The following is a 288,358-nucleotide window of genomic DNA, read 5'->3' on the forward strand; positions in this document are numbered from 1 at the left end:
GATGTAGATCGCTCCTGAGAGACACAGCCAGAATACAGCAAATATAGAGGCGAATGCCAGCAGCAAACCACTGAACTGAGAATAGGTCCCCTATTGAAGGAATCAGAGAAAGAACTGGAAGAGCTTGAAGGGGCTCGAGACCCCAAAAGTACAACAATGCCAAGCAACCAGAGCTTCCAGGGACTAAGCCACTACCTAAAGACTATACATGGACTGACCCTGGACTCTGACCCCATAGGTAGCAATGAATATACTAGTAAGAGCACCAGTGGAAGGGGAAGCCCTGGGTCCTGCTAAGACTGAACCCCCAGTGAACTAGTCTAGTGGGGAGGGCGGCAATGGGGGGAGGGTTGGGAGGGGAACACCCATAAGGAAGGGGAGGGGGGAGGGGGATGTTTGCCCGGAAACCGGGAAAGGGAATAACACTCGAAATGTATATAAGAAATACTCAAGTTAATAAAAAAAAAAAAAAAAAAAAAAAAAAAAAAAAAAAAAAAAAAAAAAGATGTGTCCTATCTCGCCTCTACACCAATATCAAAATTGGCCATGAAGAGCGAGAAAGCTGTCCAAAACGTGGAAAATTGCTAGTTAAAGCCATATATCTTTTAATTAAAACTCAACACCCTGTAGATTTCAGGGTATCAGACATTCTTTTAAAGAGCACTAGAATTAAAGCGGCAGTAAAAATTTGAGGACGGAACTCACGGAAGGATGATACATGGTTGCAAGAGAGTTATGGGTTGGAAAACACTCAGATCCTAATGGAAGGTTAGGGCTTCAAGAGCCACTGGCTGTTCGCAGGGGAACCAAAGAGAAAGCGCCCCAAGTTTTAGCAGTGAAGTCTAAGCAGGGCAGGCAGTGGAAAGGGACAATTGCCTGCCACACAGAACATGCAAACCCACGTATCTCAGGCCAGTCCGTCCAGCTACTTCCTTGGTCACTACTTAATTTTAAATTTCTCCCCCAACTGGGCTGATGTGACTATTTATTATTTATGGATTGGCATATGCGCAGCGCCCAGTTTACTATTGTTTTAAAATTAATTAATAAAGGTTTGGAAAGCACTTTGAAGATGAAAAGTTGTGTAAGCGCTAAGTATTATCATTAGGCCATTATCATAAAACACATAAAAGCCATAGATTCTTGTAAGCTAAATAGGTGGAGGGTGACTGTGCCACGCAGCACTCAAGGGGAAGATGGCAAGGGGACAGCCTCGGAGGAGCGAAGAGCCATGGACAGCCTTGCGGAACAGGTGTGTGAACGTGCAGCGGGGGAGGGGAGGGGGCAGGCGCTTTTGCCATGGCTCAGCCAGTGTCCTGCTGAAAGTTGTAGCATAGTTACTACTTAACCTTGTAAGATTCTTAAAAAGGAGCAGGTCCTTTCAGCTCCTATGGAAATAGGACCAACACAAGTTCAAAACAAAGGGGGAAAATGGTTACAATGGAACAGTTTTCGCCATTGGAGTTCATTCTAAATTCCCTGGGAAACTTTTCAGGTATAAACAAGGTGTTCTCGTGTAATTACTGGAACTTGAAGATTTGGGACTGGGTAGCTTTAAAAGATAATTTCACCATGAATACAGAAAGGACACGAAACAGATGTAAATTAAGTACGTGTCCGTGTCTAGTGGCGTAGAGTGATGCAGATGTAGTCTCGTTTGCTGTTTTATTTACTGGACTATTCTCCGGCTTGGAAGTGGCAAGACAAGCTGAGGTCTTATTCTTTTAATTATTGGAACACTGCAGTGCTTCACAACTCTATATTTTTAGCAGCATGACTGAACATTCAGTTTGGAAGCAAAGGCAAAGCCAACAAGCACATTTAAATTCCTGACATCAGCAATGATGCATTAGCTAGTAGTCGGCCTTGGAAACCAAAACAAAAATGTAATGGCCTATTATTATTCAGAAGGCAGGTGGACAGGACATTTTACATTCACATTTTAATTTTTAAGCTGATCAGATTAACACAAGTACAAGTGTTTACACACATATTAGTCTTTCCAGCACTATCCCAAAATGCAAATATTGATAAACTAATTGGGAACGCCTATTTTTTTTTAAATAGACACGTGTCTGGATAAAATGTCGATTCTGGGTAACTAGCACGTTGGGATGTTGTAACTTAATAATGTCACATCTTCTGTTCATGTTAGTGTTTAGCTTTTTTTACTGTTAGAGAAATACTAAAATATTTTTTATAAAAGTAAGTTACTGTTCATCATTCTATTTGCTTACTAAAACTGATAAAAATCTCAGGTCCTAAGTAGTGCGTTCTGCCTCCTTCAGATTAAGTGGATCACCCTCTTATATTCTATAAGTATTATCTGAGCAATACTGTCAAGACGGACTTTAGTTTTATCTCAAGGAATTAATAATTTTAGAACCAGGACATAGTTGGAAATCAATGTATATTTCTTATAAATAATCCTTTGCCTCACTAATCTTATGAGTGATATACTAACATACCCTCTGTTAGTAAAAACACGTGGAAAATTAGCCTGTGTTGCTAAAATCAAACCAAGGATTTCTTTGTTCTTTACCTCAACTCCTTACCAAGACTCGACTTCTGTTTAATGTTATGCCTTTTGTATTTCAAACGACACTCCATCTAGTAATAAGAATTTGGGAAAGTAGAATTAGCATGCCTGGTGTTGTTTAAAAGAATGTTCTAGAGAAAAATAATAATAATAACAAAGTGGGACCTTCCTTGAGTTTAGAATGTGCTGCTCCCTGTGAAACCAATGAGACCTTTGGGAATAGTAAGGATTTCTGGGATGCGAGCAGAGCCCTAATCCTCACTCTCACCTACCTGTATGAGGATAGCCACAGGGAGTCCTCTGCCAACCCCTGGCTGGCCCCACAGAGAATGATCATCATAAAGGCTGGCTCCCATCATTAATATGAGAAGCAAAGGATGAGTAGTTTGCAAATCCCTCCCAGCTCCAGACCAGGAAGTTTCTCCTTCCAGGAAATTACATTAGGAAAGTTTGAAGTCAATGATGTTTCCCAGCCAGACAAATTTTTGTACCAAACAATCATCTCTACATAGCTTTGTAGGAAATCAGAATATAAAGCAGCAAATGGTTTCTAAATATCTATAAATTATGAAATTATTATAAAATGTGGCTTTTTATTTATAGAAGCAGAACTTTATATGGTTCTTTCTATTTTTTTTAAAAAAGCACAATTAAGAAGAGTTGAAAAATAGACACCAGCTGTTTACCACATCAAATTTTTCATTTGAAACATTTTCATTGGGACTTGAGCAAGCTGTTTGCTTTCACTGGTAAAATGTGGAGGGACAGGTCTGAAGGCACAAAGTCATGTATAGGGTTAAATTCCTAGGACTTACCATATCCTTTAGACAATTACTTCCCCCAAAATTAGGAATACTATTCTAGACTCGATACATGAGATGATCAGACTGGGAAAATATATTTTCTGTCTAAATCAGAAGAATCTCTTGAACCAGGATTTCAAGGCTAACCTGGAGAGAAAAGGGACTAGACATATCCTGAGTAATTCCTTTGTTTACCCCAACCCCAAACGCTCATACACATCACATGAAAATACCGAGAGATACCACTTTTTATTTATGTGCAAACAATTTGGACAATTTACTTTTTTTTTTTTTCTGGAGCTGGGGACCGAACCCAGGGCCTTGCGTTTGCTAGGCAAGCGCTCTACCACTGAGCTAAATCCCCAACCCAACCAATTTACTTTTTAATAATGATAATTTTATAAGAAGTAAAATGAATTTCTGAAGAGACATTGAAATGTCATCCACATTAGAACCCCAGCTGACACTGCTTCCTTAGAAAAAACAAAAAACAAAAACAAAAACAAAAACACAAAAAACTATCAGCTCAGGGACTCAGTGCCAAGAAACCAAAGAGTCGACTTCTCAATAGATATTTGATTTTGTCACCAAACAAAAATCAAAATAATACAGGCACTAATATAGATGATTCAAAGTGGCCAGTATTTAGTATAGTTATTAAAATATATATTTATGTTTCTTGATATTATGAATATACATATAAGCATGTAACATATGTATATGGGTAGTTTATGCAATAAGAACATGAAGTATGTAATATGGCATAAAAAACAAAATATGAGTTTCTCTTATATAAAATAAAATATTTATACATTTGTATAATAGTAATTCAAAGTGTTAATACAAGGCAAAATACATACATAAGATGTCAAAATATATATAATGGATTGAACTGTGCTCTCCCATTCATATATTAATATTGTAGCCCCTGATATCTCAGAACCTGAATTCGTATAGGGAAAATTAAATGGCGTGATTTTGTGAAGGTGAGGTTATTGGATAGATTCTACCACAGTATGACCATGCTTATACAGGGAAGAGTCAAGATATGAGAATAAAAAGAACAGTGTGACGTCACAGGAGACCCACCACCTACAAGCTGGGAGATGTGAACCTGCTAGAGTCATATTCAGGTTTCCAACCTCCGTAAGCAAGAACACAGCACTCTGCCCTGCCTCTGTCTAGTCTGTGGTGCTTGCCCTGGCAGTCCTGCAAGCTGGTGGCGATACAGAGGACATAGAACATGTTAATTTTGCCCAGTTCTTCCATGTTACCTTTACAGGGGAAAAAGTGGGTAACATAAGTGGGTGGCAATAAATTCTTCACTTCCTTTCTAGAGACACTTCTTCCACATTTGTGTATGTCAAAATGAAATAGCATTTTTCCAGTGCTAAGCCATAATATACTAAAATAAAATGGCTTCCCAATGTGTAAAATAATAAAAGTTTTTAAAATAGCTTTGAAGTTTATAAAGGTTTTCAAAATTTAAAAAAAAAAACTTAAAATATAAAAGTTTTTAAAGAGGCCTCAGTAAGTTTTTGCTGGACAAGCAATTGGACCTGAGTTGAGAGCCCCAGCACCCACTTTCAAAGCCACTCCTGGGGTCACAGTGCCTATAATCAATGTGAAAGAGGCAAGGACAGGCAGGACTTGGGGGGAGGACAGGCAGAAGCTCCAGGGTGGGTGAATGGCTCTAAGGTGGAACTGACTGCAGAGACAGTTGACATTCTGAGGCTGTGACTTTGAATTGGACGACTTGCTGAGTTTTGCAGAGAACCGTAACACATGTCCATAACCGGGGGATCCTATCCCAAGGAACAAGGGCTCTCACTAACTTAGGAAATTGTCAAACTTGCATATCATCCAAAATAACTCCAGATTTGCTTATTAAGAATGTGGAGAGGGGGCTGGAAAGATGGCTCAGTGGTTAAGAGCATTGACTGTTCTTCCAGAGGTCCTGAGTTCAATTCCCAGCAACCACATGGTGGCTCACAACCATCTGTAATGTGATTCAATGCCTTCTTCTGGTGTGTCTGAGGACAGCCACAGTATGCTCATATAAGTAAATAAATCTTAAAAAAAAAAAAAAGGAAAGTAAAAGAATGTGGAGAGAGAGAGAGACGGGCACATGGCATTGATCTCTGACTTCTGTACACACTGACAGGTATTTGCACCGTATACATGCATTCACACAGATTTTAAAACAAAATTAGTTAAAATTTTGTATATTCTCCTATGCCATTCATCTATTGTTTCAAGATGTAATTAATGCCTAAAATTTACAACCCCATGATTTGTGAATAATAATTGACAAATTCAATAGTTGAATGGGAAACAGATCTCCAAACATTATATAATGTATGGTTTTATTCTATAATGTTCTTGCAATACAAACACACAATAAGGGAAATCAAATCAGTGATTGTCAAGGGTTAAAGAAGGTAGGGAAGAGGAGACAAATGGGTTAATTAGTTAAACATGCAGGGCCTCTGATGGTAGAAATGCTCACTATCTGAGCAGGTGTCCAGGTTGTGGTATTATAGTATAAATGGCCATCAAGGAAAACTATTTAAAGGGTACAAAGAAATAATATTATTTCTTTAAGTTGTATGAAAGTCCGTAATTACTTCAAAATGAAACATTATGGTGAAACATTTTTAAATAACAGAAACATATTCTAGACAGAGTATACTGTATAAAAATAATTTTATCAGAAACTAAAGCAGATAATTGTCACAAAGGAAAGGAAAAAGCAGAATTTGAAAACTTTTCCAGGTTCAAAAGGGTGGCGAGACATTCAGCAACCAAATGCAACATAGAAACTGCCCAGGCCAGGGCCCATGTTATGTCTTTCTACAAGGCAGAACAGAGCTGAACAAGGTCTCCCTACCTTCACCATCTCTTTACCACTCTATCCTCTTTCCTACCATTATGTTCCTGCTCTAAATAAAACTCAGATCACAGAGTAGGGCATTGGCCAATGCTGGAGTATGTGTTTGGCTGCATGGGGCACTGCTTGATCCCAGCATCAAACCCCCAGAGAATGTGGAGAGCTCTTGGTGCTGCCTACTAGGAATTTAGCAGGAATTTGACATTGGGCTAGGATAAGGAAGTAGGTTCGAGGTAAACACAGCCAAGGAATGTATGGCATTCCTTTTATCTTGGTCACCCTGATAAGCCTTTAGACAGTCACCATGGGACTTTGGTTATTGCCTTGTTTGACTATTTTGTGTATTGCCTTGCCTGACTACGTTGTCTTTGATCTAAGAACTGACCCTATTCTTTGTGTGTACCTAGAATGATATAAAAGCAGACAGGAAAAAAAAAAAAAAAACCTGCTTCAGCTTCCGCACTGGCTGGAGTCATGTTATAAAAAAAAATAAAAGAAAGAAAAGACAAGAAATTTTGGTTTTAGTTTGGCTCAACCAAATATATAAAAGACATTTTAAAAACAAGTTTAAATGTGAAATTGATATCAATGAATATTAAGAAATTATTAGTAGCTTCACGAGGTGTAGCAATGGTCACAGAAAGTTCTCTTAATTTTTATATAGAACATAATTTACCTGGAGTGATGTCATGAATCATTGTAACCTCTTGGAAATTTACATAAAAGCATAAAGTAAACAATATCGTAAAATGTTAGTAGTTCTTAAGGTTATGAATTAACCTGCTAATTAATTATGTGGCCATCAGCTCAACTAGTCTCCTTTTTATGTGTATTCAAGTTTTGTTTTTAAGTCATTTTCTATTTCCTCCCCTGGGTACAGGACCTTTTCTTTCCTCCTCTTTTCAGCAAACTCTTCAAAGGAAAGATCAGTAGTCCTGTCTCCTTTTCTGCTGATTCCATTCTCTTTTTAACCCTCTAACCCTGCTATTTTTAGAGCTTTCTGTCAAGATCACTTTTCTGACGCCCATCTGTGACTACCATACTTATTACCTAGTCTTTTTTTTCTTGAATATTTTATGTATTTACATTTCAAATGTTATCCCCTTTCCCGAGGGAAATGAGCCTTCACAGGACCAAGGGCTTCTCCTCCTATTGATGCCAGACAATCCCATTCTCTGCTACATATGCGGCTGGAGCACTGGGTCCCTCCATGTGTACTCTTTGGTTGATGGTTTAGTCCCTAGGAGCTCTGGGGGGTCTTTTTGCTTGATCTTGTTCTTTCTATGGGGTTGCAAACCCTTCCTGCTCCTTCAGTCCTTTCTCTAACTCCTATCTGAGCTATCTTCTAGCACAGCTTTGCCTGTTCCTCATCCTTGATTGTCCTCCATTGCCCTCCTGGATCTACTCTAACTGGCTCTCCTACCCTTGTTAATTTCCTCTGGCATCTACCCTCTGCCAGGTCCTCTTTCTCTCTAACATTCTGACAAAAATCTGCACAGATGATCCTATCCTGGTCTGTTTCTCTACTTACAGTAACTCCCTTGGCATTGTCATCTTCTGCTAAACCGTACTGTATATGCTCAGGGACGACAAGTTAATAAGACCAACACATATTACTATTCCAAGTGCTACTCTTATATATCTAACCCACATCGCCTCATGAATGGCTGCTAAACATCCCAACAATACTGCTGCAGAGAAGCCTTTTGAGATGTCAAGTGATGACAATGCCCTATGTTAAGTGTTCCGGCTAAACACCTAGACATCATCCTCGACTCCACTCTTAGAATCCATCTTTTCATCAGGACATTTCTGTCAGCTTTATCCCTAAAATCTATACAAAGTTGAAACTCTTTCTGCCATCTTTAACACTCTGGTCTCAGACAACGCCATCTTCTGTTTCAGTCCCTGGAACATTTTCTGTCCTGTTCCTCCCCTTCTCCTTGTCCTCTACAGATGATTCTTCACAACACGCAAAGGCGTTCCATTAGGACATTAGACCAAGTCATCACGGTCCTCCACTCGAACCTGCTCTGTGTTGCCATTTTGCTCAGAGGAAAACCAAAATCATTACCACGAGGCTCCGGAACTCCGAACCTTACTATCTCTCAAGGTTACATGCACGCTACTCTTCCCTCGCTACAGCTCCAGTCACACTATCCAGTACGCCAAACTAGTGCTTACCCTGGGCCTTCCTTCAGTCATTCTCTTTTTCTGGAATTTTCCAAATGTCAGTATGCATAACCCCCTTAGCGCTGCTCACTGTTCTCACACTTTATCTGCCTGGGCCTGACCCCTGACCGCTGGACTTAATAGCAGCTTTTCACATCTGGAGCGAACACCAGCGCTCTTATTTCTGATCTGAGTCCTACTTTTCCTTAGCGCTTGCTGCCAGTTATAGATTGCATGCATTCATTCGTTCATTTATTTATTTGGTCCGGCCTACCTCTACTCAGTAGTTTGCAAGCTTCATAGGAACAGGCATGACTGTTCCTACAGCAGTGACTGGCAGAGTAAAACAATTACAAGTGGTCTTTGAAGGAATAAGTGAATTTTGATTTAGTATTACCGTTATCGATCATAGGTGCTGAGAAACAAGCAGCCCCAATAATGTATACACAAACTCTCCACTATTTGGAAACTCGTCAGTCTACAGGACACATCATTAATGTAAAAACACATTTTTTGCACTTAATCTTAAATTGATATGTATTTACAACAGGCTTAACACGAGCTCTTACTGACACCTTCCTGTCCTTTTACTCAGAACAGAGTGCAAAACAAAGATAAAACTCACAAAGTGTGGAAAGATAACCCTAGGCATCTTAACGGCGGTGATCGCTGCGGTAGTAATTGGACTCATTGCCTATTTTGCCGCCTGCGGTAAGTATCCGTTATGTTTGTCTTTTCGTTTGATGACACCACATTGGGAAAACTAAGAAATGTGAGGAAGGAGAGGAGACATGTCTTTTTGTTTGTTACGCTTTATACCGTTATGGTCATTAACATTTACTTCACAAGCATTTAAAACCTTATCGAGGGATAACTAATACATACAAATTATACATGTTACATATTTTTGTGAGTTTTTTGCATATGATCATGCCACTTTTAATGGAATTATTATTACAGTTAAAATAGCAAATGTTTGTCTTCAGACTTTGACCTCAAGTGACTTTTAGACCAGTGCGTTTAAAACTAGAGTTGTGGTGTTCTTTGTTTCATTTTGCCTTTTGGAAAGATTTTCGGGTTGAAGATCCATTGAAGAAAGTAGACACAGTTTCTCTTTGTTAGAAGCTAAGGACTTAAGATTTTTTACTACAGAATTAAAATTTCTTACTCCAAACCATGTGTTTGTTCTAAACAATATTTCCTACCCATAAAATCCTCCTTAAATCTAGATTTTTTTCTCCAATATTGAACAACAAAGGAAAATATGTCTACAAATTTTCAATATAGTTTATCCATAAAATAGAAAAAAATATGAGGTCATTGAGTTTTTTTTTTACTTAAAGTAGAGCACCGTGTCCAGTTTTCTGTCTTTTTGTGGTCATTTTAAGCACAAAGACATTCTTTTAATTATTAAAAACATTGCATTGTACATATTATAAAGCACAAGGTAATAATTTGATACATATACACAATATTTAATGATCAAGGGGATCACCATGACCATCTCCTTAAATTATATCATTGCCTTGTGTTTAGCCTTGAAATTTTTTGTTCTGTATTCTTCTAAATTCTTTCTTAACTTGTAAAAAATATATAATCATAAAATACAGCCATCTTAGTGACTTAGAACACTGAACTTATTCCTCCATCTGACTGTACTTAGGCTCCTGTCATCTGACCTCCTCATTCTTGCTTTCTCAGCACTTCCTAGTAACCACTGTTCCAGTCTCTGATTCTCTATAATCAACTCACAGCATCCACATATAAGTGAGAACATATAGTATCTAGCTGTGTACATGAGGATACTTTTATTAAAATATTTTCTATATTCATATAGGCGATATATAAGAATAGTTAGTTGTTAGAACATATAAAGACCAAAAGTAATGCTAAAGATAGTAATATTTGTTTTCTACTCCAGTAAAAATAGTATCCCCTCATGGTTTTCTTGATAAATCCTTTGTTTCACCAAAGGTAAGGCACAAGGGGGTGAGATGGTTGCGAGAAGAGACATGCTTACATAGACTAGGGTGCAATGTGTTTATATTGCCGTGCTTGCTCCCTCGTGGATCTTGTCACTTGTCATAGAAAATTCATTTTAGAACAGTGGCCATAGATCCCAACGCTCTGGTTGCTATTTGACTTTTATAGAGTACCCACATACAAATGTTCCCCTGCTTATCTACAGTTATTGCTCTCCTAGAAGCCACAAAATCTGAAATCAGAACCAAGGCTCATACAAAAACCTTTCTTGAAAACAGAAGCCTAACCTAGAACTGATCATCTTTGACAATTATATTTGAAGAACAGAATTGACCAAAGTTTTCAGCAGTCAGGAATATTTTTAAATTATCGCACTTGCAAAGACAGAACTCATACAGGTATAAGAGCCATAGTTTCATAAGTCTACAAGAACAATGATTGCCATGCATATAGTATTTTCCCCTGGAATCATCTCCTGAAGCCGCCACGCTTCCATTTTTACATAATACATGAATCACAGATTGGGAACTATTATTTGAAAACATGATAGTAATTTCTAGAAAAGAGTTTACGTTTATAAGAGTCAGGCTATCTCATCCAATATCCATTTCAGTTTGCAAAGACAAACAACACACACACAGAAACAGAGAGAGAACTGTGCAGTGTGATCTAATGAGACACATGACAGGAGCAGGGGTTTTGCAACCACTTTCTTTTCCATTTATACTTATTAGACAGATCGCAATGACAGATGTTACCCCTGCTAAAGCCTGAATTATAGTCATAACATATGACAAAAATATCTATGAATAAGAATATTCACTTTAAAGATAGGCTCTAAACTTAGTTGTTCCTCAAGAGTAGATGCCAGAAAGTGAAAATAAGAAGAGAATATTTAAGGAGATTATATTTGGAAATACATTTACTTCTCACATTATTATCCCCAACTTAATGTTTGATGAATTGATATTTCCTCTTCATATCAAGCTGAGAAAAGGTCTTCATAAAACAGATCGGCCTTATCCTGAAAAGACCCTCATACATTAAGGAACATAACGGACTGAGGTCTAACTCCCATATGGAATATGTAAAATAGAAGTAGTGAGTGCCTAGTCTCAGTGGTTAAGAGAAGCTGAGGATCTTCCATAGGACTCAGTCCATTTCTCAGAACATCCATTTATCAGGCAACTAACAAATTCCCGTAACTCCAACTCCAGGGGTTCTGACTTCCTCTTCTGACTTTTTGAGGTGACATGCAATCACACAGATGCACAAGCAAGTATAAAGAAATAAAATAAATCCTAAAACAAATAATGGGGCTTTGATGTTTCAGCAACATAAAAAAAGGCACTCTCCATGAACATCCACAGTCAACGGGAATAAATGTTGTGTTTCCTAGGGAGCAAGCAGAAACTTCCCAAGAAAGAAGCTCCATCATTTCAGGAACTAATCAAGAGGCCACCCACAGAGCACTTAGCTCTCTGACTAAAGAAATGTCTGATAAGTCTCAAGCCTAGATGCTGGAGAAGGAAAAAATACAAGCAGAATGGAGATAAATCTGTCAATGAAAAACAGTTATTGTCAAGACTCTTCCAGCAATGCCAGAAAGCACAAATCAAAGATTAAAACTTGTTTCCTTTTGAATGACTCTGTAGTCGTTTGTAATTCACTATCACAGACTCCAAACCCAGAAATAATGAGCCATATTTTCGCAACAACTATCTCTTCACTGGAGTTAGTAATTAGTCAAAAAATTTGCCAAGCAAACCAAAGCACAGAGCAGCTCTCCTTACACATACCTTCTCCTCTCTGCCTTATGGTATTCTAAATGGTAATCATATGCTTTCTAGCTAGTTCACCCTCTGGCTTATTTTTTATTTTATGCATTTGAGTGTTTTACCCGAGTGTGTATATGTGTGAAACACATCTGCAGTGCCTACTGGTGTGAGGAGAAGTTATCAATCCTCTGGACCCGGTGCCACCATGTGGATGATAGTAACTGAACCTGGAACTCTCACCTACTGAGCCATATCTCCAACCCAAATCTTAGTTAACTTTCTTAGGAAGGCAGATGGCTCTCTTAATAAAAGAATGTAAAAATAAATAGATAAATGCATTAATAAAGGCACATGAAAGTCTCCACAAACTGAGTTAACATTCATTCACTGAATGACTACTTGTGAACTAAAATAATCTACTAATCTAGGTCCTTTACAAAGTCAGTAAACTACTATGATGTTTCAAATAGTATTTGGGGATCTGCACTTGGAATTTGATGTAACTTGCACATATCACCAAATGTCATTAATATTTTCCTTTTCCCACCTAAATTCAAAAGCTATTATATGTTTATAGAATATCCAAAACCAGGCTAGATTTAGTCCTGAAAATTGTCTTTAAAATCCCTATTTCAAATCAATGAAGTTTAACCCAACTCAGAATCACTTAGAAAGATTTTTTTTTGAGTATAACTAAATGGGCTGAGGATGTAACTCAGTGACAGAACACTTACTTAGCATACATGAGTCTCGAACTTCAATTGTCAATGACTCGGGGGAAAAAAGGAAGAAATACAGCCATCCAGTAAGAAGAGCAGGAAAGTAAGTGTACCTTCACTCAATAAGAGAGCCGCTCAGATGTTCCAGAAGCATTTTTCAGAATGCAAAAGCAACAGGATCACTCTAGATAGAGCATAGGTGGAATAGCACACTTTTTAGACGAGCATCTGCTCAGGCAGAAATAAGATTGTGTTACCCTGGAAAGAGGAGAAGTCAACAAACGCCACAGAGTTGACTGTTAGACGAAGTTAATCTTCCTCACTAGTCGTTTTACCGCTTCTATTTCAAGATATTCCCAAATTTTTATACTGATCATTAGCAGAGACTCGTAACCCTTCATGCCCCCCTACAAATGGCTACTTTAGTTCCAAGGAATAATGAGTAAAAGTAAAAATGTAAGAGCACAGACAAAGCAGCTCTCTGCTCCCAAACCCCGTGGGAGAGAGACCTCACCGCCTGATCAGGTGGGCACTCCTGAGGCTGCAGAGCGGAAGAGACCACAAACACTGCCCACCCCTGCCCACATCCCTGGCCCAAGAGGAAACTGTATAAGGCCTCTGGGTTCCCGTAGGGGAGGGCCCAGGAGCGGCAGGACCCCTGCGCCTGAGACACCGCCGGAACCTGAAGGAAACAGACCGGATAAACAGTTCTCTGCACCCAAATCCCGTGGGAGGGAGAGCTGAACCTTCAGAGAGGCGGACACGCCTGGGAAACCAGAAGAGACTGCACTCTGTGCACGTCCAGACGCCAGAGGAAAACACCAAACGCCATCTGGAACCCTGGTGCACGGAGGCTCCCGGAAAGGGCGGCTCAGATCTTCCTGGTTGCTGCCGCCGCGGGGAGGACTTAGGCAGTACCCCGCGAGCAAACTTGAGCCTCGGGACCACAGGTAAGACCAACTTTTCTGCTGCAAGTGACCTGCCTGGTGAACTCAAGACACAGGCTCACAGGAACAGCTGAAGACCTGTAGAGAGGAAAAACTACACGCCCGAAAGCAGAACACTATGTCCCCATAACTGGCTGAAAGAAAACAGGAAAACAGGTCTACAGCACTCCTGACACACAGGCTTATAGGACAGTCTAGCCACTGTCAGAAATAGCAGAACAAAGTAACACTAGAGATAATCTGATGGCGAGAGGCAAGCGCAGGAACCCAAGCAACAGAAACCAAGACTACATGCCATCATCGGAGCCCAATTCTCCCACCAAAATAAACATGGAATATCCAAACACACCAGAAAAGCAAGATCTAGTTTCAAAATCGTATTTGATCATGATGCTGGAGGACTTCAAGAAAGACGTGGAGAACTCCCTTAGAGAACAAGTAGAAGCCTACAGAGAGGAATCGCAAAAATGCCTGAAAGAATTCCAGGAAAACATAAATAAACAAGTAGAAACCCATAGAGAGGAGACACAAAAATCCCTGAAAGAATTCCAGGAAAACACAATCAAACAGTTGAAGGAATTAAAAATGGAAATAGAAGCAATCAAGAAAGAACACATGGAAACAACCCTGGACATAGAAAATCAAAAGAAAAGACAAGGAGCTGTAGATACAAGCTTCACCAACAGAATACAAGAGATGGAAGAGAGAATCTCGGGAGCAGAAGATTCCATAGAAATCATTGACTCAACTGTCAAAGATAATGTAAAGCAGAAAAAGCTACTGGTCCAAAACATACAGGAAATGCAGGACTCAATGAGAAGATCAAACCTAAGGATAATAGGTATAGAAGAGAGTGAAGACTCCCAGCTCAAAGGACCAGTAAATAGCTTCAACAAAATCATAGAAGAAAACTTCCCTAACCTAAAAAAAGAGATACCCATAGGCATACAAGAAGCCTACAGAACTCCAAATAGATTGGACCAGAAAAGAAACACCTCCCGTCACATAATAGTCAAAACACCAAACGCACAAAATAAAGAAAGAATATTAAAAGCAGTAAGGGAAAAAGGTCAAGTAACATATAAAGGCAGACCTATCAGAATCACACCAGACTTTTCGCCAGAAACTATGAAGGCCAGAAGATCCTGGACAGATGTCATACAGACCCTAATAGAACACAAATGCCAACCCAGGTTACTGTATCCTGCAAAACTCTCAATTAACATAGATGGAGAAACCAAGATATTCCATGACAAAACCAAATTTACACAATATCTTTCTACAAATCCAGCACTACAAAGGATAACAAAGGGTAAAACCCAACATAAGGAGGCAAGCTATACCCTAGAAGAAGCAAGAAACTAATCGTCTTGGCAACAAAACAAAGAGAAGAAAAGCACACAAACATAACCTCACATCCAAATATGAATATAACAGGAAGCAATAATCACTATTCCTTAATATCTCTCAACATCAATGGCCTCAACTCCCCAATAAAAAGACATAGATTAACAAACTGGATATGCAATGAGGACCCTGCATTCTGCTGCCTACAGGAAACACACCTCAGAGACAAAGACAGACACTACCTCAGAGTGAAAGGCTGGAAAACAACTTTCCAAGCAAAGGGTCAGAAGAAGCAAGCTGGAGTAGCCATTCTAATATCAAATAAAATCAATTTTCAATTAAAAGTCATCAAAAAAGATAAGGAAGGACACTTCATATTCATCAAAGGAAAAATCCACCAAGATGAACTCTCAATCCTCATCTTCGGTTGGTTTATATACAAGTGTGCAATTTCTAGTCTTGAAAGTAAAATGATGCTATCTGGTGCTGGATAGAGGAGCCTTATTTTTTATTATGGCAGCTTGCTATTTTTGTAACATGGTGATTTGGTTGAACACAATAAAGTACAGTAGTAACTGATCTCCCCTTCTTCCTGGATGAGTGAGGAGATGATTAAATGTTGATGTCAGCATCCTTGAGCATATTCAGATGAGCTTCTGCTTCTGTTGAAAAGGATGCTGTGTTTGATTGTGGTCCGAAGCTTTGAAGCACTACTTGGCATCTCCTTCCTTAGAGGTCTCACTGTTTAAACATAACAGATTTGATAGCTTGTTGGTAAGGTGAGGTCCAGCTTGTCTCCACTAGGTCATCTTCATGTGAATCCGGTGGTTATACGGTTTTGTTCTAGGGATATTTCATTTTTTTAATAACGGTTTTAGCTGACATTCATGGAGAGAATGAATCCTTAGAACTGTGCCACTAGTGAAAGGAAATCCTGTCTAGAGTATGTTTCTTTACAAAGCTGTATCACACCATCCTTTGGGCCCTCTGCTGGAAAAGTAGAATCAAGTCTCAAATAATGCCTTTTAAATTGTATCCTCTAGTATTATAGATGTAGGACAGTACTGTATCAGACCTCTGTGGATGTAAAATAGCTTGTACCTGCTTTATGATACGTAGTAGTGACCGTGCTTTATCAAAGCTGTTTTTAATGATGTTGCTCAGAATGTTTTCTTTCCAGATGATGATTGAGAAGCTAATTTAAAAAAAATGGTGCCAGGTACCACAAGAGTAACAGAACTGTGCTGTTTTCTCGGGTTTTGTTTTTTTACTTTTTTTTTTTTAATGGAGTGTGCTGGATGTCTCTACAGTTTTGTTCAGATAACTGCAGAACCTGGAAAAGCTGTTGCTGCTGTTGATGCATAACACACTGCTATTATTGGTCTTTTTATATAAATATAAATATATATATATACAGATATATAATTTGAATTTTTGGAAACTTTAGCTGTGCTGTCAACTTTGGAAAAAAGTATCCCCGTTTACTGTGTTGAGTTGGCACTGTACAGAAATTAACAGCCATATTGGTCTAGAAATGTTGAACTTAAGTTTTTTCCATTTGTACAGGGGTAACGCACTGTATTAAATATGTAAGGTCTTATCTACGTGGGTTTGATTACAAAAACTAATAAAGTATTCTCTAAATTAAAAAAAAAAAAAGAGCACAGACAAGGAGGGCCTTCTCAAATGCCTGTTCATTTGCTTCATCATTTTGCTCTTCATCCAAGAGCCAAACTTAGAAATATATGCGTTTTTCTTCAAAGCCAAGTGTTGCAATACATTCTGTGAGGGCATTGTAAGTTCTCCAACAATCCATTGGAGAGAACACAGTAGGAAGCAACAAGTCTGAAAGAACACAGCAGAAGTTGAGGCCCAAGGTGAGGACATTCAAGACAGCTCAGCTTCTAAGATGAATTCAGCCAGAATAGGTCACATGTATGACATCAAGCTGTTAAACTATGCACAAAAATGGGCATGTATAGTGTTTGTGGATTACCTATAAGCCCACATGGGCTGGACCAAAAGTCCAAAGTATATAAGCAGCTTATCTTGTTATTTTTTGCTCTTAAGTCTGTCTAATTTTTTAACATTGTCTTAAATAGTCCCTTTTTATGGGACTATTGTGTATTTTAATTCCTTAGGTATTGTATGAGTAAGATAACCTATGATTTGGCTGATTTTTCAAAATGTAATGTATAGCAATCACAAAGACCAAGATAATTACTGTATTTTAATGTAATTTTGTTTCACAACATATTGCCCAAACTTGAAAAGCGGAACATTAAAAGTTTACATTTAAAAAATCCTTGAATATGTTTTTGGTGAAAGTTATAATTTAGCATTCCTCCACCTGAGCATTTTCCACAATCTCTTGGCACCAAGACTTGTGGATATCACAGAACCTGACATTTTATGAGCGTGTGACTTCTCAGAACGAAGTGGTTGTGTACAATGGGAAAACTATTTTCCTTTTCTGTCCTCAGGAAAAACACCTTTCTACTACCATGTCAGCTTTAAGGTTAACAACATTGACTATGACAGCAAATTTGCCAAGCCATACTCTCAGGAATACATGGACCTAAATAAAAGGATAGTGTCTTTGGTGAGTAGAATGGTTTTTTTTTTCCTTTCTGTGCATTTCAAAAAGTGTTAAGACTCTAGCAGTCATTTTCCAAGTTCAAAATAGTTTCTAACCAGTACCTTAGTTCTAGATTGTATGAGTTAACCATGTCAGGCAGTCTTCTAAAAATGTGAACAGAAAAATATGCAAAGGGAATCCTTTTAAGAAATGCTAAGAAAAGGGTTGGGGATTTAGCTCAGTGGTAGAGCGCTTGCCTAGCAAGCGCAAGACCCTGGGTTCGGTCCCCAGCTCCGGGGAAAAAAAAAGAAATGCTAAGAAAAACAACACATAAAAGAGTTGATATTTCTAATGAAATCATCAATCACATGAATAATATACATTTGATCTCTAATATGCACAGCTAAGGCCATCTTCCCTCTCATTCAAAAATTAACCAGTTCCTTGAGGAAAAATAACCTTGCCAGTCTGAAAGATAATATGACCAAAATAAAGATCACTTTGCAAACCCTCATTGTTGGAGGAAAAGTTGTAAAACATCTGCTTAAGAATCAACTTCGGAAACCGGGAAAGGGAATAACAGTCGAAATGTAAATAAGAAATACCCAATTTAATAAAGATAAAAAAAAAAGAATCAACTTCGTGTTCATATTCACCCAGTTAAAGGTTCAACAAAGAGACCAAGTGTGCTTAGCCAGAAGCTTCTGTTATGACCGAAACTACTATAGTTAACTCAAGTAATTTCATTAGCCAGACTGAGAGTGTCAGGGGCAGAGATGACATCATTCATCTGCCATTTCTCCTAGAATCTCCTGCTAGGACATTTGAGGGCTCACTGCTCTGATGAAAACAAATAGTCTTTCCAAAGCATCCCCCTATGTACAAGGTAATAAGTTAGACTTCCTGAAAGTCCTGGTGTGTTTTTATCATCATGGAAAAAAATTGGAAAATGGAGGCATAAAACTGAGTCTTTGATTTTATAACAAAAAGGAAACAAAGCAATATAGTGCAGTGGAGGAGAAAAACATCTTCAACGAAATAATCTAGACTCAAAGAGAAAAATACTGCTTCTTTTCATTCATATGTGGAGTCTACATTTTAAAAATATATCTGAGGACATTAAAAAATGAGTATATTTTGAAAAAGGCAGAGCACTGGTGGATGGGTGGAAAGAGGATAAAAAGAATAGAGAATAGAACAAAAGAAACATATATATACATCTATATGAAAATATCATAATAAAGGTAATCACTTCTACAGTGAATACTACTAATAAAATTAATAAAATATTTTTACAAAGTGAAAGAAATCAACTCAAGGCCCTTAGCCATTCCCAAAATTACTGCTGTATTAGCTCCATGACTCTAACTGTGTAATTTCTCTTCACCTCAGCTTCTTTTCATGAACATTAGATCACAAATGCCAACACAATAAGGTCATGCAGACATAGCAAAGGATGAACTGTGGTATAAGCCAAAGTCCTATTATTTGTCAGTCTTTAAAACAGATAGTCTTAATCTATGGGTATAATGACAAGTCATTAAGAAATGGTTTAATATTATATCCACTTAACAGCATAATGGTAGGAGGCCCTCTCCTAAGATTTATGATCTGTCTAGTCAGAGGTTCTTGGTCCAACCAGGGTGCAAGGTTTTATCTTGTAGAGTGGGCCTTAAGTCATAGTTACTCCTATGGCATTCATGCCAATATTTCTAAAAATCTATTCTAAGACAGGCTCTAACTTCAGACCAATTTTTCAAATCAATTATCCCCTGCTTACTCTAGAACAATTATTCTCAAACTTCCTAATGCTATGGCTCTTTAATAGAGTTTCTTATGTTGTAGTGACCCCCAACAATAAAACTACTTTTGTGGATACTTCATAACTATAATTTTTACTACTGTTATGAATCCTAATGTACGGATCTGGAATGCAACCCCTGTGAAAGGGTCATCTGATGCCCCTCCCTAAGGGGTCATGACCCACAGGTGGAGAACCAGTGTTCTAGAGCAGTTGAGATAACTAATAATCTCATATCCTGGCCGGTTAGGCAGCAATCGTGACCTCTTCCTTCAGTCTTAAACAACTCCATTTGTGGTTTTCAACGTGTCTATTTGTAAACAGTCTATATCAAATATATGTTGCACAATGCCTTATTTTTACACTTGCCTTTCTTTATGTTTTCATTGAATATAATATTGCTTCATGCATTACAGCTATTACCATACACAACATTCATAAGTAAGCACAAGACTCTGATAATAACATGTGCGAAATGGAGTATCGAGTCATTAGAAAAATCTTGCACTCGCTACAATAATTCCTATAGACTCTCTTATCCTGACTGTCACTATAATATCCTTTAAATGATTCATTATAAAGATATATATAATATAAAATTATATATAATATATCTTATATAATGTATAAATATAACATATGACATATGATGCATGACCATGACATACGACAAGTAACATATAATATATATGTGTCTACATGTATGTATTATATAAGTCTATATATGTATATATATTCATATATATATTCGAGAGAAATGCTGCTGTGCTATGAACTATAGGGGGAAGGTCTTGACAGAGAACATTCTCACAGTTCATATTTTAAATGATGTTCTAAAAGGACAGTTAAAAAGTCTCCATGCCTTCCTGTACTACTCTAAGGTCTTCAGCAGGTATGATATACAAGTTTGATATCTAAGTGAAAAAAGTTCTACAAACAACCAACAATGGGGCAATATCTTGGTAATATAATTAGGCTTATTACTTTTCGGTATAAGTACTTATTCATCAATATTTAATCTTCAAAATGTCCCTATGTTATATAAAAAATGAGGCACTAAGAGATTAAGTTGCCCAAAGTCAAACTTTGTGATGGGGCAGGGATGGGGAGTCCTCTATTTAGAGACCACCAAAATACTACAAAATTTTGAGCACACTTCAAGTTGTAAGAAGTAAATGTGGCCAATGTGTTTGATAAATTACAATATTAAATTGCAAATTATTTTCTCCAAATAAATGCTAAGGATTTATAGGTTGTCAAAACATCTAGATAAAGCAATCAGCCAATCTTGTACGTAAAACCATTAATACAGTATCCAGGAGTTAGGTACGTATTTGCTAGCCATATAACCAGGACATTCATCAAATATCATTTTCCCTAAGCTTCCCAGAACATGCCAGGAGCATATGCTTTTTTAGATATACCCCTCTTTTTGATGCAGCCCACCAAATGACAGGTTCTGTATGGAATTCATAACATTTTAAAACATGTCATTATTAAACAATAATAGTAAAATAAATAATACTAGTTCTATTCCATTTAATACAGGTTAACGAATGTTACAACTTAAGTAAAGATTCCAACAGTATTCATTCAGCCTCAAAAAACATAGCAGAAAAAGGTTTTAACTCCAAAATCTTAAATTCAGATATTACTCTATGTCTATTTTAAAACATAATATTTATCTGATACACTAAATGTAAACCATTCTGAATTAAGATTCTAGCCATAATGGAGCTGAGATCATTCAAAATGCATCAAGAATGCAATAAACAAGGCATTATTATTTATGTTTCAAGGGGTTTAAGTTTTCTTGTGACAAGAAGTCATGACCAAGAACAATTTTGAAGAAGAAAGGGTTCATTTTAACTAACAGTTCCAGGTTATAGTCTATGATGGGGAGTCACGCTGACAGAAGCCAGAAGCAGTCAGTCACATCGCATCCACAGTCAAGAACACAAAGAAATGACTGCTTACAAAGAGATGACCGCTTGCTTGTCACTTGTTTGCCTTGCTAATCTTGATGTCTCCACCACCACACATCTCAGGATCTCTGCTCCTAGAGAATAATGCCTCCCACTGTGGACTAGGTCCTCTCAGATCAACCTACTTGATCAAGCCATTATATGCCCACAGGCCAACTCAATATAGACAACGCCTTATTAAGACAATCCTTCCCAAGTGGTTCTAGGTTGTGTCAAATTAATAAAATTAAGCATCACAGAAGATAATGTTAAAAATTGCTGCCATGCTAGCATTCTTTTTTACAACTGGAAAATAGAGATATAAGAAAGACATCCTAAATGCTCAGGACACCTTCGTCCTCAGGAACCACTGTAAAATAACCCCACTGTCACTTCACTTTGGGAATGACAAACTACCAGATTATGTACTGTCTCCTCTGCATGACTTCTACAGAATTTCTCACTTCGATACGTGTTATCTTGCAATCCTTTGTAACATGGCAAGACGGACAAAATACTTTCTGTATTTTGTGACCAGATAGGAATGGGGGAAATTTTATAGGAAAATAATAAAAAAATATTATACCAATATTCTACTAAAACTTGGCACTTAAAAACAGAGAAATTCTTTTTTTAATTATTTACTTATTTATTTTACATATATGAGTGTTTCTTCAGAGGGCATTGGACCCCATTATAGATGGTTGTGAGCCACCATGTGGTTGCTGGGATTTGAACTCAGGGCCTCTGGAAAAGCAGTCAGTGCTCTTAACCACTGAGCCATCTATCGAGGCCAAGAAATTCTTGAGAAAAGAATATAGTATGGTATTGCTGGAGAGATGGCTCAGTGACTAAGCCCAATTTACATTTGGGCTTTGATAAATTTCTACTGTACTTTTTAAAATATTCTTGATTACCACATTTAAGTCTTTGATTCTCTTTTTGTGGGGGTGAGTGTCTTTCTTTGAGTTGACTTGAGTAATTTTGAGATAAGATCTCACACTGTAGCCTAGGCCTGCTTGATGTCACTGAAATGAACAATAAAAAGACAAAATAAACAAGTCTTATAAAAGAAGCTTGAGAGGTGGGTCAATGAGAAAATACTTGCTGTTCCGGCAGAGAATGCAGGTTCCGTTCTTAGTACCCACTTCAGGAAGATCCAGGATCTGACACCCTCCTCTGGTCTACAGAGATCAGAACACAGGGACATACATGAAAAAAGGAATAAAATGACATCATATGCAGGGTGTGGCATGACCTTAGTGGTAACAGAATGTCATGGTTCCTGCCTCTGGGATAGGACCAGCGAATGTGGGCCTCCATGAGTATCAATAGTTGCCATGGGCATAAGGCTTGTTTGTATAATAATGTACATATTTTAGGTTTCTCCTTTAAGGAACGTCCTTCTTGTTAACATTAATGACCCGATGATGATCACAGACAGCAGGAGTCCAGGTGGTGAAGGTATGGCTGATGTCTCACCAAAATGGTAAATGCTGGGACCTTCAGGACAGCCGTTAAGTCTGTAGGAAAGAACTCTAAAAACATGGGTATATATATATTTTTTTTTCTCAAAATACAAAGATGCAGTATGAAGTATGAGGGGCTTTATGAATCTAAAGGAACAAAGACAGCTGCATTAATGAACCAGATTGTCAGATACCAAAGCAGGCAGATACAAAGGCAGGCAGATTCCTGAGTTGAGTGTAAGCCTTGGACACAGGCATGTGCAAACAAAGCATTATGAGACCAAAAAACAAAACAAAAAAAAAAACAAAACTCCAACAATATTATGGAGTTTTTTTCTGTGTTGGCCATCTCCTAGGCATAGAGCGTCCGTCCCTTAAGTATGCTTTGTATACCCAGTAAGAGTCTATTGGAGAAAGTTAATTTTTTCACAAAATAAATGCTTTAAATACTTTCTTCCCCTCTTATCTTTTCCAATTTCCTTTCCCTTCACATCTATCTTCAGATTCTATCTCCAATAACCCATAATTACTATGATGTTATGTGTCTTCCCTTTTTATCTCCTATGCTCACGTGTTTAGAAAAATAGAAAAACTAATATTTTTCAGTATTTTATTAAAATTGGCTCATTATATTCAGTGTCATTAAAATTGTTTATTCTGCTCAGTAATCCTCACAGAGTTTCTTCAAAGTTAATATGAAGGTCAATTGTTCTTTTCAACAATCCCAAAATATTCTAAAGTAGAGATACAGTATTTTGTTTTCAGGTGCTTCTATATTTGTGAATACCTACTGGAGTCGGGCCTTGATTAATATAGACATGAAAGAAAGAAAGAAAGAAAGAAAGAAAGAAAGAAAGAAAGAAAGAAAGAAAGAAAGAAAGAAAGAAAGAAAGAAAGAAAGAAAGAAAGAGAAAGAAAGAGAGAAAGAAAGAAAGAGAGAAAGAAAGAGAGAAAGAAAGAAAGAAGGAAAGAAAGAAGGAAAGAAAGAAAGAAAGAAAGAAAGAAAGAAAGAAAGAAAGAAAGAAAGAAAGGAGAGAAAGGAGGAAGAAAGGAAGGAAGAAAGGAAGGAAGAAAGGAAAGAAGGAAACAACAAACTCTACTAACATCATTACATATTTTATATTTGTGAAGTTTTATAACTAAGGTTTATAAAATAAAATAGGTTATAATTTTAAGAAATGTTGCCATGTAACTATCCAAAAAGTTTAAAAATTTTTTCATATTTACCCCAGTAGTTCAGTTCCTCCACCTCCATCAAAAACAATTTTTGGTAACACCTCTTGGTAAATGTAGTTCGAGAACATTATTAAAACTTTAAAATGTTAGGTATTTATTCCATTTAGAATTTCAAAACAAATAAATACACATCTCAAAAAAATGTGGTTTTCAATCGACCTCTAATTTGTTTGAGACGAAGTCTCACTCCCCATCCCTGGCCAGCCTAATTCACTTTGTACAAAGCCAGGTTCAACTCACACAGTTCAGCTGCCCCTCCCCCCCCCAAATGCTGGGATTAAAGACATGTGACACCAGGCATGCCTGAACTACTAAATTTATAATATTTAAATTTTCATTTTTCAATATTAGCTTTTTAATTTCCTCTATATTCCAGTATTCTTAGGTGTGCGGGATGCTTTAATTTGCTTGTTTTTTTTTTGTTCTATATATTTTTGCAATTGTTCAAGTTGCAATCATGTCCCCAGCATCTTTGTGTGGATGAGTACTTCACTTATTTTATGTTCGCAGCCTTCTGGGCTCCTTTGTTCCACTCTTGGTTTTCTTTGTTGGCCATTTTCTTTTTATTCAAGGCAACTCCATGATATGGGATGGGAGATGTTCTTAAATCCTGTCATCTTAACAGGGAGCAAAGGCATTCTATTTCTGTACGCCAAAGCCCCAGAAAGAAGCCTCTTGCTCTGTTTTCTACACACTGCACTGACAAGACAAAGTTTTACCCTCATTTTGCAGTTCCTTAATGGGTTTTTGGTTGGTAGGTAGGTTGGTTAGTTGGGTTTTTATTTTCATTTTGCTTTTGTTATAGCTGTTGTTGTGAGACATGGTCTCATTATTGTATCTTTGACTGTCCTGGAGCTTTCTATATGACCTGGATGGTCTCAAATCTTTACTGGCTTTTATGGAGCTACAGAAAGATTCAGAAAAGACCAGAGTCAATTTCATTCCTGGATGTCCACAGATATCTGGAGTCTTTCAAAGGGCTGACATGGGTCCTTCCATGTTTTCAGGATTTTTGTCTCACCCATGAGGAACAATTTTTTTTTTATAAAACTCAACTATGGGGGGTTGGGGATTTAGCTCAGTGGTAGAGCGCTTGCCTAGCAAGCACAAGGCCCTGGGTTCAGACCCCAGCTCCGGAAAAAAAAAAAAAAGAAAAGAAAAGAAAAAAAAACTCAACTATGTCTTCTCCTATGAGAGGCAGATCTATTGGAATTCAAAATAGAAGAGATGATTATTTACTGTTTGATGAGATCTGCATTTGTTGTCCTCACCAAGAACTCCCACACTAACTTGGCCTGTAAGGCCCTCTGAAATAATACCCCACATATTTGGGCAAATACAACGGACATGATGTTTCCTTTGTCTCCTGAGCCACAAATCCTTCAAATACACTAGTCTTTTCCTACCTCAGACCTTTGCAATTTTTATTCCCATTACATAGGAAGCCATACTGGCATCTTTATTTTTAACCTTCCGTCTTCCAGGTCTCATTCATATAGCCCTTCTTCAAAGAGTCCTTATCTGAGGCCTGAATCATTCCATCTCATTATTTTGCATTCTTCATATCAAACGTACCTCAAACTACCACACTTAAATATTTATTTCTTGGCATGCTAATCATCTGTTTGCGCCATTCAGTCACTTAAAAATATTCCTGTTTTGTTTAACATTTACTTCATAAGATAATACATTTATTGAGTAAATGCACATGTTTCAATTGCTTGTTTGCAGGGGAAAAATATAAATCAAACCTTTTGTCACTGTCAACATGATGATGTTTAGAAGGTCTATAAATGCTAACATGCAAACTATGGTAGATTCAAATCTTGTCAAGTGATGTTGAAGAGCTATTCAGGAAGTCATCCATTATACTGGAAATACAAGTGATTGAGAAAGCTATTCTTACATAAATTTCTTTTGATACTTGTTTTGTATAGCCTTGAATTCTTTTAGATTCTTATTTTTGAGAATTTCATGCATGAAAACTGTACTTATATAATTTTGACCCCCTCCACTCCCTCTCCTAACTTGCTGTGCTCCTCAACACCCTGTCAAATGCAAGACTTCCTTTTTAGCTTTGTTGGACACAGATTCACACACATATACATACACACATATATACACACACATGCACACACACATACACACAGGTGAATACACACATGTACACATACACACAAACACAAAGTCTACTTAATGTTCCTCATTTGTCCATATGTTTAGGACTGACCACTTGGAATCAGACAACCTATCAAGTCTCTTATCCATGGAGAAAATTGATTTTCCATCTCTCAGCAGTCGTTGATTGGCTATAGGTTTTCATCTAGGAGAAGGACCTCATAAAAATATCCCCCTATCCACAATTAGATGTTGAATTATACAGTCATCATGCAGGTCTTATTTAGGCAACCATATTGTTGATATTTCATAAATACAGCTTCCCTATTAATTCTGAAAATTACTGTCTTGTAACAGGCATTCTGGTCCTCTGGCTCTTAAACTTTTCCTTACCCTTCCTGTGATTTATCCCCCAAGATTTAGGAATAGAGATTGCAGTATAGATGTTTTAAGTGCGGTTTGGGCCCTAGCCCCCCACTGTCATTTGTTCTCTGCACATTGGCCAGTTGAGATCTCTGTAATAGTCTTCATCTGCTGTAAAAGGAAGCTCCTTTGAGCACGAGCAGGAGCTGCACTTACCTGTTGATATACAGATGAGTCTTTAGAACAGTTAGAAATTATATTCCTTTAGAAAGTGGGAACAATAGTTTCTCCTCTAGAGTCTGTGCTATCTCTAGCCATCTGTAGTTGGCTAGGTTCACAGTAGCAGGCATACTGAAGAGTCTAGCTAGACAACTGTCGGCTACCCACTCCCAAGGTACCCATTGTACATTGGGGATACCTTAGTGGAGCAGTCTTGTAGCTCCCAGGCTTCACAGCTAGGTGGGACCACCAATCGCTTCTCTCTGCAGGTGCTTATACAGCACCTTCAGATACAATGAGAGCTACTTTTCAGAGAGGAGGCTTCCAGGTCAGGTCAAATTTGATCCTTCCAATTTCTACATCCAAAGTAACTAGTGGCTGCAGCAATGGGCTCCTACCCTCAAATTCAGGGAGACAACCAATGGCAATGAGTATAAGCTATATTGTTTGGGAAGTCTCTTGGAGCCTCCTAACAACTCAAAAACAAGAGAGAGAGAGAGAGAGAAAGAGAGAGAGAGAGAGAGAGAGAGAGAGAGAGAGAGAGAGAGAGAGAGGATAAAGAAAAAGGAAAGGTTTCACATGCCTATGACTACAAACGTGTTAGATAGTCTAGAGCTTTTGGGGGTAGAGCTACATTATCACCCCATGTGAATGTAACTCCAATATTTATAGTTTAGGTAAGCGGGCTGGAGAGATGGCTCAGCCGTTAAAGGCTAGGCTCACAACCAAAAATATAGTTTAGGTAAGCTTATTAACTGCTTTTTCCCTGTGGCTTTTTCAAACATTGTTAGTGTTATTTGTTCTCCTCCCTCTTTCCATGTTACCCTCCTCTCTCTCCAGTTCGAGTACCCACACATTTCCCCCTTCCCTTTTCATAATATCTATGCCCTGCAATCTCCCTTTAAGCCTATCAACAATATATACTTTAAAGAAAAAAAATAGATTGCCACATAGGCATTACAGATATGCCTTAGCACACATATATATCTGCATACATACACACCACACATGCATGTGTGCATGTGCACACATGCACACGTGCACACACACACACACACACACACACACATGCACAGAGACATAGAAACATCTACATGAACATTACTGTTGACTTTTTTCTTTTTTTCCATCTTTATTAAATTGGGTATTTCTTATTTACATTTCAAATGTTATTCCCTTTCCCAGTTTCCAGGCAAACATCCCCCTAACCCCTCCCCCTCCCCTTCTATATGGGTGTTCCCCTCCCCATCCTCCCCCCATTACCGCCCTCCCCCCAACAATCCCGTTCACTGGGGGTCCAGCTTTGGCAGGACCAAGGGCTTCCCCTTCCACTGCTGCCCTTACTAGGCAGTTGGAGACCAAGGTCAGTTCAGGTATTGTCTTTGGGTAGTGGCTTAGTCCCTGGAAGCTCTGGTTGCTTGGCATTGTTGTTCATATGAGGTCTCAAGCCCCTTCAAGCTCTTCCAGTCCTTTCTCTGATTCCTTCAACAGGCTTCCCGTTCTCAGTTCAGTGGTTTGCTGCTGGCATTCGCCTATATATTTGCCATATTCTGGCTGTGTCTCTCAGGAGAGATCTACATCTGGTTCCTGTCAGCCTGTACTTCTTTGCTTCATCTATCTTATCTAGTTTAGGTGGCTGTATATGTATGGGCCACATGTGGGGCAGGCTCTGAATGGGTGTTCCTTCTGCTTCTGTTCTAAACTTTGCCTCCCTATTCCCTCCCAAGCATATTCTTGTTCCCCTTTTAAAGAAGGAGTGAAGCATTCACATTTTGGTCATCCTTCTTGAGTTTCATGTGTTCTGTGTGTCTAGGGTAATTCAAGCATTTAGACTACCATGTGTGTCTTTCTGTGATTGGGTTACCTCACTCAGGATGATATTTTCCAGTTCCATCCATTTGCTTATGAATTTCATAAAGTCATTGTTTTTGATAGCTGAGTAGTATTCCATTGTGTAGATGTACCACATTTTCTGTATCCATTCCTCTGTTGAAGGGCATCTGGGTTCTTTCCAGCTTCTGGCTATTATAAATAAGGCTGCTATGAACATAATGGAGCATGTGTCTTTGTTATATGTCGGAACTGTTGACTTTTATTACATTTATTTTCAATAAAATTTACAGATGAAAGAAAAGTAATATCTACCGGTCCACTGAATGCACCACTTCAAAATGAATATTAAAGCTTATCCTGCTGCTCTTCATGATTCTGGAAGACATAATATTGCATATATTATATGGAATTTAGGAATGATTTAATTTCAGTTATTCATAAACAAGTAAAATTAAACATATTTGGCCATAGGAGGTCAAGCCGGACGATGGACAGTTTGTTGTGCTGTTGTTTATTTTTAGGTATATCTCAAGGTTTCTGAAGCGATAGTAACTTTTTTTTTACAGCTGAAATCATGTCATTAACCCTTTCTCTTTTTAATAGATGAATGAAACATTTCATGAATCAAAACTGAGAAAACAGTATGTCAAAGCTCACACTGTGCAAGTCAGGTATGCACAAAGGCGTCAGAAACAGTTTTGGCCATCATCTCTCTGTTGTATTCCTGTGGCATGAAACTTTATGTTTGAAATAAAATTGAATTTAGTATAGAGAGACCCACCCCCAGCTTCATATCTGTAAAGGAAGTCTTTTATTGTCTGTTAGAAAATGATTACAGGGCTGGAGAGATGTCTGGAGAGTTGCTTCTCCAGGGGACACAAGTTCAGTTCTCAGCCTTATTCTATCATCATGTATCACATTATAGCAGTATTATGTATCATTTCATTTATATCATTGTATCAAATTGTACCATGATAAGATAGCCTATCATTCAATAACATATGATATCTTCATTGGGGCTCCCATGGTGGCTCACTACCATCCGAAACTCCAGTCCCATGGGATCAAACGCCCACTTCTTACCTCTATGACCACTGAGTTCAGGAGGCTGACACACATACATCCAAGCAAAACACCCATAACACTTAAAATAAAATAAAATCTAAAAACAGTAAAAATTACAAATTGACTAAATCATAACAATAAATTCCAATTTCTCTGAGGATAGGAAATCACAAACTAAATTGAAATTTAGAGAGTACTTAAAACTTAACATGAAAAAGAGAGGGCCACTGAGATAACTTGTACCTTTGAAGCACCGGGCACAGCCTGATGACCCAAGTTCCATACTAAATAATTTTTATTTTTAAATGAATAAGATAGCATGGGCAGAATGTCTGGATTAATTTAGGAAAATTGTTTCAGGGAATTTTAAACAGATTTAAAAACTTGTTTTGATATCAAAATAGGAATATTTCACAAAACAATAGATTGAGGATGATTAAAAATCAAATCCACATACCATCCTGTTCCTCTGCCCCACATGTTGACAATAGACAAAAGCTGCAATGGCAAAGCAGAACATTCGTGTAACTCCATGACTGAGGAAAGGAAGGGTCATAATTTCCAAGCTAGACAGGGCTGGCTACATATCGAAACCTTCCCTCATTAAAACCACATCGATACAATAAATAGATAAACAATAAATGGAGAAACTAGGAACTGACTCCTTAGCAGTTCACAACCGATTGTGACATTCACAAAATGCATACACAATGCATATTCGTTTCCCTCCCTCAGGGGGAGCCTACAGAAGTAGATTCACAGCTTTATCCATTGTCAAGATGTGCACGCATGTATGGGTAAGGAACAGAGAATCAGAAGGAAATTGATATGAACACTAAGAAGCTCAAATAGTTAGAAGTTCAAATATTTGAAAATGTGGGAGTTATAGGTCTATGTGTCCCACCCCTGTGACAAGGTTCGCAGGAAGGAGATAAATTTTCGTCACCAATTATAAATTTTCGGATCCAATTAGCATCAGCTCTTCAAAAACTATTTGCTACCTATCTTCAAAAAGAGCTATTTCTCCCTACCTGACAAGATTTTTAAACTTAGGAAACATTCCAGAACATTCTATCAATAAACTTAGAATGGAGCTAATATTTAGCTTTTAAATATGTATTAATTTTTTATCATTTCAAGGAAATGTTGTGAGCTCTGCTGGGCACTAAGAAGTTTCAGTAAGAATAAAATGCAAGTCCAGATCTCATGGCTAATCAAGAAACCAATTAAACAATTAAATCATCAATTAGTGTCTATGAAGGTATTAGTATATCAAATTGATAAATCTAGGTACCAGAGAGACTTTCAGTTTCTAAATCCGAGCATAATACTCTCATGTAGACAAAAAACAAACACAGGCTTTACATAGTGTTGGACCCCAGACAGGAGCAAAGCTGTGATTCTAGGTTAGAAATGAACTTGAGGGGCCTTTACTTAGCTATGTCTTAAATGACATTACTGAGTCAATGATTTTTAATAAGTTTACCAAATGGACTGTCTCCCCTTTTGCAGGTTACATGTGTCATAGTGTCCCTTGCTACTTAAATATCATATCATTAACTATTAAAACGCTAAGAGAAAAATCCTCTGCATGGCGTTATATGGGAACAAAAAAACTGAAGCCCACGAAGGCACAGATTGTGCCTTTGTTACCCTGTGGAAATGTAACTCAAAGTTAAATACAGAAGCATAAGACCAAACTTCACATTTCAAAGGCTCTTAAGTATTAACTAGATCTGATGACTTCTTAAAGACAAGAGGGTCTCAGAAAAATACTGACAGCATCCAAATTAGTTTATCATTCATGGAGGGAAAAATCATTCTTGAAATGTAGTGATTCCGTGTACCTGTAAGAACAATCACACCATCCCAGCAAAAAGCTCCTGATCCTTAATGCTTGACAAAAAATAACTAGCATTTTAAAACTATATTATGTGTAGCTCTGTGTATACACACACATACATGCACATATGTAATTTCATTAAAGCAACAGCTATATATAACATTGCATGAACTGCAATTCCATTTAAAGCAGCAACAAACATAAAACAAATAATTTTCACCTCTTTCTCTCTATATATATGTATATATATGTATATATATATATATGTAAGTATATATATATGCATTCAGCTATATAAATGTCCATAAACTTAAATGTTCCTTTGATCTCCCTGGATATATTCAAAATAAGTACAATTAAAAGTCAGTCTGGTGACGCCAAGAAGTGCATGCAGACAGGAGCCTGATATAGCTGTCTCCTGAGAAGCTCAGCCAGAGCCTGACAAATACAGAGATCAATGCTCCCAGCCAACCACTGAACTGAGAACGGGGGTCCCCAGTGGAGTAGTTAGAGAAAGGATTGAAGGAGCTGAAGGGGCTTGCAACCCCATAAGAACAACAATACCAACCAAACAGAGCTCCCAAGAACTAAACCACCATCCAAAGAGTACACATGGACAGACCCGTGGCTCCAGCTGCATATGTAGCAGAAGATGGCATTGTTGGACACCAATGGGAGGAGAAGCCTTTAGTCGTGCCAAGCTCGATGCCCCAGTATAGGGGAATGTCAGGGCAGGGAAGCAGAAAGGGGTAGGTAGGTGGTTGGGGAAACACCCTCATAGAAGTAGGGGGAGGGAGAATGGGATAGGGGGTTTATGGATGGGAAACTGGGAAAGGGGATAACATATGAAATGCAAATTTTAAAAAATCCAGTAAAAAAAAAAAGAAGTCAGCCTGGATTTAATGCTCAAGTTTAGATTAAAATTAATCATGCCTATAACAAATTAAAATGAATTCTCCAATAGGGAGTAATACAAATCATATTTGCTTAAGATATCATAGAAAAATAATGGAAATAATTTTTGTAGTCACTGAGGGAATTTTGAATCGTAAGCATGGCTTCCATTTTTGTTTGCACATGTTTTGAAGGCTTTCAAGAGGAGGTTATTGGGAACTTCTTACGTTGCACAGATCTCTAGGTTGTTAATTTTCAGATACATAAATACAGATAGACACAGAAGTAGGGCACCGGACGTAATGGACCTTCAGTAGAGTCAGTTACAGCCACTCCCTTGTAAAATATATAGCTTATTCATTTGCATCCTCAAGTTAGAAGGACAGATAAAATGAGTTCCCTCTATAATCTCAGTCCGGGTAGCCAACAAGTGACTAGACAACGACTCACTATTGCAAACTGCAATTCCATTAAAAGCAACAACAAACCTAATCAAAAGATGATCCATTTTCACCTGTTTCTGTTCTTATTTCTATTAGTCTCCCTGCAGAGTTCATACTAGATCCACTATACATAAATACATTCATGCTGATGGATAATTTTCATTCACCACTATGGCCTTTAAAATTCTTTTATATCCATTAATAAGAAGCTCTCAATGGGTAATGGTTAAAAAAAAACACTAAGTAATTTTGTGGATGAGAGCCAGAAACAGAGAATGAGAACAACGTGCTATATAGTCACAGAGGCCAATATTAAATATAAAATTTAACCTCAGTTTCCCTAGATCTAAAAATGAAAACAAATTGTTTTATTACGTCTACAAAATGTCATTTCCCCTCCCTTGGGAAGGGGAGATTGTTAGCAAAACATAGAATTTTTCTACTGTATTGTCTTACCCTCTGTCTCTCTACAAACTCCCCTCCTCAGACATTAAGAGAGATACAGGTTCAGTCATGAAATGAAAATCTACTTGTCTGTCAGGGCGGGAGGCGGGAAGGGGTGGGTGGTTGGGTGGGGGAACACCCTCATAGAAGAATGGGGAGAGAGGATGGGATAGCGGGTTTATAGATGGGAAACTGGGAAAGGGGATAACATTTGAAACGTAAATAAAAAATATCCAAGAAAAAAAAAGAAGAAGAAGAAAATCTACTTGTCTCTTTATGTTTTCCAGCAAAGCCAAAGGGAAGGTGGTGATACATGGTGTGCTGAAGTTTAAATCCTGTTATAAAAATAACGTAGAAAAATTCTGGGACAGCGTCGAGACCATTTTGTATCAGAAACTCAAAAGCCAAACCAGATTACTTATAGATTCTTCCTCTTTTAAGTTTTCAGGTAAGAATATGTATGGTCTGGGATGACTTTCATCATTTCATGGTATTTCACTATTCCCATGGAGCAGAATTTCGTCCTTTAAATATACACCACATAAAATGTAGCTATTTTTGTGACCCATGAAAGTAATCAGAATCTCAGATAACATTTTTTTTCGAAACACAGCCACCTCTGTGGTCATGAAGACCCTTCTGTTCTAGTAGTCTCAGCAATCTAGACTGTCAGGATGGGTGGAACTTAAAAAAAAAAGCCAAACTCCTTTCTTAACATACACTTACTGGAACTTGTCTCACACAGTCACATATAATCAGATTCTTGCTCCCTGATGTGTGAGAATAACTCGACCTGTAATAAAAGTACAGTCATCTCTCAGACAGGCCGTCAGCCCCTACCATGAATCTTGTTATAGGAATAATTCAGAAAAACTTGGGGACAGAATTGAAACCATTTTGTATCAAAAGCTTATTCAAGGGAGGGAAAGTATTGTCACTTCTAGTGGAAGGACTAAATGATTGGGGTTAGGGGTCCTAGAACAAGTGTCCATTTTAACTGGACATCAAAGCATCAAAAAAAAAAAAAAAACCCAAACTCTGAACATGTTTCTTGTGGTTAAGAGGCCATCCCTGCTGAATTGCGACTTCTTTGAGATCCTGAGACTTCCTCCTCATATCTTTCCTCCTCACATTCTATACATTTCCTCCTCGTTCTATGCATAGTGGCCTCAAAACAGCAGGAAGAAGGTAGCCTCCCAACTGGGAGAGGAAATACCATCCAAAGGTATATTTTTAGAAACTCATTGCTAACTACATAAACTCTAGTATAAAAGAAATATTACATGCCTAGCATGCTTCCAAATTTTAAAATATTACACATGATCCCAGGGAAATATGTCTCTTCCAGACAACTGATATTTTTTTTTTAGGACTCATTACAGTTTTAAGTTACACACTCATTGGGAGCAGTTAAATGAAGGGGATTGAGTTCGGACTGCACTCTGGTATTGTCTTGAGTCTTGGCAACACTCTGCCCCTCCCTCTTTGTCCTTCATCAGAAGTTAGGTATCTCATAAAACTGAGTGAGGATTCCCCCATGTAGTACCAAACCTAGCAGCTGATGAAGCCGTTCCCCAAAACCATGGTGGAACAAGTTAATACAGGGCTTATATTCATGACAGCTCCCGTCAAGATGAACTTTTATTCTTTGGTCAACACATAAGTGTGTCTGTGCCATGAGGATCTATGAAATGTATTTGGCAACCAACTTGCTGTTTAATCACTTTCTTAAATGCCATGGCCTTCTTATGATGCCTAGTTAGTTCAGTTACTTAGAACAAATATGTGAAGTACATTTTCATACATGCTGTTTAACATACAGAATAATGTCTACCTTTCTTAAGATAGATTTACGTGCCACTGGCCAGGGCTGTTAATTAAATGAATGGCTGGTTATAGCACCAGTATCCTATGATGCGTCTAGAAAAAAAAAGCAACATAAAACAGTGGTTGAGATCAAAGATTCTGCCACTAGATATCTTGGTATTTAGAATTTCAGTTCTCTATATATTAGCTGCAAGACTCTGCAATATTTACTTAACATTTCAGTGCGTCAGTCTGGCCATGTCATAATAGACATGAGAATAAGAATTTTAAAAAAATACTTCTTATAGTTGTGAAGATTTTGGGAAACTGATACATTTACAAATTATAAAGAACGTAAGTGTTTAATGCAATTATGGGTTACTGAGGTTTAACACAAATTATTATTAATTACTGAGGTTTTTATCCAGAGAAAACAAAACCACTCAATACATATGCTTTATAGATTTGAAAGTTGTCTGTTTTCTCGATTCTATTGTTGAAATAAAATATTATAACCAGAAGAGACTTGGGAACCAAGGGGTTTGTTTTCATCTTACAACTAACTCTCGGGTCACAGTCCATCGCTGAGGGAAGTCAGGGAAGGAACTCAAGACAGAAATCTGGAAGCAGAAGCCGTGAAGAAATTTTGCTTGTTGGCTTGCTTCCCCTGTCTCGTTCAGTGTGCTTTTAATGCAATCCAGGACCGCCAGACCAGGGATGGCACTGCCCGTAGTAAGCTGAGTTCCCCATTAATCGAGAAAATGCCCAGCCAACTTTCCGACAAGTAATCTGACAGAACATCTTCTCAACTGAGGTCCCTTCTGTGAACTTGTCACAAAGAAAGAAAGAAAGAGAGAGAGAGAGAGAGAGAGAGAGAGAGAGGGAGGGAGGGAGGGAGGGAGGGAGGGAGGGAGAGAGAGAGAGAGAGAGAGAGAGAGAGAGAAAGAAAGAAAGAAAGAAAGAAAGAAAGAAAGAAAGAAAGAAAGAACAAAACAGACAACAACTACAAGAAAAACAGGAAAAATATCAACCAGGGGTTGGTGAGAAGGCCTAGCAAATAGAGGTATTGCTAACAAGCCTGATAACCTGGGATTACTCCCTAGTCTCATGGTAGTAGGAAAGAGTTGATTCTCACAAATTGTCTTCTACCACCCTATGAACAACATAGCATGCACACACACACACACACACACACACACACACACACACACACACACCAATGAATGAATATAATAAAAATTGAACTCAAAAGAATAGAAGATAGATAAGACAGACAGAGGAGTATTCTTTTTAATTTGATACTTATTGGTTTTGGTTCTCGAACCATAACTCTGGGTGTCAGAGACCAGCTCATTACTCCAGAATAAAAAGAGTGTCTGCTTCTGAGAGAAACAGAAATGATACTTTTCCCTTCTCCATTCTTAGATATCTGTTTCGTCTCATTAGTGCCTTCTAAAGCACACAATGTGTTACTTTTGACAGAAATGTGTGGCTCAAAGGCTTCTGTTTATGATGACACATCCTTTAGATCACCCTCAGATCTGCAAACACCAGGGCTTGCACAGCAATGATCCACAGAAGGCCAAGAGGAAATCTGGTTTAACAGGACATAGTAGTGCATGTTGGTCCAAACATCAATAAACTGACACCAGGTAGTTTATTTTAGGTATATTTAAGTACAGAATAATTTGGAAAAAAAACTTTCCCAGTGTAATAAAATCCTGTGTGCAAAAATATATTTTATCAAAAGATAGTATATCAAAACTATTTATATCATGCACTTTAAAATATACTTCTTTCATTGAAGGTGGGTTCTATAGATAGAGTACATGTGTCATCTTAAGGGCCTGGGGGAGTATCTGGTGTGGTTTCCAATATACAGATAGTTCGAGGGTCACTAGGCTATTAAATACTTCTGATCCTGTCTGTAAGAGACTAGGGGAGGGAACCTGTGGCCATACAGATAACGCTAAGGTTACCAGGCCATTAACCATATTCACTTCTAGTCTTCTGGGTGAAAAGCAGGCTAAACATCTCTCCCTTTCAAGAGACAGCAATGAATGTTTAACACTCTTATCTGTGAGCACAAGGACTCTGAGCCCTGTACAGCCCTAGATACGGGGTCTGGCAATGGGGAAAGAACAGGATCATGTAACAGCTCCCTGGTGAGAGATGGCCTTCTCTCTGACACCAGACTCTTCATTCTTTTTCATTTCTGTCCATTCGTTTACCTCTTCCTACTTTGTCTTTACCTACTACTTTTTGATTCTGAGATTTAGTAAAAAAAAAAAAAAAAGTATTCAAAGTTTCGGGCATTCATTGAGGACCTCAGGTGACAACAGAGTCTTTACAGATTAAACTATCTAAATTAAAACTGATGTCACACTGGATTGGGGTGACCCTATTTCTGTGAACAGTGTCTTAATAAGAAGTCAATCTGAAAGCTCAAACACATATTAACCATGATGGGAGAGACTGGGTTGGCAACCACTCTGCACCAAAGAACACCAGTAGTCGTTGAAGCAACTAGAAGCCTGAAATAGAGAACGTGGCATTCCTCCCAGATCATTCATGAACATAGCCATGATACCATTCAAACTTTATCCTTCATTCCTGAGAGAGATTAAACTGTATCAAGTCATACCATCTGAGATAATTTATTATACTTTCCCCAAGAAAACTAAAAGAGATGACTGTGGAAACCACCACATCCAAATAAGATTTCCTCAAATACAGTGTGACACCCTGACGGAGAATCCCCACAGTAGACAGCATGTTCGTTGTTGATTAATCAGAATAAATCGATAATACTGATAAAAGAAACATCGCTGAGATTTCAAGATTTGTTATAGATCCAAGAGTTAGGCCCAACACAATTTCTCTGCTCCCCTAGCTCTGGGACCCCAGTGTACTACATGCAAAGAAATTTATTTGCCTCAAAGTATAATGAGCATCTATCACAGTACAGTGCCTGGCATGAATAAAGAAGCTGATAAATTCCACTCAATACGCTTTGTAGCACGTGTCTCTCCCAACTGTCAAGTGACACAGACCAATTTATGTCGTTGGCTCATACAGCTGTAAGGACTGGAATGCGGGTTGCCTAGAAAGGGGTAGAGTCAGGAACTCTAAACAGGTTACAGGAAAGTATTTTTTCATTTCTTAACTCCATTCTTAGGAAACCATTCAGAACTTCTTGATTCACAAAATTCCCAGAGGATAATTATCATGAAAAAAGGAAAAAATGCAATGTGAAACACCTATTTCCCCATGTTTGATCACTAAAAAAGTGTGAATTGGGTGGTAGAGAAGACTGTACAACTCAGGTTTCATGGCAGCTAAACCACGTTAGCTGAGAAAGAGGAGGGAGGGGACATTTCTCCCAAGAAATCTTGGCAAGAAGCAAATGCATCCATCACTTGACAACGCTGGCAGCTGGGGTCACCAAGGAGTGGGCTGACCTCACGAATAACTACTCACATCTTTTTTTTTTATAGCTTCTGATAGTTGTCCATAGAAATTTCGTTTTTTATGCCATTCACCAGTCAGGAGAAGGCAAATCATTCGTAAATGATCAGTCCACTTCTGTATCAAACGTCTCAGGGCTATCAACGCAGGATGCAATGTTCTAGAGGATGAAATCCAGGATCAAAGCCCGGTCATCTCGGTGTCTGGTTGAGGGCTTTCAGCCTGGTTCATTGGTGGTTCATGCTGCATTCTCATTTAACGAAATGTGCTAGACAATTATTTCATAACAATGCTGTTCCCAGTCTGTCAGAAACTCACCTTGCTTTATTAACAAGAGAAGTAAAACTGGGATTTTTTTTTTAAAAACGCCTAATAAGCATTGGGACAGTAGAGGACACTTAGACTCTCTACTCACAGTTTCTCCAAAATCTAACCACTTATCCCACGGGTTCTTAGTTTCTTCCTCTTTAAAAGGAAGAGTACAACACCATAGATTTCATAGCACATGTGGTGAAGTCTCATAGCACAATACCTGGCACATAACAAGATAGAAGAAATGTTACTATACAAAATATATTAAGAAACTATGCTTTCATTGATTTTTATGATAACTGAATGTTTACTGTACAACCTTATCCCCCTTTCTCTCTCTCTGTCTCTCTTTCTGCCTCTCTCTCTCTCTCTATCTCTCTCTCTCTCTCTCTCTCTCTCTCGTATGTGTGTGTCTGTGTGTGTGTGTCTGTGTGTGTGTATGTCTTTCATGGATGGAAGCATTCAAAGCATAGCAGTAAGCCCCTTTTAAAGTGATTTTACAAGCCTTAGGGATGAAGTAACTCATGCATAAAGATCACAGCTCATGTAAAAATATAAACACCAAATCAAACAAGTGTCCATAAACTTACTGTAGGAAAAACATTTTATATAACCCTTTATTATTATTATTATTATTATTATTATTATTATTATACTATGTCACTGCAAGGTAAGATGGTTAAACCAACTGACACTGACTATTTAAGATAAACACTAGAAAAAAAAGTTTGTATATTTCTCCCCTACTCAACAAATATTTATTTCCTTAAAAATAATTTCTTAGGAGGGTATTGTGGTGTATACCTTTAATCCCAGCATTCAGGAGACAGAGGCAGGCAGATCTCTGAGGTTGAGGTCCAGGATAGCCAGGGCTACATAGAGAAACACTGTCTCAAACAAATAAATTAATGATGATAGCAACAATAGTAACTCGTAGCACATTCTTAACCTGATTTTATTTATTTTAAAGGAAAGAAAGCTGATATTCATTCACAAACCCCAAATTTTATCTCCAGGATGGTTAATACCATGTTCCATTAAGGATGATTAAGCCGATAGTTAAAATTAGCTGTACAGCATTTCCTTTACTTCATTCTGTAGCTTTCTGAGACAGGAAGCTCCATAGGAAGCTCCATAGGAAGCTCCATAGGAAGCTCCATAGGAAGCTCCAGGCGGGGCCTAGAACTTTCTATGACTACAGCTTTCCACATGTCCACATCCTGCTACAATTTTCTCTTTAATATTTTATGGCTGCTTAACTGACACTATTAGATAAACAGAACATGCACTTAATATTTAATATTTATGTAGTTCAATGCTTTAATATCAAAGAGAAGTGCAAGTGATAGTTCGTATATTAAACAAGTTGCCGCACTAGGAGATGAGGCAACGTTGCCTTTCACTGATGTAACCTCTGAAGCATTGAGTAAGGTGACAGGATGACGGTCCAATAATAGACTAGATGCGTCTGCCAAACTTCAGAGACAAACTCAGCGGCTGTCTCTTGCAAGCTTTGGAGAAAACAAACAAGCAAACAAACCAATTGTGTTTTTAAAAAAAAAAAAAGCTTCATATACTAAAGCAAGCACTTTAATGAAATGCCTAATAAAATTGAAGTACTTTATAATGCTCACAACCTCAATGGGCCATTTAAGGATATGATTCCTATTTGTTTTTAAATAATAACAAATTCCCACACAAAAACACTGAATTGTTTAGGGATGAGACGTGCCAAGCACTCAACCTAAATTATAACCACTTAAAGCAAAGTTTCAAATCGTGTGGAAGAAAAAGAAAAAAAAAATGGAAGCAACAAACACCGCATACACAGATGCTGACCCTGACTCACCGCCAAGGCTTTTACAGACCAGCAGCACGGTGTGCCCCAGCGCCCGTGAGCAGCTGGCTAAAACTGAAGTGCAGATTGACTCAGTAGAACACATATTTTCATGAGCCTTGAACTTGAGACAAGGAATGACTTCACTGAGTCATGATGTAAATGACTGAACAAACCCCACCTTCCTCTTTTCTGATAAACCTCTAAAGACATTTGAAAGAAAATATGGTTATCAAAAGTGTGTTTTCTTAGCTAAGAACCAATTTTCAGCTTTGACAAATCTATTTTTATCACATCTTAAACCATGTCAGGTATGCCTTAATCATCTGCATTTTGTGGGTGATAAGAATCCTTAGATAGGCAATTCTCAAGGTAGTTAGCAATTTATCTTTTAAATAAAATATATTACTTCTTTTTTTTTTTTTTTTTCGGAGCTGGGGACCGAACCCAGGGCCTTGCGCTTGCTAGGCAAGCGCTCTACCACTGAGCTAAATCCCCAACCCCAAATATATTACTTCTTAAAATGTTTTTCATAAACCTCTCAAACTTACCAAGAACTTCCCTACATCCCTAGGAATAACCATTAGCATAGGGTGGGTATTGTGGCGGTCTCGAGACCTTGAGGAATTGTGGGTTATTGACGTCTTCACTAAACTCCTCAAGTATTTGGAGTTCTGAGTCCTCCCATTTTCTTTATGTTATTCCTCTTTTCATCCTTCAGTGTCAACAAGAGTTCTTACTATCATGTCTGTTTTCTCTATGTTCTCCCCTAAGTTCTTTCTATTTTCGCTCCATTTCTTTTCAATATCTTACAATGGCTTATATACAAAAATTAGAAAATCAAATAATCACTAAACAAAAGCGATTCAGACCATTTACTGATTACAGAAACTTCAGCATATTGGGGTTTTTTAACTCCTGCAGACATCCTTTTTTCCAGATTCCTGAGTTCACCACATTGAAGGTGTAAGTTTCCCAAAAGTTACAGCTAACTATACCCGTTAGCCTGTGGCTTCCAGCCATTAAAAATGTATTTAAAAAATAATATTTCTTTGTATACTTTTTAAATGTAGTTTTTAGTTTAGAGTTCGAGATACTTAAAACTGAATAATGTAATTATGTCCTAAACACTGCCCATCATAAATATTAATCAGATAGTCTCTAGTTAAAGGTGGCTGTGATCCATAGGACCCATAAGATAAACTACACCGAAATGTGCACAAAATAGTATTATGGATATATTATAGAACATTGCATAATGTTATTATATAGTAATAAAATGACACAACATGAAAGCTGTCCTCTGACCCTGCATGTGACACCCACACATAAAACCTAGCGCCTGAGAAGACAGCTCCTGATTTACTTAAGATTGACTTTTATATCCTCATCAGCGATCGTCAGCAGGTCAGGTGTGTACTCTGATAAACTAGCCCACATCTGTCTGAGGAATAGCAAATGACACATAATGTGTAACTCCGGGGCAATTCTCGGTCAGAATGGAAAAAAAGGAGAGCTGTTATTGAGGCTAGATATGCAGTCGGGTGACCAGCCAAAGTGTGGAGTGGAACATTCTGGTTCTGGTCAAGCAATAACCCAGACTCTGCTCCTTTGTTTTCAATACTGACCGGTCACATTACAACATGAATAAGGAGATAACTTTTGCATCGTAAAATAATATCTGGTTTAACAAATCCATATATACTTACAGTTTAACAGTTTTCAGAAATCCACCGGTTGGGCATTTTAAAACGACCCTAAGAGAGTATGGCTGAATATTTCTACATAGAAAGCCCAGGAAACGCATCTAAAAAGGAGAAGTACCCAGGTTATTTCAAATTTGGACCCGTGTAATGTAACAGGTTTACCTAAATAGCATTAAAGTTTATGTTCTATATAATTAATATTATGAATGAGCCTGCTACTACTGTAAAAAAAAAAAAAAAAAAAGCTATTCCTTGTTCTTAGACTTTTACGATTTGTTTCATATTTTTTTTTCTCCCAAGGAAAAAAGTTTACCAGAAATCAGATTGTAAAGGAGTCTTGCTTTTATAAATCTTTAGCTATTGTTTGTTTGATTGCTTTATTGAGGTAGATCTCTCTATGTAGTCCTCTTAGCTTGGAACTCACTATGCACAGGCCGGGATTAAAGAGAATAAGGCTAGAGTAAGATTCTTCCTCCTCCTCCTCCTCCTCCTCTTCCTCCTCCCCCTCTTCCTCCTCTTCTTCCTCTTCCTCTTCCTCCTCCCTCTCTTCCTCCTCCCCCTCTTCCTCCTCCCCCTCTTCCTCCTCTTCCTCCTTCTCCTCCCCCTCTTCCTCCTCCTCCTTCTCCCTCCCCTAACCCTCCCCCTTCCTCTACCCTTCCTCCTCCCTCCCCCTCCTTGTTCTCCCTTGAGACATAATATCACTATGTAATTTTGGCTAACCTGGAGCTCATTTCATATACCAGGCTAGCCTGGAACTCACAGTAATCCACCATCCTCTTATCTCAGTCTTAGATTTTAAAGGGGGTGGGGGGCACACCACACCCAGGACAGGAACCCTTCAGCCCATCCAAACCTGCTTCTCATACTTCCCAACCATGAACAGTAGAGATGAACGTTTTGCAGGACTAATCAGAGAATGTGTTTCAAATCTAATGTTCAACCTCCAACTCTATCATACCTTTATTTCTCTGGCTTTAAAACATTCCTCAACTCCTTCTCAAAAGAATACTTTGTCAGCTGTTCAAATCCTCCCTTTTTGGGGGCTGGGGATTTAGCTCAGTGGTAGAGCACTTACCTAGGAAGCACAAGGCCCTGGGTTCGGTCCCCAGCTCCGGAAAAAAAGAACCAAAAAAAAAAAAAAATCCTCCCTTTTTGCTTAATATTTGTTGGTGCATTCAATTATCTACAAGTCAGGGAAAAAATCAAACAGGAAAAGGAACAGAGCTAGACATTCTTTTTAAAGGAATTGTGAATTTTTTAATTATGAATTTTTGTTTCCCTGAGGATAAATCCATGTCTGTACTTTGATAACTTAAGCCCTTGGAGAAGACCAATGCATGTTTGCTGGGCTGTCTGGGTTTTTAATTTTCTTGTCCTATGAACTGGTCTGGCCTCACCTCTACTCCTCCCTCAGCCATGAAGTGTAGGAATGACAGCTATGAGCCACCACTCTCAGGATCCTTTTATCCACATCTTCCCTGGCAGAGATGAAGCCATTGTGTTTTATGACTTCCTCAACATAGTCCACTGTAAACAGAGTCTCTTAGGTTACAGTGCTGAATTTGTGATTGTGAGGTCAAGCCACAAAACTTCCAACCTCTGAGAGTGAGTCAGGGGACTTAAAAGGCAGGAAATGCCGACAGACACCGCTGTGACTCAGTCTGAAAGAAAAATGACTTAAGTCATTTCTCAAGTCACTGTAGCTGGCCTTCTGCAAGTAGAAGTTATAGTAACTATTCTCTGTTGAGCTATGGGACAGCACAACCTTTAAGAAGCAAACTACTGGCCTAATACATTTTTTCCTTTGGCAAGGAATACATTAACAAAGAAAACCTCAAGAAAAGAAGAAACATAAGAATACCGTGAAGTTTTAAAACTATCAATTAAGATTAGAACAATTGTCCAGAGCATTTAAAAGTTTGTTTCTAAAATTTTTAATATGATTTTATACGTTACCAAGCATCAAAAATTCAAACCTATAGATACCATGCCAAACAAAAAACCAGAAAATAGCATTGAAGGTTATATGAAACTATGGCAGAAGACTTCTCCTCACCTAGGTGTGGTCCCTTTCTTCTCCAGTCCAGCTGACGGCTAAGTGCCTTAGCCTTTCATTTAGACAGATCAGCTTCTGGTGAAGGATTCTTTCGTCTTCCTGATTTATTGTGCAACCAAATGTAAAATGGTAAGTGTGATTGACACGGAGTTTGGATACTTCTTCCTTGATTTATAGAAATCAAGAACATAAAATGAACCAACGTAAACATTTATAATGTTTACTCCATCATATAGTTCATAATGCCTTTTTGAACTGTTTAAGCTAGTGAAGTGACAGTTTCATAAATATGAAATGTGAAGGGTAACTCACTTTTTTCTCGCTCATCATACTTTTCCCACATCAATTGAGCACATCTGAAATTCTGTTCAGAAATGGGATGCATCGCAAACTATCTTTTATAAATGATTCCTTTCCAAATCTATCCAGGAATGTGAGGAAAATTTTAAACTGTGTCTTATTGCCAAAGTAAATCCTTTTGATCCAAACTAAATGGGCAGTGGAATGGCAAAAGATTGGACCATTGCACACAAAGAATATAAATTTCAAAGTATAATAAAAATGCATTTAACCCAAATACAGGTGCCAAACTAAACCAAAACTACTACCTGACCCAGCTGCTCTACTCAGGAACACACATGTAAATGACCCTGAGTTAGCACATCCACAGGTATTACACACAATAGCCAAGACCAGCCTAGATATCTATCGACAGATGACTGAAGAAAATGTGATACCTACATAAAAGGGAATTTTGTTCCTCTGTAAAGAAGAATGACATTATAATAGTTTCAGGAAAATAGACAGACTATAGAGTATTGTGTTAAATGAAACAAGCCAAACTCAGAGAGGCAAATATATTTTTTCTCATTTGTGGATCCTTGACGGAAAGCGTGTGTGTGTGTGTGTGTGTGTGTGTGTGTGTGTGTGTGTGTGTGTGCGTGTGTATGTTATATACTCACACTCACATCAAGGCAAATTATAAAAGAGAAGAAAGAGGTCTAAAGCAATGATGGGATAGGAACCAGAGAGAGTAATGGAGTATGCACAAGAGAGAGTACTGGAGTATGTGTCAAGAAAGTAGCATGGCCTATGTTGGAAAGAAAAGAGGGCAGCCAGACGAGGAGAGGTAGAATAGAATATTGAGAGAGAATAAGAACAACCTGTAACAATGTGTATGAAAATATCACAGTGAAACCAATGTCTTCATATCTTAACCAAACAAATTAATTTCAATTTTAAAAGTGCATTAAAAGCAACATTATCTTAGTAGAATTATTGTTAGGGTGCCTTCTAGGATCTGATGGAAGGTTACCACTTCTCGTACATTTTAGGGCATTTCAAAAGGAAAATTGCTTTGCAAATTATGAGGAACTTTAGTGTTTTTAGAAGTATCAATGTTTTATTTTTCTCTATGTTAGTTCATGAACAAAACTGGCAGTTAAAATTGATAAAGTGTTTACAAGTTATTTCCGAAACAATGTGAGTACAACTCATTTTAAAAAACGAAATGTGTTTATGAATGCAAATAATTTTGTTTTCTTGACTTTTAGACATTGCAATGCCAATAGCAGAAGATCTTCTCAACACGTGTAAGTTTATCAATAATGCTATTTTCCATCAAATCTACAGCCTTAGAAGGCCGAGAAGACTCGCAGTTGAGGTGTCACAAGGAGCTTGGTTTTAGAAATGTGCGTGTTACTGTAGTTATCCTTAAACTGGCTGATATCATAGATTTAAAGTGGTGCATTGTTACATGCCATAACAGCAGAGGGGACCTGGGGACAAGCCGCAGTGACCAAGAACTTAGAATCGGATCTGCCAAATCCTAAAAGGGAGGATTAGCATGCGTTCCTTAACTTCCCAAAGCCTTACTTCCTAATTAGCATGAAGAGAAAATAAGGTGATAGAAACAAATTACCTACCAGAGTACACACACTGAAAGCACTCAGCGTATTTGTATTTTCTGTTGACATGTAGGAGTCCCAGGCCTAGGAACGCTCTCTGGAACTCTGACCCTCGCAACGACTGTGTGCAGAAAGCTATGTGCTTTATATGCAAACCATTTCTTCCTTGCTAAGCATGGCATTGTTTTCACCCCCACCTTCACACCATTATTTGTCTTAGGAAATACAATCCGATCCCCGAGGTGTCTGGAACTCTCAGCAAAATGTCAAGGATAGCATTGCATTTGTCTGGAACTAGGGCTGGGGAGGCTGGATTAGAGCAGTCACCCTCTAGAGCGAGGTAACACTGACCCAGAGTGCTCTCACCACCCCTTAGTCCCTGCTTAGTTATTTTGGGGGAACTGGGACAAAATTTAAACACACAGCTCTTTAGGTTTTCTTTTTTGTAGATTTTTGATTAAACGACTCCCAAGCAACTTAATAAAGCAATCAAAAGAATTATTCCGATGAAACCTTCAGCGTCTGTAAACTGAAAAGACACAACCTGGGAAGGTTGTCAGGTTCATAGATGTCAGGACAGGTGTACGAGCAGGGCTGATAAAAGATATCTACTCCCAACTGAACACTAAGACCCTTTCATATCGGAATTTGGATCGACCAGTCTAGTGTTCTGATTACATTTCAAATAAAAAGCAGAGGGTATGCAGAAAAAAATACATTTAAAGAATAGATAATCAGGGTGTGACTCATTGAAGTGTATTAAAATACAGTAGAAGTAGAATGGTAGGAGGGCAGTAAAAGCCCCGTAGGTTCTGTTATATCTGAAAATATCAGCCAGCCACCTTCATTATGTTCTTTAAATCTTTTAAATTTTCCATCCGCTGTCTTTGGCTATAATAAAGCTACAGTGTGCCACGAAGAACTTGACCAGAGGTAATAACAAGGTAGAGGTGGTAGCTTAAAGTTTAATACACAGTAACCACAAGAAAATGGGACCTTCAGATGGAAGACGATGGATGGAAATATACTATGAGTGAGGTCAGAAACAGTGAAACCCCGGCTCCTCGCGGAGACGCCTATCCCACAGACACAGATCTCTGTCGTTATATCCCTCTGGAGGAAGTTGAGTAAATGCCAGCTTCCTTTAGGAGTCGCCCAAAATGAAAGGAGGATAGGGAAGAACCATTATCCCCCTGGGTTCTGGATTAACTGCTTTATCCTCTGTAGAATCAACAATGAGGGAGTAGAATGAAAAAGAGAAGGGAGTGACATCCCATGAGTCAACGCGAGGGTACTCATTAGACAGAGCAGCCAGGAGTGACTCGAGGAAGCTGCCTTAAGCTGAGGTTAGAGATGCGACTACAAAATAAGTGTTAGAAGCAGTGGGCAAACCGAAAGGCTTTGGAAACTCAGGAGCTTTAGAAGCATATACGACTCCCCTGTGTTTCTCATATGTTCTTTAAACATAGCAGTTGTGAAGCAACTGACCAGTTAATATTTCTAACTCAAATATTCTTTTTTTTTCTTTTTTTTTTTTATTGAGTATTTCTTATTTACATTTCGAGTGTTATTCCCTTTCCCGGTTTCCGGGCCAACATCCCCCTAACCCCTTCTCCTCCCCTTCTTTATGGGTGTTCCCCTCCCCATCCTCCCCCCATTGCCACCCTCCCCCCAACAATCACGTTCACTGGGGGTTCAGTCTTAGCAGGACCAAGGGCTTCCCCTTCCACTGGTGATCTTACTAGGATATTCATTGCTACCTATGAGGTCAGAGTCCAGGGTCAGTCCATGTATAGTCTTTAGTTAGTGGCTTAGTCCCTGGAAGCTCTGGTTGCTTGGCATTGTTGTTCATATGGGGTCTCGAGCCCCTTCAAGCTCTTCCAGTTCTTTCTCTGATTCCTTCAACGGGGGTCCTGTTCTCAGTTCAGTGGTTTGCTGCTGGCATTCGCCTCTATATTTGCTGTATCCTAGCTGTGTCTCTCAGGAGAGATCTACATCCAGCTCCTGTCAGCCTGCACTTCTTTGTTTCATCCATCTTGTCTAATTGGGTGGCTGTATATGTATGGGCCACATGTGGGGCAGGCTCCGAATGGGTGTTCCTTCTGTGTCTGTTTTAATCTTTGCCTCTCTCTTCCCTGCCAAGGGTATTCTTGTTCCCCTTTTAAAGAAGGAGTTAAGCATTCACATCAAATATTCTTATTCTTGATTCAAGTAAACGCTGTTGTCTAAGGTGTCTTTTTCTTAACTCTAGGGACACAGAAGCCAACAAATTCTTTGTTGCAGTGGTCTTTGGGTTTACAAAGGGTAATTAGAAATACCCTGGCCTTCGTCCACTGAATATCCAGAGGCATTCCCCTAAGCGCCTACCCATGTTTGATAATCAAAAATGTCCCCACCACTGTCAAATACTAGCTACTGCCTTAGGCTATGCCTTGAATTTTTACACTTCGTTTCATTCTCCAGATAAAGTAGTATTTTTATTTCACATTTTACAGGCTTCATTTGTAGAAGTATTTACTGAATTCCTTTTATGTAATGTTTTCTATGGTGAGTTCTGAATATTTTTATGAAAAAAAACGCAATTTCTAATCTTTCACAGTATTTACTAATGAGATGGTAATCTGAGGTAAAAATGGCAAATTTTAAGGACAAATCCATCACTTTGGTTGGCAGAAAGTTAAGGTAGTCAAAGGAACCAGAATCACTTTAATGAATGGTGAACTTGTATTATTACTACAAACTTGCTTTGAAGACATCAGAGTCTGGCTGTTTCTTTGTTCCTTATCTGAAAATCACGGACAGTTCTACTCCCCAGAAGCATATGACTTCGGAAATTCTGGCCACCTCCAGTCATTTCTTTTGTCTGCGTATTGTGAATAAGAACTTTGACTCATTCTGTGCCATACAATCATATCCACTCACATTTTTCATATGAATATTTTCATGGCATTCATTGCTGTCTAGCCATCACTAAAGTTAAAAACCACGTATGTCCTTGAACAATTTAGTCAGATTGGTCTCTTCTAAAAGCAAACCTATAATCCTACCTACCTCATACATTGGGTTGCAATAAGACAAGACAGACAAAGAGTACATATAATGGCTTGTAGGCACAGAAGACTAAGACGGCAATGTACTTGGAGTACATCTTCAGGAAATCCTATCAGCAAGAAATCTATTTTAATTTCTCCTGGACAGTGAGAGTTTTCTTAGTTACTAGTTAATAGGGACATGTTTTGGGTCATTTAGTATGAGTAAGCAAACTCAACACTGACGAACTCTTCTTTGAACAGGTTGTGGACGACGCACAATTACTCCCGGAGGCCACAAAGTAGCAGGAGGCCAGGACGCTGAGGAGGGAGAGTGGCCCTGGCAAGCTAGCCTTCAACAGAACAATGTCCACCGATGCGGAGCCACTCTGATCAGTAACTCCTGGCTGATCACGGCTGCTCACTGTTTCGTACGGTGAGATATGAACTGGGGAGGTCTCAAGGGCACTCAAGTACTAAACATCTAATAATACCTCCCTATTTAGTGTGATTGTGCAACTACGTCCCCAACTGTTCAATACTCCAGTGAGGTACACCCTCATAATTGCTCACTCGTTTGTCACTAAAATAGTAAGTAAGTCATCTCATAGAATTTTGTCAAAAGGAGAAATGCTGACATTTTGGACTAGACATAATTGTTTGTTGTGGAAAGCTGGCCTGTGCACTGTAGAACGCAAGGAAGAACCCCTGCCCTTAACCACCCATAGCATCTCAATATTAACAACTAAGTACCTACAAAACATTGGCAAATGTGAGTTGGCGACACGGACTCAATGACAGGGTGGCTTCAAGCTTGCTGTACAGCTTGAACTGTCCACAAACTTGCAAACCTCCTGCCTCTGCTTACTAAGTGTTATGATTGCAGGTGTCACCTACCACACCCAGATGAAATGGTGACAGTTGTCCCAAGAGATTGCAACCTCACCATCCTCCTCCCTTTTCTCAGTACTAGGGATTGAACCCAGGGTCAAGTGCATGCCAGGGCAGCATTCGTCCACTCTGCTGGATAAACTTCATCTCTAACTTGGTCGGCTCTACTGAAAGCCATCCTTGCATATTGTAACAGTTCAGTAGAAAGTTTGGAAATGTTCCAACAGGACTACTTCTCAGAGCATAGCATACAAAACACTGAATAGCAAAGCCCGAAGACACCCGTATTTTATCTGTTGTTTACAATGGCTAAAAGATACGATTTAAACGACATACTTTCCATAAATTCTTTGTGTTCACATCTCCGCTTACATTTTATTAAATCTTATCATTTATGTTGTTCTTTATCTTTTAAATCTCCCTCAGTATTTTCTATTTGAGCCAAGAAATAAAATGAACTTTCTATGAATTGACTTTTCTATTTAATTATCTTTAAGTCAAAGCCTCACTACCCATACCTCAAAATGGCCTTGAATTTACTATGTAGCCCAGAATGATCTCAAAACCACCATTCTCCTGCCTCCATTTCTCAAACACTATACTCACTTGCCCAGCTATTGTTTATCTTTTTAGTCATATTTAATAGAGTAACTCAAAATGTGCACAAACAACATTGTTTTTATTTCTTCGTGTATATATAGCTTTTCTGGGGGGGATGAGGGGGTGGGGGAGGTGAAGCTTCCCATAGTGGTATACACCTTTAATCACAACATAAAGTCAGAAGGCAGAGGCAGATAGATCTCTGAGTTTTGGGCCAGCCTGGTCTACATAGCAAGTTCAGACCAACAAGAAATGCACCATGATACATATTCTCTCCCTCCCTCTCTCTCTCTCTTTCTCTCTCTCTCTCTCTCTCTCTCTCTCTCTCTCTCTCTCTCTCTCCTCTCTAAAAAGAAAAAGAAAAAAAGTAATATAGAAGTTCAAATTATTCAATTAACTTTAAAATGTTAAGACTAATTTTTAGCTATCACATACAGGAGTTTTAATAAATAAATCTATTTTCTTTAGGTCTGCAAATCCCAAAGACTGGAAAGTTAGCTTTGGGTTTCTTCTAAGTAAACCGCAAGCACAACGGGCTGTGAAGAGTATTGTAATCCATGAGAACTACAGCTACCCTGCGCACAATAATGACATAGCTGTTGTGCGTCTGTCTTCGCCAGTATTATACGAAAACAACATCCGAAGGGCTTGTCTACCAGAAGCTACTCAGAAGTTCCCACCCAACTCAGATGTAGTGGTCACTGGATGGGGCACGTTAAAGTCAGATGGTAAGTTCCTGACATCTTCCCATTAAAAGAAACACATTAGGAATTACAACTAAATCTGAAAATACTTTCTCTCTAGTTCATTCACATTGGTATAATGTGTATGCAGTGGACTGGCTATTGTGCTGAGTGTCATTTATTTAGAAACTATAATTTCATAGAAGTGTTTGCCAATTGCCCTGGTAGTGGTAACTCTCAGAGGTTGGGGGGGAGGGGTTGTTTCTTTTCATTTGGATACATAATTTTCTCTGTATCATTCATTCACTCAATAAATATTTGTCTTCCATCAAGGACACAATATTTGAGCAAAGCCCACTTATTAAATACATTCCATGACCTTAATCCCATAGAAAGTCAGGATCAAAATACACCCAAAGCACATTTTTAAAGCAGTAAAATGAAGCTAAGTGATTTTAAGATCTATAACCATAGTAGTAAGCTTAGCTAAAACCTTACAAATGACAATGAAATATATACTTCTGACATGTGAATTTTTTATTTTACTTTCTAAAACATGCATAGCAAATGGAAAACTCTAAAATATTTTTTAAAAACTATCCTATCACATATGATATGCAAGCTAATGATAGCATGATTGTTTTTAGAAATAGTTTGTAAATATTTCTTGCTTTAAATAAAATGTTTTACATTGCCTGAAAAACACAATTTTAAAATTAAAAACTAATTTTAAACAGAAACTTTATTGCATTTCATAGACACTAATATTTAGTATATAAAATATTAATACACTCTGAAGGGCTTTCATGATGGCTGGGCAGGTCAAGATGCTTGCCTCCAAGCCTCAGAATCTGTGTTTGATCCACAGAACCCACTCGTGCTAGAAAGAGAACACTGACACTCAAGGAGTGACTTCTGACCTCCACATCCATGCACACCCATACTTGTGCACATACACACTTTCTCACACAGTAAATAGATATATGTAAAAATATGATTTTTAAGTTCTCTTTTTAAATTTACATAATATTCTTTCTTCAGGAGACAGTCCTAATATACTCCAGAAAGGAAGAGTGAAGATTATAGATAATAAGACTTGTAATAGCGGAAAGGCATACGGTGGAGTGATCACACCTGGAATGCTGTGTGCTGGGTTCTTGGAGGGCCGTGTTGATGCCTGCCAGGTAATTCTTTCCAGTCGCTTACATGATTTTCTTTGCCTAGTGGCTTTAGATTTCCAAGGAAGTGTGATTTTCTCAGTATTAAAGTCATCTAATTAAAATGGACATTGATATCAGTAAGGTACTGATTCTAGATCAACAGTCCTGTTAATGAAGCTGTGTATGGAACCATTGCTGGAGTTTTTGGCTGCCTGCTTTGTGCTCTCGGCTGCTTGTAGGTTCACACTCACCCAGGAGCTTTCTCAGGTCTGGAGATGAAAGACACACACACACATTAGCTCATTTTCAAACTTTCTTAATGGCTTTGTCACTGTCTCTTGTAAGCCTTCCACAGCTATTGTGTCCTTTCCTTTACTCCTAGCTCAACAGCCCTAAATCTTTCCTAAACTTAGTTTCTGGCTACCTTCTGTGAAGCCCATTGGTGTTGCTGCCTCAGACACTTTCCAGCTGTCCTTCCATTTTGGAAGCTCTCCTGTGCAGCTCTGAGTCTGTTGTCTCTCTCCCCCAAGTATCTCGATTCTCCTCCCCATCGCCTCTCTCTTAGCCTGTGGGAACATGGAAGTCCTGCCTCTTTCTTTCTGCCCAGATATTAGCCACTGGCATCTTTATTGGTAGATCAAAAACCAACTGGAGACAAGGACCTTCAGGGGTCAGTAAACACAGATTCTCCATTAAATCAAAGCATCAGAACCACTCCTTTGCATCAAACTAGGGAGAGACTCGATGAGCACTGAATAGATGAACCACATCACTGGTGGCTTCAGTTTGACTGGTCTGTGTCCAAGAAACCTTCAACTTACATCAGCCCTCATCATAGAGATTTCACAACCTGCCTCCACCATCCTCATTATTTCATTTATTTAACAATATCTATGCAGAATCCCACATATGAGGCATGGGTTCAAGATCATTGCAATATTCATTTACTTTAGTTATGTTAACCTCCGCAGCACATTTTGGTTTGAAAACCATTTCTGATGAGTAGTTTGGGCAAAGAGTCAAGGTAACTCATTTACCTTAACTGACAGAGAGGGTGCTTAAAAGGGAACTTTGATCTTGTGCCCGTTTGCTGAATTCTAAACCCAGAGACTTTTCCTTATTGTGCTTCTAACATTCCTACGCTATTAAGGAGCAATCATCCTGGATTGTCTAGTAGTAGTCTAGACAGGCACAACCAGTGCTAAACCCAGGAAGAACCTTGCTTTACTCATCACTCTGTAGACTGGCTCTACTACCCTATATAGGGATGTTGAGATCAGTAAGTGAATTCCTATACTCTAAGAACAGGAAGACTTGCAAATACATATTTATAGCACACAATTGTCCTCTATAATTGCAGGTTTTCATCATTATAGTTTTCATACTAAATTAAACCTATTCTTGAAGATCATGGAGAATTCAAACCCCCACTGTACTTAATTGAATAACTAGACTTGGGTCTCTTAACCTGCTACTGCCTAAGAGCTACACTTCAGCAACTGTGTTTACTGCACCCCAGTGACTTCATCTTCTGCTTCCCCCAAACCTATTTTAATGATCTTGAATCACAGAGTAATCTGTCAATTTTTCCAGCTACTAAGCACTAGATGAAGTATTTCCTACTTGTCAACCTAAGGAATTTAATAATATCTGAGTGTATCTTTTACTGTGCGAGGTCAAATCTTTGCCATGTGCTTTTATTATATATTGCACTATATCCTAATCTTCCTTAGAATGTTATAGTTATATTAATAACTAAAAAATTTGAAGAAATTAAATGAAAACCTCATTATTTTCCTTTCTTCTTACTCCATTTCTATTTGTACCCATGCTTACCCTCTGGTTCCAGCAAGTTTCTTCTACTATTTAAAACTAACTTTTTGCCTATTTTCTTCACTGTCTCCTCCCATCTACACAATTATTTGTACTATTTATTAATGTTAACTTTTCTATTTTTAAACTTCCCCATTCTATTGATTCTTTCTGTATATTATGTAAACATCAAATCTCTCATTTAAGCCAAATCTTAGAAACTTCTTGTAACTCATATAAATCAATACCAAAAGCACCATGTTCTTCTTTTAAAATGGGGAAATGGCCTAAATAGATATTTTTCAAAAGAAAAAAATACAAATGAGGTCTGGAGAAATAGCTCAGTAGGCATCGTACTTACCGTACAAACATGAAGACCTGAATTTGTACTACCCTTCCTCCACTGGGAGCATGGAAGTCTGTATTAATAATCCTAGTGCTAGGGAGAGAGAGAGAGAAGGATCACTAGCTAGACTGTTAGCTGGACTAGTAAGCTCCAGGTTCATTGAGAAAGCCTGTCACACACAAAAAAAAGTTGAAGTGAAGAAGGAAGACATGTGACATCAATTTATGATCTCCACATGCAAACACACATGCACACACACAAAAACATGCACACACACAAAAATACAGCAACATATATGTGTGTGAAAGGTGCTCGAAATCAATGATCACAGAAGTGAAAAATTAAAAATGCAATGAGATATTGTTTTAAGACTATATTAATTATGACTATATTAACAATAAATTGTCTGCAAAGATATAAAGAAAGGTATACAGTAGTAATAGAGATAGAAAATAGTATGGTCATGATGGGGGGGGGGGGGAAGTGTAATACTTCTAAAAACAACCAGAAAATGAAAAAGCCTTCACAGAAAGTCAAAGTCAAATACTGCATGATCTTTAGTGAGTCTTTAAAGATCAACTCACTAAAATGGAATATAATGATGTCTGTCAAGGCTGGAGAGATGGTTGAACATTTAAGAGTATGCACTGCTCTTACAGAAGACCTAAGTAAGTTTCATTTCCAGCACAAACATAGAGTAGTTCACAGCTGCCTCTAACTACAGTGTCAGAGGATCTAAGCTCCCTTATGGTCTCCACAGTCTCTGGTATACATAGACATACACGGAAATAGGAATACATCTTTAAAACTAATAATAATAATAATAATAATAATAATAATAATATAATGGATATTAAAAGAGGGAGGTGGGAAGATATGGAGTGATAGTATTCAAAACAGGCTACAAATTTAGCTTTAAAAAGATTCTAAGTTGGGGGAATCTAATATATAGCACAATTACTTAATAAAAACATATCATCTATTTGAAATGTGATGAAAGTAGAATCTTGGTATTCTCATACAAGAAAGCAAATATGCGATATAAAAAGTTACTTTCCGACTATACATGGACTGACCCTGGGCTCCAACCTCATAGGTAGCAATGAATATCCTAGTAAGAGCACCAGTGGAAGGGGAAGCCCTTGGTCCTGCTGACTGAACCAGTGAACGTGATTGTTGGGAGGAGGGTAGTAATGGGGGGAGGATGGGGAGGGGAAGCCCATATAGAAGGGGATGGTGAGGGGTTAGGGGGATGTTGGCCCGGAAACCGGGAAAGGGAATAACAATCGAAATGTAAATAAGAAATACTCAAGTTAATAAAGAAAAAAAGGGGGAAAAAGTTACTTTCCTAAATATATAGTGAAGGAAGGTGAATAGACGCCTTCATGTTTCCTTCGGTATAATAGTAATGTTGGGAAGACCGTTCCTCCATATGGTGATAAGAAGAAATACCTTCAGCAGCTACTTAGTTATAAGTTAGTTGAAACTTTTCATACTAATTTTCCATTCTTACATTGCACTAACCAAAGATGCACACTTACATACTGGAGTTTAGCATATAATAATAGAACAAATAAAATACATTAGGCTAGCATTCTATATTGTTTGTTGTTAACATATATTATTAACTATCTTTTTTATGTCTCCAGGGTGATTCTGGTGGACCACTGGTTAGTGAAGATTCTAAGGGCATCTGGTTCCTTGCTGGTATTGTAAGCTGGGGAGATGAATGTGCACTTCCAAACAAGCCTGGTGTCTACACTCGGGTGACACACTATCGAGACTGGATCTCATCCAAAACTGGTCTCTAGTGTACTTGTTCTCTGTAGATTCAAGCTCAATGGTTACACATCTGTTAAATAAGTTTATAATCCCCAAACCACATTCTTAGATATTTCTCCTGGTCTACACATTTAAATATAAAATTTAAAGGCATAAAGGTATTGTATCACGTGAGCACTAGTTATAGATGTTTCTAATTGTATAAGCCTTCTTCTGCTGACCAGTTCATGAATTCCCCAGAATCAAGGTGTTTGAGGATGAAGTCTAGTACCTTGTAATAATATCACCCATAAGAGTTACTCAAGAAATATATCTATTTTCTTTCTGGTTTCTGTGTCAAAACTAATTATTCTAATTCTTCCTCATCTTAAGGGATAGAAATCGAAATGATAACCCCATGGAGTGCATTGATAGACTGCAGTGTTTATGGACTTATCATTCTCTCTTTACTGTGAAATTGAAGTCAGAAGGTGGTTCTCTTCAACAGTAGTAGCATTGCCCAAAGGCATAGTAATTTTGTTTCAATACGTGGCTTTAATTCATGATGCAAATAATGCCACATTGTTTTCCAGCTCTTAAAATGTCTCAATAGTACAAATTAGCAACAAGATAAACAATGTAAAAAATTGTTTTCATGTCACTCTGATTTTGCCCATAAAAAGTCATTCTAGTGGAGGGTACAGGTGTCTGTAAATTCTGCTACTCAGTTGCCATTACTCCAAAAACGTTATCTAATCCAAATGCTTCCTCAGACAGGAGTCCATCCCTGTCTCTATTTCTCTGCTTCATCATTAACAATTTACAGTTACCACCATAACCATAATGACATAAATTAGTATTAATAGATTAATAATATTAGTTAATATTTACTAGTTCTTACTCATGCCAGGCAATATACATAATTAAAATCAATGAACAGCTAAAGGGAAATGGTCCCCTTGGTATTTCAATTTTGTATATAAGTTAACTAAAGTATAGAGAAGGCCAGCAGTTTTCTGAAGATCAAAGGGTCTCGAATTGACTAAGTTGAGATCCAAATCGCACAGCTCTATTTCAGAGCTCACGATTTTAACAGATTGTTATGTTACATGATATTCTTATGACCTAAATATTTCAGAAGAAATTGGCAAACAAAGCTTCATAAAGAAAATATGACTTACTGGTAATTTAACCAAACTAGGCCTCTCGCATCATATTCTAAAATGTAGAATTTTACAGAAACATTATGGATTAGTGTAGGTGTATTATGTGGATGCTTTTATAATATTCAACTTATCTTGTTATATATTCCTAAGAATTAGTATTTTTTGTTACATGTATTTTAGAAAATAGGTATGAACAAAATAAAGGAATATGCACATTGATCAAGACCAATCCAATGTGGATCCAGGCCTGACTCTGGCCATGGAAGAAGTGGGGCTTTGGTTGACAACTCCTCAAATTAAGTAGGAGCAGATCAAAAACAATTTTAAAAACAGTTATTTATTACCTCATGAAAAATCTGCTATGTTCTGAATTATTGGAATAGAACTCAGGCATACACTATAGTAAAGACTGTATTGTGTTCATTAATGTTAAGTTTTAAGTTACAGATTCTACATGTCATATGTATTCTGTTCGATAGGAAAAAAATCAATATACACTAATGACTTAAACTACCAATACTCTCCGTCACTTAATTTCTTTATATATGCCAAGTACAGACTGCCTATGTTAGAAAAGTATAAAATATTTATATTTTGCTTCAGAAAACACTTTCACGTGAAGACACGTGTAATTGTCAGTAAAATTTCAGAGCATACCTTCAAACGAGGATGATTAAATGACCCTGTCTACATGATGATACACTGTATAATCATAAAATCCCTTTCATAGATATAAGTAAAAACAGTAACAATGGTTTCTCTCCATCTTGGCACCAATGTCACAATTATTGGGGTTTCCTGCAGATATATGTATCTCTGATATAAAAAAATTTCTGTCAAGATCCCATGATTTGAACACAGGTAAAGAAATTAAAGTGTAATTTTCACAAAAGCTAGCTCTACAGTAAAAAATTACATACTCTATCGGAAACTGTAAAAACCCCTGAGTTTCCAGACTGGGGTAAGACGAATGCTCCTTGACAAAAGTTTGGCAATGATTTCTGTGAGTATGAGACCAAAATCTCATACAACAGTGAATAATGCACTAAACATTAAATCTACATAAACTAAAAAGGTTCTGTGTAATAGTCAACAAAATGAAAATGCATCCTAGAAGATGAGAGAAAGCATTCGTAAACCATATATCTGACAAACATATAATAACCAAACATCCAAAATACACAAGAAAGCAAACTGCTCTATACCAGAAGAAACAAGAGCCAACAGCATGATTTTAAAATGTGTAAGTGTCTAAAATGAACATTTTTTGATAGAAGATATACAAATGGCCAACAGGTCTATAAACAGGGTCTCAACTCCAATAATTGTCTAAGAAATATATATTAAACTCCAACATTATCACCTCACACTTGTTAGGATGAGTGCTACTGAGGACAAAAGAGGAGGACTATTAAAATGAATGTAAACTTATAAAGCCAATGTGAAAAATAGTATACAAGTTCCCAAAGAAATTACAAACAGAACAATCATAGGCTCGACTATAGGTATATAAAGGAATAAAATCAATATGTCAAAGAGGCCTCCAAGTGCACCAGGCACACTCATGGTACACAGGCATAGATGCAGGTAAAACACCCAAACATGTGAAATAGTTTTTAAAGTATAAAAACAAAAGAGAATTAATCTATAGCACATTATGCTACATAAAATAAAACAGATCTAGTAGTACAAATATTGAATCATCTGTTACACATAGAAGTTGAAGGGTGATTGTGGTGGACTGAGATTGAAAACATACATATATTAAATCATTTTTATACATTGACTATACATAATCATTATCAATTAAATAGTGAAAAGAACGTTTTAAACAACAGGGACCCTTACTACCCTGAATATATTAAGTTTATTACATAGCTGAGTGCTGTCAGGAGTTATGGCTATTTGGTGGAGCACACTGAAAAGCTTTCATGTTCTTTTACTGAGACAAGGAATTGGACCTAAACACATGGGCAGTAGTAGTAGAGACAAAAAAAAGTTAACTAGAAAAATATGTACTTTCGAGGGTGAGAGTAGGCTGAGCAAAGACAAAGGTGTACTAGTTAAAATTGTACACTATACAAAGTCAGGATTTTTATGGCACATAAATCAGTCTTTCCAGGAAACCAAGATATTCCAGGACAAAACCAAATTTAGACAATATCTTTCCACAAATCCAATCTTACAAAGGATAATAGATGGAAGACTAGAACACAAGGAGGAAAACTACACCATAGAAAAGGCAAGAAAGTAATCTTCTTTCAACAAACCCAAAATAAGACAACCACACAAACATAATTCCACCTCTAACAACAAAAACAATAGCAAACAACAATCGCTATTCCTTAATATCTCTCAACATCAATGGACTCAATTCTCCAATAAAAAGACACCGACTAACAGACTGGATACATAGGACCCAGCATTTTGCTGCATACAGGAAACACACCTCAGTGACAAAGACAGACACTAAGAAGAAAATGGTGCAAAGAAACAAACTGGAGTAGCCATTCTAATATCGAATAAAATCGACTTCCAAGCAAAAGTTATCAAAAAAGATAAGGAAGGACATTTCATATTCATTAAGGGAAAAATCCACCAAGATGAACCTTCAGTTTTGAATATCTATGCACCAAATGCAAGGAAACCCACATCCATAAAAGAAACCTTACTAAAGCTCAAAGCACACATTGCACCCCACACAATAATAGTGGGAGACTTCAACACCCCACTCTCATCAATGGACAGATCATGGAAACAGAAATTAAACAGAGACACAATGACACCAACAAATTTATGAAACAAATGGATTTAACAGATTTCTATAGAACATTTCATCCTAAAAAAAAAAGAATGTACCTTCTTGTCAGCACCTCATGGTACCTTCTCCAAAACTGACCATATCATTAGTCACAAAACAGGCCCCAACAGATACAAGATGATAGAAATAATTCCATGCATCCTCAGAACACCACTGACTACGGCTGGTCTTCAATATCAACAAAAAGGACAGAAAGTCCACATACACATGGAAGTTGAACAAGGCTTTTCTCACTGATAACTTGGTGAAGGAAAAAATAAAGAAAGATATTAATGGCTTTTTAGAATTCAATGAAGATGAAGTTACAAATGTCCAAACTTATGGGACACAATAAAAGTAGTGCTAAGAGGAAAACTCATAGCTCTGGGTGCCTCCAAAAAGAAACAGGAGAGAGCATACAGTAACAGCTTGACAGCACACCTAAAAGCTCTAGAACAAAAAGAAGCAAATACACCAAAGAGGAGTAGATGGCAGGAAATTATCAAACTCAGGGCTGAAATCAATCAAGTAGAAACAAAAAGAAGTATTCAAAGAATCAACAAAACCAGGATCTGATTCTTTGAGAAAATCAACAAGATAGATAAACCCTTAGCCAGACTAACCAGAGGGCACAGAGAGAGAGTATCCAAATTAACAAATTCAGAAATGAAAAAGGGGACACAACAGCAGAATCTGAGGAGATTCAAAACATCATCAGATCCTACTACAAAAACCTATATTCAACAAAACTGGAAAAATCTGAATAAAATGGACAATTTTCTAGACAGATACCAGGTACCAAAGTTAAGTCACGGTCAGATAAACCATCTAAACAGTCCCATAACTCCTAAAGAAACAGAAGCAGTTATTAAAAGTACCCCAACCAATAAAGCCCAGGACCAGATGGTTTTAGTGCAGAATTCTATCAGACCTTCATAGAAGACCTAATACCAATACTCTCCAAACTATTTCACAAAATAGAAACAGAAGGAACACTACACAATTCCTTCTATGAAGCCACAATTACACTTATACCTAAAACCACACAAAGACCCAACAAAGAAAGAGAACTTCAGACCAATTTTCCTTATGAACATTGAAGCAAAAATAGTCAATACGATTCTTACAAACTGAATCTAAGAACACAGCAAAACGATCATCCATCAGAATCAAGTAGGCTTCATCCCAAAGATGCAGGGGTGGTTCAATATGTGGAAATCCATCAATTTAATCCACTACATAAACAAATTCAAATAAATTCAAATTTAAAAAACCACATTTCTCATTAGATGCTGAGAAATTTTTGTTGACAAAATTCAACACCCCTTCAGGTTAAAAGTCTTGGAAAGATCAGGAATTCAAGGCCCATACCTAAACACAGTAAAAGCAACATACAGCAATCCAGTAGCCAACATCAAACTAAATGGAGAGAAACTTGAAGCAATCCCACTAAAACCAAGGACTAGACAAGGCTGCCCACTCTCTCCTTACCTATTCAATATAGTACTCAGTCCTAGCCAGAGCAATCAGACAACAAAAGGAGATCAAAGGATTGGAAAGGAAGAAGTCAAAATATCACTATTTGCAGATGTTATGATAATATACTTAAATCACCCCAAAAAATTCACAAGAAAACTACAGCTGATAAAAAAAAAAACTTCAGTAAAGTGGCAAGATATAAAATTAACACAAACAAATCAGTAGCCTTCCTCTACTCAAAGGATAAACAGACTGAGAAAGAAATTAGGGAAATGATATCCTTCACAGTAGTCACAAATAATATAAAATACCTTGGAGTGACTCTAACCAAGCAAGTGAAAGATCTGTATGACAAGAACTTCAAGTCTCTGAAGAAAGAAATTGAAGAACTCAGAAGATGGAAAGATTTCCCATGCTCATGGATTGGCAGGATTAATATAGTAAAAATGACCATTTTTACCAAAAGCGATCTACAGATTCAATGTAATCCCCATCAAAATTCCAATCCAATTCTTCATAGAATTAGAAAGATTGTGATAGTTTGTATATGCTTGGCCCAGGGAATGAAATGTGATGGTTTGCACATGCTTGTCCCTGGGAGTGGCACTATTAGAAGTTGTCGCCTTATTAGAGAAAGTGTGTCACTGTGGGGTGGGCTTAGAGACCCTCCTCCTAGATGCCTGAGGATGCTAAGGCTGTTCTTGGCTTCCTTCTGGTGAAGATGTAGAGCTCAGCTCCTCCTGCATCATGCCTGCCTGGATGCTGCGATGCTACCATGCTCCCACCTTGATGATAATGGACTGAACCTCTGAACCTGTAAGCCAGCCCCAATTAAATGTTGTCCTTTATAAAACTTGCATTGATCATGGTGTCCGTTCACAGCAATAAAACCCTAACTAAGACAAAGAGCAATTTGCAAATTCATCTGGAATAACAAAAAACCCAGGATAGTAAAAACTATCCTCAACCTTAAAAGAACTTCTGGGAGAATCACCATCTCTGACTTCAAGCTGTATTACAGAGCAATAGAAATAAAAACTGTATGGTATTGGTACAGAGATAGGCAGGTAGATCAATGGAATAGAGTTGAAGACCCAGAAATGAACCCACACACCTAAGGTCACTTGATCTTTGACAAAAAAGATAAAACCATCCAGTGAAAAAAAGCGTTTTCAACAAATGGTGCTGGTCCAACTGAGGTCAGCAGAAGAATGCAGATCGATCCATTCTTATCACCCTGTACAAAACTCAAGTCCAAGTGGTTAATGACCTCCACATAAAACCAGATACACTCAAACTAATCGAAGAAAAGTGAGGAAGAGCCTTGAACACATGGGCACTGGGGAAATTTTCCTGAACAGAACACCAATGGCTTATGCTCTAAGATCAAGAATGAACAAATGGGACCTCTTAAAACTGCAAAGCTTCTGTAAGGCAAAGGACACTGTCATTAGGACAAAACAGCAACCAACATATTGGGAAAAGATCTTTTCCAATACTACATCTGACAGAGGGCTAATATCCAAAATATACAAAGAACTCAAGAAGTTAGACTCCAGAAAATCAAATAACCCTATTAAAAAGAGGAATACAGAAGCTAAACAAAGAATTCTCAGCTGAGGAATATCAAATGTCCATGAAGCACCTAAAGGAATGTTCAACATCCTTAGTCATTAGGGAAATACAAATCAAAACATCCCTGAGATTCTACCTCACACCAGTCAAAATGGCTAAATAAAAAACACAGGCGATAACAGATGTTGGCGAGGATGTGGAGAAAGAGGAACACTCCACTATTGTTGGTAGGATTACAAGCTGGTACCCACTCTGGAAATCAGTTTGGAAGTTTATCAGAAAATTGGACATAGCACTACCTGAGGACCCTGCTATACCACTCCTGGGCATATACCCAAAAGATGCTGCAACATAGACACATGCTCCACTATGTTCATAGCAACCTTATTTTTAATAACCAGAAGCTGGAAAGAACCCAGATGCCCTTCAACAGAGGAATGGATACAGAAAGTGTGGCACATCTACAAAATGGAGTACTACTCAGCTATTAAGACAATGACTTCATGCAATTCATAGGCAAACGGATGGATCATTTCTTCCCCCCCTCCCCGCCCCCCGGAGCTGAGGACCGAACCCAGGGCCTTGTGCTTGCTGGGCAAGCGCTCTACCACTGAGCTAAATCCCCAACCCCAGATAGATCATTTTTTAGGCAAATCATCCTGAGTAAGGTATCCCAATCACAAATAAACCACACATGGTATGCACTTACTGATAAGTGGATATTAGCCCAAATGCTGTGATTATTCAATATACAATTCACAGACCACATGAAGCTCAAGACGGACGACTAACGTGCAGATGCTTCAGTCTTTCTTGAAAGGGGGAATAAAATTACTCACAGGAGGAAATACGGAGGCAAAGTTGGAGCAGAGACTGAAGGAAAAGCCATCCAGAGACTGCCCCTCCTGGGGATCCAGCCCATATTCATACATCCATCAAATCCTGACAATATTGTGGAGCCAAGAAGTGCATGCTGGCAGGGGCCTAATATAGCCATCTCCTGAAAGGCTCAGCCAGAGCCTGCAAATACAGAGGCGGATGCCCACAGCCAATCATTGAGCTGAGAAATGGGTCCCCAATGGGGATCCCCAATGAAGGAGTTAAAGAAAAAAAACTGAAAGAGCTGAAGGGGCTTGCAACCCCATAATAACAACAATACCAACCAACCAGAGCTCCCAGGGACTAAATCACCATCCTCAGAGTACACAAGGATGGACCTATGGCTCCAGTCACATATGTATCAGAAGATGGCCTGTCCTTTCAAGGCTCGATGCCCCAGTGTAGGTGAATGGCAGGGCAGGGAGGTGATGGGAGTGGGTGGAGGGGAGCACTCTCAAAGAAACAGGGGGAGATAGTGGGTTTCTAGAGGGGAAACCAGGAAAGGGGATAACATTTGAAATGTAAATAAAAAAATCCAATAAAAGAAAATAAATTTTAAAAACAAGTCTCTCTGGGCTAATTTACAGTGTGTGCTTTCTAGTGATGCTCTATCACTAGAGGCAGTTCTACAAACAATTCATTGCGCCCTGTTACATGAATTCTTAAGGCTCCACAAGGCATACATAGTCTAGCATCACAGTAAGTCATGAGTCACTTTGAGACTAAAGAGCCTCAACACTGGTTCTAAGTCTCCAGGCAGAGCCCATGGGGTGGCGTTCAGGTCCTGTCTGCTGCTTCCCTTTGGTATGCTGAGTTGGCAGCATTTGTGCAAGTTCTCCTGGACCTCACTCTCCCACCTCACAGACAGCACTACCAGTTCTGCATGTTGAAGTACATGACACCAATCCCTCTTGGCTAGTGAGGTAACAAGCAAGCTTTGAATGAACCGAAAGTTCACTTTTCTGCTTGACTCTCCACTCCCTTTTAAGCCCAGATGTATTTGTGGCTGCCACCTCTTGGGCACATTCACTCTGTGAGTGCCATTCTATGTCACTGCCTTTGCGATTAATTATGCCAAGCTATGGCTTCCAGAAGTCCTCCTCAGATCCTTCAATACCTAATAAGAACAGTTTGGTCACAACCAGCTGTCTTCACTAACAATTCTGCATTGATCTCTGATTGGTCTCATCCCCCCCGCCCCATCTTGCTGCTTTTCAGGTTGTTTAGCCTTTGTTTATACTGGAAAGTATACTTAGATCCATTCAAAATCATTCTGGCATAATATATTTACTGTCCCTCAGAAGACACCATAGTTTATGTGGAAAAAGTGCCTCAAACAGAAAGTGTTTCATTAAGTAAACAACACATAAATTTTTAAAAAAAAAAATCCTACTTCTCTCAAGTCTTTGTACTTACTTGCTATTGAAAGAATTCCCTTTGTTTAAGAAACAAACATACCACCTTGATTTTCCAATTTAAAATGTTGGATGAGTAATGTCAGTGAAATAAACAAACTGTCAACTCAAAGAAAATTAATCATAGTTAATTCTTGTGCTCTTAGTGAATGAAGGCTGACATTATCCCAGATATTATGTTCGAACACAGTAACAGTTTCATGGAGTTTTTTATACAAATACAGCAAAGAAAGTTATAAATGAAGGCACTTTTGAAATTTATATTAACAGAGAGAGCAGTGAGTCAGTTGCAGCAAGATAGAGGGGGAAAGGGAAGGAATCTCTACTATAGGGTTCAGATGCTGTCTGGTTCCCTTAGCCTTTGAGTTGATGGGAGCTAAGGGTCTGTTCATGCATTCCAAAAGAACTTAGCTAATGGTAACAAGTGGAAAGACAGAGGTTAGCAACAGTGGGCTACTGAGAAGGCCAAGAGATAACTCAAGGTATATTTGGCTCCCATTGTAACTTTCCAGCTCTCCACAGCCTGGTAGAATGTTTAGGACACCTGCTAGGAACTTTGGTTTACAAAGCACAACCTTATTACTTTCCCTTAAAAATCCCTGAGATTTTGAGTCTTTTGTCTTGTTCTATATTCTTGTAATCTAAGACTCTGCTGCACAATAAATATTTAAATAAATAAAAGTATGAGTTAATGAATAAAATTTTCAAGCTATGGTTCTTTATTGTGTATAAAACATACAAAATAAAAGAGAACAAATAAAAATTTACTATGAAGTTGTAAGAGAAATTAAAGAACAGGTCCTGGATTTTACAGAAACTGACGAGATTCGGAAGCCTCAGGGCTTTCCCTGGAAAACCAGATTGCCTGATCTACACTCCCTTTGGTTATGAAAATGCAACTTAAATTCCATTACAAGAATGATGGTACTGGGGCTGGAGACATGGCTCAGAGGTTAAGAGCACCGACTGCTCTTCCAGAGGTCATGAGTTCAATTCCCAGCAACCACATGGTGGCTCACAACCATCTGTAAAGAGATCTGATGCCCTCTTCTGGAGTATCTGAAGACAGCTACAGTGTACTTGTATATAATAAATGAATAAATCTTTTTTAAAAAAAAGAATGATGGTACTGTCAATCATTGATTTCCTAGAGTGTTCTTTGAACAATTATTCTGATTATGGTCATTACAATATGGCTCCATCATCTGAGTATAGGTTGCCATGGACACACTCTACCTTCTCTATAGAATAAATGCCATTAGTTTATGGAAGCCACCACTCAGATAAACCCAAGAAAGTAGACCTTTCTCTGCCACATAGCCTCCTTTCCTAAAGGTCTGGGGAGAGTGTAGTTCCTTTGTCCTCCAAGCCTCCACATAGGATGAGGGTAGACTGTGCTGCACGTGCAGCCAGACTTTTCTAGTTTATTCCTCAGCTCTTTCTTAAGTGGATGTAAAAAATCATAACCCCCCACCTCAAAGGGAACAAGATGGCTTATTTCAGAACCAAATATAAGGGAACATACATTTAGGTTTCCCAAATATCATCTTCCAACATGGCATTAGTATCATAAAGTTTTCCTAGATCAAGACACTTTCAAATACACCAGTGGATCCATGAGATAGGATCCATGAAATGACAATAAAGTGGGGAACATATCTATATAGGTCTTAGATGCTATTTAATGGCATTCTTAGCCTTTGAGCTGGCAGAAGTTAAAAGTCTGTCTGACACCCGAAATATGTTTTACATTTACCTATTAATTTGTGGCGTATATGAGTAAGTCATGACATGCTACAGAGAACAACTCCACAGGACTAAGTCCTGTTTTCCATCCCGTGGGTTATAGTGATCACAATGGTCTAAGGCCATCATTCCTGGTGGCAAGTACCTTTACCCACTGAAGACATCTTCCTCATGATTTCAAATTGCACAGTCCAATAGAATAAAAATAATTTAAAATTCCATAGATAATTGACTTCAAAGGTCTTGCTACATAATAATAATGTCTCTGGGATTCAACTCTGGAGTTTTTTATCTCATTTATTTAGCTTAATGTTTTTTTGAGATAAGATTTCACTATATGGCTGTGGCTGTCCTGGAACTCACTATGTAGATTAAGATGGGCACAAACTCATAAAGATCTACCTGCCTTTGCCTCCAGAGTGCTTGGATTAAAGGTGTTCCCCATTATTCTCCATTGTGACAATTTTGACATTTTGGTTTCTTTGAGAAACAGAAATATTGTAAGAATATGTTTTGGTTTTAACCCCAAGTGTGAGATATGGGGCTACTTTCAGATTCTCCATAGCATCTGACTATGATTTGTCTCATGCTCTAAGAGGGTTGTGACTTTGCTACTCACAAATAGTTTCTGCATTTGTGTGATGTTTGGAATTTTCAGGGCTTTTCAGGGGGTGTATAAATCCTAGGGTGCCAAGAGGCGGTGTAGGTTGTTGGTCATTGGTCGGTTGTTCTTGGTTGCTGTCAGGTGTGATTTATTAAGCAGTTGTACCAAAGAAGAAATAGCCTGAAGGCAAAGATCAAACTTGCCCCCAAGGAACTCAATGCCCCTAATCAGCAAGAAGTAGTCTAATGATAATGACGCCTCCTTCCCTTTCTATCCTTTTTCCTCTCCTGTCTAGGGTTAGGAGGTAGGATAGGTGGTAGAAAAGGGCTGAAGAATGATGGGAGAAGGAAGAATCCACGAAGTAGCCAAAGTCCAGCTACAATGCTCTCCCTGCTCAACTATGTTTTATTCTTATGCTCTGAATATTACTTAACTCTGTCAAATAAAAATATACCTTCAAAGAATGTCACCTGTCACTGACTCTGAAATAAATATTTATACTTTATGAGGAGAAAAGTCAGGTCTATTCATGGGCGGTCTATCTCGATCCAAACCATTTCTCGCACCTGAAAGCTACGTGATTCAGGGCAAGTCACCCTACAACTCTGTGACTTCATTTCCCCATTTCAGAATTGGGGTAATAATAATATCTACCTCCAAATTAGCCATGTGTACTCAATTCAAGGAATGAAGACCTTAGAACAGTTCCCAACATATAATTCTCCTATTGGTATTTGTTAAATAAAATACTTATTTACAAGAGTTTGACACACTAAAAGAATGGACATAATAATGTATTTCAATAAAAACTTACAAATCCTCAGAAATTTTATAAAGGAAAAACTTAAATCTTAGCACTCGTGATTATGAGACACAGAGCTGGATTTAAAGCAAAAAAATGGTGGATTTTTTTCATAAATACTAATTGAAAGGAGTAACATAAAATTTTATGGCTAAAAGTACCACTCTTACAAATGTATTTTATAGAAATATTTTCAGTATTTTAAAAACTAGAATAAGACAATGGAATAAGAATGACACTATAGTATATTATAGAGTATTTTATAATAGCATGTCAATTTTATACGTGTTCAATAATCACATGTATCTTTCCAAATTTGTATTTCAATTCTCATTTATATGTTATTATAAATTGTTAAGTAATACATCTAGTTTTGAAACTTCCAATTCTAAAGATTTTATAATGAAGATATATTTTAATTTGAATTGTTTTACAAGACAGAAACCCTTAAATGTGTCAACATGTGTTTATCAGCACAAGAGTAAAATTTGAATTATAGTGTTTTAAGAAAGAGTACCCCGATCTCATGTTCACATAATAAAAGTATCTCACCATAACACAATTATGAATATGCTTGGAAAGATCAAATGTACACTTTAGTCAGCCTGCCTTTGCTTCCCACATCTATACCCTAATATGTGCTCAATACATGTTCAATTAATAAAATTGTTGAAGTAAACACTGTAATTATGATAATGTAAATGTATACATTCTTGATTGTGATTTAAAAAAAGAAAGGATAGGGGCAGGAGAGACAATTAGAGAAAAAGATAACTTGCTGTTCTTCCAGAGGACTTGGTTTATTTCCTAGCATCCACATGATAGCCACCTGTCACTTCAGCCCCAGAAGATTCCACACCTTCTTCTGATCTCCTTGGGTACTTCCACACATGTGCACACACACACACACACACACACACACACACACACACACACACACACACAATTAAAAATAAAATCAGTTTTTTTAAGTAAAAGACTAATAATTAAAGAGTTAGCGAAAATATCATTGCAAAATAGTTAAAGATAGAAAGATGTACCAGATACAAACTGTGTGGGATGTACTTCTAACAATGATGTAGATTAGGTATGTAACCTGTTCTCTATGTTTTCCCTTTTCTGATCAAAAACTATCCTTCAGGGTTATTATAAAGATTGGATGGATTAACACAAGCAACATGTTTAGAAGAGCCCCTGCCCACTTACATATTAGATGTTATTTAATACCAAGGGCTTTTAAAATGTCATTAATGTGAGGTAGTTGGGGTTTAGAACATCAGCTAAGGAACCAAGATTCTTCATTGAGGGTTTATTCCAATTCAAAAGTGGTTTGCTTTGCCTGACTAACTGCATTACCCACCATCCTACAGTATTATTCTGCTTTCTTCATAGGGCTTACTCATTTTTATTTCATTGCATGGGTTGCACTGACATTTTACTAAAGAATTTTACTAGGTATTTGTCATTCAAGTTTTCACCTGCCTTATAATTGGGAGACTGTGCAGATCACCTTTCTAATACGTTTACTATAATGTACCTCCTCAGCCTTGTTTAAGTAATGTTTTTATCTAATGTCAAATCTTTTTCCAACTAATTAAAAATAGATATATATAAAAGTTGTAAGTTTCTCGTAAAGAAAAATTAAGTACTCAATAGACATTAAGTATTCCCTTAAGATGTGGTATTTTTAGCAACAAATTTAACCAGCAAGTCCAAAACTCAGGTGATTGACATCTGCAACTAAAATCCTTCACTGAATCAAACCATCTACCCTTCAATTAGGATACCCACATTCATGGCCATGAGAATTAATTTAGAACACAGCCTCTTAAACTATGGACCACAGAGCCCCTCTCATAACTGATTGAAAGGGTCATGAAATATTTGGCAACAGTAAAAGGCTTCTGAGTGTGAAACCACCAAAACTGAATTAAAATCAACCCTAATTTTAGGTTTATTTTTCTTCATAACTCAAAAGGTTTCAACAAATACAAAATATCAGCTGAGCTGAGGAATTTCTGCAATGGTTTACCATGTGACATGACTTCATCACTGCCTTAGTTTTGAACAACAACAAAAAACAACATGAATACTTTGTACACTAGCGCAATGTCATTGATGAAATGGCAACAAATGCTATCTAAGAAATCAGGTTATTATAGTCTCTGAATCACAGTGCTTTTACTGCACATACACACTTTCCTGTTCTAATATAAACATAATAGTCTAATTATAGAAAAACAAGGCTCATAATACTGTTCTTAAATGTAAATATCGAATTAGTATGACTTTGGATCACATTTTGTTAGAATGTCTGACTTTAAAATTTGCTGTTTGAGAATTCTGATCTATGATTAGGATAGAATTTCAGAAATGACATTTTAACTAACTGAATTCACGTGAAACAACATTCTCAGCATTAATTAAAAATTAAAGTATCAATCAACTCTGAAAACTACAGAAGTTCTAAACCCTGCAGTATCAAATATGAAACAGACATTGAATTCTTTATATAAGCATGAATAAGCACCCCAGTGTGTTTGCTTCCTCTTTTTTCTATCTCCTGCATTCTTGGCAAAATTCTGCTGCTTCCAATTTCTTCCACAATACAGGAAAGAACACAGGCAGAAAGGAAGGCAGGGGAGAGAAGGGAGGGAAAGTAGGAGCTGAGAGGAAGGGTAGCAATGGAAAAGAGGAGAGGAGAAGGAAGAAGAAGAGAAAGAGAGAAGGAAAAAAATTAACCTAGTAGCTTAGCTGTATGGTGCTTGATGAATGTCCCTGCCCCCATCCTATTACCAGTGCTGATATAAAAAAAATTAAATAAATAAATAAATAAAACTAACAAAAAAAGAGCAAAATGCACTTCTGTGTAACGAGATCTATTTTAACATGGACATTTTTCCTTTGGTTTTGTTGTTTTAGTTTTATTTAGTGTGGTTTTGGTCGCTGGCCTATATGTCCTAGCTTTAGAGGTTCATAGATATAACCCAGTGATTATCTTGCTATTCTTTTTGTTTTGGTTTGTTTTTGCTTCGTGTATATGGCCTTGGTCAGACTAACTGATCTTGTGTGTTCTAAGTTCTAAAGAAAACTAAGCTATCACGAATTGAGACTATCTTCTTACAAAGAACCCACCGGAGCTTCAGTAGTAGGCACATTTATGGTCACAAATAGTTTATATTCTCCATGAACATGATTTCCCTTTCTCTGTTAAAATCTCAATTTCTGAGGGTTCTGTTAAACTAGTATGAAATGCAGAGCAAATTTTCTATTTATAATGTTATAAGTACTTTGCAACGTAATTAACCTTGAGAGATTTCGTGGTATTTCCTTCCATCATCATTTAACATAAACACACAGAATGGCCAAACATTACAGTTCCTGACACAGTTTCCAAGCTGAAAACGAACAGTGCAGAGATCAACGTCTGTCTGTGTTGCCTTTTGGTTCTCACACTGTAGAGAAGCAGAATTTTGGGGGTGTGTTTAGTGTCAAGCTTTTCACGGTTTCGAACTTTTCGTTGGTGGTTTCTCTATTTAGAGTGATCCCCAAGAAGGGTGCTGCTGTGCCCGCTACTTAGTGTGCCTACATCAAAAGAGTCCTGGGGTGCTTTATGGAGAAGATCCACCCAGGAAAAGAAAGAAATTGTCCTTGCAAAACTAAGGACAGAAAAGAAAGGAGGGGGAAGGGCAAAGGCCACAGGAAAAGAAGAGTTTATTCCAGAGCCATTTTGAATGGCCATGACGCAGGAACAGATTTAGGTTGCCCTGAATTCCATATTCCAACAGATAAGCGATTTCATGAAGTTTTATAGTTTTACAGAACAAAATAATTCATAAACCAAGGCAGGTTTTAAATACACCAGTGGGTACATTATAGAGGTGGCTACAGAGAGACGGGGAAGATCTTCCATAGGGTCCTAGTAGAACTCTTAGTGGGTTTGGTTGGTAGAAGCTACTGTGCTAAGTTAATATTGATAACTCCACCAGAGAAATGAGTCAATTCCAGCCAACTAAAGTATATAAAGGTAGGTTTATTGGGAAGCCATTCCAGTGGGTTCACTGGTCCCAGGGAAGGAGGCTAGGAGGCCAGGGAAGTCACCATGGGAAGACAGAGGGGTGGGCAAAGGGGGGGGATGCAGAGAGAGAGAGAGAGAGAGAGAGAGAGAGGATCATCCCAGAATGCTATGCTTCTGGGGCAGAGGAAGCCCAGCACTGGGCTGGAAACTTTAGAATAGAGGGTGCAGTAAGTCTGGCAGGCACGCCCTGTAACCAGTAGCGACTTAGGGATGCTGGGAGAAGCTGGAGACCAGGTTTGCTTTGGTATGTAAAATATGCACCTCAGTGGTTTGTCCCCGGGTCTGAATCCCAACAAATATATTTTTAAAGTCATATATTTAAAAGTCAAATATATTTTAACAGAGAGGTTAAGTAAGGAATGACTGACTGTTCAGGGGGTTGGGAAGTGTTATAGTTAGCCCAAGATAACCTCTTGACTTGCAACATTCCGACCTCTCCATAGAATTTCAATTTTAATCAATTAGTCAGTGCAGACTCAACTCTTTCCAGGAATTCTCATTCACGAAAATTCATCAGTCTGTACATGACAGATTGATTGCTCCAGAAAGTGTGATAGCGAGATGTAGTGTATGTGATGAAGCTGTGGAAAATTGGCTAAATTCTGAATTTATTGTCTAAGGACTGTTATTGTGTTATTTTGTTGTTTAACGTAGCGAGGAACATTTCATATGGACTAAGTTGCAAGCCCAAGAAAGTCATGGTTGCTTATTTCCTAAAGTAAGATGTCAAGAATGCTAAACTTACGTGCCAGGTGAGTTCTGCGGCTGCGAAGGGAGTTTTTAAACGACTTAATTGTTAGCCAGGAAAGGCTTCATGAAGAGCCACTGCCGTTCTGATGAGACTGGCTGTTTTTACCGGACTTTGACATGTGTGCTTGTTAAATGCAGAGGCTGTGCTGGCCATAGGACACTACTCTTTGTTTTGCTAGGCATAATGGTTGACGTTCGCTAATTCCCTGTTTCCAGAAGTTTCCAGAACTGTGACCAACAATGAGAGCCAACTGCAGGTTTCTACTGCGTCTGTGCTCCGGAGGGAAGACAGATGAGCTGCAGTTCTCTAAGGGATCGTACTTCTCATGAACAAAAAGTCCTGGAAAGAAGCTATGTCTATAAAGCCCAATTGACTAACACTTCAGTGACCATGAGATGGAAATGTTTGGATCCAGATGCTAATTATCTTATATTGAGCTTGCTTTAGCCCCAGAGAATTTATTCCTTGTCCATGATAGATAGATAGATAGATAGATAGATAGATAGATAGATAGATAGATAGATATCAGACTATCAGACCTAGCATTCTACAGTTAATAGATAAAACCTTTCAAAGTCTAATAACTTAGCAGGCAACTAGTTGCCCCTAACCCAAAGGCAAAGACTGTCATCAGACAGCATCTTAGACCTGTTGAAAAGCCTCCCCATCTTGCTGTAATGGCCTTTCCCCTGTACCCAACAGTGTATTTGAAACTTACCTTGATTTCTTTATAAAGTAAAACTATAAAACATCACGAAATTGCTTTATTACCAGTGAAGGCTAAGAGAGTCTCGGTTGTAGAGACTCAGTAACTCACTGGTAAATAAATTAAGAGCATACAGTATAAAAAAAGAATAGAGCAACAAAAATACACCATCCAAACCAAAATGGCTGCCTTTGGCCTAATAGTGCCCCTGCTTTGGGTATAATGGAAGCAAAGTAATTGGTAATCTGATAACAACAAGCTGTGACTTACTAAATTCAAATGAAAGTCATACCAATATTTGTATGGCTAAAAGCTATCATCACGTGTAACACAGAGAAGGATTCTAATTAGCCTTAATGCAGGGTGATTATATTACACATATAGGGTTATAAATTACCAAATTATATAATTAATTCAGTTCCAGGAATTATGCAAGTGTCTAGTTTTGCTCTAGAATCTAGCTTCCCTGTCAATTTTGTGTAATAATAACAAGTACAATATTTACTCAACTGTAAAATCAAGGCGATAACAAAAATAATTTTACTATAATTTCAGCATGAATAGACTGACAATTAAAACTGATAAACTTGAATCTAGATTAAATTGTATTAGAACAGTCTGCATAAAATACTAGCTCTATGCACTGTCTAAGACAGTTTTAAATTAACAAAAACGTCCATCGTGTGACTACTCAAGAATACACATTTGAAAAGCAATTGTTTTGAGAAGAATGGTCCTCAAACAACAGGTTTCTAATTGGATCAGGATTTTTAAATTAGTTTTCTGTATTTCGTTTTGCATCTGTCTAGTCACAGCAGGTTTTAGAAAAACGTATTCGTTAGAGTTAATTGGATAATATTATGAGTCACTTTTAACTTCAGAATTAGACAGCAAGTGTCCTTCCTCGCCCACGATAAAACGCCATGAAAAAAAGAACGGTCCATCTGCTGAGGGGGTACAGTTACACTTGGCCTTCAGAAGTGCTTGGCATCTTCTGTTAGCACTCTCTTAGATTATAAATCTCAAAACAAGTTTACCTTGATCTTTCGCATTAAGTCCCGGAGTATCTCGGGGAAAATAAATTTGACATAAATGTAAGCCTGTGACGTTTCCCTCTAAAGAAGGCAGAAAGCAACAGCGCTCTGCGTTCAGTTACGATAAAAACATCAGCAGTAACAGAGACTCGACTCTTGAAGCCCGTCCTTGGAGAAATATGGCTAACAATGCGTCTCTTGAGCAGGACCAAAATCACTGCTCAGCCATCAACAACAGCATCCCCCTGACACAGGGCAAGCTCCCGACTCTAACCTTATCTGGAAAGATCCGAGTGACGGTGACTTTCTTCCTTTTCCTACTCTCTACTGCCTTCAATGCCTCTTTCTTGGTAAAGCTGCAGAGGTGGACCCAGAAGAGGAAGAAAGGAAAAAAGCTCTCAAGGATGAAGGTGCTTTTAAAGCATTTGACCTTAGCCAACCTCCTTGAGACTCTAATCGTCATGCCGCTGGATGGGATGTGGAATATCACTGTTCAGTGGTATGCTGGAGAGTTCCTTTGCAAAGTTCTCAGCTATCTGAAGCTCTTCTCTATGTATGCCCCAGCCTTCATGATGGTGGTGATTAGCCTGGATCGCTCCCTGGCCGTCACTCAGCCCTTAGCTGTCCAAAGCAACAGCAAGCTTGAACGGTCTATGACCAGCCTAGCCTGGATTCTCAGCATTGTCTTTGCGGGACCACAGGTAAACCATTACTCCTGAGCTTGTGTGAGCGTGGTGATTTCCTGTCTAATCTAGAGTGCGGGCAGCACCTACTGTATGGTCTTCAAGAACTTGGTCTCTGAAAGTCAGAGAATACACTTTAACCCTGACTACTTTGGTTTTTTGGGGGGGCAAACTTCTTAATCTCTCTGAGTTCCTTTTGATTTACTTATAAAATGAGATAAATGTTCACCTGCTTTCATGTTGATTAGGAGAATCATGTATCAAAGTATTGTCTTATTAAAATGTCCCCTAAAATGTCCTCACACAACTAACTACATCCTCTTCCCCTCCCTCTTTCTTGTTCTTCTACTTAGGAGGACTTAAAAGAGTGTTTTGCTATGTTCCCAACACTGTTGTCAAACTAAAAGCCTACAGTTTCAGCCTTCCCCAAGAGGGGTTACAGGCGTGGGCCCTTTGTTCTTACTTCTACTTCTTCTGTTTTCCCATTTGCTCTGGTTGAAATAGATTTAATGGTTAATGGAGAGAATGCTTAAGAGCTATGAAACTTACATCGGGGAAAAATATTTAGACCTTTCTTGCTTGAGATTTACTAGGTACTAAAGCTAAGAGCTCTCTCTGTCACTGCCACCAAGAAAGAATTCTCTTTTTTTTTTTTTTTTGAATCTACTTTTTTTTTTTTTTTTGGTTCTTTTTTTTTTTTTTTTTTTCGGAGCTGGGGACCGAACCCAGGGCCTTGCGCTTCCTAGGTAAGCGCTCTACCACTGAGCTGAATCCCCAGCCCCGAAAGAATTCTCTTGATTATTATGTTTGCTCTTGGCTAATCGCCCTGCAGAATCTGACTTTCGAAAAGTCAGATCACCGAAGGAAACATGACCATTCTTGCAACTCCTAAAGAACCCATCACTGACAGATGGATACGTTGTTTACGTTTTACAATGCTCTGTGTGGAAACCAGGGTTCGAGATGTCAGAAGAAGTAAGCGTTCTCTAAGTTCCAGCAAAAGCGTACCTGACAGAAAGAATAGAAATCTGTGTAAACATTCTAAACTGCTCACGTGTCTAACAAGCAAGATCACTGTGCAGAACTCATTAAATACTGTAAGGTGCCAAGTCCATGTTGCCTCGCTGAACTGAGAGAATGGGTATCTAATGAATATGTGGCAAACGGCAGAAGAATTGGGGACAGCTGAGATGTTTTTATTTCATAATGACTCCTAGTGGACAACACATACTAAGAGAGGGTCTCACAGACACGTCCCTTGAAGTGAGGTTAATTAGCTAAGGTTTGTAGCCCTGTATTTTCCACTCTTTTCCCCTTAAAGTGTGAGCAGTGCTTATTGGTTAGTTGTTTAGTTTTCTCAAAGAAAATAAAATACAAAGTGGGGTGGGGTTGGGGTGTTATTTTTTGTAGGAAAAAAATGTATGTAAAACTAGTACAACTAGATATGAAAACCTCAAAATAGACAAGTGTAAGAAGATAAAGAAGTAGTACGTTTAATATGAAATGATTATGAAAGGTTTAGAAGGGTGGAAAACTAAATGAAGGCTCTTACATATTTTTCCAGGAAGAATGAGACAAAAAATAATAATATTGGCTCATCTAGCAATGACACGGCTAAGTGAGGGTAGGCTGATATCAGAGGAATCAAACACTCTGCTGACATGTCCTGGAAACGCTCACCTGCTTGTCTTGAATAGCCCCCAGACGGCCTCAAATGAGCTATGTAGCAGAAGATGACCTTAAACTTGTGGGCCTCCTGCCTCTGTTTCCTGTGCACAACACCGAATCCAGTCTTTGTAATGATGGGGATCAGACTCAGAGCTGTGTACCTGCTAGCCACACTCTTGCAGGTGTAACTTTGAGAACATTATTTAAGCCTGGTGTGGTAATATATTCTTTCAATACCAGCATCTGGGAGGCTGCGGCAGCAGGATAGAAAGCACAAGGCTACCGTGGGTAGATGGCTCAAAACAGACAAACATATAAATGATAAGCCATTTCAAGAATGTCAGAGTACGTGTAAAACTACCCACTATATTTCTTTAATTTTAATGATTAAGTTAACATTTCGTGTCTGTCTTCATGTTTTTCTTCATAACAAGGTTTTTGAAGTTAGCAAGAAAGCAAGTGGAAAATGAGGAATTTTTTTTTCCTTTAGGAAAGAGTAAAAGACAATGATTACATAGAAAAGAATTATTCACCTTTTTCAAAAATTGAGCTTGAACTCATAGTAATTAGTGAACTTTGTCATGGGGACCCTGATCCAAAGGTACACGGAAAGCTCTTTGTGCCAGAAGATGACAACTCCAGTCTTAAACTCATGGTGACAATAAGTTAGAAGGGGAAGAAAGGAGGAAAGGGAGAGGAGGGAGACAGGGGACGAGCTATATTAGCACACAAGCATAGGGAGAAGTTCTTATTTATGACCATACATTTCCTAATTTAGGTGTGGCTGTACACAATTAAAAGACACATTCCTTAATGAGACTCATCTAAGACCACAAGAGTGCAGAGTCACAAAGGATTTGCAGGAAGAGTTCCTGCTCCTGGCTTATCTTGTTCATGCGGAGTATTACCAAAACAGCTTTTAAACGCTATAGTTGACACAAGCCTGTAGGCAAGAAACACAGGACACACCTTGGTTTTTGGCATAAGGAAGTATGGTTTGATGATACTCGGGGACTTGCCTAGACACATGAGCTGATTTACTAAGGAAAATGCACTTTTGAACTTGACAAGCAGCTTAAACTCGATAAACACTTACATCCCATGAGCAATAGACCAAATATTGTTTAAGGCACGGGAGTAGCATGCTAGACTCAGTAGTAATAATAATAATAAGATGATAAGTAATCGTTAAAGACAAAAATATGTGTCAGAATTGTGCTAAGTGCCTTTATATTGCAATAGTTCACGAATGTTCCCAACAGTAATATAAATTATGTATATATTCTTATTTTTCACATGAAGAAATTAAGCACATGAATGTTATATGAGATGCTCAGGGTACGTCTAATGAGTAGAAAATTTTAACATAATACAGTTAATTCTATTGGCAAGGTATAAATAACAGTAAGCTATTTGTTCAAATGGCTATTTACCTATATACAACTAGGAATCTAATTACTATTAGACATAGTTAAGAGATAAGCATAAAATTATATTATATTGGCATGTGCATGGTAATCTTTGCTCATATGATATATAAATAAATATATAAAGGAAAAATACAACTTCTTAATACATTTAGTGCTGTGCATGTGTATATGTGTGAGTGTGTGTCTGTGTGTCTGTGTATCTATGCGTGTGTGTCTATATGTATGTGTCTGTGTGTCTGCATCTGTGTGTCTGTGTGTGTCTATGTATGTGTGTGTGCCTGTGTCTGTGTGTCTGTGTGTGTGTCTCTGTCTGTGTCTGTGTGTCTGTGTGTATGTGTCTGTGTGTGTGTGTCTGTGTGTGTGTATGTGTGGTGTTTAGGTGTGTGTGTGTCTGTGTGTGTCTATGTGTGTGTGTGTGTATGTGTGGTATTTAGGTGTGTGTGTGTCTGTGTGTGTCTATGTGTGTGCGTATGTGTGTGTATCTGTGTGTGTCTATGTGTGTGTGTCTGTGTGTGTCTATGTGTGTGTGTGTGTCTGTGTGTGTGTGTCTATATGTGTGTGTGTCTATGTCTGTGTGTGTCTGTGTCTGTGTGACTGTGTGTGTCTGTGTGTGTCTATGTGTGTATGTGTGTGTTTGTGTATGTGTGGTGTGTCTGTGTGACTGTGTGTGTCTGTGTGTGTCTATGTGTGTATGTGTGTGTTTGTGTATGTGTGGTGTGTCTGTGTGTCTGTGTGCGTGTGTCTGTGTGTGTGTATTGCGGTGTGTGTGTGTGTCTATGTGTGTGTGTCTGTGTGTGTCTGCGTCTGTGTGTCTGTGTGTATCTGTGTGTGTGTGTGTGTGTGTGTGTGTGTGTGTGTGTGTGTGTGTGTGTGACGTCAGGGATGAACACTTGGTACTTGATACACAGAGGAGACTCACTCCTTGGAAGGACTAATTCTCCTGTCTGTTGTTGTTAATTGCCTGTAGTTCTTTGTCTAGGAGTGGGAGCTATGAGCTCTCCTCCTTCCAAGTCACCGTGTCTATTGTTATCATTCTTCAGGTCTTTTCCGTGCAGCTCTGTTGTTAAGGTATCATGGGCGCAGTGACCCTATCATTTCTAAGAGACAAATTCTCACAACAGACTTCCTGCCCCCCCCCAAGAGAACATCAAAACTTTATTGACCTTTCAAACCACAAATTGCCAATGAAGCATCAGGATTAAAATAGCCTGTGTACACTGATTAAGACTTAGCACTCAGAAGCATTGATCTAGGGTATCAAGGTTCCCTGTGAAGGCCCTCTGGAAGGCTCGCCCACGTCCACAGTCTAAAAGCTGCAGTTTGTCCTGGGGACTTTTCTGTGTTCTACATTCCCTGCTTGAAAAAACCCAAACCTGACGTGGTGGCACACCCGCGATCTCAGCATACGGGAGACGGAGACTAAGCGTAGGAGGTTGACGCTCTCCCTTGATAAAACTGTTTATTCCAGACCAGCTTGGGCTTACGTCTATCCAAAACCAAGCCAAAGATAGAATTCCACTTGTAGCCCATGGCTCTGCACTGGTTATTCTCCCACCTACTGTCCAGTGTGTGGACAATAAGCACACAGCGAGGACTGGCACCGGACTTGATATCGTAAGGGCAAGGGATCTGTGAATGGTGCCCACAAGCACCCATGGGCCACATATAGCCAGAGCTTTTAATTACTACACTCCAGCACGGTAGGCAAGCCTAGCCCATAGGTAGGGAAATTTAAATTAACAAATGTATGGAAGGGGGAAAGTACACAGTATGGATTTATTGCTGTGTGACTATACTTATGAGTACAAAGAAAAGTGTGCCTCAGATGTTTATAATGTTGCCTGGGCTCAAGCTCCTGTTAGCTTCATAAGCATTCTTCCAGGGACTTCGTATGTAAAACTCAGTTGTCATGGCACCACGGCGAGGAAGAGTCTATTATGATTTCTACTACACGGCTGAAGAAGCTAAAGTTAAAAAAGATTAAAAAACACTCCACTCACATTTAGGAAAATTTAGGCTGTGAGCTGTAGTTGGCTTGGCAAACTGCGGGTGGAGGATCGCATTCTAAAAACAAATCCATATCTTCAATTGCTTCCAAAACAGAGAACCAGAATGTTCTGGCTTATACCAAAATGAAGCAAACACTGATAAGACCATGAATCACGGATAAGGGAAAGAAAAAGATAAACAGAAACTGAAGGCAGAATTCAAGGACGAAGGAACCACGGAGAGCCAAGTGGAGCTCCATATTGATCGCTTGAACGAACACGGTGCAGAAAACAAATCGAACCAAGACTAAAACAAATGAATTCATGGGTCATATTTGAATCCCCATGTACTTTCCTGAACTTCTGGGGTTTAAAACTAATTAGTCTATTACTTATTATCTGTATAATCCACTTAATACATTCCCAGATGTGGATAAAGTATCATTTTCAAAGAAGAAATAAGAAACTTCACTCGCTTGCGAAGAAGGGAAACCGGGTTCTTCTTTATTTTTTGCCCCAAGTGGAAAAGTTTGATGAGAGAAAAAGAGTAGAAGAAGAGAGGAAAGGAGGCTGGCCATGGGCACGTGGAGGGAAGGGGAATGGGAGAGAAGGGACAAGGGGAAAAGCAGGGAAGAGAAGAGCAAAGAGAGGGCAAGAACCAGAACCGAGTTCTTGACTCTGGTAAAATAGACACGGATAGGAACAAGAAAAAGAGAGAAAAATATATACATCTGTTTAAGCTACTTTAAAACTTCAGCTTAAATAGAGTCAAGGCGAAAATATGTATGAGGTAACGAACGACTCCACTTACAATGTAGGCGAAAGTAGACCTGGATCTTAAGATAAAAGTAGCTGACTTGTTTTGGTTTCCGGGTTTTGGGACGATAGTATGGTCCTTTGCCGCCCCCTAGTGGATTAATTTAAGCTTTATTTTCTACTTGACAAAAAATCTGAAGTTGAAAAACAATCAATGTTGTAAGTACAAATATGAGATATAGTTGTTCTTCTACTCCACAAAGAAAAAGCATATTTCAAAACCCTTTTTTAAAAATCATGCTCCACTCCTACTCTATAGCCTCCCAAAGGAAAGAAATCCAGGATGAACTGCTCAGTAAACTCAAATATCTTAATCAATGGGGGAAAAAAAAAACTATAACATATTAGCCATCATTTGATAATATCAAAAGCATTCAAATTTACTTGCTATCGACTTTTAAATGTTTTTCTTCTCTTCTTTGTATCCACATAATGTTACACAGTAAAATGAGGTTTCTCCAAAGAACACTTGAAAATGACAAACATTTTAAAAAATGTGCTTCATGAGTCAGGGTGGGTGAAAAGAATGCGTCTCTACTAGAATTTACTTACTGATTTTTTTGTTTGTTTTGGTTTGGTTTTGGGAGACTTAAGTTTTACTTGTGTGTGCTATGCTCATGGAGGCCACAAGAGGGCACTAGATCCCCTGAGGCTACCGCTACAGGAAGTTGTAAGCCACCTACCTACCTGACTTGGGTGCTGGGAGTAAAACTTAGGCACTGTTAAGTACTAAGGTGACACCCTAGCCCTGGAGTTTATTTTTGAACATGACTTACAATATTTTCATTAATGTATTCAAGTTGTGCTTTTTAGAAGTTTAAAATAAAGATATCATTTTAGAACAGGATTACACACTCAGAGCAAGGTTGCAAGGACTTTACGATTTCTTGGATACCACGGGTTATCCATCACCAAGTATAGCGTTTTCTGTGCTATTCTGTCCTATTGCTGTGAAAAGACATTGTGACCAAGACAACACTTAAAAAAGAAAGCATCAAGTTGGGGCTTGCTTGCAGTTCTAGAGGGTTAGTCCATGATCATCATGGCGGAAAGCAAGCAGGCATCGTGCTGCAACAGTGGCTGAGAACTTTACATCCTGGCTTGTAATCAGAGATTGGGGAGAGGGCTGAGCCTTCAATGCGCTTTTGAAACCTTAAAGCCCACTCTCATCAACACACTTTCTCCAGCAAGACCACAGGTCCTTCCAAACAGTTCGTCTACCGCGCTGTAAGCTTGCAAATCTATGAGCCCATGAAGGACATTCTCATTCAAACCAGCCGTCTTCACTCTTAGATGGTTCTGAGTTGTTTAAAAGTTGGGGATATGGCGTTTCTTTACCAGTCTGGGCTTTCGCTGTGTGTTTAAGAGATCTCATGTACACACACACACACACACACACACACACACACACACACACACAATAGGGGTATTAAAATGAGAAAATTAGCGCTCATGGGATACTATATCCCCCTCATCAAATCTCACTTGTCATCCTAGTTTACTTTCTGCTTTCTAAAACAAATTTTCCTTAAACAATCTTTAAATAATGTATTTTGATCATGTTTCCCCCTCCCCCAATCCTCCCAGACCGTCCCCAATTTCTGCTCTTTCTTTCTTATTTATTTATTTATTTATTTATTTATTTATTATAAAGAGGGCATCAGATCCCATTACAGATAGTTGTGAGCCACCATGTGGTTGCTGGGGTTTGAATTCAGGACCTTGGGAAGAGCAGTCAGTGCTCTTAACCACTGAGCCATCTCTCCAGCCCAATTTCTGCTCTTTTAACAAAAGAAAACTTAAAGTTAGATGTTCCCGTGCTGTCGCTGAAGTCCCTTTGGCTGGAACTGTTCCGGTCTCCCTCTGTGTTTTCTAAGAGCGATACTTTTGGAGACAATGGGCTATTTGCAAACTGCTCTTCAGCTTCGGTTTACCTCAGGTTTTCCCAGAGGTATAGCTTCGATAAGCATAGGGAAGATGTAACGTTGGCTTCATCTCAATGCCTTGTCTAAGGAAACAAATGATGTCTACTTGATCTATCATCTGTAACGTTAACCATATGGTTATTTTCCCATTATAAAGTTGTCTTGCTCTTCATGATGAATAAACGTCTAGGGGGTGATGCTCCAGTATGTTCTCAATGTCCTATTCTCAAAATTTCACTGATTATTTTTGCCAACTATTGATGATTTTTGCTGGTCAGCATTATAGTGATCAGCAAACAGTTCCATTTCGTCTATTCCCTTTACTTTATTAATTGTCATTCTGTATTAAAGGAAAGTGTTAGTTATGCCCATTTGTGTAATTTACATACATGCAGATTCATGGGTCCTTGCTTTGTTTGATAGTTTATCACTGCCGTTTGTTGGTTGGTCTCTAAACAGAATCCTGCTGTAGCTGTGGCTGGCTTGGAACTTGCTGTGCTGTGCCTGAGGTCTGCTTGCCTCTACCTCCCAAATGCTAGAATTAAAGGGGTGTAACTTCGTATCCTACTTTTATCATTACCTTTTATTAGTTTCTTTCTTGACCTTTGATTATTAAGCTGTCTCAGATTTATCCAACTGGATTTTAGTCTCTCTTTCCTACTCAGTTCTCTAAAATTCCAGACTCTGGCACCGCCAGCTGAAGAATGTCCTGTATTTTGTCTGCCTCAGGCTTTGGGCCATCTACTCCAGTGAGCACTGGATTCTTTTGGTAAAGGAAGGAATGTGGAAACCAAGCTTCGACCTGCTCTCAAGGGCAGAAATGAAATAAACATAAACATAAAAATACACAGACACAGTCACAAATAGGCTCTTGCCTGCCTTACTACTCTGTAGTATCCCATAATTGTATAGCCTCCCATAATTCATTCAGCCACTGTTCTGTAAAAGATTGTGTAGATCTCTGACACTTTTTGGTTACATCATATGTGAGTAATCTCCCGCACAATTACATCCATGTAATGGGCTTACGGATGTATGTCCAAATTCTCTGAGTGTAAGACTGGTGGTAAATCAATGCTGTCTTAGAATTATCCTGAGGAATAGAGTCAATAGAATGTATATAGAACTCTAAGAGGGGATTTATTAGACTGGCTTACACGGGGCTCTCTTCGACTTTCATAGCTAGAAGAGCAATGACCCACCCGAGACCAGAAAGTAGTTATGTCTACACAACTGGTAACTGGTGTTGGTTCCACCAAACCAACTTTAGCAGTCTGATTCCCCCACCCCACCCCCACAGCTTGTTTATTTAGGGATATTTGGGCACGGCAGAACTTGGTGAAAATTTTCTGGTGATAAATGATTCAATCCCATGTACACAATGATCACATCAAAAGTCTTTGTGAAGTATATGGGAGATGTTTCATAAAGATGGGTTCTACAGATTGGCATATGGCATCTTCCATAAGGATCTTTTGGCAAGCTGATGCTAAGGGTCTGGGGGAGGATTTGGTGTGGTCCCAACCACACAAAAAGTACAAAGGCACCGGGCTGTTAACCTCATCCACCCCCAGCCTTCTGGCTGGAAAAGAGGCTTTATGTGTTTCCACTTGAACAGACAGCCCTGAGTGTTTAGCATTCCTGGCTCTCCTTGTTCTTATCTATGAGCACAAGGACCTCTGTGCCTCCCACAGGCTTACCCAATCAGAGGCAGGACAATCCCGCGACCTTGATCTGCAGATAGAAGCCTGAGAAAGCCAGAAACTGGAAGTTTCAAAGCAACAGAGACCAGTTTGACTGTAGGGGGGGAGGGGGGCTGGGGGAAACTAGGTGGATCGTTGTCACTAGAGAAGCAAACCCAAAAGCTGAGCAACCGGGAGCCTGTTGTCTAAGGCAATGACATCAGCCAGAACTGGCAAGAACTGTGGAAATGTAGAGGAATGCAGGCCCAAGTTCCCCTCTTTCCACACTTGGCTCTATGCGGGCCTTAAGCCATAAGGCAGTACTGAAGTGGATCTTCTGCTGTTGGCTGAGCCACATGTCAGTCATCTCTGGGATGCGCCTTCACAGACACATACAGAAATATGTTTAACCGGCTTTCCAGGCAGTTCCCGATCCAGTCAAGTTGACAACCAAAATGATCCACTGCATTTGTAACTGTTAGTCATGGTCAAATGGTTATCTAACATACTCCATCACGGCCGTACCAATGTGCATTCCCACAAGCAGCACATAGAGGTGTGGGTTTGCACAGCATCTTGCCAAAAATGCACTGCTGTCCTTTTACGTTGCTGCCACTCCTAGTAGTGATGTAACCAATTGGCCTGCTATTGTTGGGGTGGGGAGGGGTTCTCCCCATTCTTCTCTTCATGGAAGAAAGGATGCGGTCAAAAGACTCTGAATGTATAAGCAAACATTCGTTGGAAAAGAAAAGTAAGCAAGCATTCCAAAGAAATTGCAGTGAGTGTCATCCCCCATTGGAAAAAAAAAAAAAAAAGAAGACTAAATTAAGTACAAAAGTATCCGTACACTATTTGTTAGTTTAAAAGCTCTAACGTGTTAAGATTTGAGAGAATATTTTCAAAACAAGTTTTCTGACACGTTGTTGCCTTTTAATTATGAAACACTTTATTTTTTAAGTTTGGCAGCAACATCACCAGGTATTTAATTACTTTTACTGATTTGGATGATTGCCATATTATGTAGATTAAAAAGGTGGGAAGAGAAAATCAGCTAAGGGTGTAGGATTTTCTCATTCTGAGAAAAGGGCTATTTTTTTATTCGATATTTTTTTACTTACATTTCAAAAGTTATCCCCTTTCCCCCCACCCAACCACCTACCCCTCCCTACCTCCCCGCCCTGACATTTCCCTACACTGGGGGGGGGAGGGGTGTTCAGCCTTGGCAGGACCAAGGGCTTCTCCTCCCACAAAGGGGCTCTTTTAATGTGATCCGTGTGGCATTCTTCTTCCAGGTCACCTTTATATCCCTACTGACTTTGTGTGACAAAGCAGTGATTGGGAGATTTGGTAATTACTTATTGGGATGATTATTTTGATTGTTTTATTTTGCTTTGAGTTCAGCTGGCAATCTTTCAACAGTACTGAAAGGCAGAAGCTTGCTACAGGCTTACTGCTAACACTTTAGTTGCCTACCAAACCTGCAACTTTTCTCTTTTAATTGGAATTGAATGCAGACAATGACATATGTGTGCATGTATGTATATGTATGTGTGTGTATGTATGTACAGAAGTGATCACCCCTACTGTATAAGTAGTTCTTGTTTTTGTCATGACTAAAGCCCATAGTTATTTAAATTAAAAAGAAAAAAAAGAGAAAAAGAAATCATGACAAGCTCTCTCAGAGGAGGCAGCTGCACAGTGAGTCCTGGGCCCTGGACTTTAGAGAGGTTTTATGAATATGGGGTGGGCAGCATATTTGTGGGTAAAGTGACCTCTTTTCCCTCCCAAGTCACAATGGAACAGATGTTTCTTTTTGGGTATTTCTCCCCGTGACCCTCTAGAGAACAATGTAGGGGAGAGACAAAGTGCAAGGTCGTAGAGTGGAGCCGAGGTCTTTTGAGGATGCCAGCTCTTCTTTAGCGGAGTGTGTGGGAAACTTCCCAGGCGCCTTACTTTTGATACAGTGGGAGAGACCTATCTGCAGCCTCAAGGATGTTTAAACACAAAGGAGCGTTCTAATCCCAGGAGATAGGTACCCGGTACTAAGATACAATTTTAGTTTCCTTGGTGTCTCAGAGATAACTTCTTTCTGAAACTGTCCAAGGCAACGTTCAGTACTGATCTCATGGCTATCAGCCAGTAAAAACCTTTTGTTTTTTAAAAGTGAAGCTTTATATTGAAATCTGGTGCCCAGGTTTTATAACTTTTCAAGCCATAAAAAACAAGAGTGGGACTCCCTCCCACCAGACCTCTCTCCCAGTGCCACTGTTCATGTCTACCTTCTGGTCAATATTATCAGAAGAGAAGTCTTGAGAGCATTCTCAAGTTTTGACCATTTTAAAATGTATAACGTGTGGGCCAGGCATGGTGGCGTAGGACTTTAATCCCAGTACGCAGAAGCAGAGGCATGTGGATCTCTGTGAGTTTGAGGCCAGCCTGGACTACAAAACAAAACCAGAACAACCAGGGCTCTGTTACACAGAGAAACCCTTCTTGAAAAACCAAAAATTAATTAATTAATTAAAAATTTAAAAGTATAGCATTTTATTAGGCCTTTCAATGTCTAAAACAAACTTAATATGTATTTTTAGGGATATATTCTAAAGACACAGCTTCAAACACTATGGATATAAAATGAACAAAATCACTTTGTTTTTTTTGTTTGTTTTTTTTTATTTATTTGTTTATTTTATGTGAGTACAATGTCACTCTCTTCAGACACACCAGAAGAGGCATCGGATCCCGTTACAGATGGCTGTGAGCCACCATGTGGTTGCTGGAATTGAACTCAGGACCCCCACCACCACCACCACCGGAAGAGCAGTCAGTGTGCCTAACCACTCCGCCATCTCTCCAGCCCCAAAATCACTTTCATGAAGACAAACACAGTTCAAGGAAATCGCACTTACAAATTTCAATACAACGGTCAGAATGCCGTGCTGAGGATTTCAGAAATTGCTTTAGGTTTGAAAGTCAGAAAAAAGGAGGAAGTAACACTTTCAACATAACTTTCTCTTGTTTCTTTCACAGTTATATATCTTCAGGATGATCTACCTAGCCGACGGCTCTGGGCCAGCAGTTTTCTCGCAATGTGTGACCCACTGCAGCTTTCCGCAATGGTGGCATGAAGCCTTCTACAACTTTTTCACCTTCAGCTGCCTGTTCATCATCCCTCTTCTCATCATGCTAATCTGCAATGCCAAAATCATCTTCGCCCTCACACGAGTCCTTCATCAGGACCCACGCAGTACGTACTCCTTAGATGTAAGAATCATTGTTAGACAAATGGTATTTAAATAGCAACACTTAATGCAGAGAGGTAGTGCTTTAAGCATGGTGGCAAACAGTTCATAAATGTTAGGTCGTTTAATAATGCATAATCGCCCCTTGAAATAAGGTCTTTTCCACTATATACTCAATTTATAGGTGAGATCTTTTACTGATACCTCATATTCTCATTTTTCACCTTGAATAAAGGTCACATAAGGGCTCAGAAGTCCTGACGCGTCCTTGAATATTTATGATGCACAGTTAAGAATTGGGGGGGGGCATTTTTGACAGTGGTACAGCCATTTCATAAAGTGCCACTGCTCCGATAAGCAACTTACTGGCTGGTTCTCTGTCAACTTGAGCTAGAGTCATCAGAGAGAAAGGAGCCGCAGTTGAGGAAACCCTCCCATGAGATCCAGATGTAAGGCATTTTCTCAATCAGTGATCCATGGGGGAGGGTCCAGCCCATTGTCCAGCCCTGGGCTGGGCTGGTAGCGTTAAGTTCTATAAGAAAGCAGACCAAGCAAGCCACAGGAAGCAGGCCGGTCAGCAGCACTCCTCCATGGCCTCTGCATCAGCTCCTGCCTCCAGGTTCCTGCCCTGCTTGAGTTCCTGTCCTGATTTCCTTTGGTGAAGAACAGTGATGTGGAAGTGTAAGCTGAACAAATCCTCTCTTCCTCAACTTTTCACCACAGTATTTTGTTGCAGCAGTAGAAACCCTAAGACAGCAACCTTCATGACATTCTTTAGGTCCATTGGCACAGCCACATCCGTTGGAGTCATAAAGCCAGCACAGGGGTTGGGCATTTAGCTCAATGGTAGAGCGCTTGCCTAGCAAGCACAAGCCCTGGGTTCAGTCCCCAGCTCCGAAAAAAAGAAAAGGAAAAAAAAAAAAAAGCCAGCACAGATGCTTGTCACAGTTCCCTCAAAGCTGAGCTGAATGCAGCGTTCGCTGTCCTTCCATCTCTAACTTTTGGGTTTTGGTCTCTGCGTGTTGTGGAGGAGTTCTGCATTGCAATTCATTTTATGTCTTTTCCTGAGAAAATTATGTTTGAGTCTTTTTTAGAAAATCCTAAACTTAACTTTATCTGGCCGCTGTTTGGAAGTCTTTCTTATGCTCTGGAGATCATTAAGCACAGATAAGCACAGAGCTAGATGAGGCCAGAGGCCATTACTACGGGAACCTTCTTGAGGTCTTTGCCCGTAAGCAAACTCAAACTGTATGCAGGGTTGACAGACACAACTGGCAAACTCTGACTAGCCAAGAGAAAAGGTTACTGGTTCTAGGCCTTTTTTATTATAGGCTTAGAGCTCTCTAAAATGTAGTTTAAAGATAGGGGGTCATACAGGGTACATACACCTCTGGAAGAATAGAACTCAGAAAAAACATAGCTTGACAAGAATAAACTTTTCCTACTTTATAGCATAAATGATAAAACCCAATAAAAGGAGTTAGGCAGTAGTATTTTCTATTCATAAAAAGACCAGGTCAGATATTTTCTGTTTGTCTGAAGTACTTTAAAACTACAAATGCTTCCAGCTCCAAATCAGGCTGTCATACAATAAATGTATTGACTTTGGTGGAGACACTGTTTAAATTCTTTAAATCAGAGTTCTAGGGCTAATACTAAGAATAAAATCTGTTCTTTTGGGGTTGGGGATTTAGCTCAGTGGTAGAGTGCTTGCCTAGCAAGCTCAAGGCCCTGGGTTCCGTCCCCAGCTCCTAAAAAAAAAAAAAGAAAAAAGAAAAAAAAATCTGTTCTATTTGTATTCTCTAATTGTGACTAAACTTGTAACCATGGGCATGTAATGAAAAAAGAAACAAAGCAAACACATAATCTGCACCACTCTGATGATCAGTAGTCTGCCTGTACTCTGATGATCAGTAGTCTGCCTTTACTCCGTAACAGCTGTAAAAACAAAGAAGCACCCGGTTGCTCGGTTGCTCGTCTGGTCTGTCAGAACTGCAAGATTCTCACTCCCGCCCCTTGGCTGACTATCACCTCGGGTCCTTGCCAGCTAGGATCTCCAGGAGGTCCTCCAGAGAGCCCCACCCTACCCCCACCTCACCCCCACCCCTGGTAGTGAGGTAGTCATTCAAAAAGTTGAGGTTGAATGGAAGGCATGGGTGTAGAAATAAGACTGGTCGGGAGGAAATAAGAGGGCGGGGGGAGCAAGAGAGCTATGGAGGAGAGGGTGAGTATGATACAAACAAATACCACACATGCCTGCACACAAACACTCACACACATGTGCATACACACAGGCATGCACACACTCACACACACATGGACACTCACACACATACACATTGTATTGAAATCTCTGTTGTGTATAATTAATATATGCAAATTAAATGGATAATTATTCTATTAAAGCTCAGGATAAGTACTGAAAATGTACCCCTACTGGAATAATACACCGAACATCTGATGTCTAGAATATAGCAACCAATTTCATATTTTAATTGTATAAATACCTCCATTTTTCAAATCTTCCTTGCTTTAATTAAAATTTAAAGACTACTCTTCATTCTTCCCTAGGGGAAAATTTGATCTAAAAACATATATATATATATTTTTTTTTTCTGAGACAGATTTATAACATAGCCCAGGCTAGCCTCCTGCCTTTGCTTCCCTGATAGGAGTATTACAAATGAACACTACTACTCCCGGTTGGGTGAGGGTAGAAATATTTTTAAGTAAATCATTTTACTATTTCCTTATAACAGATAGGTAGAATGAATGAATTTTTCCTCCTTTCTTTTATCATTTCAGTTTTGTGAGAAAGCTGACTAAGCACTCTTTGTCTCTGTTTAACAGAACTACAGCTGAATCAATCCAAGAATAATATCCCAAGAGCACGGCTGAGAACTCTAAAGATGACAGTGGCATTTGCCACCTCCTTTGTCATCTGCTGGACTCCCTACTACGTCCTAGGAATCTGGTACTGGTTTGATCCGGAAATGTTAAACAGGGTGTCAGAGCCAGTCAATCACTTCTTCTTTCTCTTTGCTTTTCTAAACCCGTGCTTCGACCCACTTATATATGGGTATTTCTCTTTGTAATTGGGAGACTACCCAAGCACTTGTGCTGAAACCCATATACGGGATAACTTATGTCACCGGTTGAGAATAAGCTCAAAGCTTGCAACATACCTATGTGCAAGCAAGGCAGGGTTTGGGCTCAGGTTAGCAGCCTTGTCCATATACAGAGTTTGTTGTTAGCGCTTCGGAAGACCTTCCAAAATAACTGAAATCTGTCCTTAATCATAAGCTTCTAAACTAGCCTCAGCCTTGTCTCATGTTTTATTGCATCCCATTTGGGATTCTTTACTTCCTCCTTACATAATAATGTATAGATACTTTAAATGACTACATCCTAAGGTAAAAAGTACCAAAAAGTAAGACCGGGAAAGCCCAACATATTCACAACATCAGCTTAGTTTGGGGAGTTGGTTTTTTTTTCTCAAAGGGGGCTGAGCATCTATAACACCCCATCCCAACACCTAGAGCCCACAGAGAGCAGAATCGCTGCCCATAGATCATCAGCAAAACCAGATGCTGCTCCAAGACCTAAAGCCCAGAGACAGAAGGATCCCTGTCCAGAGGTTAGCAGGAAATACTGGCTGACACTATCCCAGCCTAAGGCACAGAGATAGTAGACTCCCTTACTGCCCATAGGTCAGCAGCAGTAGCAGCTGATGTTATCTATCCCAGCCTAGAGCACAGACAGAAGAGAATCACTGTCCATGGGTCAAATTTTAACTGCAATGACTGAAAGACTTAATTTTCTATTTTACTTTAAAAGCCTTTCTGATTCTTATTCAGCAACAAATCCACCAGCCCACCAGGATTATTTACATGATACAAATTAATCCCATTTACATGCTACATTGCGACACATCCCTACATAGTGGGGGTATTTAAAAGGGATAGGTTTTTTTTCATGGGCTGTTAGAATATTTCACAGACTATACAACATGTGGGGTTTATGTCAACTGACTGCCATGAATAGTGTTTTAATATAATTCAGAAAATGCCTATAATAATTATCTTGCAAGCATAATATACAATCCACTTTAACAATATGGTGGAACGTTTGTCTATCTTAACTTGCCGAGTCATGCCCCACAGATAAATGAGGAAAGTCAATAAAAACAGTAAGCAAATATATAAACAAAAAGAGGGGCTTTGATGTATTAAAGGAGCTCAAGGCAGGAAGCCATACAATTTCCCCTATACAGACCAACAGCACAGAATATTAGGGAGGAGAATAGTAAAACTGTACATGTGAAAGAAAAAAAAATGCAGTCCCCAAAAATATGTCCGCAGAATACCACATACTTCATTCAACTCAGCTCAGATCTTTGTCATGAAAGACCAGAGGTGAAGTTAAGATTGCGATATCCACTCACTGGGGAAAGCATATGAACGCACATTCAATAATTATCTAATAGACATTGATGTGAGCTACATAATGCCACACCAGGCTATGTGTGACTATAGAAAGCTGACCAGAGGGGTTGGGGATTTAGTTTAGTGGTAGAGCGCTTGCCTAGCAAGCGCAAGGCCCTGGGTTCTGTCCTCAGCTCAAAAGAAAGAAAGAAAGAAAGAGAGAGAGAGAGAGAGAGAGAGAGAGAGAGAGAGCAAGCAAGCCTTCCCTTTCTTAGTTTCTCCTTTGGGTTTGTCAGTTTTTGGATTTTTTTTTCCCCGATCTCACCTTATTTTCCAATATTCTTTCTTATCTTCCGTGCTACTCATACTTACAATTAAATGATCATTGGTAGAAAACACTGGTAGACATTCAGAGCCTGCCCCACATGTGGCCCATACATATACAGCCACCCAATTAGACAAGATGGATGAAGCAAAGAAGTGCAGGCCGACAGGAGCTGGATGTAGATCGCTCCTGAGAGACACAGCCAGAATACAGCAAATATAGAGGCGAATGCCAGCAGCAAACCGCTGAACTGAGAATAGGACCCCCGTTGAAGGAATCAGAGAAAGAACTGGAAGAGCTTGAAGGGGCTCGAGACCCCATATGTACAACAAAGCCAAGCAACCAGAGCTTCCAGGGACTAAGCCACTACCTATAGACTATATATGGACTGACCCTGGACTCTGACCCCATAGGTAGCAATGAATATCCTAGTAAGAGCACCAGTGGAAGGGGAAGCCCTGGGTCCTGCTAAGACTGAACCCCAAGTGAACTAGATTGTTGAGGGGAGGGCGGCAATGGGGGGAGGATGGGGAGGGGAACACCCATAAGGAAGGGGAGGGGGAGGGATTAGGGGGATGTTTGCCCGGAAACCGGGAAAGGGAATAACACTCGAAATGTATATAAGAAATACTCAAGTTAATAAAAAAAAAAAAGAAAGAAAGAAAAGAAAAAAAGAAAACACTGATAGAGTTCTGCTATGATTTGGTCTAAGCTCCGCCTACAGTTACCTGGTAACAGCCAGGTGTGCTGACTCACTGTAAAAGGGGCTGCTGGCTCCCTCCCCCTCCGATCTCCAAGCTCTCCTCCAGTCTTGTTCTTGGCTCTGATCGCTTGCCCCTGATTTCTCTCCCCTTACCCCTCTCTCCCCTTACCCCTCTCTCCCCATTCCCCTCCCTCCTCTCTCTACATGCCCATAGCCGGCCTCTACTCCTCTACTCTCTCCCACTCTCTCCCTTTCTGCCTTTCTCTGTCTCTACCCCCTCAACTTCCCTCCCCATGCCCTGAATAAACTCTATGCTATACTATATGGCGTGTGTGTGTGTGTGTGTGTGTGTGTGTGTGTGTGTGTGTGTGTGTGTGTGTCTGTGTGTGTGTGTGTGTGTATGTGTGTGTCTGTGTGTCTGTGTGTCTGTGTGTCTGTGTGTGTCTGTGTGTCTGTGTGTCTGTGTGTGTGTGTCTGGACCCCCAGGGGGAAGGGATGCCTCAGCATGGGCCCAGGGAGGCACACCCTTCCCCCACACCAGACTACACATCCACCAAACATATTCCTTCTCTCATTATCTTTTTATAAAACACAACAAGTTCTATTCTTCAATTGCATGGAACTCTAGGTTTCCCCTGTGCTGAAAGAAATGCTCCAAGTTTACATGGGCACTTATACCAAGATTGTATAGGACACAGGACTTAGCTACGTCACAACAATATCAATCTAGCTTCATAACATACGTACTCCTAAAATGATAAAAAACAAAATCTTACTCCTGGATTTAAAGCGACAGTAATATATACGGACAAGGTTATCCTAAGGGCTTCATCACATCTGTTTAAAGTTTATGTCTCTCATATGGTTTCTTATGTGTTCAAGAAACTGCTCTATTCAGGCATTGCCTTGGGCATTTTAAAGATATATTTGCTATGGGGTATCTTAATACTGAGGTCCTTAACTTAAGTAACCCATGAATAGAATTATATGTCAATAAATTTTTGTTTTGGTCCTCTTTGTATTTTTGGGTTTTGTTGGTATAAATAGAGTTTATTCAGGGCGTAGGGAGGGGAGTTAAGAGGGTAGTAGGGCAGAGAAAGAGAGAAGTGGAGAGAGAGAAGTAGAGTAGAAGCTGGCCATGAGCACATGGAGTGAAGTGGGGAGGGGAAATGAGAAGCGGAGGGACAAAGGGAGAAGAGGGTGAGAGCAAGAGGGAGCAAGAGGAAGACTGCAAGAGCAGTCCTCTTAGTATTAGTTTAGACATTTACTATTATTATTCAAAGAAAGAATTTACCAACTAAACCAGACTGTCAAAAAAGTTACAAAAAGGTTTAATAATACTATCTTGATTTTATATATATGGAAATTATTAAATAAAATGTATCTAACTCTATTTGTTTGTTCATATATTTGTTCACACAATGAATGCAAATGTTAACGTTGAAATTGTCAGTTCAGGACTGGAGAGATGGCTCAGTGGTTAAGAGCACTGGCTGCTCTCCCAGAGGTCCTGAGTTCAAGTCCCAGCCACCACATGGCAGCTTACAACCATCTGTAATGAGATCTGATGCCCTCTTCTGGTGTGTCTGAGGACAGCTATAGTGTGCTTATATATAATAAATAATTCTGTTTAATAAGAAAGAGAGAAAGAAAAAAAGAAAGAGAGAGAAAGAAAGAAACTGTCAGTACAGTATGCCTAGTTCTTCTTTTACACATCCCAGCTTGTTTAACATTCAGGATGTTTATGAAAATGTGGTAGAATTTATTTGCTCCTGACCAAGGACTTCTATCCTACCTTAGACCATTTAGTTCCTGGAAACACACACACACACACACACACACACACACACACACACACACCTTTTATATTTACAATAAGCCTTAAACAGCACATGAATTGGGCAGATATGCACCCGCCATGCTTCTAGAATCTTCTTTCCCATGATAAACCCAAGTTATTCCTTACGGTGTTTTATCTTGGCTGCTCTCAACTCTAATTGGCCAGCCCCCAGAGCCATGTTTCAAATATGGGATAGCCACACCGTGATTGCTGACTTTAGTTTATAGATCAGCACCTTCCTGACCTTAAGGTTGCCATCTTTTATCAGACTCGTTCTGCTATTCTGGAAGAGACTGCCAACAGAGAGGAGGTATGCATAGCTGAGCCCTGGGTCTACCTAGATCACATGTTTGCTGCTCCAGGAGGGTACTTGTCCACTGTGAATAGGAGTGAGAAATTTTTAACGGGAGTATTTAAAATTTTACACTTGTTATTATGTAAAAACATAGCTCCCCCTCAAAGAGAATAAGAGGTGCTTTGTTCTGGAGCCAAATATGAATGACCAAGCTCAGAGAATGTGTATTTACATTACTCTTAAAAGGATGATCCAATGTGGTAACAGTTTTCAAGAAGCTTTTATAGTTATAGAACAAAAAAAAAAAAAATGAAAGCCCTTTAAAAGTACATTGCTGGGACCATCAAGCAGTTGAGTTGCAGGAAAGCAGGAAAATTCCAGCCCTACAGCTTAGATGTTATCTGGCGACATTCTCACCCTTTGACTGAGTTGAAGCTAGGAGTCTACCAGTGCATTCCAGAACATTGCCTCTGAGGGAACAAGAATGCTAGGTCCAGGGGTTGGGGATTTAGCTCCGTGGTAGAGCACTTGCCTAGCAAGCGCAAGGCCCTGGGTTCGGTCCTCAGCTCCGGGGAAAAAAAAAAAAAAAGAATGCTAGGTCCAACACAAAAGGAAACAATGATCAGCTAGTAAGAGGGCTACAACTGGCTGACCCAAGAGAATTTGGCTCTAAACCTGAGACACTTCAACTGCTCACATTCCCACAAATTCTAAACCATCAATCTACCCTCCAGAGTTTTTAATGCAGGTGAGCCTATTTTCGGGGAACTTTTGTTGACACATGCACTAGAGTAAGAATATGAAGAATTCATTGCGGGTTCAAGAGAAGAGGAGGGGAAGAGGAGGGAACAAGAGAAGTATTATTGTCTATCCCGTCCTTTGCCATATCTAGTTTGTAGCTGTCTTTAATCACCACTTGTCTGTTTAGATACCTCTTAAAATTAGTGTGAACGCACACATGCTCACATACAGGCAAACAGCACAGTGTCTGTATGGACATCAGAGAAGAACTTTTAAGAGTTGGCTCTTTCCTTCCACCATGTGTGGCCCAGGGATGGAGCTCAGGTCCTCAGATTTGTCAGCAAGCGACCTTACCTCCTGAGCGTCTTTCTGGCCCGTCTTTACTCTTGGGTCTGATCATTCATATGTAACTTTCTTTAGCTTTCGGATTTTCTAGAGTTTGAAACACATATTTATAATAAAATATCTTGGAGATAGGACCCCAGGCTGAACATGGTATTCATTTGCTTTGTATAACCTTATAATAGTCTTGTTCTGGGCCAGAAGTGTACTTGATTGTCTTCTGGTAGAGTTGACTTTTCTTAATTTATTTTCCTACTATCTTTCTTTTCCATTTGCACAAGTTAAGTGAGCCCCACTGCGGGGAAGCTTCACTTGAGAGTTGACCAAAAGAGGTCCCTGGTCATAGGACTGACTAGACGGACTGGCCCTCCCCCATCGCCTCTCTGGAGCTTCTTCCCTAAGTCCTGTGAAAGCCTGGAGTCTAGAAGCCTGTCAGTGCCCATTGTCTGGGACCCAGTCCTGCTACACAGGCCCTCTCCTGCGTTTTTTCTCTTGAGGCCCCACCTATAATACCATCTTCTTTTCCAAAGTCATTTTCATGCTGTCTGTAAAATTCCCTCTAGTTTGAGACAAAGATGCTAAACGGCACTGCCTAGGGTAGCCGTGGTGGTCCTTGGTTTCATTTTTCCAGCACCTTGAGCTCTGTGGTCTACAATTACCTGCGGCCTCCGCTGCTCCAGCGACAACTGTATTTTCTGTGTGAGTTTAAACTGCAGTTGAGTCTATTAGGGAATAGTGACTGTGGCTCAAGTCTCAATCTCTCAAATAGTGACTAGGAATTGTTTCATGGGGGTGCTCAACTGCTTCGGTTCCTCAGTCAGAACAGATCGAGATGAAAGTACAGCATTTACCCGGGGTGGGGGAGGGGTGAGTGAAAATTTGAAGGGCCATTTAGAGATTTTTAGTGTGTTTTTTTTTGTTTTGTTTCTTTGGGGGGGGGGGGGTTTGTCCTTTCTAGTCAAAAGTTAAAATGACATCGTAATTGTTTACCGTCACTGTTGTCTACACAATTAAACAATTAAAATGTCCTGGAGGGTCTGGAAAGTGGCTCATTGTTTGCAAGCACTTACTCTTTTTACAGGAGATATGGGTTTAGTTCCAAACATCTGCATCCACAGAGTAGCTCACAGACATCAATAATTCCACTCTCAAGGTATCTGATACAGCAGGAACACATGTGGCATTCATTCATACATACATACATACATACATACATACATGCATACAGGAGGAATATACACACAAACTAGAAACAAAATTGTTTAGAATGTCCTTGAAACTGGTATTTAAATTGCAAGCGTATGATGATTTCTCTTCTTTTAGTCTATAAACAACTTTCAAAAATATTTCAAAAAGTGGGATTTCACGTTGCTGTCGTCTGTGTAGGCTGTTACATTAACCCACCTTTCTCAAGACTACAAAGTACCCGCAGATTTTGTATCTACTGTAAGGGCCCACTCTGGTTCTGGGAAAACCATCTCTTACTTTGCCCGTATATGGCCTGAAGGAGGACAGGGATCTCTAAGCTTCCATCTCTGAACAATGTAATCTTCAAATTCCATCACAGTGGGGATTCAGTTTCAACATCTGAATCTGGGTGACGTAAGCACTTGTGGTCTGTGACCTACGTATTCCAATCCACAGCCCAAGTCAGTAGATAACTATTAAGATTTGTTTTTTTTTCCTGGAGCTGAGGACTGAACCCAGGGCCTTCTGCTTGCTAGGCAAGCACTAAACCACTGAGCTAAATCCCCAACCCCAACTATTAAGATTTTAATAAAGACTTTTCCTTTACAAAAAAGTAACCTCTGTGTTAAATAGTTAGCTTCCAACCAGTTCAAGTTTTAGAACAACCTTGGGCAAAACTCTTGCTCAAAATTCAGGAAGCTATCTATTAATGTGCTGACTTGACATCAGCAATCAATTTTCAGTCGTGAAATTGGTGAGACAGTCTCTGAAATGTAGGCATAATATACCAGAAGAACACCAAGCTAGGAAGAACACTGAATTCTAGTCCTCGGTTGTATCAATAAAATGATATGAACTTATTTGAGTCATTTAATCTCTGAATCGTCTTCTGTAAATCAAAGAAATCGTACATTGAACATCTTTACTGTGCTATTGTTTAATCTTTCAGAAGTATGAAATACGAGAATAAACTTGGATATGTTCTGTCATTACAAAACCAATATGATTGTTGGCTATATAATTTACAATGTAAATATTTCAATTTGTAGAATTTTCACATGCATATATGTTTCAGGAAAATATACATCACAGTACTCACCTACAAAATTTCCTAAGATCAGGTCATCGTAAATGCATCCCAGTATCCTGGAATGGATTCTGAGGGGAATGGTTAGCAGAAAAACCTGCGATATCTTAGTAAAATGTTGTGGTTTTAATAGTATTGCATGAATATTGATTTCTAAGTCATGAAAAATGCACCTAAGAAACACGAAATGGCCAAGTTATTTGAAGAATTTAGATAAATTCTCTATTATCTTTCTAAATTTTCTGTAAGTCTGACATTATTCAAAAGCAAATGTTTGCAGGTAAAACTATTTTACTGCAATATTAGAATCCAGCCATCCATTCCCATATGCATACATACACACAGACTCACAGCACAGAGACAGAGAAAAGAAGACAAAGAGACAGTGAACCTCAGGGTGGAGAATGAATGAGTATAGACATGATAGGCATAGAGTCACATTTATTATTACTATTGTTGTTGTTGTTGTTATTATTATTATTATTATTATTATTATATCTTTCTTTACAGTCCAGTCATTAATCCCCTCAAGGTCCTCCCTCTGGCAGTTCCTCTTTCCATTCTTCCTCCTTCCCTGCTTTCCCAGAGGATGTCCCCACCCCAACCCCACCCTACTCATTCCCTGGGGCCTCAAGTCTCTCACTGAGGCCAGACCAGGCAGTCCTCTGCCTTATTTGTGTCAGGGGCCTCATATCCGCTAGCATATACTGCCTGGTTGTGAGCCACATTTTTTTTTAAATCAAGCCATACAACAGGGACACAAAGCTAGTAAAAAAAAAAATTAAAAACTTGCTTCAACATATAGCAAAGTCCTCTTCGTTGAGTAGCTACTGACTTGACTCACAGAAAACCTTTTTGTCTAAAGTCATAGATTTTCAAAAACTAAAATGTTTGAATTATGATGAATCTGTCATTTGTTGTTAAAAATATCCAAATCATGTTGTTAAAGAGAAATAGCTTCCATCTCCAGAAAGTTGCAGAACCCATAGCAAAGAAATTTGAAAATTTGTTTCACATCTATATTTCATAATTTCCAAGAAAACAGTGTCCTGGGTCCATATAGTAGTTTAGAATTAATGTAGACCTTTTCATTAGAGCAGGATGGGGGTAGGGTGCTTGTTTATTTGTTTTTCAGCCTATCAGAATGCTGCTGCATATTACGTTCCTAAACTTATCCTCCCTAACAACAAATATATCCTAATCCTTTGTTTGAAATGCAATCCATGGCTCCTCTGGGAAGTTCATTCCCTCCTTGTAACAAGCTTCTCAGACTCTCTCTTGCAATTCAGGTCTTTCTTTCAGATGGATTTGTTCTTACTGAGCTCAAGTTCCTGCCAAGGACAAAAAATTAACAGACAAGTGAGCAACGGAGTATCAAGTTCAAATGAAAAAAAATAAAAAGAAAGTGGAATGATGAGTATTCCATCATCACAGACAATAAAACATTGCTGAAAGAGGTGCCTTAAACTCAGAATTGACAATATAGAACTTGTGAGAATTAATAAACAAAAATGAAGTAGGATGAATTCAAAAGCTAACAAACAATGAACTATAATTCCACCCCAAATTTGAGCCTGCTCCCAAGGGGAACTTTGGATCCCTCTGTTGCTTTGGCTGTCAAAATATTCTCTAATATTGACTCATGAAGGTTTCATGAAGAGGATAGTCTTATTAATTGTTGGTATGAAGTGTTGATAACAGTTTGTATCATTTGAACATGAGAGTTGTTTTTCTGAGTACAAAATAATCAATTTAGTTGTTTTTTTCTTCAATATTCTAAATATACTGCTATATTTTCCTGTGGCATAAAACCTCACTGCCAAAATGTCTGATGATAAATTAATTTTTCCTAATATATAAACATGGCAAAACATGAAAAACTGTTAATATCTGAATCATCATTTTATCGTATGTTTGAAATAATTTATACCACATTTCATTAAATGTAAGATGCTACTACTGTGGTTTGGATCTTAAATACTATTGAAGGCCAATGAGTTAAAGGCTTTGTCTAAAGGCTGGGAATAGCATAGGGGGATAGTAGAAACATGAAGACAGTGTTCTCAACCTTCATAATGCTGTGACCCTTCTTTCAAGTTTCTCATGTTGTGGTGACCACCAACCATAAAATCATTTTGTGATTTCAACACAATTTTGAAGAAAAAACTGTTATACTTTACAGAACGCTGTACTGTATAGTCAAAGTAAACACCACTTTTTTAAAGTTGGGCTAGTGTTTTTTCAAATACATCACCAATTAGAAAGATTCTTAATTGCATTATGTGTACACAATTATCTCCTAAAAATGGTAAAATGAGAGTGAATGAAAAAAAGAGTCAGATGAGAAATTGGAAATCTAAGAACTGGTAATCCGAGTTATTTGCTGTATGTCTTCGACCATATCATTAGCTGTAAGTTCCTTTTTTTCTCTCCCTTTTTTAAAAAGATTTATTTATTTATTTCATGTACACTGTAGCTGTCTTCAGACACACCAGAAGAGGGCATCGGATCCTAATAGATGATCAAAACAATTTAAGTAGAATCTTTAAGTGGAATCCCAGCCTGGAGATGTCCTCTCTTTTCGGAAACCGATCTCCACTAGGTGCTAGAACACTTCTGGATTTGCAAGCAACAGCACCTGGCTGCTTACGAGCCCCCCTGGGGTTTAGCTCTCTTAGCCGGAAGTGACGTGTTTTGCTTCCGCATTTGCCGTCAGCTCTCAGTCGCCTTCTCCTAGGCACTCTCCTCACCTGCAAGGAAGCGCGCACAGTTGCCCCTCCCCAACCGGAAGTCAGGTGTCCCAGGGGCTGACTGGAAACCCTGTCCTGGGCGTACTTCCCCAGCTCCTCCCCTGGTGACGTCGCCGCCCGCCCCTTGACCCTCTCGGCCCCGCCCCCTTCCCTGCCTCCCTGACTTGCTGCAGTCTCTCGGAAGGCGATGGAGCGGTCTGAGCCGTTGGCTGTGCTTTCCTGTGAAGAAGCGTCCTGCTCCTCCTGGGGAGCCTGCGGGTGAGAGGCCTGGCCGGGACAGGCTGGGCGGGAAGAAGCGGAGGAACGCGGACGAAGGCTCCGTTCTTGAGTTCCGGCGGCTCGGAGCGCGCGGAGGCCACGGGGCAGCTCGGAACCACAGGGAGCAAGGGAGCGGGCGAGCGGGCGGGCGAGCAAGCGAGCAAGCGAGAGAGCTGGCGGGCGGTGGGTGTGGCGGCGTGGGCGCTGGCCTCGCCGCTCGCGCTCAGCCGAGGAGACTCGCTCTTCGCGGTTGCCGGTCGGGTCCAGCATCCTTCCCTCAGGTCATCACTTCTGACCGGCCTGTTAGGAGAGGGTTGTGGCCCCCGTTGCTTGGCACTCTTCCTTTAGGCAGCTTCAGCGCCACGGTGCATTTTCCTCCTGCAGCCGTGCTGCTTAGAAAACTGTTTTTGAGAGCACAAGTCAGAATCAGTTGCAGTCTGGACGCCCGAGAATCCCCCTGTTTACTACGGTGATGTTGGGGCGCTGGGCGGAGCCCAAGGTTCCTATGATTATTTCCCGCTGAGGAGCTTGGAGTTTTTCTTTCCCAGCCTGCAAAATTACGGGGTTGGGGTCCTGGTATACTCTCACCAGTGTTTCCGTTCGTTCCCTGTCAGTTGTCTTACAATTAAGAAAGCCCCACTTGTATCCTGCCCAGTGTTTACATACTAAATTCCAAATATAGAAGTGATGGATTTATTATGTTCATTTAACATCCATTAGCTTTACATTGCACACTGAAGCGGATGCTTCAAGGACTGGATGGAAGTATTGTCTGCCCAGGCCAATGCTGCTAAAATCGACTTAAATATTATTGAATACAAATAACCGCCCTTTAGTTGGAGCTGACGTATTATTTCATAGATTTATTATTATTATTATTAATTACTATTTCTGAGGCTGGCTCCAAGTTTGCCAAAGATGGCTTACAACTCCCATCTTCCTCCCTCATCGCCTGAACTTCTGAGATTACAAGTGTGTGCAATCAGGCATGACTGTTTTGGAACATATTCTTGAACCAATCAGTGAGACAGCGTTTTGGAAAGTAAGTGTTGGTCATAGCCATTGAGTGGCTGAGTATAAACCAGTTCTCATTTCTAATCAGAAATTTAATCCACCAAAGTAATTGTGTGTAAAGTAGGACAGCAAGTGAAAGTGTCGTAGAAGCAAGAGGATAGGAGGTGACAAGGCTATAGATAGCTGTAGTGTATGTTGTATGGGTATGCAGATTTTATTACATGGTGCTTAGAGTGCAGTTCATGCCGGGATGCTCTAAGATCTCAACAGCAAGCGCTCTTCAAGGCAGCAATTAGTGAAATTAACTTCAACACCTTCAGAAGGTTATCCGTGGCCATAGTTCCTGGGTGTCTCGAAGGAAGATGATAACTAATAAAACATAACATTTTGTATAGAAGGACCTTTAGTAATTTGTGAATCTGGTCTGGTGCACAGTTGAATTACACGCATTATAGAGTATGAATATTTAAAAGCCATATTTGCTCTGTAATAGTTTGGGTTTATTTTTTTCTCCCCTAGTGCAAGTAAAAATTTACCTACCATGACAACAGAATCTTTGGAAATCGATGATGGATTATACAGGTAAGAACCTGAGAGACCGAAACCCACCTTTTCTAATAGAACAGAATCTCATAGACTTTTTGATGGCTGTACTTGTGCAGAACTTCATATGGATATCCTACAAGTCCTTTTAAATTAAAATTGGGATTTTCGTGGGATTTTTTCTCATGTTATATATAGTATGAAAGTTTTAATATGTGAATAACCCCCAGATTCTTGATAGGACTAAGAAGAATTTTACTCTCCAATATGAAAGTAAATGTCTTTTTTTTTTTTTTTCCTTTTTTTTTCGGAGCTGGGGACCAAACCCAGGGCCTTGTGCTTGCTAGGCAAGCGCTCTACCACTGAGCTAAATCCCCAACCCCGAAAGTAAATGTCTTAAGTTTAGATAATAGGTTTTATTACTTTTCTTGGTAGTATAGGGGTTTCTTTAGTTCTTCAGTCAAATTTATTTTATTTTTATTTATTTTTAGTGAATTCTGGAGAAAATCAATACAGATAATGGAGAAATACATGACAGAGTGTAGTATAAGTGAGATATGGCTTGAATAGGGAGAGTCTTCTACATGCTTGTTTAAAGGTCCCTAATTGGTGGTACTTTTAGGGAAAGGTAGAAACTTCAGGAGTTGGGGTCTAGAGAGAGGAAGGGGAGATGATGTAAAGTGGACTTCAGAAGGTTATCCGTGCCCGTAGTTCCTGTGTGTGTCTGCTGCTGGTTATGCGTTACTCTGGTACATTTGCCACCTGTATGAGACCCAGCAACCATAAATGAACTCTGAAACTGTGAGCCAAATACATATTTTTTTAAAAAGTTTTTCTATCCAGTATTTTGTCATAGGAATGACAGAAATAATTAGTTCATTGCTTTATACTGAAAGTGATCCTAAAGAAACAGAATTTCCTTAACTGTGTTTGTGGTTATTTGGTTTGTTTTAAAGTTGGTTAAGACTCTCCTCCTGATGGTGTTTATCTTAGTAACTTTGTTTTTTATTTTGCAGCTCACAGCTAAGAGTTTACCTTAGTCTCAGAATATGCTATGGACGTAGACTTTTGATACTAGTGTGATATCGGAACTGTTAAGACTGTGGAGGACGAGGCATAGTGTTATATATGGTTTGACTATGAAAAGTCCGTACACAGAGTTAAATGCTAGTTTCCCAGCCGGTAGTGCTACTTGGGGAGGTTTCCTCCTCCTACCATAGGTTCCAAGGATAAAACTCAAGTCACCAGGCTTGCGCTGAGCACTTTATCTGCTGAACCATCTCACCAGCCCTACTTTTTAGTTTTTACTTCACTGAATGTAATTACCATTAGTTTTATTCTTTTATTTAACTACATAATTATATAACCACTTGTTATATATAGTAATTATCATAATTTTATAAAACCATACGTTAGTATGCTTATTCTATTGGAAGATTCTTACATTTAGTTTTATGCATGTGAGAAATTCACACTGTATCATTACTATGACTTAAATAGTTATCTTTGAAATTTCTTAAGATTAAAAACATGTGTTTATCCATACTTTTTATCATTTCTCATTCTCCATGCTTTTCTGTAAGTTCAGATTCTTATGTCGTACTGTTTTCTGCTTTAACTGGTTTATAATTTCTTATACAACTTTATCAGGTTTATATGTTTAAATATAGAATGAAGAAGTCTTTATTTCAATTTTTATTTAGAGAAATTTTGTTGTGAGTGTGGAATTTCAGATCACTGTGTTTTCTTCTGAAAATACCATGATTCTGATTCCCAGGGAGAAAGACAGATGGTAGGTACTCTTAATCTTTCCACCTTACATAATGTTTTACAGCTCTTAAGATTTTATCTCCTTTCTTAGGTGTGTGATACACTATCCTGGAACTCTCCTTATATCTCTTGTTCACATAGTAGTATCTGAGTTTAGTGCTCATAGAAAAAAATGGTCATTGGTCATTCATATTATTTTTTTTCTTCCCTCCTCTCCATATTCTGTTTTAGGAATTCCAGTTTCACATATATGAAAGAATGAAGTACCAAATGAAGTACCATAACTTTCTCGGGCTCTATCTGTTTTCATGTTGGGAAGTTCATTTGCTGAACTTAGGTTGTTGTGGTGAATATGTCGTTAGTTCCATCCAGTCTGTTTTGATCTTAGATTTGTAGTTCTCTGAAGGTTTTTTTGGTTAGGATTCCCTCGCCCTCTTGAGCACATGGATCATATGTATAATTGATGCAGTGTTGTTGTCCTTTAGTTCAGGTGTCTGTATTACTTCCTGAATAGGCACCTGTTGGCTATATCGAGTTCATTATGGGGTGTTTTTACCCACTTTTGTGTACCTCATGACGTTTTTATTGCTATCAGATATTGTAGACTTTTCGTTTTTGGATTCCTAAAATATCACCCCACCCCCACCCCCGGAGCTGAGGACCAAACCCAGGGCCTTGTGCTTGGTAGGCAAGCACTCTACCACTGAGCTAAATCCCCAACCCCATAAAATATTCTTTAGCTTTATTTAAGAGTACAGTTAAATTAATTGAAACGTTGTTCCTTTCCTAGCTTGCATTTAAGGTGAAAACCACAGGAATCTTCAGTTAGTTGGAGCAAAATTTTCTTCATTATATATGTAATACTCTTAATACTGAATCTAGTGTCCTTTATACTGTGAGGTATTTTGTGCTTAACTTTACTTATTTTGTGCTCACTTTAGGATTTTCCTCATATGTTTACTAACCTGTACTCAATTTAAACTGGAGAACCTGCTGCCTATTTCTGGTCCTCTGCTTTAAAAATCCTAACGTTCTCTTATTTCCTTAAATCTTTTTTAATATTTGTTTACTTCTCTCTCTCCTCTCTCTTCTCTCCCACCCCCCCCGTGTGTGTGTGTGTGTGTGTGTGTGTGTGTGTGTGCGCGCGCGCGAGTGTGTGCGTGCGTGCTCGCTCAGGTCATGGCATGTGTGTGAGGTCAGAGGATAAATTGTTGGTTCTTTTCTACGCTGTGAATCTCAGAGATTGAACTCAGGTTGTCAGACTTGGTGACAGGTGTCTTTACTTGATGAACCATCTTCTGACCAAATTCTAGCTTCTTAGATTTATAGCTCTTTAAATTAGGGAGATTACCAGATTCTAGTTGCATTTCCCTCTCTTGCAACCTAGAAATTCTTTAGATCACATCTAAAATAGGCCTGGAGCATGATGGGATTACGCAATCTTTCAATGTGTAACTTAACAAGATCCAACTAAGTAGATCTTACATCTTCGATGCAAAATAGAACTCAAGAATTGCTTGGCCAGTTCTCTTTAAAAAACAAAACAAAACAAAACAAAAAACCCCAAAAACCTCAATTATCCCCTCAAATCCTGTTTGTTATCAAAATTGAGGCTAGCAAAGTTCCAGGCCTTCAGTGACCCCTGAAGCAATGGATTGAGAGGAACAGGAGGGAATGGAGCGGCTACCGTCTACCTAACATACTTCCCAAAGAGGACAGCTTCTGCTCAACTCTGCTGCGTTAGGATGTCGATTGTGCCAAGTGACATCACTTTTCAAAATGTGCTACTTAGTTAGTTAGCTGGCAGTTCAGTTGGTTAACTTAAATGCTGTACAACTTATCTAAAATAATGCTGGACAGAGTCAAGTCTTGTGGTTGTTGGTTTATGAACTTTAAGGCAAACTTTGATAAAATAATTATTTTCTTTTTCACTGTGCTTTACATATAGTCGACAGAGATATGTTCTCGGTGACACGGCAATGCAGAAGATGGCCAAGTCCTGTGTCTTCTTAAGTGGTATGGGTGGTCTTGGAGTGGAAATTGGTAAGCAGTATTTTTTTTTCTATAATCTGTGATACTTTTGCATAAGATAAAAAGAATATTACTCTTATTATCTTTAAAGGAAATTAGCTTCCAAATATTGGCAAATTCTTTTGACAAAGTATTTTGTAGCAGAGGTCTAGTCTTCCACCAAAAACAAAGCCAGTGCTTCTTTGGTGTCCTTAATAACTTAAATGGTCATTCCTTAGGTTTGTGTTTTGTTTTGTTTTGTTTAGACAGGTCTCACCTTGTGACCCTGGCTGTCTGAGATTCAATGTGTACACCACGCTGGTGTTCAATTCACAGAAATCTGTCTGTCTGCCTCCTTGGGATTAAAGGCATGTGCCACCATGCCTGGCTAAATGATGATTCCTCCTTTATTATGGCTATGTAGTATATTTATTAAAACACGGAAATGCGTAGATATCTTTTAATGTTTTGATTATGCAAAATTGTATCAATTCACTTTTTTTTTCTACCTGTATTTTCTAACTTTCTTAAGCAAGTAAGAAAAGTTATAGTTACTCAGAAGTGTGATGAAACTACATGAATCTGTTTGGTATGAATTTACAAAGCTAAGTTATTCTTTTTCCTTTACAGCAAAGAATCTTGTACTTGCAGGGATTAAGGTGAGTGTGTACCTTCAATATGAAAGGTAGTTTGTTGTGAACTGTTTTGCCTTTTGCAGATCTCAGTGACCATGTACTTTGTCTTATTTTTGATTTTACATAACTGAATCATTAATGCTGCTGTTCTTTTTTTTAATTTATTGAAAATTTAAACATAAAGAGTCACCTAACACATTCCTTATTACCTATTATCCAGCCGAGGTTACCAACTCAGCACGCATGCATGTTTTATGTATTTGCTTCCCAGTCCTACTGACTGCAACTGCTAAGTTCTTTTCATAAGAGCTTCAGCTGTTTTATCATTCTTAAATATTTTTAGTATATATCTTTAATATAACCATAATTTAGTACCATTTTAATACCTTAAATGTATTAATTTCTTAATATTGTTATATTAGTTTTTTATTACTATAAAATCATTTACTCCAAAATTTAACAGCATCATTTGTTATGTATAGTTTGCATGGGCAAAGATTTTAGCCTGTTCTTTTGTTATGATCTCTCACACGACAGCAAACAGTATTTATAGGAGCTGTAGTCATTTTGAGTGTAGTTTCTCAAATAATTTGTTTGCAAAGCTCACATTTGGTTGTAGCCAGCTTGTTTCTTTGTGGGACTGCAGACCTTAGTTTCTTATTGGCTATGACCCAGAGGTTACTCTCAGTTTCTAGCTGTATGCCTGTCTCCATAGAACTGCTGACAGTTTGACAGCTGGCTTCATCAAGCACTGAACAAGAGAAAGACGATACTAACCCATAATCAAGAGGAGGGGTTACCCAGAAGCCTAACTATCAAGAAGTATGGGGTGTGAGTGCTGCCCTGGAAGATTGCTATCATGAACATAAAATGCTCAGTTGAGAGTTCAACTCTGTTTTCTTGAAAAATCTTTTTTAAAGTTTATTTTGTTCTAATCAGGAGCCAAGGAGAATCTGTGTACTGCATCTTTTCTTTTAATCTGTAGGTTTTCCTTCCCTGATTGTTTTTCACCTTAACAATATTTATTTATTAAAGAAAGTAGTCATTTTGGGACTTGTATAGCGGCACATGTCTAAGTCCAGCTTTTTGACAGCAAGAGTGAGAAAGACCTACAGGGTGAAGTCCTAGTCTATTAGTGTACCTAGTACGTTCCAGGACAGCCAAGGCTACATAGTGAGGCATATCTCCAAGAAAATAGAAAGAATGGGGGAAAATCATTGCATATACTTATGTCTTATATTTTCCTATAAACTGGTAGTCATATCCAGAATCAAATTGATACTTGATTCCTTTAGCAAGACTATTTCACAGGAAGTATACTATGTCCTACCAGGAGATGGTAATATCCTATTTCTCTCTTCTTCATTATTTCAGCCATTAATCATCATTGACTTGATTCACTACTTCTTTAATTATAGTTGTCATTTCCTCCTTATTCATTAATTGTAATAATATTTTAGAAAGAAAATTTTCTGTTCATTGATTACTTGATTTCACTAAAGTATGTACACTGCATGTACAAAAGACAGGATAAATACTGAATTTTTACTACCTTCCAATAGTCACCTTGAACATCCCTCAATTGAGACTAATGAACTTCGATTATGAATATTCCAGGATAAACTTGTACATTTAAATATACTGTGTGATGGCATTATTCATTATCTGTTTTACTTTTAATAGTATTTTAACAAAAAAATTGGTTCATCTTTCCTAGTAGACTCTTTTAAGTTTCTGAGGATTTTTGGCATAACACCTGTAGGCTTTGTCATTTTAAGTCTTGCTGAGGGATAAAGATAAAACATTAGGGGGTTGGGGATTTAGCTCAGTGGTAGAGCGCTTGCCTAGGAAGCGCAAGGCCCTGGGTTCGGTCCCCAGCTCCGGAAAAAAAGAACCAAAGAAAAAAGATAAAACATTAGTCATCAGGAAGCACTGAATTGTATTCAGGTTTAGCACGTTTCTAGTTCCCTTGTAGGAATGGATTACTTCTTTTATTTTTTTATTATATATTTATTTTTTATTATATATATATTTTTTATTATATATATATTTTTTATTATATATTTTTATATATTCTTTTGTGGTAAGATTCATGATTTTTAATGACAGTCACTTGTCCTATATTTAACTTATATGACATGGTTTCTGACTACAATTTAAATATTACTAATGAATTATTGAAAGTTATGTCTTTTATCCTTTTCTAAAATCCCTTCCTTTTGACTGATAGCTTTTAAAAAAAATGATATTCAGTAACTCCTCCAGTTAATCATATTCAGTAACTCCTCCAGTTAATCATGCAAACTACTCAAAGTCGGTTTAGATTACTTCAGGTTGGAATCTAAATATCATTTAGTATCATTTTTTAAATTCAGTATTACTACTTTTTATGTTTATTTAATTCAAAATTAAACATAAAGTAAAAATATTTTCAGGTTAGTCTGGTTTCTGTACTCTTTCCCCCTTAGATCATTTACTTTTGTATTTAAATTAAGCAAATATATGCAAACATAAATATTCTATTCAGCTTTATGTGTGTCTCTTCCTGTGTGTCCTAAAGTGCCTTGCTTTTTTACTGAGTAACAGCCTGTCCCTAAGATTACTGCATAGTGATAAATGTTTGTTTCATTTTTTAAGTTACTTGAAGGTACAATTGTGCAGATATATCACATTAGGCAAATTTTCCCATGATGATACACATTTTGTTTCTAGTGCTTTTAATAGAATTATACTTAATAACCTTGGCTGTACGTGCTTTTGAATCTTTCTAAGAATGTCTTTTGGACAGATTCCTAAAAATAAGATTGCTCTGTTCAAGAGCAAATCATTTGTCTTATTGCCAGAGCTTATACCAGATATCTTTCCATGGAGGCTGAGCACCTCATAGTACCATCATAATGCAACATGTCGTCCAATCGTTAGACTTCGTCACTCTAGTGGGTGGGGAAGATGTTGCATATTCAGCATTTCATATTCAAGAGCAATAAAGTATATATTATTCTAGCATATTCCTTATAAATTATTCTTTTTCTATGTGGTGTGATAAAAGTTAGCTTTTTTTCTAGTTTTCCCATTACTTTTATCATCTGGAGTGTGGGATTTTAAAGTTTTTTATATAAGTTTTTCTGAATGCTTTCTTGATGTTGATTTTTATAACAAATTAATGTCATAAGATTTAAAACGTCTCACTGTGTAGTTTCTCCAAGTTATTGGAGTTCTTCAGGAGTTTATAGTCCTGTCTTCTGAATAAAGATGTAACTATATATCCTTTTCAATTCTTATACCACTAAGTTCTCTGTTACTCGTGTATACATAGTATTTCCAGTACACTGTACATAGCATTAGAGGGAGTATGCACTCTGTTATGGAGTTAACAAATATTTTTCTTATTTTTTGAAGGCACTGACAATTCATGATACAAAAAAATGCCAAGCCTGGGATCTAGGGACCAATTTCTTCTTGTGTGAAGATGATGTTGTTAATGAGAGAAACAGGTAAAGCTGTTTTGATCCATTGTCATGAGATTTTTTTTTTTAACTGTGATATTTAAAAATGTTTTATGTATAGAGAATACAGTTTAGTCATAACTGTTTGCTTTGTCAAGGTAAATTTACACCACCTTACATAAATAAGTAGTGGCATTTATTCATTTCCTTTGTCAAGCTTGTGATACATGCATCCTGTTACCTAGAAATTAATTTTACATTATTAAATGCAGTTAAAACATTATTTAGCAAAATAATGGGTTTCATCATGACTTTTTTTTTACATATATACCATTATAGTTTGCCTTTACCCCCTTGCCCCACACACGACTTTCTTAGCCGCTTCTCTTTCTCTTCATGTAGATTCTCCTCCCTCCTGCTTTCATGACATATATATGTTCCATTACCTTTTTCTGTCGCCTTCCTTGCCTTTGTCTATATACTCTTACCCTCTGAGAGTCCCTTTCTAGTCTCACGGGTAAAGAAAATCTGCAGTATTACTGTGATTAAGAGACTTTGAAAGCTTAGAGATTAGAAGCAAAAGGGTATATGTGAAGATTAATTATGCTTGCTAAAGAATGTGATAGTTTGTCACAAATTGTATTAATTTAGAAAACACAAATAACTGTTTACCTACAGTTTATTTAGTTTTCATTAAAATTTCGTATTTTGGGTCCTTTATGTTGTATCTAACATTGAGACTGAAAATAGTAAATGACGGGTTATATTTTTCTAGGGCTGAAGCTGTACTTCATCGTGTTGCAGAACTAAATCCTTACGTTCAGGTCTCATCATCCTCTGCCCCTTTTGATGAAACCACAGACCTCTCTTTCTTAGAAAAATACCAGGTTAGTATTTGTATTAACTATTATTGATACATTCCAAGGACATTATATAACTAGTATAACCCAATACATTAAGGAGCCAAAAAAAAAAAAAAAAAAAAAATAGAATCTGTTAAGTGCTCCATTTGAGAAAAAGTTCTAAGAACTCGTGAATGTAAGGATATTTAGCAGTAATATGCAGTTGAAACTTAATGATTTTTAACAATATGCATTTATTTTTCCTGTTGTATCCTTTAAAAGTTAATATTGATAAACTGGTTTAATAAGCATCAGAGTTGAAAAATTAAAATGAGTAAATTACAATATAGAACACAGAAATCAGGAAAAGTGAGCAAAAAATTAAAAGAAAATTTAGCTTATATGAAAAGGTTTACTTCATGACATTGGATTTCTAGAAATAGTAAAACTCAATGTCAGGTTGGAGAGATGGCTCTGTGGGTAAATTACTTGCTATACAAGTAAAAGACCTGAGTTCATATCCCCAACACCCATGCTGATCGCCATTGCTTCCTAGATGTCCAACCTAGCTAGTTGATGAGTCTGAGGCTCAGTGAGAGACTCTCAGAAAAGTATAGTGCAGAGTGATAGAGGAAGACACCAGATGTCGCCTCCGACTTACACAAACACATTTAAGAAAGTTTACCCATGCATGCACAGCACATAACAAAATGTTAATGTGAGAAAATTTTGACTAAAAAATTTCCAGCACCTGGCGAACACAAGTCTTTAGATTAAAAAGTGCCGGAGCTAGTACTAAACCTTACATAATTTATACTCTTAATATATTATTTTGTTATGTTTCTCATATACTGACAGAAAACACTAAGGGATAACCCATAAAATTTATCCATCAGAAACACAAATTTTAACATACATAGGAACCCAAGAAAAACAATGTTGATTCCAAAAGTAGAAAAATACTTCTTAGTGTTTGATGCCAAAGAAAACTTAGCAATGATATATCTGGTAAATTAAAGCTGAGGTTATAAAAAACATCTAGTAAAATTTGAAGAAATTCAAGAGTTAAAAAGAAGTAAAAAAATTTCAACGAAAATATCTTTGAAAAAATAGTAGGAACAAAGAGCTAAACAATCAGACAAGTACAATTGACATAAAGTTTCCAACGATAGACTAAGATCAAGTGGGAGAGACTAAACTTAGAAGCAGGCCTTTTGAAATAAAAGAGGACAGAATGAAAAGATCTTTAAGGATCATTGGCACCCCAGTAAACAAACATTTCCCATTTGGGGTACCTAAGAAAAGAAAGAAAACTATTCAAAGAAGCCATACCTGCGAGCCTCTCTAATCTTCGGACCCAAAGGACTTCAAGTGGACATGACCACACAGAATTCTAACCCTGACATATTGTAGTTAGATCGTCAAAAACATTAGGCAGGTGGCAATATAGCTCAGTTTTAGAGTAATTAAATGCCATGTGCAAGGCCCAGAGTTCAGTTCCTGATCTCTTGCCTCCCTAAAAAAAAAAAAATCTGACAAGCTGGTAAAAACTGTAAAGCACAAATCTTGTTTACAAGTATATATAGTCTCTCCACTAGACTTAGAGTAGATTGTTCAATAGAAACCTTAATAAGCAAGGCAAGAGGAAATATTATTCAGTTTCGGAAGATAGTAATACAGATAGCTTTATATATACCTGGATATATATAGCCTATCCTTCTGAGATGAAAAGACATTTTCAAGATAAGGCGGAGAAAATGAAATCAATTGCTACCAGACCAGCCTTCCAAGAAGATGTTCAAGGGAGTCCACACCAGAAGAAAAAGATCCATGCCTACCATTGTGAATATGTAAAATATACCCCATTTGTATAGAAGACACAGAAAAGAAAAATGAAGAGTCAAGCCATACAGAAGAACAAGTCACATTTTAAGATGCCCTCATTTAACAGCCAGCAAATTGTTCAACACAAACTTTAACAGGAGGGAATGGGATGGCAATTTTTTCATTCCCATGAAGAAAGGCAGACTCAAACACATGATACTCAAAACAAGTAGGAGAAACAGAAATTCTTACATTATCTATATTCATTTCAAGTGTAAGTGGACTATATTCCCCAGTTAGATGATACAAATTGAATCTAAAACAAGATTGAACAGTGTATCAGAAACCCACATTAATAGTGAGCACACAGACTGAAAGTGAAAAAAAATGGGCAAAAGGTATTCGAGGCCTGGGAAGATAGTTTGTGTAAGTTTGCTTTCTCTGCAAGCATGAGGGCCTGAATTCAAATCCCTAGCACTTAGATAAAAAGCAGGGCATGGCTTTGCCAGCATTGGGGTGGGAATATGACAGGTGGATTCTGAGAGCTAGCCTAGCTATCCCAGCCACCCTAGCAGAAATAGTGAATTTCTCACTCAGGAAGAGATCATAATTCAGGGCAATATAACAATCTTCTTAGAATAGGAAAGAAACCCCCAAAGTCCTTCTCTGGGTGCCAAATGTGTGTGTACACACAAAGAGATTCCATGCAACTATAAACCAAAAGTGAGCAGGAGTGGGTATTCTGACACAAGAGTAGATGTAAAAACAAAAGTGTAAAACAGCATAGTCATTCAATCAAGTCAATAATATCTGACAACAAACAAATCTAAAGGAGTAGGATCCAGAACAGTGTTAAGACTTTCAGGATCATCATTCTACAGATCTTCAGACAAAACAAACAGCAAGCTGGTTATGGTGACATATAGTCCCAGTATTTGAGAGGCTAAGAAAGGATTGCCATAGCTTAAAGACATGCTAGGTTAATCCTGAATACAAGGCCAACCAGCTCAACACAGTAATGATACCCTTTCTCAATTCTCCCCCACATAAAAATGCAACATTGAAGTACTATAGCTTATATACTGAGCGGCATGTATAGAATATACATCCTCAGCACATGAAAATTGTAGAAGTGGGGACTAGGAATATAGCTTAGTCACTAGATTCCTTATATAACATGTGCAAAACTTGAGTTTGATTGCCAGCATCAAATAAATGTGAGACACACCTGAAGTCCTGCCACTCTAAACCTGGAGGCAGGAGGATCAGAAATTTATGTCATTTTCAAGGCTACCCTGTACTGCATGAGACCCTGTCTCAAAGAAATGTGTGTCCTCTCTGACCATTATGAAATAAAATGAAAAATAACAAAATAAACTTCAAAAATCTTATTCACCCAAACTAGAAATCTATTATTAAAAAAAAAAAAAAAAAAGGCATGCTGGCAAGAATCTACCAAAAAGGAAATAAAAAAATAATAATGTGTACAATGTAGTTATCACACTTCTAGATATATAACCAACCTAGATGAAATCCGCTTACCATAAGGTACGTGCTCCTGCTCACTGAGGCACTGTTCAGCTTGACCATATATAATCAAACATAATCCCCTTCTGTCAGTGCGTGCATAAAGAAAACTTGGTTTATGAGTATGTGTGTGTCTGTCCATCTCTGTCTTTACACACAAAAGCATATGTAAGTGTGGGGAAAAGTGTAAAAGTCTGGATTTATCAGTCCATAGTAGTTGCAGACATTGATGTATATAACACAGCTTACTAATATATGAAATTTACATGATGATCTAAAATGTCCCAAGTGTTAGGGTATGGGCATTATATTACTTCTTTTTACTACCACCACTTCTGTCTTCTCCCAACCAGTACATCCAGAGGTCTTAGTAGATGCCTCCTTGAAGTGGGTAGAGGTGACTTTAAAGGGAAACATTGGGCTGAGAACCTGCTGTTTGGCCATTAGTCAGTATCGAGATGGAGATATTACTTCCTGCCTCAAGTTCTTAAAAAGGAGCAGTTGTCAGGACATTCCTGGCATTACCTAGTAAGGGTACAAAACCCACACCTTAAAGTGTTCTGTCTCGTAAATTATTACTCAACTCTGTATATAAGCACCGAGGAGAGCATAGAACTGAGAATCTTTTGGTTTTGATGTTTGATATGCAAATGGCTTTCAAGAAATTATTTGACCTCTATCAGTATAATTATATCAAATCTTGTTTTCATACCTACTTGTATCAAGGTAGTAATAGAAAATTAAGCACTGAAAATTATTGTTATCTTAAATAACATTGCGGTTTTACTAATATTATTATAAAACAAAGGTTTATTTTGTGAATATATTGAATGCATAAATTAGAGTTGTGACCAATATCCTTGAAAATTGTAATTGTCAGTCTTGAAGCTTGTCTGAAAGTTTTATTTTGTTAGCTATATTAATGATTGTAGGACAGTGACAGATAAATTTCTTTTTTTTTTTTTTTATTAACTTGAGTATTTCTTATATATATTTCGAGTGTTATTCCCTTTCCCGGTATCTGGGCAAACATCCCCCTCCCCCCTCACCTTCCTTATGGGTGTTCCCCTCCCCATCCTCCCCCCATTGCCGCCCTCCCCCCAACAGTCTAGTTCACTGGGGGTGACAGATAAATTTCTAGCCCTCTATTGAGAGACTACAAAAATACTTAGGGTGTTAAGGCTTACTTCTAAGTATTAGTCCTTTAGAGTAAAGGAATTTATTTAAAATGAGCATATGCACTCTATAGTTTTATTTTGGTTTTGCCATTTTGTACTTCTATATATAGTTAATTCTAGACCAGAATTCAATATAGGATAGTAACTTTTGTGAAGGTAACTATGATTCTTTGGTAGAATTTGAATTTATAATGCTTTTTATTGAGAAGGTATATTTTATAAAAATTACTTTGTACTTTCTGATCTTTATTTTATTCTCAACAGTGTGTAGTATTGACTGAAACAAAACTGACATTACAAAAGAAAATCAACAACTTTTGCCATTCTCATTGCCCTCCAATTAAGGTAATAGTATAATTTAATAGTTATAATATTACGTGCAGTTAACTAAAGGAAGAACATTTTTCATATTCCAGCTTATAGCATTTCACTGTGTTACATACAGAGCTCTGTGTACAGTCACACTAAGATCATTTTTAAATAAACTGTTTTTAAAGACCTGTAAATAACCAGGCACAGTGCTGCGCTAAGGAGGCAGAAGCAAGGCCAGCCTGGGCTACACAGCAGGTAGATACCTCTGCATTTCAAGGCCAGCCTGGGCTACACAGCAAGTAGATACCTCTGCATTTCAAGGCCAGCCTGGGCTACACAGCAAGTAGATACCTCTGCATTTCAAGGCCAGCCTGGGCTACACAGCAAGGTCCAAGCTGGGTAGTGAGACCCTGACCAAAAAATGACAACACAGAAAAAATTTACAAATACACACACAGAGAGACACACACCAAAATTAAGAAGACCCGGGAATGAAAATCACAGAACAATCTTTCTAAATTGTAAAGCTGCATGTTGGATTTTACCCTTTTGACAATGTATTCTCCACCACCAGGAACAAAACATCCATACAGTTCAAACTGGAACAGTTAACTTTGTTTCATCTTTCATAACTCCTTCCACTCCCTGCAATTAGTGCTTTCTCATGCTCTGATATTTATTCTTTGTTCGCTTTTGTACATAGTATACTGTCCTACTGGCCCTTTTATTTGCGTATATCCATGTATTATTGGCTAGATTCTTTATATGAGGAAGAGGGTTTGAATTTTCCTTCTGAGAATATATAACCTTTCTTAATGATACACTCTTTAAGTTGATTGTTATGCAAATTATGTGACTATTTTTCTTTAGAGCTAAATAGATTGGTAATGCCTATAGAAAGAGCTTTAAGCACAGAAACATAATTTCTTTACAGAATCTGGGGATGGAGACTGCCATTATTATAAAATTTATTTTTAATAAAGCATTTCTTACTGTGTTAAAGAACCTCATGTACCTTTCTTGGCTTGGTTTGCACTTTGACGTCTGTGGCCTTTTTTCTGTAGACTACTCCCAGCTTAACGTCCTCTTCTAATTTCCACTAACTAATGCTTTTGGTGAGTGTGCACTCATTTCTGTTTCTGTAAAATAAGAACTATTCATTCCTAGGCAATTAAACTAGGATAACTGTTTTGTATGTTTTGAACTTGAAATTTATGACCAAGCCAGAATTTTTGTTATTGAAATAACAAGAGTATGTAATGGTGATACATTAAAGGTATTTTTAATTTCATTGTGTCAGAAACCCACTCACCAAATACCACATTTCTTGATTTCCCAAACTGATTAATAAGTGATTCATTCTTTACATGAATAACATTATATTTCAGGGAATATACTTAATTCTAAATGAAGTTGTCATGAACTGATGTAAGATAACTGAGGTGCTTTTTGTTTTTTTCTATTCATATAAACAAATTTATTTTTGTCTTTTCAGTTTATTAGTACAGATGTACATGGAATTTGGTCCAGGTTGTTTTGTGATTTTGGTGATGAATTTGAAGTTTCAGATACAACAGGAGAAGAACCAAAAGAAATTTTCATTTCAAACATAACGCAAGTATGATTATTTTAATAAAATTTTAGAGTATAGGAATGCTAATGTTTAATATTCATAGATGCTTATTTGTTAAAACTTGTAAAAAAAATAGAATATAAAAATTCGGTGTTAAATAGACTACTCTAATTTTAGGCTAATCCAGGTATTGTCACCTGCCTTGAAAATCATCCCCACAAGCTTGAGACAGGACAGTTCCTAACATTTCGAGAAATTAATGGAATGGCAGGCTTAAATGGATCTGTACAACAGATAACTGGTAAGTTTACATGTTTTACTATATCCTTTTAGTTATTTAGCCTCTTTATAATCATACACTATTCAGTGTTTTGAACACATCACCTCAGATTAACTTGATTCACATCTCTGAGCTTCATATCAGTGTATTCAGGTGAGGACATACTGAACAGTGGTACTGTTGCAAGGAAGAAAGTAAAGTCTAGAAATACACTGAGAACATACAAGTTGAAATTTCAGATCTTTATACAAGCAAGAAGACAGTTAGGAGCAGTTGTAAGTGAGCAAAGATTCCTGCTTGAGCAAAACTTAGTGTAAGAAGTTGTGTAGGTTTGGAGACCATATGTGAAAGTAGTTCAGGTGCGACTGAGCTGGCAGTGAAATAGTAAGTGGGGATGACTGTCAAATCTACGTTGTGTTCACTGAATTGAATATTTAAACAGGCAAGTTTGGAGTCCTCCCCCACACCCTTTGCCTTGCTTTTAGAGGACTAACAGATTATTGCTCAAGGGGATGCTAAAGTCAGCTTTGAGAGAAAACCTAGTTTTAAAGTGGGAAGATGGTCATGAGCAGATATGTCTGGCCCATTTGAGATAATTAATACACATTATTATTAATTTACATAATTTGTATTTTACCTGTAGTTGTATTAAAATATGAGCATAGTGTTACAGAATTTGCGACTTTGTGGCATGATTGTATAGTTGCAGGATAATGATGACTTACTTGTACCTTTTGAGCACTTGAAAATTATAGTCAGTGTGGTTTTCCAGTTAACATGGCCTGCAGTAAGGGTCCTTTTTCTCCACATCCTTATTAGCATCTGTCATTTTTGTTTGGTTTTTATGAGTATGTTTTAATTTGCATTTTCCTGATTGCTAAAGATACTGAACACTTTTTAAAAAATGTATTGCCGGTTTTTTTTTTCTTTAGAATACTGTTAAGTTCATTGAGCTATTTATTCTCAATATTAGCAGTTTTGAAATACAGCTAGCAGATTACTTTGCTCAACTTTATGGGCTGATTGCTCACCCTGCTGACTGTGGTTTTTGGTATGCAAAAGCTTTTTAATATGATGTTTGAATACATCTATCTTAAATAGAGGTTCAGACCTTAATGTTAAAGAATTTGTATTTGTTTGGGGAAAGTTGACTACTTGATAAGTTGGGATTATATTTGTTTGTGTTGGCAACCGTTTAGTATTACAGTGTGATCAGATCAGATGCTTAGAGCTACCTGTATAGTGAGAAGTCTCCTGACAGCAGCAAATGAAGTCCTTTACTTTAAAACCCTCATCTTAGCAAAAAGCATTACTTTTGGGTTAGAGTTGCTTAAATTTAACACTTAGTACTTGATGCTTCCTGCCTTAAGATAGTTTTATTGTATGAAAAAGTTGTTAAATAACCAAAACATGTTTATTCTAAAACAGTGTATGTATATGTATGTCTTATACAACTAATATAGATATGTCTATAAATGCGTTTAAATAGGGTTCAGATTGGGTCCCACTTTAGATTTTCTCTCCTTTCCAAAAATCAAATTAGCTTTGTGTCTGCTTTTTTTCATATAATGTATGACTATTACTATATATTTACTTACATGTTTATAAGTATTGTAATTTATTTGATGATTAGTGGAATTACTATCTAAGTAAATTTTTAATTATTAAGTACATTGACAGTGGAAAGGTTTTACATACCCTTGCTATTCCTCCTCAGTAGTCAGCCACCCATCATGGGTTTATTATGTACCAGTAGAGAGTTTCTTTATGCTGTTTTACACAGAAAAGACCTATAATTATATCCTTTTGCCATTTCATCAAATAAAATGACTTGTCTTTTTGTACTTGAATGTATTTCTCAGGCATGTATTTTATTCCTTTTACCTATTCATGTACCAATAAAATTAGTATTAACATGGTATAGAGGTTTTATAACATTTTAATATTCTATTGTAAGTACCTCTCACTTAACTTTACTCTCTGTTTTCCTCAATTAATTGTAAATCCTAAAGCTCACATTGGAAGAAATACTACCATCAGATTCCCAATCCCCTACAAAGTAAAAAGATGTTTTAGAATCTTTTATGTCTGTGGAGCCCATGTCTTTGTGATGGTATTCTTCAAATGTAAATACCTCTGTGTATTTTTTTTCTTGCAGTGATATCACCATTTTCCTTCAGCATTGGTGATACTACGGAACTGGACCCATATTTACATGGAGGCATAGCTGTGCAGGTTAAGACTCCTAAAATATTCAACTTTGTAAGTATTTTTTTCTGTGTAAAAAGGTTTTTTTATTAAAAAGAAAAGAAAGAATAACCCAACATAATAAAATGCTTAATTCATTAGCATAAAGAATAAATGTTTTTAAATTTATAACTAGTTTGAATAAAATTAAATCAACCAGAGGCAAGCTGGTACTATAAAATAACATACAGACATTGGGCTATAGTTTACACACTTCCTCAGTATGCACAGTCCTCTGTACTACAAAGGTCAGGCAAAAATAAGTTTATACAGTTTAATAACTAGAGCACCTCTTGTATGATTGTGACTGTGCCTCAAAGGAGCTATATCCTCCTAAATAATGAATTTATCATACTTTTTACTACCCAAGAAAAAGGTAAAAAAATTTTCATTTTCTGTAGCAAGAACTATTACACTTTATTATTTGTTAATTCATGTTACTGCAATTTTAATCTGCATTTTAATGATTATGTTTGAAATGTAGTATAATTCACATTGAGTATTAGTAGTGAAAGAAGAAATGCTGATGTATCGAGTGTAGACATTGCTATTATCTTAGAACGAAGGAGTCTTATTTAAATTCATAGGCTGCTTCCCAGTGTGATATGTATAACAAGTCTTTAGTTCTTAGGCTTTTCATATTTAGGCTACAGGGAGTTTTCAAGGTCTCAAGGTTTTAACTTCATTGTTTTTGTGTTTTTCATTAAAAAAAAAAAAACTACTCTTCAAGGCTTTGTTCAAATCAATTAAATGAAATCTGCTTCTGTATACTTTCTCTTTCCCCAGCCCTAAGTTTTAATTAAATAATTTTGTGCATCAACTAAGTTGATGTGTGGTGATATTTGGGGAACTGTTACTTTTCAAATTTTTCTTTTCTTTGCTTTTCTATTCGTAACTTACACTCATGCAGATTTTTAACTTGGAGAATCTATCCAAGACTTACCAGGCATAACTAGTCTCAATTACTAGATTACAGCAAGAAAAAAAAAAGGTAGCTTTTACATTAGGACAAAGTCTGGGATTATGAAGATATTTTCCACTATACCTTTGAAGTTACTGTATAGTACCAGTGGTTATTAGTATAGTAGTGAGGTGTTGCAGAGCATTCTAACCATGACCTTACAGCAGTAACTACAACAGTCCAAGCTCACCCTTTTCAGCCTTGGAGAAAGATCCCTTGCTTCCACCGCCCTAAATGTTTTGCAAAATATGCTGTGAAATAACATTTTTTTTCCTCCTAGGAACCCCTGGAGAGCCAGATAAAACATCCAAAGTGCCTTATTGCAGATTTTAGCAAACCTGAGGTAAATATTTACTTTGCAGGTTTGAAAGGGGCAGCAGAGTGGTGGATAGAATTTGGTAAATGATTCAAAACATATAATGGGTTAGCCATTGTTTCTAAAGGTTCTCTACCCTTATCTCAATATTAAAAGTTTAAATCAAAGGATTTAAAATGAGAATTCATGCCATAAAAATGTCAGAGTAAAATGAAGCCAGACTTTGGTGATTTGGTAGCTTTGATAAGTAAGTAATCTTAGTAATTGATATATAGATAGATAGGGCATCACTGTAAGATTTTTTTCTATGCAGTTCTCTAGGACATGTATGTGCAGGGGAGTTAACATAGCGTCTGAGTGTAGGTCAAAGGTTGGACTCAGGTCGTTAGGGTTTTTTTATACATGTTTTTGGAGTGGTTATGGCTTTGGATTTTGTTTTAGGTGTTTGAGACGGGGTATTTCAAGGCTGACCTTGAAATCAGAGATCACCTGCTTCTGAGTGCCACCTCCTGGGTGCTAGGTGTCACCCCACCCAGCTGTACAAATGTTTTGTTGCTGGTATACAGCTGCTATTTCTTATGAATAACTTAGTAAACTCTAGTTATTTGGAAAATGAAATAAATATCTTTATTGTCTTGAAGTCAAATCATTTAACTTTTCTAATGATATCATCATATTACACTCTTATTTTGAGGATGAAATTAAATAATAGTTGAAAAACATTTAGCCTAGTCCATAGCTCTTAACAAATGTTGGCGTTTTTTTTTTTTTTTTTTTTTTTTTTGTTTTTTGTTTTTTTTGTTTTTTTTTTTTTAATGTTTCAAATAGGCACCTTTACAGATTCATGTAGCCATGCTTGCCTTGGACCAGTTTCAGGAAAACTACAGTCGTAAGCCAAATATCAGGTAGTACTTTTTGTGTTCTCTCTCTCTCTCTCTCTCTCTCTCTCTCTCTCTCTCTCTCTTGAAAACCATGTCTCAAAAATTATAGGTTAAAAAATACAATTAACCTTTAATTACCCTACTAACATTACTAGTTGCATTACCTTTTTATATTACTAGTAAATATGCGAAATTGCATAAACATGACGTTTAGGGTGATTTATTGGTGGAAGTAGAAAGATCCATTTGTAAGAATGGAATCATACTACATGGGAAATTTTCATATTTGAAGACTTTAAAATCTATAGCCTTTAAAATCAGAACCTCTTCTAATTGGTGAACTAGTAATCTGTGATAATGTTTTCTAGCCTAAGTTAGAAATTGCAAGTTTCTTACCTTGTTTGTTTAAATCTAAATCTCATATGTTGTTGTAGATGACCAGATTTTGATGTAATATAAAGGCAGCTAAGACAGTTAACTTTGAAGTTAGACGAAAACACATGATACTTATTTTTAACCTTGGTAGCAATTCAAAAAATTGAAGTTGTACTTTTGTTTTAATTTACAGGTGTCAGCAAGATTCAGATGAACTGTTGAAGCTAACAATATGTATAAGTGAAACCTTGGAAGAGAAGGTAAATATTAATAAAGTTGTGGTTGACTAGGTATCTGTTTATAATATAAATGCTCTACATACTGATATTTTCCTACATTTAGATCTTCCCTATGCTGACTGCTGATTCTGTGACGTTAATGAAGAAGCTCTTTTGCTTTGTTCTGCTTTCGTTTGTGTGTCTACAAAATTAGATGAACTCACCTTACAAGTTGTTGTGAACATTAATTAAATAGTTTTATTCATACAGTACTGATAATACAGTGTGTAGTTTAACAACTATTATTTGCTGCGTTTACTTTAAGTTTTAACATTGTATTATGTATCAAACTGCAAATATGTAGATTTTTAAATTGATAAATATTTTCATTTTTCTTGTGAGAATACCTAGAAATACATTGTAAAGTCATATAATAGATGTAAAATATGATGTTTAGTTTACAAGAAATTGGTGGTTTTTTGAGACAGGCCCTCATTAATAGCCCTCTCTGGTCTAAAACTCAGTATATGAAGACCAGCCCCAAATTCAGAGCGATCTTTCTGTCTTTTGTGTGTGTGTGTGTGTGTGTGTGTGTGTGTGTGTGTGTGTGTGTGTGTGTGTGATCCAACTGTCTTAACCTTTTGGGGTGCTGAGATTAAAGGTGTACATGAATATGACCAACCTTACGTGTTTTCAAAGCACCTGTACTATTTTGCATTTTTACAAGATCTGTATCAGGTTCAGTTGCAACAACCTCTTCAAAATTCTGTATTTCCTTTCCAATTGTAACCACGTTATTATTTGTAAGTGTATCACATAGATTTGAGCTGCATATCACTAAAATTACAATGAATCTGAGCCTATTTTTTACATGCCTCTATGACATTTGTACTTTTCTTTGAATAAGGTGGCTTTTCAAATCTTAGCTTATTTTTAATTAGTTTTTTTAAATTATTGGGGGTTCTATAGTTATATCTACAGTTTTTTTAAATAAGTCTTATTCAAATACATTCTTTGTAAATTCTCGTTATACTTATTGATTTTTTTTTCTCACAGTTTATGCCTCATTTTTTTCTAAAAGTTTTAGAATTTTGCAATGATTAGTTAGATCACGCCCAGGACTTATACATACTAGGTAGGCACTACCACTAAGCTATATCCACATCTATGACCTTTTTTTCTAAGGACTCGGAGTTCTTCTGTGCTCTTCTAAATGGATTATAGTTTGTCAGGGTTATAGTTTCTTTGAACTCATCAATAAAACTCTGATCCGAACTTTACTTTGTTGGACACTTACCCTTTTGCTTCTATTTGTTTGCTCATTTATGCTCATTTAGATGTGTTTTTGTGTTCTTTTGGTTCAATTTTGTTAGGTCATAGATGTCTAGAAAGTTACTCTTTTTTTCCTAGTTCCTGGTTTATTTTTTATAAGTATCCCTGTTCTCCTGCATTTCAGTGTTGCTCTCACACACCTTATTTTCATCTCTAGTTTTAGTTACTTGGATTTCCTCCTTCCTTCCTTCCTTTTGGTTATTTTGACAGTGCATTAATCTTTTCTCCTTTCACAGAATCTTAGGTTCATTATTTTAGTTTCTACTCAATTTCTGATCTGCATTACTTATAGTACCAGTTTCTGTTCTTTGAGTTCAGTTATTGGGTTGTCTTGCTGTTCATATTTCTTATATTTATGCATTATTATTTGTACACCTGTTGGGACATAACACCTTTTCCTGGCTTTGTATGATGACCTTTGTGGGAATCTTTTTATTGAACTCTTAATCCTCACTGCTGCTCAAGGAGAGGTAACCACAGTAGTGACAATAACAATTTAAAAGCAAACCAGATAGAGACTTTAAAAAAAAATGCCAAATATAAATAAGAATTTCACCTTTAGTACTAATAGACAAGAAATACTTTAGGAAGTAGGGTAAATGAGTAAAGATGTAAAAGTATTGAGCAGTAAGAACTTAAGCAATAGGAGGTGATAGAGAAAGGATAAAAAGCAGGATGGACCAGAAAATGGGGGATGCTGTTAGAGACTGTAACCATGAAGGAGAACACAGCACCAGGCTGGTTGGTGGGTCTTCCATGCCAAGGGCTTGCAGGTGGGGTTGCTTTATTTTCCTCCCTCAAGCCTGTCATTTTGCAATTTACTTGATTTTGGGGTTAAGTAACGGGGTGGTGGCATCCACCTTTAGTCCTAGTACCAGGGAGACAGATGCCTCTGATCTTAAGGCTAGCCTGCTTTACTGCATGCGTTCCAGGATAGCTAAGGATCTCTCCACAAAAAACAAAAGAACAAAAACAACAACAACAACAAAGAGGGTATTGAGTTGTTTGCTCTCTGACACCAGATACTCTAAATGGCAGTCTAGACTACAGTCACAGAAGCAAAATTGAACAGAGACTAGTAAATGAAAAAGCCGCTTAAGGTAACATGCAAGTTGATATTTTTATTATGAGATAAAGATTTTTATTTAGAAGGACATTTAGTAGTTTGTGTTGGGTTTGTTTGTTTTTTTGGAAGTTAGGTTCTAAGGATTTTAATAACTTAGTTCCTGAAGTCACAGGTACTGTGTGTGGATACTGTTAGTATCACTGATGTCTGTGGTTTGTGTTTTAGCCTGAGGTGAATGCTGACATTGTGCACTGGCTTTCATGGACTGCTCAAGGCTTTTTACCCCCACTTGCTGCTGCAGTCGGGGGTGTTGCTAGCCAAGAAGTATTAAAAGCTGTGACCGGGAAGTTTTCTCCTTTGTGTCAATGGGTTAGTTTAATTTTTTCTTTTATGTTTCCATTTTAAGTTAAGTATTCCATAAAATGAATGTGTTATTAATTATCGTGTGGTACAAATATATACCTATTTAGTATTATGTACATTATTATGTATCATATATACATTAAATAGTAACTTAAGTCTGTAATTGAACTTCAGAAACTTAATTCTTTAACTGAAACTAACAGGAATATTTTGTCTGTTGGGATATAAATAATCCAGTTACTTTCTCAGATGTATTTCCTACCATGTAATATTAAAATCACTAATTTTCTGTTCTACAGTTTTTCTCTAGTATTTTGGATTAGTTACCATTTTGGGGCTCTCTGGGCTCTTAAACTTCTTTTGTAGAAATTTTGCCATCACAAATCTTCAGGTTTCATTCCTGATACTGCCTGAAGATATGAGATACAGGGTTGGTGTACATTTGGGAGATGTGTAAGATAAAAGCGTCACAAGAATTAAAAGCTGGGGCTGGGGATTTAGCTCAGTGGTAGAGCGCTTGCCTAGCAAGCGCAAGGCCCTGGGTTCGGTCCCCAGCTCCGGAAAAAAGAAAAAAGAAAAAAAAAAGAGTTAAAAGCATTTGTATCTGTTACAAAAAGGAAAATAAAAGGCAGGAAGTCTACACACACTGCTTAAGTCCTTTCTGTTTGAGTTGATTTTGAATATACACCCATACAATGTCATTTTTCTGCTACGTTATTTAAAATAAGTTACAAGTTGACTGGTGGAAGTTGACTTGGTTATAACTATTAGCATCATATGAAATATAAATTCTGTTACAGTGTTATATTACAATGGTATTATCATCTGATTCTGTTCAGATTTAAAAGCAGTTACTTAAATATGCATAAGACTGGGTTCTTTAATTATTAATAAAGTAAAGAAATTCTTTTTAGTACTAAAAATGTTGAAATTGTCTTCCTGAATCTTTTCTTTTATAATTATACATGAGGCAAAAGATGACATAAAGTATCTCCAGTTGGAAGTACAGTCTAGATACCTCATGCTCAAGTTAATCATACTGTTCATAAGAGTATGTGAATCATACTGTTCACTAAAATTGAATGGGAAATCCAAAGTTTTTCTGTAGTTTTGAAGAACAGATTTTGAAGTAAAATTTCCTCTAAAAATTAAAAAAGTAAAATAAAATTATCCTTATGATGGATAAGTGATATGAATTGAATTACACACCTTTTAACAGTCCTTTGGTTCACAGTTTTAAGAATATATATTATAACCATTATTTTTCTAATATTTTACATTGAATTGTCATTTTTATCATCTCTTCCCATGATTATTAAATAACTGTAAGAGAAAAGCTCAGGGTTTTTTTAGTGACTTAAGTCTTAACTGTAATGTTTTCAATCTTCTTTTCAGTTGTATCTTGAAGCAGCAGATACCGTGGAATCCCTAGGCAATCTTGGGCATGAAGAGTTTCTCCCACGGTAAAGATGTAATTTGGATTATTTTTTCTTAGTATATCTTTAAGAAGCAGAGAGTGAGCAATTTTGTGTAAGCATTGCTCTCTTAGGTGTCTTTCCTCCAGACATTTTACTTCTTGGCTTGTTTTTTCTTTGCCTAGTGGTTAAATATTACAATAGTACCATGTCTCATTACCACTTTATATGAAGTGATACAAAATTTTGGAATATATGCATGAGAATGATTAGCATTCAAATGCCATAATATTAATAAGATTGCTATACATGTTTTTTTTTTTTTTAATTAATCACTTTCCATTTGAGGCCATAAATCTTTTTCAAAATCATTAACCACGTAACACAGGGTTCTGCCTTCAGTTTAAATGAATTAATAACTCTAAATCCCTTCCATAGATTCCTCTAAGAACTTTTTAAAAATACTATGATCTTTATAGGCTTTTTTTTCCCTCCTTCTCTGTAGTTAAGCTTTCTGAGATTTTTACTTACATGTAAAATATCAAAAAGTACAAAATGTAATAGTAGAGAAATAAATAAATTTGAATAGCATGTAGTTGGGTATAGAGTGATAACATCACATGCTGTCCTTCCTGGGAGGAATCATTCTTCTGTCTGTCCATCGACCCTTTAGAAGCTCTTTCTGTATGTATCAAAGAAACATGTAAAAGAAAACTTTGATTGTCACTTAGCAATGTTCCTCGGGCACTAGTAGTAATGCTGGAGTAATAATACATCTTTACATGAAAAAGTGAATGTTCTTAATCTAAGAAAATAAAAAACACGTATATGCTGAGGCTTTAAAAATCTGGTAAAACTGCATGAGGTGGGAAAAGGAGTTGAAGACTAACCTGGGCAGCATAAGCCAAACCCTGGCTCAACACTACACAGAGCAACGAAACCCAACTAAGTTAAGAAATAAACTTGAAAAAGGAAGACATAACCTAACCAGAAAATTGCAAAGAAGGAGAAAGAAATTTGTTAGTTACCCTTTGGTAACTCAGCCTACAGAACTTACTACCACAGTGTCCTAAGTTTATATACATAGATATTATATAAAATATAATGTACTTAGAGGAGTCAGCTTCATCCAAAGTTTCAGACATCGACTGATAAGCTTAGAATAGATTCCTGAACTATTACAACCTAAAGTCATCTTCATTTATGTCATTTGGATGTTGGTAGGATCTTTTCTCTTTCAAGGAAGGTAGTTCATCTCATGAATTAAGGAGAACTTTTATTTTAAAAAAATGTTTAATTAAAATATAATTACACCAGTTCTTCCTTCCTTGTTCCCCCTCCAAGCCTTCCCATGTTCCCCAGCTCCCATTCAATTATTGGCCTCTTTTTTATTATTTGTTTTGTATGTGCATAAATATATAAACACAGCATGCTGAGTTTAGTTAGTGTGACATTTGATTGATTCCAGGACTGTATACTTTGTATTAGATAACCGCCAATTCGAGGGCTCATCCCTGGTTAATTGTCCCTCTCAGCAGTCATTAGTCATAATTCTTTGTTTAGGAATAAGAAGGGCTGTAGAAAACTCTGAAGTATATTCTGTCTTGAAGTACAGTTTAAATTGTTACTAACAATAATCAGGTGTATTTGTATGTCTTGCTGTTTCCTTGGTAACTGTTCTTCAGAGGAGATAGATACGATGCCTTCCGTGCCTGCATTGGAAATACATTATGTCAGAAGCTACAGAACTTGAATATCTTCTTAGTAAGTTGTTCAGTAAGGATGGGAATAAGTCATGTACTCAAAATGTTGTTGAATGTCAAGTTAAGTTTTAAAATCAACTTGGTCTAAATGAGTAATCAATAAATCATACAGTCTCCAGAGCTTATAATATTTACTTCCTGGGCCTTTTACATAGACGTTAGCCAATTCAGGATCTGAAGTATTTATTCATTTAAAAATAAAACATGAATGTAACAGCTTCAACATTAAATCCTTTCTAGAAGTACTTTAAAATTTTTTTTAAAAAAAACTTTAAATCACTACACTAAGAAATGAGTAAATGTATTCTCTTTTTTAAATATCTTAGTATATTTTCAGAGAAATTTTTCATAATAGCATAAATGTTGGCTAGTCTTAAAAATACTACCAAGTTTTAGTAATCATTTTTATAAATATTTTACAGATTAGCAATTCTGAAATTTTTTTCATATAGATAGAACCTCTTATAATTTTCTGTTTTACTTAAAATTCTTAGTAGACTTGCCTTAGACATATTTCTGTCTTTCAGATAGACTGACAAATGTCTAAAAGTAGACTTTTTCATGGTACCTAGTTCTGGACTTGGGTTGTTTTCATATTTTTGTTTTTTTGTTCTGTTACTGTTTTCTTTCCTCTGTAAGAAATGAGTTCTACATTTAGCTTTTGCTAGAAATCTTCAAATGTTTTTTGTTTAAAGAAATTATGAATACCATAGATTCCTTATTTGTTTTATACTGCTTTTTTTCTTTAATTGAGACACTTAAAAGGCATTATGAAACTTGCAAAAAGTAAAATCTACCACAAGTGAAGCACAAATCATTACTTAAAAATTGTAGTTAGTGTTATAGTATTTGAAAAAATTAGAATGAAATTCTTAATTCATTAAAAATTATAGTCTTGTTGTCTGACATTTGTATTCTTTCTTCGATAGGTAGGATGTGGCGCCATAGGCTGTGAAATGTTAAAAAATTTTGCATTACTGGGTGTTGGTACAGGTAGAGAGAAAGGAATGGTAAGTTACAGGTCATTTTAGACTTAAACGTTTATATTTCTCCTGTTGCCCTTTTTGGAACTGTGTTTGACTATACTAGCCTGTTTTACCAGTAGACCATTAAACTGAGAATTAGAAGACTTTAATTTAATTGTCTCTGGTCAGTTTTTAGTCAGAGTCTCTGCTTCTTGGTTCTTTGTAATTTCCTGAAACTGAAATAAGTCCTGTCTGCCTTTTGTACTTACCATCAAGATTAAATCTGCTTTAATTTTTATTATCATAGCTTGCAAACTGACTGCATTATTCCTTTGTTGTACTACTCATTCTTAATTAAATATTAATATGAGAGATGACATTAAAAAGCTGCAGAGTACTCACATAATTTAAATGGTGAGTTTCAAACAGTAAGAATAACATATACTTTGGTATATAGTTAAAATTCTTCAGACTGAGTTAATTGCAAAATCATGTCATATTTAAAATAATTTTTATTAGTGGTATTTTACCTCTAAGATAAAAACTTTCCTTAGTGACTTCATATATTTATCTTGGTCACTAACAGTGATAATGCATAAATAACTAAAAAGTATATGGTAATCCACATTGTGGCTTATTGACATGGTTTTAAAGGGGATTCATCATTATTATAGCTATAGGTAGGTGCACATTTATATTATCCATGCTTGGCATTTCCAAATGTGCTCCACAAACTCCGAGTTTAGTAGCTTAAAAGTTACTTGGATTTTTCTTGTTTTTTTTTTTTCTCTAAATTGCTTCTTTACTGTGAGTTTGGGGATTACCTGAATGTTTTAACTGTACAGGAAAACAGTGCGTTTAGTAGGTAAAGGTCAGGATGAGCTGAAGTGAAGAAACCTACTGACATCAGATAGCAAAATAAAGCCTGTAATGTGGGCAGGCCTCTGTCATTCTGAACTCAGAGACTTGTAACAAAGCTGTAAGTGTTCATAGATACACCCAAGATGTAAAGAGAAATCCCCAGGTACCTGGAATCAAGGGAAAAATGAAACCTTGAATTAAACACCAGATACATAAGGAAGTCACTCACTAGAAAGTAAGACTCTTAACCACCCATCTCTGCAGAGAGAGAGAGAGACAGAGAAAGAGAGACAGAGAGAGAGAACCTCTAATATAAAATTCCAAAAAAAAAAAAATGTAGACCATACACAAGGAAAATTACTAAAAGAAAATGAATGTGAACACCAGTCAGCACCTGAAACTGGAACCCTTACAGAGCAGTGCCGTACCAAGACAGTCTTTTTAATTCTAGTTTAATAGCACATGCACTTTGAATTATTTTACCTGTTGGTTTTTCCTTTCTCCTTCTAGAATTAGGATCTGTACTTTTTTAAAGGGCAAGCATTTTAGGTCTATAGATAACTGTCTATGACCGCTAGTTGACTGGATAAAAATACTCAACTGCCTAGTAGTTTATAGAGTCAGCCTTGGTTGGAGCTCCTTTCAAGTTGAAACATGACAACATTCTTCTCAAATTACTTCAAATTAAGAATAAATATTGGACTAGTAAGATAGCTGACCAGGTAAAGGCACTTGCCATTAAATCTGATTCACTTTGATCCCCAACACCCACCCATGGGAGGAGACAAAGGACTTTTACGAGTTGTTGTTTGAGTTCCATACTCAAACTGTGGGCACATATTCCTCTACACATACACAATAATTAAGAAATAATAAATAACTTTTAAAAGAATAAATGTTATAAATTTAGAAGAGATAGCTCTGTGAGTAATTAATTTTGTAGGTCTAAAAGATGATAGATATTTTTAATACCCAAATAAAGAATCTTTAAAGAAAGTTTCAAATGAGCTTAAATTATTTGTGTTGTTATGCTCATGTACTAAATATTAGTTGGAATTAATAAATTTAACAATGATAGCATATTACTGGTAACCATTTGGAATTTTTTTAAATGACTATTACTAGTAAAAATGATTTGAGAGTACTGTTTGGTCATAGGGGTAAATGCAAAACAGATTCATTCGTCTTGTTCTCCTCTGATACAAGGTAACAGTTACAGATCCTGACTTGATAGAAAAATCCAACCTAAACAGACAGTTCCTGTTTCGCCCTCATCATATACAGGTTTGTCACTCTTTTCATATCATAAACATGTAATGGTTGCTGGGTAATTCTGTTCTGTGTTAGAGTCTTAAGAGAAAGAATAAAGTATTCTTTGGAAAGAATAAAATCAAGAAAATAATGATCCTTCATGGGAGCTAAAATTGGTTTTTAGATGTTGTTATTTTGAGTGGTGAAACATGAGTAGCACCACAAAAAGATGTTTCCATAAACAGGTTCTCTAATTTGAGGTTTTAACAAAGCACAAATTTTAACCCTATTTACTTTTTTTTTTTGGTATAAAACAGGTAAGGATTAGTATTTAAAATTGCTGTACAGTTTTAGCATCCCCTTTTATTGTAAAAGACTATTTAGTTGTCTCAAACCAAAATATTTAAATCTGGAAAAGAAATAGGCAGTGTACTCAAAGGCAGAGGTAAGTGGATCTCTTGAGTTCCAGGGTAGTCTGGTCTACACAGTAAGTATTAGTCATAGTTACATGGTAAAACTCTGTAGTAAAAAAACAGGTAAGAAAGAAAAAAACATGTGCTTTTAGTTTAAAATTTTCCCTTGTATTATCAACTCATTGTCGATCTTAGGAAATGAAATGTAAGCATGTTATGAACAGGTGACTACAATACCTGTCATAGTTAACCTGATATCCTCTTACATAAATACAAATGACAGGGTAATGGTCTCTGTGAAGTCAAATGTCTTACTAGAAGGATTCACTGTGTATTATCTGTAGATGAACACTAAAGACCTATTTGTTAAATTTCTTGACTTCTAACAGTTTCTGACTTTGTTTTTGTAGTAAGAAATAAAACATGTTAGCCTAATAGTGAGAAAAGACAGAAAGCTGGAAAGACCTTCATGGTATCTGAAGTAACACAAGGTTCAATGACAGATGAATGAAATGACACATGGTGGATAAACCTTTAATTAAAAAAATAAACATAGTTTTTAAGGCTTTGTAAAAATACTTGAAAGTGTCTAAGGGAATTTGCTACACAATGAAGGTTGATTAGAATGTGTTAGTATGTCAGTACTTTGCTGTCACCTCATATATTCGGAATGATTAGAATATGTAAATTCAGTCATACTTCATCTTTTCTGTTTGACATTTATTCCTTCTTTTTTATTTACTTGTTTAGAAACCTAAAAGCTATACTGCTGCTGAAGCAACTCTGAAAATAAATCCTCAATTAAAAATAGATGCACACCTGAACAAAGTCTGTCCAGCCACCGAGAGTACATACAGTGATGAATTTTACAATAAGCAAGACATCGTCATTACAGCACTAGATAATGTGGAAGCCAGGAGATATGTAGACAGGTATGTTCTTGAAATTCAAGTGCATAAAGAACTACTTTTATTTTTGGTTTTCACTTTCACATTTTGAAAATTACCAAATTACCTAATTATTTTTATGTCATTCTAGTAGAGCTACTTAAATTTAAGCATACTGGTGATTTCTCATTATACTTAGAAAAAAATTAATATTGATAAAACAGCCTAAATGGTTTTGTTTTGTTTTTATGAAATACCTACCACCTATCCACTGTTCCAGCTTTAGATGTGGCCAGTGTTCCGTCTCCTTACTACAGCTATATAAGCCTTCTTTAGGGTCTGCAGCAGCCTCTTAGGAAGAACTAAGTTGGTTTTGGGGTTCAGGAAGTTGTATTTCCCTTCCTCCAAAATTCTTGTCCCCAAATGTGTATACTGCCAATTCTCTCCTTTAAGGTGTTCCCTCATCTTCAAGTTTCAGCCTAAATAACTTTGTTCAAACAGACATTTACTCCTAATTCCGCTTGTCTTAGTACTTTCTCATTGTGGCACTTACTTTTAATGACATACGTGTTTACCTAATGTTTGGTTCTTCACTACATTTTTCATCCAAAGACTATTTATTTTCACTGTCAATCATCTGATATCATTCAATGCGATTTATGAAATCAGTCATTGAATGAATCATTGTGTGACTGCAATGTTAAGATACCAGAGCATATATCAGAGGTTTACCAGTTGAGAAATGAGAGAGAAGCAAATCTTGAGAAGAAAAAACAAACAAGAAAAAAATTATTGCATTTCATTTTGTGTGTATATGCGTTGGAGGAGTAGTGCACAAAAAAAAAAGTCTTAGGATACTAAAGTGTGTAAAACATGACTAATGATACTATTTAGTTAATACTGCTTGGAATAAAGACCAGTTGAGAAGATGTGGTATAACAGAACTTATAGGCAGAAAGTAATCAAATAATAAATAGAAAATGAAGAAAGAATAATGTAGTTAATAATGGAGGAAATAGAAATTTTAAAAAATGATATTTTAAAATCCGATTAAGTAGGGAAAAACAGAAATTACTAGGTTGAAAACAAATTTTATATATGTGATAGCGCTAAGAAGAAAAACTTAGTAAAACTGTTAGCATGGGTCATGTTCTGTTGGCTACAACATGCATACAAAATGGTCAGCATGTTGAATATTAAGTAGATAACAGTAAGCTATCCTTTGCTTACTGTTACTGATCACTTTTGTGTTTTGCTTTGTTTTGTTTTTTTCTTTATATATTTTGTCTCCAAATAGCCGCTGTTTAGCAAATCTACGGCCTCTCTTAGATTCTGGAACAATGGGTACCAAAGGACACACCGAAATTATTGTACCTCAATTGACTGAATCTTATAATAGTCACGTAAGTCAGTATATTGAATAAATGTCTGTCTTTTTATATCACAATTTTTGTTTTCAAGGAAGAATTAATTAATTTGACTTAGCTTTAACAATCTTGGTTTTAGCTCTGACCAGTTGATATATATTTGTGCATCTGCATGTTTAAACATGTTGAATGTAGTTTTTAAGTGTGTGTTCAGATAGTAGGAACACTATATATGTGTAGTGGCTAGAGATCAATGTCTGGAGTCTTCCTCTGTTTTACTCTCTGAATTTTTCTGACAGGGTCTCTCACTGAGCCCTGGAAATACAGATTTGACTAAACTGACTGGCTCTCAAGTGCCAAGGATCTCTGTCTCTTTATTGCTGTAATTACATGTCATACCTCCACACCCAGCTTTTACATGGGTGCTTGAGAACACACGTAGGTCCTCAGGCTCACATAACTAACATTATACATCGCCCTTGCCCCTAAATGAAATTTTAAGGAGTTATCAAGAAAAAAGAGTTTTAAGTTTTCTAACTACCATTGAGTTGAAAATAAGCTTATAAAAGCTTAACTTTTTGACTTGAAACTTTTAACTTTTTGACCGAAAATAGAAATGTCACCAGAGACTTGGAATCCTATCAATTTTCTGATCTTTTGGTTTTATTCTGTTAGATATTAGCTGGTATATAAGAAAATGAAGAACACAAGTGTAATGACTGTGTACTCATTTTTTAATCTTTTTATTAATTATTTACTTTATATCCTGATAACAGCTTTCCCTCCCTCTTCTCCCAGTCCCTCCCCTTACCCTACCCCATTCACTCTTCCTCCCCTCTCCTCAAAAAAGAAGAGCGCCTCCCATAGATATCAACCAGCCTTGGCAAATCAAGTTGCAGTAAGACTACTAGGTCATCTTAAATGTTTGTCCTCATTAAGAATTTATGCCCCTAGCATGCATTATTAGTAGTATTTGTGAAACCTAGTAAAAATATGAACCTGGTAATTTACCCAAAAACTACCCCTAAAAAATCATTCTTCAGTGGTTCAAGGAAGCAGTGTGTATGTATTTTAGAAAGTAAAGTATAAAATTTTTTCTCATAAATGATTTTATAATATTGCTAAAGTTGAAACTATGGGTCTAAAAATTATTTGTAGGTTTTATAATTTAAAATTAAACAGTTCAAGTAAATAATTAAGTATATGATTTTTCTAAGTATTAATGTTTCTTGATTTAAAGGGTATGTTTGGTTTAGTAAAATTTTTAAATTCTTAGTGTACACTGTTTTCCCGTTTTCTTTCGTGAAATTCACTGACTGGTACAAATAATGACAATAATATAAGAGATTAAACTGATGTTTAATTAGAGTATTAAGTAGGGGAATCATATGCATGATGCCAAGGGAAGATTTTCATAGTCAAGGATCCTCTCAGTCTGCTACATTTGCTGAACTTCCTCCTGTTCTTTTATTTCAGACTCTCATAAGACATAGCCAAACAAAAAGTTGCTTTCTCATAAATCAGCAAATTAGAGATCTCTTTCAGTAAAAAGGCATAACTTGAGTCATTTTTGACTGAGTAAACCAGTAAGCTTAGTCTTTAAACAAACCCTCTAATAGACAAGGAGGTCTTCAGTGGTTCTTCCACTAGTAAGACAACTTAATCATTCCCATCCAGTGTATACTGTCTCTAGTAAACTACTAAGAGTCCTATTCCCAAGTGTTTAATCTCATGTAGGATCTTTGGGAACACTGAGAACTTATACATTAAGAATTCCTAATCACTTCTCTAAGTTAGAAGTAGTGTTAAGAAAGTTTACATGTCACCCGAATTTGTCTAGAAAAAAATTAATAATGTATTGTGATTGGCCATGTCTGCCACACCACATAAGCACACACTGACAATAATGATGAGATTTGTGTTTCTCATGTCTTTCAACAGGTTAAATGTTCAAGAAATTAAGTTTTGCTTTATTATCCAAGATGAAAGTATTACCATATGAAAGTGTATAACAGGCCTTATTTTTAGACCAGTCAGACTCAAAATTTAGCCAAATATTTGGTTTTTATTTTTATTTTTCAATAGCGAGACCCCCCAGAAGAGGAAATACCATTTTGCACTCTCAAGTCCTTTCCGGCAGCTGTCGAACATACTATCCAATGGGCAAGAGACAAGGTAAAAGTTCTTAGTGAATTGGTCTTCTCTGAATTAGACAAGGTAATATTATAACTATTAAACATACCTGAAACTTTTTTCCCTTTACAGTTTGAAAGTTCCTTCTCCCATAAGCCTTCACTGTTTAACAAATTTTGGCAAGCCTATCCTTCTGCAGAAGATGTCTTACAGGTAAAAGAATGCATTTTACTTCAGAGCCAATACCTATGTTAGTATAATCTTATTTTCAAGTTACCTAAAAATAATAAAACTTTCCTGTAGCAGTAGGGAGTGCTTGAAAACTTGATCACAGTGAAACATTCTGTTGGGAATCCTAAATTTAGGTGATAAATAGCCTGTTTTGTTTTGTGTTGTTTTGTTTTAGCTTGAACTGTATATAATTGTCTTTGAGCTTCAGACTAATTAGGCTTTGTGGTTCAACCAAACAAAGGTATAATAATAGAGATAAAATAGCAACAGATAATCAGAGGGTTTGGTAAATTCTTTGGGGAAAAAATTAAGATCAGTTCAAGTGAAAATCAGGGCTGGACAGTAATCTTATTACTCTCATAATAAGGCCAACTTCAAAGACAACTGCTCTACATTTAGTCATATACAGCTAAAAAGGTCAATTTTTTTATTAACTATTACTCCTAGGTCTCTGTACACTAAGGACCTCTTTGATACAATTGCCAGCACCCACATGGCAGCTCACAACTAGCTATGACTCCAGTACCAGGAGATCTGACGCCTCACACAGAGATACATACAATATAGGCAAAACACCAATGTGCTTGAAATAAGAATAGATTGTTTTAAAAAGAAAAAACAGTCTAAAGATCCGGTTACTGTCCTTTCACATTCTTCTCATAATTTTAAGAAAAAAGAGAATAAGTGGTTATGCAGGAAAAAAAAATACTAATGGAGTGTGTTTGTGCCTATAAAATAATGTTTTTTTTTCCCCTTTGTTTTTCTCTTATTTTAGAAGATACAAAATGGACAGAGTTTAGAAGGCTGTTTTCAAGTTATTAAGCTGCTTAGCAGAAGACCTAGAATGTGGTCCCAATGTGTAGAATTAGCAAGACTAAAGTTTGAAAAATACTTCAACCATAAAGTAAGTATACATCTAAGACATTAAAAAAAAGGTCTGGGGTTGGGGATTTAGCTTAGTGGTAGAGCGCTTGAGGCCCTGGGTTCGGTCCCCAGCTCCGAAAAAAAGAAAAGGGAAAAAAAAAAGGTCTGTCCATGGCTCATTTATTTATTACTAACATCCCTGACTTAAAATATTTGTTCTTTTCCTTCAAGCCTTTTAGAAATAAATAGTAAGTTAACTGAGAGTAAAGCCTAAGCATATGACCAATTTCTCTTTAATGGTAACTAGTTAAAACATTTAGTGTGCACGTTCTGGCTTGACTTGTCAGCTGTGCACTGAGCTGGCCCTATGTGCAAAGTTAGGTTAGGGTAGCTTTTGTCTCTAGGTAATATGAACTGCATTAATTCTCTGGTCTAAGTAAGTTTGCTCAGAATAGAAACGAGAGACTGATAATGCAGGTGGGATTTTTGTTCAGAGCCTCTTAGGAGACAGCTATATCATGATCCTGTCAACATGCACTTCTTGGCATCCATTTATTGGGAAAGACACAAGAGGGTGACTGACTCTGCTCAGAGAAGCAGCAGCCTTATATAAGTTTTTGTGAGGGTGGCGTGGGATTGGAGAGATTCTGCTGCCTGATCTTGGACATTTTGTCTGCAGAGCAGGGCCTAGCCTCTCAATCCACAAAGGCTTAGAATCAGTACCTCTTTGTTTCTCTTAACTAAGTTTCTCCTGAACCATCTTCTGTGATGGTGTTTTTGTTTTTGTTTTATGTTGGTATTTTTATTTTTATTGTTAAACTCTTAATGATTTGTTTTGTAGAGGAGTGGAGCATGTTCATGGCCACAGTGCTCCTATGGAGGTCAAAAGACAAGCAGCAGCACTCATTTCCTCCACCAGCGGGTCCTAGGGGTCAATCTCCGGGTTTATGATTGGCAGCACATAGCTTTGCCCCCTGAGCACCAGCGCTGCTTTGCTTGATTTTTATTATTATAGGGAAAAAAAGGAACCATGGAAACATAAGAAAATAGTATACTGTCTGTATTCATCATTTTTACCTTTCACCTCACTTGAAGCAGTATGAGTTTACATGGTTCATATTCCCACCCTCTTCCAAGCACATCTTAAGCATATAATTTTGTTTTTATATTTGTTGTAATGATTGCTCTTAGTACAGAATAGTGTGTAAAGTATTGTAGGAAAGGCGTGAAGTGGTTGTAAAGACTAGAACGATGTGCGAGGACAGCAGGAAGCCAACTGATTCATGACTGACTCCAGGACCCCGCTGTGCGTCTCCTAGGCTTTGCTTGTTTGTTGGGATGCCTAAGCAGTGTGTACCCAGCGGGTTGCTTGGTTCTGTTAAACTTCAGGGGTTTTTCTTCAAATAACAAATAGCAGGGACTTTGTTTTTCATTCTTTATTCTTCTTTTAGGCCCTTCAGCTTCTTCACTGCTTTCCTCTTGACACACGATTGAAAGATGGCAGTGAGTATAACCATTGTAAGAGATTTGTAATATAAAATACTGGATATGACCTATATTTATTGAAAGTAATATTTTATCATTTTACTAGGTTTATTTTGGCAGTCACCAAAAAGGCCTCCTTCTCCAATAAAATTTGATTTAAATGAGCCTTTGTAAGTATATGTGTATATGTTAACTGTAAACTCCTTAGTTATGTAGTGCAGGATCTTCAGTGTTAAGTAACTTAAGTCTCTTAGTGCAAAAGTTAGCAAGTCTTTCTAGTCAGCAGAGCCAGCTGCATCTTCCTACACAAGTGTGCATCCATCTATTTATATGCTAAATAAGTCTATTGTTTATAATATCCACTCCATAAAACACAAAGTCGCCTCTACTCTTGCCTGTAAGAAAATAGAATGAAAATACATGTTCTTACAGTAAATAAAGCTAAGATGGTTTATGTGGAAATGCAGTTAATGTGACCCGCCTACATTCACACAAGTAAGGTTTTAGTGTGTCGCTGGTTTTAGACTCACACTTAGCACGTTTACTCTCATCAGACACTTAGTCTACCTTCATTAATCTGCCTTTCTACAAGTAGCACTTTGCTTAATTTTCTCAGCTCCTGCTTCCTTCAAAATTTCACTTACTATCCAAAATTGCCTTTCTAATATGACATACCCTTTTTTGTTTTTGCTGGTTCAAATCTAATGTATACTCATTCCTCATTCTTACACACACACACACACACACACACACACACACACACACACACACACATTCATTCTTATGAATTAAAATTACTTTTCTCCAAGTATTCTAATAGTTCTGCACATCACAGTATTTCTGGTGAATACTTGAATATAGTGTTTTAACATGTGTTTGTGTATCAAAAGGACATTTGGTATCTCCTTATGTGTTGTTTTAGTCTAGACAAGAATTTCATTGTCTTAACTTTAAAAGGGGTAAAAATTAATTCTGCAAAACAGAATTTAAATGGAGTTCTTAAGTGTTAACATGAAGGCTGTATTTCCTACTGACTTAAATATCTTCTTAAAATTGCCATTCAAACTGCTTCAGTTTTTATTTTTATTTTAAAAGGCACCTCAGTTTTCTTCAGAATGCTGCAAAACTATATGCTACAGTATATTGCATTCCGTTTTCAGAAAAGGTAAGATACTCTCCAGGTTCTAGCAAGTGATTCAAAATCCAAGTTGATTTAGTTGGTGGTATCAAGTTTGTGTTTAGATTATAAGAATCATTCAATCTCTTGGTTATTTGTTTGAGACATAAACTCCCACATGTTTGAACAATGAGGTAGAACTTGCCTTGAGGTCCAGATCTTCTTCAGGTCAGATTATAGACAAGCACCTTCATGCTGAGCTAAAACCTTTCTTTTGGATTAAGAAAAACAAATCTTTTATTTTGTTGTGTTAAAGACCATTCTAATGGCAGAAGTTGTCTACTCATTGCAGTACTGGTAAATAGAAAACTAATTTTTCTTTATGAATTTAAATGTTGAAATAATATTTGTGAAAGCAATCATAAGTAATAAACATATTAATAACCTTTTTACCTTTTTCTCTTATCCTAGTTACTCTGAATTAGAAATCAAATGAGCCAGTTCATAGTAATTTAAAAATACTTCAAAGAGATGGATTCTCTTTACTTAATTTTTCACTTTAAATGTTAACTTTCATACATTTCCAGAAGTCTGAAGGTGTTCTCCTGCTTTGATTTTCATGCCTTAGAGTCCTGCTCATTCTGTGAGACATTGTCTTTTGAGTGACACCTAACAAGTTCCATACAGTTTTGAGAGACAGTACATGTATATAGGTTAGCTTTCTCCTTAAATGCATATTAGAGTTAAATAAATTCAGCCTTCAAGGAAACTGATTAGAGAAATATAAAAAGAAAAAGGTCTTGGTTTTTGTCGTTTTCTTTTTTAGATAGGGTTTTACTAAGTAGATATATAAACCCAACAAGAGTAGCTTCAAATTCATGCATGAGTTGTCCATTTCAGCCTCTTAACTGTTGGGATTCTAAACATATGTCCCAAATCTGGATCTGTATTTAGCATAGATATATGCCTGTTATACCTTAATCTTTCTTGGAAATAAAATATCACATAAAGATCTAGGAAAAACTAATAGTGTTCAGTCTTGTGTTGCAAGTCTTAACTAATCTCAAAAGCAGTGTGCCTCAGTTTTTCATAGGAGCTTCCTAGTAGTAAATGGAGATGTGGGCTCATTTGGGTCAGCTTGAGATATTATAAGAGTTGCTTGCCTCTTGATGTATGAATTTAATTAATTTTTCAAGTATAACATTCAGGAAAGCTAAAACTCTGGCACTGAGGAAATGAAGAGAAAATGGTATCTTTTTTTAAATTAGCAGAAAAACAAGATTTAAATTAGAGATTCAGAATTCTAAGAAATGTGTTGGTAACATAGCTTCTTTTATGAAACAGGACTTATCAGTAGATAGCCTCATGGACATTCTTTCAGAAGTTAAAATTCAGGAATTCAAGCCTTCCAACAAGGTAAGATAGAAGTCCATTCACATAGCTAGTGGTTATTAAGCTGCTGCTTATAACAAATTTCATTTTCACCCTGAAGAACAGTTCCCAGGATGAACAGTTTTTGCCGTTAGTGGTATTTTATTTCAAAGAGTGGAGATGGGCTATAGAAAGAAATGCACCAAAGCCTACATTAGCTGGCCTGCCACTTGGGTTGTTGTTTTATAGGCAAAATTATTCCTTAATTCCAGAAGCCTGTCCTTACAGTGCATTGCGCGGAAGGAAGAATAGCAGGGAATCCTGTTAGGTATTTCAAGAACACAGAAGAGGATGAGACAGATGATGTGGAACTGGATTCTCTGTATACATCAGTGTAGTACTGACAGAAGTTCTCAAGATTTGAAATTAGAAGGAGCTGTGGGAAAGACTACTAGTTTCTTAGGCGAAGTAAGTTAACAGTTTAGGATGAAGGCAGGAAGCTGAAGATAGAATGAGTATAGAGTAATTGAGAGCAGAGTAGAAAAGTCAGTAAAATGATACAGAATTGCAAGCCATCACTGAGGATTCATATAACGTTAGTGTGTGTGCTGTGTTCTACTATAGATTGCCATGACATTCAAGCATATTTAGCTTTGGTACCATTGTGGCACTTGTTTATGCTGCCAAGTAGAAGGAAAATTGATCTAATAATTATGCCCAGAAAATATCTTAAGAAAGTTTCAGAGCCCTTAGTAGGCAGTGAAAATAGGAAGAAGAAAAAAAATAAATTTTATGTGCATAAAGTATTTTTTTATAGACTTACTATATGCCATTCTTTTATATACTCTAAAAGTTAACCATGAAATCACCTTCCTCAAGAAAGTGATATCTGTAGGCATCCTACATCTTTATTTTATAGAAGGGGATCTTTGTAGCTAGTTTATTTTTACATAAATTCATGAGTTTTCTGAGTAAAATATTCATGACATGTAAGCTATAAATAATAATACAATAGTAAATTAAGAACAAAGTGGTGTCACATTTGTAAGAAAAGTTTCCAACCCATATTACTCTTTGGCAAAACTAAGCTAAAGCCCAGGAAACACACTCTAGTATGTTTTCTGGCTTGCATGGCTTCTGCTGCTATGACAGTTCAGGGCTAATAGATTTCCCTAGCAGTATAACATTTTAATGTAGACTGTTTTACAACTCCTTATGATAGCTCGCACTAAAGGTTTAAGGCCAACATGCTCTTGTAGTTCTGGATTTGAACCAGATTATTAGACATGAGAGCAGGCAGAAGTTTCTATTTTATTGATTCGTTAGTACATCATAAATGTTTGTGACGTTTAATATATCAGAACATAATTTGGTAAATTTTTAAAATAAATAGTACTTTAACAGTCATGGAGATGTTCTGTGGTTTGAAAACATCTGCTGATCCTGTGGACTGTTTACCAGGTAATTTAAAGATAAATCAGTTGTGGTTTATGCTTCATTTAATGATGCTGTAGTTGGTATATGAAGAAAGATGTGTTCTTTAGAAAAGAAGTACTCAGTAATAGGCAAGTACTTAAAGGCCATATTATACATTTTGCAAATACTCATTTTTTTCTGCATGAATCAGCTACTCAGCTATGTAATTTAAGTCTAATATAGATTTGTCAAAGTCAAACTAATGAACATCAACTTCATAGAAGTGTGGAATTTTTTTTTTTTTCTTTTTTTCGGAGCTGGGGACCGAACCCAGGGCCTTGCGCTTGCTGGGCAAGCGCTCTACCACTGAGCTAAATTCCCAACTCCAGAAGTGTGGAATTTTAAGATAGCTATCACATAAGCTGTTCAGTTTAAAATAAAAAAATTCAAACTCCAATAAGAAAAATAAATTGTTTTAGAAATGGTAGTGGTCTCTTTGTGACCAAGGTGGAGACCCAGGTTCTAACATAAACATGCCAGTGCATGGAAATAGATGGTAGACAAAACATCAAAATAATATGACTGAGCAAGAGAAAAATTAGGCCATAATGATCAGGAGCATTGAGCACATATTTTCTCTTATGATTCAAATAAATAAGTAAATCAGATAAGTAGTAGTCAAACTTGGATGTAACATGTAACAGTAATGAACATGTACACATATATTTAAAGGTTGTTCAAACAGATGAAACTGCAAGGAAACCAGACCATGTTCCTGTCTCCAGTGAAGATGAGAGGAATGCTGTTTTCCAACTAGAGAAGGCTCTTTCCTCTAACAAAGCCACCAAAAGTAAGAGGGACTCTTTAAAATACCACGGACAAGATAGACCTACTGTCCCAAAGAGCCATATTGATAAGTTCATGGGAATAATTTTTACTCATGATAGCTGGCCGTAAAGATTTCTGTCTTTAATTGACTAAATTCATCATTTTTCTCCTCATGTTGTTGCCTTCAAGTTGTAAAATTTAATTTTCCAAATTATATCAGCTATTATATGGTTTTATGCTTTAGATGTTGACCAGATCTAAAATCACAGGCCAATAGCTTGCTTTTGAGGAGCGGAAGTTTCAGGTTAGCTAGGCACGCTGGTCATCAGAGTCAAGGAAGGCACAGTCTTCCTAAGCCATATAGCAAGGCCCTTTCCCATAGTAAAAACCAGGTCATTCCCGATTCATCCTTTAAACAGCACTCTAGAACTAAGAATTACACGAAAGTCTTTTAGATTGTGTGTGTATGGTGGGGGGTAGATGAACAAGTGGGCATACATATGCCATGGCACACACAGAAGTCAGAGGATAAACTTGGGCACTTGAGTGTTGGTCCTACCTGCCATCTAGCTTGAGAAGGAAGCTCTTCGTTAGTTTTCTGTGGCATGTACCGCGCTAGTTGGCCTGCAGGCTTCCAAGGATCCTCCTGTTTCTGCCTCCCATCTCTCCATAGAAGCACTGGAATTGCAGATCTGCTCACTACGTCTGTCTAGCTTTTGTGTGGTAGATTCTGGGCCCTGAAAGTTGGGTGCTCATGCTAGGGAACAGGTTCTTTTACCTACGGAGGCATCTAAATGTCTCAATTGCTGACTAGGAGTACAAACTAACTTTAAAAACAAAGTTATTAAAGCTGAACTTCCCATTCTTTAAAAGCAGAGTTAGTTGTTCACCTGCTTATGTATGCTTACCATCTTTTGTTAGAGAAATCAGCATTGCTCTAAACTCTGTGAATTCATGAGTGAAGCAGTAAAATTTCAGGAAAAAAATTGTATTGTTAATAGTATTTAAAGTGTTACTGGAATTCACTAATCTAGAAGTATTCAGAAAGATTCATAAATGACTTTCTTAGTTGTCAGAGAGAACATGTTTCAGAGTAATATTTATGTGGTTAATTCTGAGTAATACCAAAGAATTACTTTTATACTTCACTTGGAAGCACATAATGTGGCAAATTGCTTTCTTATTTCTGTTTAATATTTTTCATACATTACCTTCTAGTTTAGTGGTATTAAAGTCATTGTTTTCATGTTCTTTTCTAACGTCTTGCTCTTTATATATTTTTCAATTGATTAATAACAGATTTTTATGATGAATATCTTTATTAATTGAGAAATGCTTTCAGCAGGTCTTTCAGCTTGGTAACTTGTATATTTCCTTATTAGAAATCTTGTTCTTTGAAAATTGTATACACATACTTTTTATACATTGCTTTTTACCTCATAAAACCATTACCACTAACTAGAGAACATTGTCTGGTTGCTCTGGTCAGGTGACCTTCAGATGGCAGTGCTTTCATTTGAAAAAGATGATGACAGTAATGGACACATAGATTTCATCACAGCTGCTTCCAACCTTCGAGCCAAGATGTATAACATTGAACCAGCTGACCGTTTTAAAACTAAACGCATAGCTGGTAAAATTATACCTGCTATAGCAACATCTACTGCTGCAGTTTCTGGCTTGGTAAGCTTACTCTTTTAAAAATGCTCTTCTTTCTTCCACATTCTACCAACCTTAGCTTACCATTCATATTTTAGAGACAAAGATAAAAAGTTGGATATTCTAATTTAAACTTTCAAGATGTTTCTGAAGATAGGATTTAGTTGTTCTTACAGTGGTCCCAATGACAGTTCTTTCCCTTCTGGGTTTGGGGCAGTGGAAAGAATGGACCCACCCCAATAGCCAGCTGAGGAACAGGGCCTGGAGCCCAGGGGACACTTCAGGATCCCCTGGAGTTTGAGTTCAGCACGCAGATATCCTGAGGTGCCAGAGTGAGCTATGGAATCTGAAAAGTACATGATTTTGAGCACTCAGAGAGAGGCAACTGGACAGGCTCAGAGAAGAAGATGCACAGAGCTGAGGGCAACAGAGGAGCACCCAAGCATCCTGTCACTTTTCCTTCCAATACTCCACAGGAATCTTGTTAGCCTCCATGCAAAGTAGGTATCTTAATATTGTAAGCACTTGGGAGTCATTACTGTGACCATTTACTATGTTGTACTCTCACTTCTCTAGAGTCAGTCAATTTACATCCTGTATTGATTGGATGTAAATTGCTTTACTTTTGTGCTGTGTGTCTGCTTTGAAAATAGGATGATTATGTGATGAAATAGCTTTGTTACTGTATGTATGTAGAATAGACTTAGCATATGTGAATCTATTCCATTTTAATTTAATTCCAATTAAAATGCCACATTAATGGAGAATTATAGAATGTGTAAACAGTCATTAATTTCTTGCTTTTTTAGATGTTGGTACAGGTTAATTAGTTAATTTCAATAATGCCATGTATGGGCTGGCTCAGAATTTTTCATGAAAGGATCACTTTTTTGCATGCTTTAGAATATATATTTATTTTAAAAAAGCTTTCAAAAAACCACTTACAAAGGTAAAACATAAAAAATGAATTTGGATAATAATTATTTTCTCTAACATTTTCAAATTCAGATGATAAAAATATTTGGGCACAAAATGACATCAAAACAAATTCGTATACTAAATTTTATCTACTAAGAAAATAAAATAATCTATTACAATTTTTATGGTATTTACCCAAGCTGTTTGCTTGTATTAAAACTTCATGTTATGCCAAACACATGTGTATATTTTTGTAACTTTTTTATGGTTTAAATTATATTTAGTATATAACTAAAGTATATTTACTTTAAAAAAAGAAAAACATGAAGTTCTTTTTAAAATATATTGAATGTTCCTTAAAAATATAGTAAATTACTGAAATAAAAATTATGAAAAAATAATAAAAGCATAAAATGTACTGAAAATATAGAGATCAGTTAAATTAGAAATGTATGTTGCGACAGTCATGTGGCTGTTCATACTAGTTTACACAGAAATGCTAGGACCTGGGAAAACAGCAAGACCAATTAAGTTCCTAAGTAGTTTTAGACTTTTCAAATAATCCGATCACTTTCTCTTATCTAGGTTGCCTTGGAGATGATCAAAGTAGCTGGTGGCTATCCCTTTGACGCTTACAAAAACTGTTTCCTTAATTTAGCCATTCCAATAATAGTGTTTACAGAGACATCTGAAGTAAGAAAAACTGAAATCAGGTATGTATGAAAGTCTGTTTTGCTAGTATAACAAGAAAGAAATACAGTATTCTACCCTTAAGTAGGAAACACTGTGTTTCATCTCCATTTCTTCTTCGTTAATCCTTCCTCCTATTTCAGAACCCAGTCAAACCTCATTTGATGAATCCTTTCCAAGTGGACTAGCCAAAGAATGCTCTAGCCTTGGCTTGTCACACCACTTAGCACTATACTTGGTTCCTAACTTGGATAATTTTACAGCTGGTCTTGTCTGATTATAGTCTTGTCTGACTGTGAAACATACAGTCTAATTCCACACCTTTATTACAACAGAAAACAATTCCTTGAGTTTTTGTATTTGGCATTTCAGGTTGGCCACAGCCAGAAATGTGAGAAGTATCTTGTCAGGAAGAGCTAATCCATATTATCCTCATACATTACTATAGAACAACAAAATATTGTTATCCATACAGAATAAAGCGAGGTGCTATGTTTCTGACTTTTACATACATTTGCACATATGCCAAGTTGCATATAGGCCAAGATAATTATTGTAGCATGTTTTTGACAGACAATGATTCGAGCAATCTAAATGTTCAGTTATTGATGACTAGAGCATCTGCACCATGAAACCTCTACAGCTACTTAAAGGGATATATGCACGTACATACATAAACATGCACAGACACACACGGAGAAAGAAGCACCATTTACATAGCTATACACCTATATAATATGTAAGACATGAAAACAAAAAGATTATGAATGTAAGGATGGGATCAGAAAGGAATGAAGGAGAGTCATGGCCATTAGTAGAAAACAATGGTATACATGCATGAAACTGTCCTAAACTCATTACTTTGTGTGAACTAAAGAAGTATTTGTAATACAAACATGAAATGAGTCACAAAAAAAGAAATACAAAACACAGATAAAAGTGGTTACCTATATGTATTGACTATTTTAAAAATTGTAAACTTCACTGCCACAACATTAATTTCTAAACAAATAATAAATAATGGACCACAGGAAATTTTTTATTACTACAAATGGAAAGAGATTTTAATGTTTGTGTTCTTGCTATATTTCTACAACAGAAACGGAATATCATTTACAATTTGGGACAGGTGGACTGTACATGGAAAAGAAGATTTCACTCTCTCAGATTTCATAAATGCTGTTAAAGTAGGATATTTTCATTTCATTCATTTAATTAGTACCTTGAAGTCCGTGGTTTCTGTGTAATGTGCCTCCCAATTCTTGGGAACCCTAGTATGTCCTTGAAACTATAATACTAAATCCTTTATCAGGTTTACTCCTGTATGTATGTATGTGGTACAGTTTACAAATAAGACGTTATAAGAGAATAACAAGAGTATTATATTAGAACAGATACTGTAGTGACAGGATTTCTTTCAAGATTGGTAAGCTTATTTTACTGTAGATCTTAACCTGAGCTTCTGATATTTTTTCTTTCCCTCTGACCTTGAGTGCTCTCTTCTTTCCAAGGAGGCACTTTTGGATTTTCTTTGTCATGTCTGAGTTGTCAGTGTCATTGTTGCACTTGTGCCTTCTATTAAGTCAGTGGTTCTCAACCTTCCTAATGTGTCCCTTTAATACATATCCTCATGTTGCAATGACCCCCGACCATAAAATTCTTTTTGTTGCTGCTTCATAGCTGTAATTTTGCTACTGTTATGAATCGTAATGTAAATATCTGTTTCTAATGGTCTTAGGTGACCACTGTGAAACCCAAGGGGCCACGACTCACAGGTTGAGAACTGCTGTAGTTTGAAGCAGCGCTTACTTAAGACACTAGTACTTTATTACGTGAATGAGAATTCAGTTCAGGTAATAAAGACAGCTACTTAAGCAACTAATAGGTTAACTGTGTGAGTGCACTGGACCAACAACGGCTTCACTCTGGTTATGTTAGAAGACAGCTTCAGACTTTGCCACACTACCTAGAACAGCAGACAGTTCAATGTTAGTATGTTTATTCTAAGGGCTGAGCCTGCGGCTCAGTGGAAGAGCACATGGCTGACATCGTCTAGCCCTACCTGCAGCCTCCAATACTGGGGATGCACATAAGCTGTTTAGTTCTGAAGTTTTCCAGTTAATATTTTTAGGCTCTGCTTAACTGAGAAAAGTGAAACCACAGATAGTCACTTTAGTTTTTAACCTGTAAAGCTGTTGGAAGGTATAAATAATATTTATATAAGCCTACCCTCTTTTCGGTAGATATAAAACATTTTTACCCATGTACTTTGGATGAGGCTTTGATTGTTTCTTTTGGGTGTTTACTTTTAGGAGAAGTATGGAATTGAGCCAACAATGGTGGTGCAGGGAGTCAAAATGCTTTATGTTCCTGTAATGCCAGGTCATGCAAAAAGGCTAAAGTTAACGTAAGTATTTAACATGTGCATAAGAATGATGGGAATCAAAATTAAGTTCTGTACACACTGGAAAGCAAAGAAGTTACTAGGATTTATATAAAAAGCATTATTCTTGCTTTATGCCATTAGTAAAGACTGAATATAGCAGGAGGAAGGCCAACAGTCCAGCTGGCAACAGAGACTCATAGGATTACACCTTTGTGAATTTGTTACAGCCCAGTCAGTGTGTAACTAAGTAACCCATGCCTTACTTGTGAACATCGAAAACTACATTTGTCACTGAGATATAAAACAAGAGCACAAAATAATTGCTTTTATTTATTTTTTTTTTACTAAAGATGCCTGTTGTGTGTCAGGCTTTATTCTAAGAATTGAGGATACAGTTGTGAACAAAGAGTCTTCCTACTTGAGGAATTAGAGAGAGGAAAACCTATGTACAATGAGGTAGTGGTAGATGCTGTCGAGAAAATAAAGAATGAAGAGAGTAGGAGAACGAGGGCCGCATTGTTATATTTAATAGTCTGCATATCCACTCTGCGCGTTAGATTCTTTACCTGCTGATGTTGCATTTTAGAGGAAGAAAACTAATCAAAGAAAGCCAAAATCTTCAGGGTTGTCTGCAAGGCCCTAGGGGACCTAGTTCTCCATATCATTATACGGGCCTTCTCTATTTCTCTCCTGCCCTCTGCATTGGTATCTGTACTTGTGGAACATGACAGACATTCTCTGGTGAGGGCTTTGCTCTAGTTATTCCTCTGCTTGTAGATTGGAGACTGGGTTCATAGTCACTTTTGGTCTTTGCACTTTCTCAAATGGCCTTTCTGAGCTCTGTGTAGCACTGTGAACTGTCTTCAGCTGCAGTTTTGTATGCCTGCCCCATTTTGCTCTCCCTTTTTAAAAATGCATTTCTTTTTTTTTTTTTTGAAAATTTATTTTTTTTTAAAATGCATTTCTTTATTCTTTAAAAGTTCATGATATGTAATGTAGTTTGATCATCATATACTTGGATCATCATTACCCCCTTATTCCCTTCCTCCACCCATTAAACCAGTAGTTCTCAATCTGTGTGTCACAACCTTTTTGGCAAACCTTAATCTCCAAAAATATTTGTTATTATTCATAACAGTAGCAAATTTACATCTATGAAGTTACATGGAAGTAATTTTATGATTGGGGGTCACACAACATGGGGAGGCATATAAAAGGATAACAGCATTAGGAAGGCTGAGAACCACTGCATTAAACTCTTTCATTTATCATGAAAGGATGTTGGGTTTTGTCAAAGGCTGTTTCTCTACATCTATTGAAATGACTGTGATTTCTATCCATGATTCTATTTATGTAATATATTACATTTATTGGTTTTTATATGTTCAGCTATTCCTGGATCTCTAGAATTAAACAAACTTGATCATGATGAATATCTTTTTGGTATGTTTGTGAATGCAGTTTGCTAGTACTTTAATGAGACCTTTTCATCTATGGTCATAATGGAGATTGAATGGTAACTTTCATGTGTATCTGTGTCTGTCTGTGTCTGTCTGTCTGTCTTTATCTGGTTTGGTGATAGGGAAGGACTGGCTTTGCAAAGTGACTTTGGAACCATTCCTTCCTTTTTCTATTTTATTGAATAATCTGAAAGGATTGGTATTAGTCTTTAAAAGCCTGGTAGAGTTCTGCAGTTGACCAATCTGGTTCTGGACTTTGTTTTTTGTTCTTGTTTTTGTTTTTTAATTACCATTTCAATCTTGATGTTCATTATAGATCCATTTAAATTCTTTATCTCCTCTTAATTTAACTTTGATAGGTCACATGCATTTAGAAATTCATCCATTTCTTTTGGATGTCCCAACATAGTTTTTATGTCCTTATGATTTTACCTGTTACAATGTGTCACTTCCATCTCCAATTTTATTAATTTGGGTCTTCCTTTCTCTTAGTCATTTTGACTAAGAGTATGTCAACTGTGTTTATCTTTTCAGAAAACCAACTTGTTTTCATGTGCATGTGTGTCTGTACACATGGAGATGTGTGATGTGTGCAGTAGTGTTAGGGTTGCACTATGAGTGTATAATGATCAGTGAATGATGTCAGTTATCTTCCTCAGCTACTTTCCACCTTCATTAGGGAGCAAAGTCTCTCACTTCGCTTAGAGCTCACTTGTGAGCTTGGCTAAGCTGACTGACCAGCAGTTCCCGTAAACCCTATCTCCACCTCCCCATTACTGAAACTACAAAGGCTGCCACGTTTATCTTTGTATGTGGTCTAGGGGCCAAACTCACATCTTTGTGCTTGCACAGCACGCACTGCCTTCCCCAGGCTCTTCTTCCTTTTCTTTGTTTCCTAACACTTCCCATTATATAACAGCTGCAATAGATTTTGCCTGTATTGTTATTTGTCACTATATTCTCCCTCACATACAATACTAGCTTTCACAGTGTGTAAATCTTTACTAATTTTTTTCATTGTTATATCTCAAGCAGTTAGACCTGGCATAAAATAGCCATCAGTAAAAACTTGCGTATTATCTCTGCAGTGGTTTTCTTTAACACGACTCTCAGCTTTTGGTTTTCAGTTGAAGTTAATCATGTAATTATCTTAATCATCTTTACCTTAAAAAATGGTTATATGAGGTAAGCATTAATTTGTCTTATACTTGCTTTTATTACAACTCCTCATTATCATTTAGAGAACTTAGAAGCTGTATTTAGAATTCTTGTGATATCTACCACCTAGATGTAAGTGAAATGTATGGTTATGAATTTTGGTAGTAATCTTAAATTTGCTGCAAAGTAACATGTTTTGAGAGTTGGCCAGTGTGGGATCCCTAATTTAGCAGGTATTTTTTGATTACTTAATTGGCTGGACACTTTGGATCAGTGGATGAGATCAATGGATTAAGAGCATGAACTTGGCTTTATAAAGACTTGTGTTCACAGGCTTGGGTGGTTGTTTATTAATACTATTTTGTTTCCTTCAGTAGCTTTGAAACATAGATTGTCTTCCATGATTGTTCCCATAGCTATTTAGTGTTAAAGTATTAGTACACCTTAAAAAAGGTAATAGCACAGGAGAAATATTTTATAACTTTTAGTTCTTCTTTTTGTTATTATGCAAACATCCCTAATATCAAATAGTGTATTCAGAGAAACTGGTACATTGATTATTAATTCAAACTATAAGTAAAATCATCATTATAATGACACCCCACCATGGACTTTGCTAAATCAACCTTCATTTGTGGTTAGATTTCATTTGAGCATTTCAAGGAGGATTATTGTAGGCAAAAGCAAACAGCTTGTGCAAGGAAAAGAGCTATCGTGTGGGGTTAAATAGGTAACCTATTTCAGAGCCTAGCAGCCAACCTTGCATGGCCGTATCTACTAGAAATGAAGAGTCATGAAGCCATCACAGCTCCTTCACATAGTTCCAGCAAAGCTGAGCCAAATGTGTCATCACTGTCATTCTGTTTCTCACTTTTAGGCTTTGGTCTCTGTGTGTTGCATTCTTGGGGATATTTATGCTATGATTCATTTTATGTCTTCTCCTGAGACAATTATATCTCCATCCTTTTAGGAAAGTCATAAACTTACTATCCCTTCTGCTTTTAGGGAAATAATTTTATCTGGCCCAATTTGGAAGTCTTCCTTATGCCGTGGAGATCATGATACACTCAGATAAGCACAAAGCCAGGAATTTCTTTATGAGGCCTAAGCAAACTCTAACAGTGTAAACTTAGAGATAGTTGACAAACTCCACCTTGCAGTTGATTTGGTAACAGATTTAAGACCTCTTTTTACAATACAACTGGAGCTCTCCAAAATGTGGTTTAACGAGATGGGGATCATAGAGGGTTTGCCCCTGGAGGACTAGAACTCGGTAAGTAAGACAGATTGACTAAAATAACCTTTGCCTTCTATATTCTGTAGATGATGGAAGGATATACATAAAAGGAGTTAGGTTAACTCCTTTTTATTTGCTGTTCATAAAAAGACCAGTTCAGTTATTTTCTGTTTATCTATTTAAAACTGTAAATACTGCCAGCTTAAAAGCTATCATATAATAAATGTGTTTGCTTTGATGTAGACATTCTTTAAATTCTTTGAATTGGAGTTATAGGGCTAATAATGAAACCAAAATATATTCCAATTGTACTTTCTAATTATGACAGAACTTGTAACCCCAGACACAAAATGAAAAAATCACATGTTTGGAGACAAAATGATGTCATCTGTACTTCTTAGATAATCATTAGTCTGTCTTTGTTCTATAAAACCTATATAACTAAAAAAGCAACCTGAATGCTAGTCAGTCAGAGCTACAAGATTCCACTGACCACCACAGCTGATTCACTCTCCCTCATGGACTCCTTATCTATCTCCTCTCAGAGAAGAGAATCCCTGAGGCTCCCCTCCCCCTGCCACAGATCAGTAAGAGAAAGAATAGACTGAGGGCAGTTTGCATTTTAACTTTTAATGAAACCTACTTTTTTCTCTTTAGGAAGAATGCTAGAGGATCCATGATGTTTCTAAACTAGGAAGTGTAGGAAGAATCACTGCAGTACTCTTGGGAGTTTTGTATCTTTTTTTTTTTTTTAAATTAACTTGAGTATTTCTTATTTACATTTCCAGTGTTATTCCCTTTCCCGGTTGCCAGGCAAACATCCCCCTAGTCCCTCCCCCCCCTTCTTTATGGGTGTTCCCCTCCACATCCTCCACCCATTGCCACCCTTCCCCCAACAGTCTAGTTCACTGGGGGTTCAGTCTTAGCAGGACCCAGGGCTTCCCCTTCCACTGGTGCTCTTACTAGGATATTCATTGCTACCTATGAGGTCAGAGTCCAGGATCAGCCCATGTATAGTCTTTAGGTAGTGGCTTAGTCCCTGGAAGCTCTGGTTGCTTGGCATTGTTGTACATATGGGGTCTCGAGCCCCTTCAAGCTCTTCCAGTTCTTTCTCTGATTCTTCCAACGGGGGTCCTATTCTCAGTTGAGTGGTTTGCTGCTGGCATTCGCCTCTATATTTGCTGTATTCTGGCTGTGTCTCTCAGGAGCGATCTACATCCGGCTCCTGTCTGCCTGCACTTCTTTGCTTCCTCCATCTTGTCTAATTGGGTGGCTGTATATGTATGGGCCACATGTGGGGCAGGCTCTGAATGGGTGTTCCTTCTGTGTCTGTTTTGATCTTTGCCTCTCTATTCCCTGCCAAGGGTATTCTTGTTCCCCTTTTAAAGAAGGAGTGAAGCATTCACATTTTGATCATCCGTCTTGAGTTTCATGTGTTCTAGGCATCTAGGGTAATTCAAGCATTTGGGCTAATAGCCACTTATCAATGAGTGCATACCATGTGTGTTTTTCTCTGATTGGGTTACCTCACTCAGGGTGATATTTTCCAGTTCCAACCATTTGCCTACGAATTTCATAAAGTCATTGTTTTTGATAGCTGAGTAATATTCCATTGTGTAGATGTACCACATTTTCTGTATCCATTCCTCTGTTGAAGGGCATCTGGGTTCTTTCCAGCTTCTGGCTATTATAAATAAGTCTGCTATGAACATAGTGAAGCACGTGTCTTTTTTATATGTTGGGGCATCTTTTGGGTATATGCCCAAGAGAGGTATAGCTGGATCCTCAGGCAGTTCAATGTCCAATTTTCTGAGGAACCTCCAGACTGATTTCCAGAATGGTTGTACCAGTCTGCAACCCCACCAACAATGGAGGAGTGTTCCTCTTTCTCCGCATCCTCGCCAGCATTTGCTGTCACCTGAGTTTTTGATCTTAGCCATTCTCACTGGTGTGAGGTGAAATCTCAGGGTTGTTTTGATTTGCATTTCCCTTATGACTAAAGATGTTGAACATTTCTTTAGGTGTTTCTCAGCCATTCGGCATTCCTCAGCTGTGAATTCTTTGTTTAGCTCTGAACCCCATTTTTTAATAGGGTTATTTGTCTCCCTGCGGTCTAACTTCTTGAGTTCTTTGTATATTTTGGATATAAGCCCTCTATCTGTTGTAGGATTGGTAAAGTTCTTTTCCCAATCTCTTGGTTGCCGTTTTGTCCTAACCAGTGTTCTTTGCCTTACAGAAGCTTTGCAGTTTTATGAGATCCCATTTGTCGATTCTTGATCTTAGAGCATAAGCCATTGGTGTTTTGTTCAAGAAATTTTTTTCCAGTGCCATGTGTTCCAGATGCTTCCCTAGTTTTTCTTCTATTAGTTTGAATATATCTGGTTTGATGTGGAGGTCCTTGATCCACTTGAACTTAAGCTTTGTACAGGGTGATAAGCATGGATCGATCTGCATTCTTCTACTTGTTGACCTCCAGTTGAACCAGCACCATTTGCTGAAGATGCTATCTTTTTTCCATTTGATGGTTTTGGCTCCTTTGTCAAAAATCAAGTGACCATAGGTGTGTGGGTTCATTTCTGGGTCTTCAATTCTGTTCCATTGGTCTATCTGTCTGTCTCTGTACCAATACCATGCAGTTTTTATCACTATTGCTCTGTAATACTGCTTGAGTTCAGGGATAGTGATTCCCCCTGAAGTCCTTTTATTGTTGAGGATAGCCTTAGCTATCCTGGGTTTTTTGTTATTCCAGATGAATTTGCAAATTGTTCTGTCTAACTCTTTGAAGAATTGAATTGGTATTTTGATGGGGATTGCATTGAATCTGTAGATCGCTTTTGGTAGAATGTCCATTTTTACTATATTAATCCTGCCAATCCATGAGCATGGGAGATCTTTCCATCTTCTGAGGTCTTCTTCAATTTCTTTCCTCAGTGTCTTGAAGTTCTTATTGTACAGATCTTTTACTTGCTTGGTTAAAGTCACACCGAGGTACTTGATATTATTTGGGTCTATTATGAAGAGTGTCTTTTCCCTAATTTCTTTCTCGGCTTGTTTCTCTTTTGTGTAGAGGAAGGCTACTAATTTATTTGAGTTAATTTTATACCCAGCCACTTTGCTGATGTTGTTTATCAGCTTTAGTAGTTCTCTGGTGGAACTTTTGGGATCACGTAAATATACTATCATATCATCTGCAAATAGTGATATTTTGACTTCTTCTTTTCCGATCTGTATCCCCTTGACCTCCTTTTGTTGTCTGATTACTCTGGCTAGAACTTCAAGAACTATATTGAATAAGTAGGGAGAGAGTGGGCAGCCTTATCTAGTCCCTGATTTTAGTCGGATTGCTTCAAGTTTCTCTCCATTTAGTTTAATGTTAGCAACTGGTTTGCTGTATATGGCTTTTACAACATGTTTAGGTCTGGGCCTTGAATTCCTATTCTTTCCAGGACTTTTATCATGAAGGGGTGTTGAATTTTGTCAAATGCTTTCTCAGCATCTAATGAAATGATCATGTGGTTTTGTTCTTTCAGTTTGTTTATATAATGGATCACGTTGATGGTTTTCTGTATATTAAACCATCCCTGCATGCCTGGGATGAAGCCTACTTGATCATGGTGGATGATTGTTTTGATGTGCTCTTGGATTCGGTTTGCCAGAATTTTATTGAGTATTTTTGCGTCGATATTCATAAGGGAAATTGGTCTGAAGTTCTCTTTCTTTGTTGTGTCTTTGTGTGGTTTAGGTATAAGAGTAATTGTGGCTTCATAGAAGGAATTCGGTAGTGATCCATCTGTTTCAATTTTGTGGAATAGTTTGGATAATATTGGTATGAGGTCTTCTATGAAGGTTTGATAGAATTCTGCACTAAACCCGTCTGGACCTGGGCTCTTTTTGGTTGGGAGACCTTTAATGACTGCTTCTATTTCCGTAGGAATTATGGGGTTGTTTAACTGGTTTATCTGTTCCTGATTTAACTTCGGTACCTGGTATCTGTCTAGGAAATTGTCCATTTCCTGCAGATTTTCAAGTTTTGTTGAATATAGGTTTTTATAGTAAGATCTGATGATTTTTTGAATTCCCTCTGAATCTGTAGTTATGTCTCCCTTTTCATTTCTGATTTTGTTAATTTGGACACACTCTCTGGGTCCTCTCGTTAGTCTGGCTAAGGGTTTATCTATCTTGTTGATTTTCTCAAAGAACCAACTTTTGGTTCTGTTGATTCTTTCTATGGTCCTTTTTGTTTCTACTTGGTTGATTTCAGCTCTGAGTTTGATTATTTCCTGCCTTCTACTCCTCCTGGGTGTATTTGCTTCTTTTTGTTCTAGATCTTTTAGGTGTGTTGTCAAGCTGCTGACATATGCTCTTTCCTGTTTCTTTCTGCAGGCACTCAGCGCTATGAGTTTTCCTCTTAGCACAGCTTTTATTGTATCCCATAAGTTTGGGTATGTTGTACCTTCATTTTCATTAAATTCTAAAAAGTCTTTAATTTCTTTCTTTATTTGTTCCTTGACCAGGTTATCATTGAGTACAGCGTTGTTCAATTTCCACGTATATGTGGGCATTCTTCCTTTATTGTTATTGAAGACCAGCTTTAGGCCATGGTGGTCTGATAGCATGCATGGGATTATTTCTATCTTTTTGTACCTGTTGAGGCCCGTTTTTTGACCAATTATATGGTCAATTTTGGAGAAAGTACCATGAGGTGGTGAGAAGAAGGTATATCCTCTTGCTTTAGGATAGAATGTTCTATAAATATCCGTTAAGTCCATTTGGCTCATGACTTCTCTTAGTCTGTCTACGTCTCTGTTTAATTTCTGTTTCCATGATCTGTCCATTGATGAGAGTGGTGTGTTGAAATCTCCCACTATTATTGTGTGAGGTGCAATGTGTGCTTTGAGCTTTAGTAAGATTTCTTTTACGTATGTAGGTGCCCTTGTATTTGGGGCATAGATATTTAGGATTGAGAGTTCATCTTGGTGGATTTTTCCTTTGATGAATATGAAGTGTCCTTCCTTATCTTTTTTGTTGACTTTTAGTTGAAAATTGATTTTATTTGATATTAGAATCAAATATGGCTACCCCAGCTTGCTTCTTCCGACGATTTGCTTGGAAAGTTGTTTTCCAGCCTTTCACTCTGAGGTAGTATCTGTCTTTGTCTCTGAGGTGTGTTTCCTGTAGGCAGCAGAATGCAGGGTCCCCGTTGCGTATCCAGTTTGTTAATCTATGTCTTTTTATTGGGGAGTTGAGGCCATTGATGTTTAGAGATATTAAGGAATAGTGATTATTGCTTCCTGTTATTCATATTTGGATATGAGGTTATGTTTGTGTGCTTCTCTTCTCCTTGTTTTGTTGCCAAGACGGTTAGTTTCTTGCTTCTTCTAGGGTATAGCTTGCCTCCTTATGTTGGGCTTTACCCTTTGTTATCCTTTGTAGTGCTGGATTTGTAGAAAGATATTGTGTAAATTTGGTTTTGTCATGGAATATCTTGGTTTCTCCATCTATGTTAATTGAGAGTTTTGCAGGATACAGTAACCTGGGCTGGCATTTGTGTTCTCTTAGGGTCTGTATGACATCTGTCCAGGATCTTCTGGCTTTCATAGTTTCTGGCAAAAAGTCTGGTGTGATTCTGATAGGTCTGCCTTCATATGTTACTTGACCTTTTTCTCTTACTGCTTTTAATATTCTTTCTTTATTTTGTGTGTTTGGTGTTTTGACTATTATGTGATGGCAGGAGTTTCTTCTCTTGTCCAATCTATTTGGAGTTCTGTAGGCTTCTTATATGCTTATGGGTATCTCTTTTTTTAGGTTAGGGAAGTTTTCTTCTATGATTTTGTTGAAGATAATTTACTGGTCCTTTGAGCTGGGAGTCTTCACTCTCTTCTATACCTATTATCCTTAGGTTTGATCTTCTCATTGAGTCCTGGATTTCCTGTATGTTTTGGACCAGTAGCTTTTTCCGCTTTACATTATCTTTGACAGTTGAGTCGATGATTTCTATGGAATGTTCTGCTCCTGAGATTCTTCTTCCATCTCTTGTATTCTGTTGGTGAAACTCGTATCTACAGCTCCTTGTCTTTTCTTTTGGTTTTCTATATCCAGGGTTGTTTCCATGTGTTCTTTCTTGATTGCTTCTATTTCCATTTTTAATTCTTTCAACTGTTTGATTGTGTTTTCCTGGAATTCTTTCAGAGATTTTTGTGTCTCCTCTCTATGGGCTTCTACTTGTTTATTTATGTTTTCCTGGAATTCTTTTAGGGATTTTTGCGATTCCTCTCTGTAGGCTTCTACTTGTTTATTAATGTTTTCCTGTCTTTCTCTAAGGGAGTTCTTCACGTCTTTCTTTAAGTCCTCCAGCGTCATGATCAAATATGATATTGAAACTAGATCTTGCTTTTCTGGTGTGTTTGGATATTCCGTGTTTGCTTTGGTGGGAGAATTGGGCTCCGATGATGCCATGTAATCTTGGTTTCTGTTGCTTGGGTTCCTGCGCTTGCCTCGCCATCAGATTATCTCTAGTGTTACTTTGTTCTGCTAATTCTGACAGTGGCTAGACTGTCCTATAAGCCTGTGTTTCAGGAGTGCTATAGACCTGCTTTCCTGTTTTCTTTCAGCCAGTTATGGGGACAGAGTGTTCTGCTTTCGGGCGTGTAGTTTTTCCTCTCTACAGGCCTTCAGCTGTTCCTGTGAGCCTGTGTCTTGAGTTCACCAGGCAGGTCACTTGCAGCAGAAAAGTTGGTCTTACCTGTGGTCCCGAGGCTCAAGTTTGCTCGTGGGGTGTTGCTTATGAGCTCTCCGCGGTGTCCGCAACCAGGAAGATCTGCGCCGCCCTTTCCGGGAGCTTCCATGCACTAGGGTTACAGATGGCGTTTCGTGTTTTCCTCTGGAATCAGTAATGTGTGCAGAGTGCAGTCTCTTCTGGTTTCCCAGGCGTGTCTGCCTCTCTGTAGGTTTAGCTCTCCCTCCCATGGGATTTGGGTGCAGAGAACTATTTATCTGGTCGGTCCCTTCAGGTTCCGGCGGTGTCTTAGACGCAGTGGATTTCCTGCTCCTGGGCCCTCCCCTACGGGAACCCAGAGGCCGTATACAGTTTCCTCTTGGGCCAGGGATGTATGCAGGGGTGGGCAGTGTTGGTGGTCTCTTCCGCTCTGCAGTCTCAGGAGTGCCCACCTGACCAGGCGGTGAGGGCTCTCTCCCACGGGGTTTGGGAGCAGAGAGCTGCTGCGGGCAGGGTCTGGTACTCCCGCTAAATACCGGAAGTGTCTGGTCCTAGAGGAATTTTGCCTCTGTGTGTCCTTAGTTCACCAGGCAGGTCGCTTGCAGCAGAAAAGTTGGTCTTACCTGTGGTCCCAAGGCTCAAGTTTGTTCGTGGGGTGTTGCTTATGAGCTCTCCGCGGCAGCCGCAACCAGGAAGATCTGCCTTTTGTATCTTTTTGTCATGACCAGAAGACATAACATGTTTTCAATTTGGAACTTTTAGTAAGGAAAGATTAATGTATAATAATAGGCATATTGATATATTTAAAGTATATATGCAAGTCCAGTCGCTGACTAGCACTAAGCAAAAAGTTCTTTCATTTAATCAAATGGTGAAAGTATTTATCTTTGTTTATTCTTAGAATGCACAAACTTGTGAAGCCTTCCACTGAGAAGAAATATGTGGATCTTACTGTGTCGTTTGCCCCAGACGCTGATGGAGATGAAGATTTGCCAGGCCCTCCAGTAAGATACTACTTCAGTCATGACACTGATGAGTAGACATTGACGTGGAAACACTTCAGGACTACTTTATTTTGGAAAGTGTACTTAATTCAGAAGCTAAAATTAATCAGCTCATAATACTGTGGATTTCTTTTTGCCTTAATTTAAGGGAAACATCAGTAGGAAAGAAACTTAACTACAGTGAAGAAATGCAAAACATTTGAAGCATAGTACACATTGTCTGTTGCTTCCTACAGTTATGATCACAGCAACTTTGAACTGGAGTACCATGTTCTAATGCTTGCAAGATTGTTTGTTAAGCCCTGTGGATGAAAGAAGGAACAAGAAATCATTTATCTATGACCAGAAGAAATAAAGGTGAAGAAATTGAAAATAGTAAATTCGTGCTCTCCAAAAAAGCCTAATCCTATTTCAAAGTTTTCTTTTTTATTTGGTATTTGAGACCCATTATTTCAGTATAAATAGTGTGGCACTTTACTGCTTATATGATTAGGCTTTGAACATTTCATAGCCAAGAGGAGGGATGGCAGTGATAGATGAAGAGTAGAGATTTAAAACTGTAGTTACAGTTAGTGTCCTACCTCTGCTAGCAGTGTGGTATATTACTTCCTCCCCTAAGTCAGGATTCTCCCTGATGTGATGAGGTAAGATGACATGTTAACTTGGACTAAATGTTAACAGTATTCTATGCACTCTGAAACTCTCATAGAAAATCCATGAATGTGAGCAGATAAATATGGCTAATTATTTGATTGTTAATACACCTTTATCTATCTGGAAGTCTAAACTAGTCATAGTATATAAGACCAAAATATTTTATAGAGGGAGTATTCTTAGAAATAGATGAAAATTAGAAATTTAATACTAATGAAATTGTCTTTTTTTTTCCTTTCCTGCAATGTAATGGAGAAAATATATATATAGTATTTTTTTTTTTAAGGGAAGCATGTCATTTTATTCTTCATTCCCAAATTGGGAATTGTCAGAAATAGAAAAAATTATATTTTTTTAGGTTTTTCCTTGTTGAGAGAAATATTCTGTTTCCTGATATAAACAGTTTGAACTAATGATATAATTGGGTCCATTAAAATATATAAACAGTACTTGACTATGAAATCAGTGAAAACAGCAAGTGAGTATTTTTTACAAGGGTTATCATGGATTCTAAAACAGGGCTTACAGCCTCTAGAAGTAACTCGCCTGGAGCTCCTACTCTTGTTAGACCATTACTAAATACTTTGATGAATTAAAATTTAGATTACACCAGTATTAACTCCAACAGTATCTCTCTACACTCTGTACTTACTTTCCATTTACAAACAATTTACCATCTCTGTGGTGGTGACCAGCTTTTTGTTTCCTCCTTTTATGAAGTGTCCAGTTGGGAAATGGGGTGAGTTTGTGTAATAAAATGTTCTGTTCATTGAGAGATGGAGAGAAATGGACAGGATCCATTTTAAAGAACTGTCTACCTTAAAAATAAACTATAGTTTTTATCATATCCTACCCTTTCCCATTGTTCATACATTAAATCCATGAACATCAAAGGCTCTGTGACTTAGAACTTAATGAGGGGAAGAAGTCCTTTTTCCAACGTTTTTTTGTTTTCTGTTCTTTGGTAGAACATATTTTCTAGGTGATCATTCAGGAATCCTCAAACATGAAGTAATAGCTTGGCTCTGTTCACTTTTAAGTCTTCACATAGCTTTGGAAGTGAGTAAGAACCATGCTTTGCAGAGTGCTTTAATAAATAAAGTCAACCAGGTTTGGTTTGTTTGTAATTAAAATCACAACCATTTTGTCATTTGATTTTGGTTTTGGTTTTCTGTAGGTAATGATTATTACTGTCCTACTCAGTTTTACTGAACTGAAAAGCCATAATGAAGTTAATGACTTTTTGTTTTTGTTTATTTGTACCTTAAGATGCTTGCTACTGAAATACAGCTATTGAATACTGGGTTAAAAAAAAAAAGGAAGGAAAGAAGGAAAAAAAGGGGTTATTCCATTCACTTTTCTTTTCTTTTTTTCTTTCTTTTTTTTTTTTTTTATACTAAAAGTAAGTCAAAGAGATTTTAGGTGTCATTCTAGACCATGCTCTGTGGTTCGTCATAGAGAATTTACTTACACCCCTTTTTCTGTGGTTAATGCTGCTACTGTTTCCTTGAGTTTATGTTTTGGGCAGACTGGTATGGGGCATATAAGCCAAAGAAGGAGTGTGTGTTTAGCAAACTCAAAGTCCTAACTTTACTGTAGAGGTGCAAAATAATCGAGAAAAAAGGCAGAAATAGTCACTCCAGGAGAAACTTAGTTTGAGGTTTCTAAAGTCAGTTCTTTATAGGATTTGGAGCAATTGTGTTACGTGTCTTAGTCCTTATATACAGTTCCAGAAGTAGAACTTGGAGTCACTATATTACATTTTGTCTTTCATGGCACATTGTTGGGACAGCATCAGTGTACAAAATTATAGCCATAGCTGGGATTGTAACTCTACAGTAGACAAGTACATAAGTCTCTGGGTTTGAGTCCCAACTCAAAAACAAAAATCACCAAGTTTAGATCTTAGGAGTCAGATGAAGTGTCAACAGGTAATTTGTGTTTGCTTTTATGTTGAGTGAGACAGAGAGTGTGCGTGCGTGCGTGCGTGCGTGCGTGCGTGTGTGTGTGTGAAAGAGAGAGTGAGAGTGAGTGAGTGATATGTTTTGCCTGCATGTACATGCACTACATGTATGCAGTGCTAAAGAAGCCAGAAGAGGGTGTTGGATCCCCTGAGACTGGAGTTACAGACCGTGGTGACCTGCCGTATTAGTCGTTGGGAGCAAACACAGGTTCTCTGGAAGGGCAGCCAGTTATTTTAACCACTGAGCCCTCATTCCAGCCCCCAAAGCGTCCGTGTTGTAGTTGAAAAATGCATGTTGAAAGTATGTAAAATGTGAATATACAGTTTAAGGAATAATTCTAAGGTCATTTTTTAATCTAACCAATATTGAAATCAGTAAAACATTGGTATCCAATTCCTTCCGAATCCCTCTCCAGTCACAAACATTTTAAATACCCTTAATAATTACTGTTGTCTTTTTGTATTAACGGTTGCCTCATTTTTTTCTTTTGGAGTTATCCCTGGTATATATTGCAAATCTAAACAGAACAGTTTAGTTTTGCCTGCTTCTGAACTGTGTGTAAAGAATTGTCTGCATTGTTTTGTGTCTGTCATCCATCATAATTCATCCGTGTTTGTTGTAGCCATACTTTATTTACCATTACTGTAGTAGTTTACTGTTTATTAATGTACCAGTTCATTGACTGTTGTATTAACTGTGAATAATGAAGATGTTTTTAGTTCTGGGATAATTACAGTTCTAAAATAAATGTGTTTTATTCACACATTTCTCTTCAGTTGCAAGTAGTATGTTAAGAATAAAAATCGCATGTTTGTTGATATTCTTTTTTTAATTCTAGTTTTGAAATGAAATTATAACTACATCATTTTCCCCCTTCCCTACTTCTCTTTCCTCCTTCTGACATTTCCCATGTTAACATCTCCCTATGCTAAGCAAGCATTGGATATGTTCATTTTCTCCATACTGTGATCAGTTTGTATGGTTTTTGCTTTTGCATTCTGACAGCGGTAGACAAATTATTGCATGTTATTGACCGTTTCCTCTTTTCTCTTATGACAGGGCATGAGGCATCTTCTCACAAATTTATTGATCATTTCTACTTTCCTTTTTGGAAAGTATCTTGTCAGATCTGTGACACATCTACATTTTGTTTTGGGAATGATTTTCTTCATTTGATACATGGAAGATCTTTATAAGTCATATTCTTCGTTGTCCCCATAGTTGTAAATATCTTCTGTTCGGAAGCTAAAAGTTAGATACTTGGCACGGCCAGTCTTTTGTTTCATAATTAAGACTTCATTCCCAGCCTGGGAAATCTTTGTCTTCTAAGTACATTAGTTTTGCCTTTCAGGCTTAAGTTGTAATTCATAAGGAATTCATTCTGGACATGATGGCTAATGCTATACCAGGAATACTTCGTCTTTTTTTTGTCTTGTTTTTTTTCTAGTACTGCCAAGGTAGCATTAGAAAAAGTGTGTGGCTCTTACTGAACCCTTTGTTTCTTTCCTTTTTTGTCCTAATAATATACTGTCACCATCACTGCGGCTGATTTTTTTTATGATTGCCAAAATTTGTTTCTCACACTTAATTATTTTTTCTGTTAAAATGTCATGATTATTCATCACCCCCTATATTCTATTCTCAGATTTCTTTGTAAACTTGCAAACTGGTCACTCTAGCAGTTCTCATTTTTCTTAAAAAAAAAAAATGTTTTTAAGTCTCATTTGTGTGGTTTGTGTGTTCATGCAGCGTGCATACCTTCCTGTGTTTATGTGCACCATGTATGTGCAGAGGCCAAAAGAGAGCATATATGGGATGGATGCTGTGAATGAGGCCCTCTCTTCCACAAGAACAGCAAGTGCTGGTAACCACTCAGCCATCCCTCCTGCTCAAAGAGTGAGCGTGGTCTGAGAATGGAAAGCCTTCTGAGTCTGTCAACTCTCTTTGTTTCATCTGTTCTTTCTCTCTATCCAGTTTACTTTTAATTACTTGCCAATATTTTACTTGAAAATGTACAAAAATTATTTAAAAGCAGAATAATATTTTTATTTTTTAAGACTTCTTCCCACACACACATACCTTTTGTTTCTGCCAAGATCCTAGGTACTAGTGACTAAAATCACTGTGATGGAATTTCATTCAGGCCCTCCAATTTCTTAGCCCTTCTAATGGCGTTCAAGATAGAACTTCAGATTGTTTATTCTTTTATTTCTTGTCTACCCTTACCTTTAAAGTTCATCCCTTCAAAGTTCCAAATGTGGTTTGAAGTTACCAGAGTCTTCACTATTTGTCTGGTTCTGAAAATTTCAGTTTTTTTCTTAACCAACATCCAACTAAACTAAAACTCAAAATGAAGAGTATTACAAAAACCATATGCTTTAAAAAGTCCTTAGAAGCCAGGGTCATATGGGATGTAGTACTGAAGCACGTGTCAAATCTTAATATTATTAAATTTTCTATATCCTTAATAAACTATGTGAATTATAAAATTTATATTAAAAATCACCTATTATATTTATTTGCTGTTTTCTCCCAGATGTATTTCTGTTTTATACATCCTGAACCAAAATTAGTAAGTACACTTGTGGTTTGTTTAGGAATGGCCCGCTAGGCTCAGATATTTGAGTATTCATACTATTTAGAAGGATTAGGAGGTGTAGCCTTGTTGGAGAAAGTGTGTCTCTAGGGGTGAACCTTGGCCAGGGTGTGTGTGTGTGTGTGCACTCAGGTGTGTTTGCCTCCAGATCAACATGCAGCTCTCAAGGATTACTCCAGTGCCATGCCTGCCGCCATACTTCCCAGCATGGTGATCATTGACTAGCGTGAAACTATTAGCCCTAATTAAGTACTTCCTTTGATGAAAGTTGACTTGCTCGTGGTGTTTCTTCACAGCATTTAACAGTGACTAGGACTGTAAATCTAGCTTGCCACATTGTCCTGATGAATTGTATCTTATCAGTATGAAATATCTCTTTGTGCCTTGAAGTTTTCTCCTTAGCAATCTCGAGTTTCTTTTTGGTTGGTACTCTCAAGGAATAATTTTTCAGTCTACTTAACTTTTGAGTCTTCACATATTCTAGTTTTTAGACATTTGCCTAGTGTGTACCACACGTGCTTGGATTTGGTAGTCAGGAGGTATTGCTAGAATCTTCCCCAGACAGTTGTTCTTCTAGCATCTATGACGGTTTGTCAAGCTCTAACTTTTCTCTGCCATCTGGGGAGTGTCTCTCTTTACTCTTCTCACCTTCCTTTTTATAGTTGGACATTTCATTCCTCCCAAAATATGTTTACTGATTTTATGCTAAATCTTAATTAAAATGCATCATGCTTTCTGTTTTCTTAAATGATATGCATTGTTTTCTCTTAACTAGTGTTTTTTTTTTTATTAAATTCTGCAAGTTCACACAAAATAAAACTAATCCTAATCATTACCTTTGGTAAATTACATATTCCTCAAACAGCAATATTTCCAAAACCAAATCCTCATGTAGAAAATTGCCACTCCTGGCCCCTATATAAGACTTCCATGGTTGGGTCAAAGCACGTTTGCTGCCTTGCTCTCATTCCGTTGCATATTGAATCTGTTGAAAAGTTAACTCTTAGAATCAGTTTGTGAAGAAACCTAGAGATTTTCCATGTGAGAAAATTGTTAACAGCCTTGGGCATTAGCTGTGAGTAAACAAGCTTTTAAAGTGTTTTCAGGTCTAGACTTCCTAAAGCAGGGTCTTTCCATTGTTTCTTGTGTTGACCTGCCAAGTCCATGGACATACTGCACTAAATTTTAGAGTTCTTTATTACACAGGTGTCAACTTTGTTAATTCCAATGTTCATTGCTCATTTCCTTTACATATTTTATCCTGTTATATACTATAGTGTCTGAACAGTCAATATGTATTTTTATATACCAAGATAACTTTTTTAGTCTTTTTTAATATCCATTAATACATTGAAAATATTCTGGGCTGGAGAGATGGCTCAGTGGTTCATACCACTGGCTGTTCTTTCTGAGAATCCTGGTTCAATTCCCAGAATCCTCATGGCTCACCCCTGTCTGTAACTCCTGTTCTAGGGTATCTGGCTCCCCCACATAGACATACATGCATGTAAAATGCACATTAAGAATAAAATCTTGTGAAAATATTTCTTCTTCTAATACCTCATGGCTTCCATAGTTGCTGTAGAAACCTCTGCAGGGCTTATTTCCTAGCTAAATGTCTATGACTTTCTAGGAGGAACTTCCTAGCTATGCCTTGGGCTTAGCCTTCTCTGTCCATTGCAGCCAATCCATGTTGTTCACCAGCTCTGCAAGTCTAGCTTTTAAAAGACTTTAAGAGTTTTAGATGTTTTGTTAAAGCTCACCACTCTCTTGTTTTGGAACCTCATTTGGTGCATAAGCTAACGGTGCTGTGTGTTCTTATCAACTTTCTATTAATAATGCTTACATTATATCCCAGATCTAAGAATTCTCATTAACACTAACTATCCATTTAAAAGACAGACTTATCCGATTCTACATAAGCCTCTGCCACCATCACCACAGAAATTTAACATCACACTAACAAGCCAAAAATGCAGGTCAACCCTCAGAAATTCTATTTCAGCAAATTAAAGGAAAACCTTAGAAGGTAGCTCACTAACTGACTGGAGCTCCATACAAATATAGGGTTTAGAGGGGACAATAGAACAACCAGGCATTTTAAGACTTCCAGCATCAAAACTAGAATGTATATTCTTTTTATTGTCACATAAGTGGCCATCTTCTCCCTTGGTCTCCTATAGTCTTTCTTCTGAGTCCTAATCTCTTATTAGCATCTTTATAAGATACTAATAATATACTGTCCCTCAGACACACCAGAAGAGGGCATCAGGTCCCTTTATAGATGGTTGTGAGCCACAATGTGGTTGCTGGGAATTGAACTCAGGACCTCTGGAAGAGCAAGCAGTGCTCTTAACCACTGAACCATCTCTAGCCCCTCGTTTTGTTCTTAATTCCATGGTTCTTCAACTGTGTGACCACTGAAATCAACTTAGGAATTTATTTTCAAAGAAGGAATAGTATGGGGGTTGGGGATTTAGCTCAGTTTTAGAGCGCTTGGTAGGCCCCAGGTTCGATCCCCAGCTCCGAAAAAAAAGAAAAAAAAAATAGTATGACTGAAATTGTGATTCAAGAGATCTAGTTTGGGTGGAGGTTCCATGCTTTTAAAGAAATGAATCACCATAACTAGCATGTATAGTATTAAATTTGAAACAATGAAATGTGTTTTATTGTCCTTTAAAGCTATATAGCTTAGTTTTGAACTAGTAAAAAGACAACATCAAAAAACCTAAAATGAATATGTGGCATATAGCATTTACACCAGATGGGTGTTTCTTAGTTTATTCCATGTCTGTGACCTCCAAACTAGAAAATTTAAATAACCTTTATTTGATTAATTAGTTTTATCAGATACACTGGAAACCTAGTAAGGCTTTAGGAGATTGGAAAGATTGAGGGGAACTAGATACTCTGCAGTGCAAATTGCTTATGTGAAATTGAAGCCAAGAGGGAGCAAACCCTTGGCTGTAGCAGAAACGTTTTTCTACTCAATGCAAAGAAATGTGTGTATCAAGTTCCTCTACAGAGAGCTGGTGGCAAGTAAATTATGTTCATGCTGATAATCAAATTATATGCTTAAATCAGTTTGTTCTTCTGCCCAAATGAGTGGTTTAGAAACTAGGTCAGGGAAATAGAGAATGTCTTCTTTAAAAGTGAAAGTCTTCCTTTTGAAAATAGTAACAAGATACATGAAGGCGGGTGCCCCGTTATCTCATGCCTTGTGTGGACTTTTCTTAAGCTTCTCGCTCCTCTCCTCCATGTTGGGCTCTTCACCTAGAAGTTATGAATAGAAAGTCTTGATTAATTAATGAAGCGATACTTCAGGACCAAGTTTCTCACTGCTTCAATAGAAGTTGGTTCTCTTGTTCCCAAACACTGGCAGTACGTTAGTATTAGATAATTAGGTGTGGAATGTCCAAGCTTCTTTAACATCTTTGTATCTTACACCTACGATGTCATGCATTCCTTATGCTTTAGCTTCATGTTCGATGCACCTTCCAGGCCGTATTTTGAAATGACTTTTTACACTGGCAATTTCTGACATTGAGGAAATCAATTGAGACAGTATCTCTTGACTACTCTATTTCTGTTGCTGCTCTTGCCTTCTGATGTCGGGGGGAGGAAGCTGGACAAACACAGGTTTGTAAGGGTCAAAGAACCCCAGTTTGTTGTTATTGGTACTCCGTATAACACATTGTTGACCCATTCCACATCTCCAGATCCCTGAACAATTAAGTACTGTACAACTTCAATTTCCAGCTCAAGACAAATTAAACTTAAGTGGTCTAGCATTTCTACTGCCTCATCAAGCAAGTCTGTCCCAGAAACAAATCACCAGATTTCACAAAGTTTTCTTCAAATGAAACTTTTCTCAGGAAGTCCTATTTTTCTTCTTTTTGCTTTTGAATGTTACTCTCCAGAAGCTTTTCTGATTTGAAAAGGCTCCGCAGGCCGCTATAATGGACCTGTTCTCCTGATCAGTCAATAACAGTAATAAGGGAATCAGATGCAAGGAATTTCAGTAATATTCTCTTGATCACAAAGCAAACCAAACCAATTCAGTCAAATAGCAATAATAATATGATTGTCTGTTTTTAAAATTATTTACAGTTTTAGTCAGCAAGCCATTTTCAGTTTGTTTTGGTTTTTGGTGTCTTCTGTTGTTTGTTTTCTTTGCTCCTGGTCCTAACATCCCAAAGAAAACCCTTTCAGGGCTGGGGATTTAGCTCAGTGGTAGAGTGCTTACCTAGGAAGCGCAAGGCCCTGGGTTCGGTCCCCAGCTCCGAAAAAAAGAACCAAAAAAAAAAAAAAAAAAAGAAAAAAAAAAGAAAAGAAAACCCTTTCAGGCCATAGAAATCAAGACAATGGGTTTAAAGAACTTAAGAGTTAGAATTGCTTTTGCATATTTTTTCCTTAACTTGTTAGAAGAGGCACAGTGCCTAGCTCACTAGACGTCATGACAATACAAGCCCCTTGTTTTACCTAGATAGCCAGGAATAGTGGTCCTTAGGATAGAGAAGTCCAAGAGAGGTAAGAACCGGGGAAGAGAGCCAGCCACCTGATGTTGTATCAGTTGTGACACATTCCGACTCAACAATGAGCTCCGCTCACACAGAGATTCCAGGGGCTGCTTCTCTTGTTTCAGATACAAAATGTTCACACTGAAATTGTCTAAGGATTTGAATATCACTGAAAATTTAAAATGCAGCTAGATGTAAGTAGCAAGAACAGAAGCATATTTTGGAACTGCATTATGTCAGTTAAAGTGGGAGGTCAGGTTCCGGGTATATTTTTCCACATGGGAGGAAGAAGTTATTTATATTTTAGGGTTGTTGGTTTGTTGTTTTGGACACAGAATCTGTCTATGCATACCTGGCTGTCCTAGAACTCTGTGTATAGCCAAGTGGCCTTAAAATCATAGAGATCTTCCTCTCAAGTGCTGGGATTAGAGGTGTGCATCACCACGCCCAGCCCCCAAATTACTTATTTTTAATAGGATTTTTTTTTTTTTAGAAAATAAAGGAGCATTGTCTCCACATCATTCTACCCCCTACTTTGATTCCAACTCTTGTGTGCCTCTCCCTAATTCATGACTTTTTTTCTATAGTTACATATTTACACATATGTATATGTGTGTATATACTGATATATAACTTACTGAGTTCTTTGACCTTTGCCAGTATGTACATATGTCCAGAACTGAACACTTGGGATTGGACAGTGCATATGAAAACTTCTCCCTGGAGGACACTGATTCTTCCTCTCAGCAGTCATTGACCACTTTAGCTCTTCATTTCAGGTTATTATTACAGAACTATACAAATAAAGACACGACAATGGCACAAAACCAGTGGAACAAGCCAGAAGACCCAAACAAGAATGTGCATAAGGAAAGCCATCTGACTAATACTTGACAAAATTCAAAGCACAGATAAAAAGACAGCATCTTCAACAAATGGTGCTGGGAAAACTGGGTGTCCACATGTAAAACAATGACATTAGAGATACAACTATCACCCAGAACAAAAATCTACTCATATAGGCGAAGGTCTCAATGTAAATCCCCCAAATGCTGAAACTGCTAGAAGGAAAAATACACAAAGCCCTACAAGATACAGGTGTAATAAAACTTCACTCAGGAAATAAGGCCAACAGTTGGGTTGGTTTTTTGTTTGTTTGTTTTTTTTGTTTGTTTGGTTTTTTTGTTGTTGTTTTTTTTGAAGTGGAACTTCATGAAAAGAAAGAAAGAAAGAAAGATAGATAGATAGATAGATAGATAGATAGATAGATAGATAGATAGATAGATAAAAAGTTTCTGTATGGCAAAAGAACAGTCATGAAGAAGAAGCCCAGACTGGGAAAGAGTCTTTATATACATCAGATGGAGGGTTAAAATACAGAATATATAAAGAATTCTTTTAAAAAGCCAAGAAAACAAATGACCTAATTGAAAAATGGGCTATGGAAAGTTCTCAGGAAAAAAAAATGGCTAAATAATATCTCAAACAGTGTTGAATATCCTTAGAGAAGAGCAAATCAAAACGTTTTAGATTTTTAATCTTATGCGATTCAGAATGGCTAAGGTCATCAACAACTGGGTAATTGCTGGGGAGGTCATGGGGGAAAGAATTCTTCATTCACTGTTGGAGGTGATTGCACTGTTTCAGACACTCTGGAAATCAGATTTCTCAAAAAGCTAAAACTGCATCTACCATATGACTCAGCTGTCCTTTCCAGAGATACTTGCTCCGCCATGTCATTACTGCTCTGGTCACAAACTCAGTGTCCTTTAGCTGATGAATGACTTCTGACAACGTGGTGCAGTGAAGGCTCTGAGAACTAGGCTGCGGTGTGGACCATTGCCCGGCACCTAGGACGGTATCTTGAGGTGTACAAACCCAAAGCAGCAAAACAAAGGAAACAGACGCAGAGCTTCTTCCCACAGCAGTTGAGCCAGCTGCTTTACCCTAGCAGCAATCATGTCTGCTAAAAAGAAGGAAGTGCTGCAGAGGCTGTAGAAGGATGTAAAGACATTGCAATAATATTCAAAATGCCCAAACTGAAACCCAGAATTACTTGAAACACAGGAAAATTTCAGTACACAAAACGCTAGAGAAATGTGACTGCTCCTCTGGTTCTCCAGAGAAAATCACAGAAGTCAATAGGAAAGCAGCCAAATGTTGGAATTATCAGATGGACTTTAGAACAGCTACGTTTGTTTTTAACTTGGGGGAAAGAGGGGAACTGGGGAATAAATGCAGGATCTCTGTCTGACCTATGTTCCCAGCTCAAGTACAAAGCCCGGGAGTCTAAGATGGACTCAAAGCCATACTGAAACCTAGAAGGTAAAATAGGAGAAGTAAATCCACTTAGTAAAAACACACTATACCTCATAAGCAAGCACATTTTTGCATATTAGGAAAATCCAACACTATAACCAAGTGGGATCAATGAATGATTTGATAAACAGAAACTGTGTGTATAAACAGTAAAAATACCATATCAACCAATTAAGGAAGAACTATATGTGATCATATACAGCATATGCAGAAAAATAGTTCACAAAATTAAGCGACTATCCATGATGTCTGGGTAAAATGCCATTCCAAACGACTAGTAATTGTAAGGGAAATTTTTTCACTCTGAATTAAAGCAAAACAAAACCAACACAATAGTATACATAGTAATGAAAGATAGAAGGTTTGTCCCCTAAAGCTGAGAGCAAGGACAGGAGATTTTGGACACTCCACCCAGTATGGTAAGGAAAAAATAGAGTATATGCACACTGGGAAAGGTAAAGCTTTCTAAAGCTAAAGATGTCTACCATACCATGAATGCTACAGAAAAATCTCAAAAGCCAGCTGAGGTGGTATGTGCCTGTAATGTAAACACTTGGGTGGTGGAAAAAAGGTCAGCCTTAACTATCAGGCTGGAGCCCATGTGAGTGACAAAATGAGACTAGGAAAACCATCCAACTGAATCCAATCCTATTTTCTGATTTGCAAAACAATAAATAATAAAAATGTTGATTTAATTGCCGTGGAGGTGGTTTATTTTACAGGGTAGAATAGAGAACCAATAGACTAGTGTTCAGAGAGGAGGAAAGTTATAGTGGATTTTCTACACACCCCAAGTTTTATTTTAAGAAATCTTATGGGATTGGGGGAAATGTCGTTTTAACAAATCATTCTCTCCTAGAACTCTAGTAGGTGTGTTTTCCTGCATACATATCAGGTAGCCCATTATGTTGACTTTATGTTTAGTTAATGTGTCCACGCTTGGGGTTGTAGACTCTGAGAGGTTTTCGGAAGCTAGGCAACCTGCAGAGAAAGTCAGAAATGAAAGGAAAGCAGGCTGTGCGAACTAATAACTCAAAGAGCAGATAGAAACACTAAGTGGAAGTGCTGTGGTTATTTTAATAGTAACTCTGAGCCCAAAACTAGATTCATATGGCCAACGATGAAGGAATGTTTTAGACTCGAGAAAGAATTTTTTGGAACAAAAACCCAGTAAACTTAACTACACATAAAGTCAACATAACTTAAGAATCAGTGAAGCCTGTAATAGAGGTTGCCAAGCAAACTGTGTGACCACAATAGAGACACTTCCTCTGCTGAGTGTAGAGAGGACCCTACACAGACTAAAACCACACTTGATATCTTGATCTCCTTTGGACTGAGCTCTTGAACTTTTTTGTATTATGTAAAACCCAGAGATTAACAGTGATATGTGAGAACTTAGACTTTTAAACCTGCTGCTGTTTAATTAGTGAGGCGTTCCAGATATGCCCTTGGGCAGGTACACAAAGCTGCTTTCCTTTAAAATGCGCAGGGAAAGAAACCCAAAGTAGCTGGAGGTGCTTTCACCTCTTTTCTTCTGCTTAGAGCTTGTCCAGGGCCCACATGTAGACTATTGATAGAACAGAATAAATGATCATGTCTAGTCTGCCTTACTGTGTCCAAAACTAGAATGAGAAAGAAGTCAATTTAATGAGTGTTGAACTGCACTGATGACATGGGTCTTGTTGCGTATGTACCATTGTCTTAACGTTCATGATTTATGAAAAAGGAGCCCACAGGTTCTGAAGCTGACCCAACAACAATCATTTTCAGTAGCTCCTAATCACTTCATCCCTATGACTTCTTTACCTTCATAGTGGAAAAGCACTAGGATCGAGGTCATTACTACCAAGTGGCCAATCCTACTAAGTGGCCGATCCCCACAGCCTTCGCTTATCCTAAGGCATTCTACCCAGTCTCAAGCATCTAATGCTGTTGTGGGCCATCCCTTTACATTTTCTCTTTGCTTCCGTGAGTCCATATTGTTTTGCTGCCCTATTGTCCCTGAACTTGTTTGATGATGTCAAATAGAATGATGGAATGGTGTTAATAATCACAATTCATGCCTCATAGACTATCTACAAGGACATGCCTTTCCCTCTGGCAAAATGGTTGTCAAATGGAGAGACATAAATTTTTAAAATTTAGTTTCTACATTGGCATGTTTGGGGTTTTGTTTTGCTTTGTTTAATGTAGTAGTAAAGTCTAGGACATACCAAAGTTGTCATCAGCTGAATATATAAATGGTCTCAAGTTTCCTCGAGTCTCCTTCACAAAATAATCAATGACGCTGAAAAGATTTGGGAGTGTTACCTGTGTAAAAGAAAGAGATGGCTCAGTGCCTGGCTAAGGATAAACAAGAGATACCCTCCTGCAGTTTAGTGGGGATTGCTACCTATTTTCTGACCACAGAAAGACAGGCCAAGATGACAACATACTTCAGTGACTTGCTAAATAGCTGTATTTTCTTAACCATGTCTGTTTTCTCCTTTTTTAAGGACTATGAGGCCATTCTCTGGTGAGTTGTTGCATTTGCCATCGTCGGTTGAACAATAAATGTTTAGGTACTATGCCTTCCCACAATAAAAATCACTTAATGTAGGCCAAATTCTCCCTTCCTGAAATTGGAACTAAAATATACAAACAAGAAAAAAAAGACAACTCCATAACCAGATGGTTTTCAGTCCATAAGATTTGCTACCCCTTAAACTGTTTATAATAAGAACCTTCTTTAGGTTATAAAATGATAATAAAATGTAAGCATCTTAATACTTCATTGCAACTTAGGGTCTGCTGGTCACTAAAATCTCTCTACCTCATAAGTCAATACTTGTATATAAGTGAAATATGGTTAACCTTGAATATTCCAAACAATTTTGAAGTAAAATAACTCAGTAAAATGCAACCTGGTTCAAAACCAGGGTTAGGAGGAGTTTGAAAGGTAAAAGAACAATCTAGGCTTTCTGTTTTCCCTCTGTGGACAGTAGAGGCTAATGACAAGGAGTCCAGTTCTCCATTACAATGGTACAGTAATCACACTGGTCCTCACTGGAACCACTTCTGCCCATTTGGTCTTATGGACGCTCCTTCAGCAATCGAGTCCATTGCCTCTATTAGAACTTTGCTTACAAATTTCAACTGGAGCCAGGTTTGGTTGGCTTCTTCCAGAGGCAAGAAAATCTTGAGTTTAGGGTGGGCTGAGATGTAGCTGGATCCATAAAAGTGAATCTGAGAAGTTCTGGAGGCATTCTTGACTAAAATGGGCTGTGTGAATCAGTGTTTCTCTAAGATTTACAGGCAAAACAGGAGAAATTCTACCACGCAATCCATTTTTGCTAAATAATGTATCCAGAAAGGCAGAAAACCAGGTGCTAATTTTCAAGAATTATCAGGCCATGTCACCACACTTTCAATGACCAAGACCAGTCTAAATGCCAGTGTACTTCCCACATAATAAGTGTAACAATGATAGAATTGGAAATAGGAAAATTAAGTTACATATATAAACTGTGTACCTGACATTGTGTTGGAGGGTAAGAGTGCCTGTCATTAGCTCCAGGGGATAATAACTAAGCTTGAAGAGGAGGTGAAGACAAAAGAAACCTGGCCTTCTGCACACTGCTGTTAAGAGGACATTGCTGAACTTCTGCATGACAGGTATTAAAGGGCAAGGCACTGTTGATTGCCTCCCATCCGATATAGACTCATTTGAATATTTATAAATAGAGGATATTACAAAGACCTTTAATAAAAACACTTCATTCCCTGAAACAATTATCTGAGTAATCATTTGCAGAGTAAAGGGGAGAACCTCTGTTAGAATCAAACTATCATCTAGACAGTCTCTGCTGCCTGTTCTTGGTGTCTCTTCTCACCTTTCCTACCTAAGTGGCTTATCTCCCTTTTTACCATCTCTGCATCTGCTTCTTGGGATAAGTTCTGTTTTTGCACTTTTCACTGGATTCTCTACAGGTTGATTCAGGAGGCAACAGGAGAAAGGTTATCAGCAACAAAGACATGGCTACGTACTGGTTTTTCCAGCTCGATGGTGTAGTTCTTTCCAGTGCATATCACTTTGAAGTGCTTGATTCTTGGCATTCTGAAATGAAACACATAGTTGACCCACCTTTGAATATACAGTTGTATTGGTGCAAACTAAATTAATATAAAATGTGCCCTGGGTAGTTAACTTGTCCATCTACAACTATAGTTTAGGGTAGAGCATCCTGTTTTCTTTACTGGGATTATTACATCTCTTTGAAGCAAATGGTAACACATGAGGAGGTGTAGGAAATCTGAGTCACTATGTTAGTAAATGAGAAAAGAATAGACAAAAATTAAAAAGCCAAGTCAGTAACCTATACAGTAGAGCTATAAAGTCCTATAAAAGAGGAGGGGTGTAACTCAGTGGTTCAGCACTTTCGTAATGTATACCACTCCCTAAATTTGGAAACAAAACCAAACAAACAAAAAATAAAAGCATAAATCAAAACCTAAAGGAATACAAAATAAATCTTATGGGGGCACATATAGGTCAAATAATATACCCCTCTTATTAAAGACAAATAAATTATTGAAAGCAAAGCATGTATTTTGCCTCATCACTATTCCCAGCAGACAGCCTTCCATGCCTGTTACTGTGCTAGCTCACATTCTGCCCTCTTTTGCTGCTAACTTTTCTATCTTAAAAGACAGGAAACATGGTAAGTGGATGTGGAAATGTAAATACTGCAGGGGTATCTTTGGGTCTTCCTCTTTAATTTTACAACACACCAAATCGTCACCACCCCAAATAGTAAGATTTTGTTACGAACTGCTTCAGAACAAGAAATCACATTGCATTCAGCTCTGTATTTCAACATTATAAACACAGTATCTCTAAAGCCAATAGAACAATGTTAAGAGCTCATCTCAAGATGCTATCTGTGTCAGCTCAGAATCTCCGATGCTGACATAAGTCAGTGTCCATGGTAGGTAGTTTTGAATAGTAGCGTGTTTGTTTTGAACTCATTCGGTATGGCAATTGTGTTTAACCCAAACTTTTTCTAATGGTGAGTTGACAGCGTGTATGATGGTGTCAATTATCTGAATGTCAAACTGATTCAATATCTGCCTTATGTTCAGGAGCTAAGAGAAATTATTCGTCCGGTTTAACTCTTCTACAGGGCATTTTCACCCCCTGTTTAGAGTCACAACTTCTCCATTTCCAGTTTATATTCTCCAGGGTCAAAGTGTATGACCGTATCCTATTCCAGGGCTCTTCTCATCTCCAACCATGTCTAAATCTTCTCTCAGTTGCATCCCACATAGGAAAGCCAATCTTTAATCTCCATGACCTACTTTCAAAATGGGATAACCTTCGCCAACCTGCTCCCTTCATAAGAAGTATTCTTTAATGAGAAAAAGTCACGAATCAGTTCCAGACTGGCAAGGAAAGAATCTTTAGACAGAGGATGTCTTGCATGTGCCTGTTCAAGATGCTTGGCTCTCACCTTACCTACACCCCAATCAGGAACACATCTTTGAAATCAGACGGTTACTGTTGAAAACTCTTCAGTTTCAATTAGAATTCCTGTATCCTGATAGTAAATGACGGCTACCCTTTGGGAGACTGATAGGACAGTTGACTTAAATTCTGTTTCTATCATATGTGCTCTCTAAAGCTTCTCCCTCACTCTGTGTGTGTGTGTGTGTGTGTGTGTGTGTGTGTGTGTGTGTGTGTGAATGAGTGTGTGTGTATGTGTTTTCAGTCTACATAAAGACTTAACTATTAGGGCTACTGTGCGTTAATGCTTGCAAAAGCCATTAGTAAAGTCCTTGACTTATTTAATCACTCACTAAATTATAATTATTTTATCTACATATGTAGATAATATTTATTGGTTTCTGCAAGTTCAATTTGTAAGGCATGGAAAATGCTACACATCTCAGTTATTCCTCTGTGCCTGTCGGAAATGTCTGCAGCACTCAGCCCAAGGCACACGAAGGATATCATATAATGGGGTGATTGTTGGGGGGCAGTCGTCACGTCATCTCATCGGTTCATGGGAAGCTGTGAGATGAACGCAGACAGAGGAGCGTCTGAGTAATGGGGTTCCATTTCCAAGTCAAGCTGGTGCAGAGAAACAGTGGCCCCGGAGTCTCAAAGGCTTTGTCTCTAAACAGACCATACTTTTCTTCCAATTTTTGTTTTCTTTTGGTTTGGAAAGGAAAAAACAAAAAGGATAAAATTTGCTGTTTAAAGTGTTCTGGTTATGATATCAAAAATAGAGTCAAATGAGATGTGGTGGCACACACCTGTGATCCCAGGACTTAAAAGAGGCCCAGCCGGGAGAAGTACATGTGAACCTAGGCTACGACAGAAAGGGAAACTAGTCGAAAAGAAAAGCAAGTGTGGGGGCTGGGGATTTAGCTCAGCGGTAGAGCCCTTACCTAGGAAGCGCAAGGCCCTGGGTTCGGTCCCCAGCTCCGAGAAAAAAAAAAAAAAATCAAGTGTGGCCTTCAATGCTGTTCTAAATATTTGTTCTTAAGTCCTGGCCTGAATTTTTGCAATTGTGGTAAGGATTTTTTCACCTCCTTGGCTACTAATTAGATACCTATAACGCCATCATGGCTTCTGGTCAGAACAAGGTTAAGGGGGGAAAACTGAGGTTTGTAAAAATAGCTTTATGTCTTAAGAGTTCGCCAGCCGCTTCCCTGGGTAAAGACAGAGGATGCTCTGCTCTGAGAGAGGAATCACCTGATAGTTTGGCACCGGCAACTTTTGTTTACTCCTAAGAGCAGCCTTCCTACAGCTGATCTGGAAACATGGGGTTGGGAGGGACTGCTTTCAAGTTTTGCTGTGTAAACCAGTTTGTTCTTTCCAGCTTGTGTTTACCGGAATCACTGACCAACGTGCATGGCTGAGCATTTCTCCTGGAACCTCCCTGAAAGAAAATTAGCTTGTTTTGTGGGAAACACAGGTGCTTCTTAACAGTCCAGATGCCTGCCGAGAACTTTACATTAAATTCAACCAGCAAACAATTCTTATATTCCTTCATGCTGCTATCTCTAAAAATCAATTACATATTAAGTAGTAGATACTGAGCTCTGAGGCCAGGCCCGAATTTGATGCTTTGGATCTTCTATTAAAGAGCTGATGCTTTTCCAAGGGTTCAGGACTGCTCAAACATGGGAGCTGAAAAGGATGACACCAAAGATCATTCCAAAGTGAGTGGAATAAACCCGTGAGGCCTCGACTCCACGGAGAATCATAAGCAATTGAGGGAATCTGGGAGTGGGAGGGATGCTCTTCCCAAGCATTTGGTTGTGCAGTACCAAATGGTCAACCTTGAAAACATATATACAAGCAATGTAGAAGCTTGGCAGGCTATATTTAGCAGGATATAGATGTATATATATTGCATGTGTGTATGCATGACATAAAGGTTAGTGATAAAAAGAGGGCTTGAATCTGAGGGACAGTGGGGATGAGTATATGGAAAGGTTTGGAAGAGGAAAGGGGGTGAGGGAATGTTGTAGCTATATTATGTCAAGAAAGGAGAGAGAGAGAGAGAGAGAGAGAGAGAGAGCTGTGTTTACTATAAAACATTCACTAGCAGCTATAACCTATGCTCCTTTTGGATTTATTTCAAAGCCACCAATTAAGTTGTTAATCAAGTAAATTGCAGCTTTAAAAATATTTTTATTATATTCTGATAGTTGAAAATCTGTTGGTAATGTTCATCAGCTTGTCATTATAGTGTGTTCTACAAACTAAAAAATATTAGTATATAATAAATAGATAAAATAAGGAACCCGCAAGAAGCTTGACAATTATTTACTGTGAAAAACTATAAAGATATATACAGAGAGAGAGAGAGAGAGAGAGAGAGAGAGAGAAAGAGAGAGAGAGAGAGAGAGAGAGAGAGAGAGAGAAGTGGGATCTAACTCACCACCTAACATGCTTGCCAACTGTAACTGTTCATAGCTACTGTATGAAGTGTTTATTTATATTAACTGTTGAACAAATGAAGCCCTGGGGCTATGGCTCATAAGGGCAGTTGAACCATAATACTGTGATTTTAATTTTTTCTTTAAAATATTATTTAATTTTTACTCCATTTATCCACTATCAATACCATCATATTTGATCTATTTAGAATAACATTTATTTATGAAATGTACTGGTAGGTTTACTGGTACAAGAATTATAGTAAATAAATAGAGTATGATCCTCGCAGAATAGTAAATTCAAAATTTTAATGTATATAAAATATAGACATTTATTTAATATTTAAAAGTAGGATGACAGTAAATTGTCAGCCATGACAGTGTTACATAATCCAGAATCTCTATTAAAATGCAGAGTTTTTATAGACTCTGAAAGCGGGAGTGGTCTTAAAAGTCCAGAAACTCTAATTACATATAAAATTATTTTGTTTGTATATTTGTGGACGGGTACACATATACCCATGTGCACTAACCTGTAGACTCCAGAGATCAATCTTGGATGTATCTTCAACCTCTTTTTTTTTTTTTAACGTTAGGATTTCTAACTGACTGCAAGTTGCCAAGTAGGCTAGGATGGCTGGCCAGCAAGCCCTGGGGATCTGCTTGTCCCCACTTTCTCACTGAAGCATTACAAACATGTGTCATTATCTTCCTTCCTTTCTTTCTTTGTTCTCTCTCTCTCTCTCTCTCTCTCTCTCTCTCTCTCTTCCCCCCTCTCTCTCTTCCCCCCCCCCATGAGTTCTGCAGATTTAACTTAGATTCTCACACTTGCAAAGTAAGCACCTCCTGGCTGATCTAGCTCTTCTGCCTTGATACTTGCATTTAAGTATTACTGACTTTATCAAAGGAAAATCATTTTACCATTAAATAAAATAATTAATAAAAAATACAAATTATTATTATTAGTATTATTATTATTATTATAGACTTTAGGAAGATGCTCTTCAGTGGGTCTATTTGTTGGTAAAATACGCAGAGACGATGACCTCTTTCTGTTTCCTGAACAAGTGAGGTGTTTGCTTCTGGGGATGCACCCTTGCTGCCTGGGATGTGCCCCACCCCCTGCAGTACGAGTATGGTTTGGTTCCCTCACTTCTTTGAGTCTCTGCTTCAATATCCATTAACTGCCTTCATGAACACTGCACTTTAAACAATAGCAGTCACAGGTCTGTTCTCTTTACCCCCCAACACACACACACTAAGGAGAGAGCTTTGCTTAGGTCACACTGCTTCTCATTCTTGTGCTAATATTTGCAGCCCTAAGACAATGCACAGTGGGTACTGACAATACAATAGCCAGGGTAGATTGAACATACTCTATCTCCTGCCGGATAGTGATGGAGTAGTTTTTGCTGTCACTACCAGGCCTCAGGATCATATTTCCCAGAGAAGGGTTCTTTTCCAGCATCTCAGTTGCTTCTTTCCGGGAAACTGCATAAAAACATCTACAAATGTGAGATGAAAAGAAAAAAAAAGATTAAAAAATAAAAAAACCTGATGAAGATAATTACTTGAAAATAATGCTACCTAAATAACTTGAGAGCTACAGCGTTTATCTTTTGAACATAGAGAACATGAAAAGAAATCCACTAGTTCATGTGTAATCATGATAACCATCGAAAACTTAGGGCCACTAACAGCGTAGCTCCCGTTTCAATTCATGACAGGTCTTAGACTGAATTGTTGGTTTCCTTGTAGGACTCCAAAATGTTCTAAGGCTCTCTCTAAGGCTTTATTTGTTTTTGAGATGGCTCTGGACCCCACCATATAGACTATGCTGGCCTTAAACTTAGAGATCTACCTGCCTTGTCTTTCTAGAGCCGGGATTAGGGGCTGGGGATTTAGCTCAGTGGTAGAGCGCTTACCTAGGAAGCGCAAGGCCCTGGGTTCGGTCCCCAGCTCCGAAAAAAAGAACCAAGAAAAAAAAAAAAAAAGAAAATTCATAGAGCCGGGATTAAAGCTATAAGTCACCTCAGCCAAGTGGGGCTCTGTTTTAAACAACTGACATTAAGACTGTGTCTGAACTGACTGTTTGGCTTAATTTGTTGTTTGAAGGGCTTTGTTTTGTTATTTGATGTTTTGAGGTTAATAGACATATAGCCCCGATTGTATGGCTCTGTAGACCAAACTGCCCTTGAAATCAGAGACCTGCCTACTTCTGTCTCTGTCTCCTGAGTGTTGGGATTAAAGGCATGCCTGGTTTATAACTTGTGTTAAAATGACACCCATAGTATTTTTACACATAAAATTAAGAATTTAAGCACTTCCTATTTTATAATACATGCTATATTCAGTGAAATTAACTAGTCATGCAAAGTTTTGACAGAATATATTATGCATCCAAAGCGTTATTGGCAAATATCTTTGTGTGTAGGGACAAGAATTAATTTTAACCTCCTCTTTATTTATCTGTAATGGACATATTACTTTCTTGTTGTACTGGAGCGAAATAAAAAGAACCGGTCCGTGTGACTTTTATTCTATGAATTGGTCCTCTGTCCGGTTGGAGTTGGCAGCATTGATGAGCAGGTCCCAGCGGCTTTAACGCAGTGGACTGGGCCTCGGAACTTAATGTCATCATGGAACCAGGACACTAACGACAAGACCACCAAGATCCCCAAAGGAAAAGGCCCATAATGTTTTCCTCATGAAAGAAGACATTTGAGGATGCCGCAGAATCCAGCTGCTGTCTCTTTCCTTTTTATGAACACTTTACATAAGGCTTTCCTCAGAAGGCAACGTTAACACTCACCGATCAACCAACCGAATACAATATTCTAAGAATTTAGAAATAGTTAGTACAAACGATGATAAATAATCCAGTTATAGGGTCTCACGCATCTGGGCCATTTGCGACCTTCTTCATAGCAACTTTAATTTAGGTTTGAGCTCCGGAAGGATATCTATTTAGTCTGTATTTGTGGGTGGAAGGGGATTTCCTCTGTGGTAAGAGTTAGTTCAAATGTGCACGACGTTGATCATGACATAAGAGAGGAAGTGTGGCTGGTGCTCACGATGGATCCCCAAGATACTTACCATCCCTGCTGTAACAAGTCCCAGTGGGTAGTGCTACCTGGTAGTTAGCCATTAGTCTTAACTGAATGAATAAACTTACTCGGGAAGGGGGTTCAGTGCATCCGCATAACCTTGTATTGGCTCCTTCTCTTTCTCCACAGGCATGACTGGCAGTTGGTCTGTCTCAGTCCTTCTTTTCTTTTCTCTCTCTAAGACTTCGTGCAGTCTAATCACTTGTCCAGGTAGAAGTGACACGTGTTGAGGAACTGACAACTGAAATCAGTTAAAACAGTAGGCAAACTAAAACTGCAGCTGAATAGCAATACTGTCTTTAATAGAGAGGAGCCTATGTGTAGTGACTGACTATCTAGCCACTGCCAGAGACAAACGGACAGGACAGTAAATAGAAGATTCCAGTCTAACATGGGCATTACAGTACTGCCCCTATACCAACTAGAACCTGCACAGAGTATTTACTTGCTTGCTTGCTTGGTTTAGTTAGGTTATATGTTTTGTTTTGTAACAAACTGTCTCTCTATGTGGTCCTGGCTGTCCTAGAACTCACTCTGAACACCAAATTGATACCAAATGCACAGAGATCTACCAGGTGCTGGGAATAAAGGTGTGTTAACACCATGCCTGGTCGAGATCATATTTGATCTGGTCTCAGGGCAAAGTGCATACACTTTTTACTATGAGCTAAGTAGCAACTAATCTCTCAATCTTCCTTTTCTTTTTGGGGGGGGGGCGGGCGAGTATTTTTTTGTTTTTTTGTTTGTTTTTTTTTTGTGGGGGGGGATTTTAAGATAGGGTCTCTCTGTATGGCCCTGGCTCTTCTGGAACTTGCTCCGTAGACCAGGTATTTGCCACCAACACTCAGCTAATCTCTCATTTCTCATCCTGAACTCAGATACCTCTGCAATGCCTAGGAAGTTTAGGATCTCCAGGAGATTCCTTATTCTCACACTAGTTAACTTGGAAAAGCTCCACACTATTGTGACAACATGGATTTGGTGGGCATAGGATCAACAGGTTTACACTGTGCTCTGTGTCTAGCCACCCACTCACATTTGATTCTTCTCTGCATATTAGTTTTGTTGTTCTCTAGAAATGTGTTTTGAGTTCCATTATCCATGTAAAGTCTGGTTAATTGTATCCACATCTCAAAATTTAGTTGGGAACAACCTATGCTTTCTGGGGAAGTATGGTACAACATTTTTCTAACTGTCATGTTAGCTAGCCATGGGGGCAGCCATGTCTTATAATTGGCCACCAGAACAAGAGTACTCATCAGGTGATATATGTGCGTGCATGCGTGTGTGCATGCGTCCAGTCCCATGCTTAGTTACTATTTCATTAATTCCTATTGTTGTGTATTCATTGTTAAGACTCAGAATGAGGCTCTTGGGACTCAGGAATGAGGATTGTAGTCTGTCAAATAAAGCAACAAGGGCAGCCCATGATCCCTGGGCTCCTCTGCTAAAGGCCTAAGAACATTATGGTAGTTGGTTCTCTTGTTACTACTACCTTTTCTAGCAGTGTGGTTTTGATTGAATCACCCAACTATGTCCTAGTAAATTGTTCTCATATCCAAGTCTAGTTCCTCATTATGCCGTTTTGGAGCAGTATCAGAACAGTGGAACATTTTAACAAATCATTTACAGACTGTGAGTTCATGCCATGCCCTAAACATTTACAGAGCAGAAAATCATAGATGAAGGTGATCTCTCTCATCCCTTGCCCACCAGTACTAATTACTTCAGAGTAGTTATCATAAGGTGAAATAGGCTGTGCTTAGTAACAGCACTCATAACCCACCAGATAAAATGAGATAAAAAATATGACTTTTAGAAACAAAAGCATGGATTTCTATCTGCCTTTTCTAGTTTCTACATCCCAGCCACTTTAATGTACATGGTTGCAGCAGGTGTTAACAACTAGTTTACAACCAGGTGGAGCAGCAGACTTTAATGAGCTTCTGTGGGCATGGTGACTCACAGCGCTAATCTTATCACCTGGGAGGTGGAGACAGGAGAATCATAAGTTTGCAACCACCATGGGCTATTGACACCTTGTCTCAGCAAAAGAAGCAGATGGCCCCCTTACCTCTGTTACTGTAAGAATGAAGCCCCTCCATTCTTCCCCACTTTCTGTGTTTTCTGTCTGGAGATAAAGCAGAAAGCACGAAATTAATGAATGATCTGTATTAACTTTAAATAACAAGAATTTCACTGGATTAATTTCTGACAATGTAGGTTTGCCATCAAAGGCTAGCAAGATCTCGGGTCAGAGTGGTGGCTCTTTGGCTAAAGCATTTGCCAAGTGAGCATGAAGGCCAGAATTTGGACCTCTAGAACCAAGAAAAATGCCAGATGCACGTGGCAGCTTAACTGTCATCCCTGTGCCTAGAAGGAGCAGATGGAGGATCTCTAGAGCAAGCTGGCTAGCTACATTCGTAAAATTGGGAAGCCGTGGGGTCCTTGTGAAAGGTGTTGTCTCTATGTATAGGATGGAGAGTGAGTGAGAAAAATGTCTGCTGTCAATTTCTGGCCCCCTCATACATGAAGAGAGAGAGAGAGAGAGAGAGAGAGAGAGAGAGAGAGAGAGAGAGAGAGAGAAGCAAGATTTTCTTCTGTTCAGGAACTTTGTTAAATAGGATCATTTGAAAAATTTAAACTGCATAAAATCAGCTTCATGGAGAAATACTTCAATTTTTTTACTTAGAATTAACATATTTATCATGAAATATTTCAGTCCCGTTTTCTTTTATTGGCAAGCAAAAATATAGGTGACTGGAAGCGGGATTGCTCGGTGAATGAAGCATTTGTCACACAAGTGTCAAGACCTGAATTCAAGCCTCGAGAAGTCGCAGAAAGTTGGGCACACTGAGACATATAATCCTAGTGTGCCTCTGGCAAAATAGGAGGTAGAGAGAGGAGAATCTCTAGAAGCTATTCCCAGCTACCTAGCATTCTCAGAGTCAAACAACAACGTGACCGTAACCCAGAGTGCATCTATCTATGCACTCCACAGGTATTACCTCCTTAATCATATTGAAGAAAGGTTATGTGTGGCCATTGCTTGCTAGGTTTCTTCACTGAGGTCCCAAATGATCCTCACTAGAAATAAAAATGGAACCGTCTTTGCTGATGTTCCACATCACTAAACCAAAGCTAAATGTTATCTTGCCTTCTTAAGAGATCAGTTAAAAAAAATAACAACCACATTTCCCATACAGATCAACTTCAATTTGTTTCCTCTGTGTCCGAAAAAAAGTAGCCCGAAGTAACCTGATCGCAATCATTTTTCTATCATTTGTCTTTCTGTTTTTACCTACAATGGAAGCTTTTGAAATGAGCAATTAACCTTACTACTGGTTTTAAATTTGTTTTAGTTTCCCTTGTCTGTAAAATTAATTTCTTCTTTTCAGCTAATTGAAATATTTTATTGTGTGGAATAAAACACATCTGGTTCTTTAGTAGGCTATAAAACGAATTAAGATCTTTCTATGTTATGGTGTTGTAAGTTTATCCTTTGAAAATCTTCAAGGAGACTTAGCAAGAGATGGCGTTTTTATTATGCTTTTTTTGTATCCGTTCAATTAAAAGATACATATCTTTAAGTGTAGATATTGGAAACAAAATAAAAATTCTCATTCTCGTGGAGTTTGAAATATAGCAAGGAAAAATAAATGGCTGGTGTGACAGTACATTTGATTTTGTTGGAAAGAAACAACTAGGAACAGTAAAATGTAGAACAGAGTGAGACAAACTGATAGCATGAATGGGAGGGTCTTAGTCACCGTGAACAAGGCAACTCTTACAATGGACAGCATTTAATCAGAGGCTCGCTGACAGGTTTAGAGGGTTAGTACATGGTCATGATGGCAGGAAGCAAGCAGGCATGGCATGGGACAAGCAGCTGAGAGCTTTACACCCTGATCCACAGGCAGGAGGCACAGATACCAAGAAGGACTTGGGCCCTGGCCCTGACGTGGGCTTTTGAAACTTCCAAGCCCATCCTCAATGATGCACAAGGCCACACCTCCTCATCCTTCTAATCCTTCTCAAACAGTTCCCCAGCTGGGGACCAGGCATTCAAACATAAGAAGCCCACGGGGTCATTCTCATTCAGACCACAACAGCAGGCTAGGAGGAACAGGTTACAATTTTGATGAAGTGTTCCCAGGTGGGCCACAGAGAGTACCTTCCATTTGAGCAAAGATTTATTTCTAATTCAAGAAACAAATGAACGGAGAGGTTGAGTAACTTGCCAGTGATACACAGCTACTGCATACAGTAGCAAATTTTGACCTCTACTCCTCAACATTTGATTGCTACAGCTCTCAAAGTCAGCCGGCAGCTTCCTAGGAACTTCTCCGATATTATCTTTAGCAATCCCAAGCTGTTCTCTGTGTTATGACTGCCATCATTGGGGAATTTTTTCTTAGCTCACTCTGCTAATTCAAGGACAACCTTGTAAAACACCAGGTGGGAGCCTTGACTTTGTCAGAGGATAGAAGTCTAAGGTTTCATTGTGCTTATAGACTAAACAGTTGCCTGTGTTCTTTCTAAACTGTAACTGAGAGCCCTGAAGCCCTTGGCAAGAAAAAAAAAATAGTAGCAAAGTGTTACGACTGGGCTCCTCTTGTAAGTCTTCTTCATTCCAGCTATGGGGTGTTAAAAGGTAAAATCGATGTACAACCTTTGCTCTCTATGAAATGCAATTTCTCCTTGCTCACCTTTAGGTGTACTTCTTCTTTGGGCAAAACAAGAGTGAATTTTGCACAATTCTTTTCAGTTGAATTTTGGCCAGTAAGGCACACAAGGTCTATTATGTCTAACTTGCCAACATACTGCAAAGATAAAGGAAAATGTTGTTAAATTACTTCCTGGGTAAGATGCATTTGTTCTAACATGAAGGAAGATCATAGTTTTTAAGCTTATTTGCATGGTAACCTGCTTTCCGCAATACAAGAGAGTATGTAAAATGCATTTTGGGGTGCTGTGCTGACTTTAACCCCATAGTAATTTCCAAGACTCCTCTTAAATATTTGGGAATCTTGCAGTTGGTTAACATAGCTATTATTAAAAATTAATTATATTATCATACCACTAAATGAAATATTTTATTAACATAAAATTTATAATATAGTCAAAGTTCAAATTTCATCATTTTCTAATTATAATATATTACTATCTATAGTATCAACATTAATTACATCCTTGCTCTCTGTGGCCTAAATACTGTGCCTCAGTACTGCTGTGCATTTCTTCACACTCCACACTAAATACAGTCACATCAATAGTTATGGCAGGAGTGTTCACCCTCTGGACAACTGGTAAACCACTTACAAACAAAGGTACAATGTAACGGCTTGTTGCTTGTCCCAGATGCAGCCCTTCTTATACTAAACACTCTGGATATGTCCAGATTAGTCTCAATGAGCTGATACACCAATTAAAGAAAAGGAGTCCTATCTTCTGTTTTTTTAACTGTAGATTGTAAAGAGCCTTAGAGGTCATCTGTCCAACCAAGCTGTTTGAAACTGCTCTCCATGTTGCCCTCAAGTTGAACATCTGTAATAACACTGAAGTCCCATTGCCGAGGCAGCCCTACTAAGTGTTCTGTGCTTTGAGTCAGTTTTTCTCTAGCTACTTCCTATCCACTGGTCTTGAATTATTTTCTCTAGTATAACACTAGACAAATTCAAGACCTTTCCACATGATGTCCTCTAAGCCTTTTAGATATGTAAAGACAGCATTAAATTGTTCCCCTCTGTAGACCACACAAACAGACCAGTTCTCAGCTGGTCTATCCTGGAGTTTCTTCTGAGACTATCACCCAGAAAACTTTCCCAAGTATCTTTCATCCTCCTTTAACAGAACTGGTAGGTGCACAAAGGTAGAGCCTTTTGTTGTGACCTCTTTGTGGCACTGTGCCTAAAATTTTGGGCTCACAGGCCATACCTGGGTTACACCCCCTTGTACTAGCAATATCGTCTTGTACAATTTCTTTCATGTATACGTCTTATGTATAAAAATGTTTTTAGAGGAAAATGTGAATTTAGTTCTTCACTAACACGAATTACACAGTCAGTTTCCCACATTTGGCACCTTTGGGGAAATCATAAGGGTTAACACATCTAGGCTAAAAGGCTACAAGGATGAAGGCTTGTCCTTGGAAAACTACCTTGGTGATGATGGTATCAACTCTGCCAGGTAAGTATGATCATCTACAATTTCTTAATCCTTAAACTTGGCAGTTTTCATTTATAAATAGGGATTAAGGAGTTGTTGATAGCACCAAGGGAGAATAAGACCACTACCACAATCTCTTAGCCAAATTTGAAGCAAACCTTACTAAAGACTGCCCCGGCCCCTACCCAGATTCCAGTGTTTGATGCAGAGTTACATCAGCCAGGAACTTATAGAGGCAAAACTCACAAGGCCACACACTTTCTGCCTTTGCCCAATCATCCTAGCATACCTTCTACATCCCAGCATACAACCTAACATAGCTTCTGCCTAGGTGAGATCATGCATGTCCTGTGCAGTTGGGGCAACCAAGCTCGTAAACAGAAGTGAAAACGTGTGGCTTCTTTTTCATGAACATCCAGCATTCCAGGAAGTCGTTTGTCCTTAGATAAGTGGGGCTTATGGGTTAGAGGTATTTTGTCTTAGAGATCTCTTAAGCACAGTCATTTAAAATTGACAACAGGACTTCAGAGGTCTAATGGCCCAGAGCCTCCTGAGGTTGGGAGGAGATAGTACGAGCTGAACTGGGGCTTTTCAATGTCATGATTAAGGGACCTCTTTTCACAGACCTGCCATTTCTGGCCGAAACCTATTCTAGGAATTAGCCATCCCACAGTGCCTGGTGGTGCGCATATTTGCGGTCTCAGCACCCAGGAGGATGGTTTAGTGCCCTGTGCAGCTGATCCGTCAATCAAGTGTCATGCTCCCCTTGAGCATGCGCTCTCCCACTCTTTCCTCTCATACCTCATGTGCTCGTATGACATTATTTTTAGCCTAAGAGCTAAGCGTGTGACTTCTCTAAATTCTGCCCACTGCTTTGCGTATTTATAATGACTTGATTAAACGTTCTTCAAATTGCCCAATTCGAGATGTCATTTGTTTTGCTACTGTGCCCCTTTCTATGCAGTGAGTCACAGAAAGAGGTTAGGTAATTATCTCAAGATCCCAGTTACCAATGGCAGGACTAAGCACTGCGAAAACCAGGCAATCTTTCTGGGCTTGCCAGGCTCCCAGTCACCAAGTTGTACTGTCCCTTGAAGTGTTCTAAGCAAAGGTGGTTACTGTGAATCACTTAAGGTTTTGGCCAGGGACTTTGCTTTCTAGACATCACTGAAAAGTTACAGCACACTATTTAAAAAAAAAGCTTAGTGTTTAAAGGATTAATTAAATAATCACTTCTTCTTCATCCTCCTCATACCTTAGCTCTTAGAAGTCTATTTGTTTTTGACTGGGAAAATTAAATCGTGGCCTTGTATGTTCCAATGCTATGGGAATCATCTGGTTCCTTTCAGATGACAGTCACATCCCATAACATAGCTGCATTCTACAATTTTGAGAAACGGAAGCTATCATTTTGCATTAAGCAGTTTTAGCGATGTATCTAAGATTTCTACTTTTAAACTAAGTCTTTATTATCTAGGTCAGGAAGAAAAGGACGAAAAGTTAAAAGCATGAGCTTATGCCCTCTGAGTTGTCCAGGGAAGTGATAGTCCCCTCAGATGTACATGTTTGAATGCCTTCACTTGAGGATGATAGAAAAAGTGGATAATGAATTATATGACAAGGCATAAAAAAGGCTGAACTAGGTGACTGTTTCAGGCTCTACTTACGACTGTACTTTTTTTGTCAGTGTAAAAGAACAGTGTGGTTCCTCTCAGCTCCGTCCAATAGTGTTCGTACTCCTGGGGAAAAGAAATCATAGACACCATTTCACAAGGGCATACTCAACTTTTTTTTTTTCTTTTTTTCGGAGCTGGGGACCGAACCCAGGGCCTTGCGGTTGCTAGGCAAGCGCTCTACCACTGAGCTAAATCCCCAACCCCCATACTCAACTTTCTTTTTTTTTTTTTTTCTTTTTTTTTTCTTTTTTTTTTTTGAGGAAGGGAGGATTTATTTTTTTTCCTATTTCATACAGTCAGGGATGGAAGAAGTCAGGGCAAGAGTCCAGAGGCAGGAGTAAAGTGGGAACCCTGGAGGCATGCTGCTTACTGACTTGCTCTCCATGTTTGCTTTTCTATATAACCAGGACTATCTGTCCAGGGGTGTCATCACTTACAGTGGGCTGGGCCCTCTCACATCAATCAACTATCAAGAAAATGCTCCACAGACTTGTCCACAGTGCAATCTGATGAAGGCAATCTCTCAACTGAGGCTTACCTTCCCACATGACTCCAGTTGCATCAAATTGACAAAAGAAGCAAACACTATTATTTCCTAGAACCCATGAGCTCCCCAGTCATAGGCTTTTATAGCGCTAGGCATAGGCATGAGTTCCATCTTGTGAAGTAGTCCTCAACCCTAACTAGGAAGCCATTGGTTACCTCCATTACACTCACACCACCATTGCACAACCTGGGCACACATTGCCATACTCAACTTTCTAACCTTCTGTTTTATCTTTTGTAATTGTACATGTAAAGTTATTCTTTATCCTTCACATTTTGCCTAAAAATTATCTATTTTATTTGTGTATGTGTGTACTCCTGGTGTAAAACAAGGAGACCAGAGAGTTGAATCACTGGGAACTGGAGTTAGTGGAGGTTGTGAGCTGCCTGATGGGGGTACTGGGAAGATCTCTTAACCACTGAGCCACTTACATACACACACTACACACACACCACACGCACTACCACAACACACCACACACAAATACACACACACATCACACACACACCACACACACACACACACACCACACACAAATACACACACACATCACACACACACCACACACACACACCACAAACACATACACACCACACATCACACACACCACACATCACACACACCACACACACTACCACACACACATATATACATATCACACAGACACAAACACATATCACACACATACACACAGAGACACAAACACACACATAATACACAAACATCACACAGATACAAACACCCACCACATAAACACACATCAAATACACACACACACTACACACACAAACATACCTTTTCTTTCTTCCTTCCTTCCTTCCTTGCTTGCTTACTTCTTCTTCTTTCTTCCTTCCTTCCTTTCTTTCTTTCTTTCTTTCTTTCTTTCTTTCTTTTCTTGCTTTATTTTTTTTTAATTTAGAGACAATGTCTTATTAGATAGCTGTGGTTGGCCTGACACTTGCTGTGTAGACCATGTTGGTCTTGAACTCACAGAGATCTTCCTGCCTCTGCTTCCCAAGTGCTGGGATTAATGGTGCACACCACCACACCTGGGTATTCTTTTAATTTTCACATAATTTTTTTTTAAATCGCCACATATATAATCATTATGACATTCTTAAATGAAGTTCACCCACATTTTAATGACTTTATTTTGCAGTCAATTAGAAAAATTGATATATTTATTTTATATGTATGAGTATTTTTCCTGCATGTATTTTATCAGCAACACTTGTGGGTCTGGTGTCCCTGAAAGCCAGAAGAGAGCACTGAATCTCCTGGAACTGGCATTAATTACAGTTATGAGACACTGTAGAGGTCCTGGGAATTGAACCATGTCCTCTGGCAATGCAGCCACTGGTCTTAACCACTGGGCCATTCATTTCTTTTGCCCTGCAGTTAATACTTGGGTAAGTCCTTTTCAAACTTATTTTAGTATAATGTTTGACTTGTTCTTAACTAGATCACTTCTGGAGCTCTTCTAGTTAATTTAAAACTATTTATTCAACTTTAGAGGAAGGTCCCGTGGTTGACAGAGTCATATCAGAGATCATATAGGACCTGGATATATCTGCTTTCTCTAAAAGATGGAAGGACTTCACGAATACGTAAAGTTAACATACTCAGCAAAGGACATAACTCTTAGATTGTGTTCATGAAACAGCATTTATTATTGACATAGACTAAGGGGATATATAGATTGATGATAAAATAATTTAATAGTTTACATTTAAAGAGCATACTTAATTCACTGAGTAAATGTTTAATTATTGATAGATTCACATTTCCACGAGTTCTTTAGAAATAATATTCTCAATTTAAAAATTTTAAAATAACATAGTCAGACTCCCATTTCATTTGGCTCAAGCTTCATTAATTAGTTTTTTGTTTGTTGTTTGTTTGTTTTGTTTTTTTGTTTTTGAGACGCGGTCTCACGATGTAGCTCTGGCTCTCTAGAACTCAGTACGTAAACCAGGCTTCAGGCCACAGAGAGTGCCAGCTCCAGTAAATTAAGCTTTATTCCCTCAGAGAAAAGTCTGCTGAGTAACTTCTCCAATCGCTGGCTGCCTTTGACAGCAGCCCGTGTAGGTATCTGGACACCTCCCCCCCACCCCCGCCCCAACCTCGTTAGCGGCTTTAAGCACTGACTGCCAATGGCTGCCTGCCTCAGTTTACCTGCCACACGGATGCCAAAGCTGGTCATTGGCATTCAGGTTCTAAAAGATGCGTACATTTAATACGTTTTATAGACTATTAGTACAGAGATATATAAGTTCATATTCTCATAATAGATATCTACGTCCAAAATGTTTTCCCAGAAGAGTTACGTGGGAGTTGTGTTTCGGGACATGGAAGGTAACGCGAAAAGCTTGATAAATGTGAGGGCCATCAGAGAAGTGATACTTTGTTACAATATGTTCATCACACAGGCTAAGAGGACACATTACACTCTTTAACACAGTAAGCTGTGCACATCACGGATGGAAAGAACGACGGGCTCTTGTCTGAACATTCTTGTATTTAAAGTCTCAGGAAAGTTTGCTTTTTTTTTTAAACCCCAATTTATAAAAACTGCAATGCCTTTTATATTCGATTGTGGTTTAATTATTGAATACACCTTCTTAGTGAACCTAAATTCCTCACACTGCAGTTCAAGTAAAACGCCCCATATCCTTCCCTTGAAAGATACTTTTCATAGATTATTGGCCTGTAATTCAGGGTCCTTCTAGAAGTATATTAAAGTCAGCACATGTTGGTACATTTCCCTGATGGTGGAGCACTGTACTTTCTTTTTAAACGATCTGAAAAAAACCAAAACCAAGAGACAAAAAACAAGAGCCTCTCGACCTGAAATCTCTTTACTAGCATGTTACCCTTAAACCACATTTTCTCTAGTTCAGTCTTCTGAATTCTTTTCAGCAGGGGCTAAGTACTCTGCATAGCTTCCCATTGTTCTTTATCCCATAGCACTCCAGATGACATGGTAATAGCTCTCCCAGATCACCTAGCTCTAAATGCACCCTGGAATTTGCTGCAAGTTGTGCAGAAACGTCACTGATTCTCCTTATGTTTTTTCTCATTGCTTCTATGTTTAAGTCTCTGGGCTCTACGGTGTTCCTGTGAGCACTTTTACTTGTAGACCTCAAACTGACTTTAGGACCTTAGCAAACATCTACAAAAACAAGAAGAAAATAAATCTGAAGTGTGAAAGAAGTCTGCATTTTATGGAATTATGATTTTCATCTTTCAATACTTTGACATTGTCATCTCTGGTTCCTCTTCTGTTTGACACCGAGCGAAAAAAACTTGGTAATAAATTCAAATGTGTAAACAATTTTTTCTCACATACCTACGTTTTTACAATTATTTATATTATCTTGCTGGGGCTGAACTGCCTCTTAGAGAATGCTCTGCCATTTAGCTATAATCCCCAGTCCTCATAAGAAATGATGGGTATGTAATTCATTCTGCTTTAAAATACGCTTTTCTGAGCAAAACCAGGAGTTAGTCATAACTCCCACCAAGCTAAACCTCTTTTTGTGTTTGTTGGTGAAACATGTACAATCAATGTTGCTTGAAAAATAACTTGATTCAGTACTGCATTTACTTATCCCAGACATAATGAAGAGTACAGAAGAAATAATAATATATTACGCCGAAGCAAGTAGTATCCTTGGCTCCTTTTTTTTTTTTTTTTTTTAACAATTGAATAAACTGAGTTCAAGGGCAGATGGAGGAATCTTCCTAAGGTCACGAGTTGTACGTAGAGGAAATATCAAGTGAAGACATGGTTTACTGATATTCTAAAAAATGTGGAAGTATTTTTTTTTTTGGCTAAGCTTGACAGCCCATGCCTTCTTTAAACAGTTGAAGGATCTTGGTAACAGACACAGTTACTATAAATACTTTGGGAAGACAATCAGGGAAGAAACAAGTTTAAATTACCAACTAGAAATTTACTTTCAGCTGATGCCACATCTGGTGAAGTCAAAGCATGTAGCTGACCTGTGTAGAATCAACAACAACAGCAACAACAAAAGCAACAACAACAGCAACAACATTCGAGTATAGCTTGCAAATTTATTATTTTTATGTTTGCAAATTTAACAGCAATGGCAAGAATCACAACCCGACCTTCAAAAGGTAAGTGACCTTACTATGTAGGTAGAAAATACGAATGTCCTACTGCAATATTTTCATATTCATAATTTCTCATGAATGTTAATGATGCCTCTGAACCTCACCTTATCATCTTCGTTGAGCGCTCACTGTTATTTCTGAAGACATTTAAAACCTTGCTAACTTCAGCCAATATGAAAATGTCATAAAATTTTACCTACGCCAGTGTCTCCTTTACTTCTTTAGTAACATAATTTCATGTTAATTTCCATAATTTATTTTATGTTGTCCACAATTACAACTTCAAAGGCAAATACATTTTTATAACTGTAGCTTAGGATACTATAATTAAAAATATGTGAAATGCTTCATGAGTTTTCTTAGAGCAAATGTACTTCTGAAAAGAACCTTAATGCATTCGCTATTTATAATAAAACCTTGAATATTCTTTTAAAATCAATATCATGACCAGTATTTTCAGAATGTGTAGTGAGACAATTTTAAATCAATATCAAATATTTACAATTTTATGAAAGTTTACCATTTCTTACAATGTGATCATTATAGGCATCTTTATAACTAGTATTAGGTTGCTTAGTTTTTTATCATTAAATCACCTCAACTCCATGAAGTTTCTCACCACTGAAGCATAGCAGTAAATTGTGAAGAGAACATATAAAATGCTCCTCTTTAAAGAAAATCATTTGTGATGCTTAAAGAATCTTTTGAAGATTCCATTGAATTTTTAAATATTGGCTAAATATTAGAAACCTTATAATACATGCATATGTGTATGACATATATATGCATACATATATATATACATATATATGTATATATATATGTATATATATAATCTTTAAGCTGTGCATCGATTCGAAGTTAGAATCATTCTTCTAACTCAGGGAAGAGAGTATAACCCAAACAGAAACAGGGAGGCTTCTTTGCATCTTGTTGCCATGAGATAAGCTTTATGTTAAGTAGAAATTTTCAGGGTTATAGTCATCATCTACACACTTACCTGGTAATCAGACCGCTTGACTAATAAAAATCCTTCGAAGTACAGGGGTAGAGCAGTGATCTTTAGTCTTTCCTGGAAGATCCTACGAGGGGCAGGTTTCGGGGGCTTTTTAGCCATCATACCCTTCGCTCTGGCGTCTGGCTTGCTTTCAGTTCTATTCAGCCTCAAACAAAATGAAATCTCCGTAGTGCTGAGAGGAAAGGCGACTGTTCAAAGAGGAAGTCTCAACTTGCTTTTTAACCACCAACTCTTCCACCAACAAGACACACACACACACACACACACACACACACACACACACACACACACACACCCCTTTAGTTTTTGTGAAGTAAGGAAGATCAGGCACAGACCAACTTTTAAAAGGCCACCTCTGTGTAAACTTCATGTGCTTAGGTTTATGGTAACAAAATAAACAGCAGATTATCATCTAAGGATGAAAGGAGCAGGTGCAGCAAAGTGAGAGACTTTAGGAGCAACACCAAAGACACATTTGCCTCTCCCAGCTCTCGTTTTTGCTTATTACTCTGTCTTTATTTCTAAGAGATGTGACTTAAATAAAATGTAAGCCATTAAAAAATGCTTCGTTGAATATTTTTGTATCGATCCTATTTCTTTGAAAACACGGTCTTGATTTGTAGCCATGGCTAGCCTAAAATTCTACTCTGTAGACCAGGGTGGTCTCAAACTCACAGAGGTCCACTTGCTTCTGCCTCCAAAGTGCTGGGCTTAAAGATTTATGTCATCATACCTAGCTGTGGCCACAGTGTTTTAGAGAGAGAAAGATGGCTTACAGAAAAATACAGAAAAGAATATTTTTGATGTTTTGACATTTACTTTGTGTGTGTGTGTGTGTGTGTGTGTGTGTGTGTATGTGTACTAATAGGCATGTAGGGTGAAGTGTGCACATGTCACAATGCATGTGTGGAGGTTAGAGGACAATTCATGGTAATCAGTTCTCTCCTATCATGTGAGGGCTCAAGTATTGAACTTGGGAGTATGTCCATTAATCTCCTAGACAGAAATATTTACGCTAATTAAACATCTGCTTAAGTATGTCTTTTTTACTATCTAAAAAAATAAGCAATCAATCAATCAATCAATCAATAAATCCCATTTCATCAAACCATGAAGGTTCTTTTGGTCTGTCGATTTGTAAATAAAATTAATCCTTAATGTATCAAGAGTCACTTATTTCTTCTTCAACCATCTCCCCCAAACCTTATACAGTTCAAAATCTGTCTTAAACATTCTCAGTCAGTTATACCTGCCGGTATTTCCTGCACCATTGTACCCTGGCCCCATTACAGTAGGAATCCTATCACAGAGAGTTTGAACGGACTGACGAGTCCCCGTTATTTTTGTTTCCTCACTCATGAGAAATACAAACTGATTAAAACGCTTCCATCGCTTTCACTGATTTTGAGATTTCTTCTTTCATCTTTTATTCAACACTATTTACCACACTGGCAAGCAGGCCAAGCCCCTTCACCAACAAGCACCTACTGCTCCAGTCCTCCACTTGCTGCTAGATGCCTCAAAGCCCTTGGTCTTTCTTCACATAGCTCCCTACTGTGTACTCCCATGCCCTTCTGTCTGTTATCTACTTGGTTAATTCTTACTCATCCTTCAAGAGCCTGGGGAAATCTTTGTTATCGAGGAAGAATTACTTCATTATCTCCTTATTAGTACTGATGAAGCCAGAAAGCATGAATAGAAATGTCCAGTCCTCATCAAGTACTTCCTAATTTCTGGCCCTTAATATTTACTGGTTTATCATCACATGCATCACAATACGTTTCAATAGAATTAAAAGATGTTTGAATTGAATACAATTGTGTTGCCAGCATGGTGATACATGCCTTTAGTCCAGCTCTTGAAATGTAGAGGCAGGCAGATTTCTGAATTCAGACCAGTCTGGTCTACAAATGTATTCCTGGACAGACAGAGCTGTTGTCTTGAAAAACATATAAATAAATAAATAAATAAATAAATAAATAAATAAAGTAAAATAATATATATAAAATTTCCCATATATAAAATATATAAATATGAAACAATATATATATGTGTGTGTGTGTGTGTGTGTGTGTGTGTGTGTGTGTGTGTATGTGGTGTGTATGTGTGCACATGTGTTTACAACACATAACTGGAAAAAAACAGCTTTAATTTTAACCACAAATTGGAATATGTGAATAAATTACAAGTCACACAGTCTCAGTTCCAGTCAGATTTTATTGACTGTGGTAGGATAAAAGTATTTTCAGTAGAGAAAATGAAAATCGTAATAGAATCCCAGGGTGACTAGGTACTCAGTGTAGAATTTTTTTCCTCTCCCTTTACCCAGTAATTATTGACACAATGAAGTTTTATTAATCAGAATATGATTTCCTGAAGTATTTGCGTCAGAAAAAAAGGGGGAAGAATCACTGTTTAATAATTTAATTTGTGGGCTGGAGACATGGCTCAGTGGTTAAGAGCACTGACTTCTCTAACAGAGGTCCTGAGTTCAATTCCCAGCAATCATATGGTGGCTCACCCATCTATCATGAGATCTGATGCCCTCTTCTGGTGGGTCTGAAGACAGCTACAGTGTACTTATATATAATAAATAAATCATAAACATTTTAAATTTACTAACAGCATTTTATCAGTATTATTAGTATCAGTATTGTATGAAGAATTACTCTTATTTATTTTTTTTAAAGATTTATTTATTTCATGTATGTGAGTACACTGTCACTGTCTTCAGACACACCAGAAGAGGTCAATCAGATCTCATTACAGATGGTTGTGAACTACCATGTGGTTGCTGGGAATTGAACTCAGGACCTCTGTTAGAGCAGTCAGTGCTCTTAACTGCTGAGCCATCTCTCCAGCCCTGAAGCATTACTCTTAAATGCTAAGAGTTCTTCTTAGTTATATGTTCCTACTATTTTTATAATGCAATTTGTAACTATATATATGCAGCTTGATTGGCCTGGAACTCATTTTGTAAGCCAGGGTGACCTTGAACTAGAGAAGGTCTGCCTGCCTGAGCTGAGATCAAAGGCGTACAACACCACACCCAGCTGAGGTTGTGATTCTTGTCTGACAAGTGGCTGTGGAGTCCTAGATCAGTAAAGATATGTAAATCTGGAAAATGCCCAGGTGGAAATATTCAGGGAAGATTAACTAAGAGGGAAGACGCCCTCTGAAAGTCCCACACACCAAGGACGCAGGTGGAAAGGGGGTGGGGGGTGAGTGTAGGCATTCTTTCTCTCTGCTCCCTGGCTTCTGCAGTATGTGTGTCTGCTGCTATATCCTCTTGGTCATAAGGAACTGACTCTTCTGAAACCATGAGCAAAATAAAACCCTTCCCCTTTAAGTCGTTTCCTCAGGTGTTCGGTCACAAAGCAGAAAAGTCTAACCCAGAGACCAAAAAGGTACAGAACACCAGTTCCCAAATCAGGTCAATCACAAGCTACAGTTAGCTTTAACAGAAACTCGGAATTGGGAATAATAGATACCTTGGGGATAGAGTAATAATTTTATTGTATTAGTCAGATTTTTAGAAAATATATTTTTACCACTACAAACTCAATATATACAAGAGTCAAGTCTTTATTTTTCTTTTAAGATCATTTAGTTGGTGCTGCCAGAGGAAGCAGTTGATTGATGCTTCACAGCCATTTTGCCTGTTCTAGTTTGCTTCTTTACTGTAGAAAAGCAAAGCAAAACAACAACAACAAAACACTCTGCACTTTTCCAATATCTTTCCAAGTAAGATTGGAAAGAATCAGTATGATTGACAAGGCAGAAGAGAAGCAGAATCATTTCTTCCTGCTGCCTTTGGTTTTTCCTACCAAAGAAAAGGCGGGAATGATTCACAAGTGTCTGACTTTTCCATGGCAATGGGATGTGTGGGGTACGGTGTCCGCTCACTAACTTCATGAGTGTTGACAGCTTAGACGGGGGACGGCACTTGTGCTGGTGTGTATCGTATTGGGTGTGAGGTGGTCTGAACTCAGAAGCAGTGAGCAGTCTTGGTGTTGCGTAGGACTCACGGAGGCTTCCGTAAGGTGGCAGTTTTGTAACTACCGTGACTTCCTGATTGCATTTCCTTTATGTTCTTAGAGACCAACATTATTATCAGGTTCCTAATTTTTCAATTGCCTCGTGACTGCTTTAAATCCAAAGCTTCTTTGACCCTGACCCCCCAAACCTGCCCCCAGATCCACTGTTTTATCATTCCTTCCACGAGTCTCTAAGCTGTTAAATGTCAGATGATGCACGGGGTTTTTATCCGAACGATTGGCTACAGATCTTTGATCTTTTAAATTGATCCTAGACTAACGCAGTCCCTCATTGGCTATAGAATTATCGAAATTTTATTCTAACATCAGAAGTGTACCATGATGAGATTTCATTTTGCTCTTCTCAACATATTTTTCAATAAAAGAATTTCCCCCCATTCCAGCTACCGGCCATTTCTGCCCCATAACATTGCTGGTAGTTCTTCTCTGTATTTTCTCTTTTAAACACTCTTATTTTTTAATGTACCACCTTTGAGATAAAGTTTGGCATTTTATCATTTACGGTTTTCCAGGGTCATTTTGAGTGGACAAATATTTACGGATGATCCAAATTTAGGTCATAGTGTGCCATTTCCCCTGTAACACCATCAGGGAAATCTGGAAGACATTTATGTGTAAGGCAAGTATATATAACCACGCACGCATGATTTTTGCCTTCACAGAATTCGAAATTAAGCTCTGTGAACTCCTGTTGCTTATTATAAGCCCGTCAGGTAAAGTGCTCTAGCAGGTTGGTTTTGATGATGCGCAGGGGTGAAGGTGCCTGTTTTAGGTCTCAGCACGCTTTCCCGGTTATGCCTTTCTGGGCTGTAAACTTGATGGGGGTCTTTAGAAACTAGATGCTTTCAACCTGGTGGAGGTTTGCTCTCCTCTCCTCATTCTCTGGGGACGGTTAGTATTTTGATGACAAAAGGTCACTGGCTGTCCTGTTCAATCATCCTCAGTATTTCGTCTGATGCCACCTTTCTGAAAGTTTCACTTGGACTTTCAAGAGCTTCATACTCTATACTCTCCGGCTGCGGGGAGGGGGAGGGCGGGGCAAGGCAGGAGAGGAGGGCAGAATATTTTCAGCTGTATACAGGTCTTTAGGTTGGGCTACATCACATATATAATACAAAAGGAGACGGAGGAAGTCATCGTGGATGGCATCACCTACCAGAGAATTTACATTCTCCCGATTAGTGCTGTTCTCTGTGTCTTGAGCAGCGGAGAAACTCAAACCCTCACTTTGTTTATTCTCCTGGAGTTCATAGATTACTTAAGCTTGTTGGTTCCAAAGGCATCAAAGAAAAAAAAAAACAAAAAACAAAAACAAAAACAAAACAAAAACAAAAACAAAAAACCCCAAAAAAACATGTTTACTCTGAACATTTTGACGTGACTCTCTGGAGTCGATTCACTCTCAACTGCTTCTTCAATGTATGCATGCTGACAATTCAGCATTGTTCGCTTACATTTTAGTTACAGGTCTTGTTCAAAATTCCCACGAAGGGCACTGTTGCAATTAAGGAAAACAGTCTCAAAATTATTTTCAACACAGGAGAAAGCCTCTGTTTAAGCTGCCAGGATCAGCTGACTCCTCTTCGACATGTATCTAATCGTAGCTGTTGTACAATTTATAGATTGCCTGGATTCCGTTGCCTCCCCTTGGAGAATAGGACAAAGTGACTAGGTAACTAAGTTTGCAGCACCTCTGCTGCCCTCTGGCGGATCTGACTGGCAAGCTCGGCAGACATCATGAGCACATTTAGCTTGTATTGAACTCCATCATTCTAAAATAATCTGCAATTAAATATTTTTTTATAGGAATGATTGCTTTGTCTGCATGTATGCAAGGACATCGCGTGCGTGCTTGCTGACAGCCGAGGACGTCAGATCCCCCGGAACTGGAGCTACGAATGGTTGAATTGCTTTGTGGGTGCTGGGAACCGAACTTTGCTCCTTTGAAAGTGCAGCAAGAGCTCTTGACCACAGAGACATCGCTCCAGACCCTACCTACCTACCTACCTACCTACCTACCTACCTGTCTGTCTGTCTGTCTGTCTGTCTGTCTGCCTGCCTGCCTATCTATCTATCTATCTATCTATCTATCTATCTATCTATCTATCTACTTTTTGCATTCTGTCTCCTTAGGAAATAGATCAGCTTCAGGCGCGACCATGTGACTCTAGGTGACTTGTGTATGGTGGGTCACCTAGAGTCACGTGGAGAAGACAAAACACATATCCGTGTGTATTTTTGTTTTCCAATTTTCGCATAAGACAGAAGCAGCCACTTTCTCTTAAAAAGATCTATGTTCGTTGTACTGTTATACATATAATTTATGCCAATCATTCTGCTTGCAATGATGCTTCATAAATAATTTCTAAATACTTGAAAAAGATCGAAGACATTATTTTCTGAGATAATGCATAGATGGACTGGTTGTAGCTGACGAATCTGCGTAGAGTTATCTGCTCAAAACGCCAGCAATTTCTACTTCTAATCCTTTTTAGTATTACCTATTAATCCGTAATAAAACTGCTGGGATGTATTATTTATTATACATTTATCTCAAGGAGCAAAGGTGGTGCTCAATACCTGCATTTTAGATACAAGTAGCGGTAGACGCAGCAAAGAGGCTGAAGAAAGGAGACGCAGGAGGGAAGGAGCGCCCAGCACTCTCCAAGCCCACCAGCGAGAGGCGTGCCGACAGGCGAGAGGCGTGGCGACGGGAGGGAGGCGGGGCGACGGGAGAGTGGCAGGAGGACGGGCGAGAGGAGGTGCGATGGGCGAGAGGCGGGGCGATGGGTGGGAGGGTGGGACGACAGTAAAAAGGCAAGGCGTAGGGAGGGAGGGCGGGGCGGCCTGAGAAAGGCGGGTTGATAGGTGGATAGCAGGAGACGGGGCGGGGCCAAGGGCGGGAATCTGAAAACGCAAGTAACGGCCGCTGTCAAGTTGGCTGAGCTAGGCTTGTGCGCATGCGTGGCTCATTTGAAAATTTTTTTCCCTCCAGGCTGGTCTCTGCTGTTTGTTCAGGGCTGTCTTAAGTGCAGGTCTGGCGGTTCTTGGGAAGCCTCCGTCCGCAATCTAACGCTAGCTGAGTGATTTTTAACCTCCTGGAACCCTGGCCTGCTTGGGTTTCCCTCTCAGGCCTCCGTTGGGCCTAGTGGGCCGGAACCATGGCCTCGTTCCATCTGGTAAGTGCGGGTCTGGGTCGGGCCTGCGCGATGAGTGAGTCGGTCGTCTCGTGCTCGAGCGATCGGGACGCGGGGCGGGGGCTGCGTCCGGCTTGTGAGAGGTGCGGAGGGGTGGGATGGGGCGGGTGCCTTTTCCCGCTGGCCAGAGTCGGGTGGGGCTTGTCGGGGTGTATTGAGAACTGCACAGGTAACAAATCAGATGTGATTGTTTACCGGTACCTGAAGTGACTGAACTGGTAGTCCCAAGGTTGTACATCCTAATCTCATCCGTGCCTGCTTTTTTTCTCTGAAGAGCTTGTTCCAGTGTCTACGTTTCAGCCTTTTCCCGTTCTGCAGTCTTCCAAATAGTCATGACTATTGTACAAGTCAGTCAGCCTTGATGGTCTGGAAAACCTCAAGTATTAATTTCTCCATCAAAACAAAGCTAAACCCTTTATTCGACGTTATTTGTCGAAATACTATTTTATGTGAAGAGTCTAATATTTATGGGACACCTGTTAAGGATAAAGCTTTATATAAGGCAACCATATTTTGAAAGGTGCCAACTTCGAAATGTTTGACCTGGACCATAACTTGCAACTTTTATGTTTCTTGACACACTCGATACTCATTACAAGTTTTCTATGATTACTATGCCTTATTTCTGTCCTAATCTAGCAGTTCTATTTTTCTTTTTAAAAAAATCTTCATTGATGGTTTCCTATTATGTAGTTGTGTGTGTGTGTGTGTGTGTGTGTGTATGTTTGAACATGTATGAAAAGACAGTAGAGTGTGTATTCTGCAAAATCATGTATATTATTTACGTTGCACGTGATCAGAGAAAAGAAACATTAAAGCCATAAAGAACGAAGCTTAACAAAGCCCGCTGTACATTATCATATGCCAATTATAACCCTACGACTGTTAGGAGTTTTGTACTTCTGACGTCTGTGCGTTGTCTATTTAGAAGATAAATGGAAGGATGAGCTGGAGAATGTTCTCAGATGTTTTTATATACAAGGGTTTTCAAGATAATTTCCTACCTTAGACATATTTTGTCATATTCAAAGGAACTTTTGTGTTTGCCAGAGTAGGCTTGGAGTTGGGGTGTGGACGATGGAGAGGATGGGAAGTGTTCCAGAACACTTAGTGGATATGTATAGGCGCAAACCAAACCAAAAAACTATTGCACAGTTTTGTTTTGTGTTTTTTTTTTGTTTTGTTTTGTTTTTGAGAAGTGCAGTATCATAGCAGAAGAAACTTAAATTGACATCAATTGAAGGATAAATTAAAGTTGACTGTTTGTACTTTCAAATAAATATTTTTTTAAATTAGAACTCAGAGTTAAGGAGCCGTATTTGTCTTGGTGACCACCTGCTTTTAAGTGTGCCTAAGTCACTGACATTCTAGTAGGTGCTCAGTGTTCTGAGCAGGGGACCTATTTTGTCCTAAAAGTTTTCCTGCTTAACAGACTAAGAGGTGCAGGGGTTCATGTTTCAAACCTGTTGCAGGGTGCAGATTTGTGATCCTTCAATTTTGCTGAACATAGAAGTTTTATAAATCGAGGTTTGGAAGCTTGTGTACTTTAACATTCTCAGGATTGGGTTTATTTCTCACATTGATGAATACCAGAAAGAGACCTGAGTGTTTGCTTTAAACGTTTCCATTAAATAAAAAATGCTGGGACTATTGTAAACATGCCACAGCTATGGGGCTGTCATACAGTGCTGTAGAGTTTTATGTGTCCTAGGTTTAATCTTGACACTAAGAGAAAGCTTGTAACGAAGCCAAACTGTTAGGTATTTTTTTTTCCTTTAGTTTGCTCCCTAGATTCCATCTTTTGTTTTTAAACACTTTATGAAGATTATGGACTTTTGCCTTTAAGAATTTTTATTTAAGCTTTTGTCTTATTTATCTGGCATATCTTTTTGTTGTTGTTTGGTTTTGGGACAGTGTCTCGTGTAACCCAGGATGGCCTTCAACAAGAACTCACTATGTAGGCAAGGATGGCTTTGAACTCCTGCATCCACCTTCTAAGTACTGGGGTTATGGGTCTGCAAGATCACCAAGTCCAACTTTTGGTACCACCCCCCCCCCTTTTTTTTTTGAAACAGAGAGTCTCATGTTTCCCAGACTGGCCTTAAACTCTCCTGTCCATTCTTTGTAAATGTTGGGATTGAAAGTTTACCACCACCTCATGTTTACGGGTTCTGGGGATCTGACTCAGAGATTCTAGAATGCTAGGAAACATTTCTACCATCTAAACTCCATTCCTGGTACAGCTTTTTTGTGTGCTAATGTGGCACACAATTTGGTATAAAAGCTCTGGAAAGAAATTATCTCAAGACAAAATCTTCATCCTGTTTATTTTTTCATTAATTAATTAATTAATTCACTTTACACCCCAGTCTAAGTCCCCTCAGAGAAGGGGAAGTCTCCCCCCCCCCCCCCCCCCCAGCACACCTCTCTTTCCCATGGTTGAGTACTAGCCCTCAATTGGATGTCGAGTGGAAGCAGGACTAAGCACATCCTCTCCCACTTAGGCCGGTTGAGCTAGGGGAGTGGATCCAATGGCAGGCAATGGAGTCAAAGAGACAGCCCCTGCTCTAGCTGTTAGGGGACCAACATGAAGATCAAACAGATCTACAAATGTGTAACTAGCCCCCACATGCTCTTTGGTGGGTGGTTCAGTCTCAGTGAGCCCCCATGGGCCCAGGTTAGTTGACTCTGTACTCTGTAGGTCTTCCTGCAGTGTCCCATCCCCCCACCTCCCACTCCCCCTAACACCACCTCTTTCCCTCCTCCGGTCAGTTCTATCCTCTACTCTTATGGAAGAGTCCCGGAGCCCCCAAGCTCTGCCTGATGTTTGACTGTGGCCTCTGCGTCTGTCTCCATCTGTTGCTGGATGAAGCCTCTCAGGAGACAGTTATGCTAGGCTCCTGTTGGCAAGCAGAGCAGAGCATCAGTACAGTGTCAGGGGTTGGGTTCCTCAAATGGGGTGGGTCCTAGGTTGGGGTAGGCTGCTCCCTCAACTTCAGCTCCATCGCTCCATCTTTATCTCTGCACATCTTGTAGGCAGGGCAAATTTCAAAAGGTTTGGTGTGTAGGTTGGGGCCTGCCTGGCTGGCTACAGGAGGTGGCACTTCAGTTTCCATATACCCCACTGCTAGGATCACCCCCATAGACTCCAGCGAGTGTTGTGCCTCCCCCACCCCCAGGTCTCCAGTTAGGGCAGAGATGCCCCCACCAGTTTCTGTTCTCTTTCCCAGCCCTCTGCAGCCTTCCTCTCCCCATACCCAATCCCATCCCTGTTCTCATGCCCTCTCCCACCAAGTTCCCTGCCTCCATCCACCTCTGTATTATTTCCCCTTCTGAGTGAGAGTCATGTATCCTCTCTTGGGCACTCCTTATTACTTAGTTTCTTTGGTCTGTGGATTATAGTATGGTTACCTTGTACTTGGTGGCTACTGTTCATCATGAGTACATACCATGCTTGTCTTTCTGGGTTTAGGTTACCTCATTGTGATATTTTCTAGTTCCACCCATTTGCCTGCACATTTCATTATGTCTTTGTTTTTAACAGCTGAGTAGTATTCCATTGTGTAGATGGGCCACATTTTCTTTATCTATTCTTCGTTGAGGGACATCGAGGGTGTTGTTCTTATGAGTAAAGCTGCTATGAACCTAGTTGAGCAAGTGTCCTTGTGGTACGGTGGGGCATCATTTGGCTACGTGCCCAAGAGTGGCTTATATAGCCGGGTCTTGGAGTAGAACTATTCCCAATTTTCTGAGAAACGAACAAATTGATTTCTAAAGTGGTTGCAATCCCATCAGCAATGGAGGCGTGTTCTTCTTTCTCCTCAGCCAGCAGGTACTATCTCTTGAGTTTTTTATCTTAGCCATTCTGATTGGTGTAAGGTAGAATCTCAGAGTTGTTTTGATTTGTATTTTCTTGATGATTAATGACACTGAACATTTCTTCAAGTGCTTCTCTGCCATTAAGAGGCTTCTCTGTTGAGAATTCTCTGGTCATTTTTAATTGGGTTATTTGGTTGTTGGTGTCTAATTTCCCACATTCTTTATATATTTTGGATAGTAGTCTTCTGTCAGCTCTAGGATTGGGAAGAACTTTTCCCACTCTGTGGATTCTCATTTTGTCCTATAGATGGTGTCTTTAGCTTTGCAGAAGCTTTTCTGTTTCATGAGGTACCATTTTTTATTGTGGTGGTGGGAGTGGGGATGTGCTGTCTTTGTTGGTTTGGAGGTTTTTCACCTTTTATAAGGATTCTGGGAATCCAACTCTGTTGACAGGATAGTGTTTTTCAGAATAGTGCCCTTCAGAATAGTAGTGCTTTTACCCACTGGGCCATTTCCATGGCCCTTCATGTGTCTTAATATCTAATTTGCTTTGTATTTTCTTCCTTTCCTAAGCAATTCAATATGAATAATAGGTGAAACCAAACAGTGTAGGTATCCCTGTCGATTGAAACTGTAGTGACTCAGTGTTGTTGTAAAATTATAAAAAATATAAAAAGTATAGTTGTCTTTTACCTCGCTAGGCCCAGCTCCGCCGTGCCCCAAGATATCTGTGAGATATCTTGGCGGAAACACATCCTAACTCCTCGGCGGCCCAGTGTCTCCTGCCTCCACACACTTTCCTACACTCAAACCATCACATAAAAGAACACACAACACAATATTTGACCCAGTTGATAAGATATAATTGCCCACTTAAACATACAAAGCCCGGTACCATCCATCCCTTAAGAACATTGATAACAACCTGTAAATACACAGAGCAAGATCTTTACGGTCAGCCTCGGTTGTCCTGCCACAGTTTCCTCCTCCTCTTCTGTCTCTTCTCCTTTCTGTTCTAGTCTCCTCCTCTTCCTTCAAACTTCCCTCCCGCCCATCCTTCCTTCTCCTCCAATGACAGGCCTCCTTCTATCCTGTACCTGCCCCTCACCAGTACTTTACAGATTCAATGGAGAGGTGGTTCTGTTGAAGTCACCTGAGTACTGAGTCCTTGACTAGGCAGCTGTCCTTGGGGCAGTGGAATTAGCATCAAAATACAGTAACTTCAGGCAAACCACAACAGTATTACTCTTCCTATTTTTAAGTTTTCTCCATTTTTTTCTTTGGCATTAAGTTTTCTCGTGGGACATTTTGCTGTTTTAGAGATTTAAATGTCTAGTAATATACAGGTGTTGATCATTTTCGAGACTTAGACATCAGGATACTGTTTGCGAGATGTGCAGCTGTAGGTCATCTGTTTTATAAGTATCCTTGTTAGGTCCAAAGGAAACTCCAGTTCTTCAAACTCCAAAGGCAGTCCAGATACCCAGAAATTAGCTCTACTGGATTATAGGAGGATTTCTGGCAGTTAAGTGAAAAGCCAGCATTCCTCAGGAACTTCTGAAGCTGGCTCCCTGCTACCAAAAAGAGTTACTTCCCTTGTGGCAGAAAGGACATATGGCTCTCTGTGGTGCCTGTCAGTGTACCAAGCACATGTTGCCACCCAGGCTCTCTTTTTTTTTTTTTTATTTTTTATTTTTCTTTTATTGGATTTTTTTAAATTTACATTTCAAATGTTATTCCCTTTCCCAGTTTCCTGGACATAAGCCCCCTATCCCATCCCTCTACCCTTCTTCTTCTTCTTTTTTTTTTTAATTTTTTTTTTTTTTATTAACTTGAGTATTTCTTATATACATTTCGAGTGTTATTCCCTTTCCCGGTATCCGGGCAAACATCCCCCTCCCCCTCCCCTTCCTTATGGGTGTTCCCCTCCCAACCCTCCCCCCATTGCCGCCCTCCCCCCACCAGTCTAGTTCACTGGGGGTTCAGTCTTAGCAGGACCCAGGGCTTCCCCTTCCACTCCACCCAGGCTCTCTTAGCATCACAAGTTCCTGGTACACATTTCAGTGGCCCTTCTTACTTCCATCTCACATGCTTCCCTTCCTAGTTCTAACCCTGCTCTTCTCTCTCTCTCTCTCTCTCTCTCTCTCTCTCTCTCTCTCTCTGCTCCTGATTCTCTCACTGTTTCCTCTGTTCTTGATCCCTGGCTATTCTCACTCACTTGCGTAGAGCCTTGGCCAGGTCCAGTCTGCTGGCCATGTTCAGTCTACTTTTTCCCTCCCCTCTGGACTCTTCCAGAGGTCTCTGGCTGTTCTAAGTCATACCTACAATAAGAACTTTCCCCTTCATGCTACCATGGCGTGCCATCAGTTTACACAATGCTTTAAAAACAGACCTGATCTCACCTATCTACTTCTACTAAGGCAGAGCCTCACTATTTTGAACATCCCAGGCTGATATCAAAGCGGTGTCTCTGCAAGTTCTGGAACTACAGATGAGCATCTCTGTGCCTGGGGATCGCTCCACTGCTGTTTGCTTGTCTTACTCCTGCATTAGCTAAAGGTCTTTGTTCTGCCCCTCTGTGGCTTTTCTTTGGGCAGATGAGTCCCCTCATTGAGGATATTCCGCTCTTTAGGTTGCTGCTGCTTTTGTTCAATTTCATTATTTATCATGCTTGCTCCATTTTCAGTCTTTCAGAAATTATGGGTTTTTTTTTTTGGTATATGGTTTTCTAGTCCATTTTTATTATTGTTTTATGCCTTGCTATTTTATACAGTGTGTGTGTGTGTGTGTGTGTGTGTGTGTATGTATGTGTGTGTGTATGTGTGTGTGTATGTATGTGTGTGTATGTGTGTGTGTATGTATATATGTGTATGTGTGTATGTATGTGTGTGTGTATGTATGTGTATATGTGTGTGTGTGTGTGTATGTATGTGTGTGTGTGTGTGTGTATGTGCTCATGGGTCATATAGATAACAGGGGACAACAGACAACTTGGTGGAGCCAGTTCTTTTTTTCCACCTGGACTTGGGTTCGGGAATCGAAGCTTGGATTGTGGGGGGCAAGCTCCTTACTAGCTGTCTTGCCTGCCTAGAATTCTTTATGGTATTATATTGGGCAGTTGACAGATACTTGTTAAATGAGTGCATGAAAAATGTGTTCTCTTATTAATTGTGTATTGTACAGGATTACTTTGAAGATGAGTTGTATTTGGTTGTAGTTTAAGAAACTAATAAACTTTTCTTTCAGGATCATCTAAAGAACTACCACAGAAGATTTTGCCGGCCTTCCAGGTAACATGTTTATACTTGAACTTTTGAGGTGACTTATGTTCATCTCTAGAAAATGGATTTGAAGAACAAAAAAAAAGTTGTTATCTTTGATTAATTTCTATGCCCACTGATTGTTTGGTCTTTTAATTATTTTATAAAAGAGAGAAATATTAACACAAATTGTGTAATAATTTAGTGGAAGTAAGAAAAATTACTTACATAGAATCATGAACAAGAAGCACTGAACACTGATATATTAATAGCACAAAATGGTAATATTAGTGAAGTATACTTGTTTCAATAATTTTAGACCATAAAGAACTTGCATTCTTGTTTGACAGATATTTTTTCTGTATACTAGTAAAATTACTTAGTGGGCAAAAATATGACTTAGGATAATAAAGTGACAGTTCATGCTATAAAAGTTTTATATATAATTTAGCTATTTGAAGTGTAGCTAGCCATGTAAGAAATTATGTAAAATTTGTGTTTTTGATATTAATGAAACATTTAAAGGTTTAGAGTAATTTTAAACAAAAGTTTGTCAGGCGTTTTTAGAGGCGTATATCTAAATCATACTGAAATCGAGATGTCCTTCAGGGAAATGGTTAAACTCTGTGATATGTTTATAGCATAGAATATTATTCTGCAATAATTCGTGTAATAACTTGGGTTACTTCCTAGAGAATTATACTGAGTAAAAAGAGTCAGTGCAAAATATTTTATACTATACCATTTCATTTCTATGGATACTTACTTTTTAAATGATAGAAATTTAGAAATGAAAGACATAATTGCTGGACATGGGTTAGGAGTGACAGGATGTGAAAAGGAGTGAAGGCAGTTAGTGAGAAGTAGATATGTTTCTGAAAGGGTGACACAGGGGTCCTGTGGTTACCAAACCATTCAGTATCCTGTCTCTGGTTGATAGTGAGCCTCCAGAGGTCATACACTGGGCAGAATAACACACAAGGAAACCGAAATGATCCATGCAAGATAGTTACTGACTGACTACCATGCTGATTAAATCAGTTAAAAGTTTTACGTCTTTTAATGGCCACACAACAAGCAGACTCTTGCCTCTGAAAAGTCTCTAGGTGACCAAGCTCAGGGGTAGAGTGCTTTAAAGATGAAAACCACAATTGCATCACTGGGGAGACGGAGTCCATATTAGTGAGGGATGTGGAATGCCCTAGTAGCATGTTCTTTATTGCAAAGTATCTTCCAGACACCTCATGAGAATTAATTTTGATTTATATAAATCTTGGACAGCCCCAAGAGTGATGCTAAGGTATGTGGCTCTTGGGGGTTTGGAAGACTGAGCAGTGTCTAGGCAGACAATAAAGTTGGGATGAGGTGGAAATACATTAGTCATTTCTAAACATAAACACATGAGTGGGTACGTATAGAACCAGAAAAACATGAGTAAATATGTATATGGTAATATTAAATCAATATATCATTTAATTTAAGCTATTTCTATTCATTCATAAATTATTGATTAACTAAATTAATACTATTGAATACAGAGTGCACTTGAAAAGTTGCAGAGAAGATATGTTTCTTGGAGATGTTGAGACCGGTGTCTGTAAAGGCTTCATTAAAGACGCATACGTGCCTATAGTTATAGCTCAAATTGCCTATGATTCAGAACCAAGTTACTTTTTTCAAAAGCAGGGATTTTTATTGAAATATAGCAATTGTCTGATCCAATTTTAGATACGGATATTCAGCTTTGAGTAGGTTATTACATAACTTTTTAAATATTGCATACAAATAGGATGGGTTTGATGGGCTCTTAGACTTTCAAGTGTCTTGTGTTCAATTGTAGAGATATTTTTTCTTATTTAAAATTAACATTTTCAAGCAGACAAAAAGTAACAAGCATCTTACAGAAATGATATATTTCCTTTTTCTTTTTTATTAGAGCACCCAACATTCCTACAAAGCAAGGCCAGAACATGCTGGAAATCTTACAAGATTGTTTTGAAGAACAGAGTAAGGTTTCATTTCTTTCTTTCTTTCTTTCTTTCTTTCTTTCTTTCTTTCTTTCTTCCTTTCTTCCTTCCTTCCTTCCTTCCTTCCTTCCTTCCTTCCTTCCTTCCTTTTTTTTTAAGGATCAAAGGAAATTTTATCATGTAGACAAACATTATACGGGCATTTCAAGCATGTGAACAAAATTATTAGATAAACAGATAAAACTTCCCTCTGACCTTTAAGTTTGGTTTTGCTTCTGTTTTCTCATTTCACACACACACAGATGTAATTAGAGGTCCTTCTTATTCTAAAATAGATATTTTCTGTAAGCCTTTAATTTTCATTATATCAATTGTTCAATTTGCTTTGAGTTCTGAATGTCATTTCCTAAAATTACAGTGTCATTGTGTGAAGGTGGGAAATGGGAAGGAAAGGCAATCACGTCTAAGTTATGATGATGACTATGAATTTAGCCTTTGTATTAATAAATAATAGGAGTTGAATTAATGGTGGTGTACAAGGAGGACGTATCTCTGTTATGACCCTTTTGTCTAGTACAATTGTTTCATATAAGTTTTTACAACTTGTTAGAGGTAAGTTTTAAATCACAAGACATATATGATCAATCCTAAATGTAATGAGAAAAACATTTTTTTTCTCACTAATTAATTTTAAATTTCTTTTTTGAATCAGATTACCTTTATCTTTTTTTTCCAGTGAGTAAAGGATAATTTTTATTTTCTTTCTTTTCTTTTTTTTTTTTATCTTTATTAACTTTATTTACATTTTGATTGTATTCCCCTTCCTGGTTTCGGGGCCAACATCCCCCTAACCCCTCCCCCTCCCCCTATTACCACCCTCCCCCCAGCAATCACATTCACTGGGGGTTCAGTCTTGGCAGGACCAAGGGCTTCCCCTTCCACCGGTGCTCTTGCTAGGCTATTCATTGCTACCTATGAGGTCAGAGTCCAGGGTCAGTCCATGTATAGTCTTTGGGTAGTGGCTTAGTCCCTGGAAGCTCTGGTTGCTTGGCATTATTGTTCATATGGGGTCTCGAGCCCCTTCAAGCTCTTCCAGTTCTTTCTCTGATTCCTTCAACAGGGTTCCTATTCTCAGTTCAGTGGTTTGCTGCTGGCATTCGCCTATGTATTTGCCATATTATGGCTGTGTCTCTCAGGAGCGATCTACATCCGGCTCCTGTTGGTCTGCACTTCTTTGCTTCATCCATCTTGTCTAATTGGGTGGCTGCATATGTATGGGCCACATGTGGGGCAGGCTCTGAATGGGTGTTCCTTCAGTCTCTGTTTTAATGTTTGCCTCTCTATTCCCTGCCAAGGGTATTCTCGTTCCCCTTTTAAAGAAGGAGTGAAGCATTCACATTTTGATCATCCGTCTTGAGTTTCGTTTGTTCTAGGGATCTAGGGTAATTCAAGCATTTGGGCTAATAGCCACTTATCAATGAGTGCACACCATGTGTGTTCTTCTGTGATTGGGTTAGCTCACTCAGGATGATATTTTCCAGTTCCATCCATTTGCCTATGAATTTCATAAAGTCATTGTTTTTGATAGCTGAGTAATATTCCATTGTGTAGATGTACCACATTTTCTGTATCCATTCCTCTGTTGAAGGGCATCTGGGTTCTTTCCAGCTTCTGGCTATTATAAATAAGGCTGCTATGAACATAGTGGAGCACGTGTCTTTTTTATATGTTGGGGCATCTTTTGGGTATATGCCCAAGAGAGGTATAGCTGGGTCCTCAGGTACTTCAATGTCCAATTTTCTGAGCAACCTCCAGACTGATTTCCAGAATGGTTGTACCAGTCTGCAACCCCACCAACAATGGAGGAGTGTTCCTCTTTCTCCGCATCCTCGCCAGCATTTGCTGTCACCTGAGTTTTTGATCTTAGCCATTCTCACTGGTGTGAGGTGAAATCTCAGGGTTGTTTTGATTTGCATTTCCCTTATGACTAAAGATGTTGAACATTTCTTTAGGTATTTCTCAGCCATTCGGCATTCCTCAGCTGTGAATTGTTTGTTTAGCTCTGAACCCCATTTTTTAATAGGGTTATTTGTCTCCCTGCGGTCTAACTTCTTGAGTTCTTTGTATATTTTGGATATAAGCCCTCTATCTGTTGTAGGATTGGTAAAGATCTTTTCCCAATCTGTTGGTTGCCATTTTGTCCTAACCACAGTGTCCTTTGCCTTACAGAAGCTTTGCAGTTTTATGAGATCCCATTTGTCGATTCTTGATCTTAGAGCATAAGCCATTGGTGTTTTCTTCATGAAATTTTCTCCAGTGCCCATGTGTTTGAGATGCTTCCCTAGTTTTTCTTCTATTAGCTTGAGTGTATCTGGTTTGATGTGGATGTCCTTGATCCACTTGGACTGAAGCTTTGTACAGGGTGATAAGCATGAATTGATCTGCATTCTTCTACATGCTGACCTCCAGTTGAACCAGCACCATTTGCTGAAAATGCTGTCTTTGTTCCGTTGAATGGTTTTGGCTCCTTTGTCAAAAATCAAGTGACCATAGGTGTGTGGGTTCATTTCTGGGTCTTCAATTCTATTCCACTGGTCTATCTGTCTGTCTCTATACCAATACCATGCAGTTTTTATCATTATTGCTCTGTAATACTGCTTGGGTTCAGGGATAGTGATTCCCCCAGAAGTCCTTTAATTGTTGAGGATAGTTTTAGCTATCCTGGGTTTTTTGTTATTCCAGATGAATTTGCAAATTGTTCTGTCTAACTCTCTGAAGAATTGGACTGGTATTTTGATGGGGATTGCATTGAATCTGTAGATTGCTTTTGGTAAAATGGCCATTTTTACTATATTAATCCTGCCAATCCATGAGCATGGGAGATCTTTCCATCTTCTGAGGTCTTCAATTTCTTTCTTCAGAGGCTTGAAGGTCTTATCATACAGATCTTTTACTTGCTTGGTTAAAGTCACACTGAGGTATTTTATATTATTTGGGTCTATTATGAAGGGTGTCGTTTTCCTAATTTCTTTCTCGGCTTGTTTCTCTTTTGTGTAGAGGAAGGCTACTGATTTATTTGAGTTAATTTTATACCCAGGCACTCTGCTGCAGTTGTTTATCAACTTTAGTAGTTCTCTGGTGGAACTTTTGGGATCACTTAAATATCATATCATCTGCAAATAGTGATATTTTGACCTCTTCTTTTCCGATCTGTATCCCCTTGATCTCCTTTTGTTGTCTGATTGCTCTGGCTAGAACTTCAAGAACTACATTGAATAAGTAGGGAGAGAGTGGGCAGCCTTGTCTAGTCCCTGGTTTTAGTGGGATTGCTTCAGTTTCTCTCCACTTAGTTTAATGTTACCGACTGGTTTGCTGTATATGGTTTTTACTATGTTTAGGTCTGGGCCTTGAATTCCTATTCTTTCCAGGACTTTTATCATGAAGGGGTGTTGAATTTTGTCAAATGCTTTCTCAGCATCTAATGAAATGATCATGTGGTTTTGTTCTTTCAGTTTGTTTATATAATGGATCACGTTGATAGTGTTCCGTATATTAAACCATCCCTGCATGCCTGGGATGAAGCCTACTTGATCATGGTGGATGATTGTCTTGATGTGCTCTTGGATTCGGTTTGCCAGAATTTTATTGAGTATTTTTGCGTCGATATTCATAAGGGAAATTGGTCTGAAGTTCTCTTTCTTTGTTGGGTCTTTGTGTGGCTTAGGTATAAGAGTAATTGTGGCTTCATAGAAGGAATTCGGTAGCACTCTTTCTGTTTCAATTTTGTGGAATAGTTTGGATAATATTGGTATGAGGTCTTCTATGAAGGTCTGATAGAATTCTGCACTGAACCCGTCTAGACCTGGGCTCTTTTTGGTTGGGAGACCTTTAATGATTGCTTTAATGACTGCTTCTATTTCCTTAGGAGTTATGGGGTTGTTTAAATGGTTTATCTGTTCCTGATTTAACTTCGGTACCTGGTATCTGTCTAGGAAATTGTCCATTTCCTGCAGATTTTCAAGTTTTGTTGAATATAGGATTTTGTAGTAGGATCTGATGATTTTTTAAATTTCCTCTGATTCTGTAGTTATGTCTCCCTTTTCATTTCTGATTTTGTTAATTTGGACACACTCTCTGTGTCCTCTCATTAGTCTGGCTAAGGGTTTATCTATCTTGTTGATTTTCTCAAAGAACCAACTTTTGGTTCTGTTGATTCTTTTTATGGTCCTTTTTGTTTCTGCTTGGTTGATTTCAGCTCCGTTTTTGATTATTTCCTGCCTTGTACTTCTCCTGGGTGTATTTGCTTCTTTTTGTTCTAGAGCTTTTAGGTGTGCTGTCAAGCTGGTGACATAAGCTCTCTCCTGTTTCTTTCTGCAGGCACTCAGAGCTATGAGTTTTCCTCTTAGCACAGCTTTCATTGTGTCCCATAAGTTTGGGTATGTTGTACCTTCATTTTCATTAAATTCTAAAAAGTTTTTAATTTCTTTCTTTATTTCTTCCTTGACCAGGTTATCATTGAGTAGAGCATTGTTCAACTTCCATGTATATGTGGGTGTTCTTTCCTTATTGTTATTGAAGACCAGCTTTAGCTTGTGGTGGTCTGATTAGGACGCATGGTATTATTTCTATCTTTCTGTATCTGTTGAGGCCTGTTTTATGACCAATTATATGGTCAATTTTGGAGAAAGTACCATGAGGTGGTGAGAAGAAGGTATATCCTTTTGTTTTAGGATAGAATGTTCTATAAATATCTGTTAAGTCCATTTGAGTCATGATTTCTCTTAGTCTGTCTATGTCTCTGTTTAATTTCTGTTTCTATGATCTGTCCATTGATGAGAGTGGGGTGTTGAAATCTCCTACTATTATTGTGTGATGTGCAATGTGTGCTTTGAGCTTTAGTAAGGTTTCTTTTTTTTTTTTTTTTTCTTTTTTTCTTTTCTTTTTTTCGGAGCTGGGGACCGAACTCAGGGCCTTGCGCTTGCGCTCTACCACTGAGCTAGATCCCCAACCCCTAGTAAGGTTTCTTTTATGTATGTAGGTGCCCTTGTAGTTGGAGTATAGATATTTAGGATTGAGAGTTCATCTTGGTGGATTTTTCCTTTGATGAATATGAAGTGTCCTTCCTTATCTTTTTTGATGACTTTTAGTTGAAAATTGATTTTATTTGATATTAGAATCAAATATGGCTACTCCAGCTTGCTTCTTCCGACAATTTGCGTGGAAAGTTGTTTTCCAGCCTTTCACTCTGAGGTAGTGTCTGTCTTTGTCTCTGAGGTGTGTTTCCTGTAGGCAGCAGAATGCAGGGTCCTCATTGCATATCCAGTTTGTTAATCTATGTCTTTTTATTGGAGAGTTGATACCATTGATGTTGAGAGATATTAAGGAATAGTGATTATTACTTCCTGTTTTATTCATATTTGGATGTGAGATTATGTTTGTGTGCTTTTCTTCTCTTTGTTTTGTTGCCAAGACGATTAGTTTCTTGCTTCTTCTAGGGTGTAGCTTGCCTCCTTATTTTGGTCTTTACCATTTATTATCCTTTGTAGTGCTGGATTTGTAGAAAGATATTGCATAAATTTGGTTTTGTCATGGAATATCTTGGTTTCTCCGTCTATGTTAATTGAGAGTTTTGCAGGATACAGTAACCTGGGCTGGCATTTGTGTTCTATTAGGGTCTGTATGACATCTGTCCAGGATCTTCTGACTTTCATAGACTCTGGTGAGAAGTCTGGTGTGATTCTGATAGGTCTGCCTTTATATGTTACTTGACCTTTTCCCCTTACTGCTTTTAATATTCTTTTTTATTTTGTGCATTTGGTATTTTGACTATTATGTGACGGCAGGAGTTTCCTTCTGGTTCAATCTATTTGGATTTCTGTGGGCTTCTTGTATGCTTATGGGCATCTCTTTCTTTAGGTTAGGGAAGTTTTCTTCTATGATTTTGTTGAAGCTATTTACTGGTCCTTTGAGCTGGGAGTCTTCACTCTCTTCTATACCTATTATCCTTAGGTTTGATCTTCTCATTGAGTCCTGGCTTTCCTGTATGTTTTGGACCAGTAGCTTTTTCTGCTTTACATTATCTTTGTCAGTTGTGTCGATGATTTCTATGGAATCTTCTGCTCCTGAGATTCTCTCTTCTATCTCTTGTATTCTGTTGGTGAAGCTTGTATCTACAGCTCCTTGTCTCTTCTTTTGGTTTTCTATATCCAGGGTTATTTCTATGTGTTCTTTCTTGATTGCTTATATTTCCATTTTTAATTCCTTCAACTGTTTGATTGTGTTTTCCTGTAATTCTTTCAGGGATTTTTGTGATTCCTCTCTATAGGCTTCTACTTGTTTATTTATGTTTTCCTGCATTTCTCTAAGGGAGTCTTTATGTCTTTTTTTTTTTTAAAGATTTATTCATTTATTATATATAAGTACACTGTAGCTGTCTTCAGATACACCAGAAGAGGGCATAGGATCTCTTTACAGATGGTTGTGAGCCACCATGTGGTTGCTGTGAATTGAACTCAGGACCTCTGGAAGAGTAGTCGGGTGCTCTTAACCGCTGAGCCATCTCTCCAGCCCTCTTTATGTCTTTCTTGAAGTCCTCCATCATCATGATCAAATGTGATTTTAAATCTAGATCTTGCTTTTCTGGTGTGTTTGGATACTCAATGTTTGCTTTGGTGGGAGAATTGGGCTTGGATGATGCCATGTAGTCTTGGTTTCTGTTGCTTGGGTTCCTGCGCTTGCCTCTCGCCATCAGGTTGTCTCTGGTGTTACCTTGTTCTGCTATTTCTGACAGACTGTCCTATAGGCCTGTGTGTCAGGAGTGCTGTAGACCTGATTTCTTTCAGCCAGTTATGGGAACAGAGTGTTCTGCTTTTGGGCGTGTAATTTTTCCTGTCCACAGATCTTCAGCTGTTCCTGTGGGCCTGTGTCCTGAGTCCACCAGGCAGGTTGCTTGGAGCAGAAAAGTTGGTCTTACCTGTGGTCCGACGGCTCAAGTTGCTCGTGGGGGCCTGCTTTTGAGCTCTCGGTAAGGGCGGCAACTAGGAGGGCCTACGCCACCTTTTCCCGTGGGCCCCCGTGCACCGGGGTCCCAGATGGCATTAGGTGTTTTCCTCTGGAGTCAGAAATGTGGGCAGAGTGTAGTCTCTTCTGGCTTCCCAGGCGTGTCTGCCCCTCTGAAGGTTTACGGGATTTGGGTGCAGAGAACCGTTGACCAGGTCCCTTCAGGTCCGGGCGGTGTCTGGACTGCAGGGGATCTGCCGTTCAAGTGCCCCTATCTTCCTGTTCCCCGAAGCCGTATACAGTTTCCTTTTGGGCCAGGGATGTGGGCAGGGGTGGGCAGTATTGGTGGTGTCTCCTGCTCTGCAGTCTCAGGAGTGCCCACCTGTCCGGGGGGTGAGCTCTCTCTCCCAAGGGGTTTGGGAGCCGTGAGCTGTGGGCCGGGATCAGCGAGTTTGGGGCTACCTTTATCTTTTGCTTTCACTGATTTCAAGTACATTAAAATTGAAACCATTTATTAGATGTACCCTTTCTGAGAAGTTTTACCAATGTATGTCAGTATTCTTTTGAACACAATTTTTTTCTTTTGACTACTTTATTTTCTTCTTTTTTTTTTGTATTTTTTTATTGGATATTCATATATTTACATTTCAAATGTTATCCTCTTTCCCAGTTCTCCCCTCTCCCATCCATCCCCTGCTTCTGTGAGGGTGCTCCCCCACCCACCCACTCCTGCCTCACCACCCTGCCATTCCCCTACACTGGGGCATCGAGCCTTGGCAAAACCAAAGGCCTCCCCTCCCACTGATGCCTGACAAGGCCATCCTCTGCTATATTTGTGGCTGGAACCATGGGTCTCTCCTTGTGTTCTCTTTTGATGGTGGTTTAGTCCCTGGGAGCTCTGCGGGGTCTTCTTGTTCTTCCTGTGGGGTTGCAAACCCCTCAGCTCGTTAATGGCCTTTCAGATAGGTATAGATGAAAACATGTGTTACCATTTAAATCTATAGAACAACTTCCTTATACCTTTGAGTAATCATTAACAGTCCGTTTTGTACCTTTTGGTATATTGAGGAGCATCCTGACGCAGCCACACGTATATGCCATCTGCAATTCACACTAGGTTCCGATAATCTGGAACTCCATAGAGCCATATTTTTCACAAAAGAAAATATGTCCCTAATGTGAAAATCCAAAAGCATAAGTGCTTTGAAATATAGAAGTTTCCAAATGAATATCTTACCACAAATGCAAAATAATGTCAAACCTCACTTTGTGCACAAAATTGTCTTCAGCTCTTTGGTGTAAGTGCATGTAAAATGCACATAATGCTTGTGTTTAGACCTAAGAAAAATCTTATGCCGCATATGTAACTATTCCAGATTCTGAAAAAAGGGATAAAGTTAGATATTTACAGATCCAAGCATTTCTATAATGGAAAAATATAATGGAAGGAAGTATAGAATCCTAGGGATCATTTGAATTTGAGGTCATTAACATTTACATTTGTTTATTATAAAATGATGATGTATTATTACTTCATAGCAAAGTAATTTACGTTTATTTATTATGAAATAGTAAACGATCACAAACAGCACTGTGGGTGCCGAGCGTGATGAGGGAGTCAGAGATGGCAGATGCTGTGCTTTCCTGTCATAGCCTACGTCTCGGGCTGGGACATTGGCTTCCAGTGAAGCGGTGCTCAGAGACGAGGTCTCTGAGGAGTGGACTCATGCTCTGTTAGTTCTGTTTCTTGTTCTCCTGGTAAAATAAAGACTCTTGCTAGGTACAAAACCCGTGGAGCCTTTGTTCTTTTTAAATCACTTAGTCTCCTGTATTTATTTTGCAAATCTGAGTATGAAACCCAGGGCATTGTGGTTTGGCAAACATTCTATCACCAAGCTACGTCCCTAATTCAGTTTCAGGAATTTTGTTAGCACAAAAAGTAAGACAGCAGAAAAACCTCTTCATTATAGATTGAAAAGAACTGAACTTTTTCAGGAATTTGTTTTTCTTTTCTGTTTCCGATGTTTGTAAGAACATTTGAATATTGCATTGATGTCTCTGTTCCTTTGGCGAATTATGTTGTGAAGAGTTAACTGACAGACAGTTCTTCACAGGTCATGTAGAGCAGTGGTTCTCAACCTTCTTCATGCTGTGACCATTAGTACCTCATGGTGTGGTGACCACCTACTGTAAAAATCATCTTACTACTTCATAACTAATTTTGCTACTGATATAAATCATAAGTATCTATTATGAAGAATATCATCTGCTATATGAGCCCAAATGGGATCATGACCCCAGGTTGAGGACCACTGACTTTAATTGTTCAATTAGAATCTTTTATGATAGGGGCTCGGTATGTAGATCAAGCTAGGCTTGAATTCACAGGAATCTACCTAGCTCTTCTACCCGGATGCTGAGGGTCGTTTTGAAAGTTGCACTCTAGTTTGCCCAACTTGGTTTTTCCCTACTTCATACTTTATAAGTCTTGTCAATGATTTTTATTACAGATTCTACAGAGTCATTGTCTTGTTCAACACCTAAAGAGAAAGACATTTATGTTCAGTCAACAGGCAAAGAGGTAAGTCAAACGGGAGAACCGATATAGGTTTGGTACTTAATGAATGATGTTTAAACAGTGCTCTTAGGTACATTGTAGCTGTTTTATTTAAAGAGAATCCTATGCTTCTATTGAATTTTGTAAAATTTGGAGCTATTATAAAATTTTAGTTTGACATTTCTAGTGTTTGAAATTGGGAATTCCAAATTCCAAGTTCTGGAGGGCTGGAGAGATGGCTCAGTGGTTAAGAGCACTGACTGCCCTTCCAGAGGTCCTGAGTTCAATTCCCAGCAACCACATGGTGGCTCACAACCATCTGTTATGGGATCCAATGCCCTCTTCTGGTGTGTCTGAAGACAGCTACAGTGTACTTGTATAAATAAAAATAGATAAATCTTTTTAAAAAAAGCAAATACAAAATTATAGCAATCATTTTCATTTCTTCCAAAATAGTTCTTAGAGGGTTAGGAAAATGGATAGCTTTAAAGTTCCTGATCAGACTACAAGTTTAGGGTTTTCTAAAGACTGATAGGACGGGTTGCTGTCCACAGAAACTATTTTTGATAATTATGTTCCTCAAAAGGACAGGTTGACTTGTTATCTAGATGTGGTGCACTTTTAGTTAGAATGTTTTTTTTTTCCAAGCACTGTGTTTGAACCCAGGGCCTTGGGCATGCCAAACACATAGCTGGATCACTGAGCCACACTCCTACTTACAAAGGTTTTGAAGGTAGTGTTCCAAAGCATACTATTTGGAAACATAGTGCTAATTAGGAAGATCATATAATTCTAGATGTGAAGTTTATTAAAAACTGATAAGCAAACTATTCTCCTGGAAGGTGACTCAATGTAGGCATACTGCCAAGGCTGGCAAGCACCATCTTGATTGCTGGGCTGTAACTGTATAGCTAACCTCTTCTTAGAGGCTCTGGGTTCAATCTCAGTACCTTGTTGTTGGCTCCCCGCTGCCAACTTAGGCCCCAGGGAATCTGACCTCCTTGTTTGACCTCCATACTATCTTCATACACAGGCACAGGCACACATGTGAATAAAAGTAAAAATCTTCATTGATATTATTATTATTATTATTGTTATCATTATTGGTTATTTTTTAATTGTTGTGAGTGCAGGTGCCTGAAGAGACCAGAGACGCTGGTTCCTCTTAGAGCTGGATTATAGGTGGTTGTGAGACACGCTATGCATGTTCCTTTATCTCAGGAAAGCCTTTTGATACTAAGTCTGTTTTTATTGTGTTGTTGGTTCCATGGACATCACCTGTCCATCAAGCATATCCAGAAGGAAACAAAGAGAGTGTTAACTACAGGCCATTACGGCAGACTGCCCCAACAGGTTCAGAGAGAAATATTGTGTTGTTTCATATTTTCTTTTACCTTTTTAACTTTACGTTAATGACATCTTTATGTATTTCTATGAACTTGCTTTTTTGTACATGTAACCATGTCTGATGTTATAGATATTACACTATACTGTTATTTATACTGTTACTATACTGTTATATTATACTATATTTAAGTGTTAGAGATAATATACTATATTATACTATTATCCCGTGTTTATTTCCTCTCTGCTCAGTAGTTCTTTGTTGTTCTTTGTTCAGCTATTTTGTTGTTTAGAGTTTCTCCCCAATTTTAAAAGCATGTGTCTAATTAGAGTTGACAATATAATAAAAGTATATTAAGTGTATTTCTTCTGTGCTCAGCGCCAAGCATCACATTCAGAATCAGTTCCGATTTCTTCAAGGAGGAAGGAAGCTTCTTTGCAAGTTCCTGCAAAACCAAGTGACCCTGCTGATGAACCAGGTTGGTAGTGTACACATGTCAATTAGAAAGCTTCAGGACAGAGGCGGTGCACACAGTGTATCAGGATACAGGTGATGCACACAGTGTGTCAGGATACAAGATTGGAGTCAGGCTAGGTATGGTTGGTGTGGTTAGGGACTGTGGTTTTTTTTTTTTTCTCCCTTTTGCCTTTTCTTTCTCTTTGGGATAGGTGCTACTACTTTTTAACATTTTCCTTATCTTTGTTTCACATTAAAAGAGTACTATTCTATTTGAGCTAGACTCAAAGACTCAAAGATGTAAATGAAAAATTTAGTCATTGAGCCACCATTTTGTTGGGGGAATTCTCGGCCCCCTCCATACCTTCCTTGGTGCTCATACATGTGAAAACTATAAGCATGGATGTGACATGATTGTCTTATGGGCCATATCTGTTTCTAACTGATCACTAGACTATGGACTTAAGCATATAAGTATTTAAAGTTTTTACTTATTATTGCTTGTGTGCCTATGGCACTGTGATTATGTACCATGCATGTGGAGGTCTGATGATTACTCTGTGGAGGTGGTTCTCTCCTTTCACAGTCAGGCACCTGGCGTCCAGGGATTGAATTCTGGTTATCAGGCTTGCTTGGTAAGCACTGTTAGTCACTGAGCCAATCTGCCAGTCCTAAAATTATTTTTATTTACTTTTTTTTCTTTTTTCTTTCTTTTTCCGGAGCTGGGGATCGAACCCAGGGCCTTGCGCTTGCTAGGCAAGCGCTCTACCGCTGAGCTAAATCCCCAACCCCCACTTATTTTTTGAGACAGGATCGTACTATGTAGCTCTGGATCTCACTGTGGAGATTAGGTGGGCCTCTAACTCAGTGGTCAGTTTGTCCCTTCTTCCTGAGTACTGGGGTGAAGGGTGTTGGCTATCATGATAGCTGGAATTATATTCTACTCATGTAACTTAAAACTACTTATTTTAACTGTAGAATGTGTGATTCTCAGTTGTAAGTTGTCTAGTTTCCTAGTTTGATTAAGCAGTCTTTTCCCTAGTAGTAAATATATAAAATGTTAATTTTATTATTTTTTGGGGAGCATAGTACATATGAATTTTATACAGTAAAATCCAATACAATCTTGATTTTATCTATAAAGTGATAAATATTTCATGTTTGTTTTGTCAGATACATTCATTAATTAATCTTTCTCTTCTGAATTTATTACTTTTTTGTCTTGAATCTATTCAATTTAATACACACTTTTGAACTTTAACATCATTTGTTTTTTTACTATGTCAATGTAGTGTTAACACTCTAGGTTTATAAGATGTATGATTCAAAGTCAATATTTTCATTCATTTGGTTGACATTCACAAAATTTTTCTTTGAATTTTCAGTTTTATTCAGTTCCCAATAACTGTTAAAAATTCTAACTAGTATGGGTTTCATGTAGTCATTTTTTGAGAATTTTTTTGTCTTTTACTATATATATAATGCACACACATATCTAGTACAATATATATATGTATATATACACGCATATATATACAATATATGGTAATATATATGCAGATATACAGTACTATATATTTTACTATATATTATTTTATCTTTATATATATTTATATACAGATACTAAATGCCCTTTAAGATGCTAAAGTTTGAAGGATATAACCTAGAACATCAGGCAGAATGGAGCCTCCATGTTATAGAGCCCATGCTATTATAGCAAGGGTTGGAGTTTTCCTTTAGGACTGTGTTCTTATTGAGATAATATGGCTTCCTTCCTTCCTTCCTTCCTTCCTTCCTTCCTTCCTTCCTTCCTTCCTTCCTTCCTTCCTTCCTTTGTGTACTGTTGGTTCTGGGTTTCAGACCTCTTAGGTGCCAGGGGCAAATGAGAGGTGAACAGGAAACCCAAGAGACTATGTTGTGAATTGTTCCTTAAATATTCAGTTTTCTAGGCAGTTTCTCTACTTTCCAGTTTCAGAACCTTGTTATTGTTGATGTATGGATGGCTTCCAAGGAATTCAGTTGGATTCGGAGGGAGGAGCAGGAAAATGACATCTCATCACTGAACCAAAAGCCCGTTTTTGTTATATTTAATTTTTTTATATCTTTACGTTGTAGAGCAGTGAGTTAACAATATTAATAAAGCAGTGAGTTAATAGGCATTTTACTTTGTTATTTGCAGTCTGAAGGTGATTTTATGTAAGTATGTATGTATATTATGTATATGTATATATGTGTATGTGCATATAGATACATGTATGAACACGTGTACTTACATACATGTGCTATGTATGCCTATATATATATGTATGCTCATCTAACTGTTAGCCTAAATATAGCAGAATCTCATTATTTCTTTTGCTTTTCATTATTTTATCTGTGCATAAGCTTTATATCTCAAGATTTTGGCATAAATTTAGAAGTTCCTGTGTTTGAGGATTTCAGTCTTTCCACAACCACAGTTAGTGTGGACCAAGTCCATGTCTCAGCTCATTAGTTTGGTAAATTGAGGTACTTAGTACTCTTAAAATACTTAGGTATTTTAATCAGAGGGCTTTGAATCTAAACTTAATGAAAAGCTCTTCTCGGCAAACTTCTAATTATGTTATGGTTGGTTTTTTAAAATGCATTTGATTTAAATACTGTTTTTAACTACTGCAAACTAACATATAATTTCGTTTTAGTTCAGGCTAATGAAGTTCATCAGAAAATTCTGTCTACTGATGTGGTCTCCAAAAGTACACCAGACTCAACCAAAACATCAAGTAAAGGAGTAAAAGGTCACCATGGTGCGTCTGATGAATTGTACTTACCTGGTGGCTCCCCTGTGGTTCTTCTGGGTGCAAGAGTGTCCGGGTCACAGAAAGCTATTTCATCTGGTGGCCAAAAAAGAGTGACTTCAAGGCGTTCAGCAGATATGCAGTCTTCAAATACAGACATTCCTTTTAAAACCAGGAAAAGGTAATTTTTATTTAAGTAGTAATAATTATGCTTCTGTTTTATCCCTGTATTAAAAATGTTAACTTAGCCTTTTATGTAGATTTGAAGCAAGGTTCTAAGAGATAACATGAGAAAAAATGATACATGTTGCTTAGGCTTAGTTTTTATTTAGCAGTAAGGAAAGATTAAAGTGTACCTCAGAGAAATTTAGGGGTTAACTGTTTTATAGTATATGCAAAATATTTTCATTTTGGGGCTGATGAAATGATTCAGCACTTGGTGTGCAAGTCTGGCAGCCAGAGTTCAATCTCTGAAAGCCAAATAAGGATGGAAGGAGGAATCTGACTCCCCAAGTTGTCCTCTAGCTTCCGTGTGCATCTTTATATATCATATGTGCAGACACACAGTAAATAAGACAGTTTCTTTTGTGATAATGAGAAGTTTTCTGTAATTTCTTTTGTTTAGTTAACTTGTTTTAGTTATTTTACAAGATAATTTTCACTGACATTTTTATACATGTATATCACACATGTGTACATATATTTATATATACACAAGCATACATGTGTACATGGGCACACACACACATATTATGTATATAAATGCTCATATTCTCTCCACCTCATTATCTTTAACTTCTTGAAAGAAACAGTTTATATTTCTTACATATTATTTGTGATTGCGAGGGTAAGTTATTAGGTCCTTTCCAGGACAGAGTTATAAACCCAGGTCCACTTCTTAGAGCTTTCCTTTTTGCTATTAGGATGCAAAACAAAAATTTGGTTATTTAAGGTACTTTGTTATTAGAAGACCTTTGTAATGAGTGTAATTTATGTAACGTGAGAACTTGGCTTACTGTCTCAACCTTTCAGGCTAAACTTCGAAGATAAAGTTATTTCGAACACAGCAGAAATAGAGAGCAGTGCATCACAAGTAGAGGATAGCATATCCGAGGAACAAGAAGGGACATCATCAGAAACTTCTCAGAAGAGAGACGATCTGAGCTCTGAAATTCAACCACAATCTAAAAAGAGCTTTTCAGAGTTGTATTTAGAAACTGTCAACAGGAAAAGTAAATGCAGGTAAAGTTATGAAACCGTTCTTCTGGACATTTCTTCTGTTTTATTCTGTGTACCACATCTGGGGGTTCCCAGTGTTATTTAATACAGAAATCTTTTTCTTTATTGTTTTATTCAATTATAAAAATTTTATTAGACTTTTTAATAATGTGTTTAGATCATTTGTACCCCTCCCCATTATATGACACCCCAGACTTCTCAGATCCACAGCCCGTCTTTTCCTAGAGTGCAGATTTGTGGCCTTTTTTTTAACGCCTCAGGTCTCTTTTGTGCTGCCCATATATTGTTTGGATGTGACCTTCCACTGGGGCACGGTTGACTTACTAGGGCTACATTCTTAGAGAAAGTCCACTTCCCCTCTTCCAGCCGCTGTTAGCTGCCAGTAGTTCCTGGGTGAGGGTGGGGTTTGGTGCTTACCTTGGCTGGTGTGAGTTTGCACAGATCTTGTGTATACTGTCACAAGCACTATGAGTTCATGGATGTAGCTGCCCTGTTACGTCTGGAAGATGCTGTTTCTTTGACTCTTGCCTTTTTTTCCCTTCTCCCCGTTGGTGATTCCTTGATCTCTTGAGAGGAGGGGATGTAATACAGATACCCTTCAGGGCTGTACTCTCCACTCTTGAATTCTCTGTGTACCTGTACCCGTTGTAGGTCTCCTTTGTCTCCTGCAAATACTTGTTTCACTGAGGAGTGTTGAGAGAGTCATTCACATATGGACATAATGAAATCCAATAGGACTCAGTTTAGTAATATGTCTATTTAGAGAATAAGCTAGCATGCTGTCCCCTAGGGCCTATGACCTATGTAGCCGCAGTGCCAGGTATGGGTTTCATCTTGTGGAGTGGGAGTTAATCCAGTCAGGAAGTTGTTGGTTACTTCTGTGCTGTTCATGCCATGATCGGATCAGTGAGCCCATCGTGAGGCGAGTCATTTTATGTTCCAGCAATAGGGACTTACTGTTAATTCTGAAGGATAACCAACCAGCACTGACAATATTCTGTAATTTTGGGAGTCTGTGGACCCTAACTGGCCAACAACTGCTAAAGAAGCAACCCATTCCTGGCACTTGTCTTTTTGTTAGTCTGTGGTGGCTAGTAAGGGTGTTATTGCCCTGTTACAGGGTAACGCTGAATCTCATAGTTTCAGTTTCTTTCTCTCTCCTTCCTCTCATTTGTGTGTGTATATGAGATAACTTTTGTATGTATCAGAAAAATCATACTGAACCATGAGTTCGGAGTTGCAAGAGGACTTATTATTGTACCTGTTTTCCATGCCTTTGTCCACAAGTGAACAAAATACAGAAATGTTGCATTTCACTTTCTTGGGGTTGGGGATTTAGCTCAGTGGTAGAGCGCTTGCCTAGCAAGCGCAAGGCCCTGGGTTCGATCCCCAGCTCCGAAAAAAAGAAAAAAAAGAAAAAAAAAACATTTCACTTTCTTAATGGCTGAATAATATTCAGTTGTGATCATGTATCTCATTCAATATGCCGTTATCAGCTGGTAGACACAGGATGTTTCTGTTTTCTAGCCACTGGGAATTTAGGAATTTCACCTCTAGTGGCACAATATGATGTCCCTGGTTGTCCCTCTTAACTATTCTTTCAGTTTCCACACCAACAAAATAGACCCATGGTCCTATCCTGTTATTCCCAGCTGTGATACAGAGACTCCTGGATATGCATGAGCAGGTGTCTCTGTAATAGAGAAGAAGTCCTTTGAGAATATACTCGAGTGGTATGATTGATTCATATGCTAGATCTGTTTTCAGCTATTTGAGGAATCACCATGCTGATTTCTATAGTGAGTCTACTAATTTGCTTTCCCACTAGCAGAGAGTGTCTCCATTTCCCTACAATCCTGCCAATATTTGCTGTCTTTTTTTAAATCTAAGGCATTCTGGTTAGCAAAGGATGAAATCTCAGAGTTTTGATACCTGTTTCTCTGATGGCTAAAGTTGTCCTAAAATAAAATTTAATGTGTTCTATCTGCTTAAACAACTTGATTCAATTAATAATGTGCACATAGGGATTTCTAAGGCCTTGCTACCCCTAAAATTAATGGCAGTTAATGTGGAGTACTACTGCTTGCTTTGTTGGGAGCAATCAAGTGCCTCTTACCCTTCCTAGTGAACAGTTCTGCATTGCACACTGCAGTGTGTAAGCCAAGTCCATGTTTGTTTGGCAGTTACTGCTTTCTCTTAGAGTCTAGAAGAGGCTTCTAGGTTTCTTCAAGTTTAGTTCTGAACTTTTACTTCCTGCCCTTAGTTTTATTACTTTATGTAAGTGGTTCTTAATTAAGACACCTTTCCAGTTTAGAAGGTTTTTTAAATTTTTTTATTTTTTTCTAACTGAGTGCTAATACACACACTAGGAAGTTTTTTTTATAACATTGAATTATGGTGAATGAAATTTCTCGTTTGTTTGGTCTTTGTCTCACAGCACCCCCCCCCCCCACACACACATCTGAGAGGTGTAAGCATGTTGGTATCCATGTTGTCCCATGCACTGTCTGAGACAAATATGTTTGTGAACTTTATACCATATCTGAGAGAATAATCATGTTTTCAAGTGTTGATTTTGATAATGTCGTGAGTGAGTTCTGCAGTCACACGAGGCAGCTCAGTGATTGCTTGTGCTCTCTAGCATCATGTGTCTCTCCCTAGTCATCCTCCAGCATCCTTGCGTTTCATTAGGACTGACTCCGTCTTGACAAATGTATCATAGTCTTCACGATAATATTGCCAGATTATAAACTGCGATTAGAGATAAAGCTGTCTATTCATGATGAGTACATGCAAGTATGATAATGCCTTTTTAGTGCAATAAATTTAGAACTAGAGTTGCAGGGACAGAGGGCTACAGCCTCATGAAAGTAGATTGTATGGCATTGTCTGTTTTATAATTAATTATCTTTCCCTGTTTTTGTAGCACGGTATTTCTTATGCCTGTGGTATCCCAGTCAATTCTGAACCATTATTATAATATTGAACTATGTGTGAAAATAAGCATGAGTTGAACTTTAAAATCAAATTTTGTGTATTGTAGTTCATTTATATGAATGTATAATTATTGTATTTTATTTGACATCTATGTATTTGGTGATATTATGAATGGAGTTCTGATAAAAATGGAAAAAAAATCAAGAAACCATTCAAGATCAGTTATATTATTGTTCTGTAAAATATTAGGTATGGTGGTTTATTATATTTAATCATGTTATGTTTTATATATGAAGAAATCAGGTATCTGTTCAAATAACTTAATCAAACATATATAAATATGACATGCATTTTCTAATGTAAGTAAATACATTTGGGGTATAAGTAAAGAGTAGTGAATTTCAAGGTTTTAGTGTGTGTATTTAATGATGGGCATTAAAGAAGATGCCCAGCTTTAGACTTTTATGATCTGCTTTTAGTGTAAAATGGAGGGAAGATGAAGAGAAAATTGAGGAAGCATGTGAGCTGCTTTTTTAAACAGATAGAGATGGTATTTCCTATATAAAATACTTTATTAAACAAAGATGAAGTTTCCGTCTCTTTAAGTGTTGATGCTTGTTGTAGTTCTGTTGTTAGGCACACAGCAGCAGTTCCATCTCCTCCGTATCCTCCGAATGATATGAAATTATTAGAAGATGAATTTATTATTGATGGGCCAGATAGAAGCTTTTCAAGTCAACCTTGGGTGGTGATACCAAGGAAAGGCCACCACATGCCATTTCCTGAAAACATTGCAGTGCCTCAAGGTAAGAAGTCAAGAGAGAAACCTCATCGTCTGTCCGAGAAGACTTTGGTAAGTAACACACAGACTGATAAGACTGGCCCAGTAGAGGAAGCTCAGCTCTCTGTTGAGGAAAAACTGGGAACTACTTTGACAAACGAGGTGGAAAATGATTGTAGATCTACAGAAAATAAAACGCACTCTGAGAATGCGAAAAAACCATCTGCACGGAAAAGGACTGTGAAACAGAAGCAGAGAAGACCATCTAAGCCTAACGTAGCTCAAGAGCTCAGTATGGGACAGAATGAAACTGAAAATAGGAATATGTCAAAAATTGGCCAAGACAAGTTACAAATAAATTCAAAAAGAAATATGGAAGACCATGAAGAGGTGAGGAACGAGCCTACCCCCAAGAAACCTGTGCCTGCTCTTGGTAAGTGTCCATCGTAATTCAGAGAGTGAGTACTCCTGCACCATTTACACTTGGTAGGATTTCACCTTAGCCTTAGGAGGTAAGCAACAGAAAGCGCCTCTGAAGATTCACTGGCCTTCTTGGCGTCCTTCTCAGGATCCTCTAGGTAAATCAGGGCAGAAACATACACAGAGAAGTGAAAGACTATAAACAAGTGAATGGTATGTTTCCTCTGCCACTTGATCATTTTTATAGGGCATGTAGATTGACATAATTATGTGTGTGTATAGGATGATCATAGAAGACCAGAAAATAAATCTGTGCCCAATACTGCTGTAGAGCTTTATAGCTTCATAAATATTTTTTGAATAGCGACTGGCTAATGAATATACTGTTCTGATATCTTGCTATACTGATTATGATTTTTTTATTGTTACAAATTGCTACACACTTAGTAGATTAAACAACACATTTAAAATTTTTTAAATCTTTTTTAAATGAATAAATAGCTTTATTTATTTATTTTATGTATATGAGTACATTGTTGCTTCTGGACTAGAAGAGGGCATCAGATCCCATTACAAATGGTTGTGAGCCACCATGTGGTTGCTGGGCATTGAACTCAGGACCTCTGGAAGAGCAGTCAGTGCTTCTAACTGCTGAGCCATCTCTCCAGTCCTTTTAAAAAATATCTTACGTATTTCTTTAGGTCAGAAATACCATGGAACTGAAACAGAGACTGAAAGATGTTTCTGTATCTCTGTTCCTTCTGGTGTGTTTGTGTAAGGTCTGTTCCTTGCTTTTTCTATCCTTTCTATCTACCCATCATACTACACTTGATCTTATCCATGATCAAAACTAGCAATGTCTAGTTTCTAATTTTTTCCTGCTATTATCCCAGTTCCTGTCTGATCACAAGTTTTCAGGATACATGGATTGAGCCAGTAGGGTTAATCTAAAGTATCCTCATTTCAAGGTTTATAATTTAATCATATTCAATGTCTTCTACTGAAATAAGATTTCCAAACAATTAAAGTGAAAGGCAATAATTTCCTGTCTTATTTTTGAGTAGTGGTAAGTACAAAGAAACAATGTTTTGTTTTTCAAAAGACAGTCAACTTAGGGAGATAGACAGCTCAGTGCTTGCCTTCCAAGCAGAATGACCTGAGTTTGATCCCCAAACCCCAAGTTAAAAAGTTATATCTGTTGTGGTTTCATGCATTTGTAATACCAGTGCTAGGGAGGCAAAGATTGGCGGATCCCTGGGGCTCAATGGTCAGTTAGCTTAGCCTAAGCGGGAGTTACAGGCAGCAGCTCTCTCAATAAAATATAAATAAATGCATAAATGAGAAGACATGACATTTAGGGATGTCCTCTGGTTTGCACACATGTGCACCTGTACACATGTGTCTGCATTGCACATGCACACGTATTCCTCTTTTAGTTTACAATAAGCAGTGTGCAATGTTTACATTTAATTGACAGAAAATCACAGATCTTATAGAAAACATGTCCTCTTTTAAAGGAACAGTGGTGAAAAAGCTCATCGGATAAATGTAAGATGGTTTTGTAATTGAGTTTTATTTATTTAAAGTCTTTTGTGAACTTCTGAAAACTTAAATTTTGAATAGTTTTTAATGGTTTTTCCTTATATTAGGAAATAAGAAAGAAAAGGACAGCACCCAAGCTAATAAGGAAAAATCTAGAAAGAAATGTTTTTCTAGAGAGTCCAAGAGGAAATCTGTTCCCAAAGAAGTAACTTTGGCTTCCAGGAGAGGTCGTAGAACTTCTCAGCATCCGTCTGAGTGGTGGTTGGTAAAACCAAGTGAAGGTAAGTATCGTTGTTTAAATTCTCCTTATTGAGGGTCCCTACAGACATTCTCTATGGGGTGATGTGTGACTTATTCTCATTATATAGGGAACTTTTATGGAGAGGAAGTTAAATTGATTCACTATTGTCAACTGAAGTGTAAAGTTCTCCCGTGTTCTGTAGTTAGACATATGCTGTGGACAAACATGTAAAGTCAAAAGTCCTGTGCTCATGGAGATTTACATTCTATGAGAGAAGATAGATAAAATAATTCACATAATGATAGGTGTCTAAAAATCAGATGTAGGGTAAAGTCAAGAGAAAGAGCAGGGTGGATAGGTAGAATCAAGTACTATTTTTGTACAAGGTGCTATGAGTAGATAGGTTTCTAAAAAGAAAGATGAGAAACTGAGAAATTTGGAATTATGAGAAACAGATCTTAAGGATGATGTTTTTTCTGTTGCTGTGACAAAATACTCTGATAAATGCAACTTATGAGAAAAAGGTTTTCCTTTGGCCTACAGTTCTAGAGGGGTGACACATGGCGTGAGGAGGCTGGCTGTTTAGATTGCATCCACACTCAGGATCCAAGGAAGAGTGAATCCATGCTGCTGCTCAGCACCCTTTCTCCACTCTGGATCATCCAGGATCCAAGATGGCAGCCAAGCAATGGTGCCACTCACATGGGTGTGATGGGTCTGCTCACCTTACTTTGACTTAGCACAATTTAGATAGCCTCCCATAGGCATGCCCAGACCCATCTTCTAGCATATTTAGATCTTGTGAAGCTGACAGCACTGACCATTCCAGATGGTCAGGTGAGGAATGCGCAGAGCCACAGAAAAGATTATTTAAGGGAGTCTGTAATGGAGTAAAAAAACAAAACAAAACAAAAGAAAAAACCTAGTACATGTCCTGTAAATACAATTGAAAAAAAATGTGGAAACAAATTTTTGTTCTTTCTTTTTTTTTTAATTTATTGGATTTTTTAATTTACCTCTCAAATGTTATTCCCTTTCTCAGTTTCCCATCCTTAAACCCTCCATCATATCCCTCCCCCCTCCCCGTTTTTCGATAAGGGTGTTCCCCCTCCCGAACCACCCACCCCTTCCTGCCTTCCCACCCTGACATTGCCCTACACTGGGTGAGGGTCCAGCCTTGGCAGGACCAAGGACTTCTCTTGCCATGGGTGCCCAACAAGGCCACCCTCTGCTACGTATTCAGCTGGAGCTATGGGTCTGTACTCTTTGGGTAGTGGTTTAGTCCCTGGGAGCTCTGGTTGTTTGTGGCATTGTTCTTATGGAGTTGGAAGCCCCTTCAGCTCCTGCAATCCTTTCTCTAACTCCTCCAATGGGGACCCTGTTCTCAGTTCAATGGTTTGCTGCTAGCATTCACCTCTGTATTTGTCATGCTCCACATTTTCTGTATCCATTTCTCTGTTGAAGAGTATCTGGGTTCTTTCCAGCTTCTGGCTAATTAAGGCTGCTATGAACATAATGGATCATGTGTCCTTCTTATATGTTTATCAGGCTTAGTAGTTCTCTGGTGGAACTTTTGGGGTCACTTAAATATACTATCATATCATCCACAAATAGTGATATTTTGACTTCTTCCTTTCCAATCTGTATCCCCTTGACCTCCTTTTGTTGTCTGATTGCTCTGTCTAGGACTAATGTATACTCTCTCCAGTTTCCTTTACAAGGCCCTCAGTGCTAGGACTTTTACTCTTAGCACAGCTTTCATTGTGTCCCATAAGTTTGGGTATGTTGTACCTTTATTTTCATGAAATTCTAAAAAGTCTTTAATTTCTTTCTTTATTTCTTCCTCAACCAAGTTATCATTGAGTAGAGTGTTGTTCAACTTCCATGTATATGTGGGCTTTCTGTTGTTTTTGTTGTTACTGAAGACCAGCCTTAGTCCGTTGTGATCTGATGGAATGCATCGGACTATTTCTATGTTCCTGTATCTGTTGAGGCCTGTTTTATGACTGATTATATGGTCAATTTTGGAGAAAGTATCATGAGGTGCTGAGAAGAAGGTATATCCTTTTGTTTTAGGATGAAATGGTTTATAAATATCTGTTAAATCCATTTGGTTCATAAGTGCTGTTAGTTTCTATATGTCTCTGTTTAATTTCTGTTTCTATGATCTGTCCATTGATGAGAGTGGGGTGTTGAAATCTCCTACTATTATTGTGTGAGGTGCAATGTGTGTTTTGAGCTTTAGTAAGGTTTCTTTTATGTATGTAGGTGCCCTTGTATTTGGAGCATAGATATTTAGCATTGAGAGTTCATCTTGGTGGATTTTTCCTTTGATGAATATGGAGTGTCCTTCCTTATCTTTTCTGATAACTTTTGGTTGAAAGTCGATTTTATTCGATATTAGAATGGCTACTCCAGCTTGCTTCTTCTGACCATTTGCTTGGAAAGTTGTTTTCCAGCCTTTCACTCTGATGTAGTGTCTGTCTTTGTCTCTGAGGTCTTTGTCTTTTTATTGGGAAATTGAGTTCATTGATGTTAAGAGATATGGAATAGGGATTGTTGTTTCCTGTTATTTTTGTTGTTAGAGGTGGAATTATGTTTGTGTGACTCTCTTCTTTTGGGCTCGTTGTAAGGAGATTACTTTCTTGCTTTTTGTAGGGTGTAGTTTCCCTTCTTGTGTTTAAGTTTTCATCTATTATCCTTTGTAGGGTTGGATTTGTAGAAAGATATTGTGTAAATTTGGTTTCATCATGGAATGTTTGGTTTCTCCATTTATGTTTATTGAGAGTTTTGCTGGATATAGTAGCCTGGGCTGGCATTTGTGTTCTCTTAGGGTCTGTATGACATCTGTCCAGGATCTTCTAACTTTCATAGTCTCTGGTGAGAAGTCTGGTGTGATTCTGATAGGTCTGCCTTTATATGTTACTTGACCTTTTTCCCTTACTGCTTTTAATATTCTTTCTTTATTTTGTGCGTTTAGTGTTTTGACTGATATGTGACGGGAGGAGTTTCTTTTCTGGTCCAATCTATTTGGAGTTCTGCAGGCTTCTTGTATGTTCATGGGCATCTCTTTCTATAGGTTAGGGAAGTTTTCTTCTATGATTTTGTTGAAGATATTTACTGGTCCTTTAAGTTGGGAGTCTTCACTCTCTTCCATACCTATTATCCGTAAGTTTGATTATCTCATTGTGTCCTGGATTTCCTGGATGTTTTGGATTAGGAGCTTTTTGCATTTTACATTTTCTTTGACAGTTTAGTCAATGTTTTCTATGGTATCTTCTGCCTCTATTCTATCTCTTGTATTCAGTTGGTGATGCTTGTGTCTATGACTCCTGATCTCTTTACTAGGTTTTCTATCTCTAGGGTTGTCTCCCTTTGTGATTTTCTTTATTGTTTCTATTTCAGTTTTTAAATCCTGGATGGTTTTGTTCAATTCTTTCCCGTTTGTTTATGTTTTCCTGTAATTCTTTCAGGAATTTTTGTGTTTACTCTTTAAGGGCTTCTACTTGTTTACCTGTGTTGTCCTGTATTTCTTTAACGGAGTTATTTATGTCCTTCTCTGTCATGATCATGAGATGTGACTTTAAATCCAAATCCTGCTTTTCTTGTGTATTTGGATATCCAGCATTTGCTTTGGTGGGAGAACTGGGCTCTTATGATGCCAAGTAGTCTTGATTTCTGTTGCTTAGGTTCCTGCACTTGCCTCTCGCCATCAGGTTGTCTCTGGTGTTTGCTTGTTTTGCTGTCTCTGACAGTTGCTTGACCCTCCTGTAAGCCTGTGTGTCAGCACTCCTGTAGACCTGTTTTCTTTCAGCCGGATCTGGGTATAGATACTGTGGGACAGCTCCAGGCACAGGCAGAAACTGGAAAGGGTCCTGTTCCAGACTGCTAATGGGTTTGTGTGTCCTGAAGTCTCCAGGAGGGTCAGTCAGAGCAGAAGAGTTGATTTTTACCTCTGCTCTCGTGTGTGTCAGTGCCCCTGTTGACTAACTTTCAGCTCTGGGCACAGGCAGAAACCGAAAGGGTCCTGTCCCTGAGGGCAGTAGGCAAGTTTCTCTTGGGCCAGGAATGTCAGCAGAAGTGGTGGTCTCCCCTGAGCTCTCAGGATTGTCTGCACTTCTGAGAGTCCAGCTCTTTCCCCCACGGGATTTGGGTAGAGAGAGCTGTGGGACCGGTTCAGCTCTGGGCGCAGACAAATTTAACTTACAAAATTGGTATGTGTATTTATATGTAAATGTAATGACACTGGTATTTCAGTGAGCCAGATCATTTGAACAAACATTGTAATTTCAAATTGTCGTTGAATCTTTTAGGTTCTGTTGATGGAAATTCTTCAAAGGAGAATGAATCATCAATTTTATATCCAAATAGAAAAAAACAGACTAAGAGAAATCACGTATCTGAGAATACTGAGAAGAAACCTGTTCCATCGAAAAGAAAGAAGAAAGAGATCAGCTCAAGAGAACTGAAGTCTTTAAATGTAAAGGGTTCTGGAGGAAATGATGATATTTCTACTTCCCAGAGGAAGCCGTTGCAAAACATTGACGCAGATCCAACTCAGAAGAGCCTTCATTGTTCTGGGTAATTTTTCTTCTATTTACAGTATAGCTGTCTTTTCTTTTTCTTACACAGAATTTGTGGTTTGGCTTTGTTATGCATTATTCACTAAGAGCAAGCATAAAGGACTTTGACAAAGTTGTTCTTAAATTTATGCTCTGCAGTTAGTTAGATGACATTTAGATACATTACTACCCTGAACTTGGCTCCTCATTTGGGAACTGGAAGTGATAGGTATTGAGTTGTATAGTATATATCATAGATTAATGCCACTTGGTGTCACATTTCTTATTAGTCTCAGCCCAGGTTTGTATTTTCTCTCTCTCCCTCTCTCTCTGTCTGTCTGTCTGTCTGGTTTTTTGTTTGTTTGATTGTTTGTTTTTTAATTTGGAGTCTTTGTAAACTCTAGATACCTTCTTGAATCTGATTCTAAATCTTAAGTTTACAACTGAACATGATGAACTATACTTTCTATAGCCAATTTTATATTGCTTGTATCATCATTTGTATATTGTTTCTAGAAGAGAGAATGTTTGAAAATAAATTTGAAAAGTATAATTTTAAACTTTTTTTCATAGACCTACCAGAGGCTCTGAAGATCAAAACAGTGATATGATATCACAGAATGTTCATTTAAAGACTCGTAGTGAGCAACATAGAAGCAAGACACAAATGGAATCTACTTCAAATTCGGAAGTGTGTAAACATTCAGTGTGGGAAGAAAGGTGTGTATACAGTGCAGTGATAAAGAAATCACTCAGTCACTATTACCCCTTCAGTGTGGGAAGAAAGGTGTGTATACAGTGCAGTGATAATAGAAGCCACTCAGTACACTAGTTACCCTTCAGTGTACCAGGTTACTCCCACATATCATGTGACTCTTGGTGCTGTCTTGCAAACATGCATTACTTTATAGCTGTGTGAGCCAGAAATTTGGGCAAGACTTAGGTAGCTGGGTTAGGGTTGGAGGTGTGTTTCTCTTTTGTATCCCTTTGAAGACTTGACTACAACTGGAGGATCCATTTATGTTTCCCATGGCTGTTGGCTGTAGGTTGCAGTCCTTTGATGTCTTTTGGTAGTCAACCTTCGTTTCCTGTTTTGTGGCAGTTGACTTCCTACAAAGCAAATGGTCTGAGGGAAGAAAGTATCCATAAGGGAAATCAGTGCCTTTTAACGACTTAAGGTCATCACAAGTCCAGACCACATTCAAGAAAAGGGAAATGAGGTTCTATCTTTTGAAAAGAAGATTGCCAAGGAATTTGTGGATTTATTGTTAAGACATCTACTAACACTGAAGAAGTGAGATTAATCCACTTGTATTATCTATGAACTGTTAAAAACTTTAGAAATGGCAGACTAGTAAGTGAGAGCAACTGCTCAGCCATTGAAGGGAAGACGAAGGTTCGTTACTGTGTGAGGGACTATGATTCTTACGTAGAGGAGAACAGGTTAAGTAGCTTGGGCCCTGGGCCTCCTTATGGACCCTAAACTGACCTTGAATTTTCCATCTTCCTGCCTTCGAATGCTAGGATTGTAGGCATATACTACCAAGCTTAGCTAGAACCTTTTAAATTCATGGATTTGTTATAAGTTTAATCAAGTCCAATAGCAACATTCCTTTACAAATAGAAGAGAAACCAGCAAGCATATCCTAATTTTAAAGAGACAGTCTACAAAAAAATGAAATTAAACCTGTAGTAGCTGTCTGTTTGCCCCCCCACCCCTCTCTCTTTATCTCATTTAGATAGATTTGACTCAATTATGGGATCAAATCATAGTCCTTGCTTTATACTGCACAGAAATTCATTCTTGATGATCTACTGCATCACTTTTAATTTCTTAAGAAAGAAACATGGTAGTTTTAACATGATCATGACATTTAGACACACAGAAATGCATATTATAAAGCACAGATTTGTTTTGTTCTTAAGTGGACCTTCCAGGTTCAAGAATCTTGAAATGCCTGGACGCAGTAATTCTGAAGTGGGTGACGAAAAGGACCAGAAGAGTTTGGGTAAGTTATTATTTTCTACTATCTTGGTTTCTAAGGAACTATGAGTATAAAGTATTCTGTGCTTATTTAAATTTTCAGTAGTAGCAAATGTGGATCTACTCCTAACTTCCTACTTCCAACTTTATAGTTGGAGATTTGTTGAAATGGTCTAGATGGGTAAAGGCATCTGCTACCAAGCCTGACGACCTGAGTTGAATTCCCTAGAATCCACATAGTAAATGGAGAGAATTGATCCACAAATTGTCCTCTGCTCTTCACAGACATTCCTTGGCATGTGTGTCTAATAGTTCCTGAAACAGGATGGGTGGATAGATGGACAGATAGACAAATTTGTTAAGCTGATATGGAAGTACTTAAAGCAGTAGTAATTGCATGTTGATTGTTAATGGAGATAGGCGATCAATAAATTGGGTTCATTATATAGTTTTCCTCTATTTTAAATAATTTTGACTTTTCGTGAATCAATACAGTTTTACACGTTTTTTGTTTTTTGGTGCTTGAATATAATGTTATACTATCTTTTTATTACTAATTCACTAATTCTTTTTTTTTTACATTTTTACATTTATGTATTTCTTTTTAAACTTTAATACTTTCTATATTCTTTGCCTTTTATTTGGTAAAGAAATAGTGAATTTGCCTGAGTAAAATTTTTAATAGTTTTTCCTACATAGTATTTTGTAATGTGTCCTTTTAAAAACATATTTTTAAAGTATTAAATATTTTGGATTTATTTTATGTTAATGAGTGTTTTGCCTGCCTGGATGTCTGCACCACATGTGTTACTGGTGACTTTTGATGTCAGAAACGGGCATTGGATTCCCTGGAATTGGAGTTAACAGATGGGGTCGTGACCTATAATGTGGGTGCTGGCTGGACTGTGTTTGTGTTTGTTCTATTGATAGTAAATTTTGGAAGGCAGATCAAGAGGAGTCACTGATTGCTTGTTATAAGATTGGTGGTTATAAGAAATAAAAGTGTTAGGAAGACATTAAGGATGTTGGTCTAAGCTTCTGAGACAATAGTATTGTTCTTACCTGACAGAGGCTTGTGAGAGGAGGAGCAGATATTTGGGGGAGTGGAGGACACAGAATCGTGGATTTGAAAGTGGTTAGTGTGATAGTACTATGATCATCTGTATTCTTTTGATAGTGGTCTGATGAACATTAGGAGAGGTGATGTTCGCTGCAACAGCGCTTGTGGCTTCCCTCATAGTCTAGAGAATCCTTGTTATACACCTTGGATAAAGCTAGTTTTGTCATTTCTTTTAGATGTTTCAGCTTAATGGAGTGTTCTTTTAAAATTATATGCTTATAGTATTCTTCATTCTTTGGGTTCTGTTATGTTTTCTTGTCTATTCTGGTTCTGTTAGTTTGGGTCCTTTCTTTTGGCTAGTTGGGTCAGGGGTCTGCCAATCTTGTTTTTCCCCTCCGAGACCCAGCTCCTGGATTTGTTAATTCTTTGTTTTGTTTTCTTTGCTTGTATTTCATTAACTCCTGCTCTGATTTCTATTGTTTCTGGCCATAGACTGGGTTTGGGTTTGGCTTGTTCTTGTTCCTCTAACTTTTTGAGTTGCATCTTTAAGTTATATTTGAAGGCTTTTTTATTTCATAATGTAAGGCATTTCCTTCACAGAACTGCTGTGAATGTGAGCCAGCAGTTTTGCTGTGTTATGGTTTCCTTTTCATTTACTTCCAAGAAGTTTTTTTTTTTTTTTTTTATTTCTTCTTTGACCCATCAATCATTCAGTTATGAGGTCTTTGTTCTTCATTAGTTTATTGGAAGTTTGTTTGCTGTTTGTTTTAAGTTTTATTGTTGCATCATGGTCATACAGGCTGTAGAGAGTTATTTCTATCTTTTGGAATCTGTTAAGAGTTTGTGTGTGTGTGTGTGTGTGTGTGTGTGTGTGTGTGTGTGTGTGTGTGTATGTGTGTATGTGTGTTTGTGTCCCAGGATATCTCTGTTAGAGAAAATTCGACGTAGAATGCATATTCTTTTGTGTTTAGATAGAATAATCTGTAGATACCTGTTAAGTCTGTGATCAGTTAATTCTGATATTTCTGTTTACTTTTTGTTCAAATGACCTGTCCATTACAAAATGTAGGATATTGAAATCATGGATAGATGTTAACTAGTTTCTTTTATTCCAGAAGTTCACATTCTATGAAATTGTGTGCATCAGAGTTTTGTGCACATATATTTAAGATAGAGATGTCTTCTTGATTAATTCTTCCTTTGATTAGAATAACGTGCTCTTCTTTTATTCTTCTGATTATTTTAGTCTGGAGTCTGTTTGGTCATATATGAGGTCACTAACACACTCTGTTGATTCCTGGTTGCATTTGCTTGGAATACCTTTTGCTACCCACTTACTTTCATGGGTGTCTAATTTAAAGATCAGTTGAATTTTGTGTAGAAAACAAAAAATGATGGATTTTATTTCTTTTTTTTTTTTACATATACTTCAGCTTCCATATCAGTTAGATTTTATACTGTTCATTCAACCAACAGCTAGTAGAAATATGTAAAAGAATGTGTTGATTTGGGAAATGTACAGACTCTTAGAGACTTTTACTTTTCTTTTCATCAGTGTAAGAGAAGTATAGAAAAGGCAATAACTATTTTCATACAATTAATATGACATTAAGTATTACATGTCATCTAGAAATAACTTAAGATGCACAAAAAGTCATGTTTAGGTGCTATAAAAATGCGATGCCATTTTCTATAAGGACTTGAGCATCTGCAAATTTTCATGCCTGTTGGGTATTCTGGAGCAAATCCTCTATGCAGGCAGAGAGGAAACTGTGTGTCTCTGTATGTTTCTACTATTTCTGATTCTATGTATAGATCTAACGAATACAAATATTTCCATGTAGAAATAATTTAAGTAAAATTACTTTATATCATTCTATCCGATATATATTATATCATGCCAGAATTAGGATATGCATGCCTATCTCCTAAAAAAATCATCAAATATTATATTATTATTTTTATTTTAAAATATCTTCTATCTATTGTAGAATATAGATACTTTTCATTTAAATGCTAAATTTAAATAATCACGAAAAAAATTGTAAGATTCTGTAACAAATTAATTAACCTTTATATGCTATATTTTCCTTTGCTGTATAATTATATATTAAAATGTTAATTGATTGTAAACATAAATTATTGCTCTATATTATACAATCAAACTAGATAACCTGTTTTTATTAGATGATGTCATGAAATCAATTTGGCTTATAGTAATCAAGTAACTGTATTTCTAAAATTATTCTTTCCCATTTTGCTGATATCCAAAGGTTTTCATTTTAACATTCATTAGCTAATTCATATGAAAAAAACAAAAATGTTTATGGAGCATGATATTGTGTGTTTTTTTTTTTTTTTTTTTTTTATTAACTTGAGTATTTCTTATATACATTTCGAGTGTTATTCCCTTTCCCGGTTTCCGGGCAAACATCCCCCCCCCCTTCCCCTTCCTTATGGGTGTTCCCCTTCCAACCCTCCCCCCATTGCCACCCTCCCCCCAACAGTCTAGTTCACTGGGGGTTCAGTCTTAGCAGGACCCAGGGCTTCCCCTTCCACTGGTGCTCTTACTAGGATATTCATTGCTACCTATGAGGTCAGAGTCCAGGGTCAGTCCATGTATAGTCTTTAGGTAGTGGCTTAGTCCCTGGAAGCTCTGGTTGGTTGGCATTGTTGTACATATGGGGTCTCGAGCCCCTTCAAGCTCTTCCAGTTCTTTCTCTGATTCCTTCAACGGGGGTCCTATTCTCAGTTCAGTGGTTTGCTGCTGGCATTCGCCTCTGTATTTGCTGTATTCTGGCTGTGTCTCTCAGGAGCAATCTACATCTGACTCCTGTCGGTCTGCACTTCTTTGCTTCATCCATCTTGTCTAATTGGGTGGCTGTATATGCATGGGCCACATGTGGGGCAGGCTCTGAATGGGCGTTCCTTCAGTCTCTGTTTTAATGTTTGCCTCTCTATTCCCTGCCAAGGGTATTCTCGTTCCCCTTTTAAAGAAGGAGTGAAGCATTCACATTTTGATCATCCGTCTTGAGTTTCATGTGTTCTGTGCATCTAGGGTAATTCAAGCATTTGGGCTAATAGCCACTTATCAATGAGTGCACACCATGTGTGTTCTTCTGTGATTGGGTTAGCTCACTCAGGATGATATTTTCTAGTTCCATCCATTTGCCTACGAATTTCATAAAGTCATTGTTTTTGATAGCTGAGTAATATTCCATTGTGTAGATGTACCACATTTTCTGTATCCATTCCTCTGTTGAAGGGCATCTGGGTTCTTTCCAGCTTCTGGCTATTATAAATAAGGCTGCTATGAACATAGTGGAGCACGTGTCTTTTTTATATGTTGGGGCATCTTTTGGGTATATGCCCAAGAGAGGTATAGCTGGATCCTCAGGCAGTTCAATGTCCAATTTTCTGAGGAACCTCCAGACTGATTTCCAGAATGGTTGTACCAGTCTGCAATCCCACCAACAATGGAGGAGTGTTCCTCTTTCTCCACATCCTCGCCAGCATCTGCTGTCACCTGAGTTTTTGATCTTAGCCATTCTCACTGGTGTGAGGTGAAATCTCAGGGTTGTTTTGATTTGCATTTCCCTTATGACTAAAGATGTTGAACATTTCTTTAGGTGTTTCTCAGCCATTCTGCATTCCTCAGCTGTGAATTGTTTGTTTAGCTCTGAACCCCATTTTTTAATAGGGTTATTTGTCTCCCTGCGGTCTAACTTCTTGAGTTCTTTGTATATTTTGGATATAAGGCCTCCATCCGTTGTAGGATTGGTAAAGATCTTTTCCCAATCTGTTGGTTGCCGTTTTGTCCTAACCACAGTGTCCTTTGCCTTACAGAAGCTTTGCAGTTTTATGAGATCCCATTTGTCGATTCTTGATCTTAGAGCATAAGCCATTGGTGTTTTGTTCAGGAAATTTTTTCCAGTGCCCATGTGTTCCAGATGCTTCCCTAGTTTTTCTTCTATTAGTTTGAGTGTGTCTGGTTTGATGTGGAGGTTCTTGATCCACTTGGACTTAAGCTTTGTACAGGGTGATAAGCATGGATCGATCTGCATTCTTCTACATGTTGCCCTCCAGTTGAACCAGCACCATTTGCTGAAAATGCTATCTTTTTTCCATTGGATGGTTTTGGCTCCTTTGTCAAGGATTTTATTTCTTAATCCATTCAGCAAACATGTGTGTTTGCATTGTAGAGTTGAAACCATACTCACTTCAAGTTGCTACTCACCATTATGGCAAGCGTATTTGCTAGGCTCAGTTTCCATTCGTGAGCAATGGGGACTGCTACTTGTTTTGTTAATCTTAATGGTCGTGCTCTTTAAATATGTTTATCATATCAAAGTGTAATGAGATGTTATGCTGTTTTTCCTTAGCTTGTATTGTTTATCAATGAAAAATTAAAGTTTAAATTAGATTTTTGTGTTTAAATCTTAAAGTACTTACTACAGTTGTCCAGATCCCACCTTAAGTCAGTAGAGAATTAGCAGACGTGCTACATTACTTATAATGCTAATTTTTTGTATTTTGCAGATTTGAAAACAAGAAGTTCTAATATGGTACCGAATAGGAATTTACACCACAAATTAGGTAAAATAATTTATTCTTATACTATTTCCATTGAAAAAGTAATATTACTGAATTTCTCTATATCAGTTCATTTAATCAGGGAAAATATATCCAGATTACTATTACATACTTAGTTCTCAGAATTTCATAATGTATCATCATAACCCAGAGTTACTATTCTGTTGTTTATTTGTAAGTCCCTTACTTTCCCTCTGTTCTTTGGTGCCACCCAAGTGAAGAGGCTAGTGGGGGATAACTGCTACATAGGTGATGTTCCCAAGAGCTGCTCTCCCAGGTTTCCCTAGCTCGCTCCCATCCAAACAGCTCCAGCAGTAAGTAGCAAATGAGTGAACTGTGCATTAAAATTCCACAGTTTATCAAAACATACTTGTCAGTCATAGACCATGGGATCTTCCAGCTTTGTGTGATGCAGAACCTTTGTGTTCTATAGAAAGCCATTGGTATAAGCAGTCACCCCATCACAGTTGACTTAGTGTATTTCAAAGTTCATAATTTTTCTATCTTTATCTATTCATTCGTCCACTATATGTCATGTTCACATGTTTATTCTCCAGGGTGCTAGTGATCACTTCAAGATCTTTCAAATTCTGTGCATGGATTCTAACCACTAAGCTGCAGTCTTTTATTTGAAAGCTTATAAACAGATCAGTGTATTATACTATTAGTCAGCTCAGTAGCCTCTAACCTAGTAGAGGAATTCAGTCTGCACAAGTTAATTCAGATAACAACATGTTTTCTTTGTCCTTTAATAATGAATATTTTAATTTACATCAGTAACTGGCTTTTTTTGTTTTTGCTAGATGAGTTGAATGACCTTTTCTTTTCTCCCTTCTGTCTTTAGCCATTTCAGAAATTTGCTGTGCTTTCCCCTTCAAATCCTTGAGTGCCCTATCATTTTGACATTCACATATCAAGTTCTCTTCCCCCTATAATTATATCAAAACGATGCCCTTTAGGACTAGATGAGTATCTCAGTAGTATAGAGTGCTTACCTGATACTATACCCAAGGTATAGTATCCTCTAAAACAAAACAAATTTTAAAACACAAGAAGGAAAAATAATTCTTACCAAGATATCTAATCTTTTCTATTTTCCCTTCTGATCTTAGCTAAAAGCCTGAGAAATCACTCACAGATACACAGACACAGACACATAGACAGACACACACACACACACACACACACACACACACACACACACACACACACACATACACACACACTCATTTATATATATAAAATTTTTTTTAATATCTTTGTCTTTTCTGGCTCTGTTTCTCTTGACAAATTTTTCTTCCAGTTATGAATAAAATATATTTTCTTCTTTCTTCTTCTCTCTTCAAGACAGAGTTTCTTTGTATAAGAGCCCTGGCTTTCCTGCCTCCTGAGTACTAGGATTAAAGATATGCTCCACCATACCTGGTACTTTCTTGCTTCTTTGAATGCCTTTTGTTTTGATTTTTCTTTTTAAAACTCATTGTGTAGACCAGGCTAGCCTAGAACTCAAGAGCTCTACTTGCCTTTGTTTCCAGAGGGCTGGGATCAAAGACACTACCTGGCTTGTCAGGTGACTTTTTATGTCATTCACTATGGACCTACAGTAGGGATAATTAGCTCTAATTCTGAACCATCTATCTGCTACACACTGCCCATACTTCCCAAGGTTCCTCTCACTGATAGGAACCTATTTCCTTCATTCAGTGAGTCGCTTACCCTACTCCTTTCTGTCCTGGGCTTTCTGTCCTGACCTCAAGATGTTTGCTTTATCAGACAGATGTACAATCTTTGATTAAACTAAAAGACTCAAGGGAAATCCTTCGGATTTCTAATGTCCCACTGCTGCAAAGTTCCATCTTCTCCAAGAACTTGTAGATACTGTGGTCTCCCCCAAAGACAAGCCTGTCCTGTCTTTGAAGTTCAGCAGAACTGAGTTTAGTTTTGTACCTGAACGCCTGAAAACTGCTACCAGACAATAGGCTGGGTAATTATAAGGTTCACCCCCATTCGTCTACCTGTGCTGGGGACTACTAACTTGTGTTTGTTTTATGTCCAAAAGTCACTGTTGCTCAGGGGATGGACTCAACTTCAGTGCCTAACTACATGAATAGAAAAAGCAAATGCAATCACTATGTGTACACAGAAGTATTATTCAGCCACCAAAGAGTGAATTTCTGTGATTTGTAGAAATACATATGGAACCCAAGGATGAAATAAATCCAACAAGGAAAGACAAACACCACATATAGATTTTAAACAGTAATGATCTTAAAGGAGAGAAATAGAAGTTATTCCTGGAACCTGGGGCGGAGGTGGAGGGAGAGTGGGGAGAGGAGAGTAATGAGTTCAGTATGCAGCTCTAAGATTAGCTCCCAGTGCTCCACAGCATACTGGGTAACTGCACAGAACTCACCCAAGCTCTTAACTTAGCTAACGGAAGCGAGGTGTGCTGGTACATGCCTTTAACCCCAGCACCCAGCTGTAGTGGCAGCATGTCTTTATGAGTTCAAAGCCAGTCTGGTCTACACAGGGAGTTCCAGGCCAGGTAAGACTGTACAGTGAGACTGTCTCAACAACAGCATAAAGCTAATAGAGAGGATTTTCGAATATTCCTAACAGAGAAGTGATAAATATATAAAGTAATACACATTATGTCAGTTACTCGGGTCTGATCATTACACATTATATATATATATATATCGAAATGACACATTGTACCCCCAAAATACATACAACTTGTAGATTGCAATTATAAAACAAACAATATTTCACGTATATTGTACAGTTTTTAGCTGTTTAAGGCAGGAGAGTCCATCTGGCTCATCCCTCCTCCACAGTAGAAAGCAGATGTCTTTACAAACACATTCGCTGGTTAAAACAGACAACTTTTTGCGGTAATATAATGAACACAACTCCTTCACCCAAATCCCTTGAGTAGGATCACACTAATTACACTCTTTGAATCATCGGTTTGAACTCTCACTCAGAGTGTCCTTTGTTAGCATCCTGTAGTGGTCCATGGGTTGTCTCTTTCAGATGAGATCTCTGGTTCACTTGCTTTTCTCCTGTTTTATTCTTCTAACTTCTGACTAGAGGCTCTAGCATTATCTCTAGAGGTACTAAGACCATCATTACCATGACTTATCGCACGTGCACTAAGCTGCGTCTTCTGGGGAAACTACTTTTCATACCATCTACTCCTACACACAGTCTCTTTTCTGCATTCTGGTTCCCAGCTCCTAAAGCTTTCTCAACAGTCATGGTCTTGATAGACTCTTCTGCATATTGTCAAGAAGTGTGAGGCACACCTGAACGCGACTGACAGCATCCCTCCAAGCTGCCTGCATTTACATGGCCTCTATTATGATCTTTGTGATGTTTGATAAGGTGTGACTTCTTGTTGAAGGTACTTCCATACTGACTGCACCGACAGCACTCATCTCTTGTGTGAATTGGCTCATGGCTCATTAGATGTGGTTTTCTAGGGAAAGATTCCCCACATTCACCACAAGTATAGGGCCTCTCTCCTGTATGGATTTTCTGATGGACCATAAGCTGTGTCTTCTCAAAAAAAAAAAAAAAAAGAAAGCTTTTTCACAACCACTGCATTATGCCTTCTCTCCTGTATGATGCCTCTGATGCTTAATGAGTTGCAAAGGGTTTCTTCCCTGTGTGAATTCTCTGATGTTGAAGGATCTGTGGCTTTCCCACAGGCACTACATTCAAAGGGCTTTTCCCCAGTGTGGGTTCTCCCACCGTCACCGCATGTGTAGGGTTTCTACCGGTATGTGTTCTCTGCTGTGATACAACGCTTGACTTCTGGGGGAAGGCCCTCCCACACTCATTGTGTTTGTAAGGTTTCTCCCCAGAGTCCGTCCTCTGATGTGTCAGGAGCTGTGACCGTCCAGGGGATGTTCTCCACACTCCGCACATCTCCGTGGCTTCTCTCCTAAGTGACTGTTTGGATGTCTCATTAGCTGTGACTTCTTGAAAAAGACTTCTTTACAGTGATAACATTGATAGTTCTCTCCTGTATGGGTCATGCAATGTTTAGTAAGTTGTGGCTTTCTGATGAAGGCCTCACCACATTTCCTGCTTCTCTGTGGTTTCTCTCCCATGTGAATTCTTTGATGCCTAATGAGACATGAGTTCCTCCTAAAGGCGTTTTTATATTCACTACATACATACGGTTTCTTCTCTCTATGTGACCTCCAATGAGTAATAAGCTGTGAATTCCAGAAGAAAGCTTTTCTACACTCACTACATTTATAGGGTTTTTCTCCTATATGTGTTCTTTGGTGAATGATGAGTTTCAATTTCGGAGAGAAAGCTTTCCTGCAGTCACTGCGATGATAAGGTTTATTTATTGTGTGAATCATCTGCCTGTTTTGCTGTGGTTTCCTGCTGTAGGCTTTCCCATGTGCACAGGGCTTCTGTCCAGCATGAATTCTCTGTTGCTGAATGACCAGGGACTTCCCACCGACGTTCATCACAACCATCTGGTTCTACTGAGTGAGTCTTTTGGTGACTAGGAAGCAGGGACTTTTGTGCAAAAGTTTTCCCACATTCATTGCACTGATAGGGCTTCTCTCCTGTATAATTTTTCTGGTGTACAGTAAGCTGTGATTTCTTGTTAAAAATTCTACCACATTCCAAACAGATTTCTGAATGTGTCATTTGATTTGTAATGAGCTGCGACTCATTACTGCTTGCTTTTCTGTACTTATTACAATCATGGAATTTTCTTTTATTTATAGAGTCTATCAAATGTTAGATAAAATAATAATTTGTTACTGATTTTACTTTTTATTCTTTTATAGTTACTTTTTGGAATAAAAAATTTAAAGGATTTTTTTTTTTCACATGGACCACCTATATGGAACAGAGTTCATGCTTGACTGGCCTATTTCCTCCAAACATTAGCTCCATTGCTTCTCTCCATTCTTTTAAGCTTGTCTTGTTTATCTTGAGGCCATAGTTCAGAACAACTGTCTAGCCAGATTTCTAAAAAGTTTTGACTTAGGATTTCTTCATCCATTATCCTTGACTCTTGCTGGTCTAGCTTGAAAGCCACATCAGGTTTGATGGTTTGATTCCCTTTGATTCAGTCATCTTCTGTTATACTCAAGAAACTCAGTATGTCATGATGTTTTTCTGTCCTGATTCCAGGGAGAAATCTTTGGAACCTAAGAACACATTCTCAGTCTTGAATAGACCTTTTGTTTTGTCTCACAGGAACTGGTTTACTCCTGAGAGACATGGCCTGGCATTTGCCTGCAATCCTTCAGAATGCCCCAGGCCAATCAGAATGCCCAAGATCAATAAAACAAATGGCAGTACATGCTGGCATAGATGTAGAGAAAGGTTCATCCATTGCTGGTGGGAATGCAAAGCTATACAGCCACTATGAAAATCAGGAAGGAGGTTTCTCAAAAAACTATTCCCCCTTTTTTTATTTTTGTTTGTTTTTGTTTTCTTTTTCAATTAATTTATTCACTTTACATCATGATTGCACACTCTCCTATCCCCCTCGCACACAGCCCTTCCACTCATCCCCTCTTTCCTTACCTCTGAGAAGAGGATGTGTCGTGTCCCCCCATCCCCACCCCCACCCCCAGGTACCAACCCACCCACCCCCAGGTACCAACCCACCCTGGCATCCCAAGTCACTGCAAATCTAGGTACATCCTCTCCCATTGAGGTCAGGCAAGGCAGCCCAGTTAGGGCATCAGAATACGGGATCTACAGGCGGGAACAGAGTCAGGGACAGACCCCCTTCCCCAGCCTCCCTGCTCCAGCCGTTGCAGGACCCACATGAAGTTTGCAAGTATTTTATTGAGAATTTTTGCAGCTATGTTTATAAAGGAATTTGGTCTGTAACTCTTTCTTGTTTGGGTCTTTGTATAATTTTGCTGTCAGAGTAATATTGGCTTTGTAAAACCAATTAGGAAATAACCCTTTAGTTTCTATTCTGTGGAATAATTTGAACAATATTGGTGTTAGTTCTTTCAATTGTGGTAGGATTCTGTACACATCTATCCTTGGGCTGTGTTTCTTTCCCTTTTTGGGGGTAGTGGAGAGGCTTAATTATTGCTTCTATTGTACTTGTTAGATATCTTCTGTTCACATCGTTTAATCTCGATTTTACTTTGGTAGGTGGTATATATCAAAAGCTCAATTTCTTTAAGATTTTCTGGTTTGATTTGTTTTTTCCTGGTCCCATATCTTGATGGGTATTTTTCCTTAGATTGGGAAAAATCTTTTTTATCATTTTATTAAAAATATTTTCAGGCTGGAGAGATGACTCAGTGGTTAAGAGCACTGACTGCTCTTCCAGAGGTCCTGAGTTTAATTCCCAGCAACCACATGGTGGCTCACAACCATCTGTAATGGGATCTGATGCCCTCTTTGGTGTGTCTGGAGACAGCTACAGTGTACTTATATATAATAAATAAATAAGTATTTAAAAAATATTTTCTATGCCTCTGACCTGTGTTTCATCTCTTTCCTCTACATATACTATTCATACGTGTGGTCTTTTTGTAGTGTCCCATGTTTCTTGAGTAGTTTGAGTCTGGGTTTCTTACAGTTTAACACCTTTTATGACTAGCTGTTTGTTCTGTTTTCTTTGTCACTTGAGAGTCTCTCCTCCTGTGTCTCTCATTGATGAGGCTTCTGAGGAGTTTGTTTGATGTCCTAAGCGCTCTATTTTCAGTTTTACTTTTGTCTGAGTTTTCTTTCCTGGTTCTTTTCTTGTTGGTAAATTCTACCTTCATGTCTGGACTTGTTCTTGTGATTTCACTCATCTCTGTGTTTTCCTGATCTTCATTAACACGGTTTTTCATATCCTCTTTAACGCCTTGGAGCGTATTTGTTTATATTTTGCAGTTCTTCGCTGTGCTTCAGCTAAAATGTGTTTCCTGGGGCCGTTACAACAGGGTGCAGGCTCTGGGGAGGCGTCTTGGTTATTAATGTTTGTGTTTGTGCTGGAATCTAGACTTCTGAAGTTAGACTCTTGGAGTGTTTCTTGGCATAGCTCTCTGTTTTGTCTTTGTTGTATGGTGGCTGTTCTTGTCTTTCTTGCTATTGCCTATTCTGGGTCCTAGCCAAGTGTGATTTGGGATCCCTGATTCCCAGCTAAATGTGGTGACTGGTGTCCCTGTAGATGTTCTCTGGGTCTATGAGAAGTCACAAAGGAATGGAGATGGGATAGAAGGAAACTCTGAGAGGTGTGGTGGGGAAGAACTGTCTACACTGGAAGGCTGGGTCCCAAGGGCTTAGGAATGAGCTGGGAGGCGTTGCTCAGGTGGGCAGGCTGCAGCAGGACTAATTTGTCTAGGGAGTCTAGAATGGGGAGCAGGAAGGAAGATAAAGTTTATGCACCTGGTGTATAGCACAAATGACTGGAAGTCCCTGGTTAAGAGTGGTTCTGTAGGTTAGCAGTAGTCATAAACTAAAGGAATCTCATATTATAACATGGATTCTGTTAATATATAGAGTGTAGCCTTGGTCAGATAAGATAATACCACTAATATTCTCACACATGGATATTATCAAGTTTTTATTTCTTGGCCAATGTAGAGGCTTCATTTTTCATGGGCTGTATTTGTACAGACATCTAGAAATGTGGTGATTTTTGTCTCTTAATGGGAACATTATGTTCTAAGAGTTAATATGCATCTTTCTACTATTGAATATTTTGAATCTTTGTTTAACTTTTGACAGTATTGCCCTCCAACTCACCAAATGTTCGTAGATCTAATAGAATACGTTTGAAACCTCTGGAATATTGGCGAGGGGAACGAATAGATTATCAAGAAAGCTCATCAGGTAAGACCTAATTTAGAGTGAAATATCTCATAAATGGAGGAATTATTGCTCTAATTTACCATATGACAGGCCTTATTCTACACATTTATATACATCACCTCATTTAATCACCACCGACTCATCCCCCACACACATCCATTCACAAATAAACACATTAAGAATAGGTTTCAGGGTTGGGGATTTAGCTCAGTGGTAGAGCGCTTGCCTAGCAAGTGCAAGGCCCTGGGTTCGGTCCCCAGCTCCGAAAAAAAGAAAGAAAGAAAAAAAAAAGAATAGGTTTCAAATTCAGATTTGTCTCATTATTATAGAAATGCTGATTTTGTTTCTCTTTTATAACTGGCTATTTGACTTATTTTGTAGACATTGCCCTTTAGATATCTGAAGTTTTTAATTGTCCAATGTGAATCCCTTTTAAGGTGTATTTTATTTCAGTGATATGTGTGGGGGTAGGTGTGAGGATATGCACAGAGGCAGAGTCACTGGAGTCCTCTGGAGCTGGAGTGACAGGTGGTTGTGAAGTGCCCCGCATGGGTGCTGGCACCTGAACGCTGGGCCTTTATAAGAGCAGTACAAAGTCTCTCCTGGTGAATCATTCTTCTAGCCCAAAATGAAACATAGCGGAACATGAGAAAATTAATATCTGATAAAGATGATACCTTCTCATTCTTAGCAACTCTTCTCTTTATAGAGAGATCACAAGGAGCTAAATGTTGAAGTTACTTCTCTATTTAGTGGATGTAGCTATGTTAAAGGACACTTCAGTAAAGGACACTTACTGCCTCCCATTCATTACCAGTTTCTGCAGCTCTCTTTTTTGTTTTCGTTCTTTCTCCACTGAAAAGTTGATTTCAACTGAGTAACAATCCGTTGAGTCTGACTTCATCTGTGCTTGTAGACTTAGGAGTGTTAGAGACTCAATTGAAATTGGTTAAGATTTGTGTCTTTTTAACAGCTGTAGCATGTAGTGACAGTGATATTTCCCTTGGTACTTACTTTGAAATGAAATCTAATATATTTAAATGTTTTGCGTTAAACTTTTGATGTCCCCAGAAATGCTATTTTTGCTTTTTTTTCTTAAATTTTAGGAAGACTTGTGCTTGAAATAGTGTCCCCAGCTTCAGAATCAGTGAAAAGAAAGGCCAAAAGAAATCTGGACAAAGTCAACAAAGAAACTAACAAGAAACGGATCCATCTTGATAACCCTACAAGTATGAACCTGTTTTTCACATAACTTAGATTTCATACCTCCTAAAACTTCAGATATAATATTCTCATCAGGAAATCTCACTTTGGAATGCCATATTCCCATTTTGAACAGAAGACAGTTTTATTTTATTTTATTTCATTTTTTATTTATTTATTTTTTTCCAGAGCTGAGGACCGAACCCAGGGCCTTGCACTTGCTAGGCTAGCGCTCTACCACTGAGCTAAATCCCCAACCCCGACAGTTTTATTTTTATAAAAATAACTATATAGTATAAATATTTCCTCACTTAGTCATATGAGCCTTCCCTTTTCTACGTTCAAAGTATGGTTGCAGTAGACATGTAATGAACTTTTTTAGAACTTTTTTATAATTGCAGCTCTGAGGGAATATGCAAATCATCATTTAGTCTTTTGAAATCACAAGTTGACGTATGTCTCACAGAGGTATTGGCTTTACATTGAATCGTATGTCTTAGAATTTGAATTTTTGTTTATTATTATGCTAACTTTATAAACAGAAAGTAGTTGCTAAATTGTCAGTTTTCTTTACAACTTGTTTCTAATTATATTTTGTACTGATTTTCTCTATTTTTATAATGGAGATAATTTTAAGTAAGTACTTTTGTTTCAGTGGCATTTGTTTTACAGAGACTAAGATAAAGGTGAGTCTGGATATTCCTCTGGGAGATCCCTTCCAGGCAACATTGGCAAAGGACCCGGAAACAAGAGAGATTGTCCCCATGGGTAAGCTCAGGAGTGATTGTGAACATCAGAGAAGCTACTGAATGGTTGGGTGTCTCCGTGTGCCCTCTCTTTCCTCCCTCATCTTTCTTTTCCCCTTTGCCTCGTCCTTCTCTCTCTTCCCTCCCCCTCTCTCAGCACTAAAATTTATTCCAGTAACCAGCCCCTGTGAAAATAATTATGGATGCGCATTGATCTCACATTCAGTATCATATGTTTGTATTCTGGATTCTGGAGCTCAAGTGGTGCTACTACCTGTCAGGTGTGTTATCCCCTTTAGCACTGCCTGGGATTCTGTAACTGAGAAGATACACGAGGAGCTTTTAATGAGAAATCACGGAAATTAACTGATATGCCCCAAGATATGCTCCATGCAGAACTGGGGCACACACTGTCTTCTGAACCTCTGGACACCGATAATTATGAACATGACTGTTCATAGCGTCAATCACCCCATCAAACATTAGCTTAAATGTTAAGAGTCTAGAAGCCTCATGCTATATTATCATATAGACAGTAAACATTTAGTGTCTAGGAGGCCATACATAATCCTGAGGTATATAGTAGTGTAGGGACTAGGGTATACGTGGGTGTTTACCAGTCAAGCAGTATTCACATGTAGGAAGTACTTATTTTAATAACTGAAAGGACTGACTGTGGAGAGACAGCATAACCAAGACATTTAGTTGGGGACCTGCTCACAGGTTTACAGGTTAGGCCAGTCTCATCATGGTGGCAAGCACGACAGCAGGGACGGCAGGCATGGTGCTGGAGGAGGAGTGGAGAGCCGACATCCTGATCTGCAGGCAAAGACAGACACTGGCCTTGACATTGGCTTTGAAGCCTTAAAACAGCCCTTTCCCGCCCCAGACACACTTCCTCCGACAAGGCCACACCTCATCTTTCAAACTCTCACTCCCTGGTGACTAAGCAGTCAAATATATGAGCTTTATGAGCCTGTGGGGGAATTTTTATTCAGACCACAGAAATGATAACTCTTCCTCCAAGTCAAACAGATTGGATAACCTACAAGTCACTAATGGTATTACCACTTGAGTTTCTCTATGAACTCTTAGTTTACATTTACCACCTTTCGATAACCTCTGACCAGAGTTATTCTCCCTTGATATGCTTATTCAAGGCAGGAGAAGGTAAAGTACAGAAAGTATTGTTCAGTGTGAAAACATAACAAGCTCTTCCAGGCTAGGAAAATAGTTTCTCAACATTTCATTGCTCTGTGTGATTCCCAATCCCCAAGACAAGGTTTCTGTGTGTCCCTGTCTGTCTGGGCTCACTCTGTAGAGCAGGCTGGTCTGGAACTCAGCTTTCTGCCTGTGCCTTTTGAGTGCTGACATCAAAGGTGTTTGTTTTAACCTTTATTTGTTTGAATAGTCTGCATTTTCTTATTGCACTGTATACATGACCCTTAACCTTCTCAGCTATCTAGCAATATACCCTGGAAGCTGATGATAATGTGTTAAGAGGCTTGGAAGGTTTATAAGCACAAAGGAAACCTGAAATGAGACAATGATGATTTAGCCAAACCTTGTATTTTGCTTTCTTGTAGTTTTTACTTAATGAAGTAAAAATGTTTCTTTTTAATCATCAAATGACAAAGGCCGACTGTTGTTGTGGTGACACATTTTTATTTGGATCATGTTAGGCTTTGTAGAGACCTAGAGCTTGCTATTGTGTCCCCAATACAACTGTGGCATTAGTGTTAAGGGAAGGGAAATACCAGAGTGCTTAGCTGACACCAGTCACTCTTCCTTTGCCAGGCACAAACTCTTCGATGTTCTCAGAATCGGTTTAATACCTTTTACAAGAAGGAAATTAAGGCGTAGAGACAGAGATTAAATAGTCGAGAATCACAGAGCTTATAGTCCAGGCCGAATGTGACCTTTGGCCTTTTAGCTCCAGAGCCAGTGATCTTACCCTGCCTGTATGTTAATACATAGACTATTAGAACATACAGTGTACAGTAGTAACACATCTGTGTCATTGAGTTCTCTATTGCAGTAGGGGTTCCTGTGTGTTAATACATAGACTATTAGAACATACAGTGTGCAGTAGTAACACGTCTGTGTCATTGAGTTCTCTCTTGCAGTAGGGGTTCCTGTGTGTTAATACATAGACTATTAGAACAGACAGTGTGCAGTAGTAACACGTCTGTGTCATTGAGTTCTCTATTGCAGTAGGGGTTCCTGTGTGTAGCCCGGGTGGACTTGCAATTTGCAGTTCTTTTACCTCAGTTTCCTAAGTGCTAAGTTATAGGCCGTTAAACATGTCTAGTTTGTGATTGTTTTGTTTGCGTATTATTATTTTTCCCCTAGATCTTATAAGACCACGAGATACATACCACTTTTTTGTTGAGCAACATGGTTTGAAAGTTTATAAAACATTGAATACAACATTTTTTTCTACTGGAAAATTGGTTTTAGGACCCCATGAAGAAAAAGGAAAACAGCATGTTGGTCAAGATATATTAGTGAGTATATATCTCCACTTATTTCTGTTTTTCTGAAGTACAACTGATTCTTTTTCTCTGATGATATGCTAAAAATCTACTTACTTGGTAGGGAAGTCCCATAATTACACTGCACAAAGAAATCTTCCATTTATTTTATCTGTTGGGAGTTAACCAGTCATTTACAAATCATTTACAAATACCCCTGTTGGGGCAGGTAGCGAGGGACTTGTGCTGCTGCCTCTGGGTAATTACAGAGGATTAATCAACTACTGCTACATATATGCACACAGACACAGACACAGACACACACACACACACACACACGCGCGCGCGCGCGCGCGCACGCACGTAACAACAAAGGAAAAAGTGGACATGGATCTGAAAGAGCAAGGAGGGGTAATGAATGGGGGTTGAAGTGAGAGAAGTTAAGGGAGAAATGATACAAATATAATCTCAGAAAAAAGAAAGGAAGACATTTTAAACAATGTTTCTTGCGGCTTTAAAAATGTACAGAGTATTCTTTTCTGTTGGATCCTTATTGTGTTTTAGAACTTTGCTTCCACCTGTCTACCTGTAACTTAGTTGAACAATAGTACTGTAGATTCAGTGTTTCCAGAAATGAATGTGTATTCTCTGTTGGGAGCCTGAAATGTGTTTGCTGAAGGCTTACTTCCTTCAGGGGGGGAAGTGAGAGCAGAAGGGAGAGAGGACGGGAGAGAAGAGGAAGGGGAGAGGCAGAAAGGGAGAGGACATTGTGGTGTAAGTCACTTGAAGGGCACTAAATGTCTCTCATGATGGCTCCATACTAATTGAGAATTAAGATTTGAAAGTAGGAACTTTGCTGAGAAGCTAGTGGTAGCCACACCCCACAGTTTGCAGGCTTGATACCTAGATTTATTGTTTAAAAAAAAGATTAATAGAATGCCTACATATGAGTAATTGTGAAGTTTGCCACTCCCCAAATTTGAAGCTCACACAGCTGAAGGACTCTGGTTTTGGTGGGGAACGGGGGCGGCATTGAGACAGGGTTTCTTGTGTAGCCCCAGCTGTCCTGGAACTCACTCTAGACCACACTGGCCTGGAACTCGGAGGTTCACCTGCCTCCAGAGTGCTGGGGTTAGAGGTCTGCGCCATCACAGCCTGGCCCTACTTCTTTCTTAATCTTGATGTTTAAACATGTGAGATGGCTTGTTTGTTTTGTTTTGTTTTGTCATTCCTCCCTACTCACAAAAGGGATTTGGCTTCTTATCTTTGATTCATCATTCTAGTTGAGAACTATTTTGCCAGAAAACATGTAATCTTTGAAGAAGCAAGTATAACATTTTTCTTTTTAAGAAAAGTTTACTGCTAAAGTAAGTGGTTCTGACTTTTCATAACATCGAATGAACAAAATTAGAATAAAATTTAATTAGGGTATTATTATTATTATTATTATTATTACTATCATTATTATTATTATTATTTTTGCCCTAACAAAGAACCACATACTAGTGGCTTAAAGTAGTGGCCTCTACCTTGCTGTGGCCACACAGGTGGCAGGCTCGGCTGGGTCGTCTGAATGACGGCTCAGGGATGAAGATGCCGACAGCCTGCTCTCTTCTAAGGATGAGTCTGTTTACTGATTTTGTTGTGAGAAGTTACTTTCCATGTGAGGTAGAGCTGCTGTGCTCAGTGTTCTGTGGACGTTGGCAGCTCTGAGGACCAGCGATGTTCCCTGGCTTTATGGCGACTTGGCTTCACCACCGGCAACAGTGCAAAACCATGTTGGTTAAAATTGCTCTTTTTGCCTCATTTCTCCACTCCGAGTGTGTGTGTGTGTGTGTGTGTGTGTTGGGTGAGTGGAGTTTCTCTATAAGGTTTGTGTGATTAGGTTGGGTTTTAGGTAAAATTAAGGATTACTCCCTGTTCCAAGATCCTTTTGTCACATAAGATGTATTTCCAAGTTCTGCAAATTAAAATGCAAACATCTGTGAAGAGTTATTTTCATTTAAGAATTTCTGTAGCATAGTCGTGGTTCAATTTGAAATGAGATTTTTATTTTTAATTTTACAGGTTTTTTATGTTAACTTTGGTGACCTTCTATGTACATTACATGAAACACCTTATATGCTAACGACCGGGGATTCATTCTATGTTCCTTCAGGTAAGAACACTTAGCGTCTTTTAGATTCATATTGTGTCGTGTCAGAATCCTGGTAGTGTATAGTTCCCTTCATGTAAAAGCTACAGTGGACAAAATAAACTACCATGTTACTATGCCAAAGCAGTTTAGAACATAGTTTCTTTTCATTAAGTAAGTATATCAGTTTTTGATGTGTGAAATTCAGGCAACTTTATTGCTAAATAATAAAAGTATTGAGTAGAAGCTGTGCTGTATTTCAAGCCATAAGGGAAGTTAATTCTGCAGTGGTATTTCCTATGATATTATATAGCCCTTTACTTTTGACTACTACAATATAGGTTATTTTAATTTATTTGCTTGTTTATTCTTTCATTCAGTAAGTATCATTAATAGTGTCCTGTGGTACCAAGAATTGCTTTTTAAGTTTAAAATAAATGGAAAAGAGAGAGAAAAATTCCACCTTAAGTACACATTGGGATGAATATTTTAGCTATATTTATATACTTTTGTCTTGAGGTGCTGGGAATTGAACTGAGACCCTTTTCTTATTGCTGGGCAAGTGCTCATTGAGTGCACCCCAGCCCCACACTCTGTTGTTTGAATGGATATCAGCTTCTATGTAGATCTATGTAGAGGAAGTCACAGTGATGTCTTACATAAGCAAGCCTGTCGTATGTGTAGTATCGGACACTCTGTTAAAATTACTAATTAAAAACAGCCTTTGGCTTTAAAAAAAACACACACACACATTTTTAATTTAACTCTGCCTTTGTAATACAATGATGGGAAATTTATGTTTTTCTAGATTCTCACTGAATCAGGAGGTGGTGATTAACTTTCGCGTCTTTGGATTCATGAGTTACTTTAGGTTAGATAACTGATTCATGTTACATACTTGTATGTGTTAAGTGGTGAAGAAATACTCAGGAAGAAATGATTCTCGAGGAAACAAATATATCTTTTTGTTACTTTACTTAAAATAATTGTATTTTCTTGTTTCTTTTCTTTTAGGTAATCATTACAACATTAAAAACCTCTTGAATGTGGAAAGTTGTCTTCTTTTTACTCAAATAAAAAGGTGAAATAAAAGTGTATGTATATAAAATAGATTGTTTATATGTAAATTTTTGTAACTGATTATTTTAAAGTAAAATTTTTGTTTAGTTTTGCATTAGTTAATCATTTTATACTCCTTGTTAAACATTTCATAGTCTTATATATGTCTTTTGGTTTTTCCTCGAGTGTAAATACTGTGCTTACTGTTGACCATTTTGTTGGTGTTGCTTTGATAATATTGAAAAAAAAAGAACAACAAAAGAAACTAAAATCACTGCTCCCACAATATAATATCCATCTGCTATCAAAGAGCTGATTGATGTGTCCATTCATTTGCTGTAGTTGGTTCCAAATATCAATTGTAAATCATTGATCATTAAATAATCGAATAGAAAGCTGTGGTAAGTGTGCTGAATTAATTTTCATGGCTGCTGTAACGAAATGATTTAAACCACTGGGATTTGTTTTATGTATTTCTTGTCTGGGTGTTTTGAGGGTTGAAGTGTGACTTTAAGGTGTCCTCAGAGCAATGCTGACTTACTTCTGTAGAAGGGAATCATTCTGTTTTTTTTTTTTTCCTACTTTCTTATATGCTTCCTATCTTTGGCTTTCCTTGTACCTTGAAGACTACAAGATTTGCCTCTTTATCAAATGTCTTTTCTATTGCTGTGATAAGATTACCATGATCAATGCAAATTTTGTAAGGAAGTATATATTTGAGGCTTATAGTTTCAGGGGATTAGTCCATAATTATGTTACAGGGAGATCTTACATGTAGATCTGAGAGACCAAATATTTTAGGTTCAGACTCTGTCTTAGAAAAGCTGACTTAAGTTTAAATTCAAGTAAACTAACAGGCTGGTACCTAACTCCAGTTTCCTGGCTAACCCCAACAAGACCTGCGTCTCCAGGTTATTACCCCCAAAATCTGCACCTCTGGGTTACAAGCCTGCCCCTGTCTAATAACCACCAATTAAGAGGAAATCAGAAGTTAAGTTTAGGGTTTGGCTCCAAGCACCAGCCAATTATGCTAAAGGCCACAGTAGCCTCCTACACTCCCCCCTCCCGACTCCTACCTCCTTAGATGTTTGCCAGGCTAGAAACTCATCTTTTGATTGCCACTTTCTATAAAACCTTTTCCTGGTGAGTGTTTGGGGCTTTTCTCCATAGGCACCGTCCTGTGGGTCACCGGCGAGTTAAGCCCCAAATTTGAGCTTGTGAATAAAGAGCCTATATTGGATTCAGCTCCTTGGTGGGTTTTTTGGGGTTCAGGAACGTTTCAGCCCAACAGATCTATAAGCACAAGGCAGAGAGAGCTAACTGGGAATGCCACTTGCTTTTGAAAGCTCTGGGCCAGCTCCTAGTAACACACCTCCTCCAACAAGGCCACACCCTCTAATCCTTCCCAAACACTTTCACCTGTCATCAGCCATTCAAACTATACTTCTGCAGTTAGCCTGAGGCCCAGTAAATACTTACTGATTGCATGGGGCAGTGATAATGGCCCAGCATCTGTTTATGGTAATATGAAACCCATCTTACCATGAGTAGGTCAAGAGCTCTCTGGGTCCAGTTTATTCCTTTAATGAGGTCTGATTGAATCAGGCTACTTGCTTAAAACTTTGTCTTTTTCCTGTTGCAATTCTGAGGGATCCTTTGTTTATGTGTCAGTCTTGTGGAAGTGGGAGATGTATGGAGCAGACTCTGTTATCTCCTGATTGTCCCAGCCTGAGAAACAATGCTCTGAAAGTAAGGACCTCTTGCTGAGGACACTACACCCTTCACAAGACTTGGAGGAGTGAAGATAGAACAGATGATGCCCGAGGATTAGCTTTCTGTCATACTACCAGGAGGAGCTATGCAAGTTGCCAAGGGAGAAAGGTAATCAGTAGTTCTATCTAGCCGTAAAGCCTGCAAATCATCACCAGCATGGCGTGATACTTCAATGGTGGCACTTGTATCCTGAGGATACCCAGCAGCTGGCTAGCTAATAGGACTTAGGGCCTGCTCAATAGGAAGGATTCATGCTTTAATTGGTAAACATAGTGCATTATCCATGTTCGGTGAGGTCAAGGACTCCAGAGGAGAAACTATACTTGCTACTCTTTGTAGACTAGGATAATGTCTGTGCTGTAAATACTTATACTCACAGATAAGTGTAGCTCCCATCCATCATCAAAGAAATTTCTTTGGTAGCCAATGAAGACTATTACAGAAATTCCCAAACCCCCTCAAAATGCAACTGTGTGTTGCTTGTCTCAAATTGATAGTTCTTCAACACAACTACTACATCAGGGAACACTGAGGGACACAGTGAGGAAATACTGTAGGAACCAGAGGACCATGATGTCTGCTTCAAGATAGGGCCTTGTATGTATGATAGGAAACTGCAGCCATGAAATCTTGACAACATGCTTGCTTCTATAGGCATGTGCCACATACCTGCTTTTGTGTGGTGCTAGGGAATTGTGTTGGATTGTTTTACGTCAACTTGACAAAAAAATCACCAGAGGGGAGGGAACCTCAAGAAAATGCTTCCACAGTATCAGGCTGTAGGCAAGCCTGTAGGGCATTTTCTTAATTAGTGATTGATGGGGAGGCCTCAGCCTGGTGTGGGTGGTATCATCCCTGACTGGTGGCTAAGCAAACAAGGAAGAACTGGTCAGTAAGCAGCAACCCTCCATGGTCTCTGCAATTCCTGCCTCCAGGTTCCAAAAACCTCACTGCTTTTGATGATGAACTACTACTACCTGGAACTGTGATTGAATAAAGCCTCTCCTCAGGTTGCTTTTGGTCATGATGATTCATTACAGCAATTGAAACCCTAATGAGACAGGCTGGTACCAGCGTAGTGGGTTATATTTGTGACAGACAGGACCATGTTTTGGGGAGGATTATAGAAGGACTTTGGAACTTTGGGGCACTGAGTGTTGCGAGCTCAGTAGGATTTTCTGTAGGAGGTGGGAAGATAAGAACATTGAGTACAGTGTAGAAGGTAGAGGCCTGGCTTGGGACGTTTCAGATAAAAGTTTAAAGACTATCAGGGCCATTTGCTATTTTGAATTAAAATTCTGTCAGCTGAGGCTGAAGAGTGCCATGGGTAACAAAAGACCAGCACTGCTGAAGTGAAGTCTGAGTTAGTAGGGCAGTTGAGACTGGCAAGCTGGAGCCGAGAAATCAGTTGTGATTAAGAGGAGATTAGCATCACTGAAGTGAAGTTTGGCAAGTTTCCTCGGGTCAGCACACAACTGTACCAGTGGCCAAGGTTGTACCTTTTACTGGCGGCTGAACTTGGTAGTGTAAAAGTCACCCAGGCAGTACTGGTTTTGAAGGGGTCCTGGAGAGTAGCCTAGCTGAGACTTGGTGTGGCAGGGATAGAGTCTGAGAGGCTATTTGGGAAAGTGCAGCTCAGTTGCAGCATTTTGGAGATGCCAGTACTATGGATGGACCACCAAGAACAATGGCAGCAGTGGAGTGGAGTCAACTGGAACCTAGACAGCAGCTGTGTGTGCTGCAGAGGGGAGAGCTGGAGGAGTTACCCATGGACCCACATTCCTTTGAGGAGGCCAGAAGATTATGAGGGAATCCCTGAGAATTGGACACCTGAGTTAATTACATTATTGGGAGTTTGTATCTGTGCCCCGGTTCTACCCTTTTGAACAAAGTATCTAACTTAATTTTGAATTTTACAAGGGCCCACAGCTGAAAGATTTCAGACTCTTAGAATATTTTGAAATTTTTTAAAAGGGGACTGGCTATTTAAAAAACTGAATTTTAAATGTGTTTGTAACAACTGTGGAACTTTTTTTTTTTCTTTTTTTCGGAGCTGGGGACCGAACCCAGGGCCTTGCGTTTGCTAGGCAAGCGCTCTACCGCTGAGCTAAATCCTCAACCCCAACTGTGGAACTTTTAAAGTTATGTTTTTAATGTGAGATCTTTGGGATGAATGGTAAAGGAAGAATTGTGGCTTTACTGTGACGTGTTTGTGTGTCAGGTTGACAAATGCTGGATAGCTCTTGTCAACTTGACATAAGCAAAAGCCACTAGAGAGAAGGGAGCCTCGATTAAGAAAACGCCTTCATAAGATGGGCTGTAAGGAAGCCTATAGGGCATTTTCTTAATTAGTGATTATAGGGGAGGGCAGAGCTCATTGTGGGTGTGGCCATCTCTGGGCTGGTAGTCCTGAGTTCTGCAAGAAAGCAGGTTGATCAAGCCAATAGGCAGTACTCCTCTATGGCCTGGCATTACCTCCTACCTGCAGCTTCCCACCCTGTTTGAGTTTCTGCCCTCACAGCTTTTGATGATGAACTGCGATATGGAATTGTGAGCAAAATAAATCCTTTCCTTCCCAACTTGCTTTTGGTCATTGGTGTTTCATCACAGCAACATCACCCTAACTGTGACGGGACTGAACTCACATTCATGCTTCCTAGTTCAGCATTGTAGTAATTGAGGTACATCCCAGCTGATACTTGTTTAAAAAGAAGTTGTCTTTTCCAGTCCTTAAAGTCATTCCTAATAGTTTATAGTAACGCCTACTGTTGACCTTTGTTGTCTGGGCAGATTTTGTCTGCTGGGCCTGGGATCTGAGGACCAGAAAGAGTGGGGTGAGCTAATCTAATGCTGGAGACAGCCCTACTTCAGTTTCAGTGTACTTTTATGCACAACTGTAACAAAGAAAGCAATGGTCCAAGGAAGGTTGTTTGATTTCAGAAAACCGTGTAAATGTCAGTAAGCGCAGAGTAAATATTAACAGGACAGCCCTTTCCCAGGACAGACCAATTTTAACACAATAGCCTGGCATATACTATGGCTTATATCTCGGAAAGCACGGAAGCAAAGCAGAAGGAAGGCCTTATCTAGATTCAGGGTACATGACTCAGCCTATCCTCTCACCAGATTGGGTCTATAGCTACGATCTGACATCCAACAAGAATAAACATACCCTGTAAATTAAGTGTGAATGCTTAACACAGGAGGCACGAAGTCACGGCTAAGAACAATCCAGGCAACAAAATGGATCTGAAGTAAAAGGGCCTCTGTCACAGTTCTGCAAGGCGCTGTTTACCGTGTGTCTTTTCTTTTGACCATGTTCTGATACCTTACCATCTTTACAAAAATAAATAAAACTAGTGGGAATATTAGAGCATAGCAAGGTAATATTTTACAAAAGATCCAATTCTCAGTTTTGAAACCTTCCCCTTTTTGGTTCAATTTAGAAGCAATGACACGACAGGCAATATGCCCTCTCATTGTTAAGGAGAGGGCACCTGATGCTCTGGGTTAGCCACCATGTTTGATGTGCGTGCTCACAAGCTTATCTGCTCTGTGACTAACTTAATTGGACTTTGTAAGAGATACTAAAATTGGAACTTCATGAAGTGTTTAATACAACATTTTAAAGTTTGTCTTCTATAAGCTTTTTGTTAAGGACTGTTTAGAAAATATCCGTCCATCTAGCTGATCATTGTAGAAGAATAAGGGACAAATAGTGTGTCTGAGTCTGGAGAGATCATTAATTTCCCTGTGAGGTAGATGGTCGAGGGTTATGCCAGTTGAGATTATCTAGATCCCCAATCTCACTTAATTTAGGAAAAATAAAAAGGTGGAAGTGTGGGGCTGGGGATTTAGCTCAGCGGTAGAGCGCTTGCCTAGGAAGCGCAAGGCCCTGGGTTCGGTCCCCAGCTCCGAAAAAAAGAACCAAAAAAAAAAAAAAAAAAAAAGGTGGAAGTGTTCCACCAACTGAAACTAGAAGTTTTGGAGAAAGATTGAATACTTGAGGCTGTGCATAGCTGATAGTTTATATCTCTGCAAATACTTTTCTGAGCTGTGAAAAGCTAGGGTGTGATCCGGGAAGACAGCTTAGACTAGATAAAGAAGAAAAGATTTTTCTATGTGACAAGCACACATACCTAAACTCATACATCACTTGTTTTGAGATAGTGCCTTATGTAACCAAGGCTGGTCTTGAACTCTTAATCGTTCTTCAGCCTCTGGGAATTGTAGGCACATGCCACCATATCCAGTACAAGAACATCTTCAGTGTTTTGAAAACTGCAAAGTCCCCATATCTAAAATTCATATTGCGGCTAAGTATGTTATCTTTGCTGTGCAAGAAATGAATTTTGTTTTTATATATGTAAAGGTTGGGATACATTGCTTGACTGTGTGTTCAATTGTTAATTGCTAAACCAGCAGAGAGCTGAGTATTAGCCAGGTCCTGCCTGGTATTGTTCCCATGGCCCATCATCGGCCTCATGTTTTGTAAACATTCATCCTTCCTTACTTGTTGATTTGCTGTAATAAGATCGAATGGACAATAGCTAGACAGGAAGTAGGGGGAAGAACTTCCGGGCAGAGACAGGATCTCCGGCAAAAGAATTGAGAGACAGATTTGCCAGCAGGACACAGAGGTGGTTGGAAATGAACAGGAACAAAGAGAGGTAAAGAACTAGCCTCATGGTGGGAGGTAGGCTGGAATAATCGGGTCAGTTTAGATTGAGATAGCTGGAGTCTGGCCTGCTAAAGTCCTAGGCTATAATAAATGTAAATAAGTCTCCGTGCCATTATTTAACTGACTGGTGGGTCCAGAAAGTCTGCTGATGTGTATATGTGTATTTATGTATATACATATTTACTGGCTAGTTTTGTGTATCAACTTGACACAAGCTGGAGTTACCACAGAAAAGGAGCCTCAGTTGTGGAAATGCCTTCATGAGACCCAGCTGTAAGGCATTTTCTCAACTAGTGGTCAAGGTGGGAGGACCCCAGCCCATTATGGGTGGTGCTGTCTTTTTTTTTTTTTATTAACTTGAGTATTTCTTATATACATTTTGAGTGTTATTTACTTTCCCGGTTTCCGGGCAAACATCCCCCTCCCCCCTCCCCTTCCTTATGGGTGTTCCCCTCCCAACCCTCCCCCCATTGCCGCCCTCCCCCCACCAATCTAGTTCACTGGGGGTTCAGTCTTGGGCTGGTGGATCTTTAAGAAAGCAAACTGAGCAAGCCGGGGGAAGGAAGCCAGTAAGAAACATCCCTCCATGGCCACTGCATCAGCTTCTGCTTCCTGACCTGCTTGAGTTCCAGTCCTGACTTCCTTTGGCGATGAACAGCAATGTGGAAGTGAGCTGAATAAACCCTTTCCTCCCCAACTTGCTGATGGTCATGATGCAGTAATAAAAACTCTGACTAAGACAACATATATGTATACACACACACACACACACACACACACACTCACACACACACACATTGTATTCACCCATAGGATATGTATGTGGTGCCTATCACTGATATTTACAATTATAAATACTTTTAAAGATTTATGTATTTATTTTATGTATATGAGTATGATGTAGCTGTCTTTTTTTTTTTTTTTTTTTTTCTTTTTCCTTTTTCTTTTTTTCGGAGCTGGGGACCGAACCCAGGGCCTTGCGCTTGCTAGGCAAGTGCTCTACCATTGAGCTAAATCCCCAACCCGATGTAGCTGTCTTGAGACACCAGAAGGGGGCATTGGATTCTGTTACAGATGGTTGTGAGCCACCATGTGGTTGCTGGGAATTGAACTCAGGACCTCTGGAAGAGCAGTCAGTGCTCTTAACCTCTGAGCCAACTCTCCAGCCCCAATTATAAAAGTTTTGGTTGTGGCAGTTAAAAAGAAACATACAATGAGAAGGACAGTGAACAGATAGTATTTAGAGAGCTGGCGAACTTGGCTCAATAAAGGATAGTATGTGCGACTGGGATGTGCATCTGGTAAAAGTACTGGCCTAGCTGCACAATCCTTAGCACCACATAAAACCAAACTTGGTTGCACACAATTGTGATTCCAGCACTCCAGAGTTGGAGGCAAGAGAATCAGAAGTTTAAGGTCATCCTTGGCTACATAGTGAGTTTTAGGTCATCTCTCTCTCTCTCTCTCTCTCTCTCTCTCTCTCTCTCTCTCTCTCTCTCTCTCCCTCTCTCTGTCTCTCTCTCTTTCTCCCTACCTACCTATCATCCATCCATCCATCTATCTATCTATCTATCTATCTATCTATCTATCTATCTATCTATCCATCCATCCGTCTATCCTGCCCTAAAGAACAGATTCAAATCCTTAAAGTGACTATCCATGTGTCCTGACGTAAGACCCCTGATCTCTGCCCCTGCTTACTCCAATTAAGCCACAATGGCTTGTTTTCATGTCCTACTGCTCAACTTCCAGCATCTCTCCTTAGTGGCCACCTGTATAGTCTCTTCACTGTAAGAGGGCAGGTTAGCTTGAGGAGTGACCCTAGTTAGTTTGTTTGTTTGTTTGTTTGTTTTTAACCTCTTATAGTAGCCAGAAATACAAAAGTCTACCAAGAATTCTGGATCCTAAGGTAACTATTTGGAGCAACTGAGACTTTGTTCATATTCTTCCAAGAACAAGGTGTCCATGCAATACTTGAACCCCATGATCCCAAAGATTGCCAGGGCATAAAATCCAGAGCCCAAAACTTTTACTTCTCCAGCTTCAGTGCAGTGTCACGCACATACTTCAAGACTGCTGTGGGCAAGCTGTGAAGTGCTGGTGTTCTTACTGCCTATCTGCCTTGCTTTTGTTCTCACTTGGCTGTTCTGCTTCATCAAAATCAAGTGTTAGAGATGGGCCTTTCCATTCTCCTTTTTGTCTGCTCAGTGGGGACGTTTTACTTGAGGCTTTCCTTGACTAATCTTTTAAATTGGCACACTTCCTAAGCACACTGAAGAATGCTTTCCCTTCATTCCCACAACACTGAGCAGATTTTAATTTCTAACTTATTTGTATTGCTGTGGTCTGTTTTCTATTTTTTAAAGATGCTTCCCAAATAAGACAACTTTTAAGTTTTTGTTACTATTTTAAGATTTATTTCTATTCTGTGTTACAATACCGCAAGCAAAAGCAACTTGGAGAGACAAGGGTTTATTTTACTTCTCTCTTCCAGGTAACACTCTAACCACTGAGGGTAGTCAAAGTAGGAACTCAAGCACGGCAGTAACCTGGAGAGACGAGAACTGAAGCAGGAGCTGTTGAGTTGCTTTTTGGCCTGCCACCTCTTGCCTTGCTCCATTTTCTTATAGCACCTAGGAGTACTGGCCCCTGGGTAGCACCATCCACTGTGGCCTGGAACACCCTCCCCCTAATCAATCAGTTGTTAAAAAAAAAAAAAAAAGCACTGAAGACTTGCCTACAAACAAGCCAATCACATGGCATCATTTTCTCAATTGAGAGTCCTTCCTGGATGTCTATAGCTTGTGTGAAGTTGACATAAAACTAGCCAGGCCAACGATGGAGGCAATGGCATAAGATACGCTTTTAATGTACGTTCATTGAATTGAGTACTGGGTCTCTCTTCGCTGTGGTTTGAATTCACATCTCTATTCTAAAGCTGGATTAGAGCTTAATCTCTAGTCATGGGAGGTAAGACCCAATTGTAGATATTTTGGTTAAGAGGGTCTTACTTCCTAAGCAGATGGATGTTGTTATAAAAGAGTTTGATGCTGTGGTCAAGAGATGCTTGCTGACAGGAACCTAGTGTGTCGGGTCCTGAGGAAGTCCAGCGAGCAACTGACCAATGCAGATGTGGATGCTTGGAGCCAACCATCAGGTGGAGCTCAGGGAACCTGGTAGGGGAGCTGGCAGAAGGACTGGAGAGAGGAGGGAGATTGCAACCCCATTGGAAGAACAACATATGTTGGCCTGGTAACCCAATTCTCCTAGAGTCTAGACCACCAGCCAAGGAGTGTACCTGGAGGGACCCATGACTCCAGATACATATGTAGCGGAGGATGGACCTTGATCGGGGAGGCTTGATACTCCAGCATAGGTGGATGCTGGAGTGGTGGGGCAGGAGAGTGTGGGTGGGTGGGTGAGCACTCATACAGGCAAAGGGTGGGGGGAGGGCGGATGTGAGGAGGGCTGGTGATATCATGGGATGGGGGGTTGGTGGAGGGGCAACTAGGAACTGGAATATCAAATGTAAATGGATGGAATGATTAATAAAAGAAAAAGAGTTTGAGGTATGCATACAATCTCTCATTCTCACCATGTGGTGGTTTGAATATGCTTGGACCAGGGAGTGGCACTATTAGGAGGTATGCCCTTGTTGGGATAGGTGTGGCCTTGTTGGGAGGAAGTGTGTCACTGTGGGGGTGGGCTTTGAGACCCTCCTAGCCACTTGGGAGCCAGTCTTCTTGCAGCCTTCAGATCAAGATGTAGAACTCTCAGCTCCTCCAGCACCATGTCTGCCTGCACACCACCATAGTCTCCACCACAATGATAATGGATTAAACCTCTGAACCTATAAGCCAGTGCCAATTAAATGTTTTCTGTTATATGAGTTGCCTTAGCCATGGTGTCTCTTCATAGCAATGGAAACTCTTAAGTCATGGACACTTGCCCTCTTATGACACAACAAATAGGCTCTCACCATATGTGGGCCACTGATTTGGCTTAACGAGCCTAATTATTGTGTGTTTGTTATGGATTACTTGGCCTGTGGTATTTTATGCAGAAACAGAAGAACTAAGAGACTCCTATAATCTCATTTCCTAGATTTCTCTCTGTGTCTCCTCATTTTTGGCCTGTGCTCCAACATTGCTCTATGTTCTTTTCTGTCCTCCAATTCTGAACTTTGGTTTCCAAACCTTGTCTAATTGATGATACCTGAGTATTGATTATGTTTTATCTAGACGTCGTGTCTACCTTGCTGAAGACACGATCACTTCTTGTTGCATCATCAATCTTTATTCCTCTCTGTCTCTGTCATTCCTCCCAACCCTAGTCTCACACTCAGGCCACTCTTGGCAGCTTGTCTCGATACATCTGCCATGGAATCTGTTAAACAAGTTGTCACTCAGCACAAACGCTAGCATATTGAATGATCCTATTTACATCGCAAGTGTTCTTGGCCCAACTGGATTAAGGCCATTACCATACATATTTTTGGAAGAGTGAGAGGCAAAGATAGCGGGAGGATAAATGAACAATTTGCAGAGTGATTATGTGGTAAACCCAGGAAACTCCACAGTCAGCATGTTTCTCCTTCAAAGACCCAACAGGGATGCTTTTCAGATCACTTAACCCATTGCTTTAAATTATGGAGCTGAGCAATTAGATGCTGGACTACAGATACCTAGTTCTAGGTCACCATCACTGCGGCCGATAGAAGGCAACAGAAGGGACAGCCTGCCAGATTTGAGCTTAGATGGCAAATCGTTGAGTATTTCTCAGGCTAGCTCCAAGTGTAGGCCTTCATGTGGAAAAAGCTCGTTTGCTTTTACACGACAAAAAGTGAAGCTCAGTGAGAGAGCACATGGAGCACAGAACAATTGTCTCAGCCGAGGCCAAGCTAGGCCACCTAGCTTCAAAGCTAACAAATGCCACGGGTGTAGATATGAATCCCCTGAACACCAGAAGACTCTCGTGCCTAAGGCTGGCTCAAGGTAATGGCCTATAGAATTCTATGTAACTTAAGTTTTGTCATTGGTTCTTATGTATTTGACACAATGCACGATTAACCATCAGTTACTAATGCAATTGGTTGGGGCAGAATGGGAAGTCTAATCTAGTGAATTCATTTATACTGCCATGTCTGAGAAAAGCCAGGCATTGGTTAAGGATGGATGTGTTTGCAGTCTACTGTTGACGCAGAGGTTTCATAGAAAAATGATAGACTTGTTTTAACCAAGTTCCATTCTTTTGAAGGGTTAAGTTAATTCTGGTGATCCTTTATGGAACCATACAAAAACATAGGGACATTTTTGTTTTCAATGTCCTATGCAAGTTATAATTTAAGGCTGCGATAGAAATTAAATGGCACAGGAGTTAAAGAATTGGGATTTTCTTGACATCAGCACTCATTTCGAAAGCCGGGGCACAGGACTGCCAATGAGCTTCCATTCAAGCTCTCTCCTTGTTAGCAGTTTGAAGTGAGGGAAATAAAGGGAGTGGCTAATTGGACAAATACAAGGAAAATTAATAAAAGAACAATGCCAAGAACAGAACCGCAGTAGTGTGTTATCTTCAAGTTAAGTGAGCTAATTATGCTGACTGAATTCTCCAAGGGTGTCACTGTTTTTGTGAAAAGGGAACAGTACACTGGCTTATAATAGAATTCCGAAGAACCACACAGGTTTCAGCCTTGTAAACATGCAGCTATTTCACACAACTTATAAACAAATGTATAGGAAACATCCTTTTTTTCTTTTTTAGAAGGTTACAGAGACATAACATTTGGGTATCCGGCATTTGAAAACAAAATGCACTCATCTATTAAGTATTAGTTTTGCATACACATGTAAATATTGTAAACGAACATAGCTAGACAACATCTACCTCCCAGCTTTTATAGAAAGAGCTGTGTAACACACTGCAGTGTGAGAATTAAACCACAAGATGGCAAAGCAAGGTCTCCAAGGATTAGCTTTTCCTTGCTCGCCCGCTTACTTGCTTTTCTTTTGCCTAAAGTAGAAGTGCAATTAACCCGGCCATTCATTCCTTGCAAGGGTTAATTAGCTAGACATAAAATACCATTCCCAAAATTATTTTAGCTGTTTAATAATTTGCAATGTACTCGTGTCCAAGGAGAGCCATGATTGAGAATTTACCTTGGCAAAAATAAATCTACTTAAAAAAAAGTGGTTTAAGGACAAGAATTTAACAGTCAATGCCTATTGCAGAGGTCGTTTAGGCTGAGATGACTGGAAATCACAGGAAGATGCACATCTTATGTTTTTGCTCCTAAAGTTAATATAGGAAGACCGGCTTTGGGAAATGAAGCCTCTTTTGTTGAGAGAGTTTGGAAAATGTTGATTCAGGGGCAACTTAGGTGTAATTATCCACTTCAAACTATGGCCGAGGCAGGTCATGTTAATGTATGAAGGAGGGCAGGAAGGGGAGCGATGACCGAAGATTGGGCTGGTTATACATGAACCAGAGACTCGCCGATGCACCGCTGTGGTCTCCTATGCATCCTTTTACTGTCCTCTGATTTGAGGGGACAACACCTCTTACCACCTTTGGATTCTTGTGGAACTCAAACCTCAAAATAGCTAGGTAAGAGCTGGGTAATAATAGACTACCTGGTTAGTATGACGAACCACAAAAATCACGTGTGCTGGGATAATCAAGTCCCGAGTCCTTACAACCCCTGAGTGCATGCTAAAAGACAGCAGAGCTTTAATCCTATTGTGCTTCAACAGACCCTGCAAATTAAATAGTTAACAACAGAGCTTTAATCTCTTTTTACCCCCCCCCCGAAAACATGTTCTAAGTATAGCCATGTGATACGGTATAATATATAATCATGAATAATGTACCCAGGGGGTTGCCAGCTGCATGGCCAACTTGCAGAAGGAGCCACCGCAGTGTGCGAGCATGTGATGGTCAGACGAGAGAGAAAGAAGTGGAACAGCCTGAGCGTTATGAAGAGAGATAAAACTGGAGACTCCAGGGTGGAGAGGGGTAGCCTCTTGTGAGTGGCCAGCCATGGTACATGGGGCCATGGTGAGGTTCCAGCCCGAGCTGCCACTGAGTCTTTGTGTCTGAGTCTTTGGCTATGCAAAGTGGAAGTGGTTGGCGTTGATTACTGTGGATCACCACTAGAAAACATAAGGATGTCCCGGGTTGGGGCAGCTGGCAGGGACCATGTAGATGTCCAGCGGTTATACCTATCTGGCCCTGCCCCTCACCGGATATGGCACTCTGGAGAGCTGGCTCTATCTACTGCTGGCAGCACTCAGGAGAATGGGCCCTGTCTGTGCCTTGCCCAAGCAGCACCGTGGAGCTAACTATGACGGCTGGGATGTGCTTGAGCTGACCTCAAAGGTGTGAGTAGGGAAGAGCTGACCCCACCACTCATCTGCTGTGGCGTGGTTCAAGAGCAGAGGTGATCACCCCTCTCTGCCCGTGGCACTTGGGAAAGTTGCCCACAGGGTCCTGAGAGTTGATGGCTGGCCCTGATGGTGCAGATAAGGGAGATCTGGTGGGCTGACCAAATCGTCTTCCATCCAGGCCCAGATCGAAGGCTCTGATGGCCCACCCCAAAATCTCTATCATCTGGGAATGATTGGGAAGGGTGAAAGGGTCAGTCCGGCTGATCCGAAGCTGCAGGATCTCCATGACACAGGGAAAGAACAGGAAGATAATACTAGGAGGAGTCCCAGTGAGGATCCAATATAGATGGTGTCACAGAAGTCAGAGATCTTGAACCAAACCAATGACTCACTGTAATGAGCAGAGGGGTAAACTGTGGGACACACCGTAACATACTACAGCTTCCATGGTCAGATGTTTTCTATTCTGTCTCTGTTTCTATCTCTCTGTCTCTGTCTCTTCTCCTTTCCCCACTTCCTCTTTTTTTTTTTTTTTTCTTTGCTTCTGTTGTTTTTTAATTCGTGGGTAGGAGGATGCTGCATGGTCAAAAAGATATGAGGGGACAGGGAAATGAGCAAGACCAGAAAGCATGATGTGAATCTCACAAAGAATTAAAGTTTTCTAAAAACTAAGATTTTGTTTGTTTGTTTGTTTGTTTTTTTTGTTATTTTAATTTTTGTTGCTGGAAACCAAATGTGAAATATCTGCTTTTATGAAGGAAGTGCCATGAGCTGATATGACCAGTAGGTGGCACTCCAATCTTGTTTATTAAATGATTCAATTTGTGACTAATTGTTTAACTTTATGGGCGTGTGGGAAGGACTTACATCATACCTAACTTATGGGATCTTTGGCAATTATGCCTCAGTTAGCCTAAGAAACCCCAGTGAAAGGATAAAAATAATTTAAGGATTAGAGCTGAAGTGCTGGAGGGAAGATTTGGGTATTTGTTTTTCCGTTGGGAATACCTTGAGTATTTAAGCTCTTTACAAATTACCAAATTATTCAGTGCAGGGAATCTCGGTCCTTCATTTTAGAGCTCATAGGGAGGTCTCCAATTATTCAAAAATATCACAACAATCCTTTGAAGTTATTTAATTCTAAGGACAAATGTAGATTTCAATCATTTTAGGAAAGAAAAGAGGCACCTTGCTAATTTCTGAGGAACTGAGCCAGGTGTAGTGGCTCATACGTATAATCTCAGCACTCAGGAGTTAAGGCAGGAGAACCCAGAGTGTAATGCCTATACTCCAGGAAACCTCCACCTTACAAAGAGAGGAAGGAGGGAGGGAGACAGCAGCAGCAACTGAGAATCATTCCTTTCCCATCTGAAATACCTCCCTTCACTGGGCACCACACATGTGCTCCACAATATTTAGCCAGCACTGGCCACTGGCCACTCAGAAGGACAGAGCATCGTTCAACAGTGCCACGTGTCCCCAGTCACCTTTTCTTTTCCAAACAACCCAGCAGATAGAAACACAAGAGAGCGCAGAGGAATTTAAATGACAGAAAAGGAAAAAAAACAATAAGCTCCTTTTGAGTTTCCACGCAATTAAGAACAAAAACATTAAGGAAAAGAAAACATTTTTACACTTTTTAATTCTCCCGTGTATTACACGCTGACTGCAGTTTTCCTCCCTCCCCTCCCCAGCCTCCCCCACGGCCCTCGTGTGTGCCCTTTATCTATACAAACACATGAGCGAAAGAGATGTTGAAATGTAGCAGAAAACCGACAACTCAGCTGAGTCTTGAGTATTTATCTCGTTCATTCAATCATTCACTCAACAAACACTGGGTCAGCTCTCATTGAGGACTAGCCACATGAGATACAACTGAAATAAAACAACTGTGAGCTTTGTGATAGGAGCAACAGACGTTAAAAAAACACACTAATGGTTGTAATCTGGAACATAATCAAGCAGACATCAACATGATTTTTCTAGACTGTATTCAGTAACAATTTTGTCTGTCACCGTAATATGTCCTGTGGGAAAGGCTGTACTATCTTATGTAGTGAATGTAAAACGCAAAAGGATATTGACTGCATTGAAATAAACAATATATTAGCTGAAAAATCCCTCTAGGATGGTTAACTTAATATTGATGCCAAGTGGAGAAGATCTAGAGTGATATAGGAGAAACCTATGGGCACACCTGTGAGAGGGATTCTAGATGGGGTTGTTGAGTTAGGGAGATACCCTCTGACCGTAGGTCGCACCATTTCATGGTCTGTCATCCCGGCCAGTGAGCTGAGCACCAGCAGTCTCCTCTCTTTGGTTCCTGACTGTGCACAGTGTCTAGAAGCTTCACGATGCTGCTGCCACAGCGTCCTTGCCATGGACCCTCAAACTGTGAGCCCAAATAACCTTTCTCCCTTACTGTGTTTCTCGGGTAATTTTTTCACAGCAACAAGAAGAGTAATTAATATACTTTCCCCATCCACATCATCCCGGACTCCCTTCCTCTCCTTGCTTTCTATCCCACCTTAATTGGGTAGCTCACCAGGAACACAGAAAACCCGCTGGTTTGGCAGTGAAGGGTTACAACTGACTTGCGTTGTGGAGGAGACTTGCAGTGCTTAGGAACATTTCTCAATAAGGGAGTAGCTGTTCTCTACTTTTCTAATCACACCTTCAGGTTTATCACATTTCTGGCTGCAGGATAGTCTTTCCAAGACATTAAACAGGATTTCTACCTATTGCATAGGCAGGAGATCCTAAGTCCTGTCTGGGAAAGAGGGACACTTCTGTACTTCAAAAGGGCATCGTCAGCCGCCTACAAAGGTGTTTGTGAAAGGGGTTACTGAATGTCAGAGGCTGTCATCATGTAGGTCTTCTTAGGTCTTTTTTGATAGTTTTAAGTAAATGAAGGATGTTCAGAGAATGCCTCTCCCTGCATCGCTCTTCCTCAGCTTGAAGCATTCAGGACATGGAGGCGGTATACTTTGTCATTGTCTCACTCATTGACCAAATAGGGACTAAGACACATTTCCTCACTGTTTTCTTCTCTTCTGTGTCAGATCTGCTTGTCTCTGGCTTCCCACACTCTAGCAGGGGTGCCAGGGGCAACACATGATCTACCTATCTAACTGGAACACGAGATTTCTAAAATTCATCTCCAATGCAAATCCTCACAGCTAAGCCTGTGGGCTTTCTGTGTTCTGCACTGAGTACATCACTCATTTAAGGGATAGAAAGTAGAAAGGTGAAGGGGGTCGGGGAAGGAGGGAGGAGGGAGGAAGAAAGGAGGAAAGAAGAAGGAAGGAAGGAAAGAAGGAAGAAAGCTGGTTATATTGATTACTTTTCTTGTCCCTGTGACAAAACACCTTCTTGACAGGAACTATGAACGTCCTAAAATCCAAACTGATTATTGAGTGTAGCGAAGTGTGTCCCCGCCAGCGGGGACTCAGTTATTCAGGGTCCCGAAGAGGCTTTCTACCTGTGGGCCAAAATGGGGGTGAAGAGAAGAAGGAGACCAAGCAAAAGTTCTGTTGTCAAAGTCTCGTTTATTGGGATGAACGTTACAGCTTTTAAGGCTTTCAGGTAGGGGGAGTGACCTTTGTGAAATATGAAGGAGGGGGAGATGAGGGTATAGGCAGTGATAGCTGGAGGCAAAGAGGTCAGGCGATGAGGTCAGGTGGTGGAGACACCAGGTGGAGACTGAGGAGATAACTGGTATCTGCTCGACCTGAGGCATCCCTTGAATGTTATCTTCCTGTGCCGTAAATTCATGGGAGAGGCTTTGTCCAACAATCTTAAGACTTATGGCAGTCATCTTAGGGGTGAGTCTCTGTGGCCAAACAGCCCAGAGTCACTTTGAACCATGCAGTCAAAAAGCAGCTAGGCCCAAATCCAATATGGCTCCGTGCAGAAGTGGAAGTAAGGGAGGACGTCTTTTCCTTCCATAGGCTGCCATCCTGCAACAAAAGGCAGGCAAAATCATACAAACCTGCTGTAAGCTTTGTATGACCTGGGAGTCTTTAGAAGGAAATGAACACCCAAAGAGTAGCAACGCGTAGACCTGTTTCCAGCGTGCCTGGTGACGCGTGGAGAGTCACGGGTGACACAACAAAGAACAAGCAATGCTTGCTTAACTAGAGTTCTCTCTTGGTCCCTTGGTGGTGGGAAAGAAAGCTATTTCTTCACCTGGGCATGTCAAAATGGCCTCTTAAAGGATAGATTTATGTCCCACTCCAAGGGAGTCAGAAGTTCCCTCCTGCACACACAATTTCTCAGATTCCTTTCTTAAAATAGTCAGTATGGCACGTTATTATATTTTGGGATGCCATGTTCAGAGCACTGTCAGGGACATTTACATCATTAAATAGGATGATGCCTAAGGAATAACATAAAGTAAAAACTTCATAAAATGTCAGAAAATTGGATTATAGCTGCATTTATTTATAAGAACGTGAAGAGCATGTTTTCTTTTTTCATTTTTTAATTTAATTAAAAAAATCTTGGCCATTCTAGTTAGAGTAAGATGAAATATCAAGTTTGTGGTTAAATATCTTCACAATTAAAAAAATAAGTTTTTCAGCCACTTGTAATTTACCTTTTGAGAATTCTCTGTTTAGACCCATGCTGCCCTTTTGGACTGGGTTATATGTTTTCTTGATCATTACCTTTTGTGGTTCTTTGTATGTTCTAGATACTAACCCTCGGTTAGCTTCGTAGATGGTAAAGGTCTTTTCCCCTATTCTGTAGGCTGCTTCTTCTCTTCAGTGATGGTGTCTTGCTATACAGAAGAGGCGAGTGTGTGTGTGTGTGTGTGTGTGTGTGTGTGTGTGTGTGTGTAAGTGGACATGAAATCCTACCAGTAGCTGAGCCCATGGCCATTTGAAAGCTGTTGGGAGAGGGAGAGTCGGTAGCCTTTAATGGCATGACTCCATGTAGGGTGACCACACTTCAGCGTTGGTCCCACTCACAGGAGCAACACAAGCTGGACCTGATGGGTGGAAGAGAGAAAACTGGAAGTCAGTCCTGTGGGTAAGGAAGGGGTGTGGGGGGAGTTAAGAGAGGGAGGTAAGTACGCTAAAATGTGTAGTATAAAATTCTTAAAGAATTAATAAAAATATCTAAAACCGGAAATACATGTCATCAACCTTCGCAGCAGACATTAATTACGTTGCAATTCTTCACTTTCAGTTCCAAGAGGCTTCGGCTAGCTACAGAAGAGCTCGACTCCTTTCTCCTGTCCCCTTAATTTCCCCCATCTTCTTTCCTGCCTCAACATAGTTGCTAAAAACCTAGGATCTTGAAAAATTACTTGTCCTCCAAAACTTACGACTTAGTAACTCATGTCGATGTATCTGCCTCTAATGTAGTTTCACTAGCTTGCTGCACTTTTGTTTTCTCAGATATGAATAACTTCAGTGAGGGCTTGCGGGTCTTTTCCCACAGAGCTGCAGAAATGACGGTGCTTGAGTTTTTAGTGAGCTGGAATGCTCTGTGACAGACATTCCCCTTTCCAGGGATACCGTGCCCATTAGCTTGTCCTCTCTGACTTTGGAGGTTGAGAGCTCCAACTTAACCATGTAAAGCTGTGATCACAACACACTCATGTGTGCTCCAGTATTGTTGCATAGTTCAAAAGAGAGAATGTCTGTTGCAGAGGTGCTTTGCAGCGTGTAAAGTGCTGGTTAAATGTGGGTGCCGCTATTCTACTCTGGAAGAACACTTAGCTCATTGCTTAGTAGTGGTGACGCAAACAGTGTCACTAAATAAGACAATATAATGGTCTTAAGAGGCTCTAATTCAGTTTCTCTCTTTATTCAAGCACACAATTGCATTCTAACACTTCACAGACAGCCTGAAATGGGTCCTGTGGAGGCTGATAAGGAAAATTAGAACAAGGAGCTATTTGAGCCCTCATTTTAATAACCAAGTCAAGGAGCAGGCACTTTAATACTGGAAAGAAGGAACACTTTCTCTTAGTCCTCAGCAGGATAATGACTCCATTACTAACCGTGCCTCCCATAATAAAGGATTCAGCTTAGCAAGGAGAAAGATGCCAGCCCTACCATGGGTAAAAGCAGACAGTATATATGGAGAACAGTCATTTTCACAGACAAAAAAAAAAAAAAAAAAAAAAAAAAAAGAAAAAACCAACCCTGGAATCTTTGGCTATAAATGGGCCTCCATTTCACAAATACCTGCTGGGTATCTCTGCCTTTTGATTCAATTTGCTTTGTTTGAATGGATACTTGCTGGCTTTCTTCATTATTCGTGTGTGTGTACATGTGTTGTGATTGACTTTTAGTGTGAGAGAATAGTAAGGTTGCACCTTTGTAGGAACACCAGAGAAGCCCAATTCTTGGGTTCATGTAAGAGAGTGCACGTGCGTCAAAGCAGGGTCATTTTTTCCTTTCTGTTAATACTGAGTCTCGGTGAGCAATGGTCTGAAAAGCTTGAAATAAAAAATTAAGTGCTTCGAAATGGACTGTTGAGAGCATCATTAATGCCTTCCCTCCAGGGCCTGGAACAGATCAGACATTCAGAACACTTATGGCAAAGTGAGCAAACAAATGAGTGACAGCTTCATTCTACAGCGACAGGAAAAAAAATGCTATATCACTTAAGCCCAGACTGTACTACGTTTAGAAGTTTTGCACAGGAAGTGTGTTCTGTTCTTATCTCCAGTGTCCCTAGTGATGACATTTCTTTCTCCCCATTAGCTTCAAATCTTTAGCTAATACAGAGCTCTTAGGTCAATGAATCAGTAATAGAAAATGCTTGGGGAGGAACAATCTACCATCTTCCATGCTGAGGTTCTCTGTACCAGGGTCTGAATGTGTCTCCTACTAAGAAAGGTTATGCGTTGAAACCTAGTGATGGAGGAGAAAGAGTTTGGAAGTAGGGTCTCTGGGGAGACCAAGGGTTGAACCCTTATCAACGACCTTGGTGTACTAATGAAAGAGGACAGAGAACTGCCTTGTCGCCTTCACGTGAGCAAACAGCCAGGTGTGATCTAGATTTACCAGACACCAAATCTACCTGTGGGCTCGCCCTTCAGGTCTCCGGAACTGCAGAGTGTAAGTTTCTATGCTTCCTCATTGCCAACAATTTGTAAAAGTGCCCGCATGACTGAGGCATTCTTTAATATGTGTAGCCTGTGTATACAGGTGCTTCTGAGGTTATACAGTTACCCGTCAATACCTGGATATACAACCAGGTTTTTGTTTGGATCTTGGTTAGCGCCTTACCTGGCTTTACGACTGGAACACGTTATTTAACTTTTGTGGACCTCCTTGTAAAATCTGGCTAAGATCAGCTCTTTCTTTTATAAGATTATTGGGGAAACATGGAATAGATGTATAGAAAGAACATCTATTCTTTGACTCAATACAGAGTAGTTTCTAAAGTGATGCTAACAGGTAGTTGACCTGGAATGGCGTCTGTAAGTGCCCGTTATTCTCCGTCTCTTCCCTCAGAGTCTAGCACAGCATCCTTGGCTGACAAGGACAGATTTGCATCAAAAGGGAAAGCTGTGCCACAGGAAGCAGTACAGCTTATAAACCTTGAATTCCGGAAATGATCAACCTGGGACTCTTCTATAGATGGGGTTTGCGCAACATAAATCTTACTTCTTGGACTATATTGAAGATTCTGATTTATGTTGGTAAACCTACCAGACTTTTACATTTCTTTCATGACATATTTAAAAAAGAATACTTCTCATGTTTACTAAAACTGACTCCGGGTAACTCTAAAAGAAGAGACGTAGAAAGGAAAAATTTAAACAGGCTTATGTTCTCCCAACCTCGAAACACTGAAGCATATTTTCTGAAATGCTGTTTGGATCTGCATATGTTAATGACACATAACTAAAGCGTACATATTGTTTGTGACATTTTCATTAAACGCATGATTATAAATGTCATAGTTAGTTCTCACCAATCTATGTAAATAAATGACAGTGTTTTATTTGTCCAATTTAATTCTTAGTGTGTGTTTACTTGTGCTCTCCCCAGAACATCCTGAGTAGGGAAATATTATGACCACAGCCAGTTTAGAATGAAGAATTAAGGGGACAGAAAGGCGGAAAGATTTGGTATAGTTCTGTTGGTTTACAGGAGCAGAGCCTGAGTTTGAATATACTGTTTCCTTACTGAATTTTCTTTCCTTCTCCTTCCAAATGATCATGCATTTTATTATTTCTATGAATAGCTCAGGTGCTCAAGTGTTCCCAGTATTTTCTAGATACTTGTTAACACGGCTTCTCCCCTCACACTCTGCTTGGCAGGGCCTAGCACAACACCATTTTGTCATGAACTGTTCTGGAACAAATTTGGGCTTCTGCTGTGTCTCCCTCATATCAGGCTGCTAAGAGGCTACCACTACTCTTCCTTATATTTCTCTTTCTTGGCTTCTTCTCTTAATCTCTCACAGTAGAAACCAGGCTACCTCTTGAGGCAAAATTTATTCAATTTCAGAAACAAATACAAGGAAAGCCAAGACAGGGTCTCCCTGGCTCCATTCAGGCTGCTATGTAACCTGGGATCCTTGGCCGTTCCTCATGCTCTGTAGAAGTTTCTGGCTTGCCTACCATACAGCCTGTTTCCTTTGAACAGGTGTTAGTTTTCAATTCATCTAATTTATACTTTCATCTCACTTTAAGCTTGGTTTCTAAATCTCATTAAAAAAAATCTTAAGTGGCCTTTCTCACAGTATGACTGAAGAAAAGGCAGCTGATTCATGTAGGGGATACTTTTCTCCCAACCACAGCATTGGGGAAGTGACATGGGAAAGTCACAAGAGCAGAAAGTACGGTGAATGTCTCTTATTACATAGATATAGTGGTTCTCCACAAAAGTAGTTTAAAACCCTAAATATAAAGTGAACATGCATCACGTTCATGTAAGTTTATCCTAAGAATGCTAAAGTTGATTTCTATTATGGAATAAATCTGTCAAATTATCATGAATCAACTCACATAATGCTCTTTCTAAGTTGGAACTCTACATTGATAAGCCTGTGTCCAGTTGAGGGCCAAGACTGGGAAGCCCAATGGCAAGAAGCAGGAGACGTTGAGTCCAGCATCTCTTGGGCACTATTGGAGCTGGA

The 288,358-nt window shown here is 38.4% G+C and overlaps 5 protein-coding genes and 1 long non-coding RNA gene across 13 annotated transcripts; 4 read left to right on the forward strand and 2 right to left on the reverse strand.

The window, feature by feature from the left end:
• Window positions 1–1,148: 1,148 nt before the first annotated feature.
• Window positions 1,149–59,596, forward strand: Tmprss11c (transmembrane protease, serine 11C). Of its 2 annotated transcripts, NM_001412525.1 has the most exons (10): window positions 1,149–1,252; window positions 9,000–9,115; window positions 17,662–17,780; window positions 29,363–29,430; window positions 33,736–33,896; window positions 46,187–46,225; window positions 49,834–50,005; window positions 51,529–51,788; window positions 52,785–52,927; window positions 56,711–59,596. In NM_001412525.1, the coding sequence occupies exons 1-10, from the start codon at window positions 1,197–1,199 to the stop codon at window positions 56,870–56,872; spliced, it is 1,296 nt and encodes a 431-aa protein (NP_001399454.1). In that variant the 5' UTR covers window positions 1,149–1,196; the 3' UTR covers window positions 56,873–59,596. The 2 variants fall into 2 exon arrangements, with proteins under 2 accessions (NP_001399454.1, NP_001003979.1); NM_001003979.2 differs by lacking the exon at window positions 46,187–46,225.
• On the reverse strand, window positions 28,039–46,659 carry LOC103692776 (uncharacterized). Of its 2 annotated transcripts, XR_595753.4 has the most exons (4): window positions 46,559–46,659; window positions 44,634–44,798; window positions 42,581–42,678; window positions 28,039–29,134 (listed from the first exon to the last, which is right to left on the reverse strand). It is a non-coding gene; the product is annotated as an uncharacterized LOC103692776 (long non-coding RNA). The 2 variants fall into 2 exon arrangements; XR_005493209.2 differs by lacking the exons at window positions 44,634–44,798; window positions 46,559–46,659 and adding an exon at window positions 43,975–44,091 and having other exon boundaries at window positions 28,992–29,134.
• A 16,353-nt stretch (window positions 59,597–75,949) lies between the features above and the next one.
• Gnrhr (gonadotropin releasing hormone receptor) lies at window positions 75,950–93,938 on the forward strand. The gene is given in 3 exon segments (NM_031038.3): window positions 75,950–76,558; window positions 89,080–89,296; window positions 92,142–93,938. Coding segments are annotated over 3 exon segments (984 nt in total). The 5' UTR covers window positions 75,950–76,036; the 3' UTR covers window positions 92,387–93,938.
• Window positions 93,939–103,115: 9,177 nt separating this feature from the next.
• On the forward strand, window positions 103,116–166,934 carry Uba6 (ubiquitin-like modifier activating enzyme 6). The gene is made up of 33 exons (NM_001107213.1): window positions 103,116–103,244; window positions 104,778–104,840; window positions 108,520–108,614; window positions 109,212–109,240; window positions 112,616–112,710; window positions 113,438–113,549; window positions 118,298–118,378; window positions 119,841–119,963; window positions 120,096–120,219; window positions 122,357–122,460; window positions 123,687–123,749; window positions 124,551–124,627; window positions 125,172–125,238; window positions 127,820–127,963; window positions 129,353–129,420; window positions 131,058–131,136; window positions 132,065–132,145; window positions 134,168–134,245; window positions 135,376–135,557; window positions 136,810–136,915; window positions 138,965–139,054; window positions 139,145–139,225; window positions 140,019–140,147; window positions 141,559–141,610; window positions 141,699–141,762; window positions 142,688–142,757; window positions 144,054–144,125; window positions 146,229–146,346; window positions 147,814–148,007; window positions 149,487–149,614; window positions 150,691–150,778; window positions 151,904–151,998; window positions 163,449–166,934. The coding sequence occupies exons 1-33, from the start codon at window positions 103,174–103,176 to the stop codon at window positions 163,585–163,587; spliced, it is 3,162 nt and encodes a 1,053-aa protein (NP_001100683.1). The 5' UTR covers window positions 103,116–103,173; the 3' UTR covers window positions 163,588–166,934.
• Stap1 (signal transducing adaptor family member 1) lies at window positions 165,562–200,502 on the reverse strand. Of its 4 annotated transcripts, none has more exons than NM_001025115.1 (9): window positions 200,175–200,324; window positions 194,479–194,550; window positions 191,353–191,466; window positions 188,718–188,774; window positions 186,712–186,884; window positions 184,913–185,041; window positions 179,634–179,703; window positions 177,821–177,917; window positions 171,572–172,038 (listed from the first exon to the last, which is right to left on the reverse strand). In NM_001025115.1, the coding sequence occupies exons 1-9, from the start codon at window positions 200,292–200,294 to the stop codon at window positions 171,977–171,979; spliced, it is 894 nt and encodes a 297-aa protein (NP_001020286.1). In that variant the 5' UTR covers window positions 200,295–200,324; the 3' UTR covers window positions 171,572–171,976. The 4 variants fall into 4 exon arrangements, with proteins under 4 accessions (XP_017454671.1, NP_001020286.1, XP_006250874.1 ...); XM_006250812.4 differs by lacking the exon at window positions 171,572–172,038 and adding an exon at window positions 174,787–175,248 and having other exon boundaries at window positions 200,175–200,502; XM_017599182.3 differs by lacking the exon at window positions 191,353–191,466 and having other exon boundaries at window positions 165,562–172,038; window positions 200,175–200,474.
• Window positions 200,503–207,193: 6,691 nt separating this feature from the next.
• Window positions 207,194–265,806, forward strand: Cenpc (centromere protein C). 3 transcript variants are annotated; one of them, XM_039091875.2, is made up of 19 exons: window positions 207,194–207,429; window positions 214,513–214,556; window positions 216,463–216,533; window positions 226,003–226,073; window positions 227,773–227,872; window positions 230,532–230,808; window positions 231,660–231,869; window positions 235,428–236,017; window positions 237,654–237,827; window positions 242,101–242,368; window positions 242,923–243,069; window positions 244,276–244,358; window positions 249,933–249,989; window positions 257,712–257,816; window positions 258,902–259,024; window positions 259,671–259,766; window positions 262,205–262,251; window positions 264,286–264,376; window positions 265,367–265,806. In XM_039091875.2, exons 1-19 carry the CDS (start codon window positions 207,412–207,414, stop codon window positions 265,435–265,437), a joined length of 2,643 nt encoding a protein of 880 aa, XP_038947803.1. In that variant the 5' UTR covers window positions 207,194–207,411; the 3' UTR covers window positions 265,438–265,806.
• The last annotated feature ends 22,552 nt before the right edge of the window (window positions 265,807–288,358 follow it).

This window comes from Rattus norvegicus, chromosome 14 (assembly GCF_036323735.1).
Source record: "Rattus norvegicus strain BN/NHsdMcwi chromosome 14, GRCr8, whole genome shotgun sequence".
NCBI lineage: Eukaryota > Metazoa > Chordata > Mammalia > Rodentia > Muridae > Rattus > Rattus norvegicus.

Excerpts from the sequence above, each read along its gene's own strand:
- Tmprss11c (NM_001412525.1), top strand. The coding sequence starts at position 1,197 with ATGGCAAGGGGACAGCCTCGGAGGAGCGAAGAGCCATGGACAGCCTTG. Across the intron at positions 17,781-29,362 it reads ATAAAAGGATAGTGTCTTTG|ATGAATGAAACATTTCATGA; the intron begins GTGAGTAGAATG and ends TCTTTTTAATAG. Across the intron at positions 52,928-56,710 it reads GCCGTGTTGATGCCTGCCAG|GGTGATTCTGGTGGACCACT; the intron begins GTAATTCTTTCC and ends TTATGTCTCCAG.
- Uba6 (NM_001107213.1), top strand. The coding sequence starts at position 103,174 with ATGGAGCGGTCTGAGCCGTTGGCTGTGCTTTCCTGTGAAGAAGCGTCC. Across the intron at positions 113,550-118,297 it reads CTTTCTTAGAAAAATACCAG|TGTGTAGTATTGACTGAAAC; the intron begins GTTAGTATTTGT and ends TATTCTCAACAG. Across the intron at positions 125,239-127,819 it reads GTGAAACCTTGGAAGAGAAG|CCTGAGGTGAATGCTGACAT; the intron begins GTAAATATTAAT and ends TTTGTGTTTTAG.
- Stap1 (XM_006250812.4), bottom strand. The coding sequence starts at position 200,294 with ATGATGGCTAAAAAGCCCCCGAAACCTGCCCCTCGTAGGATCTTCCAG. Across the intron at positions 179,704-184,912 it reads ACTATCCGGCAGGAGATAGA|AATGCCAAGAATCAAGCACT; the intron begins GTATGTTCAATC and ends GTTTCATTTCAG. Across the intron at positions 177,918-179,633 it reads CCATCGAGCTGGAAAAACCA|GTAACACTCCCAAATCTTTT; the intron begins GTACGTAGCCAT and ends TCTTTTACACAG.
- Cenpc (XM_039091875.2), top strand. Across the intron at positions 236,018-237,653 it reads GAAACCTGTGCCTGCTCTTG|GAAATAAGAAAGAAAAGGAC; the intron begins GTAAGTGTCCAT and ends TCCTTATATTAG. Across the intron at positions 259,025-259,670 it reads CCATCTTGATAACCCTACAA|AGACTAAGATAAAGGTGAGT; the intron begins GTATGAACCTGT and ends TTTGTTTTACAG.